This window comes from Semicossyphus pulcher, unplaced genomic scaffold (genome assembly GCF_022749685.1).
Source record: "Semicossyphus pulcher isolate SPU_LCO1_2020_fin unplaced genomic scaffold, fSemPul1.0.p SCAF_14, whole genome shotgun sequence".
Classification (NCBI taxonomy): domain Eukaryota; kingdom Metazoa; phylum Chordata; class Actinopteri; order Labriformes; family Labridae; genus Semicossyphus; species Semicossyphus pulcher.
The window spans coordinates 8,928,624-9,216,981 of NW_027211648.1; the positions used below are offsets into that span (position 1 = coordinate 8,928,624).

Genomic DNA, 288,358 nt, shown 5'->3' on the forward strand with positions numbered 1-288,358 from the left:
TGCTAATAGGCATTGGGCTTTGTTGCCTGGTAGCCAAAATATAAAGAAACAGATTAATTAGCTTCTGTCATAACATGAAGATGAATACCAACTATACAAATATCAAACTAATACTCTCTTTGTCCCTGTTTCCTCTCTGTGTTTACATTAGAAATGCCTCCACAGTGACTTTTATTAATCTGTCCCTATAGGCCTGAGCCTGCCCGCACGCAGCTCTGACTGCTCTCTGACCTATAGAGACCACAACGTCTTCTTACTGCAGGGCGTGCTCCATCAGGCCTGCACACGTGGTTTCATCACCAACAGCTGTGCATGCATGTGTGTGTGTGTGTGTGTGTGTGGGTCCCATCCAGACGATAAGTTTGGCAGACATAATAAGAGAACCCCCGAGTCCCATAGACACGCACACACACGCACACAGACACAGGCACAAATGTTTACTTAGGTGGCTTTTGGGGACATTTCATAGACGTACATTTATTTTCCAGAGAATTACCCTAACCCACCCCCTAAATGGTAAATGGCCTGTGCTTATATCTCTTTCCCGACAAAATTCAACACGTTGCTGCAGGTTTTTCAGACCTGCTTATAGATGCCGATTGTCTCTTTTCCAATTGCCAGTGAAGTATACTGCTTTCTGCACTCTGCTGCGTCACCGTCTGACGTCACAAACGCGCCAGAGACAGGGTTAGTAAACAGTGAAGATGTTACGGTGGTTAGGTCTTTATTGTATCTATTACTCATTCAGTCTGTGTATCAAACTCAGCGCAGACAAATTTGGAATGACGTTCGAGCGCTGCTCGGACGGAGAGGGGCGGAGTTTGTAGCTGAGATGACGAGGAGTCGCAGAAGTTAGCGACGGAGCATAGCATCGCGCCAGAAAGGGGGTGGAGATTAGCGTGCCGGTTTTGGGTTCCCATCCCCCATTCGGTCTGAATTTCGATTGTAGCCTATTAAGCAAAGCAGGATGTTAGCGGGTGTCAGCGTTAGCAGTGTTTTTTGACCAGTGGGAAAGCGGCTTTATATAGCGCTTTTCTAGTCTTTGTGATGCTACCTAAAGTGCCGATGGCTGTGCCACCGGGAGCAATTTGGGGTTCAGAGTCTTGCCCAAGCCTGTAGACCGAGGGAGCTTGGGATCGAACCTCCAACCTTCCGATTGAAAGACGACCGGCTCTACCACTGAGCCACAGCCGTTCCCCTTAACCATTACTTGTCACACACATCAGCTTTTTTTCCCCCCTACTAGTGGCAAAGTTTTTGTCCTAAATGAATCAAACTTTCCTAAATTCACTGGTCTTTACTCTGACATGTGTCCCTGAAAGTGGTGAAAGTCAGACCCACATGCATACAGCCACATTCCTGTCCATATTCAGTGGGGGTCTGACAGTTTGGATACAGAACATCTGCTCTTTAAATCTGTCTTGGAGAGCCTAAACTATAATATGGCAAACATGTCTGAGACCTAGTCGTTACGTGAAGTTAACAAAATATGCGTTTAAATAACTTTATATGCAATGATTCTGTGAGAAAGCGCATCATAAACACCTGGTAAATCTATCTTAATTGGAACCTGGGAGTTGTCGTCTCTCATTATGGGGGAATTCCTCTCCATAGATGTAAGAAAGAAGTTACTTAACTGTCCTTTAATCCTTTAATGTTCCAGATATCCCCTCTGACTCTTCTCCTGCCTGGGCTTTGGCTTGTGTTCAGACGTCTGGTCTGCAGCGCAGCTCTCTGCTCGTCTCTGTGGGACCTGCTAGGCCTTTATTTTTTTTGTTGTTTACAGTCCAGATCCCCCAAAAGCTCCAGCTCTTCTGCATCTGGCAACATAAAACCTGCTGTGATTTAAATGTCATACATTCAACTTGCTTTATTTTGTGGCATTCTGACTTTTCTCGACAAAAGACAGGAGAGAAAGATAAAGAAGGTATGCTTTTACGAAGAACCTTAAGTGCTTTGAAGAATCGATCTGTACTTTTGTTTTCTGGACCATCAATACTTTCTTCCCTGCTGCAGTTTTACTGTTTTTTCCCTATCAGGCGATTGTTTCTCTTCCTCCCATTTCAGATGATCTGATTTCCCAGCCACGCCATCTTTCTCCAATTTTTCTCCCCCTGACTTTTCCCCCCGCAGCCGTATCTGACGTAGGAAATGATAAGTGTGAAAATGTAGCCAGGCGGTGACGACACGAGAGCCGCCCGCCAGAGTGTCTGTTAATCTGTCTGCACCTCCGCCACGAAACGACGGCCCGGCGGATGATTGATGCGCAGCTGATGAGCACACTCTGCTAGAATATTAATTGGACGCTATTTTCAAGGGACTATGACTATAAATTGTGTTGAGTGTGTTAGAAGTCGGAGTAAATAATTGATGTGAGGGTTACAGTCAGAGGCGGAGAAGTGGGTCAGGACTGCGGTTCATTTGTTGGACATTTGTAAAAGTCAGAGACGGGGAGAGAAAGAAAAGATGGCTGGGTATAAAGTGTAGTTTTTTATGCATGTCCATGTGAGTTTGCACCTTGATGTCAGGCCTCTGTTGTAGCTGCTGTTGTCCGTCATTGTATAGCAGAAGCCCCTGTTTAGTATGAGCATGGCATAGCACAGCTCTCTGTTCTTTCTGTGTGATCTGAGCAGCAACACTCGGCACCAAGCTGTGTGTATGTGTGAGAGCTAGTATAGACCTGTCTTCTCTCCCTGGAGGCATGTTTGGGGTTCCTATTTGGGCCTTCTCCTTCACAAAGACCCACTTCCCTTTTGGAGGCCTCCCCCAGGCCCCTTTGCTGTGCACCCATTGGCGCACAAACACACATGCGCAGCAAAACAACGTGCATGTGAGAAAAGCCGCACACCTTCTTCTCCGTGCACACACAAGCATGCTCAAGCATACTTTTAGTGTCCGGATCGGAGGTTGTGACAGAAGTGGCCTCCGGTGATTGAGTGCTTCCTGGTGAAGGTCAGGTTGAAGAGAGGGGTTTTTTTTAGATGCAGGAGAAAGAAGGGAGGGAGGAGAGGAAGAGAATGAGAGGATGGGAAGGAGAGAAAAGGGGGGGAAAGGTTGTCGCAAATAACCTTCAGGGAAACACAATTAACCAATCGACTACCTCTCCTCTTTTCTTGTTATGCCTTTAAATCCATTAACAGAGAAAGACGGCAAAAACAACAAAAAGAAACAGGAAGTGGAGGAAGCAACGGATTAAGTGGATGTATTAGACCAGTGGTTAATGCGGGGCAATCGGCACGGGTCAGAGACAGATGATCCAAAGTGTGATCTACAAGTTATTTATAACAATGTGATCCATGAGTGGTTCTCAGGCTCTGCGATCGCTCCCGTATTTCTGTTAACAACCTTTTAAAAAGACTAAAATATGTCTCCACCACATGCTGTGAATGAGATAAGCAGGAGGAGATCCATGCGTAGTAGAGTTATGATGAGCGCGGGGAGGAGACAGATGTTAGGAGAGGACACAGATATGTGTGTTTTGATGCTCTGTAGCCCACCTGTCACTAACGTCGCGATCTGTCCATGTTTCTGGGCAGTTAAAGTATCAACATCGTCTCCACAGGCTGTCATATGTCCATTTGCTACGTAGTTTAATATTTCACGGATATGAACACATGAAGCCAGGGTTGCCAGGTCTGCGGTTTTCCAGCTGAATTAGGCTAAGTGTTGCTGCAGGCGCAAGGTCCTGTGCGGTTGCACACTTCGCACAGCCCATGTGTCGATTCTGACTCCATGTATGTTTGGAATGACACAGACCCCTATTGGGTTTCGCAGCCTGGTACTTAATGACCAAAGGCCCGGTACCGGTCCGCGGCCCAGGGGTTGGGAACCCCCTGTTAATAGGTTAAATGCGTCAATTTCTTTTTCTGCCTTATTCTTTTACAAGTATGTTTCAAGTTAACCTATTTTTTCCCGTCCAAAGACATTCCTGATTTCAGCTTCGGCTTGTTGACGTTAAACTGAAAGCTGAGACCTCCTCGCATTCTCTGCAAACTCAGCCATAAAATATGTCCAGAAAAAACGGACGTCACTAAGCTGCAGCTAAATCATACCGAGGCTTAAAAAGGCACCAAAGAATGTGTGTGTGTGTGTGTGTGTGTGTGTGTGTGTGTGTGTGTGTGTGTTCACTTGTGAATCATCCCTTTCTGTAATATGTGTCAGTGAGGCATGTGCAGGCGTTCACGAGTGTGTGTGTGTGTGTGTGTGTGCACGTGCATGAGCGTGGAGGTTGTGATAAACACCAGTGGGGTTTGTTGACATGCCTGGTATCACTTTGGGAAGCTGTCATTTACCAAGACGTACACACAGATGTAGAGTGTGTGCACAGCAGAAAGGCGGAGTGTGAGCGGACGATTGCTACCCTACAATAGTCTATTTCCAACTGTCTGTCCTGATCTTAAGTGCAGCTTGCCAGGAAGTGTAATTTCCTGCTCAGGAGACTGATTCAGCAGCATCCAGCTGTTGTGTTTGCGTGGAGAGAAAGGAGGGAGAAAGGGAGACGGAGAGATGAGTTGGCCGCCTGTTTTTTCCATACAACTCCTTAATAGTTGTTTTTCCAGGTGCCACAAACCCCCCCCCCCACCCCCTACCTTGCCAGCCGCTTTCTCCACCCACGAACCCACCAATCATTCCTCCTCCGCTCCCTCGTCGCTCTTTTTCACACTTTTAAGTAGGAAAGTCCGGCTCCATAACTCCCCCGAGAACCGGCCGCGTATCATATGTCCGCTTGTCCGTCTAAGTAGTTATAACCTTTCCGTGTTGTTCTTTCTTCCTGTGGTTACAAAGACAATCCTGCATCCCACAGATATGCATTTATGACTAATACAAACTGTGTGTTTGAGTGTTGACAAGGTTTTTGTGAATGCTTAGTCGGCTATCTGATAAAGAGACCTTGGCTTCTGCACATTTCTGTTTGCTTTCCGTTAAAAGTCAGAGTAAACAAAAAGGATTTCTGAAATTCAAATATCTCGCAGCGTGTTTGTATAGTTGGTTTTATGCTTGAGGCCCCGATTGCATGTGTGTGGTTGTGATTATAGTAGTTGCATCTCACCGCGGTATTACAGTTAATGTATATGTATGTAAGGGATTATATATGGGCATGCATGTGTAGGAGGGCACGGCTCTCAGGAATGTGTTGCCCTGTGGAGTTGGAGGGAAGACGGAGAAAGAGTAGTGCAAAAGAAGAGTTAAACTGTAACGCAAAAGCATCTAGAAGTTATAGATAGAGGAGGGGAAAGAGATGTGGAGAAACATAAAAGAAGAAGAATTTAAAAGAAGAAAGAAAACGGTCCTTTCTCTTCCTTTAAACAGCCTTTAAATCAGTGAGTGCTTACAGATTTACTGCATGATGTGTTTACCCTCCAGTCAGGCTCTTGTAGTTCCTGGTATGCGGCATGTTACTGGTATTTACATATTGCTTGACTTCTTTTACAGCACAGAGCTGTCTGTATTAGATGAACTCCTCAGCAGGGGATTCTTTTTGTTTTTTCATTTTAAAAGAACTTTGATTTCCAGAGATGAAAAATGGTGAATTTTGAAATCTATAAAAGCCGCAATTCTGAAACTTATTAAACTGTCTGTTCGGCGATTTTGGCGCCCAACACTGCACATGGTGAAATAGAATTTTTTCTGCCACCCAATTTATTTAGCATACCAGTGTGCAACACAGTCATCCAGGAGAGACCTGATTGTTAGATTTGATATTGCGATAAAGAACGATCAAGCTTGCTACAATGTGTTAGGATATGAGGACAATGTGAGGCCCCTAGGGGGTCTGGGGGATTCTCCCCGGGGGTTTTTTTGATATAAAAAGCTCTATTTTGATGCAGTTTCATGCCCTCTTTATTTACAGTAGTCATTGAAAATTTAAAAATATGTACCACAGCTGCTAACATCAAACATTTATTGACTGGAGTTAGAAAAAGTGTGAAATTCACGAGTTACCATGTGATATTAAAAGTGTCTTTATTCATTCATAGAACTCACAATAAACTTTTTAAGACTCTCTTTCCATCACATGCTGTCGCTCTCTTTCCCTCCCTTTCTATTATATACTGTCTGTCATGTCTGTCAGTATCACACGATTAGAGGAGTATGGAGTGCTAATTAAACAACAGAACATACATTATATGTATGACAAAAGAACACCTCTTACCCTCCCCTCTATGAGTTTTTCCGACTGGACCTAAACGCATCTCTCCTCTCCTCTCTAGTAACTTCTGTCGGGAAAGTACAGACTTTCGGACCATGTTTGCAACATTTATTTAAACATATTATTTCTGAAGAACTAATTGTTGAGTAGAAATCGTGAAACAGGAACAGAGAATCTTAATTGCCTTTGATCTTAGGATTCATGCTTGAGCACGGGCAGAAAAACAGGAACGGAAGAGCAAGAGCAACAGGTGTTTTCTCCCCGCAGTATATCCGCCTCTCTGTTGCTAAGTCGTGATTTCTCATCGTGGAAACTTTGAAGCTCTGCTGTGACGAAAGAGTGAGCCACATGTTTTTTTCTACTTGAGGTTGATGTGGCAGGAAGTTTAGTGCGGTTTTGTATTCTTTTTGACGATAAGGCTAAGCAGTCATATCAGATGTCATCTGGATGATAGCTGGAGGGAGAATGTCTTACTCATATGTTTGCTCACACACGCACTCCCATACACGATGATCCTCTTCTTGATAACTGTCTTAATGATTTACTTTCTCTTTCTCTTTTCCTTTTCCCGCACACTCCTCCCTCCCCTCTCCACTGATTCGCAGGTGGCGTCCTCCTGTCAGAAACACACTCTCCCTCTGACACATGGCTAACAGCGGGAGGCGGAAGGGGCGAGACAGAGTTCGGGAGTGACACCAATAAGAAGAAAAAAACAGGCATTCGGCCATCTGTGCTTGGTCCCCTGCTATTCCGCAGCTGTGTTGTAGTCAGCGAACTGTTCTCAGCTCCATCAGGACTTTGGAAAATACAGTGTGCGATAAGGGGGCTCTTCTTACACCCCATCAACAGGGGATGAGCCTATGCCGGGGCAATGTTAAGGCCTCGCTGGCCATGGATTAGGCCCTTGGGGCTGCTTCTTTGGAAGGATGGGTGACACCCCAGCTGGATCTTCTGCTGTCGCCATCCTCTATAGCCATCATTAGCGGCTAATGAGCTGCTGCTAGAGAGGAAACGCAGAAGGAGCCTGTGGAGAGAGGAGGAAACTTACAACTGTTATTAAGAGGCCCAGAGATCTCTGACAAGGATTTCTTTTCCTCTGCAAGAGAGTGGAACTCTTTAAATTTTAAAGCTCTTTCAGATGCAAGGACAAAGGGATATTAACCTTGGAAGTTATCATTGTAGAAAGTTCTTTCCAGTTGCCAAATGTCATGATGCTGTTGAAAGACATCCTGATGATTCAGTATTTGGATTTAACTGTTTTTCTCTCTTGACTTCAACGAAACATAAGAATCCATACGTTGTTTTTGTTTAAGCTATATTTGCTAAGCTAGAAGTAAAGCTATAATTGTTTTGTTTTTTTACATTTTGATATTACTTTCATGTTTCTATGACCTGAAGGACATTGGTCACAATGGCAGCAGCCTATCGTGTAGTGGTGAGCAGCGTAAGCTGCTACAACAGTGTGGTTGTGGACCGGCGCACTCACTCTCATGCCGTGCACTACTGCTCCGGGCCATGTGGGGCGCTGTCCCAGGGACTGGACTGTACTGTCGCACACCGCGGCACCTGCTCTGAGCTGCTTGTTGCACCTGACTCTATTTACCCTGACCCAAACAGCATACCCATGCACTCTCATAACATGATTACTCAGCTACTTCCTAATCATGGGAAAATTACTGTTACCATGGATGCTAGTTATAATGGTGGTCTGGAGAGAGCAGGCAGCAGTGGCAATTTGTCTATAGGGGAGGATAGTCCCACATGGCGTGGTAAAAAGGTCACTTGTGGATCAACAGGGAACTTGAGCTCTTCTGGCAGTCTAAAGGACATTACGGAAGAGGCTATCAACCTTGCCAGTGGTAAACTTAAAGAGTTTTCTTTTGACAAGCTCCGCCTCTCCTCCTCCAGCCACGTCACCCTGCGGAAAGGTCGCAAGGTCCGTCCCGACTCTTTTAGCCGTCGATCCACTGACCTGGAGATCATCTACGGCCACTTCAGCTCCAATATCACCACAAATGGAATGACTAATGGCATGGCAAATGGCACATCTACTTCTAATGATGAGAACTTGCCACCATTTGTCCCAGGGAAAGTGGCAAGTCTGGAGGAGACAAAGATAAAGAGCAGCACAAGCACTTTGTCAACCATCACCAAAATGGGTGGTGGGTCAACAAGCAGCCTATCGAGTATTGGGTCTTTGGATCAAAGTCTAAATACGGTGGCCTCCCTGTACCGCAATGCCCTCGGGGAGGAGAACTTGATTGCCCGTCTGCTGGAGAAGACACGAGCAGAGGCGGGCACTGGGGGAGCGGGTGGGGAGGACATCCGTGCCTGCCTTGACATCCTGCTTAAATGTTCTGAAGACCTAAAGAAATGCACTGACATCATCAAGCAGTGCATCAAACGCAAAGCTGGTGGAGGGCCAGAGGATGGAGGAGACAGTCCTGACAGTGTATATCGGGCTGTGATGACCAGACTCAGCTCCTATTTGAAGAGACTACCTCTGGAGCTGGAGGGAATTGGAAGTTTAGGGGGCGGTGGACAGGGAGGGCAGAGTTCACCTGGAACCGGGCACAGCGACCTGGCTGAGCTCGTCAACACTCTACACTCTATCCAGCAAGGACCGTACTCTCCAATATTTGGCAATGAGCAACCTCCTCGCTACGAGGATGTGGTGCATTCACCTCCAAGCCCAAAGACTGTTCCTCAATCTACAGCTTTTACTTCCTCCTCTGTTTCATTATCCTCCTCATCGTCTTTGAAATCAGACTCCATCCAAAACAAACAAGTCCAAAGCTCCCCATCCAGAGCCAGTCCACTTACCAATGGACTACAACATTCACATCCGTCTTCTATCACACAACATACACTCTCTATCCCATCGGTCACATGCTCTCCATCCAGCATCTCTCCAACACACCCTTCTTCCCCTCTTCGTACCTCGCCAACCCCACCATACTCCCAGACTCCTCCGGCGTCGCCCATGGAGGCTCTTTACATTGAAGAGGAGGAAGCAGAGTCGCCAGAACAGATCTCACAACTGACAAACACTCCAACCAGAGGGGTAAACACAAACGGGATAACATTGGGTCAACACATGAACCTATCCCATCCACACACACTCCAAAATTCTTTAAATACTTTGCCGGCCAGCTCTGGCTACAGCCCCACTTGGCCTTCCACTCCCTCATTAACAATCTCAGCACCAAAAGCTGTCTCACACAGGAATGATGACATTGACAAGCTGCTGATGGACTTGGAGAATCTGTCTCAGAGTATGAGCCACCCCAGAAAAACTGAGCCTCCACTACCAGCTAAAACCAGGAAGAGAGATATAGGCCAGGGAATCATTTCTCGTGAGGCTCAAACTCATCCCAAAATTGATCAGTTCCAAGTTCAGAAGCCAGACAGCCACCTTACCATGAATGGCCCTAGCTCCAGGACTCCCCAAATTATTGCTCCTCCCCAGGGAGAGAACAGTGAAGGTGTGGTGGGAGAGGAGGAGGATGGGGCACTGCTGATGAGGATCCTGGAGAGCATTGAGAGCTTTGCCCAGGAGCTGGTGGATTCTGGGGCAGGGAGCACAGGGAGTGCAGAGAGGAACAGTGGGAAGGAACGGGAGGTGATGAGGCTCCTGCAGGATACATTAGCCACCACCGGCAGGCCCGACACCCCTCTGGAGAACACAAACCCACCAGCAGCTCCCACTGTTTCTTCCTTGCACACACTTGCAGTCCCAGCTATACCACCAAAGCAGTCTCTGGCGAATCCACCTGCAGTTTCACCTGCACTGACACCTATCACTGCAGTTTGTGAGGATGTGTGTAGTGCTACATCTGAACCTGTACCTAAACCTACATCTGATGCTGCCCCAAAACCTCTACCTACGCCAATACCTGAGCCCACAACTGACGCTTCGGATAATATTACAGAAGCCTCTACAGGTGCCACTCATCCAAAATCCATCCCTGCACCTGTGAGCTTGCATTCCTCCACACATCCAGCTGAACCTACACCTGTGGCGGCACCTGACGCACCAGCCCCTGTTGCCAACCCAAGTGTGGTAGTTGCGAGAGATGCTGTCATTGTTGTCGGGGATCCTATTACCGAGAGAGACGTTGGTTCCACCCTCCTCATCCAGCAGACTCCAGAGGTGATCAGGGTAAGTGAAATCACACCTTGAAATCCAAACTTCTGACAGTGATCACTTATTACAGAACTTTCATTGCAAATACTGGACTGGGAATTTCAAGGACAGAAATCATGCAATGTCAGCACATCTCGGACATAATTTTCATTCTCCAAAAACCAGTGTACTATCCAATCATCCAACTTTCTCTGGCTTTGTAGAAGACATTGTAACTTCTTGTTTTTGGAGTAGGGATAGACCGATTATCGGCCGGGCCGATTATCGGCGCCGATATACGTCATTTGTACGCATATCGGCATCGGCCTTTTTTTTATTTATTTGTTTTTTTTTAATCCGATGGCCGATAAGAGATCTATTTAAAACTGGGTTATTTTGGCTCTGATGCATATGCTTAAAGGCATTTAAACAAAGTTAAGTGTTGGAGTTTGTATTATTCAAAATTTTGACACCAATATTTTCACTTTTATTGCAAATGAATATCGGCTTCAAATATCGGTTATCGGCCTCCTTGACTACTAATAATCGGTATCGGTATCGGCCCTGAAAAAAACATATCGGTCTATCTCTAGTTTGGATAGACCGATATAATAGTTGGAGTGGTTAGCAGAGGTGGATCGCTTTTTCCATCTTGTGATTGTAGAGGGTATTTGCTTTAATTGAAGTCATGTCAGCTGAAGCTGAAGATGTTCGAAATGTATGTCAGATGTTGATTGACCCTGTGTTATCATAACTGTTACCATTGAAGCAAATACATGGGCACTCTGAGATTAACTGACTGACAGACATACAGGAACAAAGAAACCGTGAGTGATTGTCAGAAGTAGTTGAGATTGAGAATAGACGACTGGGAAGAAAGCCTTTATTTCTTTCATTACATGTCAGATAAAACACCCAGGCGAGAATTTTAATCGCTGTGACACAACGGGGTTGATGCTGCTGTAATTGATGGGCCGTGATGAATAGTGTTCATTAAATGTGATGAACAGGCTGATACAGTTTCCTTATCTGGATTAGAATAAAAAGACTCGGAGGAAGGAACAGAACTGCTCATTGTGTAAGGAGTGGCTCTTTGTTGATTTTTCCTGGTTTTAACTTTTGTTTGGAACTGTAATTGTGTATATGGGAGTCTGTGTGTGTGTGCAATCTACCCTGGAGAATATTTAGAGGTAATATAGGGTTGTGCTATGGAGGGATGTGTGTGTGTGTATGTGGTGTTCTTAAGGTACAGACAGACACATAAGAGGGCTACTTCAGCCTGTCTCTGATGTGGGTGTTCAGCAGCACATTGTAGATTTAGGTAATTATGTATGACAGACAAGCACACATTAACACCCACGCAGAGAATCAAAACATTACAGTTTTCCCTCTCCTCCTCCTCCTCTTTCTTTGCTCTCCCATCATCCCTCCGTCTCCACAACCCGGCCTCCTGCTGCTGTTTGTGTGAGTGTGTTTATTTACCGAGCTGTGTAACCTTATGCCCTGCTGATATGTAGGGCACCTATTTATGAGGTTACCATGGTAGCTGCCACAGTCAGGGCAGAACATCCAGAGCCTGAACACATCATTACGCGATCTTATTCCTCCTCCGTCCTCTCCGTCTCCTATCTCCGCTCTGTTTTTGTGTCTCCGCTCCTCTGCCTCCACATTTTGTGTACTCTCATGCCACATTTGCATATTTTATTCTCTCTCCTAACTTTTTCCTTCGTTTCTGCACACGTGTCCCTTTTTGTTTTTCCCTCTTGTTGTCCTTCTTTCACCTGCAGTCAAGTCGTCAGTCCATGTTGACCACCGCTTCTGTTCCTGCCGTCTGATTGGCTGCTGTGTTATTTTGGGAGCGTTGAATAACTGTTGTTGCTGTGTGGCGGGCAGAGCAACCCAATAAGAGGTGCTGATTGGAGCACAGCGGGAGGGGGGGTTTGGGAGGGCGGGGCAAAGTGGGGTGGAGTAGGATGTGGGGGGCATCCGTTGGCACACGGAGTGTTAACGGTATCGTTACCCGCCAAGCCCCTCCACCCCTGGCAGACATAGGTGTGAGGGAGACCTAAATCTGTCCACCCCTCCGTACTATGGCATCTCGCTAACAGACTCACTGTCGCCACAGTGTAAATGGACCTGCGTGTGTGTGTGTGTGTGTGTGTGTGTGTGACTGCACCCATGTTTGTTTGTTGCGTGCATCCATGCATGTCCAAACAGCAGTGCGTGCGTGTGTGTCTGTGCGTTTACAGATGTGTTCATGCATGTTTATATGCTAAGTTGTTTTCATATGAATCCCGTTTTGTGCTTGTGTGTTTCCCTAAAGGCTATGTGTGTGTGTGTGTGTGTGTGTGTGCGTGTTTGTTGGCCCGTGTGTAAGTTGACCCAGTGCTACTGTGGGTCACAGCTGAGTTTGGGAATAGCTCCCTGACACCCAATCCCGACTCTGGCACCCGGGAAATTATGCTAATATTCCTAACTGCCAACCCCGCCTCCTGCCTCGGTCGCACATTAAACTGCCAATCAAACCATAAACAAGACAAGCCCCCTCACACACAAGCGAGAAAATGCCCTTGCAGTCTCGTACACGACTGCTCACACACTCCACCTTAGGAGATTTGTATCTGTGTTTCTCTTGGCACTGCTGTGGCTTTGATGGGAAGCTCTGCTAAGCCCCCCGGGATGACACCGGCCTCAGGCAGTAGCATCCTCATGTGTGTGTGTGCGTGCACATGTTTATTGTTGATTCTGCTGCTGACAGACTAATACAGGGCTTTCTGCACCTGTCAGAGCAGACCCATTAATCTCCATGGAGACAAGCAAGCCAGCTGATATAAATCAGAGACAAGTCATGCAGTCGAGCTCGGAGTGATGCTGCGAGAGTCGGCTAAATCCGCGAGTGGTACTTCAGGTCAACGGCCTTCAGTTGGGCTGTCTTTCTCTTCACCTCTCTTTTTGGGAAATATAAGAGGAGATATTTGAGAGTACATTTCCAAGCACCTAAATCTGACCTGTATGTTTTTGTTCCAGTGGGGTTGTTTTAGTTCAGCCGACATGATTTACAGTCGTACACTCCTGGCAGAGCCGACACTGATGGCTTAATTAACCCACTGCTCCTTTGAGTGTTATTGCCAACTGCTTTGGATGTGTTGCTGGGCTGGAATAGTGTCGGTCGGTTAAGGCCAGTGTTAATGTGCGCTGGAGGGTTCCCCCCAGGAAATTGGGTCCGGACCAATATTGGGACATCAGGGGTTTGTTTGGGGTTGTATCTGGTAATATGTCTGTAGCCACGTTTTGAAGCATTAGCATGATGCTGTAGTGCTTTATTAAGTCCTGTTGAGCCTCATCAAAATTAGCAAATCACTATAACTGACAAGTCATCACAGGTCGAACATTTTCTTGTCCTAACTTGTTCATTTAAAGGGCCAGTTCGCCGATTTTCAACCTCAGTCCTATCATGTTATTATGGAGAGCTAATGCCATTATGGTAGGGAAAAAATGCAATTCTGCTCTGTGCCTTTGGAGGACGCTATCCGCTTCTCCAATGGGCCCTGGAAAACCTCCGCCAGACTACGTAAAACGGATCATCTGGCGGAGGCCAGGGAGCTCGCTAAAACTACACTTCCTCAATCTATGACGCCCGCCTCCGATGTCATGTCTCGTTCAAAATTGTCAGGTTTGAAATGTAGACTGCAGACCTGAAGATTTTTAAAGAGGATCCACCGGCATGTTCTCGTTGTATTTTGGATTCTGTACCGCTCTGAGCCATTACCTGCAGCGAAAGCGGTAGTATTTCACTCCAGCGTCTCTCGCTGGGCCGCTCCTTTCAGAGGGAGGGGCGCAATGCACGCTGGGTGTTGTAGGAATGTAGAATGGGAGAAACCACGAGCTGTTTGTGCAACTTTCTCCACAGCTATGGCGCCAATTTCACATATTATTGCTTCTATCGATGACAGAGAACACCAGCTTTGACTGACAGTGGCTTCTTCCAGGGAAGGAGAACTGCTCCTTTAAGGATTTACAGTTTTGCTTTGTAATGTATGGTAGTGAACGAAGGGTCCTCTTTTTGACTTTTCCTGCCCATGTTCTTCGTCCAGCTGAGGAAAGAATCCGTTGATCTTTTTAGATGTTAACTTCCTCCTTTTTGCACAAGCGGCCTTAAAAAAAGGAAGAAGGAGCACTTAATAAAATCCTGGAGATGGAAAGGAAATAACAAGAACACAGGAAAGCGTAATGAATGAATGTCTGTGCGGGACAGAAAGGGGAAAGACTTTTTTTGTTATCTGACAAGTTCACTTAGAAAAAAGAGGAATTCATAAGAAGTTAAAGAAGAAGAGGAACAAGCTTAGAGAAAGAACAGAGGAGAAAGAGAGTCATGGTGCGAGGGGAGGGGGAGGGAGTGAGGTCGGGGAGGGGGGGTTCCCGCTGCGTACAGTTGTTGACTCTGGGTCGCTGAAGATGACATCATTCCTCGGCTGCTTCCACAGGAAATAAGGTCACAGCAGGAATCTCAGCCAAGCAGGGAAAGAAGCCTGCTTCAACCAAGGTGCACAAACACACAGATGAATGCGTTCATTTATACACACACTGACACACACACTGACGCGCACAATGCGCTCCCAGACAGGGGCCTGCGTTGCTATGTGTGAGAGGACTTTTCCAACACCCTCCAAGGTGAGCGCGGACAATGGAATATTCAGCACCATGCCCTTTGATCCGCACAAACACACACACACACACACACACTCACACTCTGACAAGTAACTTTACACATTTGGTTGGGAGATATTCACACACACACACACACACACACACACACACACACACACACACACACACACACACACACACACACACCGCACTTTTAAGCAAGTGACATCATGAGTCACCACTCCCAGGCTGGGATAGCATCCAACTGCTGCACTGTGCTCTGATGGAGTATACACTTGCACAGATGCTTTTATGCACACACACACACACACACATATGCACACACAGCTTGACTTTATCATCTGAAAAGTTTGTAGCTCAGTGGGAGGCACTGCTGCGTAACTGTTTGGGCCTCCCCCTGCATCACCATGATAACCACCACAACATGTTTAGAAGCAGGAGGTCGCTGCTGGGACTCCCCGAACCCAGAATATCAGTCGTGCGATCCGATTGGCCGATCTCCCTTCACAGAATCACGGCACCGGAGGAGATCAAATAGAGACTGGGTGTGTTTTAGGTTTATATCAAAGTACTGTCGGTGTTAATGTGGGTGTGTATGTGTCTTTGTTTGTGTTTGTTTCCATGTGAAGGGCTTTGCCAATGTTCCAGAACATCATGCCTCAGTATAAGCTTGGGTGTCACCGGCCCCTCTCCTCCCCCCACCGTTCTCCCTACAGTCTCCCTGTTTAACCCCACCCTCCCTCGTCCTTTGAACGCACCGTTTATACAGCTCCACCCAAACTGGGTCGGGGGTTTCCTCCCAAAAACTTGCCTGGACTTTATCCAACATTTTAGCGCAAGAAGTAGAGACTGGAATAAAAGCTGCGTGTAATGTTGGCCTTTTAGGACGATGTTTTCTTAGCTGAGGCACTTTAATGCACATATTTTTTATGAGAGTGGCACTAGCCTGTTTTTTCTTTCGTTATTTTGTATATAAATTATATTTAAAGCTTTGGTTCCCTCTATATTCATATGGTTTTCATCATAGCTCTGTCAGCCAAGGTGATTTCAGGACTTCTGGCCTTGAATTAGGTGAGATGTGGGAGCTGAAGCCGCGAGGATCAAAGGCTCAAACATCCTCTGTGAGACCCAGGCTCACCTGTGGGGCTCGAGTGTTAAACAGTTTGGACACAATAACAAGCAGAGAGCTGCTTCCCTCTAGCGTCTGTCAGCCTTTACTGTACCATAGGGAGCCGAGTCTGATCGGAGGCCAACTGCATCTCAGTTTTCTTTTATATGGAGAGGATCTAAAGCTCCCCCTACAGGACGATCTGTGCACTAACAGTGTTTCAGGGTCTATATCAGAATCACTTGTATTGCTCGTGTGAGGTTGTCACCCCAATTCCTTAAGCTTTTAGCCTTTAAATAATGTAACGGAAAAACATTCTCCTGTGTTGAATCAATCACACAATCTGCCTTAATTCTGGCATCATGATGAAATGACTGTTAAAAGGAAAGGGTGATAAATATAGAGACCTGAACTTGTGTTAGAGGTAGTTTATTTACATGCACCAAACACATCATGTTAACATGCATTTGTCATGCATCTTCAGAGTCTGTAAGTTGGCATCACGACTCATGCAACATACTTTTTAACTTGTGTGCTCCTCTCATGCATTATGCACCGTCCTCAGGGCTATCTTACTCCTACTAAGATTTTAAATCAACATCACAGGGCGGCAATGAAATGGGTAATCAGTACCGCTTATTGCCAGCACATTTCTCCCGCCTCACATTACTGTCAATGCTTAATCTCTCTGAAAAAGAGACGAAACAGAAGCTAATCTACTCCTGGCTTCTGGCTGGGTGAAGTCTCTCACAGCTCCCTGACTGCAGCTCCGAGGCTGAGGCCCCCGTCACTAGTGCTGATGTAGCATTAGCTCACTTACTCTAAATCCTAAGATAGCCCTGGGAGGGTAATGTAAACCTTGCCGTTTAGCCGTGTGTATAAATATAAAAAAGCCAAGCCAATGAAGGAGTTTGTTGTTATTAAAGATTACTTGTTGACAGGCTGCTCCTGCTGAGGGAGGGGATACACAGGGCTGTTTTTCAGGAGGATGCAGCTGTGCAATCCTCCTGGAAATAGGCAGTAAAGAGACACATTAGGCCGTTCTTATCAGTCAGACTGTGGCAGGTATGTCAGTATTGTTTAGGTTTGTTAAACAACAAAAATGTTATGTACACTATACTTGATACAACGTTATGTGTTAAAGGCATTTTTACACCTATTATTAGTATGGATGGTGACAAACGAGGTGAGCAGTGCGTGTAGGTGATGGACAAGCTAGCCGTGTCTCCTCGTGTTTTCAGTCTTGCTAGGTCGATGCTATGCTAACGGCTACTGCCTGTGGCTGCAGTCGTCATTTAAGACATATAAAATGCTCTGCGTGAAATAAAAAATTTTGTCTGCTAAATATGTTTGATTACCTTGTAAAAATCCTCCTAAGGCATCTCCTCCTTCTCCCTCATTAAAAATTCATGAATCTCCATAGTCCCCGCCCACTATGCACATTTTCAACCGCCCCCTCGTCGCAAAAACAAAAAAAGTCTCTGCCATCGTTTAGTGGCAACTTGTTGAAACTTAGCTAGCTTGAAATGTAGTAATTAGTAGTAGTAACGTTAACGTTAGTAGTCAGTAGTGAGTTTGCAAAGTTACGATGACGGTAACACCTGGCTCGTGCAAGTGGTTGCCATAGGTTACACATAATGATATGCATAGCGTCACCCCGTGCATTAACGGGATTGGCTCCTTAGGTTTGTGACGTCTCAAACCTGCGAATCTGAAAACATGTTGTTCAGCCTGTCCTTGGTATGTAGCCATGGAGATGACTGCTTATGTTGTCCCTGATATGTCTTGTAGCACATGAAGAACACCACATGGAGATGTTTACAAGGTTAAACACCTGATTTCACTGGAGGGGGTCTTGAAGTCCCCACAGGAAGTAGACACAGCGATACATTTAAGGAAAAGAAATATAAGGAGTAAAATGCATCAACAGGAATTAAGAATGTTGGAGCATCTAGCATAGATAGATAACTACAGATAATGCTCTAACAAGGGCATTGGAGAATGACTGGTGGATGTAAACAGCTGCAGTTCTCTGCTCGTTAACCTCGAATCAACTCCGATGTTCACCTCGAATCAACTGGTGGTTGCAGAGTATCCTGCTGTAATTAAATAAGAACATCACCAGATAACCACGTTTTTAATGTCAGCGCAGCCGCTGCTTCCTCTCAGACAGCGACAGCAGCTGTGTCTTTAACTGCTCCCATGTTGTCCTCCTCTGATTCGGATGTGAGGCAGACCGTGGCACTGATTCACTTCATCTAACACACAGGCGTCACTTCAGCTCAGTTCATTCTTGCTACTTTATAGGGAGGATGTTCCCAAGGCAACTTTGTGCGCGAGTGCTAATGTGCATGTGTGTGTGTGTGTGTACTCCTTGAGAGGAAGTGAGACGCGAATAAAGAACAGAGCGGCGATGCCCTGGGAGCATTCCACCCGCCACTCAATCCAGGGAAAGGGTTATCGCCATGGAGATGGCATTTGGCAAGCTCGGACTAAAGTGTGTGTGTGTGTGTGTGTGTGTGTGTTCACAGAGTCTATAATATCAGGTTCAAGTTTAAACGTCCTACTTCCTAGTTGGTTTCACTGTATTAAGCATTATAAATAACATTAGTTTAGCAGCAACATGAACATTTCTCATTTTAAATATAATAATAATAGATTTTAAATCTGGAAATTAAAATAAAAATGTGTAAAAAAAAAAAAAAGTATTATTTCAAGAAGTAGTGAATTCAAAGGGTCAGCCCAATAAATAACCTGATTACAACTCTATTATCCCACTGTATTGTGCCCCATGTGTGTCTCTACTGCCACATGTGCGTCCATGCATGTGTGTGAAGTCTGCCCAGAGCCTGAAGCAGAAATAAACATGAAATCGTTTTCTATATTTACACGGACAATTTTACACACAGCAGCCAGCCGCTTGTGCAGAACAGGTGTGTGTGTGTGTGTGTGTGTGTGTTTAGGAAGTTGTTATGTTCACACTATTTGACTTCCCTGAAAGCCTGGAAGAAGCAGTTCCTGTTAGCCGAATCCATCGAGGCACACACTCACACCCCGTCGCACTCGTGCCACGCCTGACAAATTAGACGCGTGTATCAATGCGTTTGTGCTAATTAAACCCTGTAGAGGAGAGCGTGTGTGCGCGCTCAGTGTGTGTGTGTAGCAGTTGGACGAAAGCGACAGTTGTCGGTGGACAACTGATCCGCTCTTCCCATCATGCACCTGTTTGATCAATGCCGTGAAAGCTGCTGACTCACCTGTTCCTGTAGTGGGGTTGGATTAGGACTGTGGGGTGGGTGGAGGGAAGCACTTTCAGACATAACACACACTTCCACACACCTGTTACCGCACCCCCACCCCTTCCATGACTTTAAACTTCCACCAGCCTTTCTGCCCTCGCTTCCACATTCCTCTCACCGTTTTCCTACCGTCTTTTCCTAACCGAGCATCTTAAACAAATCGAGTAATTCTCAGAAGTTCATAAATTATAAAATGATAAGAATTATCCATGCTACATTATTATATTACATGCTTTGGGTCCAATCAAGGGTCCCCTAATATTTAAAATTGGAACCAGGTAACAGTATTTACATTTCGCTCTGATTAAGCATTAGTACTTGTATTTAAAGACCTATAAATCAATTTGTAAGGGATAGCAGGTTTAAATCTAGCTGTCTAAATTCCCAACATAGAATATAATGTAATGCTTAATCTGTCTGTACAGTAGGTGCTATTATGCAGCCTTTTAATGTATTAATTTTCAAAATGATTTGTAGTCAAACATGTGGCCACTTGGGGGCAGCAGAGCTAGCTGTCAACACAATATTTTCCTATAAAGTTTATCCGCCGATCATGTTACCTATTTACACATCCAGCACACAGATTTATTCGGAGTCTTGTTTGAAACCACCTGATGAAAGCCTGTCAAATATTCTTCGTCCGCTTCTTGCTCCATTTTGGTCTCCACCAGCTCCTGGCTTTTAGAATCTAAATGCTTCACTGTGTTCCAGAAAGCAGACACAAACGGATAGTCAGGTTCAGGTTCAGGTTATTTTATTGATACCCAAGTGTAAACTAGTTTCGGAGTCGAGAGACGAAACATCCAACACAGTTTGACAATCTAAACAAGACATAAAACAAGAAACAAATTTAAAAATGACAGGGTGCTGCAATCCATGAAATAGTCTCCATCTGTTTGTGTCTGCCTTTTGGTACTGGATATGAAACAAGAGTGGGTTTATTAGAGCTTTTTGTTTTGGAGAAGAAGAAGAAACAGGTTGGTATTTGGGGGCAGCTAATTATGGTATTGGATTTAATTGATTGGTTTTCTCGCGTGTGCCGCATTTTAAGCTGTTTTGGAGGCATCTCCAATTCTAGGATTGGTCCACACTCGAATAATTATTACATACTGTTGCACCTCACAATTTTAGACTGTTATTTCTTCCATATGCAATATAAGCTTCTTATTATTTTAGTATTTCTCATAGCATATTAAAGTTGTAATCTCGAAGATCTCAGTTTCGTTCTCATTGGCGACACCTGTGTTGATTAACGGTAATTGCGGGAGCACACTTCCCAGATATCCAGACAGTGTCGCATGTGTGACGTCCACGGTTGGCTCCGGTTGTAACTCTTGATTTTCCTCGCTGACGGTTGCTTTCCTCTTGTCCCTGTTTTGCGTCGAATTTGTTTCTTTTTCTTTGGATTTTCACTTACTTTTGAAGTTGTATCTGTAGTCATCGATCTTTTCTTTGTTTGTTCAGCCATAGTAGATTACTGTTTACTCGCAACGCTCGCAGAGACCGGAAAAGCAGCCGCTTAGCTCCGCCTACCCTCTCTGGCAGACCAACCACTGCTGGCTGATGGAACAGACATTTACTTACATGAAAATCACTTTAGGTAAACAAAGAACGCTTTTGATTAGTCATAATGCAGTTGGGCGGCTAACAAATGGACTCTCTGCTGACCTCATGTGTCCCTCCCATTGGGAACAGTTTGTCCCACAAGCTGCCTTCATGTCACCTGAGCAGACTGCAGCTACTGTCCCTCATAGTGAAACACCTCACAATCTCTGGGGGGGGCTGGCCTCCACGCCATCCTCACAGTCCTCACCACTTTGGTTTATTTGGTGCTTTATTCATCTTGCTGTTGTGCCAGCTTAGGTGACAGATATTTTAAAAGGCGGAGTGAAGTTTCGCTCTGAAGATTCGGAGGCTGGTTTTAGGACCGAGCTGAGGCTTTTTGAGCGGGCTGAGTTACACCGACTGTCAGTCAGGCAGGAAAAGAGCACACAGCTGCCTGATGGCATCTGTTCTGGCTCCCATTACACACACACACACACATAGACACACTCATCTCTTTATGCAGAGATTTATGATATCACAAGTGCATCGCTGCAGTTGATGAAGTAATGCGTAGGAAGTGGTGGGAACTAAGTTTCAGTGATGAGACTGAGCAAAGAGAGAGAGAGAAAGGAGGGGCGAGGGAGTTGACGTGACACGAAACGCTGGTGCGAGTTTGGTGATAGACACGAGATAGAGATTGTATAATGTTTCCCTCAGCAGCACGGAGGTGAGAAGTAACCACAAAGAAGACAATGTGTGAGTGAGTGTGTGTGTGTGTGCTGGATCGGTATGCGACCTTGGCTTTAGTTCAGAGTCAAGTTGTTCCAGAGAATTCAGTAGGGCGTACAGGGAGCTGAGAGGAGTTACCCGAAAACACAAGGTGACTCACTTATTCTTGTGGAAAGTCACACACACATACAGACACGCTGGACTTACTACAGTTCCAGGGAGGCTGATTTCTCATCTCTTACTTATCCTTAGTTACTCATGTGTTACTCACAGATTATGCTGTCAGTGATGCAGAGATAGAAAAAAAGCAGCAAGAACAGGGGCCGAGAAACATACAAGAAAAGCTCCTCTTAAATATCCCCCTCTGTTTAAGAACTCTGCTCCTGTAGCCCAGCTGAGCACTAGAGGGCACTAGCCTCTCCAGCTGTGCTCCTCTGAAACACAACCGCAGAGGAATCTGCGTTTACGGCGCCCAGCAGATTCAGAGGAATGAAAGGTTTCCTTTTCTTTTACGGCCGGCTGCCAGCACCGAGAGCAACAACAGAGTGTGTGTTTAAGGCAGACGTTTACCGTAGTATCTTAAGAGTTGGAGGGATTTAAGATGGACAAGTTAAAAATACATGTCCTGAGGGATCCCCTCTTCTCTCAGGCTCAGATTGGTGTTGCTCGGCACTGAAGGGGAACCAGTCTGAGCTGGCAAAGTTTGGAGACATTGTATTGACATTTTATACACTATAAACATCTATTAATAGTCACTGATGAGCTATTAGCAGATATGCTCATCTTAATTAGGAGTGTATGATCTTACACTGATGGATTTTTAAAGATTATAGCGTCTATACCGCTTTAAGACTGCTTCCATCATGTCCAGTGGAATGACTGTATGTCAACAGATATAACAACAGGTGCTTCGCCCTCTGATTCATAGCTGCATCCCGATTTACCTCGATGGAAATATTTCGGCTTACGTGTCCTTTCCGCTCACGCTGAAGCCGCGGCATCGACTTCCTGTCTGCAGGAAAGTGACTTTAATCAGACTGACGTGTAACTTCCCTCTGCCTAACTTTAGTCAAAGGCTGGGACTGAGGAGGGCTGAGCTCGTGCAAAACACTACACACAGATATGCAACATGGCTGAACCCCCCTCCCCACCGCCTTCCCACCCATCACACCCACCCACCCCCTGAGGCTCAGGACAGCCGCTTAGCTGTGTGTGTGTGTTGCCAGAGCCCGGCATGGCTCATGTTTCTCAGTGCAGTCTGTCAGAGCCCAGCTTGGAGCGGTAGGCACCAGAGAGTCTGAACCAAAAACATACATCCAGAGCCTACAGGGGGACGCCACAGGGTTTCTATCCCAGGGAGAAGCTCGTGTCTGGGGCAGCGATCGGCCCTCAAGCAGCCCAGTACCATGGTTGTATCTCCTGGCCTGCACAGTGGCACGAGAGTCTCGAGGAACATCTCTTTGGACTGACACCCTGCTGGATTACTGCTTTGGGAGTTTGTTCATTCGAGTGCAGCCTGGAGGAGAGAATAGTTGAATGTGATGCCTGAAATCACACACATGCTTTCCTGAGGTGTTTTATTTTATCACTGGATATCTGAGCTGTTAAGTGGACTTCTTCTCGACAGTCCACGAGATCTCCTTCCAGCGGTTTGTTTGGTTTTTCGGGGGAAAAGCTGGTCCGTCTGCAGCCGCCGTGTCAGTAGCCGCACCGGTGGCCGTCTCCGGTGGGGGGTTGCGCGTCTCGGCCCCCACCATGATGATCAAGGAGACGTCGTTACGCCGGGACCCTGATCTGAGGGGGGAGCTGGCTTTCCTGGCCAGGGGGTGTGACTTTGTGCTCCCCTCGCGCTTCAAGAAGAGACTCAAGTCCTTCCAGCAGCAGCAGGTCAGTCGGTGCAAAAGCAGGATGGAGAGGGCGCAAAGATCGGCCGTGAAGTGCAAACTCAGAAATAAGACGCACAAAATATCCTTTCATCCTAACTACACTTTAGTTTATAATCATTTTTCTCTCTTTTACACACTTCAGCATCCGCCGATGTTCATATTTTACACACACGCAAACATCCCATTGCATTGGCCTTGTTGCTCTCACACACACACAGAGTGACATGCCGGGGACAACGAGCTATTCTGAGGCAGATACCAGCAGGTTATTAATAGGGCGGGAGGTGCAGGAATAGAGTGATAGAATGAACTCTGTGAAGGAGAGAGAGGAGGGAGGAGGGAGGAGGACCCCTACAGCTGTCCTGCTCGGTGCACACAGTATGGAGGCCCTCGTGAAAACACACACGCACACACACACACCGAAAACACCAGGGAGCTCCTGCTCAAACATACGGGCTAGTTTGGTTTCAGGCAGTCTTTAATAAATCTGGTTTTTATTTATAATATGTAAAATTCATAATGTGAGTTGAATAATTGGGTATTTTTTGGAGCAAAACAAACATGCTCGGAGCTCCTTCGTGAACAGATGCATGTTTTGTCTCAGTTACATGAAGGGACTCTTCTTGAATCTCAAGTAGAGATGGCCGACTTGAACTCGCTGAACTTTATTTTCTTCTTTCTTGACATTTCATTACTTTAAACAAAACTTGGAAAATACTGTGTAACACTAAATAAATTCATTTCAACCAGTTCTTTCAATTCCAGCTCAGATGATGCTGTTTTGCTTTCCTGCAGACTTCCCAGAAGGCCCTGTTTTGTAATTCATGTTGTTGAACAATTGTTTGTGTGGCACTCATGTCAATTATTTATGTGCACAGAATTTCTGGATAAACCATCATGAATACAATAGGCCTGTTACCGTGTATATATTTATTAGTTAAGCCTCCAGAGAAGAGTCTAAATTAAGGCTGAAATATTCTTGTGCCAGCTTGAGCTTAAGTGCTGACTTCTCTGTAATTGCCTGACTGACTTAGTAACTGATTGTTAAACTATTCTCTCATTGTTTGAACATATTTTAATGACTCACTGAAAGTTTATTATGGTGATTAATCATCATAAAATCAAGCTGCGTCTTGTCTAAAGTTCTGTGGAAAGTACTTAACTTCTTTTCTTAGTTACCGTCCTTAAAAACCTAAACGCAGTTTAAATAATCCTACGCATTTATACATTTGTCCTCAGGTGAAAATCATGTAGCAATTTGTTCATATTTAAAGTGGTAATCTCGAAGATCTCAGTTTCCTTCTCTTTAGCGGCACCTTATGGCGATAAGTGGTAATTGCAGGGGTCCACTGCTGGCTCCCTTTGTCACGGTTGTAACTCTTGATTTTCCTCGCTGACTTTCCTTTTTAGACTGTTTGCCTTCGTCTGAGCGTCCAATTTGTTTCTTTTTCTTTGGATTTTCACTTATTGTTGAAGTTGTATCTGTAGTCATCAAACTTTTCTTTGTTTGTTCAGCCATAGTAGATTACTGTTAATTCGCAACGCTTGCAGAGAGCGGAGAAGCAGCCGCTTAGCTCCGCCTACCCTCTCTGGCAGACCAACCACTGCTGGCTGATGGAAAACACTTTAACGTTTATGTATATATTAAAGGTTTCAGAGTTTAGTCTAAATTAAGCCCAAAAGAGTCTTTTTCTTTCCTTCTTTTTAAATAAATCCTGAGTACTTCTCTGTAATTGCCTGACTGACTAAGTAAACGGTTCTAAAACTATTCTCTCAGGGTTTGATCGGACTTTCATGACTCACTGGAAGTTACATCTTTTATGTCGGTCATTAATCATCAAATCAAGCTGCATCATGTCTAAAGTTCTGGGGGGAAAAAAAAGGAACATGTCGTTTAAATGAAGGTTATTAATACATTTCTGGTCAGGTCAGAATCATGACGTGCTTTCAGTTCATATTTAAAGAATTGCTCATATCCTTTTTCAATGTAAAATGAAACATGAGTTTTCTTTCTTTTAAGATCTTAAAGAAACAACCTGATTTTTTTTTAATTTAACTTATTATAGATTAAAAGAATTAAATATGAACCCTGCTTCCCACTCACGACCCCCCCTCCTCTCTTTCCAGGTCCAGTCCAAACCAGAGAAGAAACCCGGCACACCACCACCAGCCCCCGCTCTGCCCACAGTCACACCCGTCCCCCCCGCCCCGCGCTCACCCAGCCCTCCCCCGGCTCCGGTGATAGTCACCCCTCCTCCCCCTGCCATCAACATTCCCAGGTTCTACTACCCCCGTGGGCTCCCTTCCATGGGCCCGGGCGCCAACCACGATGCCGCCATCACTGCCGTCGAGGCGGCCTTCACCGAGTTCGAGGAGGAGAAGGCGGACATTTATGAAATGGGCAAGATTGCAAAGGTCAGCGCATTAACACTGTTCAAAAAATCTGCATCATGAGACGCGCTGCTTTATTCCCAGAACTATTTCCATAAACATAATTTCTCCAGAAATGATTGCTCACACTGTTGTTGGTACTTTACTGTTTCTATTCCGCCCCTCCTTTCTCAGCAGTTTCATCAGAGATTTGAGGAAACAAACACTGTGACGGGCTGCACGTGGTTGTTTTTCAGGGTAAGGTAATGACCGTGTCACTTGTGTTTCCTTCAGGCATGCGGGTGTCCACTTTACTGGAAGGCCCCCATGTTCTACTCAGCAGGTGGCGAGAGGACGGGCTTCGTCTCTGTTCACTCCTTCGTTGCAACCTGGAGGAAGTAAGACGAACCTCATGTTCATCTAAGAAGCACTTACAATAACTCTAAATTAAAAGTCCCCTTAAACCTCTCCTGTCCTTTCTCGTCTCCTTCTTCTCCCCTGCAGGTTGTTGCACAGCTGCCACGATGATTCATCAAGGTTTATTTCCCTCTTAGCCAAACCCAGCTGTGGTTATCTGGAGCAGGAGGACTTCATTCCTCTTCTGCAGGTACATTTATAAACATCAACACAATCTTTATGAGTACTTTACCCGAAACGTCTCTCAATGATGTGCTTTATTATGTTCCTTCTTGTTCAGGACATCGTGGATACTCACCCAGGCCTCACATTTCTGAAGGATGCACCTGAATTTCATTCCCGCTACATCACAACGGTAAGTGGCATGAAAAGTGTCCTCAGCTGTCCTCTTTAGGTTTATACTAATAATTGTGTATTTTCTCTCAAAGTAAACTCAGTTTCGTTCTCTTTGGCGACACCTGTGGCGATAAACGGTAATTGCGGGAGCACACTTCCCAGATATCGAGACAGTGTCGCATGTGTGACGTCCACGGTTGGCTCCGGTTGTAACTCTTGATTTTCCTCGCTGACGGTCGCTTTTCTTTTTTAGATTCTTTTGCGTCGAGTTTGTTTCTTTTTCTTTGGATTTTCACTTATTTTTGAAGTTGTATCTGTAGTCATCCATCTTTTCTTTGTTTGTTCAGCCATAGTAGATTACTGTTTACTCGCAACACTTGCAGAGAGTGGAAAAGCAGCCGCGTAGCTCCGCCTACCCTCTCTGGCAGACCAACCACTACTGGGTGATGGAAAACGCGTCACTAACTGGGCGCCGCTTGTGATTTCGCCACAAGTCGCTACAGACACCCAGTCCGTAATACTGCAAATGCAAAGGCTTTCATCAGTGGGCCATAGGCTCGCCATTGTGTTACCTCACTTGGCGATAGATAGAGACTTAACAGACATTTATTTACATGAAAATCTTCGAGACAAGTCTCAAGCTGTAACGGAGCCACAGCTTCTTGGATATTATCCCAGTATAAATAAACAGTGGGAGAAGAGCAATCAGCAGCCTAAGCTAAGAATCAGACAGTGTTACACATTATAAATGTTGTCCTAGTCGTCACACATGAAATACTGCGTTTCATGAGTACACACAATAAAGGTCAAAACGTATTAAATCAAAGTTTACCACAACAAAGCGATTAAAAATCAGATATTCATAATGATAATATGTTCCAGTGACCTTCCCTAAATTATTTCCTCCTACTCTGTCAGCCGAACAGCTCCTGTGCACATTACAGTAACATTAGCAGCAGGCGGTGTGTGTGGATCAGGACAGCTGCGACACGTGCTTCAGAAATCGAGGATTTTCTGAGTAGAAGTGCAGAGACACAGAGAGGTCCGCGCTTCGGTGCGTCAGTGTGCGGTGACATCACGGAAACACTGATGCCCCCTGCAGCCCGCTGCAGCAGAGGGCCCCGACCCTCCGCATGCCCTTATTAAGACACTTCCTTCACTTTAGACCAGCTGACCCGCTACTGTATGAGACATTAGGAGCACTGGGAGGTCCATGTACCAGGAAATGGGTGCTAATCCGCTCTGTACTGAGCCGCGGTGTTGTGTTTCAGGGACAGGCAGCCTGGACCCCCTCGTTTCCATTTAATTGTTAGTAGATATCACTGAATGAATGGGTTTAAAGAGTACCTATAATGATCATTTCCAGCTCTATAGTTTTATAGATGGATTCTACTAGAGTAGCTTTTCATAGTTTACATTCATAAACAAACTTTATTTGTCTTTTTCTGGCCGTCTTTGCAGCCCCTCGTTCCGCCTCTCTCTGAAACACGCCGTTTAGCTCCTGTCTCTTTAATGCACAAATGCTTACAAGCCCAGTGTCCTCTGAAGGTGGCTTGGCGCATCCCTGCACATCATGGTTTGCTATGTAACGTGGATTCAGTCGTGCTTATCAATAATATTTGGCTGCCTTCTTATCCCAGGTGATCCAACGGATATTCTACGTGGTGAACCGCTCGTGGACGGGTCGCATCACCATGATGGAGCTGCGCAGGAGCAACTTCCTGCAGACGCTGGCCCTGCTGGAGGAGGAGGACGACATCAACCAGATCACCGACTACTTCTCTTACGAGCACTTCTACGTCATCTACTGCAAGTTCTGGGAGCTGGACACCGACCACGACCTCTACATTGACCCCAAAGACCTGGGCAGATACAACGACCACGGTAAGAGCAACTCAAAGGGCAGAGGGTTTGTTTTCCTCTACTGGAAATACGTCCACACCAGACCCAGGGGGTTATTCTAGGAAAATCAGGAGAATACTTGCCTCAAGGCGAAACGAATATTATTTCTAAATCAAAAACATAACATTTATGAGAAAGATACGACAATGATGTTGAGGAAAATGTGATAAGTTCTTTGTCTCTTTGTTTTAATACGGATTAGACGCCAAGTAAAGAATCAGAAGCAGACTTCTGATGTCTTCGGGGCCACCGCGAGCTTGTGCAAAAACAACAGCTGTTTGTTCTGGGCTCAACACTTCAATGCCATATGATGGGAAATGAATTACATTTACAACCAATATTACATTTGCTGACTCAATACTTACGCAAGTGACTGTACTGTATGCGTACAACAGTGCTCGTTTGTTTCTGTGTCTTTCAACCGAATCACATTTGCTTATTGTTTCTGCTTCTCTCCTGCGACAGCGTCCTCAAACAGAATCATTGAAAGATTGTTTTCAGGGGCCGTCACTCGGTAAGTGGAAACACACACAGAAACACACACACAGGGGAGCTGATTTTCTTCATCATAATGGCGGCATTGAATGCGAAACTCTTCACGTCTCTGTTGTTTCCAGGGGTAACGCCGTGCAGAGAGAAGGCAGGATGAGCTACGCCGAGTTCGTCTGGTTCCTCATCTCGGAAGAAGACAAGAAAAATCACACCAGGTAACGTTCACTCGCTTCGGACTGAGCAGCTGTTGGAGCATTTTTTCTTCCTGTATGTATCTAATCATTTGTTATTTCTCCCTTTTCAGTATAGAGTACTGGTTCCGCTGCATGGACACAGACGGCGATGGCGTCCTGTCCATGTTTGAGCTGGAGTATTTCTACGAGGAACAGTGCGAGAGGATGGAGAGGATGGGCATCGAACCGTTGCCCTTCCAGGATCTGCTCTGCCAGATGCTCGACCTGGTCAAACCTGAGAGCCAAGGTGAGAGCAAGTACAGACTGGTGCTTTTCTCCCTTTTTATAATAATGACCGTCGTCCTTCTCACTTTGGTGTCTGAACTTCACACATGTGTGTTTGCGTATTTTCTCCAGGTAAGATAACTCTTGGTGATTTGAAGCGCTGCAGGATGGCCCACATATTCTTTGACACCTTCTTCAACCTGGAGAAATACCTGGACCATGAACAGAGAGACCCGTTTGCTGTGCAAAAGGTGGGAATCTTCTTCTCTTAGACGTAATATTCAGCTATACTGGAGGAGCTGTCAATCTGAAGCGAAAAGGGGGGATTAGTGATTACTGTTAGTAAAGTTTGAAGCAGCGCTCAGTTGAGTTATGGAGCTATAATGACATTTTCCTACAGCTGACTGGTTATAGATTTGTTTATTATAAAACCAAAGTGCTCACACAAGTCAAAAGGATTGTTTATGCATGCCCGTTCAATCATACGTTCAAAATAATACATTGTCTGGACTGTAAATATGTAAATGTAAATGTTCTTTATTTATACAGCCCTTTACAACAACCCTTTCGGTGGACCAAAGTGTTTTACAATACATCTAGTAAATAAAAAGGAATAAATAAAAACAATAAAAAACACAATAAAAACAATAAAAGCAATAAAATACAATAAAATAAAATAAAAATAACAGTAGTTAGTGTCACCACACTACTGGGTATTAAAAGCCATCCTAAATAAATAGGTTTTCAGTCTAGATTTGAAGAGGCCTAGGTCAGAAATAAGACGCATTTCAGCAAGGAGCTTATTCCAGAGCCTGGGAGCAGCAACAGAAAAGGCTTGGTCACCCCATTGTTTGTATTTTGACCTGGGCACTTCCAACAGAAGTTGGTTAGACGACCTCAAAGCTCTACCAGGCTCATGAATGGTTAAAAGCTCAGATAAATAAGATGGAGCAAGGCCATTAAGAGCTTTAAAGACAAACATTAAAAGTTTAAAAAGTTTTGCACAAGTATATGATTTATTTTAGAATAATACATTTCTTGCGTTGGCTCCCGTTCTGATACATCCTCCACACTTCCATGTCCCATGCGTTTGTATAGTAATCAATCAATCAATCAAAAGTTATTAGTATAGCGCCAAATCATAACCAAAGTTATCTAAAGACACTTTACAGCAAGAGGAGGTCTAGACCGTACTCTTTTTTTATGTTATTTAGAGCGAGACCCAGCATGACTCCACCATGCATGGATAGTATTGAAGCTACTTCCCTTGTTTGCCTAGTTTTATTTTTAACAAATGTGTGAAACCTCTTACTTTTGCGTGTGTTGTCATTACCTGTAACATACCGATGTCTCGTGTGCATGTGTTGTTGCAGGACATTGATAGTGAAGGTCCAGAGCCGTCTGATTGGGACAAATATGCCTCAGAGGAGTACGAGATACTGGTGGCGGAGGAGACTGCAAACGAACAGCTACATGAGGGGTACGACGCACACACTCACATGATCACCGGCTTCATTATCAAGGAAAAAAATATAAGGTCTATGCAGCAGCTAATAACTTCTTCGATGTGTGTTTGCAGGTCATTTGATGACGACTATGAATCTGAGGAACTTCAAGTCCCCGGAGAGATTGGGAATAAAATGGACAAGCTGGTCATATCAGACCTGACAGCGTAAACCCCCTGCGCCGTCCTCTCTCCAGGAGACACACAGGATTAAAGTTCCATTTGGATGGACGCTTAAAAAACTACATGGATGTACAGACAGAGAGAGATTCTGGCATCTGTTTTTCAAAAGACTCTGGTGCCTCCTCTTTTGTGTGTGTGTGTGACCGGAAACCAGAACCGTCCTCTGTCTGGTGCAATAACAAATCTGTATTCAAACAGAAAACAGTGTCACTGCCTCCAGCTCGTCGCTCTATCCAGGAGAACAAAAAGTCAACAAAGGGGAGAAGTGTGTGAGGAAAGGAATCAAGAAAAACATGTTAAATAATGTAAAATGTGTTGTAAATTCTTTACTGACAATCCTGCCAGAAGACAATCACCTTTGTTTTCAATTTTCACTGTGCTAAATGTAAAGAGACAAGTAGCCACTAACACAAATAGACTCTGAGATGGAGTAAAAAAAGGAGACAGAAACAGAATATTATAGTTTGAGCCACTGCCACAGCCGCCAAACAATCAGCTGCTCACTTCTGACACACACAGACGCACACTGCCATCGGAAACCGGCTGCCTGTGCAGCTCGTCACTGTGTTCCCTGTAAAGGAAGTAGTTAAACCTCCACCAGGGAGGAATCATGTCACAGTTTGGACGATTGTAACAGCACCCCTCTGTGGCCAGCCTGTGCTACTGCACGGTGCAGCGTGTCAGGCCAACATTTCCAAGAAGCCTGAGCTGCTCTATTATTAGTGCAGCGGGATCGGCGCTCCACCTCTGGACTCCTTCTTCAATCATATGTGTAAAAAACAGTCTCTGTAACATGGACTCAAATGTACCAGCCATTCTCTTCAAACTCTCTGGTAGAGTTGGTCGCACATTTCCACACGTTACATTTGTAATGACGCAATAGACGCAAAGAAGAACGGCAACGAATCCTGTGACATCCCACTGTGTGTTTTCTCACATCCTCGTATTTGTACAGAACCTGGTTTTACATTTCTTCTGTTTTATTTTGTTATTTATGCCAAAAAAATGTAGTTTTGCTGCATATAAATCTCATTTACTGTTTGTTTATGATAGTTTTGATCTCCCTCTAACACACACAATACATACTTTATATGGTCAGTTCACCTAAGTTATAAGGAAACACACCTTCTCCTGGTATCTAGCCTGCAGATAGTTTCCGTTTGGCTTCAGATTTTTGCCTCAAACATTTTTAATTGAAGTTTTATTAAAGTTATTTTTCCAGACTTTGTGCAGCAACATTTTTATTGCATTTAAATGGAGGCAGAAATCTCAGGGAACATAAATCTAAAATCCTGGACGAAAAAAATCCATGCATAAATCTCACAATAAGTGAGATTTAGCCTTTTAATTTGGGTGAACTGACCCTTTGACTCCATGATTTACTGTGCCGCACTCACAGGGACAGGTGCAAGTGTGTGTACACTGCCCGTACTGTAATAGCTAGAAGCGTGTGTTTGCTTATAAATCACTGATAGAGGGGTGTGTTTAGGAGCGTGTGATGTGTAGCTCTCAGTTTCACGCTGTTTATATGTCCTAGCTGTTGCCATGGGGATGTGTTCCCGGGGTCAGCGCGTGTGTGTGTGCGCTTGTGTAACTCTTGAATTAGGAATGGGACGGCTCTTATCCTCGATGGCTTCAAATACCTCCTTTTACTGGCGCTTACTGTACACGCACACACTTACACACACACACACACACACACACACTATAGTTTCTATTGAAAGGGAAAGCTAGTGGACACTGTAAGGTTTTAACGACCTTGGGTTTCCACCCTCTGCTCTATAGCCATTGTAAATGTGCCTGACTGTGTTTAAAACTCTATTATTATTATTATAAGAACAGTAATAATAACTGATGTATTTTCATGCTTTGTATTGCTGTGCCACTGTGTGGCTCGGGATGGGGGGTAAATTATGTTCGATGTGTTTGTGGATTTCATCAGCAGAAGAAGAGGATCCTCTGGAGGACTGATCCGACAATCACAATTATATGAGGTTCATCTCGTATAAGGACTTCAGAAACTTCTCTGCTGTGGTCACACACACACTTACGGACTCTCAAGGAGACTCGCTCAACCTGACAGTGTTTAAAGAAGAACTGTTGAAGGCGACGGGACGTCTCCAGAGAGAGCTTTCTGGATCTACGTAAAGTTTCCTGATGGTCACAAATGCAGCATCAGGCAAGGAGAGAAGCCATGCAAGACTTTTACTTTGAAATTTCATCTCTACTGTGAGAAGTAGATAAAAGACTTTTACTTTGAAAATTACATCTCTACCGTCACAAGTAGAGGGCAGACTCTGACGTTGAAACTAAATCTCTATCGTGAGACTTAAAAAAGAGACTTTTACTTTGAAATTACATCTCTATCATGAGACTTCAAGAAGAGACTTTTACTTTGATCTACTTCCTCTTTGCGGAGGAGACCTGAGAAGGTCGAGATCAGAGCAAATCCTGATGGTTATTTTATCGGCATGGTTTTATTTCAGTCATCCCTTTTTGTTTCTTTCGTTCCCTCTTTTCTTTCTTTTCATTTCTTTCTTTCCTTATTTTCTTTGCCCTCTCCTCTGTTATTTGTTGCTTTTGTCTGAAGTTTAAAAGCTCAAATAAAAATATTCAATAATATTTTTCCTTGGAAGATTCTTTACAATTACTCACACACACCTTCCTTATAACCCTCTAGTCTAGACACACAAACATCTGTCTGTCACACACACACGTTCGTCATCGTTCCCTCCTTGTGTACACACGCTGTGTTCTGAGTGTGTGTGTGTGTGTCTGCACCGGTGCTCAGTTGAGTGTAATTTACAGTCTTTTGAGCTGCTGAGTGTTCTGTCTGGTGTTCTGACCTTCTTCTTACCTTTGACCTTTGACTATTTGTGTGTAAAATGGGTGCTAATAGCAAACTTATAACTAAAACAACGCACACATTTCTGCTGCTCTTTAAACCACTTACTAATTTAGCTGAACACAGGGACACTTCAGGGTAACCGAGGTTTTAAGAGTTTGTTTTCTCCTGGAGTGTAGGAAATGATCCGATGCCAGCTCAGTTCATTAAGGCCTCTCAGACCCACAAGGCTTGGACTGTGACTGGCATACATGACGCAAGCAGCTCTGTACTGAATCACTGCAGCAGTGACGGCTGGCGTCATTGTTGTCATGACAAACACGGTCAAAACAGGAAGTCTCTGGTGAGTGTGACACGTTGTTGATTGTACTTTTGGCAGGACACCTACAGGAGATTCCCAAGCTAACTGCTGCCGATGATAACAAGTGGACTGAGAATCACTTGATTTTACCCTGCCTTCTCGACATCAGAGCTCATTTGATTCAATTAAAAAGTGTAGCTTTCCAAATGGACCCCCTCTGGTACCCCCAAGAGGAACACGTATTCACCCCAGTTTCAGTTACAGTTAGCTAATGAGATGCTCTGTACGTATATCCTACGAAAAGAAGACGACCTCTACTCCTCTCTCTAATTGCTTTTGTCATCCAGAGTGTCAGCAATGTTGCCTTGGTCTCAACGCTATTACTCCGACTCATTGCCGTTGCATACCTCTCACACTACCAGTGACTATTGTTGGTGGGTTTCCAGACTCAGCAGGAGTCAAGTGGTACCAACTGGCAACACAGCCCTCCTCACTTGTACAATCATCCTCATTCTTTCTCTCTTTGTCATCTTTGTTCTCTCCAAATTTGGACAATGTTTGTGCCAATCCATGAAGCAGAAATTGAGGAAAAAGAAAGGAGTTCAGGAAAGCCATTATGGTTCAACCTCAGGGCTCCATCTTTAGCAACTGTAATGACAATCCATCCAATAGTTCTAAGCTTAATCCAAAAGACAACTGGACTTGGTTGAAGTTCTTGAAGACGTTTCACTTCCTCTTCCAGCTCCGTCCACCAGTCAGTTTAGAACTGAAGAAGCCTTTGGGATGAGAGGTGAGACGTCTTCAAGAACTTCAACCAAGTCCAGTTGCCTTTTGGATTAAGCCTAGCATTACCATGACCTGGATGATAATCCATCCAATAGTTGTGAAGACATTTCACCGAAAGACAAAACTGCCAACCTGTTAGTGGACCTAAAGGAAAAGTCATTAAATGAAGAATGTCACTAGGCGCTCATCCTCTGGGGACCATGAATTTTGAAGAACAAAAATCAAGGCACACTGTTCAATATTGGGGGTGTTGTCATACATAGAGCTATGCCGCTTTTGATGCTATATAGCAAAGTTTCAGGAGCAGGACCACACCTCAACCGCGCCTCTTCTGGCATTCCCATAAATTAAAACCTAACCCTCTCCTCCTTTTTCAGTCTTGCATTCTGCAGTCCTTCCTCCCATCCCTGCTCTTTTTCTGTAGGGCCCTGAGGGGGTACGCTGTGCCCGAGTACAACAGCGGATTCCCACTGTAGTTTGACCTCTCCTAGTCCAAGCATTGTTATCATCAATACATTGGTAAATCATATTCTGTTGATGGTGTGGTCCTTGCTAGTGACAGCTTAAAACCAACCCTTTACAAACTTATACTCTTGCGGATTCATAAAGGACCTTCTCTGACATCTTTTCCGAGGGCTTCGTGGCAAACCAAGGAGGATTGTAGGCAGAGGTTTCTGCTGGGGTTTTATTGCATGAATACAAGGATTGTCCTGGGAATGTTGTAATAGTTGGCATACCTCCATGTTGTGATTTGTACATGAGCAATTTGCCTCCCATCGAAGGTCAGTGTTCACTGGTCATTGTTTGAAACGGCACTCTTTTGTTTTTTTCCACAAATGTCTTGGAACAAAACAATTACCAAACCAGATTGTAGTCCCACCTTCTTGAGTCATTGGCATACCATTGCCATGATTGCCCACACCCACTACCCCACGGTGGCGTGATGTCGTGACTGCAAGATGTTCTGTAAGAAGGAAGACATGATCTGATCGGCAGACTTTGAACAAACACAGATCTCCCTCGAACATAGAGCCCAAGGAAAAGCTGACTGGAAAACCCCTGGAAAAACTGTGAGGAAGCAACTGGAACCAATCCATCTTGTTAAAGAGAGAAAGGAGACAAAGAGATGTTTCCGGGCACCAAAGGGTCTAGAATGAGTGCTTGTTCCAGACATACCAGTGATACCAGAAACATGAGCTTTGGGTGAAGCTGCATGGAAAAGCCCTAAAAAAGAGCGAGAAAGCGAATGGAAGCAATTGATCTCATCAAAGAGAGACTGTGCTGGGGAACAGAAGGACTTGGAATAAGGTTCCCTGCTTGTTCCAGCAAGTCAGAGATACCAGACATATACCAAATAAAAACATCTGAAGCCGACATGTGTAGATGTTTAAGCCATGCAGCTTGGCAGTAAGGATGACAATGATGTAAATGGTGTGCGCTTCTATAGCCGCTTTCTCTGACCGAGGCAAGGAAACGATTCAGCCATCAAACACACTGCAGGCTACGTCTCCTGAAGCGATTCAGGGTTCAGTGCTTTATCCAAGGATACTTCGGCATGTACTGGATTGGGGGGCGACCCACTCTGTCTCTGAGCCACAGCCGCCCACAGGTTGATCTGTTGGTCAATCCACAGCTGTGGTCCAAACTCAAATACCTCTACAAATGAGGTATTTGATTGCCATGAAATTATGCACAGTCATTCCTGATCGACAGAGGGTGAATCGAACAGTCAATCCCCCGACTTATTCTGCAGGGTGGATTAATTAACCCCTCCTTTAGCACCACCATCAGGAAACACCTAAAAAAGTAGTGACATTCTCACCAGCCTGATTGGTACTGTGTGTTCAGTCAACGCCTTTTCATCCCAGGTTGTGAAATATCAAAACTCAACAACGACTTTGGCTTCACAGGCAATCAAATCTTTGGCCCCCAGCTGCCGCCCCAGGCTGACTTCATCTGTCTTCCTAGTATGCGTGAGGAGTGTCCCTGAGCCTCGAGTATACCTTGGGATTTATTTACCTTGGAGTTAGTTGAAAGCCCGGTGTGTCTCATGCAGCTTGAGTGTCCGTATGAGATGCTTAGAGCCTTGACAAAGCCAAAGTCTGGCTTAGTGCTAGTCAGCATGCTAATGTACTAATATGTCGAACATTGCTTTCTAAATGTCAGATTAGCAAGATAGCGTTACAACCTCATCGTTTATATAACGCCTTGCAGATCTGCTTGCGAGGCTGTAAATGGTAATCTGGAAACCTGAGAATTATTCTGATGACATGAGCTAGAAATGCATGCGTTCTCTGTGGTGGCCATTTTTTCTCAAGTCGTGGCTCCATGAAGTCAAGTCTCCACCAGATGACTCCAACTGCAGAGAATTTGATATCAAAACAGGTGGCTTTAATCAAACATCATTACAAAATCACTCAGTCTACAAAAGCGCAATTACTTTCTTGGATATTTGATATTTAGTGTCAACATGTGACCTTTTCACTTACATGAAGGTGTAATTTGCAAGTCTATTGCTCACTGATGCAATGAAATGATTCATGATGTGTATTCCCAGGTCACTGAAGCTTTCCAAACTTTCATTCCCTGGGTTTTTTTGTATTTAAGAAATCATCTGTTGCACAAAAAGTGGCAACCCTAACCCTAACTCTAAAGATGCAACGAGATAATAAGGCCGAAGGCAAATTCCATGAAGGGAAAATAATTTAGATGATTGGTCAAATATGAGTTTGTCTTTGCAAACGTTTACTTCTTTGCAAAAGTAATGTAAAATATGTAAAGCAATGTGTTTCTGTAAGGGACTGAATCACGTCAGCTGATCACATCCAGCTTCATGCTCTTTTCGCAGACACGTTTACACACTCTTTTCCAGTGAGACGTGCAATGCAGGGCATGCACACACAAACACACACACACCTCAGAATAGGTGAGGTGAGCGTTTGATGGTCCGTGCAGCTGCCTTGCAGATCTCTAAGAAAAAAGAGCACGGGGGGGGGGGGGGGTGTTGGGTAAAGAGAGGCTGACAAAGAGACAAAGACAGACAGAGAGAGAGAGACAGAAAACGAGAGGCATGCCTGCTCTTGTTGGTGTGCAGAGGGCTTTGGGTTGACTCCTTTGAACTTATGATGAGCCAAATTCCATCCTCACATCTCTGGGAGGAAGTACCTCACACGCGCACACACGCACACACACACACACAAGCATATGCACGCACCATCATGTTCCATCCGAGGCCCCAGCGCTGCCAGACGCCAGTTATCATCCGTCACCTGGCGTCTCAGACGAGCATTTCAGCGAACATATGCACACACACACACACGCTCGTGTAGACACAACATACACACATAAATACATGCATAAACACACACACATATGCATGTAAGAGCGGAGCGGGGGATAATTAACATCTAGAGAAACCACAGTGAAGAGATGGCGGCAATCCAACACTCTCTTTTCCCGCTTTCTCTGCTTTCTTTGTGATATAAGAATATACAGTACACACTATCATATGGCTGGACACATTCCACGCACTTCAAAGACCTCTGGCGAACTGAGTGTGCATGATTACAGGGAGGGCTTGCTCTAAAGGGCCTCAGAGAGAAAAAAAATCAGAGAGGCAGAGACGGGGAGAAAGCAGCTGGGTTGGTGGTAAACATCTGGTGGTGGTGGAGGCCTGGCTCTGACAGTCGGAGGAAATAGCTGCACGGCTGTTCCAGGATCTGCTCGGCGCGTCTGTCCTCGTCCACTCGCCTCTGCAGACCTGATGTGACTCGCTGACTGTAAAGGTCCAATAAAGTCACTCAGAGTTTTCCAGCTTTGAAAATCAACTGGTTTTTTTTCACACTCTGAAGGTACACGACTCCCAAATGCAATCCTGGGAACATCCTCCTGATATTGACTTACAGCCTCTGTTGCACAACATCTCTCTCCTCACTTGTTTTAAAGTTTTAAGCCCTTCCCCAAGTCATCTGTTTCTGTTTATGGTCGTCAAGATCAATAATAGAGGCAGACTTTCACATAGATATATAACAATAAAGGAGTTATTTAAAGGTTTAGTCTCGAAGATTTTCATTTCAATAAACGCCGAAGGAGGTAACACAATAGTGATCGAGCCTATGGCCCACTGATGAAAGCCTTTGCATTTGCACTATATAATATTATTACAGACTGGGTGTCTATGGCGACATTCGTGGAAGAAATCACAAGCGGCGCCCAGTTAGTGACGTGTTTTCCATCAGCCAGCAGTGGTTGGTCTGCCAGAGAGGGTAGGCGGAGCTAAGCGGCTGCTTTTCCGCTCTCTGCAAGTGTTGCGAGTAAACAGTAATTTAGTATGGCTGAACAAACAAAGAAAAGATGGATGACTACAGATACAACTTCAAAAATAAGTGAAAATCCAAAGAAAAAGGAACAAATTGGATGCTCAGATGAAGGCAAACAGTCTACAAAGTAAAGCGAGGAAATCAAGAGTTAGAACCATGACAAAGAGAGCCGACCGTAGATGTCAGTTTTAATTGGGAAGTGTCCTCCCATCTTTACTATGTATCATCAGTAGGTGGTGCCCAAGAAAACAAAACATCTTCAAGAAACTCCAGGTTAAGTTCTAAGAAAATAAAATGATGATCCTGCTGATGAAGATCACGTGATATGACCTATATCTCTGGAAGAGTTGCTGTAATATATAAATCATGATATGAGGTATTTTTGTCTTCTGTAAATACTATGATGCACACATTTTTACTTAGGTAAACAGACTGTACTTACAGAGCGCTTGTCTAGTCTTTCGACCATTAAAAGCACTTTTACACTACATGTCACATTCACCCTTTCACACTGATGGCAAAAGCCTAAGTGCCAATCTCCAATCAGGATCTATAGGCCCTCATATACTGAAAGCTATGCCCTGGGGGTTCAGTGTCCTCTAACATGTGACTGTAGCAGTCAGGGATCGAACCCTCATCCTTCCAATTAAGAAACGTCCAACCGACTCTACCACTGAGCCATCGCTGCTGGTAGTTACTGTCCCCGCTACTAAATAATAATCTGTCAAGAAACATATTCCAACCCTGAAATAGTTAAGGTAATAAAGTCCTTGTTTCACTGGGACTTAAAGCTCCTGTGAGGAACTTTCAGTTTGTGTTGATTTTGGCGCCCCCTGTGGACAAAGCCGTACCTCTTATCTCTTTGCTGATTTTGTCCTGTACATGCTTAAGTGGTGGTTTGTAACAACAAATCTCATCATCGTTATATGCATCACTCACTTTAAATGTTTGCCCTGGGAAATGTAAACAAAGGCAGCGTGCAGTTAATCGTTTCGTCTGACACCTACCCCCCTGCCAGCAGCTTCAGGCATTAAAAATAACTATATAGAAATAATCAATCTTGTCGCTGATGGTCTGGTTTGCTTTTGTAGCTCATAAAGAGAAATCAGAGAAAATTTCAGTCTGTTTCATAACCAGCAAAAAACTCCTCACAGGAGCTTTAAATAACATACAGTATGACGTCTATTTTGATTATTAAATATGACTCTTTTACTTTACAGTCAGTATCGTCTTTGATATTCGAAGGTATAAAGTTAAAAAAAATCCTCTGAATCAAAGTAGCAGCAACTGTTGAGTATCATTTAAAGGCTTTTTAACATTATCGTGCTAAACTAACTGTAAAAACTAAACCATTCACTTGGTCCTAGTAAAAGAGTGGAAACACAGCTAAACAGCTAAATCTTGTTGTCAGTGGACGGTATAAAAAACAGTCCACCAAATATGCGAAGCCCTTTTATCATTATATCTATACTGCTTATCCCGTTCAGGGTCACAGGGGAGCTTGGGCCTATCCCAGTTGTCATTGCGGTACACCCTGGACTGATCGCCAGTCAATCACAGGGCTGACACACAGAGACAGACCACCTCACACCCACACCTATGGGCAACTTAGAGCCACCAATGAACCTTACAAATCTTTGGACGGTGGGAGGAAGCCAGAGACCCCGGAGGAGAACATGCAAACTCCACACAGAAAGGCCAACTTTGAACCACCGTGCAGCTGCCTTCCACATCAACAAGACAATATATGATGTTGTATTTTGTTTTACTGTTTCTACTGTAGTAACTATCCCTTAAATATCACCTGTTGAGCTTTAGGTCAATAAGTGTAGTACAGCAAATCACTGAGCAGGACTGCTTTAAATTTAGTTTAAGATTATACGTTAAATAATGTAAATTTTTTGGGCAAATTCTATGGAATTCCACAAAAAATGTGCATTAAAAGTTGATAAAAGCTCAATGCTGTTACGCACAGATGACTTCAAACACGAGTGCATTTTACAAAGGGACTTAAACCATGACAGGATTCTGATCCATATTATCCTCTCTGGAATATAAGCCCCTGTGTGGCTGCTCTCAGGAACATCCACCTGTAGTGCGTGTATGAAGAAGAAACTAAATTCACACATAAAATAAGAGATTAGAAAGAATAATGTCACAATGAAAATATTAATGAGCCTGTATTACAAACAGGACATGTCAGTTTCATTCACTCTTTCCGCAGTTAGGGGGCTCCACAGTCTGCGTGTGCTGCCTGTGTATGACCCGCGCTGCGTTCTGGGTGTGAGAGCGTGACTTTAATGCCTGCCACATCAGTCCCCCCTCAAGGATGATTAGTGTTTATTGAATTGGATTTGAAGTTAATTTGATTCCTCGCGGGCACGCCGTCCCGATCCAGGGCCATTTTTTTTCTCTGCTGGCTTAGAATTACAGCAGTGGCTGTTTTCTTAGTGCTGCTGCTGGAATGTGTGTGTGTGCTAGAGAGAGAGAGAGTGTGTGTGTGTGTGTGTGTGTGTGTGTGTGTGTGTTTAGAGAGAAATCTAGAACTCAGGGGCAATGAGTGTATTTGGCTGAGTCTGGCTGCTTGAAAATACAGAAGGTCGATTCCAGTCGAGACAAACACGTACGCAACAAGAAGCCCACTTAGCAGATTGTTTTCTGTTGTTTGCACTCGTTCTCTGTGGAGCTTGTAGCCGTGTTTCTGATCAAATACAACAACGATTGTAAAGAGCTTCAAACTGAATGGTTGTATCATGCATGCTGCAGAAGAAGGCCTCACATTTGAGAGTCATCAGTCAAAATGCTGCAAAATCCAGCCTCTTCTTTGGGCGTTAAAAGTGTGCAAACTCTGCAGCATGCGCTTCTTATAGAATAAAATGCACTTTAAATAATTCAGTTAAGTCCTAACATCAAATGTTTGGTATGCAGGTGTGTGATGGAAGCATTTAAATGCATTGCATTTAGCACTCAGACACTTGGCAGCGTTAATGCTCTGATCCTGACATGTACCTGTTGGCATTAATGTCTCGCATCAAGCACCGACACGCTCAAATAATCACCTGCACACATAAAACTATTCAGCGTGTACATGTCACTGTGCTGTATTACATCCAGCTACAGGAAGTTGAGGTGATATACGGAACAGTTACAGATACCATCTCTGTAGATGCACATGTGACGCCTGTGGTGCTTTCTGATTTAAATTTGGCACAGATATCACAAGACTTTGATCTTGTTTTGCTTTTATGTAGTTTTATTGGTAATGACGTTTCTGTCATAAGCAGCAGTGTCTGTCATGGGACCTTTGGACCTGTCAGCTGAGGGATGTTGAGTGTCCGTGCAGCCAGCAGAGGGACTTTGGCCTGTTGTTTTGGTGGCGCTGGGACCGGGCTTTGACACACATGACACCTTAAAAATCTGCTGCATAGACTATTTTTTAAGTCATGCCTGTAGGAAACACTATAACACAGTTATTTTTACATTAATTGATCACTTTAGGGAGGATAGTATGTAAGTGACCAGTGGGAGCGCAGTGACACGGGTCAGGTCAGGTCATTTCTCGCTGCAGGTTTGGCTATGAAACGTTTTCTGTGTCAAAATCAAAGATAAAAGAAAACCAGTCCAAACTGGATTCAGCTTGTTTTTGTTTGCAGGAAAGTGCACTCACCTACATCAGCTGACAAGTACATGCATTCTCTTGGAAGGAACAACTTTTATTAAGTTTATGCAGATGATTGCTTAAGTGCAGACTTTTTTTTTTCAAGATAATTCTGTAAGAGTTGATAAAAGGAGACGTCAAAACAATTTTTTATTTGCCTCTTTATGAGTGTTTTGTACCATCACCTGATCAGTGGCCATAACGAAGACACTAAAATGTTCATATAAAAATGTTATGTCATAATAGTTCTTTGTTTTGATGACTAAGTTGCTATCACGCCATTTTCTATCGAAATATAAGAATATGAGGCGAATGAAACATAAATATAGTTTATAAATGATTAAAAATCTTCTCTTTGGTTCTTGGTTCGCTTGTAAAATGTCTACTTGCCTTTAAAGTGTTCCTGCTCATTTCTTCTGTCACAAAGGTAAAGCAGCAGCTCCCCTCTCTGTTTTGGCTTTTCTGCGTGCGCAGCGTGCATTACGGTAAAAGGAGGCGGGCTCTGACCTACATGTGCGTCGAGTTTTGATTGACATGGCGGAGTCTCGCAGTACGCGTCGCGCCGCGCCAGCAGACAGTCAGGACCCGACCCTGGGAATAAAAAAACGCGCAGCTCCGTCTGTTTGAAGATTATTTTATTGCAGCGAGGTGAGTCCTTTTACACTTGTGTTACGGTACGAACCAGCCCGCGAAGAAGCGGGCACGAAGGACCGATGGAGGCGATGTTGAAAACTTTTAGAAGTGCGTGTCTGTGAGTGTGTGTGAGTGTGTGTGTGTGAGAGAGTTTGGAGAGCTGAGCGCTGACGCCGGCAGTCTGGGCCACTTGGCCAGCGCAAAGGAAAAAGGAAAACTGCTTCAGTGCTGCGGAGGAGGGGGGAGAACCGAAACTTTTGGGCTGATTTTCCCTTTTATTTTGAGACAAGGAGGAAAAGGCAAAACAGCGCGGATAAGTCGGTCCATTAGTCGAGTGTATGTGACTTTGTTGCGTTTGGAAGCTCCTCTTCGTGGTCCCGATTTCTCAGCTTTCTCGAAAGAATGTGTTTTTGTCTCCGAGGACTTCAGATGGAGTGAGTGCGCAACAGGAGAAAAGCTTTTCCTCTCCGCTTCATTTCTGCAATAAAACAGTTGTTTTGCCGCGACTAGCTTCGTGGAAATGTTCGCTCGTGTTGTAGCTGCTCAAAATCAGGAAATGAGCACTTTTTATAGCTGGAAAATAACTTTGGAAAGGAAGATGCTGAGGCAGTCAGATTTGACAGAGGGGGTTGCGAAATCATTGAATTGCCTCTATAGGGGGTTATTTTGCATTGGATAAGTGTGGAGGAACAGCGAAGGGGCTGTTTTAGAGACACTTTCCACAGAGTTTGTGTGCGGTTGCAGAATGAAGGAAAAAAAGACTTTGGAGAGGAAAAAATCTCAACTCCAGCATATCCTAGCATTCCTTCCAGCCAGTCTCTCTCTCCCTCTCTCTCTCTCCCTCTCCCTCTCTCTCCCTCAGAAACGACTACGTGTCTGTCTGTTTGTGCAGGGAAGACAAACCTCTCTCTCTCTCTCTTTCTCTCTCTCTCTCTCCTCCTGATGCAGACGTGGAAATCAAACATTGGGCTCCTGCTTGAAACGATCGATTATCTCGGCCTTCCACGTATGCCTGCATTACAGAAAACACTCACAATGCTGTGTACGAAGCCCTTTAGTCCATCAGCGAGGAGGAGACGAGATGTGGCAGCCACAGGGTGGAAGAATTAAGATTGAAAAGACGAGTTTAGATGTAAAATGTGTGCATCAGATTTGGGCTTTTATTTTGAAATGTAACAACAGGACTGAGGGGTTAATTGTCACGCTGAGTGGAGGAGCTGGTAGGGGGATAATTGGGGCTATGATTTGGGAATCACATACCCCCCTGCTGTGGGCTCTGGATCCAGTGCACGCTGGATAATATAGGTTGTAGGAAAACACACACACTCACACACACATTTTCAGGGGGGAGAGGGAGAAATCCGATCCCAAATACATGACGTCAGATGACATTCCTTTGGTGAAAAGCTGATGTGGCCTTGTAAGTTTTTTTCTGTGATTTTTTTTTTTTTTTTTTTTTAGGGGGGGGGTTTGGAAATGATTGGGTTAGCAGCTGGAAAGGTGTGTTTAGGTTCAGGTGGGAGCGCAGGAATTCTCTGCGTGGTGCATGAATGGGCAATTTATTTTGCTTCCACAAGTCAGAGGCATCAAAGAGGGTTAGCATCAAACGTTTAGGGCCAAGGTGGAGGTAGGGGCTACAGGAAGGAGGTAAAGATGGAGATCTCTTAGGTTGTAAATATGACCCCTTAAAGTGTACGTGTCTACATTTCTTTGCTCTTTAAATGGCTCATAATTCCACCTTTCTGAATCTGTTACTCAACTCTCCGCTCTGCAGCCTCGGGATATTTCTTTTTCTCATTCTCTGGTTTCACTGAGGGGTTGTTTGTCGAGGCCCGCAGCTTTCCTCGCTGTGTCTCACATGTGAAACAAATGCTGATTTAGCGAACGATCGGCAGCACAGACTCATGGAAATGAGGGCAAGGAGTAAAGTTCCTGTGCGGCCTGAAGTTCCATGTGCTGCGCTCGGTCACTGAGGATTAAAGGTGCAGTCCATATTTCTAAGCACTACACACATATATCCCTGTTAACACAAGCTGAATGAGGTTTATGTCACTGCACTCTGTTCTCAGAGAGCTGTAAGCCTCTTAAAGTTAAACATATAGTCTGAGTCAGAACGTAAACACGGCGCATAGCTCCAGTTATGTAATGTTTTCAGTGAAAACTCTCATTTCAGCGTTTTTAACAAGCTTATTTTTCAGCTTTTATTTTGGTGTAAAGTTGGCTGTGATGAGCTCCAGGAATGTGTTGCTGCAGGATGTGCAACAGCGTAATGTAAGCAGGGGGTTTCACTCAAACTGATGCAATTGCATGCAAGATGTAGTCGGACAGTTGTAGAGTGCTGTGTGCTTTCTGTGTGTTATTTCGATCTAGCACTAAGAGACACTGTAGGAGTCAGGTGAAAGCATGGTAGCCATTGTTGCAGTGGCCTTTCACATGAATAGGCCCGGGGTTGAATAACACTTTATATAAGTCGACCTGTTGCCGTCACGGCTTTGTCGCACAGGTACGACCCCGTGTCGGGCTGCGGGATGGAGTAACTTTTACAGCTGCTTTGTTTGAGCCCACTTTGTTTCACTCCACTTAAGCGTGTGAATAAATGCAGAGAAAAAACAATCTGCATATTATAACAGGAAGTCGATTTCGTGAGCTTTTTCTGAAGCAAACACTAAAGGTGGTAAAAGCGGAAAGTGTCAGATGTTCATCCTTTAATATCCCGAGACAGGTTATTCTGAGCTCAATGAGGAAGTTGTTTCATGACGGCTCGTGACGCCGACAGCCGGCCTCATCCGGGCTCTTGTGGTGTCTCCGCCTGGCCCCCCCTGGTCAAACCCTCAGGTACGCCTGGCCCAAAGGGGGTCATGGAAGGGGCAGGACGATACTCCACCATTGTGTGTTTGTGCATGCGTGTCCCACTGGTAACCTAGAACATGTTATCCGAGGGGTAGTGTTACCGGGCAGTGCTTGTGTATCAGGAACAGAAGCTGGAGCAGCTCTAGGGTTACGCCGACAAGACAATGCAGCTGTGGAAAGTGTGTGTGAGCATGTGAGAGAGAGGGGAGGACGGGGAGGGAGCTGCAGGTAAAACTTCTTGTTTTTGTGTTGATTTTCAGGAAGTCAGAGCTTATTTAAGTGGACGGTTTTGGCCCTTTTCTCCCAAACCTATGGGCATTAAAATCTATATTTAAGAAGTTGCTATTTATGTACTGATATGTTCTTCTTAGAGCTAAAGATTTGCTGCTTTTTAGTTCATTTTTAGACGTCAGGCGTCACTTTGACATCGCCTCAGGCTGCATTTTTTGTACTTTAAAGACCAAAATTAGTAAAATGTTAACCCAGAAATAAGCGTAACATTATTAAATAATGAACATTTGATTGGTCAGTGTATGAGAGTTGTGGTCTATTTAAGGAAGCTTTATGAGCCTGGGAAGCTTTCGCAAATAAGGAAATGCAATGTGCTTTGCCTGTGCAGACATAACACAGTCTGCAGCTTATCATCCATAATGGCCCTTTATTTATATTTATATATATATATACTCATAATGACCCTTTGACCCAGATCAGCCTCCCATATTAGGAAGATTTCCTCCCATTAAGTTGTATTCTTTTATTTTTAAGTATTAAACTGTGCCTGCAGTTTGCATAAAGTCTGTTTCGTCTAATGCAGCAGGTGTGCTTCCCAGAAAGATGGCCGCCTTCACTGTCACTGTAGCAGAGGTGCCGTTCAGGTGCAGTCAAGTGAACGTGTTGCTTCCTGCTTCCTGATTGAAGTGTTTCTGATTGGTTGGTTGGATGTGCCGAGGTGTAACTGTTCCGTGAGGTCAAGAGGTCGACACCTGGAGTCTCTGCAGTTTCCTGTAACTCCTCTTGTCCTGATGACGCTCAGTGCAGCTTGTGCTTTCTCCATATGATGGCGTGAAGTTTAGAGGATACAGTTTTCCTTTTTATCGGCTCTGACCGTGCGTTTTATTTTGAAGGTATTCTACTTCCTTTCTCTGTGTCTTAATGATGCTGCTCGTCTTACGCACGGTTAATAGGATCTACTTTCTCTTGAACCTCTCACACGAATACGTCGAGCCGCGCAGGCCCGGTTTGGTCTCAGTTTTCAGCAGCAGTTTGATGATGTCATAGAGAGTGTGTGTGTGTGTGTGTGTGTGCAGGTTTAGGTGGAGTTTTGGGGGGTTTATGTCACATCCTGGTGATTTTTATATGTTTTAGTGAAGAACGTAGTTTGATTTTAAATACATGTAAGGGTCCCATGAGGTGAAAATCTTGGTTAAACTAAACCTGCGTACACATCCCAGGTTACAGCTGCACGGAGACACAGAGTGTGAAAAAGAAAGACACTTTGTGTCCTGTCTCATGACAGCAGCTGTTGATCTGCTGCTTGATGCTTTCACTTTCTATTTCCCAGCTTTTTCCTCCATGAGTGTGTGTGTGTCTCTCTCCTGCGTGCTCTCTCCCACCGTCTCTCCGTGTCTCTTTCTCTCCCATATGAACGCTGGCTTTTTGTTGAAGTATCCCAGCATCTCATGTTTGCTTGGCACGGAGCTGTAATGTTTACCCTCCTCCTCCTCCTCCTCCTTTTCTGCCCTCCTCCCTCCCTTCCTCTCTCCTCTCCTCCAGAGCCCCCTTTTCTGTCTCCCTTGATAATTTCCTGCATTGTTGACAGTTGATTTAGAAGAAGATAAAAGAAGCCTTTCAACTTCTCCACCCTCCGTCTCCCTCCTCCCCCTCCTCTCCCGCTCCCCTCTCCTCCTCTCCTTTCATTCGGTGTCATGTGTAAAGTCGTTTTTTTTTCGTCTGTGCTTTTAAAAGTTTCACTTCAGAAAATATCTAAAAATTGGAGAAATGTGATGTCTGCTCTGCATGAGATATTAAACTCCTCAAGGACTGTTGTTAAGGTCATTGACGTTCCCAGACTGAAGACAGAATTCAAGTAAACAGATTTTGTAACAAAGGAGTCGTTGAAATATGACTTAAAAACATTCATTTGGAGCATGACTGCAACTAACCATTATTTGTATCCTCTGTGGAAGAGTTAAGTCTCATTTTTGGAGCAAGGTGATCTTAAACTGTTGTATTCTGTCCGACTGACCGTCCAAAACCCAAAGATTTCAGCTCTTATTTTTAGGTCACACTGATCTATAGTTCAAAAGATTATCAATAAAACATTTTTTCTTAATACATGACTGTAAGTAAAATGTAAAAAAATATATTTGAGTTTAAGGGCCTGCTTTGTTTTGAGCTGGCAGCGTCTGTTTTCTACACAAAACTAATGCAGTTCAACGTTTTCAGCGTCCTCTGCGCAAAAACGCGCTCGGCGTCAGCTGGTTTTTGTCTCTGTGCTCTCAGTTGAAAATAGCTCAACTTTTGGAGAAGTGCTGCGCTCATCAATGTCACTTCTCCCGCACCAACCACTCAAACTCAAGAAGGGGCGGGACTTAAGATATCAACAGCTAATCCTTTTGGTTTTCCTGTGCGTACAATGTCCAGGTGTAGAGCTGCTGCTAACGCCAGGACACGATTCCTTTCCATTAGTTTGATGTTTTCTTTGTCAAATGTCCTTGAATAAAAGCAAATATTAAGCAAACAGAGCGATTTAAAGTAGACTTAACCGCCACTCGTAGCCTAGCAACAGTAAGGGCCGGTGGCAGCGCTCTGAAATTGAGGTCATGGACGCTGCCAGCGCATAAAAAGTCGTTAGTGGACACAGGCCCTTAGACTGTTAGTTACGGCTAAATGAAAACATCACTTTGGTCTTAAGAAAACAGCTTATTTATGGTGTGTTGATGAATAATTTCCAGTTTTTTAAAAGAACAAATGATTCATATATAAATAAAGAGAAAAACTTCAAAGTCATTGTAATGTGTTTTACCCTTATTTCCGTACAACAGAAGAGGACAGAAAATAAAAAGTCATCTATTGTGGAAAAATGAACACATTTCTCTAAAACAAATTAAAGACAATATTGATCAAGAGAATCCAGGAGGCTGTACAGTGTAGTTCAGTAAGTGTTGTATACGTCTATGAAGTATCTGTAATATTTGTGCAGCATGGATGCACTTCAACAACATCGTTGGCACATGATGCAACGTGCGACTTCATGAAAAACTTTCACTTCTCTTGTCTGCGATTCGACTCGTTGCTCATCGCTTGTTGTCGTTCGCACGGCTCCTGACAGCAGCTGTTTCGCTGCAGCGGAGGCGACTGCAGAGCGCGGGGAACGGCAGAGTGACAGCGCAGGAAGAGAGCAGATGATGAAATAAAGGGATTACGACGGAGAGATAAAATGTTTGGAATCCAGGTTTCTCAGTGAGTTCTCATCAGTCGGTAAAGTTTAGTGGAGACGTGCAGGAGAGATGTGGCCCCTTATGTGTGTGTGTGTGTGGCCAGCTGGCCGAAGGGATGAAGCGTGCACCTGTACACACACAACTTAACACACATGCATGAAACATACGCACACACAGAGCTGACTTTACGTGCCTGCATTAGCATGCCAGGCGTGTTGGTGTTGCTAGTTGGCAGGTCCATGGAAAGTTCCGCCGCTCGTTAATGGCTGTTTTTATGCCCGACTGGGAGCGTTATGAGAGTGTATCTCAAGTGTCTGTGGGCATGTGCGTCTGTGTGTGTGTGTGTGTGTGTGTGTTGGAAACTTTATCTTTACCTGGGTACATTTCTTATTCTGTTATTGGCTGGAACTGGACTTATTAACTTGTACATGCACACATTTTTAAGTATGCTTTACTCTGTGTGCGTATGTGTGTGTACTGTGTGTGTGTGTGTGTGTGCATATGTGTGTGTGTGTGTGTGTGTGTGTGGCTTTTGATACACACTGTCGCACACTGGCGGGCATGCAGGACCAGATTCGAGGCCTCTGCTTCAGGAGGAAGTAGGTGTTTTTTCATGCGAAGCCACATGTTTTATTGCTTTCCCTTGTTAAACCACCCTCCTCCACCTCCTCCTCCCCTTCCTCCCTCCTTTTCTCCCCCCCACAGGGCACGCAGACACACTTGGACCCCTCCCTCCCGGCCTTTCACCCCCCCGCTCGTCCCTGCCCTACATACCTGTCATGTCTCCTGCTTGTTCTTATGCCACTTTCAGACCCCCCCTTCCTTTTGGGGTAGTTTTTGAAAGTTTGGCGGCCATATTGAATTTTAAAACCAGAAAGAACGTTTAAAAATAAATCACCTGTGTTGTTTTTTCCCAACTTATCCGACCACCGTGCATCCCATCTTTGCAATCATCATTATTTTTTTAAGAAAAACTTTATTGACTTTGGACAGAATAACAAAAACCTCAGTTTTTATGGTTTAAAGGTAGAATGATCTGGATTGGTCTGGCCACTGCCTCCCCTATTTTCCTCCAGGTCTCCCCTCCTTGCCCTCGAGCAGGACCCCCCACAAATCACTAAAACATCCCAAACACACACACACACACACACAGGCATGCAGGCAGACAGAAACACACACACACACACACACACACACACACACACAATCATACTCACACACCCACATCCCCAAACCAGTGTGTGAAATCCTGAGGCTGATTGAGGAGGAGGAATGTGACCTTGTGACCCCAGGCCGTTGGGAGGGGTGTTATAAGTGTGTGTGTGTGTGTGTGTGTGTTTGAAGTTAGGGTGCAAGTGATTGTACACTTTCCATCGCCTTGCTATTCCCAGAAGTGTCCTCTCTCATTTTTCAGACGCTTCTAACGGATTAAACGCCGTCGTCTCCTCTCGAGACACGCACACACACACACACACACACGCACACTCATAACCACGGCGATGAGTTAGTCATGGAATTAGGCATGTAGAGAAGCATTCATTCATGATTTGCCTGCTCTGTAGTGCATTTGAAGCCTCTGTGTGTGTGTGTGTGTTTGTGTGTGCTCCTCTCTCAGACCCAGTTGTTGTCTTGTCTGTGAGAGAGGAGACAAGTTTCTCATGTAGGTGTGACTAAATAGTCTTTCTCTTTCAGCACCCACCCACCCACTCTCTCTCTCTCTCACACACACACACACACAGAAACACACACACCACCCACTGAGCAAGCTTTTTCATGGACCATAAAACTGATAATCTGAACGTCTCTCCGTGGTTTGTCTGCGTCTTCAAGCTCGTCCATCCGAGAATGTGAGTTTGTGCATCAGTCTGTCTGCCTGTGTGTGTGTGTGCGTGTGTGTGTGTGTGGGGGGGGGGGGGGGGTAGAATTCACTTCTTGACTTGGCATAGCTGTCTTAATTAAGACTCATGGCATGCGGCCCTGATGGAGCTCGGCATTAGCAGCAGAGACGTGCTGTGTGTGCAGGCCGGGCGGCAGCAGGTCCGCTGGCACTGAATGTGGGCTCATTGTCCGGGCTCTGCGGTCGTCCTCCTTCAGCTCTCTTTGCTCGCCGCTTGTAATGTGGAGCTGATTATGATGATTGGAGGTCGTGCATTGAAATACAAAGCAATGCAGAAGGTCTTGAGCTAAAGAGAGGTTAGCTAGGCCTTTATGGTGAACCCAACAGCCAGGGCCAAGTCATACACTTAGCAGAGTTAGCATTTCATCCACTGATTGTTGCAGCTGCAGTGTCTCTGAATACCTTCAGGTACGTCCGCTGCTTTTTTAAGATTGATGTTATCATTACACACGTGCCCTTATTTTCTTTACATGTATTTTCAGCAGCATTCCTCATACCATGCTCAATCTCTCTGATCTCAGAAGTATCGCAGAAATGCTGCGTGTCTATTGATGAGTGCACAAACAAACTTTTTGCACTCGCAAGTAAGTAAGTGAAATGTATTTGTACTTTTTTACATGCACGAATAAAGCATAAAAGATCATCTGAAAACACGCACACAACAAAAATACCAGTACATTCACAAAAAGTAGACCCTCATCAAACAGGTTACCCAAACGTCTTTCTGAACAGGCATGTTCAAACTGGGCCCCTCCTCCCGGGCTCTTCCTCTCGTGCGAGAACACGCCCACCCCGCCGAGCTAACACCGACAGCATCACGGTGACCTTTGCGCTAGCATGCTAACCCCCCCGGTTAGCTTGTCCTACCCGTCCAACGGAAAGAAGGCCGACTCTGCATCGCTCTTTTGCCATGTTCGCTGGGGATTGGCTCAGGGAACCACAACAGCGCCTCTTCTGAAAATGTCCCATGCAAAGCAAAACAACTTATTACTACTTATTATACCTTTAATGTGATATAATGTCATTATAGTGCTAAATGCAGCAATTCCCCAAACAACAACTGAAAAGAAATACACTGCGACAGTCATATACATACATAACTGTGTGCACACGCTGCTCAAACACACATGTATGTTGTGAGTTCCATGCTGTGGTATGAGCTTTGGTTTTGGGGTTTTCCTCTGGGGACCCATTAGCTGACATGTTTATTGTGGATTGAAACGTTAAAGCCGCACTAAACTTTGACTTTTTTTTTAACTCTGTGTAACCAGAAGCCAAATCATACTGAAAGTGTGTGTGAAACACGACTATACAATAAGTAACCTTCGGCCCTGCGGTGTTCTGGTGTGGCGTTCAGGCTCAGCTGTACGTTTCCTGGCAGGGCTGAGAGGCTGAAAGTGTGGTCCGCTGGCTGCCAGGGTGCGCGATGTATTGTGCGTATGCGTGTTTATGTATTTGCGCGCAGGCTTGTTTTTGTGCGATGGAGTTCAAGCATGCCTGGTGTGTGTTTATGTGGGTGTGTGCCCGCCTGTGTCTGTGTGTGCCGATGTGCGCAGTGAGGAGGAAGTGGCTGTGTTTGTTTAAACTAAGCACGCTCAGCCATGTGGGACAATTTAGCGGGAATGAGACCCCCGCACCCCCCTCCCCCATCCCCCTCTCCCCAAGCCTGCGCTGCTCTCCTCCCCCACCCTGCCCCCCAAAACCTTCTGAATGGGCGGCTGTCTTTTGAAGGCTGAGGGGCTGTTTGGGAAGTATAGGGCCAGTAGAGTGGGGGTGAGGATAGGGGAGGAAGAAGGGGGGGGTTGGAGCAGACAGGTTAAAGCTGGATGGAGGAGAGGAGGAGATAAGGGAGTTGAGGAAGAGGAGGAAGGCTGAGCGCTCTTGCGTGAAAACCAAAGTGTAACTAATGTCCATTGGTCACTGGTGCTTTTATTGTGAAAGCCATGCAACCACGAAAGTCGTACACAACACACGCTGCCTTATCTGAGCGGCCACTTGAAAGCATCCAGCTCTGCCAGCGATGCATCATATTTACTGTAAAGGCCTTTGCATGGAACCGACTGCATTACACAGCAATGAAACAGACTGAGACGAACATGAACATGAAGGAGAATGTGGCGCTTATGCAGAGCCGATTCTCCCGTATAATGTCGCGCTAGCATGATATGTGTTGCAAATGAACACGTGATGCACGTGTTTGGCCTTCTGAGAGCCACAACGTGCACCGTTTACTGATTATATGTGTGAGAGAGAGAAAAAAGGCAGACAAAGCGAGAATGTTTGAACCTGGTTAGACCTCACTCCGTCTTCACATCTCCATGGTGACGGGAGCGATAATGACTTTGAAATTACATTTATTTCTGAAACTGACACATTAATATATTTAAAAATCCTGCTTTTGTCTCTTTCTTTGGCTGTAATTCTGTTTTTTAACATTCGTCTTCAACTGTGACAGTCTATCCGTGTGTTAACATGATTATTAGAATCGAGGTTTTGAGCCTCAGTACATGGTGTTTACATGAAACATGAGAAACCTGGTTATTGTATCCCTTTATCCACGATAACAACAATATTCAGGTTTCCTTTCATCAGCTTATTTTTGTGTCTTGATGTTTTTAGCATCTCAGTCGCCATGTTCTGTACCAACACAGTGTTCAGAAACCTGTATAAGTTATAAGGTAGCTTGTGAGCTACCAGTAGCTCGCGGCCTAGATTATAATCTAGATCCTGTAAAAAAAAAAGTCAGATGACACCTTGAAAGCCTCTTCCCTCTTCAATTCAATCAATCAATCAATCAAATTTTATTTGTATAGCGCCAAATCATAACCAGAGTTATCTTGAGACACTTCACAAAAAGAGCAGGTCTAGACCCACTCTTTGTTATGTTATTTAAAGAGAGGCCCAACATGAATCACCATGAGTAGCACTTAGCAATATTCGGCACATTGGCAAGGAAAAACTTCCTTTTAACAGGCAGAAACCTTGAGCAGAACCAGACTCATGTTGAACAGCCATCTGCCTCAAAATCAAAAAACAGTCAGTAAAAAACGGTGATGCTCCTGGCAAGTTTGTCAACGTCTGAACGTAACCAATCGCAGCGATGTTGCAGCAACCTCGATAGGTTCCACGGGGAGTGGGAAAGCAAGTTTTTATTCACGAATCAGTCAACAAAAGAATCAGCATGGGGCGCCTCCTGCAATCACAGCAATGTGACGCGAGGAGCTCTCTGCCACTTTCATTTTTTCAAAGTAGCTCTCAGATGAAAAAAGGTTGGAGATTTCTGAAACGGGGAGACAATGTTAACATGCACCGAACACGGATGCTTCAAAACCCCAATCATAACTACAGTTCTACCGAGACTGGTCTGAGTATTCCCCTCCTGTATGGGCCACTGCTACTAGCTTGAATGCAGAATTGGGTATGTGGAAGTACACCAGTCAATAACTCCACTGGTTTCAGGTAAATTATCACAACAATGCAGTGCTAACAGAGAGTGTAATGTTAGTCATGATGTATCAAAGCAGTGTTGGTTTCCGGACTGAAAAAACGGTATTGAAACTTCTCTAAAAATAACCTGAAACCCAGCAGCCATGTAAATTTACCATATGACACTGGAAATGAAGCTTATCAAACACAACCCGCCCCTGAAGGTGTGAACTTCTTCAGAATTTGGTCAGTGGGTTAAAGATCATTTGGGTTCATTGGTGCTATGAAAAATGGGCTTGGGGCTGAAGATAGCGGAGAATTCCTGACTCTTTAACGAGCCTCGAGGGTTGTCAGCTGTTGGGGCTCAAACCAGACGACCTCGGCTCTTATTTAGCGTCATTAGCAAGTTAGCCGTGCCAAGCTAGCGCCCCTCATGGCTCCACAGTCGGCCGTACTCCCCCCCAATTGCCATCCAAACTCAGCCTTTAGTCTCCGTGCCTGCTGAACTGGCCTCCTTGTGTGTGGTCACGCTGAGCCCTGAAGATCCGAGGTGTTAGCGGCGGGTTTGCTGTGAGCTCTCCTCAGGCTAAGCGCTCCTCTCTGGGCTGCAGAGCGCTTACCCTTCAGCCTCTCTGGGTCTGATGGAGAAAAGCCTGAACTGTGCTAGAACAGGAAGAGGGAGAGATGGATAAGAGGGAGACGGGGAGGAGGGGGACAAAAGGAGAAGAAAAATCTGGAAGCGCTGCCATGAAGAGAGTGAGTCATGTTCATGTGCTTGTGGGAGAATAGCCACTTCCTCTGTATTAACAGACGTAAACACCAACAAAACGGAGCTTTTTCTAAAGGCAGTCTTGCATGTTGAGAGGAGTAATGAAGATGAAGATTGTGGCAGTACCCGTCATGAAGATGGCAGAGATGTTGCAGACGTCAATGAGGCTGATGAAAGCGGCAATGACACCGCTTTTACTAATGATGATTAGGGCGCGGTGGGCTTGTGTTTGTGCCGGTCTGTAAGCGATTTTGTTGCGTGTGTGGTCACCAAGTTTGTGGAACCATGGCTCGAACATCTGTAAGTCAAAGGAGCGCTCAGTTGGAGGAAAAAGAGCGAGGGTCTGGCGATCCCGGCTGATGTAATTGGTGGAAACGTCAGTGTCTGTGCCTGGGATAAACGCTATCACAAAGTCACTTTGTCTCTGTGCGTTCGACTGTTTGCATTGCCTCTGTTTATACTCTGACTCCCACACAATGACCCACATTATTTCTCTCCATTACTTTCTCCCTCTTGCTTTGCATTTTTTTTTTCTCACACACAGACGACGGAGAGAGAATATAGATCTGCTTCTCTCTCTCTCTCTCCTCTGGAGTTACGTCGCTGCTGCGTGGCTACGTGGCAAGCGTTGGACTGTCAGGGCCTCTGCTGTGGGTTTACTGCCTGCTGGCCCCCAGCCCAACCACACACACACAAAGTAACACACACACACACACACACACAAACACACAGCCAGCCCACAGCCGTACAGCTGCAGGAGGGAGGGCTCGCTGGCAGATGCACACATCTGCTAGAGCTAGCTAGTGCTGTCCAAACGCGAAGCTAACGGCTAACGCAGAACTCCCAGTGCAACACAGAGCTGATTGTAAACGCTCTGCCTTCATGGATAGGAGAGCGTGTTTCAAACTGTCTGAGGTTGACTCTTTATTTGCCGGACTCATTCAATTATCTCTGCCTCTCAGTCTCTCACACACACACACACACACACACACACACACACATGCTAACAGCCTGCTGTCTGTGGTATGACAGGCAGGACTAATGTTTGTTCTGGAGCAATAACACAATTAGGATTCCACACATTTCTTTCTCCACACACACTGCGCCCTCCGTTCCCCCCCTCCCCATTTTCTCCCTTCTCCTCTTTCCTTTCCTCTCCCCTTTCCCTTCTTTCTCCCCCCTCCTCCTCCCTCTCTTGCTCTTTCCATCCTAACCTTCTCTCGGTTAACAGATTGCTGTCACTTCCACGTTGTGCAGACAGACAACAGCTAGTATTGATTGAATAACAGCAAATTGCTTTGTTTTTGATAAAACTACAGGCCTGAGTCCGTCCTGTGTGTGTGTGTGTGTGTGTGTGTGTACTCTATTCTTGGCACACTTCTCCTATTCGGTCCACTGCTCTTCCGCTTAGGGTTTGATGCAGGTGATCTTCCTCCGTACACCAATTAACCTTTCTCTCTCTGACTCACACACACACACACACACACACACACACACACACACCGCAGCTCCTCTCCCACAGCTCCTGACCTGAGTGTAAAATAGCCATTTCCTCTTCGTTTTGTTCACAAGGAAAACTGATGCCTCACCCGCCCCTCCCTCCCTCTCTTCCTCCCTCCTTTCTTAACTCCTCTTTTCTCCGTCTTCTCCTCTCCCTCTTCTGTCTCCTCACCTTTCTTTCACTTTGACCCTGTTTTGTGTTCTGCTCTCTGTTGAGGGTGTAGTCTTGATCCTGTGTGTGTGTGTATGTGTGTGTGTGTGCGCGCAGTTATGTAACTGTAGTCTCTCCCTGGGAATGGACCGCTGCTTCTTTGAGCTCCGCTTTTACTTCCTCCCGCCCACTGCCCCGGCAACAGCCTATAACGGGAGCCGATGGTTTCCCGTCGGCCAGTGGGAGAGGGGAGCCGTGTTTTGACAGGGCAGAGGAATGTGAGGAGGGCGGGGTCTTTCCAGGAAGTGGATGGCAATGGAGTCAGATCCTGGACTCTTTGGCTGAGCTACTTATTTGGCACAGTGGGAAAGACTGGATGTCGATACACTTTTTGTTGCGTGGAACACAAGATGATGAAATCTTTCATTCTGTTGTATTCTCATGTGAAACAAATAAAAGAGGAGTTAAGGCAAGAAAAAGTCTATTTTTTTTATTAAACTATTGGTTCCTTCCCGATTCTGCTACTCAGAGTTGAGTATTAGCTGATAACAAGCACTTCTGTGTTAAAACAGTTGTAGTAGTAACAGCAGTCTACTACTAACAATATATAGATGTGATTGCTACACTTGTTTAATAGCCTGGCTCATTTAACTGAAGGAATCCTAACCTAAAAACAAGCTAGGCTAACATTAGCGGCTTCGCTATGGCCCCTCCTGACACCGTGTTTGCTAAATAGCACCAGAGAAGCTAACTGCTCTATTCTGTGTTGTTACCTGTTTTAATTATCATAACTTTAAATAAGAAATACAGCTTAAAAATGTGTGACTGGAAAACACTGGTTGCTGACATTTTGCTAGCTTTGACTAACAATACACTCTTAGCTAGCAAAGCACTGTCGTTGCTGGCTAACGCTACATGATAGGTTACCTGAAATGAGTTCTTCTTTGCCTCTCTAGAACAGTAGCTGCCTGTTGTAGCTTTATTATTTATCATTGCTGAGTAGACTACTGTTTTGGGAGAAAAGGAAGTTTGTTTTCTTTGGAGGAGGGGGGCTAATATTTGCTATTTAACTGGCGCAAGTAGCGGCGTATTAGCTGATACTTGATTCTGCATTTTAGGTCGTATTGGAGGCATTCTGAGGTGGATATAGGAACATGCTCCGCTTTTGATTCATTAAAAGCGACAGTTTGAGATTCTGTATGTTTGCAAAAGGAAAAATGGACAACCAACATTACTTAAATCTTAAAAAAGCTCAGTAAGAGAGACAAGAGCAAGGGGAGGGAGAGGCAGAGCGAGGGCTGACTCGGAAGTCACCGGGTCATCTGTTTCTGGCCCGAGTTCCTGGAATCCAGACCTGATGAGAGGATTGGATGGGTGGGTAGATGGATAGATGGGAGGATGACAGGGGAGAAAGGCTTTGCCCAGGGTGCTCATTTTCTGTGTGTGTGTGTGTGTGGAGGGGGGAGAGAAGTGCTGAGCCTGTCCTTTACTGGGCTGAGTCCTGACTTGTCGGCGCTCCGGCTGCACACAATGATCTGCAGAATGCCTGGCATTTAGAGGAAACAGGGAAAAAAAGGAGATGAGGGGAAAATTAAAGAGAGAGAGGGAGAGCAGCTCTGCGAACAGAGTAATCTAGGAAATGTTTTTTCATGCCACCTAATCTGGGATTAGTTAAAAGCAGCATGACAGTTCAAGATTTCATCAGGCATCAAGATTTGGGGTGTTTCTGTTAATGGCTCCTCATCTGCCTCGAGTTATGCGCAGGATGCAGGCAAGCGACCGCAGTGTAACCTTGGAGACTCATTTGCATTCAGTAAAAGTGGAGAAATGCTCGTTCAGGCGGGGAATGTGGGACGTGGCAATGACGAGGCCTCCCAAAAAAACTGCAACATTTTCGCGATAAGGAGAGCGGCAGCCCGGAGATTAAAGAGAAGAGAGGATTTTATGTTTTATATATTGTGTTTGCATTTGATAAGTTCACACAATTCATCCTCTGTTACGCTTGTTTGCCTGAGGATGAAGCAGATTGTCTTGACCCCAGACAGTCACCAGTTGACCTTACTTGTGAAAGGGTCCCTTTGAGGACAATAAACATTTAACTGCCTGTCCTTTACAGCTAAACGTGCAAGATCAAGAATATAAGGTATATACCAGCCTTCTTTTAGCCCACCTTGAGGGAAAGAACCAGCGCTTTTATCAGGATACAATTAATGGATATTGCGGGGAAACAAGGTTTAGAAACCTCTTTGTAGATTGTAGCATAGATGTAAAATGGCCTGGCTAAAAGCGTAAGCAGCAGCTGGTCTCTCTCACCATCAGATGTGGTTTGGAGGTGCCGCATCTCCTCTGTTTTTCGTGGAAAAAGGTGCTTTAAAGGCCTCATTTCAAGGAGTTTCAAATGAGCTTGTTCATACATGGTTTGCAAGTGGAACGTGTGTGTGTGTGTGTGTGTGTGTGTGTGTGTGTGTGTGCGCTCAGATGTGTCCGCTGCATTCCACTCCACCCGTTCGGAGTTCTTCTTCGTGGATGACATATCATTACCGCAATTACAGGGCGAGAAGAGTCCGACCATAGACACACACACACACACACACAGGGGTGCACACATAAAGAAGAAATGCTGCACAAATGCAAGCGCACACATATGCAGGCCAAATGCATGAAGGCAAATTGAAGAGCAGGCCGAAAAATCTTAACTTCATTTCAGACGCTTTTGCCTCCGTCTCTCTCCTCCGAGCACTCAATGCACACACTCTCTCTCCGACACACACACACACACACTGACTGCATATGTGCGGAAAGCTGCCAGCCGACGTGGGAACCCAAAGAGGTTCCATCTTTTATAAATCCCCTCTCTGTCTCTTTCCCAAATGTGTGTGTTCGGTGTGTACGTGTGTGTGTTCACGCTCCCCTCAGAGTAAGCACAAGCACAGCATTCCTCTTCGCCTTCCTCTCCACCCTTCTTTCCCTCCCCCCCTTCCCTCTTTTTCTGCATCCCCCCCTTCTCCACTCCACCTCTCTCCCTCTCTTCTGGTAAAAAGGTACTCACACACTCACTGTGTGTGTGTGTGTGTGTGTGTGTGTGTGTGTGTGTGTGTGTGCTTGTGTGTGTGTTAGAAAGAGGGCGAGTGAGAAAGAGAGAGCAGGTCTCTCCTAGACTGAATACCTTTTGTAAAAGGAGCTGGGGTTGAATGGGAGTGGTGTTGGTGGCAGTTTCCCACCATATTTAGAAGCTACCCCCCTTTCTCCTAACACACGCACACACACACACGTCCGTACACACACACACGTCCACACACACAGGCACATGCTCACATATAAATGTGTCGTTGTGTATTAAATGCCAGCGGAGATTAAAGTTGTCAGTTGATAAGATGGGTTTAAAAGGACTTGGATCCATCCCAGTCGTGTTTGTGTGTGTGTGGGGGTTTTTGTGTGTGTGTGCGCAGCATGAATAGATAGTCATTCAGTTCTGACACCTGAGAGCATTCCTCACTGTTTAACACACCCAGGATGAGGAAAAGGATACCTGCTCTTACGTCTTTCTCTGTCTGTTATCTCTCTCCTCCTTAACGTGCACAATACAAACCACAATCGGGTACATGAGCGTTATTATGAAGCTTACACCACTGTGTTGATACAGGAAACATGCAGATACATAGTTTAGATAGCGCCACTGTCCTCGTCACAGAGATCCAAAAAAAGTAGATCCGTTCTGATGACTGTGAATCCACAGAATTACAAAGAATAATGTCAACAAGTTAAGTTCAGTTTCAGTTTCACTTCTGCCTCTCGCTCTCTATAATTTCCCTTTTTGTGTTAGCTCAGCCTGCGGTAAAATCAGCCTTAAATACAATATGCATCATGAATTCAAATGTTGATATTAAAGGGATAGTTGGGATTTCTGAAGTGAGGTCGTATGAGTACGGTAGATGACGCTCAGCGAGAGCCCGATTTGGAAAGGCCAGACTGAGCTCTGACTCGAAAGCTGAGCTCTGTTGGTTTCGAGCAAAAGGTACTTTAGTCAGCTCAAAAAAAAGTCCCACATAAAAAAAAAATCCCTTAAGTGAACACTATGTCTGTGTGTATCGGCAGCCCTTCAAAAAATCTGCACTGTCCCTTTAAGAAATTCTGAAACAAAGCTTATTTGAATGATGCCTGTTTACATATTCACTCTGACAACATTGGTTAAACCCATCATACCTTTCTAATAGATTTGTTAGTGTAATTATAAATGTGTTCTCTTTTGTCATTTTTCTACACCTCTATTTTTTATATGTTTGTTTCCACTCGTCTTCTTTTATTCCCCCAATTTAACCTCTTTACTTCAATAAAAGACCGTCAGTAGTGTTTGGAATCCCAACAGCAGCAGTTTTTTTTTAATCTTTCTTCCTCTGTTTTTTAATCACATGGTAGCTAGCATTTAAAAATGGCGGTTATGTAAGATTCTGGTGTATGAGCAGTCAGCAGTTGTCCAAACTCCCCCTCCAGTTTTTCACAGCCCAATGAAAACTAGTACCTTGGTTGCCGGGCAGTTTTTTTTTGCGGTAGGAACCAAAATCAGAAGCAGCTTTAAGATCCTGAGTTCCCCGAAAGAGTTCACAACTTCCTGGAAAAGTTGGTGTGCTGCATTAAAGGGCTTTGATTCTGTCTGTCGCTCTGTTTGTGGATATTAGTGTAGAGTGTTGCTGGTTTTGGTTTGTGCAGGAAAAAGCGAGTCCTTGGTGTTCTTCTTACCAGAATCAAAGCCTTTCATGGAGCCATATTGGTGTTAAATGCTGTGTAACAGATCTGTGACAGCATACTAATCTGTTAATCTAGATAGTAACACAACAACCAAACAATTGCAATGAAATTTCAGTTTTCCATTTGACCCTTGTCCCAGACAAAGGAAAGGCCTCAGGCCGACAGTGTGTAACATTGATAGAAAAGCACTATCTTTCCTGTTTGGAACCCAGACAGATGCATTCCTCGGTCAAAAAATAGCTGTGACCGACTCTTCTTGCAGACTAGTTCTGCGTGGCTCTCAAAGTTCAACCTGCCTTCTGTCCGAGTTTGAAGACTGTTGTGTGTGAACCATGCATCATCCTTCTCTTTAAAGGTGGACCAAAGATGGCAGATTTAAGAACATAACACTTTTACCTACTGAAATTAGCACGTTGATGCGGGTTTTTCAGACCCGTTTATAGATTTCGATTGTCTCTTTTCCCATTGACAGTGAAGTATACTGCTTTCGGTCTCTTTTCTGCTGCGTCGCCGTCTGACGTCACAAACGCGGCAGAGATCTATCTATCTCATTCAGTCTGTTTATCAAACTCGGTGCCGACAAATTTGGAACGATGTTTGAGTGCTGCTTGGACGGACGGAGACGGCCGAGTTTGTAGCTGAGATGACGCCGAAGTTACCGATGGAGCATAGCATCGCAACGGAATTTGTGTTCCCATCAATGCCGATTGGAGCCGAGGCGATAATGACCCTTGTCTACTGCAGAGTCATTTGACCCGGGTCTGAATGCCGATTGTAACCTTTCACGCTCAGCAAAAAAGCCGGGTGTCAGCAGGTTTTTTGACCAGTGGGAAAGCGGCTTTTGTAACGTCTGTTACATCCAGCATGGATCACTCAGGAGCAAACACTTGTTATCCACTGGTTTATCAGCCTGATGATTGAAGCAGAATCGTGTTGAAAGCTAGCAAAGAGACATCAAACAAGAGCCTGTTAGCATTTCTACTCTAGAAGGACAGGAGGAGCAGGAATGATGTTATGAACAGGCCTCACAGCTTTAAAAGCAAACTGAAGGGGAAAGCTTTAAGGCTACTTTTGTAGTGGAACTTTACTGGACACATCTTAAGCTTCATTAGCAGTTAAAGAATAAAGACTTTAAGTTAGTATTGGACAAAGCTTTTTTATGAGACACATTTTAATTTCTAAACATGGACATTTCTTCCTACGTTGAGCTGACAAACTCATCTTACTGAAGTCATTACCAGCACAGGAAACATACAAAGTTCAACAGTCAGACATGCTGATGTACTGATTCAGCATGGCACTGCATGACGAATACAAGAACATGACTGGCTCGGACCTATACAGCTGCAAGAAGTATTAAAAGCAGCGGTAAACAAGCAGTGGAAGTTCATGTGTGTTCAATGAGCTCATGTGTAATGTCGTATCACCTGTGGTTTCCACTTTTGTTTTCTTTACGTCATTGGCAAAAACTCTGTGGTTTGAGACAGAAGAAGAAGTGGACATGTGATCAGTTTCACTGCCATTGTCTCGGTTTTTATGAATTATTCATTCATGTGCAGAAAGAAGGAAGTTGGTAAATTCAAGGCAAGTTTCCAACACTGATTTAATTTGGAGCAAGCAATACGAAGATTTTGGCGTGTGCGTGTGAATAGTGGTAGGAAGCGAGAGGTGTGAAGCTGTCAGCTGGAAGTAAGTCAGACAGTCTGTTATGTGCCTGTGAATATCCAGTATGCTTCATCACGATGGACAAACTGGAGTCATTGGGCGTGTGTGTGTGTGTGTGAATGATGAATGGCTGTATGAGTAATGACCAGCCTGTTATGAGGTCAGAGCTGCTGCTGAGTATCTGTAGCTTCTGTGTGTGTGTGTGTGTGTGTGTGTGTATGTGTGTGTGTGTGTTTGTTACATCTCGGTGTGTGTTTTTTACTCTATGCATCTTTTATGTTAGAGAGGCAGTTTCCATGCTTACACAGGGTTTTCTGTCTAATGACACGGACGCGCACACACACACACATGCACACACAAACATTCATACGCCCGGACAAGTGGGTGATTGTTTTCTGGATTCAACATGGAATTTTTCAATTTAACATTTTATCCCTGCTGGGAATCGACACCTTATTCCTCCCACATTCCACAGAGAAACGGAAACCACCGTGTGTGTGTTTGTGCGTGTGTGTGTGTGTGCATGGTGATGTCTGAAGCTATCACCAGCAGCATCCATCTGGTAATGATTCCACTGGAAAACAAAGGTCATTATTCATCATTGATACATTAAACTTCCAGATATGTGCATTAGATCCTGCAGGAAACATTGTGCAACACGACCCAGAGAACAGCTGCAATTCCAAACCTCATCTACATTTTCCGACATTTAGCTTCCACCACGACTGAGCTTACAAAGCAAATAACCACAAGATCAGATGTCTGTAGACAACTGGATAATCATATTTCTGTTTAGTTACTTCTGCACACACAGTGCAATTTCACACACCAGTTGTTTCAAATTGCAGTGAAAAGTTAAGTGTTTCTACTTAGAGGAGGCTGATGCCAAGAAATATTTAACAAGTCATCTGTAAGCACAACACAACACATTGTGTTTAACGACCAGACGGGGCTGTAATTGCTTTCAAGGAAAGTTTGACTTTTCGCAATGTTACAGTGTTACAATTTCATTTAGCAGACGCTTTTGTCCAAAGCGACGTACATCTGAGAGTTTTTAGGGAATATTCCAGAGAATTAAAATGTCAAAACTAGGGTTAGCTTAGCATAAAGCCTGGGGTGAACAGCTAACCTGGCTCTGAAAAAATCCATGAAATAGTTTGACACCTAACTCGACTCCAACAGGTAGCTTGTGAGCTCAGAGACCCTGACGACAATAAATGCACCTTGAAAGCCTCTTCCCACTTCAGTTCAATCAAATACACAGATGTCCCACCCCCTCCAATACAAAATTATAGGATAGGCCTATCAGCTTTGGCCTACAAGTTTGTCAACTTTTGAATGTAACCAATCACAGCAATGTTGCAGCAGCCTCCATCGACAGGTCGGGTCAGTTATGCTGAACGCTAGCTGAGCTAAAGTGAGGAGTTCGGTGATGTTAGCATTTGTTGAGCCAGATTTATGTTGGACAATGAAGGTGGCCACGCCAAGAAGAAGCAGAAAACTATTTCCACAGGGAGTAGTAAAAGCACGTTTTTATTCACGAATGTGCAGGACGAGTGTGTGCCTTATCTGTGGTACCAACGTTTCAGTCGGCTAAAGAATCAACATGGAGCGCCACCAGCAATTACAGCGATGTAATGCAAGTAGCTATTGGCCACTTTCATAAGTTAGCTCTCTAAACCAACCCAACAAAATGTGCAGATTTTGTTGCCTTTGGACAGAGCGAGGCTCTCTGTATCTCCATGTTTGTAGTCTTTTTGCAAGCTAGCTAACTTCTCCTGGCTCTAGCTTCATATTTAGTTGTATAGTAACATTTCTGCATTCAAATCTCAAAAACAACTAGATCTATGTTGTATTTTGTTGAGTTGTTGTACCTACATTGTTTCCAACAGTGCTCAAACACATAGGTATCAAAAGTTTAGCAAGATAGAGATGCGCTTAATTTGGGTTCCTGTCTTCCAGGGAAACATAGGAGACATCAACATCAACTCCCATGATCCTAGCTTCTTCACAATGTCTAAATCCACTGTATATCTTTTGTTATTGCTTACATTGAGAGACCCCATAGCTGCAGAATTCACATACAGCACATTTAATCTGCAGCTTTTTTTAGAACACTTATATTTTAGATAGCATGTGTATTTTTCCAGTTGAACTCCTCACTTCCTGTATGTGGAAATGACTTCCTTCCTGTTACCTTATCCAACACCAGGGGTCCGTTTCACAAAGAAGGTTCAACAAACTCTGAGTCTAACCCTGGACTCTGAGTTGATCTACTCTGAGATAGGAAACTCGTGAGTTTTCGGTTCCAGAACAGCTGATCAGAGTTAGTTCAATCAACTCTGAGTAGGTTCACCCGGAGTTAAGTGCGTGCACGCTGACTGTAAAAAGCCAGCATTAATGGAGCCCCGACACCACGATTCACCATGGCAACGGTACACAAAAAGAGGTCCTCCTACGTCACACCAGCGGAGCTCGAAATCCTCATGCGGACGTTCAACGAATACGAGCATGTTTTTAGAAAAATAAAGTAACACGGCTGCAGCTGCAAAAGAGAGAGAAGCGGCGTGGGAAGAAACTGCTGCTCGAGTAAATTTGCAAGTTTGAACTGGTCTATTTATTTAATACTTAATCACGACCGGAAGCTAAAATTTATATGAATTTAGGAGCAATCCAGCGGGAGAAAAACGTAAATGGAAGCACTTCAATCATATTTTCAATATTAAACAGATTAAATATAATTCAGTGGCTGTTTTAATGTGCATCAGCTTTATCCCTAACATGATGCTGACTTCACATACATTATAATTCATGTTGATTAAACTGAATGTGTTAGTTTAAAAAAAAAAAAATCCAATAACTAACGGCGTCTTATTTGAGCGCTCTCGGCAGTGGTGGTGGAAAATCTAAAAATGATGACTTTGACACAGATTTGTCTTTTGATTTTTTTTATCATAAATATAAAAGACTTTTGCAAAGCGGTCAGAGCAGCACAGAGATGCAACTTTTCTTCTTTTAATTCGGTAACCGCTCAAACACACGCGTGAGACGGGCTGAATGAATGAGGAAGTCGAATGAGGGTTTTATATTCTAGAGGGAGGAGACAGAGCGAAACTCTGAGTTTCCTGAAGAAAACCTGCTCACGACCAGGTTAGGTTCATAGAGTCTGTTACTACAGTAACTGACCGAGAGCTTAAGTTACCTCTCTCTGTGAAACAGGCTAGAGTTACCCCTCTTTCTCTGGTTTGAGTTACCTCCCTTTGTGAAACGGAAAACTCAGAGTTTCCCTCATTTCAGGGTTAACAGACTCAGAGTTTTCAATAAACCTGCTTTGTGAAACGGACCCCAGAATGCCTTTAACCGTCAAGCAGAGTATTTAAGTGGAATCTCATGTACTCATGATTCAGACTGTGTGTAATGATGCATAAAAGGAGGAAATGAGAGGCTATCTAAAGAACACGGGGTTATTGGAAGAGATGTCCTTGACTGGCCTCCTCTGCATTCGCTCCTTATTTATCATTTGAGCCGATACTTCATTTACCCTCTCTTTTCCTCCCTCCTTTCTTCTCTGTCTCGCTCTTCTCTTTTTCCTGGCAGAGCTCAGAGTGGTGTTACCATCTGTCTGTGATGTGTCCTGGACGCGGCTCTGTATGTGTATGTGTGTGTGTTCGAGCCAGGATGGCCGGGCTGAGCTGGGAGCGGGGCTCAAACGGGGGAAGAAGAAGAGTTTTAGGGGAGAAGATCGATATCAAGAATTTTAAAAGGAAACAGAGTCAGAGAGGCAAAAAAAAAAAAAAGGCACGGCGAGTGTTGCGTGAGTGTGTGTGTGTGTGTTTATGTTGTAACAGTATGAGGCACAGCTGTGTGATCTGGTAACCTTTTCAAAGACCGTGTTGGTGCTTGAAGACGACCAGCTGAAAGAAATGACACACAATGACACACAGCTGTTTTCAGATGCACGCGGTGTGTGTGCGGATGAGTGCATATTATCAGTGTATGTATGTCAGAGGTGGATATCAGAAATAGATCTCTGTTACCGACTTAAATAGCAGCAAATCCCTGATGCATACTGTGTGTGTGTGTGCATTAGCGTGTGTGTGTGTGTGTGTGCTAATAGCAGCTTATAGCCATTAGTCAGTAGCTCTTTAGCAGTGATTTCACTCAGCAGCGTTGAATTGAAACACCTACATCATTCCTTAATCTACCTCTGGCTATAAATCTGTGTGTGTTTGTATATGTGTGTACATTTATGTGTGGCTAGGTTAGCTTTTGCACAACATTTTGGCTAGGGCTCTTTGTGTATCAGCTGTGTGTGTGTGTGTCTGTATCCCCCTGGAGAGACATATTTCCCTGGGAGCTCCTGCGGTTGAGTATCTACATCTTTTTCCGCTGTGTGTAAACACACACATACATCTGACTGATAAAGTTCGGGTTAGCATCTTGGCTACAGAGCGTGTGCACGCCGGACACACACTTAGCCTTTTTAGTTGAAGCCGTGTTATTTTCCACTTAAGATGAATGACTCTGGTTGTTGTTTTAATTTTTTCACAGTTGTACTTTTTGGTTTTACTGCTATTATTACGCGAGTGAAGAAACCAACTCCACATTTAGCTCTCTGGGTTACTCCCCAAAAGAGCGCTAGCAGAAATGACCCCAGAAGCTCTCACAAGACTCCCTTTCCTTGCTCTGTGTTTGCAATGGAAAGCTAATGTGCTGTATTTACAAAGCTAACAGCAGGTGCAGTATCCCTATTCACCTAAACCCAAGTGAGACCTTATTCATCTAATACATCTTCTTTTATTAATCCTCCAAACAGGATATTCACTCTAATCCCTCCTCTATTTGACAAAAGCATTGTTGATGATGAAGTGCTTTGAATTAGCCTCTCACTCTCAGCCTCTTTAATCTTTTTCTCATTTATACTGTCGTGATGTGACTTGTTGTATGTCCCGAAAGCCTGTGCAAAGCCAGTGTTCGGGGAAAAGAAAACATATCATTACTAATGGTAATCTGTTTGTGCAAACAATCTTTTCTTGCCTTTGTTGATAGCGCTGATTGTCTCCATCTTTCCATCTCCTCCTCATTGTTCTGATTGTGTGCACCTTTTGTTGGAGTAAACCCTCCCTCTCCCTCGCTAGCTCATTCTAATATGTTTTACTTCCTGTGGTTATCCGTCATGTTCCACGTGCACCTCTGTTATTAAGGCTATATCTCGGCTGTGATCCAAGTGCTTATTCAAATTGGGCCAGAGCCAGCATGATTACAATAAACCCAATGGAAACAGTCAAATTTAATAAAAGCTCCTCGACGATGCAATAATGTTTTCACGCTCACATGAAGTGGAAAATTGCTTTGTCGATGAGGAAATTGCACAGTTAGCTCTGATGGAAACAGTCAGCTACGCTGACTTAAACAGGCCTGACATAATGTGGTCTCATATATCATTGTACAACATGTAAAGGGGCAGTTAATTTTTGGAAATAGCTTATTAGCTTTATTTGCTAAGATTAAGGTGATGGATTTATAACACTTTAAGATCTGTCAGTTAAACATGAAGCTAAAGCCAGTTAGCTTAGCCTAGCTTAAAAAAGTAGATACAGCTAGCTAACAGATCAACAAAAGAGATACATTGTGTTGATAAGAAAGCTTTAGAGGTGTTGTAAGGTGGAATTTGTTACATTCAGACAACCAGGCTGGCAGTTTACGCTTGATTCCAGTCTTTTTGCCAAGCTAGCTTACTTGGTGCTAGTTTAGCTACATATTTGCTGTCTAGGCAATAGTATAAATCGCCTTGTCCAACCTGTTAGAAAGTAAATATTCACAGCCATTTCTTGTTAAAGATTAATGCCTAAAATTAGACCTTGTTCCTGTTGTAGCTTCTACATATAAGGCCATATTTTAAACCTTCCTCTTTGGATGAATGTTTGAAATATAGCCAACAGTACCAGACAGAAAAATCAACAACAGTGGTTCTCAACTGGTCTGGCCTCAGGACCCACCACCACCTCCTTAATGTCAAACTGGACCCAAATGTATTTAATGAAAAATGGTGCAGTTTGGACCTGAGACGGAACAAACGTCACAGTATGTCAACACCACAAAACGCAACAGTATGATAGTCAACCAAAATGACCAGTGCGAGGAAAATGCTGTCTCTGCAATTTATTCAGTTAGCAGTGGTTTTTCAAGAGAAAAAAAATTGCATAAATGCAACTACTGTAGGGCTCATCAAGTGTTAAGAATGTAACTGTAGCTGGGATTACCCGATCAGTGAATAAACTACACTACTACTTCACGCACGTCATAGGAAACCCATGTCCTTCAAAATAAAAGCGCAGCATACACTTTTTCTTTTTCAAGCACACATCTACGACCCACTGAAAACAGCTCCGCGACCCATTTTTGGGTCCCAACCCACCATTTGAGCACCAAGGCTCTAGAATCCTATTTGATTACTTAACAACCTAACCTGGTTGTTGCGCGTCATGTCAACCGTTTCTGTTTCCCTCACAGGATGTTACAGTGGAAATATGCCTCTGTATTGTAGTCACTGTATGTGTTTGTGTTTTTATAGGTTAACTCAATGCTGACATTCTCTCTCTCTCCCTCTCTGTACTTTCCCAGGTAGGGCAGTTCAGTGAATTTCTCCATGAATGTACGTCACAATGATGATGACAGACCAGATTCCACTGGACTTGGCTCCGCCCCCCCTCCTGAACGCGGAGGTGCCTCTCATGCCTCACATGGTTAACGGTGACGCAGCACAGCAGGTAAAGCTCTCACACACGCACGTCTGTCATTTGCATTCAGTTTTCGTTGCACAATTGATATCTGTCAGCGTTGCTGTGTTGCCACACACACACACACCAACCAGCAAGAGCACACATCAAACAGTCGCGCAGCAGCTTCTCTTTGTTGTCATGTCATCACAGAGCTCCTGGGTGGTTGCCACAGGTAATGAACAGCTGCTACAGGAAGGCATGTGGCATTTAACAGGAACAGGAATAAACACAGATGCGTACATATGCATCCTTCAGTCAGACATCTTTTATAGCAGCCTGTAACTCGATTGATGCATCCCAGGCCTTAGCTTAAATGACTTTGGAAAAGGATTCAACCGCTTCCTTCTGAGGCTGACTGATCTTATCGGAAGCTGCAGAGCCAACTGGATCACCTTCAAAGTACAAACCCCCGCCCGAGCCCTGCGCAGACGACGAAAGGAAGCGATCATCGTAATTAAAAGCATCACAGTTAATTGACCTGCGTCTAATCCGGATAGATTCTTACACCGTGTGCTTGTGCTAGATGAGAGATGATGATGATGATGTTTGTGTATCATCCCCGCCTGTTCCCTCACAGCCCAGAGGAAGTGTGGTGGGAGTGATTTGGCTGCGACACATAACAGTTAGGGAGGGTTTTGGCTGTGACACACAGCAGTTAGGGTGCTCTTTTTATTGTAACACCCTGCAGTTTCAACTTGGTTCCCAGTGTAGAATCACGTTTCCAGACCGATGATTATATAGATTTTACTCTGCATGTGTGTCCATGTTTGTGTGTATTTGTGTGCGTTTCTTATACCATGTCTGTGTGGGCACACGAGTGTCTGTGTTGAGGCTGAGTACATACTTGTGTGTTTGTGTTTGTGTCTGCTTGCTTGTCTATCTGCTTTCCTGTCTGTCTATGTGTGTCTACCTGCCCACACCTGTTTACATGGGTGTTTATCTGTGTCTGTGTGTTCCTGTGGTGCATGCAGGCAGAGAGATCAGAGACATTGTTAGGGTGCAACAGTAAATCAGTGTACAAGATTTAGTCTGTAAGGAAAGGGTATGTGCATAATGGACATGTTAGCTATCTGTAACTGTAACTCACTGGAATTACCCTTTGAGTATTTCTTTTATTTTCCTTTCTGAAAAAGTGGATCCTGGAGTTTACCATTCATATACTGATGAACTTCAGTTTCCAATAACAGCTTTTGCTTTTAGAGTTTAAAAAAATAATAGTTAGTATTCACAAAGTTAGCTTTAACAGTGTCTAAAATTTCAAAATAAAGCACAAAATTGTAGCCAATAATTTTTGGTTGACCACCAGGGTCAGCCCTACACATGGGTCTGTATGTGACTGAGTGAATGACTTTCAGAGCCAAATGAAGTAAACAAAAATAACAACAACAACGACCCGGGAACACTTACAAATAAACGCATTGTGTACAAATGAGGGGAGTCAGGATTCCAGATCGGGCTTTTATTTTGAAAAAGCATACCAGAAGTGTTGACCTACTTTACTCTCCATGCCTGTGACTTTTACTAAAGGGAGAGATGTTAATATTGCTGTCAGAGATCAATAGGACTCATCACAATTCATTTTCACCGTGTATTTTGACCGAGAACCGCACGCGGCTCGGGGTAAAAATAGGCGAGCCTCCTATTCGCTACATTTTCGCGCGTGTCACACCAGCATTGTGAAGACTCTCATCTGTTTTCATTCATTTCAAATGAAAATGAACACGTCGCGCAGCCGTCACGCACACGCCACGCTTCCAGTGTTGCCCACAAAAGCGCACATTGACCTGATGCGGTCAGCCACATACTAGGTTTTGACCTATGCTGTGTCCAAAACCGCATACTAACGTACTGCCTACTAACGTACTGCCTACTAACGTACTGCCTACTAACGTACTCAAACAGTATGTATTGCATACTGCCTACTAACCTGAATATTAAGATACCATTGGCATCATACTCAGAGCCGTCTTCTCCGTATCACGTGACTTAATCGTTTATGTATGTCCGGTCTGATCTCCAGTCCATCTCCGCCATAGTAGATGCTAAATAGCCGCAATGCATTTTGGGGCGGTTGAGTACAACCAGTGAGCTCCTGTCTCATACTCAAATATCCGGGCCGATCTAGTATACATCCAGGCATTTCTCGCATACACAAAATTTCATACTATGAGATGGGAACGCATGACTTACTCAATTTTACGTCACGGTTAGTATGATTAGTATGATAGTATGCGGTTTCGGACACACCGCTAGTCTTGTTGGTCTTCTGTTCTGGCTGGAGTATGGATCCTTGTATTAACCACATAATGACGTGCAACAGCGTAGCCAGAGGAAGGTTAATGCTCTGTTATACTTAAAACCTTCTGTTGGCCATATTTAGTGTGTTTACATGGACTTAAGAATCCTGGTTATGAGGTCCATTTGGTTTTGATCATATTTGGGATATCGCTTTTAATCGTCTTTACATGATTTATACTGGTAACCCAATCACATTCCTCTTACTGTTAACTTCGTATCGATGTGACTGTGGCTTTTGAAAATGATGCTTCTTTAGCTTGTAGCAGGTCAGTGGATGGTGACCAAGCATATCAACAACTGTATGGAATTAACAATTTGTCACATCAGAGCGACTACTTTTGTCTTGATTTTAACCACTGGGACCTGATTTGCTCCTCTTTACGTGTTAGCAAACGGGCATCCTGTAACAGAGGTAAAGGAGTAAAGCATTTAGATGTTTTTCTAATCAAAACAAAGTATATTTAACACTATGCTTCTGAGAGTTCAGCGGCCATCTTTACATGATGCAGTGATTTGTTATCAATGCTATTTTCTTTAGCCAAGATATCCAACCAGTGTCAGGATTTAGCTCTTTTGCCAACACATAGTTGTTTATATATTAACAAAGCCATCCTCATGTATGTAGCTATTTTTGTTGAATATATATGAGGATTTTTTTGCTGATTTTATTGGTAAAAAAAGTTGTTTAGTTCAGAGAGAAAAGTAGTGATTGCATCAAACCAGTAGCTAACAGGATCTATCAGAATAGTTCACAATGAAGATGCTGCAGGATCTTTACACATTCTATAATCGAGGCTTATGCAGGTTTATATGTTACACTAACATACAGTACACGCTCTCTCTCTACACACACACACGCCCACATGGTCTGATACGGGGGTTTTCTCAGTCCTTGAGAAACATGGGTCGCCCTGTACTATGCTGGGGTTCCCATAGCAACTGCAGCCGCTGCAGCAGACAGAGCAGGAAGTGTGTGTGTCCGCGAGGGTGTGCGTGTGTGTAAGGGAGAGGAGCAGGTTAGCGCGGAGATGGGAGAGCATGCAGACACTACAGGAGGAGCGCAGGATATGAGGATTTTACGACGGCACACCTGTAGAGCGTAGACAGGGGGGCTGTGCTCGCGTGTGCGTGGATACATGTGCGTGCGTGTGTGATGGAGGGTCACCTGTTTCATGTCTACAGCCATGTGTACACTCTCAACAATCTGTATGCGGAGAATATGACGGTAAGGTGCATGCACACTCCCTTCCGGCAGAAAGAAACAAAACAGTGTAACATATTTTGTTTTTGTCTGTTTGTTCAATTGTGATGTTATTAATCAGTGTGTGTCTGATTAGTATGTACTGGTTTTAGTGGGTTTTCTGCCAGTCACTGTGGGTAAAAGAGAGAGTCAGGGTGTGTAAGCGGGCTGCATTGTCCCTCCATTAGCTTATCTAACCCTTCCTTCACATGTGTGTTAACTCTGATGGTTATTGTGTGTTATGTCACATCTGCAACCTTATTGGCTGTCCAGAGAGGAGACAGTCTGTCCTGTTTTCTGATTACAGATGGATGTACGTTCATGGCATTGTGTGTGACAGCTGTTCTTATTTCCTCAATTAATTTGATCTTTGCTTTATAACTCTGTGTGTGCGTGTGTGTGCGTTTGTTTGTACAGGTGATCCTGGTGCAGGTGAACCCGGGGGAGACGTTCACCATCCGGGCAGAGGACGGCTCACTGCAATGCATCCAGGGTCAGTCCCATTATGTTTTATCATGTTAACATGCGCTCTGTGGGCTGTTCTGATGTGTCTTTAAGAAACAGTGTTTCCCATCACTTGCTGCACACGCTCACATCATGTTTGTGATTTAAAAAAGGCAATTTGATGAGATTAAAAAACTTGAATGACATATTTATTTAAACATTTATCAAAAAACAGAACATAACATACAGAGAATAGTTTCTCTGAACTGTGCGGCGATACAGGTTAAAGCACGGATTTTGACACAGAACAATGATGCATTCAGGTTCTATTTAAGAAATAGGAAAGAACGGTTCTATTTGTATGCAAAGCATGAAACTTTGTAATGAGTCTTTATAATAACCCACGTCATCAATAATATGTCCTATTTTCTTCAACAACATAGCACACTGGCGTCAGTTTAGCTCAGCGGTTAAATCGGCAGCCCGCGTACAGAGGCCTCAGGTTCCACTCCCACCCTCGGCCCTTTGCCGCGTGTCATCCCCCATCCTCTCTTCCCCGGTTTCCAACAATATCCACTGTCTGCTCTGTCAATAAAAGCATCAAAAAGCCAAAAAAAAGATGCTGTAACTTTCCCAACAGCGTCTGAATGCGTCGTAAAACAATGGATTCCTCTTAAAGTTGTCAGCAAACATGTAAGAAGGGTTTGGTTGGCATTAAAACATGCATGTGAAACCCTAGAATGGCCTTTAAGTGTAGTCGCTCAGGAGAGCGGTCAATAATGCAACAGTTAAGGAACTAAAGTAACTAAATACTTGCATGTTACTTTTAGATTTAAACAGTTAAAAGCAAAGTCAGTGCCAGATTACCGCAGCCCGTGCAGCCATAGTCTCACTCTCTGAGAATCTGATATCAGAACATGAAAAGCCTGTGAATGTAAGCCACTTAGACGCTCTTTAAGTCGGAAGGAGGTGGCAGCGGGACGGGGAATTCCCCAGCTCTTGTGGAATCGCGTCTCACTTTGATGATGTCAGCAGAGCAAGTTGAAAGGGCGTCTTTGTTTCCTTCGCTCCCTCTCTGTCTGTCTCTCGCGTCTTCTCCCACACTTTTGCCGTCTGTGTGAAGGTTTTGGCTCAGACACTGATCCCCCCCTTTGGAAAAAAAACCCCACCACCACCACCACCACCGCCGCCGCCCCATACTCTATGTTGTAACTAATTACAGCCCGCCTCCTTTTCTCTGCCCGCCGTGTAATTCAATTTTTCCCTGAAATCAGAGGGATCGACCCGGGCTGGCCTCGCAGGCATCTGATAATGCCAGATAGAAACAGTGCATGATGGGATTGATGGATGCAAAGATGTGCAGATATTGTACAATAAATTCACAGATATGGATCAGTGACTGACGGAAAGGCGGATGAAAGAATGGTTTTCTGCACGCAGACATGGATCAGCATAAAACAGTCCTGACCTAGCTGGAGTCTGCTGGTTGTTTATTTGTGTGGGTGCGCTCGCATGCAAAATTTAGCATCCAAAGCACAGTGTGCGTCTGTGTGTGTGTGCTTTTTCTGTACCTTTCACTACAGTCGACGACAGTTAATTGGGCGGGTGGCCGGGTGCTCGGGGTCATGTTTGAATGCACATATTATTAATGTGGAGGGCCACACACACACAAACCTGCTCTCTCTCTCTCTGTGTCTCTCTGTGGAGGAGGTCACCGGGTTTAATGAGAGGTGGAGTGTGGCAGTGTGTTATGAAGGCGAACTGAGTCGCTCCTTGGACAGAGACTCGGTGTGATTACTCAGACCTCAGAGCTGCGTGTTTTTTGCGTGTGCTCGTGTGCCTGCATGTGTGTTTGCACTTAGGCGTGTGTGTGTGTGTGTGACAGAGAGCGAGATTACAGAGACCTCAGGGCACAGCCGGGACCCAGCTTTTATATAAAGTAACCTCTGTTTAGCTGCTGCACTGCGGTGCGTGCATGCAAACATGCACACACACACACACATACTCTGCCAAGGCACAACCAGCCTGCAGTCGTCGACAGCAGCCAGAAGAGATTCTTTCATATGAACCTTCAGCTTTCAACTCCCTCTGTTACTCCTCTCTCCTCCTCACTCGTCTCTACCTTCAGAGCTTAAGTGGAGCAGTAAGGAGATGCTTGTATTTGTTGGATGGATGTTAAGTGCTGCTCGTTAGCCACACCACCGCTAAACTCTACTGGCTGAATTGTGCTCTTTTATTTGGACTGAAAGTTTACATAGAATTTAATTACACTCAACAAATTCCATAACCTCAGGGCACAGAAAGTCCTTTTTTAAAGCTGCACTCTGCATGTTAAAACAATTAGTGTTTGCGCTGAAATATGGGAAAGTTTGCAGTAGTTCTGTCTCCGCTGCTTTACCTGCCCTCTTCCTTAAAATGTGTTTAACTTCTCCGACTTTTTAGGCGTGTTTTTGTGCCACTTTTGCGTCTGGATTTAAATCTCTTCCTGTATCCGTGTGATAATTAGCATGCACTGTGTGTGTGAGCGTCTGCGTGTCTCCATCTCCTGTTTAAACAGACTGACCTCTCGCTGCTCCGGGGGTCAGCTCCAGCTCAGCCACCCACTCCCACCCCCGCTCCCCGTCCATCTCTCGCCCTGTTGCTCTCATGTATACACTCCTCTCCTCCCCCCTCCCTTTCTCTCCCCCTCCCCCCACTAAGACCATTCCCCTGAGCTTTCCCACACTCACATCAAAGGACAAGACTCTGGAGGGTGTGTTAGAGCACCCTGCTATGGAATGCGAGTGTGTTAATATGTGTGTGCGCGCATGTGTGTCTATGTGTGTTTTACAAGGCTGTGTTGGTTTACTGTGTTGTTTGCTCTTTGTTGGACTTTTATGAGGGATGATGAGGCCAGGGGGGTGAAGAGCAGGAAGCAGTGACCTGCCAGGGAGGATGTGACATCACAGGGCCTGAGTGGCAGGCTGACATGGATGAGATTAAGAATTGTGAACAGTTGATTAGTTTGCTTTTTTCAGGTTATCGTCCTAATCGAGATGTTATATGTTGCGTCTACTACAGTGGAGTGTTTCTAAGTGGAGCCAGTGGAGTATACTCCCGTCGGTCTTTTTTCTGCTGGGTCACTGTCTGACGTCACAAACGTGCCCGAAGCTGAGTAATAGATGCAATAAAGACAAAAACATCTTCACTGTTTACTCACTCTTTCAGTCTGTTTATCAAACTCAGAGCAGACAAATTTGGAATGATGCGCTGCTCAGACGGAGACGGGCGGAATTTGTAGCTGAGATGACAAGGAGTCGCAGAAGTTACTGATGGAGCATAGATTAGTGTGTCGACACGGGATTTGTGTTCCCATCAATGCTGATCGGAGCCGAGGCGATAATTACCCGGGTCTACTGCAGTCATTTGACCCGGGTCTGAATGCCGATTGTAGCCTTTCCCATTAAGCAAAAAAGCCGAGTGTTAGCGGGTGTTAGTGGGATTTTCGACCAGTGGGAAAGGGGCTTTTTGCATTGTAGTACTTAAATACTGCGCTGGAACAAGCACAATGCAATACATCCACAAGCATCCCAACTGGCGGACACAGCGCAAGTTTCTCAACCAAGTCTGCCCTCCATGCTAGCAGGGAGAAAGTGCGATGCACGGCGGTCTGAGTGGATAACAAGGCATGCACAATCACGTGCCACTATATTGATGAGGCCTGGGACGTTAAATCAGCCGTCCTCCTAACACAGAGTATGTCAGCCAGACACACAGTTGACAACCTCGCGGCTACACTAATTGTTGCGGTGCAGACCTGGGGACTCGCTGGGAAAGTGTCCCAGACTTTTATTTAATCCAAAAAGTACACTTAATCTTGTTGGTTAACCGGTCATTAACCGTTAAGAGTGTTGGTTAACCGGTCCAAAAATAATTCTAAATGCACATCCCTAGTTCCAGGTTAAATTACATATTCCTGCCATTGGTGTCAACCAATGTTCTAGCCTTAGATCTGGAGCTAGTCATGGCTTTACTACAGAATGGCTACCAGTTGCTAGCAATTGTTAGCATTAGCATTAAAAGTTTGAGTGACCGTTCTGTCTTCCTTTTTCATCATTGCGTACATGATGTGTAATTACCAAACCAAGTGAATAATCAGTTAATCCAATCAAAACAAAAGCAAACTAAATATATCCCACAATGCATTGCTCATGATTAATGAACCTTATTTGAACAGAAACATGTTCCTTATTAAACTTGACTTAATACATTAACAATGCTTAAACTCCTGCACTAACAAGCCTCTGTCTGTGAATGCAAAATGAATGCATGATAAAGCCCTTTTCATTGCTGCATTGCTGCAGTGGCATTATGGGAAATGTAGTCCTATGCCGTGTTACAGTCTGGTTCACCCAGGGCTTTTTTCCTTGCTGCCTGTGTGACCTCACAGATGTGCTCTCTGCACCAGCTGTGTGCACATGTTTCTTTGCGTGTCGGTCATTTGGCGTGTGAATCATGTCAGGGTCTGTTTTGTGTTTTACAAACAGATGTGTGTTGTTTTGCTTTCTCTCTCCCTCTTTGTGTCTCCCTCATTGTTACTCTCTCTCTCTCTCTCTCTCTCTCTCTCTCTCTCTCTCTCTCTCTGTGGGTGAGTCCTAATTCTGCTGTTTTATATCTCCGCTGAGCTCCTGAAATCGATCAGGTCTGCTGTCATTAAGGACGATCCACTTACCTTATTTGTGCTTGGAGTAGCTTAGATGGAGGACTCTGGAGAGGACGTTAGGTGGAAGTCCTTTATCACACTGATGCTCCTCACTGAAAAGGTGTTAGTAATTGGATGCTGCATTGAAACACATCTCCACAACACTGCAGCTGCTGTTATGTCAGATTAAAGTGCACCTATTCGCCAGATAGCTGAATATATGTATGGGTATTGACAGTTTATTCTTTCTGTCTTTATAGAACGTGCTATGAGCACAGTATCCCTGCTGCTGCCATATGTGTATAATGGCATCAGTTTCACTCTGTGACAGTGCAGCATCAATCACTGCGTATCAGCTCGAGTCGTTATGTGAGCTATTATTATTTTCTGTACGATTACAAGGCCACTAAATTGTTACTACACACCATGAGACGGTGTCATAATCAATATGTGGCATAATGTCTTTGAATGTGAAAGCAAATTGATTAATGCAAAAACTAATCATGCACATTTGGTATCTCATCAGCTGAGCCCGACTGATATATTGGTCCCGAAATTATTGGGCCGATATCGGGCAGATATGTTGATTCCTATATGTGCCTGATATGGACACTTTATTACAGAGCTAATAAATCAGAAACAGGGCTTACTGGGCGCTGGTTCAGCTCAGTTGGTAGAGCAGGCGCCCCATGCACAGAGGATACAGTCCTCGTCGTGCTGATTGCAGGGTTCGACTCCCGGGCTGCTGTCATTTGGTGCATGTCATCCCTCACTCTCTACTCCACATATGTCCTGTCTATCTTCAGCTATCTTATCTAATAATGTGCTGATTCACGTTTTTCAGACCCGGGAAGACCCACTTATAAATGCTGCGTCACTGTCTGACGTCATACACGCGCCCTAAAGAGGGTTAGTAAACAGTGAAGATGTTACGGTGGTTAGGTCTTTATTGTATCTATTACTCATTCAGTCTGTTTATCAAACTCGCCGCCGACAAATTTTGAACGATGTTCGAGCGCTGCTCGGACGGAGACAGGCGGAATTTGCTGCTGAGTTGACAAGGAGTTGCAGAAGTTACTGACGAAAGATTGTCATTTAAGATACTTTCAGTGTATGCAGCACATGTAGCAAAGCTGAGCAGATGGTGTTCTATTAGAATGCAAAATATTCGTTGATTATATTTGTCTGATAAAGCAGCCTTCCGGTTATCTTTATGTGGTCATATTAGTGAAAATCACTTCTTAATCTTTGTAACAAAAGGACCAGGATCTACTGATCAGTATGACGTCCAGTGTTTCCCACAGGTCTTAAGTATACTTGTGGTGGTCTACTACCTGGTCCGTGCTTGAAAAATATCCACCGTTTGCAGAGCATGTGACTTTCAGTGGGTGAAACCTCCCTGTGATATCAGAGCAAACTTTAGGGGAGGGGCTACAGCGAGGGGAGATTGCACAGTGCCACTAGTTAATCGATTGCGGATGGCGGTGTTCACCCGGATGGATAAAAAAAAATGCTAAAATGTGTTGCCAAATATACTTTGGCGGCCGGCCTGCCCTAGTAAAGTCTCGGTGTGGGAAACCCTGACATCACTTCATACAATTCATGTTTGAAGCCTTGTATCGCTTCCTCGTTTGTTAAGTGGGAGGAACTAAGGGAGCAAAGAAAATGTCAAGGACATAAAGGGAATTAAGATGTACCCTGTGTTTTTCTACCCTCTGTCCGTTTCTCTCAGCCTCCATCATCCTCCTCCCTCTCTGTCCCCCTCTTAGCTTGCCTCACTTTCCCTCCGCCTCGGTGTTCGTCTCAGTTGGCCGGACGAAGCCGATGTTCCTCTCGCTGCTTTCACTGCATCACTACACAAGCACGCTGAGGTTCCCTTTCCTCCAGCCTTCTGCTGGAATGTGTCCTTCTTTACACTCTGAGCCCTTGTATGTAAATGGTGAAAGGTAGTTGAAGAGAAATATGGCTGAAGGCCTCACGGTCTGTGTTTATGCCGAGCCAGGTGGCTCTAAACAAGCTGGGGGCGAAGATACAAACACACTTTTGCGTCGGGCTAAATGGAGATGAATGTTTCAGACACTTCTTTTGCTGCAAACAATCAGAGGTGGTCGTCTCGGAGAACTTTCAAACCTGCTTCCAAGAACCGCCTGTATGGGACATTCACTTATTCTGTAATATTAAAGGCAATTGTGCAACAAAAAGTATGTGCAAATATACCTGTGTAAAGGTGTGTAAATAGGTGTAACCATAAAAATTGCTGATTGCTGTTATAGTTACACCGCTTGCTTTTAGCCCTGGGGCAGAATGAGTCCTGTAGCAAATGAAATGGGTATGGAATATTTATGTGGTGCTATTAAAAGCCAGTGTTATTCAAGTTTACTGTAACATCAAAATATAAATTATATTTGTACTGGTTTATTCTGATTCTGTCCTATGAAACTAATTTAATTCCATCAATCATTTTAAAAAAATTTTGCGAGGAAATACTTCCTTTAAAGAGGCAGAAACCTCGAGTAGAACCAGACTCATTGGTGAAAGCCAACTGCCGTGACGAAGGTGGGGTAGAGAGATAGACAGAGAGAAAGTCATTACCTTAATGACAATGCATTTTTAATATTCCAGTGGCTTTTATTTTGAAAAATAGAAAATGGACGAGTTGTCTTGGCCCATAAAGAAACCCTCACCTGTAACCAAATAAACACAATTTTGATACTGTTCTTTTCCACTGGACAAAATCATACTGATGCGTCTCTGCTTACCCAATATCTGCTGCAACAAGACAACCAACTCATCAGTACAGTCTTGTTGTTTCCTGGCAAACCATGTCAAAGGTTTCGCTACGGCAAGCGTTAAGGCCCAGACAGTAGACAGTCTCCTGCTCAAAGATTTAACATCACTTAAGAGTGTTTCTCTTCTTCTTTTTGGTTACAAATCAAGTTGATGACTGCTGAGTTTGTACATGTGCATTGCTAGAAAAAAGACACATAAAATAGAGAAGTGTGCATGTGTGAGTGTATTGTGTGTTTTGCTGCATGCATGCTTCTGAATGCACGTAGCCAGACTTTTTTTGCAGAGCATTTTCCTTCCAGTTTTTCTGCCCTCAGGTAAACCGTAAAACCAACTCTGAAGGTATGTTTAGTGCGAACGTTGTGTGTCTTAATTTTGTGTTACGTCCCACTGGATTTGTGGAAACTGGTCACCATGGGAACGGACTCTCTCTCCAGGTGGTGTGTACTGGAATGCGTTCCCTCTGGGCACAGCTTATGTGCGCGCACATGTGTGTTTGTGAGCAGCATACCTGTGTTTTTTCTTTTCCCATTATGTTTCAATGTAGGAAACAAAAGGACAGAGAGGCTTGGGCGGTTAAGAGTTTAACTTTAGTGTGTGCGTGTGTGTGTGTGTGTGTGTGTGAGGCGCAGAGAGAGCCTTGATTGTTGTTGTATGCCCTGCCCAGCGCTCACGTATAAACTCGATGCCCTCGCTCAGTAGGGCATGAGGAGGCAGAGGAAGAAAAGGACGGAGGAAGGAATGAAGTGGAAATAAAACGACAGAATAAAAGAAGGTAAATAAAAGGAGGAGAGACAGAAAAAGAGAGAAAAAGGAGGGATAGGGTGAGAGAATCAGACGCTGCATGTCTGGTCTCGTCTGCTGCCATGCATTCCGGGCGAGGCCACTTCCTCTCCGTGATGACCCCAGCCACCCCTGCGCTGCTGACTTGGTCTGCTCTGCCAGCTCCAAGGGAAAGCTGTGTTTGCTGTTTGGGCCGGCCCACTAAGGCGCAACACCGGGGTGGGGGTGGGGGTGGGGGGGTGCAAAAGCCCGTAGAATACCGTGTCTGTCTTCGTATGTGAGACTGTGTGTGAACAGCAGCTGTGAAGAGGAGAGGGCTCACAGAATTTTCCAGAGAGAGAGAAAGCGAGCTTTTCCAGGGATGAAATTCTTGGCTCCCTTGAAGCTCAGGGTACAGCTGGAGCACTTCTCCCTTCCTCCCTTCCTCCGCCCTCGTTCCCTCCTCTTCTCCCAACCTCCTTCACTTCCTCCCATATTTTGTTGTATCAGTCTTTAAACGCCAAAAGAAGTTTTTTTTTTTTATTCGTAGCGATTAATCGATCAAAGAACTTGCTCTCCAAATATTTTGATAATCGATTAATCGTTTTCATGATATTTTTGGGGACAAAATGTAAATTATTTGCTGCTTCCAGCTTCTTAAATGTAAAAATGTGTTATGTTTTGTCCTTTTGTGCAGCTTAAATACATAACATTTGCTCTAGAAAATTGGATGAGCATTTATCACAACTTTCTGACATTGTATATACTTAATGATTAATCGATTAATCAACGAATCAAATAATCGTAAAAAATAATTGTCTGATTCCTTTCGTGCTATGTAAAGACACAACTTTTGCTCTGGGAAATTTGGAGGAACATTTGTCACAACTTTCTGCCATTTAATATTCTTAATGATTAATCGATTAATCAACGAATCAAATTATCAAATAATCGTGAAAAATAATTCTCTGATTCATGGTTTACAAGGAATAATCATTTGTTGCAACCCTGCATTTTTTTTTTAAGAAGTAAAACTTCCAAAGGAGTTTGGATGAATCCTTAAAGATCACATGGGGCTGTTGTAGCTGCAAGTGCTCATGGGATACTTTAAAGGAAAAATGGGACTTTAAAGGGAAGAGACGAAGTGATCCTGAGGTTCCTGAGGCCTCCTGCACAGCTGCACAGACTACACATGTGATTGTTTACATCATGTGTGTTTGGATTTCGCAGGGAAGCCCCTCTGTTTTTTCTCCAGCTCCGATCTGATTGGTTGGGGTGGGGGTGGGAGTGTGTGTCGGTCGATGGGAGGGCCCAAACGTGGAGGTCGAGGAATGATCGGAGGGACTGGTGGAGGAAAAGCTTTGATATTGTCTTAAAGAGAAGTTAGCTGGACCCAGATACTTTTCCCTGCTTCCTCCCCCACCTCTGCCATATCTGCACTTCCTTGCTTGTCTGATCACCCTACAGCCATGAGATATGCACACACACACACACTCATGTAAACACACACACAAAGTGGAATTCAGAGTTGGGGAGTGGGGGGAAAGTCCCTGTTCATGTAGGAGTCTTTCCTTCTTTCTTTCTTGACATTCACACGACTTCTTCTTCTTCTTCTTCTTCTTGTCTGTTTTCTTCTCGTCTCATCCTCCCTACACACACACACACACACACACACACACACACACACACACACACACTTTCTCTGCTCTGCTCTCTTTGTGGTGGACACAAACTCGGTGCTGTTCAGACTGTGACTCATATGCGAGGAATGCCCCACATTAACATGTGGAGAGATAGGAGGAGGAGGAGGAGGAGGAGGACTTGATGGGAGTACAGCTGCGGACAAACGTAGCAGCTTGTGCACAGAGGAGGAAAAACTGAGTGTAGATGAGTAAAAGCGTGGCCGCTCTGTTAGTGGGTCAAGGTTTGCGAATTAGTTTCATCTTGAGAATTTTGGGGGAGTGAGAGAGAGAGAGAGAAAAAGACGGGATGATCGTTAAACTCTGGGTCTGTTTACACACCAACAGCTGTTGCCCTTCTTTGCTCCCTCCCTCTCTCTCTCTCTCTCTCTCTCTCCCTCTCCCTGCAGACATGTAGAGTTGATTAGCAAATGGATACAATGAGTCATCAGTGTCTGCCGCGCGTGTGTTTGCGTGTGCACGCTCGCACATGCATGTCAGGAGTCTTGCATGGACGACAAGGCCGATAAGCAGAGTATGTCGCTGCGCGCAGTGTGTGCGTTGCGTGGTTACCGATCTCAAAACAATTATATCTGCAAGTCCAAGAATAGCCTCATGGGATAACACTGGAAGAGTTGGGTTTAGTGTGTGTGCGGGTTTGTGCGTGCGTCCTAATTTGCGCTAAGGTGACCGTGATTTCTGTCAGTGTAAGCTAGTCAAATGTCAGTGTGTGGTTGTCCAGGTCAGCGTGACATCTGAAGAGTTTATGCACATTTGCCAAGGTGTTAATCCGGGCATTTGTCTGCGGTTTGGAAACTGGTTTGTCGTACATCTGCGACCGTAGGTGTGTACGTGTGTGTGTGCATGTTAAGATCTAAAAGAACAAAGCGCGGCTGGGCTCGGTGTCCCTCCAGACGTTACGTTGCTCTCCTCTGGAGCAGACCCAGCAGCAGAAGTAGGTCGACAGCTCTCCCTCCTCTGGGTGGATGAGGTGTGGGCAGGGTGGAGGTCCATGGGCTGGCACCCAGGCTACATTAAACAGATCTGGGCTTGTATGCTGAAGCTGCGTTTACACAGTGATCAGGACGGGATAAGATGTTGAGGTTCACAGCGTATTCCTAGAAACACTTTAACCCTTTGGTACCACCAAATTAGATCTGCAGAATCTTTAGAAAATATTCGATCACTTCGGAGCCAAATTTGACTCTCCATCTGTAATGAAATCATTACATAAGTTAAAAAACAGAAGAGGAATGATTTATAATAACGCTCATAAGTGAATCACTGCTCTGGAGCGAGTGTGTAACATTAAAAGCCGCCCTGCTGTCTTTGTCTCTTCTCCTTTGTCAAACCAAACATAAGTGAAGTCGCTGGGGCTAACCTGAACAAATAAAGGTTACATAACAAAACATAAACGTTATAAATAAAGTTTTTAGGATCACCTGGAGGCCGGCGCTCATCTGGAGAGGCTGGCAGCTCCGTGTTACAGGAAACCTTTTTGAGTCGGAGTATAAATCAAGCACCGCGCAAGTACTTAAAAACACATTCAGATTTATGGTGTGTTTATTTCGAAATGATGTGCCCACCAACATTTGAAATGATTGACTGCACAAAAATATCATAAAGTAGCTGGAAACATCACTCTTGAGCTGACATAATGTCACTTTTATCGACTGTTTGTCAGGACAGGTTGAATAATAGATCTGAAGTATGTTTATTTTAGTAGATGGATATGGCATTAACTTTAAAATTCCCTGAATTGAATAAGAAGCACATCTTAAAAACCAAAGAATCTGAGCTGAATATTTTTTTTAGTTTTATCTGTGAGCTGTGTCCCAATCCAGGGGCTGCATCCTTCGAAGGGCGTTTTCGAAGGCCGGTTGCGTCACAGCGGCGCGTCGAAGGCGGTCCCATTTCAAAGGCTGCTTCAAATGCGTCCTCCGTTTCCCGGGCCACCAAGGATCCATCGGGCGCATCCTTCCCAACGTATCCTGAGATTCATTGCGTGCAAACGAGATGGTGGACTCTTTTAAACGTAAAAGTTTTTGGTTTCAACTCAGTCGAACAGCTAGCGTTTCACATGTTTACAAAACTAAATTGGCGGCCATATACAGAGGCTGTAGTCCTCGATTCAACTCCTGCCCTCTGCCCTTTGCCGCGTGTCATCCCCGCTCTCTTTTCCTGTTTCCAACACTATCCACTGTCCTCTCAATAAAGTCATGAAAGACCAGAAAAATAATCTTTAAAAAAAAAAAACTGAAGGAATTTTTTTTTTAGTTATGCTAGCTATAGTTTGCCCACTATGTTGCTCGGCGACAGGAGTGACATTTGGTGACGCTAGGGTACAGGTGGGAACAGCTGATGACCAGCTCGTAGACCAGACCGTCTACGCAGGCTATGATTGACGCATCCTCCCGAGGCCGCGTCCTTCAAAGGCTGCAGCCGCTGAATTGAGACACAGCTACAGAGACAGCAGAGAAGCAGAAGGTTACATTGGAATTTAAACCAATCGCCAACCAGGGATGAGGGTCAAACCATGCAGCTACTTCTGGGCAAACAACCAGAGAAGGAACTTAAGTTCTCTACCATCTGACCTCACGCAACATTTGGCCTTGAAGTCTATTTTGCACAAGCAGAGCTGGAAAGTTGTCGCAAACATCTTCAGGCTTTTGTTTTTCCATAAACAACGTGCATTCATTTAAAATATGAGCCCCGCATGGCCAGTGGGCTAATAAAGCACAACCCTGCTTTAACAGGCCTCACAGTGCCTGTTTCTTCCTCTGCTCTGTAACATGCTGATGTCACATGTTGATGAGGTCATCATGGCACTGATAGATCATCAGCTGGCAGGGCTGAACATGCCTTCCCTTTGTTCTCGTGTGACAAAGTGTTATGCAACTTTGAGGTGGGAGGCCACAAGTCTGGAGGCTCGCTCGTCCTGAGGAATGTGCTTCCACATACCTACACACACACACACACACACACACACACACACACACACACACACATTATATACATACAGTAAGACCCAGTGTTCAAACGTAGCAGCTCTCCTGCTTATGATTTACATTCCACAGCAAATCAGCTGCCCGCTCAAATTACCAACCGTCGCACAGAACACACACTCAGGCTCACAAGTGTGTGTGTTTGTTACATGCATATGCAGCACATCAGCTGTGTGTGCCCGTCTGTGTATGTGTGATTATGTGTGTGTGTGTGTGTGCGTTGGTGTAGTTACTGAGGGCAGGGCAGCGCAGGAAGTCCCCACTTCCTCCTCCATCACTGAGTCTCACCCCGTCCAGGGCAAAGATGTCCGCCGGACTTGACTCACCGGAGATGGACTGAAGTGTGTGCGTTTGTGTGTGTGTGTGTGTGTGTGTGTATGAAGCTCCACATGCTTCACACCAATCCGGGATGTGTACATAAAGTCTACTGTGCTATTTAAAAGTTGTCTCCCACATTTCCTGCAACCACAGGCTCTCGCCCCCTTCCTCTCCATCTCTTTTTTTCTCTCATCTTTTTCACCACATTTCCCATCATGCTCCACATTCTGCTTCTCCCTCTATTATCCTTTGTCCCCTTTTCTCCCCCGTAGCTTCTAGTAGCCATATCAGTTGACTAAAGACTCATGGGGATTTGTTTCATATTTATATCTTAGATATGACAATAGGTCATGCTCTGCAGTGTGTGTGTGTGGTTGTGTGTATCTCTGTGTGTGCGTAGTGTGTGTGTGTATGTTGGCCAGGCAGCAGAGGAAGCTGTCGTGGGAGTGTCTTGCTCTTGGAGCACCGAGGACAGATAACATTACCCTGCCGATGCTTACATAACTTCCAGGCAACGCCACGTCACAACTGACCCAGACACACACACACAGATGTGCACACACACACACACACACACGCAGGAATACAAGTACCCATGGAGATGGGACAGCTGCCTCCATGGGGCTCTGAAGGGGTATACAAAGGTTGTGTGTGTTGTACTTAGAAGATAAAGCAAACACAGTGGGTCTGTTTAGTAACGCCATGTTTTTTTGTGTGTGTGTTTTTGGGAAATCCATCTGAGTCGAGTTGTTTTGTATGTAGGTCACCTCACAAACAGGCTCCTTTGGTCTGACACACACACACACTTACACACATGCATTCCCAAGAGGGTCTGCGTTTCCTTTCAATGTGGCGACCACATGTGCAGCGCTGAACCGAAGGGGAAGAGAGAAAGTGTTTGACTCCTCTCATAAAAGTGACTCCTGCTTCAGTCTGAACACAGACGTGAACACGCAGCGTGTCTTCAATACTCACACACACACACACACACACACACACACCGATCAATAGATGAGTGTGCTTAAGGAGTCTGAGTAAGTTTGTGTGTTTATACGGATATAGGTGATCAGGCAGTGTGTGAGAGCAGGACTCTGGTTGTGTTGTGGGGGCCCGTGGCAGCTGTCTTTGACAGTTGTGTGATGGGAAACATCTGATGAAAAGTTGCATCACGTCCTGTCTGAGTATGTATGTGAATGTATGTGCAGACAGCTGGGCAAAATCACATTAAGTTTGAGTCTTTTTTTTGTGTGGAAGTAGAAGATATGTGTGTGTGTTTGTGTGTGTGTGTGCTCTGCAGTGTGACACAGGATGTTTACGAGGACAGGTGTGTATATTTCTTGTGTAACTCTTTGGTGACAAATTAAAACTTCCTATGTGTAAGACTTAAAAACTCTGCGTGTGTGTGCGTGTGTTTAGGTGGAGCAGGAAGTTGTGTGTGGCTTTTTCTTTGATGATAAGCTCGGGTGCATTGTTGCCCAACCACTTCTAACTAAAGTATTTAACTTTTTTTGCACTTTAATTTATTTTCTGTTTTCTTTTAACGTGTTGCTCATTCTTTTCTTAGTTGTCCAATCCTCACCTGTCTGTCTTCCTCCCCGTCTATCTGTCCCTCATCTGTCTTTGTTACGGTAGCTTGTCATCATTCCTGTGGTCTTCTTTGTTGCGTTAGACCGTGACACTCAAACAAATATGTGCACACGTCACTGACCCTAAGTGAACGCACATCCGACCACAGACCTCGTATTTATTTCAGTGACCCTCACATGGGGAATGTTAAGTCATAGATGAAAGTCATAGATGTGGTACTTAACAACTTCTATGTACTTTACTTGGAAATTAGAGTGCGATATGGCCTGAAAAAATATCTCTGATTTTTATCACCACAATCTCTTTTCGATTTTAAGGTTTCTGATTTGAATCAGTTGTTCTGATTTTTTCCTCCTTAAAAGTAGGGGTGTAAACAAGTACTCAGGTGAACAAGTACTCACTGAATCGGTTACAAAAAAAATGTAATCGATAATCGTTTTGTAATCCTGTATTTTTTCTACATTTTATCCCAGTAAGGTCTCTGTGTCATGAAGGCTTATAATTGTTATTTAAAAAGCGATCGTGCTTGTTGCTTTCTGCGTTTTAAAAAGAATCCCCATGGCAACCAAACACCACCGGGTAAGCAATGGAAAGGGAGACTGCCTCCACATTAGGGATGCTAATTTAGAGTCTTTTTATCTGACCGATAAGCGACCCCCATTAACGGTCATTAATCGTGTGCAATGTGTTACAAGGACTGTCCTTTTGAGGCCGAGGACAAGGTGTTTGAAAGCAGGTGCGCGCTGTGGACGTAGGTGATTCTTTATTGTGAATATAAGACAATATTAACAGAATTTAAATATTGGTAATCTAGCCCATCCATAATGGTATAAATATAAATAAATATAGAAAATAAACAACGATAAATGTGCAGGAAATCTGCTGGACAGTGGTGCCATGAATATCTGTGTATTCACTGCTAGCTCTAAGAGCAGGCTCTAATGGTTGAAATCTTCACAATACTATGTACAAAGCAAAGAAACGTCAAGGACTCCTTTATTAAAAGAGTAAGTCTATTTTTTTGCAACAATATTGAATTATCAATTCTATAAAGCAATAGAGTTTGATTTAATTGAGCCAGGTCCCCTTTGATTCCCCTCACAGGGTCCGATTACTCATGTTAATGCCCTTCATTAGCTCAGGTAATCCAGTGATGTCATCCCACATGCAGGATATGACCTCATAACTGATCTCTGACCTGAACTCTCCGGCAATCGGAAGCAGAAGAAGCAACAGATGCAAGATGAGAAGCTGGGGAGGGGAGGGGGGAGTGAAAGGGGGAGTGCAGTTTGTTCGCTGCAGGATTAGTGCGGAGGAAGTCGAGCCTCTGTTTGTGCTGCTTAAAGGGCAAAGCTGGAGGCAAGAGCAGAGAGAGTGACGTTACCACAATGTGCATCACGGAGCGCTTTAATGTTCACGCACACACACACACGGACACACACACGAACACAAGAACAGCAGCTTCCACACACACGTTTGACTGCTTGATTATCCTGAGCCTTTCTAAATGGCAACAGTCTGATACTATATGACTAACAGCAGTGTGTGTGTGTGTGTGTGTGTGTGTGTGTGTGTGTGTGTGTGTGTGTGTGTGTGTGTGTGTGTGTGTGTGTGTGTGTGTGAAAGGTAGCAGGACAAAGAGTGTCTTGTATTTTGGGGAGGGGTTGGGGGGTAGTTGGGCCTGTTGGGTCCAGTCCTGGGGGCCAGGGATGGGAATGCTCAGTGTGTGCGTGTGTGTGTGTGTGTGTGTGTGTGTGTGTGTGTGTGTGTGTGTGAGCAGAGGAATGCTGCTGTTTGCTGAGTGAAGAGCACAGAGGCAGCAGAGACTGTCCAAACACACGTCTGTTTGTCAAGAGTGTGTGTGTGTGTGTCTGTGAGAGGGCGACTGAGACACAGAGAGGGAGTGTGAGTGTGTGTGAGCAAGAGGGAAAGTGTGCTATGAGCAGGGATGGAAAGGGGTTTAGAGGAGCTCTGTGTTTGTGTGGTGTGTGTGCGTGTGTGTGCGTGTCCAAGCTATGACCTTCTACTCAATGAGGACTTTCATATCCACCTCTGGTCTCCAAGGCCGTGGAGCGGACGGGACTGAAAGAGGTCTGTCTCTTCATACCTGTGACCTACTCACACACACACGCTTAGGAGACTTTCCTCAGGTTGTGTGTGTATGTAGGCGTACGTGTGTGTTTACTGTACTTTTACCTGTTTGTTTGTCCGATGAGAGGTCAGGAAAGGGGATGAAAGAGGGAGGGACTGAGGGAAAAAGAGGGATGGTTAAGGGAGGGCGATCGAGAGGGGGGAAAAGATAGAAAAGGATGAAGTGAGTAATATTAAAAATAAAAGGGAGTGACGGAGGTGAGTAATAGGTGAAAGGAAAGGAAAAAAGGAGGATCATGTAGGAGGAATTCTTAAAAGGAGGAGGAAAAAGAGGGTAGGAAAAGGGAGGTATTGAGAAGGATGGAGGGAATGACAGCTTTGGATGGAAGGAGAGAGTTAAAAACAGTTTAGAGGCCCTTCACCAAATTTCAAAATAAAGTGTTTAATTTGGGTGAAATGATCCTCTAAAGGAAACACGCTTCAGACTATTCAGCCGACATGTGATAGGTGTCAACATCTGATTAGTATCATTCTTGTGTATTTAGGTAGTAAGGGCCTCTGTGTGTGTGTGTGCGTGCGTGTGTGTAGTGTGATTTATTCAGAGGCCAGGTCTGCCTCCAGCTGTCCCACTGGGGTCCCAATGACTTTACCAGCCACAGACCTCCATCACACAGAGAGAGAGAGAGAGAGAGAGAGAGAGGGAAGGGAGGAAGAAGAGAGAGAGATGGAGAGATTTGGGGGTGGTAGTGGGAGGGAGAGGGTGGGGGGTAGGGTGGGGGTGGTTGTATGGATGTAGTGGAAAAATCAACATCATTTTCAATCTGCTTATTCTATTAGACTGTCTTTGCTTCCTCTCCTTCAGAGTAAAGGTTTTCTTTTCCTCCCATGTGTCATACATCCGTCCGTCATGATGCTACTGTTGAATGCAGACGTCATAATTTATAACAGCTTTAAGTCTGTCTGCTAGAAGTAAAGGGGAAGGCTCACTTGCTTATAAATATAGGAATAGCAATGCACGCTGTTTGTATAACTTTCTCCACAGCTATGGCGCAAATTTCAAATATTACTGCTTCTATCGATTACAGAGAACACCAGCTTTGACTGACAGCGGCTTTTTCCAGGGGCGACTTGCTCCTTTAAGTATATTTCATGATATAAACTGATCAAAGAAAATAAAGCAACAGATATAATTCACAAAATGGTACAGGTAAAACAACACAGGGCATGGTTGGATTTGTTCAGAGTAAGACAGGAGACTTCCTGTAATGCCAAGCAGAAAAATATCACCAAACTTCACAGAATCTAACTTTTATGAGCGACATTGGGAAAAAATAGTTCCTTAAATTTGTACAATTCAGACATTTTTACAAATACAAACAATTGTGAAAAAATGAATGTTTAAAACAAGCTGATACTATTTGTGTGTCTCATCCCTGAAACATACTTCTCTTATGCTTTTATTTTGAAATTAATTCGCTCTTTTAAAACCTTTAATGTACACAAACAGGTTGATTCTCTTGAACAAGGGGCCTTTCACAATAAAACGTCTTGCCCCTCAGTGTGCGTGGTCGTGTTTTTGTCCCTGCATGTGTTCTGCTGATTGATGAATGTAAATGAGACTTTACTTTAGCATTAGCTGCTTCCCAGGTTAAATAAATAATTCTTTCTCTCCTCCTTCACAGGTCCTGCTGAGGTCCCCATGATGTCCCCAAATGGGTCAATCCCCCCCATCCACGTCCCCCCGGGATACATCTCACAGGTTAGTGTGTGTCTTTTTCTTCAGTCTTACACTCGCAACTTGTTTTTATGTTCTTGATTTGTTATTGTGGAAGATTTTCAGTCAAAATAAGAGTCAGGCACAGAGGGAGACCAACCAACACAATGTGGGAAACTGCATTTAATTAGCTGGTGGTTTCTTTTCGGGAAAGAAAAGACTTCGTCTGCCCTCATGTGATCAAATATAACTCTTGAAATCACATTTTTCTTGGTTACAAGTAGAAGGTTTGCCATACTTTCCACATAAAGTATCTACCCAGTGTTGATGTTATTAGGTGCTAGTTCGCTGATGGCAGTCGAGCAGCACGCCTTTTGGTTTGTTTCAACATCCTGTTTTTTTCTGCAAATTCCTGAAACCAAATTAAATTAAAATTGTGGATTTGTAGCCAAAAAAATGGGTGCTTGGTTGCAGTACGGTTGTGCAACTTGAGAAATTTGGTACTGAGGGCCACATCAGGTCTTTTAAAAGTCTCAATCCAGCCCTGTAATTATCTATAAAGTATTTGAATATGAGTGACAGTGTTGTGAAATAAAAAACAAAATATACTTCTTCCAATAAGAGATGTTACCTTTTAGGCTGTTGATACTGATAGCCATACTGAGCTAACTTCAGTTCATTTTATCCGCAGGCTAATTAGCCCCATGCTGCCTTAGCAGAGGAGATTTAGGAGAGTCAAACTGACTAAAGAAAGATGTGAAGTGCAACATTGTGTTTGTTAAAAAACAACAGCATAAAAGCAGTGCATTGTGAACACATTTAAAGTCCTACCTTTACAGGCCTGACATAGGAAATGTAAATGTCCAGCGCCTAAAATCCGGCCCTTCTAAAACAGTATTTAAGTAGGCCTGCTCCTGTGTGTTTGCTTTTAAAGATGTCCTCACAAGAATAGAAAAGATTACAACAATCTACATAAGTTAGGGAATTATCTGTATGCTTTTAAAATAAGTTTGTGTTGTAAGTGAATCAACATGTGTCAATAGGTCAGCCCTCAGTGTAGCAAACACACATGTGGCCTTCATGTGCTGACATTCTGCTCCTATGCCAATGGAAGCCAGGTCATTGGCTCACCGGGGGTGTGTGTTTGTGTTTGCATGTGGGTGTGTGTGTGTGTGTGTTAGCAGGGACCGAGCCAAGTGTGAGCGGGAAACACTGTCACTGTTACATAAACACGCCTGATAGTGGAGACAGGCACTGGGTGGGTAGGTTTTTGTGGGGTGAGGGGTGGAAGAAGGAGGGATGGAAGGATGGATGGAGAAAGAGAGCGCTGCGGTGGTGGAAAGTCAGATGGATTTTACACGTGTGTGTGTGTGTGTGTGTGTCCTTAGTGGTTTGTGCTAATGGCTGCATTGTGACGGTGGGTGTGTGAGTGCACATGTGCATGCATATTTGTGGGTCCCTTCCAGTTTGTATTAGCTGGAATGTGTGTGTGTGCGCGAGTGTGTGTCTCCTTGCCAGTAAATGCTGCGTGGGTTTGTAGTTCGGATCCACATGTACTCATGCAGGGACTTTGCCCTTGTTTTCCTGTCAACAGTCTGTTTTTCAACTCTGCAGAAGGGGAGGGGGTTGAGGGGCAATAGGGGGCCTCCTCTTCCCACTCCTCCTCCTCTACTTCTCCCCCTCTTCCACTTTTTCTCACTTGGATTAGTTCTGCAACCATCTTCCTCCCCTTATGACCCTCTTAATACTCTCTCTTCTTTCTTTCTGTCCGTCGTATTCTGGCACTGAGTCCTAGTGTGTGTGGGGGTTTTGGGGGTATAGTTATTTGGTGTGTGTGTGCGCGTGATTGTGTGTGTGTTGTTGTTGTTAGGAACCCGCAGATGACTTCCCCTCTCTGCAGGGAGTGTGTGTTTGCTCTCTGCTTGGAATGCAGGCCTGTGAAAGTGTCTGAATAGTTGGAATGTGTGTGTGTGAATGTGTGTGTGAAAGTGAACACATGTATGGCACTTATGTAAATTTCTTTGGAAATGAGTTGTTATTGTGATCTGCAGACCATCTGATAACAACATTGCAGCTCTTGTTTTCTCCACTTAAAGGGCCACAGCATCCTGTTAGCACAATGTCTCAGTTGTTACATAAATTATGCAATTAATTCCTTTATTAGATATCCACCATTCAACAGAGCTGCTCTTACAAAATGATTGACAGCTTCATTTTGTAAGAGCAGGTGCAGGAGGACCTTTATGTAAAGACTATTTAAACTTTAAAGGACTTGTTTCGACAGTATGAAAAATATATTTAGTTGCTTTACTGACAAAAGTTAGCAGAGAAGATTGATGACCGACTCCCCTGCCTGTTTGGTAAATCTAAAGCCAGGAGCCAGTGTGGTTAGCTTAGCTCAAAGACAGGACACAGGGCAAACAGCTAGCTTGGAGTTAGCTTACAGCCAAACGATGACAACAGGTTACTGTTCCCAAAAGGTTGTGTGCAACATTATGCAGTGTAAACTTTATAATATATATTATTCAGTTTCTTTTCCTCGTTTTTACTGGTTAAACCAATAAGAGTTAGTGTTCTGAAGATTATCCAGCGGGACAGTTGAGAGCCAAGCCACTGGGGGGCGCAGCCGCGGACTCAGCCGTGTACGCTACCATTTATTAGAGAGAGAGTGACGGTTGCCAAACAGTTATCAGTGACACAGTTATAAGTGTATAAGTTCATAAGTGCATTGATCTTCGTCATTTCTGTTCAGGTTCAGGTGTGTGCGATGTTTATTGCTGGATATATTGTTTATAATGTCACTTTATGATGCTGCAACGACTGTGTTAAGTAATCGCGGTAAAATACGTCTTTTTATTGGCGCGAATGGCGCTGAACTGTCTGGTTCTGTTTAATGGATACAATCTTATTTTTAATGTGTGTATATTACGGTTCCTCACTGTCTGCAATTTATGTGTATTAAGTCACTAAGTGTCTGCTAGATGCCTAGATAAATCTGTGACTATTTACGTTGTTATTCAGTGAGCTGTTACTAATGGCTTTTTAGTACTGTTTATTACAGAACCACACACTCACTTGACCGCAACATCGGGAACATAGAAGACTGCATTCTTACAGATGTACACTCCGCGATTATAACTGAGAGCAGCCAGCTTATAATTATCGAACCTCAGAAACAGTTAGCTTGTTATTTAGTTAGCTTCAGAGGTGCTGCTAGGCTCTTTATGCTAATTTTAGCTACACAGCTGCTATCTTTAGCTTCATGTACTGTATACAGAACTTTAAGTGGTTTTGATCTTCTTCTAGTTCAAACTGATATCTGGTTAACTTTGAGGAAGTTCTCTCAGGGAAATCTAACCTGTATAAAGCAGTCCCCGGCTGTGTGCAGTTCACTGACCTCACATGAGTTGTGGGTATGGAAGTCTAAGTTTCTCAGACACACACGTCTCAGCGCCATTTGGAGCCGTCAGTGTGCAAAATTTCCAAGTTTACTGTTAACTGTGAAACATGTATCCCTCTTACGCTCACCTCCCTCTCTCTTCTCCGTGTCTCCCGCAGGTGCTGGAGGATACCACAGGGGTCCGCCGGGTGGTTGTCACCCCCCAGTCTCCGGAGTGCTACCCCCCCTCCTACTCTCCGGCTCTCTCCCCCACACACCATCTGCCCCCCTACCTGGCTCACCCTCACTTTATCCCCAACTCTCACTCTTTCTACCCCCCTGTGAGCCCCGGGGACCTGCCCCCCCACCAATACTACCAGCACCACCTTCCCCCCATGTACGGCGACCCAGGTACGGACACGCTGACTGGACTTTAGCTGCTTCCAACAAAGGAGGGATTTGATATGGAATTAAACATCCAATTACTTCTATTAAAAATCTGCTTTGCACAGATTTTTAGTCTGACATAAATGACCTTCTTTTCCTTTCCTGCAGAAATCATCCCAGTTTACGGGATGTCGAACTACATAGGCAGAGAGGAGACGTACAGTAAGCCACAGCCCAAGAAGATAAAGGACCGACTAGAGCGACAGAACCGACTTAACTCCCCTCCCTCCACTCTGTATAAGGGCAGCCTGGGGCCAGCACACAACGGATACAGGTGAGCATACTAATTCCAATATTTAATGCTTCTTCATTTTAAAATGGCTGTATGTAATTCATTAGAAGTTTGTTGTTAATTCATTTATAAATCTGAGCGTCCAATTTGTTTTCTTATCTTTGGATTTTCACTTATTTTTGAAGTTGTATCTGTAGTCATCGATCTTTTCTTTGTTTGTTCAGCCATAGTAGATTACTGTTTACTCGCAACACTTGCAGAGACCGCAAAAGCAGCCGCTTAGCTCCGCCTACTCTCTCTGGCAGACCAACCACTGCTGGATGATGGAAAACGCGTCACTAACTGGGCGCCAGTTGTGATTTTTTTCCTCTAAAGTCACCACAGACATTCAGTCTGTAATACAGTGCTTGTGTTACCTCATTTGGCGATAGATAGTGACTTAACAGATATTTATTTAAATGAAAATCTTCAAGATTATAGCTTTTTTAAAAAAAAAGCAATATCTTTTCTGAATGCCAATTACCAACCTCTTAATGTTGCATTATAAGTTAGTTTTTAGTTGTGTACATGCATGCATTATAACAAATTGCTTATTTTTTCACATCAATTACACACATGGATGTGTTGTTATTATGGCCGCTCTGGTTTGCCAGGGAGTTGTCATTGCTGATGCTGATTTGATTAAGCAGATAAGGTAGAGTTTCTTTGTCACCGTCATAATAAGACAGAGCGTTTCTTCTATAACTTACAGTTGCGTAGAATCCCTGGATTTTACTGTACATATTTCACACAATGTGGAATACAGAGAGAAATCTGGGATAAAAAGAGAGCGCTGGTATTGGATCAATACTCTTTTGTCTTTAAGTTGATGTTGTTGTTAACATCTTAAGTTATCATGCACTGCAGTTAAAACAATACCCAGTGACAAATATAGATTTTATTTTCATAATTTATACTTGCATTATTAATTGTTGTTCCTAAATGAAATACTGTTTCCTATTTGTTTGTGATGCAGCAACAAATCACACGCCCTGTCGCTCGGGTCAGTGGGGTCGGGGGGCGGAGTCAGTCCAGGTGGGAAGAAGCCGGAGAGACGACTCCGCAGCAGTCCACGAAACAGTGAACCAGACACACACACACAAGGTAGGACACAAACACACACACACACACACACACACACCAAACAAAGCAGCAAGAGAGACTGGCATACATGCAGATTTAAACTTGCACCTCAAACACACACACACACACACACACACACACAGCAAAACCAAAGACCACAGTGCAATGTGTGGTGCTGTTGTTTTAATTTTCCACATAGTGTATCTCGACATGCAACCAACCAGCTCATATCTTTTGTTGCAAGAAGGACTGCTGTCCTCGCTGACCTCTCCCTCTGTGTGACTGCCTTTGTCCTCCTCAGTCACTCTGCTCCTCTGCATTCATTGAGCCACATACAGCACACCTTTCCTTCTCTCTTTCCCTTTTTTTCCTCACAGAAAGTCACCCAAAAAAAAAAAATGAATGGATGCTTGCAGCCTCACTGAGGTGAAGGGATCCTATGGGGGGGAGGGCGGTTGAAGTGGAAAGGGGGTGGGGGGGGGGTTCAGAGGTTGTCTGGGTAACCACATAGCTGAACCCGTCCCCGAGCGCTATCGTTTTACCCTCGCTACAATACCGGCCTTGTTGGTGAAGGCTGAGCCACAAGGGGGGTGAGGGGGAGACAGGAGGGGGAGGAAGGGGTCGCATACCTGTAGAGTCCTGCATGAGATGAAGGAAACCTTTGAGCTCAAGGATTCAGACACCACAGCCTTATCACACACACACATACAGTGCATATGTGCAAAGACATAACTCGTGGTACTGTTCCTCTTGTCTTTTCACACATCAGATGTGTGTGTGAGTTATTAAAAAGAGCTCATTTATCCACGCACACACAGACTCAGTTCTCTGCAGAGGCGATGACAGACGAGCATAAAGAGACGCATAAAGTCGTCCGCTCCCTCTTCGCAACTGTCAAACTCCTCTCTAGATTTACCCTCCTCATAAACTTCAGTCGCTCACAGCGTGGTGTCAGATCAGAGGAGTATTACAGATGGAGCTGGTGTTGGTATATGTCTGTTTCCTCAATCCATGAGGGCGGTGTTGAATTTAAGCAAAGTTCAAATGATGCACGTGTGTTCCAAGTTTTAAGGTCTGAAAGTTTAGAACAGAACCGTGCTTTTTATGTCATTTTAACTCTGGGTTTGTAGATGAGGTGGATGAAAACACAGAGGAAGGTTGCGTTTGATTGATCTGTTAATCTGAAGTTCTTACACAACATATTTCTCACCTACCTTTGGCAATATCTGAGCATGCAGTTGATTTTATCCGCTTGTGTTTTGCATGGTGGCAGACAAGGACAAAGGACACGGTGTGCAAATTCAGAAGATGGAGCTCTTCCGTTGTGGCTTTGCATCATTTATGTATTTGCAGCACGACTGCTGTTCACGCCTTTGTTTCGGCTTTTTGCAGCACGTTTCTCTTGTTCTGTTTGTGTGGACAATGTAAACTTCAGGTGTCGGCTGTTGAGATATCTGCCTCATTACAACAGCGATGACATGGATTTTGTTTGTTCTGCTTCAGCATTGAGAAAAGCAAACATTCAGCAGCAGAGAATCTTAAGACGGAGTTGTCATTAGGATGCACGATAGTGGATTTTTTGCAGGTTTGCCGAAATTTTCCAACCCTTTTCGCAGATTGCCGATTTTGATACCGATATATTAGGCACATGTTTTTTTCCCCCAACTGCAGAGAACATCAAGTGTCCCCTGTAGTGGAACTGATATCATGCCTACTCTTATTGTAGTGGCCCACTGGCAGATGCAGAAATAACATCACACAGTGCTTTTTAAAACGTACACATTCACTGGGCAATATAAGAAAACTACTTAAATGCCATATTTATTTGTTTGTAATATTTTCTTTCCTTTTTTTAGGGAATCATCGAGCATTTAGGCAAAGCGTTTTATCGGCGGGAAATATCGGCAAAAAAATGCTGATGCCGATATGTCAGAATCAAGCCACAATCTGCAGACACCGATAACGTGCCGATAACATCGTGCATTCCTAATTGTCATAGGGATACACTGCTGCTGTTGGAGCAAAATTCTTTTCAAATCCTTCCAAAATTCATGACATTTGGGTGGAGGCAGAAAGATTTTTAATAACATGCCTACGCCAAAAACACGGCTAGACGGCAGTAGGTGTTAGACAGAAAACAGGCTTTGTTTTGGGTGGAATAAACCTTTAAAATATGTCACATTCGTATCGTATTTTCTCTAACAATGAAATGCTTCTAAACCTGCACACTTCCACTTCTAGAGAGATTGCGTGCAAGTTTGGGCATCTGTCAATGCAAAACATACAGAAGAGGTGGTGTTGCACTGCAGAGAGGGGACTAAACAGATTCTTAGAGTACACACACACACACACACACACACACAGCATGCTGACACATAAACAGAGAGTCATCATAGATGAGTGCCAGAGCAGAAAAGGGAAAGCGAGTCCGACAGCTCAGCTTCAGAGTTTAACAGTTTCATGTTGCACGTTCTGTTGTACTCAAACACACAGTAACACACATGACAGACAGGAGCATGTCAGCGTGTCGTCAGTCGTCTGTTCTGGTCTGCCAGGGTCTCAGTACTGGGCTGGAGATCAGGCTGAGTCAGCTAGATATACCACACAACACACACACACACACATACGCACAAACACCCCGTGACTGGGCTTCCTGTAAAACAATCAGAGCATGAGGGTCCAGAGGATTGGCGGGAGGTAGGGGAGGGGGGCAAACAGGGAGAGGGGAGAGGAATGCAGGATTTGAAGGACAGATGAGAGAGGAGGGAGATGGATGGAAGGTTTGTAAGAAGAAAAAAAACTAAGCTGAAGTCCAACATCACAGGGAACGGAGAGATGGAAAGACAGAGAGAGAAACGGAGTTAAAGAGCAGAGTACAAACAGTCCGACTAAGTTGCTGCTTGGCCCAACGCATCCAAGTACGGTTCAACCCAGAATACCACACACACACACACACACACACGCACACACAGCCGCCTACGCTTTGCCCCTGATGCCCTTGCTCTCCGCTGTGTGTGTGTGTGTGTGTGTGTGTGTGTGTGTGTGTGTGTGTGTGTGTGTGTGTGTGTGTGTGTGTGTGTGTGTGTGTGTGTGTGGCTACTGCCCCAGTGCCAGTAAGGCAGCAGGCTGACTTGGCGAGCACAGTGTCCATTCCCCAGTAAAGCCTGCTCTACAGGCCCTTTTTTCCTCAGAACCGTGCTCCCTCCTGAGCAGAAACAGATGTGGGCCCCGTCCCCTCTGTTCCTCCATCTTGGCTCTGCATCATCACCACCGCAGATCCCGTCTCTCACTTAGAGAAACTGGGATTTCAGCAGAAACAGATGGGCCAGCACCCTCGGCTCCTCCATCTTTGATTCTACGTCATTGCCAAGTCTTGTGATTTCAGGAGAAACCAGATGGGTGCAGTCTCTGCTGCGTCCACCATGTTGGCTCTGTTTAATGGGATATGAGGAAAACAAGACTGGTCATGGATCTAACATGGCTTTGAAACTTCCTTCCCATTCTTTTTCCGCAAATGCAATTTAAATCTCAGGAATTCCTTAAGATTAATTTTCAATTGCACAATCGTCTTAGCAACGAAAATAAGGGAAAATATTTCCTGTATCTCCAGTGTTGACATAGTGATTCTAAACCGGAGAAATGTCTCAAGATTATCCGTCATTGCCAAACAAGATGACAATCTGCCAAGACGGATGTTATGAAACAAGGAAAACCCTCCTAGAATTATATCGTCTGACAAATCTTGGCTCACTGTTCGCTTCAGACTTGCACAAACTATGGTATCATATTTATATGAAAGTATTTTTGCTCTGCCATGTTCACGTACAGTTTGTCAGATAGTTTAAATAACTACGTTATTACACTGTTAACTCATCAACATTGAAGCTGAACAAGAACAAATTTAAGCGTATCTTAAGATATTTCTTGCAGCACCCTAAAAACAGCCACACATATGACTTTCACATATATGATAAAGCTCTTTGTGGGCTTCCAGGAAAAGTTGGTGCCATGTCTGTAGCACCTTGCGTTCCAGAGACAGGGCTCTGTCAACTGTCACAATAAGAAATTTTGGGACTAATGCACAGTGTTTTCAGGCAATAGAGTGGCAGAAAGCAACATATAATAATAATTAATTGGTACATCTGTCTAATAAGGGGTTGTAAGTTGTAACTAATGGCTTCCCCTTGTTTGATAAGTTATTCACCATTACTTAATAAACAAGCAATTAATAACAACCCTGGGGTTGCCAGGTTGAGATAATCCCTTTGGCTGTTGACTCTCTGATAGTCTTGTCATTCACAAAGCCAGTCTTACAGGTTACTAGTGATTATTTTTTTAATATGCCGCGATGTCAACAAGAGATTTCTACTTCCATCACAAAGGGTTCTTAAACTTCTGTACTTATAAATGCCAGTAAATAGATAATTAATGAAGTTGTTCAGCTTTTTTAAGAAGGTCAAATTAAAACTACTTACAATAAGAGCTCAGAAATTGTCATGCTGCTGGAGGATAAAGATGTTTGTTAACCGTTAGTGAAAATATTAATCAGAGCTCATAGACGCCTTAAAATGGTTCCTTATACCCCTTTCCCACCAAAATTAGCACAATGACGTGTGTTTTTCAGACCCGGGAAGACCTGCTAATAATGCAGATTGTCTCTTTTACCATTGCCAGTAGAGTGGAGACGTCATAAACACACCGGAAACAGGGTTAGTAAACAGTGAAGATGTTTTGCAGTTAGTTCTTTATTGTATCTATTACTCATTCAGTCTATTTATCAAACTCGGAAACGACAAATTTCGAACGATGTTTGAGCGCCGCTCGGACAGAGACGGCAAAGTCGCAGAAGTTACCGACGGAGCATAGCATCATGCCGGAAAAGGAGGAGATTAGCGGGGCGACACAGGTTTTGTGTTCCCATCCTTGTGGATCGGAGCCGAGGCAATAATTACCCGGATCTGCTGCAGAGTCATTTGACCCGGGTCTGAATGCCGATTGTAACCTTTTCCACTATGCAAATAACCCGGGTATTAGCAGGTTTTTTGACCAGTGGGAAAGGGCACTGAAAACGATTAAAGAAATATAACATTAACAAGAAACACTAGAGCCGCAACTCCCCTATGCAGACGACACCCGCGTATGAGTGAATGGGTTTTACTCTTGCACTGTGCTATTTTTTACCCTGACAGAGTTTCCTACTAATTAAATTTCAGCACCAATGAACTGACAATTTTTAGAACAATGACGCTGTTAAAAGCAGGCTTATAAAAGCACAATGTCATGTAATGTTTTGATGATGTCACCCTCGTTAGCTTGGGCGGCCTTTGACCGACTCATGACTCAGCCCTTATATTAACATCAAACTCCTCTCCCTGCTCCTCCTCCTGCTCTAACAGGATTGGAAATGTGTGAACACTCTCCCACCCATCCCTTAGTGGACTGTTTTGATGTGGATCGCCATAGTGATAATCTCAGCCCCCACCCCACCCCACCCACACACACTCCAACCCCTTCCCACAACCCCAAATACGGCCATGTTTGTAGGGCAAGATGGAGAGCAGTGGAGTGGAAGAAAGAGACTGGAAGTAGAGAGAAGAAAGAAAAGGGAAAGAAGAGAAATGATGGACAGGAACTGGGGAATCAAAGGGTCAAAAATAAGGGGGGATGTACAGAAATCAGAGAGAGAACAAGGGATGGCTTTACCAGGAGAGGAATGTCTTTCCCGCTGATATCATGTAACAGGACTGGAGGGATTAGAAGGGGAGGTTGTTCTCGCCAATCACAATGAGAACACCAGACATTTCCCCATCCAGCTGAATGAACCTTGTGATACAAGCGATAAACTGGCCACACTATCAAACAGCAGCACCCGACTGCTGAGCTGTACTAACCACAACTTGGTTACATAATATTTTAAATCCTTCAACTGCTTCAGCCAGATCAAACTTTGTGTTTGACTAAAACAAATTATGGAAGTGAACAGACGAAATACACACAGTCCAGACATCTAGGGTCTTACTGCTCGAGTGAATTGTGCACGCTTAAAAGATTTTGAGCCGATTTAAGGCTTCTGCTGGCAGTAATTTAAGGCCAATGTGAGGCGAATTTTGAGACTATGACTGCTGTAAACAAACAAGAGGACCTTAGGGAGGAAGTTCTACCACCCTGTACTTTTTCAAATTGTGTGTCACAGGGCCGGGCTTTGTGTTGTTTCAGGGGGTTACTTTTAAAGAGTTTTAAGTGTTAATTTAGGCTATGTCCACATGTACATGGGTTTTTTCAAAATGTGGCTTTTTCTCTGCGTTTCTCTGCGTTTCTCTGCGTCACTGAAAACGGATCTTTTGTAAAACTCCAGCCAGGTTGAAGCTTTTAGAAACTCTGTTTCCGCGGAGACGTGTAGACGAGGTAAACAGCGTTTGTGGTTTCTGAAATCAGGCTGTACGCCGTTATCTCCTTTTGTGAGACGTCACGAATGAGGCGACATTCCTTGCAAAATGACGGACGTGACATAAACAGTGATGCTTAACAGGACTTTTTACATGTTTACACATATATGTACAGTTACTCGTCTACTACATTGAGGAACAGAGGCGTCAGGATAGATTTTTTCAGACATTTGATTAGCCGCGATTCTTCTTCTTCTTCCTTGCATGACCATTTATATCGCCGCCTGTTGGTGTGGCATTCTCATGACAGCGTTTCTGTTGTGTTTTTGCGCTTTCGTTTGAACAGGGATTTTTTATAACCGTGCTTGCGTGGACGGGGTTCTTTATTGGAAACGAAGGAGGCAAAAACTCAATAATACCCGTGCACGTGTAGACATGGCCTTAGTCAGTTGTCAGTAGGCACACCCTTTCTTTTCAGATCATTCAATCAACAGCATGACACGCACTTAGTTATATGAATTTAATGTTGATTCATCTGCCTTCAAATAATTGCTCAAGCCGAATTTGTACAAACCAGAATTAAACAAGTCCCAGCTTAAAATCCGATGATAAACTGCTTGTGCTCTGCCGGAAAATAAGCTGTGGGACTCTTGTAATGTAAATCGATAAAAGTTTTAATTAATCATCGCTAATATTGAACAAGCTTTATAGCTTTTACTGCGAAGCTTATACTTAACATAACTTAGGAAACAGATACTTGTGTAAATCACAAACACCCCAACACTTACAGATGAAGGCGACGATGTTACATAGGCTGTGGCTGAAATGAGCTATGTTGTCTACTGATCACTTTCGCCATAGTCGCTGTTGGTTATCGTCGTTCTACCAAGGTGTTAATCATTATTTAGCTTTTTAACAATTGTCACCAAACAATTGTCGATGTGATGAAAAGTTATTGGCATTTTGCAATGCAGCGGCCAAGATGTCAGGATTGGTGTTTTTAAAATGATGCACTTCAGTGAGTGAAGAAAGTTCAGTTTTCATGGTCTGAAAGGACAGCTTGGTGTGGATGGGTGGTGAACTGCAACAAAACAGGTGTGTTTTGCAATTTATCTGCAATAATGTAGACATGCACACGGTCAATTTGCATCTCTGCGCCTGTCATTCCCTTTGCCTACTGTTTTGTTTTTTAAATCCCTATTTGCCTCTTTTTTTTCTCCATTTCTCTGCCACTGTCACTCTCTCTTTTCCCTCTGCCGTCCGTCCGTCTGTGAATTTGTCCTCCACTCCGTCTGCCAGTCTGCAATCACTCTCTCAAGACTTCTCTGGCTGAGCAGGGTTGGATGGGGTCAGGGTTCTGAGAAACTCATCCCCCATAATCCCTCACTGCCGGGCCAGGCCGCCGTGCTGTTTCGCTGCACGTACACACTTACATAAACACACGTGCATACGTGCGCACACATTCAAAGCTCTTCTTGGAAAAGTGGCGAGAGTTTTTGTGTCGCTTGGCAGTGCAGATGCTCATCTCTGCGTAGTGAGAGGACTGCAGTGGACAAGGTCTCTCTGTCTCCGTCTGTCTACGTTTACATGCACACATGAAACCAGACATCAGGATATGGCAGGGAGTCAGAGAATGCAATTACATGTGTTTTTACTGAGACTTATTTATTTCTGTTTAGGCTGAGTTCGACTTTGGATGTCAGCATTTTAGAGACAAAGACACACAAATTATGTTTCTTATACATTGCTGGAATAGAGGTACTTTATATAAACTTTGCTATGCACATGTAGACTTAGAGAAATGGATAAAAAGTCTGTCCTGCAGAAGTCAAGCTGCCCTGAATTGGAAGTTTCTCCAATAAATCAGATTACTGCAGTAAAAAATTTAAAACCAAGGTTCTTATTTGCATGTCTAACTTTTCCTCTCTTTTTAAGAAGTTGATTTTTTAATTCTAACTTAGGTTTGTCCTCCATCCGCTGCCCTTTCTCGCTCGTCTCCTCTTCCTCGTTAATTTCCCTCTGCCAGTCTCTTGGTCTGTCTCTGCCTAACTAATCCCCTTTATAAACGATCAGGGCTCCGGCCATGAGAACCAAACCTTCACCATGACAACCACAATTTCAGGCATGTCCCAACGACTTCTCTGCCTTGTGTGTGTGTGTGTGTGTGTGTGTGTGTGTGTGTGTGTGTATGTAGCCCAGCTGTTGAGCAGATGGAATGCTCACTATGCAGCAGATGATAATAGTGTGGAATCCAAGGTCTGTGCCCCTCTCTACCTCCGTTTTCCTCTTTCCTCCCCTCTTTTCTTCTTAACCCTGTCCTCGCTCCTTCCTCTCTTTCCTCCTCTGTCTGCTCCTCCTCTCATCTCCACACCTCTCTATCTCTCGATCGCCCTTTCCTTCCAGCTGAGAGTCCGTTACTTTGCTTTGTTCTCCCTGATTAGAGGCTTCTTTAGATGGGTATCATATCTCACTTTGTCCCCTTAGGCAGACACACACACACACACACAATGCCTGTGGCTTGGTATGTGTGTGGAGCGGGGGCTGAGTGAGCGGCCGTTGCCACATTTTTCGCATTTTTTTCTCCAGGCCTTAAAGGTCTTTTTCTGTCCCAGTTGCAGACAGACTGCGTCTCAGAGCCACAGGCCGTCATGCAGGAGGAATTCAACCTCCTCGAAGTCAAAGTGACTCAGTTTTACTGTAGCTGTATTTGCTGGTGATGCCACTAATTTTAAAGTGTGTAGGAGTGCGACAATAAAAGAGGCTGTCGTAACATGTCTTTTATTTGAGGAGGGCTGAGGTAACGAGGAGGGAGAATTAGAGAGAATCAAGCACGTGAACGTGTGATTAAAAACAATCCAATGTACCCGATATGTTCCTTGGAATTAAGAGTTTGAGGAGTTGTTGCAGGTGTCCACTGTTTTGGAAACACATTAATTATTTGTTTTTTATTTGGATTTTGGGTGAACTTAAGTTGGAGCATTTCAAAGGCTGGCATAGTCACACAACTTTTTTGGTTGAGTCAAAAGTACAAAAGATGAGCAATGTTCTATGTTTGAAAATATCTGGGTCTTTGATGAAAAATCAAAGGTATACCGCCTTTGAAGATAAAAATGTTTGGAGAGATGTGAACTAAGACTCCTGAGTAGAGCTTTGGTTAGAGGTAAGAACACTTAAAATAGTGCTGCTAACGCTGAGCAGAGCACAGCATGTATGCTTAAAGAAACCTTATAAACATTTAGCAGTTAAAGCCTTCGAAGGCCGTATTTGAAGGCCAATTGCATCACAGTGGAGTGTCTAAGGCTGTCCCAATTCGAAGGCTCCTTCAGATGCGGTTGACAAATGCGTCCTCCTTTTCCCGGGCCACAAAGGATCCATCAGGTGCATCCTTCGCGGCCCAACGTATCCCGAGATGCATTGCTTGTCAATTCAAACAAGATGGCGGACTCTTATGCGGCCAGGAAATAAAAAATTTTGGTTTCAACTCAATCGAATAGCTAGCATTACACGTTAAAAAAACCACGGGCACTTGAAACAAACAAAAAATAAATAAATAACTTACTGAAAACTAGTTAAGCTAGCTAGTTAGCCCGCTAGCTACCTGTTGCTGGGTGACAGGAGAGGCGTTTGGTGACGCAAGGGTAAGGGCGGGAACAGCTGGTGACGCAAACAGGAACTCCTCTGTGGACCACCTCCTTCGAAGGCTGCAGCCCCTGGATTGGGACACAGCTACAGTCACCATCTATTGATACAGTTTTCATGCTTGTATGCTAAATACAGGCTTATATTAGAGCAAGCAGCCAGTTAGCTTAACTTAGCTTAAGTAGCTCCTGAAAACAGAGAGACACAGTTCAAGTCTTCTTGTCATTTTGGTGTTGCCGGTAACCAATAACTTCAGGAAGATAATGGCCTTGCTAAAAGTAGTTTTGTCTGTATGTTTTGACAGAAAAAAAGCGATCTGTTTCCTGCTGTGTCCAGTCTTAAGTTTGGCTAACTTAATCTGCTACACGCTATAGCGTAATATTTAGCATGTGGACATGAAAGTGGAATCTTGTTGTCTATTTCTCAGCAAGGAAAGTTTTCCCAAACTTTTTGTTTTAGGATGACAAAGCGTTTTTCGGCAGTGCTAATAAAGTTTCTATTATCATTAGCAAGCTAATGGTTATTATAGCTTAAGGCCTGCCACGGCACCAAAGGTACAAAATAAAAGATAACTCCTTGAGGTTTAAATGATTAAAACTGATGCCAAAAGATAAATGTGCAGTACTGGTAAACCATCAAAATAGAACTTTGTATTATAAAACCCAGCCTGTTGTGAAGGCAGTGACTGTAGCACTATAACTGCTACTATACTAAAATCAGTGCGCATCTGCTCTGCGCCTTCTGATGATGTCACAAAAGTTTGTGTAATCCTTGCCTCACATCCTCTAAAGCCTTCTCCTCCTTCCCTCCTTTCATCTGTCCTTTTCTCCTCCTCTCTGTTGATCCCTGGCTCGCTCTTTGTCTTTCAATTTCCTTGTGTTTTTCTACCTAATCTCTTACCCAGACTCCTCTTGCCTGTCCTCTCCCTCACAGCGGTCTGTCCTTCACTGTCTCTCTTTCTTCCCCTAAATCCCCCTCTCGCCTGTTTTTGGCTCGCCCCTGCTGCTCCCCCCTCTCCTCAATTCCTCATTCCTCCTCTTTTCCTGCTGTCCGTTGCGCTCCCTCGCTCCGTCTGGCTGTCCTCAGTAATCAAACACAGGCGGTCAGACACAGACAGGATGTGAGGTCAGACGAGGAGAGGAAGTAAGGGTGCGTGGGCAGCACATAAACAGAAAGAGAGGAGGCGAGGGACAGTGAGGACAGAGGACTGTGTATTTATGTGTGTGTGTTTGTGTGTGTGTGGAGTTACACTGGGAAGAGATTCAATTTCTGTTTCAGCCGTCAGCATCGACTTCTTGTGGTTGTTCTCTGTATTAAATGCTAAAACAGCTGGACTAAACGACCACAGCGAGTCATAACACTCAGCGGTGAGGTGAAGCAGTAGTGTTTTTCAAACTTTATTACAGGTCTACTGAAATATTAAATAAATCTCTTACTTCTGTCACAGTTTGTGGGTTAGCCAACCTTTTTCACAGTGCTGAAATATTAGTCTGTCTGGTTCAGTGTCGATTTGTTTGGGCTGTGTGTGGTTGCGTAATGTTGCCATGAAATTCAGGGTTATTCAAGTTAATATTTTTACCAGCTTTGGTCGGTAGTCACCCCTTTAGATCTACTGAGCTACAAGTTACTTTACAAAATAGAAACTCATATTTCAAAGGAATATTTTGGAATTTTAAGAAAGACACTAATTTGCTTTCTTGCTGAGACTTAGATGAGAAGATTGATACCACACTCATATATCTTCGTTAAATATGAAGCTACTGTCGGTTAGCTTAGCTTAGCATAAAGAATTAATGCAGGGAGAAACAGCTAGCCTGGCGGTTTGCAATGGCACAAAAGCTGCAAATTATTAGGTTATAAAAAAAATCCCCTGTCCAAACGAAAATGCAACAACACATATGTTTACGTACATATATGTGTAAACATGTAAAAAGTCCTGTTAGCAAGGTTAGAAGCATCACTGTTTTTGTTACGTCTGTCATTTTGCAAGGAATGTTGCCTCATTTGTGACACCTCACAAAGGAGATAACCGCTCACGGCTTGATGTCACGAGCCAAAAACGCTGTTTACCGTCTACACGTCTCTGTGGAAATAGAGTTTCTAAAAGTCTTCACCCTGGCCGGTCGTTTTCAGTGACCTAAAAAATGCCAGAAAAGCAGAGAAAAAGCTACACAATGAAAATTATACGTGTAGACATGGCCTTAGATTAGTTTCACGCAATGAGTTATTCATTCATTTGAGATTTTAATTGAACAATATAACCAAAGTTAGTTTTGTACTTTGTATATTTAACACTAGAAATTACAGGACTGAATTGCAATTGTAGTCTTTCATATCAGTCACTGCTATTAGAGCTGTCTATTGTGTGATTTTTGGGAACATAATAACACTCATTTGCACAGAAGATAATGGAGGGATTTGAAGCTAAATTCGAGGTCTTAAATTAAATGTGTTTGATTATTGGCGTTGAGAAAATCTCACTGACCTTAATGTTCTCTAAAAATTCAAAAAAAATAACAGCTTAAGCTTCACTTCATGAAAAAAGTACAACAACTACACCGGCCTCTGTGGCTGCCAAAACAAGGAAATGACCTTTATGATTTTTCTGTTACTGGTAGAGGGTTTCAGCAGAAACACAATATTAATTCCTCCCGGGAACTTCCGCAGAAGCTGTTCATCATACATTCATATTGTGTGATTATGAACATCTGTTGTTTGCTGAATGTCACAGCTGAAATGATGCTGTAATGGAATTCCACCTCTTCCCGTGTTAGCCGCAGCGGACAAGTAGCTACAGGAGTGCAGCATTTAACAGGCCATATTCTCCTTCTTCACTCAGCTGTGATGAATAGGTGGAATAAGCTGGGTCAGCCCGTTAGCTGACGGAGCTGCTCATGTCTGGAGCTGCGTGTCTGAGTCTGCCTTTATTCCATAAAAAGGGAAGAGTTCAATGGCGTCCAAGTGGATGAAAGGGGACGAGTGTGTGTGTAAAGGGAAAAAAATAAAAAGTCGCTAATGGCCCAACGTGTCTAGAAGTGATGCAGAGTGTGTGCTTCACCTGTTGAACTCTACCCACGCATGCACACTCAGTAGCTGTACTCCCCTCCTCATGTCACCCATCACCCTGTAACCTGATACTTGCATACACACACACACACACGCACGCTTTTTTATTCAGTCGAACACACACACACACACACACACACACACACTGAGGTCAAGTTGAGGTTGTGCTTCCATGACATCACTGTTGCCATGACTCATAAGTGTACCCCCAGGCACAGTAAGGCCCTCTCCTCCACAGAACCTGTCAGAGGGGCTTATCCACTCACTCACACACACGCACACTAACACGCACCCAGTCGCTCATTCATCACTTGCTCCACACTGATATAAGAAACACAAAATATATACAAGTGTACACTATGTGCGTACTTACCTGCTCACTCCTGTACCACCGTAACACACACATCAAACAGATTTGGTTTTACACACTTGCTTGTATTTCCGACCCTCAAACACAGACTCACTTTCTCCCTCACACACACACACACACAGTCTCCGTCTCGCACGCACACACACGTACACTTCCTGCGTGATTTACAGTGGTCAGACTCGGATGGAGAAAGCAGGCCTCCTCTGATCGGAAAAACCTCAACTGCGGGGATCACGCAGGGGGAAAGACTTCCACATGTGTACACACACACTTCGTTCGCCTTCCTCATAATAACCCCGAGTGTCTAATAAATCAACTTAGGACACATCGTATCACTGGACCAGACCTGTACACAGTGTTTTTATGTGCATATGTTTATGCGACATGTATATGTGTGTGTGTGTGTACCTGTACCAGAAAATGGTCCTTTGGTAGATTGGAAAGTACAGCTGCATTTTATGCCTCACATGTTGCCTTGATGAACTTGAGGAGTACAGCTCATGATTCATTTAGTTATGGCAAAAAAAATGACAGAAAAATGCTTTATTGTCGAAGTCTCTTAAAGCATGTTGTGATGCGTTTAAGTTGCTTTTTTGACTGATCAATAGTCCTAAAATTACTCAGTTGGACAGCATGATTTAAACCTGGAACATAATGATGAGCGGCATTATTTTCATAGGAATACATATACCCTTTCTTCTCTACTAAGCATGTAACTAATTACACTCCTGCAGCAGCCTTATGTGGCGCCACATTCACTACATACATACGGCATTGTGCTGAGTTTAGCATCATGCAAAACAAGCTGTACAGCAGAGCTACAACAACACCGCTGACGTCAGAGCATCGCCGGATAAACATTCACAGGTGTAGGGACGGTTGATTGAAAATGATACATAATAATGATGAGGATAATGATTTTCTATGAACTAATGCCTGCAAAAGTAATCAACATTTACTCTGAACAGAGCAGTCACAGAGGAATATGAGTCATGTGTTTTTTTGGGGGGGTGATTCCCATCATTTTCACTCTAGGTCAGAAATTTGTGACTAATGCTTTTCGGTGGAAAACTAGATAGTTAAGTGTTTTATTTTTCTGAGGTCTGTGCTCATCATGACTTGATGAGGAGAAAAAAGGCTGAAGAAAACAAGTGTTGCATCACACACTGTTAGACAACACACTTTCTTTTTTTCTTAAATTTAGAATTCAGGTCTGTTTTTCATCTATTTTTGGCTCTTTGTGTTTTTTATACACAAACAGCTGAGTTTGGATAGACTCTTTTCACAGACAATAAGAGGGAGGATCAGTGAGTCGCAGTGCATTTAGGCTGAATTTAGATGCAAACCTTGGCTGACTTTGGGCAGTAATGAGCCGCAGTCTCCTAGATATCACAGTAACATGGCTTGAGGGAATTTACACCCCTTGTCTTTGTCACCCAGCAGCTTCGTTTTCTTACATCTGTTTTTAAACTTAGAATATTTAAGCAATATCACATGAGAGGGAGTGATGTTGTACCGAATATCACCACGGCTGTGGCACAAGGCCACAGGACGAGTGCCGCGGATAATCACAGCCATGATGACATTCAGTACAACAGACTACTTACATACTGTTAATAAACACTACAGCTGAATGTGTATGTCTACATTGATCATGCTGGTACCTCTGAAGCACACAGCAGACTCTTATTAAAACCTACAGATAAATGTAGTCATGCGGCCTGTGGCCTTGTGCCTACGACTGAATCACAGCCGTGATGATATTCAACATCACGACCTCGAGTCAGATATTGCTTAAATTGTTTTTGCTACTAGTTCCTCAACTTAACTGAAACTGGACTTTTGTTGCCTAGCAACCCAAACATTCTCATGCACTCTGTCTATAGGTTACTATATGTATATATATTATATGTATGTATATGTATAAATGTACATTTATCTATTTGCTTTAATTTATCATCAACCAGAGAAATAAGAGTCTGCTCTGTGATTCAGAGGTACCAGCCTGATCAATGTAAACTGCTGTAATGTTAATTAACACCTGGTTAAGGCGGAGTGATACACAGAGTGAAAAGTCCCAGTGATGTTCTATATCGCCACTCATGCAATGCCTCTTGTCCAATCAGATTACTTGGTCAGAAATAACTGTTGTATAAAGGAATATATTTTCTCATTGTTTGAATTCAACTACAAACAGGCAGAATCAAGCTCTAACATGTACACACAGATTGTAGTTGTGACTTTTCTTGCGTAACAAACACAATGCCAGTCTCTCTCTTACTGCTGAATCTTACATTTTATAAAAACATCACCTGTGGTCAGTGTTTAATAATTACTCTAATTACACTTTTTTTCTGTCTGTATCCTCAGATCATGATTCAGAGGGGAAACGAGTCCAAGACATGCTGTCTACAATCGACAAACCACAGGTTGGTATGCACGCCGCCTCCCACAGCTGCACACACACAGACACAAAAACACACTAATCTGACTTACTTATAACCACTTTCATCAATCACCTCTTGTCTGATGCAGTCATAGCTGGCACACATGTCGATGTCTGTTCCATATTTTGTTCCCGTCTCTGTGATTAGCATTAAAAATCAAATGCGAACACTGCAACTTGTGTTTGCATCTTATTTTGAAGAGGCTTAAGTAATGGTCCCAGGAAAGGCAGCTTTTCATTTAAGCTCTGCTCATCCCGGCCACATGAGGGCAGCATCTGCTCATCAAAACCACCCACTTTATCAGCTGGAAAACACCGTACACACCAGCAGCTTTTTCTCCCTCCATAAGGGGCAATGTGAATGAATTAGCCGCATTATGGTTGAGAGGATTGCTTACATCGGGTTACGACAGTTTGGTCAGCGGGCTGTGCAACTGCACCATGTAAGGTTGAAATACACAGCGAGAACAGAGAGAGAGACTGAAATGTGAAAAGGAGAAGGAAAGACATGAAAAAGAAGCAACATAAGCCCCCTGGGAGATGTAGAGTTGTGACCTCACATCACTTCTGCACAGCAGAAATCTATTTGCGTCATTAATCTCTATTTTGCGTCATTAACTGCAGAATGATCCTCCGTTATATAATCACCCTCTATTACCATAATATAGCCATTAATATGGTATGCATTCATAAAGGAACTTTACAGTCGTTCCCGCGACAGCGAACGTGCCTGCCGATGATTCAGCTGTGCGCCGTACACACACGGTAGCAGGTGTTGCAGAGGCTCATATGAGTTAAACATTTTCACAATATATCCTTGTTCTTCTGGTTGGATTGTTTCCTCTCGTAGCAGGAGGGAACATCTCTTTCGGTAAGATTGGATTACGAGGAGCAATGCATGGACAGAAAAGAAGTTTCACCTCAGAGGTTTTGCCGCTCATAAAAGCACGGGTTAGATTATCATGCACATAAGATTTGATAAGACCTGATTTTAGCAGCAAGGCGTTACAAATATTAATATGTTTGTGCGGGAAAGGTTGCTTATGTGGCATCATTACTCATAGTTTTGGTTGATTCATACGTGGTGATATTTTCAGCAAATTAGGTTACAGACAAAAGCTAATTCTGTTTCCTGCCTACGAGCCCTTCACACAAAGGAGAAAGGTACAAAATAACAAGTAATCTCCACATTGCTGACCATGGATCCTAATAAATGCGCTGCTTGTTCAGCCGTTAAGTTACCCTGTTGTATGTTATCTACAGAATACCTTAAAATGTATATAAATCCCACAAATAATCAGATTATGCCAGAAAAAACAAGATGATACATTCTTGTTAAGTTGGTTAATGAGTATTTAGGTTGAAAGACACATTAAAGGGGGGGTATTATGCTAATTTCAAGCTTCACATTTCAGTCTGTGATACCTGTGGAGTAGCTTAGCATAAGTTACAGTTAAAAAAAACAACTTTTTCTAACATGGTGCTCTGTGCAGGCCATCATACAGCATCTGCCTGAAACGACTCTGTCCCTTTAAGAAACCCCGCCCCTACAAGCCCGCTTTCTTCTGATTGGCCAGCTCTCCAAAGCCTGCCGAGGCTGCAATTTGTGACGTCACAAAGTGCAGCGTGTAGAAAAAACTGTCTAAAGAGAGAGAGCTGAGAATTTTGAACTTCACCCACGTTTAGTCTGAACATCCAACACTGTCACATTATATATATGTCTTAAAATGTGAAACAACAACAAATCTAACCAGCTACAGCATGACCGTGTGAAACATGGAGCTCTAGGCTTATGAGCACGACCAATGAAGTATTGGCACTCCTGCATTACACTTTCCGACTGACCTTTCCGCTCACATCCTTCATGTTTGTGTCTGTGTGTTAACTCGTTCTGTATCTTCCGTATAGAAGAGCGAGCACAAAGATAGAGAGGGGGAAAGAGAAAGTGTCTTGAAGGCCGGCCTGCTGATTTATTTTTGTGGGAATGTAAAAAACATCAATGGAAAATCGTATAACGCTTAGTTGGATTGAAGGATTTACATGATTGATTTAAATACACTTCTGTTATAGTAATAAAAGTTGGAATGTAAATCCAATTGTGATCAGAGTAAAGCTTTGCATGTAAATCTACGCAGCTATTGTCTGGATATGAGAGTAAGAGAGGGAGTTAAAGGTCAAAGCAGGCAGTTACTAGTTGTTCTTCAAACAGAAGCTGAGGACTGATGACGGATACAGTAGATTCTCACCATCGTATGTACATGATGAACCGTCTCTAATGTTCAAAGGGAACGATGACTGCAGTCCTCTTAATGGTGCCCTTCAGTGTTGAGTGCAGTGTTCTTCAGTCTTTATCTCTGTTTGTCATCCTTTTATGTTTACTTCCTGTTTCTTTGTGCCCTTTCTTCCTCCCCTCTCTCTCTGCTTTCTACATAAAACTGTTGTTGCATTCCTCTTCAGATCATTCAGTATGTTGACATCATATTAAAGTATCCAAAGTGATGGCGTTCTCAGGCATGTGGACACAGCGACGCGATCTCGTAAAACTCTAATCATCACTATCAGAACTCCGAATAAAAGACATGTCTGTCTGTTTGTGCTTTCCTGTCTGTCTTCCTCACAGACAGTCTAGGCATGGCTGTGGTTTGTGGTGCCCTTAAGGCACATTCATTGCCTGTTCAGTGGAAGTGGAGTCTGGAATAGCTGCAGACTGTGCTAAATCATGCTAAATTAGCTCACCCGCCGTTAGCTGAAACTTGCATAAACATGCAAACACTTGCAGACAGGCGGTGAAACACACAAACATGCATTCTTTTTAAATGTTTGTTCATTTTAATATTATGGAAGGATTTTACCTCCATATTAATGAGGGTAAAATTACTGTTGCATTGAATAGCACTTAATAGAATAGAGACATTGTCCCGTGTACCGGCTAACAGAATGCCACACCTTATACAAGGAAACATTTTGTGCATGGGTAATTGTACTGAGACGCATTGTGTTTAACAGTCAGTGTTATGTCTCTGCGTGTCTTCAGGTGTCCAATGTGCAAGCGCGGGCTGCACGGCTGTCCTGGGCCCCCCCGGCAGGGCTGGTGAACAGGCATAGTAACGGGATGCCCGTCTCCTGCTCCTTCGAGGTCTCTCTCTCAGATAAGGGACGAGACGGGAAGTATCGCCTTATATACAGGTGGGAAACACACTCCATGATGAAAGAATGAAGCGCAAGTAACATCTAAAGGACATTAGAGTGACTTTTGTGTGTGTGTCTTTTTAGTGGCGAAGAATTGGAGTACCTTGTAAAAGACCTAAGGCCAGCGACAGACTACCACGTACGGTAAGGACGAGGTTTCTGACCTTCTGTTCTTTCTGGATGTTTCGATGCCTGTGTTTCTGTTACATTCGTATGTTATCCATGGTAGGTTTGTGGTTTTATTTCCCTTGTATTAAGATTCTCGCTTTATCTAGTCATGAACATTTCATGTCTCTCCTGAAGGGTGTCTGCGATGTACAACTCGGTTCGAGGCTCGTGTTCAGAGGCCGGCTCGTTCACCACACACTGCAGCGTCCCCGACGTCCCGCTATCCCCGAAACTCTCCCACCGCACCAAGAGCACCCTCACCCTACAGTGGAAGGTAAAGACACGAACTCCTGATGCTTGTATACGCTTTGATGACACATTTGCATTGAAATAATTACAAATGAGTCTAATGAAAACTAAACTATACATGTAGCTTCACCTGGTTTATCCTTTAGCTCGACTCTAACACAGAGGCATTCTTGAATTGTTGCACAATGACATCAGAGCGCATCCCTCCCTCTGACCTTTAACGCACAAGTCATTTTTATCCACTCACACTGTCACTGATAAACACTGACATCAGTCATCCACACAGGATATGAGGCCAGTCATAAAAACACGGCAGGTATTTCGTCTGTCTCAGTGTCAGATTCTCCTATTCTCGGCTAATCTCTCTGTCTCTCTCTCGTCTCTCCCCTGCCTCTCTCGGCCCATTTTCCCCCGTCCTCCACAGCCCCCAGGCGACAACGGATCCAAAATCACAAACTACCTGCTCGAGTGGGATGAGGTAAAAATCTGTCATCCTTTCTCCTTATTTCAATGAAGCACTGATCCTTATCGCAGACGCCACTTAACGGATGTTAACATCCAGCTCCTCAAAAGATTTAATGAGCCTGTGTTTTATCAATCCTTGTCGGTCCCTACTCTCCTCCTCCTTCATGCTTTTTCTTCATATATTTTATTCTTTCTTTAATCATCTTTTGCAACCAATCTGTCTGACACCCCCATGTCTCGTCTCCCTCTCCTCTGCAGGGAAAGAAGAACAGTGTTTTCAGAGAATGTTACTTTGGGAGCCAGAGACACTGTAAGCTGAACCGGCTGTACCCCGCCTGTGGCTACACGTTCAGAGTGGCTGCGCACAACGACATTGGCACGAGGTACTGTTACCCATCACTGAATACACGAATCACATGAACCTGTGCACGTCATCTCAATAACCATTCCGGGTTCTCCGTTCATATTTGAGCTTTTCAGTCGGCCCTTAACACAACTCTATTTTAGTAACAATGCACATGTATACCTATGGGAGCAAATTGTATCACTTTCAACCATAACATATGCGTCTTCATGATCTGTTCACCCTCATCACGATGGGCAGACACACATCCACCACTCTATGTGTGGCTATTATTCTGCATGTGACATGAGTCATTTTCCTTTTTCTCATTTACGCCCCTCTCTTCTCTTCTCCTCTCGTCTCCTCTTTGTAATTATGGTGGGCATCGTTGCGTCTGCAGTTGTTAGGGTGTCACAGGAGGGAGGTGGGCGGTGATAGAGGGGAGGAAGGGCAGGGGAGGAGGTATAAGCCAGCTAGATAAAGTGGCCTTAATGCATACTTCAGCTTGATCCACCTTTGTAGCCATGGGCAGATATTCTCGGCAAGCACACTACACTACATACATGCATGCTTTTGATGTTTTCACTTTATTTCTGACATGAACAACAGCTCTCAATTTAGCCTCTTTCCTTTTTTAAAGAATGCAGCCTCTTCCTCCCTGCAGAAATAATCATTCGTGATGCAAAGCCTCCCTCAACATGACTCGGTCAAAACCTAGTATGTGGCTGACCGCATCAGGTCAATGTGCGCTTTTGTGGTCAATGTGTTACGAGGACTGTCCTTATGAGGACGATGACAACGTGTTTGACTTAGGTGAGGACAAGCAGCGGAGGAGCAGCCCCGCCTACTCCCCGAACAAAGTATCCAGAGCCGTATAGACAGAGAGTCGCGTCAGTGGAGGTCCAATATCCGTGATCCGCCATTGCGATGTCGCAACTCTCTCTCTCTACGACTCTACGAAAGTACCGTCGCTCACTCACTCACTCAGTCAGTCAGTCACTTAGAGACCCATGTGTAGGGCTGACACCGGCGGTCAGCCAAAAAGTGATATCACAACTCCTCTATGGGGGGTGCCGGTTTAGCTCAGTTGGTAGAGCAGGCGCCCCATATACAGAGGCTACAGTGCTCGTTGCACTGATCGCAGGTTTGACTCCCCCGATCTGCCGATCCATCCGGTGCATGTCATCCCCCACTCTCTACTCCCTACATTTCCTGTCTCACTTCACAGGTCCTATCTAATAAAGCCAAAAATAAATTGCCTCAGTGTTTGTAATAAAAACAAAAAAGTGACTGAAATGGAAATGTGTGTGTGTGTTTTCTGCAGTGGCTTCAGCACAGAGGTGGTGTTCTACACCATGGGCACCCTGCCGGCTCTGCCTCTTGCACCCCGGCTGGTCAGGGCGGGGGTGTCCTGGGTGACCCTGGAGTGGGGGCGTCCCGAGGGCAGTCCGAGCGAGGAGCAGCTCAAATACACACTTGAGATCCAGGAGGACAACAGCGTGAGTACAACAAACATTCATGTTTTATATAAACACATTTACAAAGTTTGTAGTAGTGGCACAGAGCCTTTTCTATTGCTTTAAAAACAGCCTGCATATATCTGAACGTGGCAGGAGCTAGCTGTGAACATAAACATTAATGTGATTGTGTGAAACCTTTAGTTATTTCCTTGTATTATTGAGCTCTGTGCTGTCAGTCACTCAAATCCCAAAGGAAAAGAAAAAGGAGAATAAAATATATTCCCCTTTAAAACTGTACTTTTAAAAGCTCTATAACAAAATAAGAAATATAATACATGCATAATACATTGTGAAATAGTTTAGAATACACAGCAGATTTACGAATCAGTAAATCCCATTATACACAAGCATACACAGAAGAATAAACACTTTTAAAAAGGAAATTGCTCCCACACACTCCTCCTCCTTTCCTCCCTCACACATGCATAATGCATAAAGTCAGAAAATGTACACTCAAGCTTAAAATGGTAAAAGAAACACCTGCACACACATAACCGTCAGTGTGTCACCCACAGGGAACGGACTTTCATCCAAAGTACACTGGAGAAAACTTGACCTGTACTGTACAAGGCCTGAAGAGGAGTTCACAGTATAAATTCAGGGTAAGTGAAGACAATATTTGTTTGATATTTATCCTCCTTATTTTTATTGACAAAAATGCTTTAAAGGAATGTCAGAGCTACAGCTTTCTTGTTGAAATGAGAAACCTTAACCACTGTATGAACTGTGTGCTAAATTTGAAGCTAACATAGCAGCCAGTTAGCTTAACTAAAGCTCCTGGAAATCATTTCCCAGCTTAGAGATATTTAAATATTTAATAAGTAAAACTAGAACTGTCATTCTTACATTTTAATTTTTCTACAGTTCACAAGATATAATGTGTTAATTAGTGAACTTTAGACGTGCTAGAAGATGGATTTTGTTATTTTTGAAGAAAGCTAGGCTAGCTGTTTTCTGTTACACTAAGCTATCGTTTCCCAGCTGTAGCTTAAAATTGACCATACAGACGTGAGAATGGACTAAATTGTTTATTCCTACTACTCCTATTCCTTAAAAGAGTAAGACAAGAGTGAGTATGTGTAAGGTGCTGGTAGGTGTGCTTTTCACTATTTTAGAGCTAGCCAAGCTAGCTATTTCCCCCTGTTTCCAGTCTTTGTGCTACGCTAAGCTAACATTTGCTGGTTGTAGCTTCATATTTACCATATTTTATACGAGAATGGAATCAATGGTTTCATCTAACTCTAAAGTAAATGGATGTTTTTCTCTTTTGCGTGTGTCTGTGGTGTGCAAAATGATAGCTAGAATGATTAGCATGAGCTGCTTTGGTGTGTCTTATGACTGCAACATAGGAGGGTACAATAAAGTTACATTTAAAACATTACAAAAAATAACATGTTATAAAAGTACATTAAAGAAAACCTGCAACAAGCTTAGCTGTCAGTTGTGTTCTCTTTCTGTCGTGTTTTAAAAAATGTTTGGAAGGACGCCGGCCCATCCAGATGTGGTTTAGAGGTAATACAACACCCATCATGCTAGCTGGGAATACAGCATTTTACTGCAGTGAATTGGCTGCAATTTAACCAGTAGTGAAATAGGCAATCCACAAGCCATTAAGCAAGTAGAGAGCGCTTTTCAGTCCCGCTAAAAGCCGTGATAGCTCTTCTTAATGCGAGGACATCGTGAAACAAAATGTACCGACAGTACAGGTCTGCGAGCATGTTTTCTGGTGTGTTAATGCAGGCAGTCCTGTCTGTGTTATCAAAGAGAGTGTGTTGGTGCAATCATGGCGAACAACACGCCGCATGTACTTCCACACACGAGTACATGTCCTCACTCGCATTGTCAGATGAGGCGGCACATGCTTTAGGACCCATACACGCGTGCTCACACATAAAGAGACACCTCTGGGTTCTTTGTGATGTTCACCCGGTGTGAACGTGGGGCAAAGTGATTGTGCATTGGATGGGGTAATGAGGTGGGATAAACTGAAGAAGAATGAAGGCAGAGGAGTCAGGAGAACCACAGGTGAAGGAGCAGAAAAGTAATGGCTCCTATTAATCAGAATAGTTCCTTTACTGTTGATGGATTTCTCCGCACGATCCCGTCTCTCATCTATCTGTGCACACCGTGCCTCTTTTTTGTCGCACACTCTATCTTTACTCATTTTGTTTTTCTCTCTTGCCTGATAGTGTAATCAATTTCTCTATCTATTTTTCTCCATTCTTCCTTTAACTCTCCATTCGGTCTTTTTCCCTCCCTGCAGCTCATAGCATCAAACATGGAGGGAAAGAGCAGTCCCAGTGAAGTGTTGGTGTGCACCACCAATCCAGACAAACCAGGCCCTCCATCTACACCCTGTGTCACCGCGGCGACGCCCTACGGATTTACTGTCACATGGGGTAAAAACACACCTTTACATGTAAATTGTGATTTGACAGGGAGATGGATAATATTCATAACAGGCACATTTGCAAAATGCACCAACATGAACCTTTTTACCCTCTTACATACAGATGCATGTAAAAGAATATGTTTTTTACAGTCTCCAACTTATAATAGTGTAATACTCCAATCATTTAACCATTATTTCCTGTGATGCGTTGCCCTTACCTGTCTGAAATTGCCGGAATACTAAATATAGTTTCACCCGTGTGTTAGACCATTACTCAGAGCTTAAAACCAAGAAAGCCAGTCGTCGCAGTTCTTTGAATTTGGTGATAATTAATGCAAGCTGTTTTGATAGTTCTGTCATTCCCAGTGAGCACAAACCGGGATTTCAACGTTGAATTTTGAAAACTGAGTGAAATCAGGTCTGAACGTCTAAGACTTAACTTTTTCTAACCTTCTAAAATATGGTTACGACATCAACGTGTCAGAAACGCATTTTTGTTTTATCATTCTGATCATTTGTTCATTTTAGCGTTGAAAGGGTGACGAAAGTGATGATTGTACCCAGCAAGAAAAAGCTGCGATTTAAAAAGCCAGTGCTCGATATAGCCCTGATTTAGTCCGGCTATTTGGAGCCCACTTACAGCCACATTTGTCTGAAAATTGTTTCAATTTAGTTTTTGCTCACGCAACTTATGTGGTGAGTGATATCCCATCATGCAAGCAAAGTCAACAATAAATTCAAGGTGTTATCAATTCATTTACATGGGTCTATGCATAGCCATGATCTAGCTATGAATTATACAGGCTACGTGCAGCCAGCTTTAAGAGGTAAATATGAAACGCCAAAGTATGGTTTACATTTTCTGTTTACCTTTGTAAATTCAAGTGCTTTCATCATTTCAAGTGCTATCAGGAGAAATAGCATTAGCAGATGCTTTGGTGTCTAGTACCCTGTGAGCACCGGGATTTCAACAGTGAAATTTAATTGAAAACAGGGTGAAATCAGTTCTGAACATCTAAGGCATAATTTCAACCTTTTTTCAACCGGCGAAAATACGGTTACGACGTCAACGTGTCAGAAACACATTTGTGTTTTATCATTTTGTTCATTTGAGCATTTCAGGCATTTCTCCAAATCATTTTCCAGCGGTGGGTGAAATCCGGTCTACACAAAGACGTAATTTCAACACATTTTATTTTAAATGCAAAAATCATAAACACAGCACTTTATGGGCTGTGTGATGTTAACAAAAAGGTTCAGAGACATCGTCAAGGGAGCAGTTTGAACATTCTCCACAGAAGAAGAAAAAAGAAGACTCTGGTACTTCAGCTGTGCAGCTCTGACTGTAACAAGCCCTGGATACTGACATAGTTCATTAATACCTGACGGACACGCTTTTCACAAGAGAACTCGGTAGCTGACAGGATTGATTGATTGCTCGGCTTTAATACAGTTATCGCGGGATCGAGTCCGGGTCAACCCATTTTGCAAAAAACATTTCGTTGGTGCCTAGTGATGCACTGCTCAATTATATAATCATTTTAGCCGCTATGAGACTTGAAAATTGCAGGTAGAATGTGGGATGAATCTCATGACAGAAGCAGGTGAAATCTGGTCGAAACACAAACGTGTAATCAGCGTCTTCATATCGTCGGGGAAAAAACTTTTGAACCAGATTTACATGTCTTTTCAACAGGAGCCATAGCCGTCATTTAAACGTCTTTTCAACTGATAAATGCTCGCTAGGTTTAATCAAGCGCAATAACTGATTAAAATATCCAAATTATAATTTTCTAAGTATCAAAAAACTTCTACGCTCCTCATGAGAACCTCTCGGGCCCTTCTGTAACTCTTTTACCAAATTCACAGAACTGTGCAGATCTGATATATTTTTTTAAAGTGGTGAGAGTCGCTAAAAAACTCCACTTGATTAAAAAAAACGATTGAAAGCGTTGAGGAAAAGTGGGAAATCATTGACAAACTGCTGCTTCTGGGGTGTTATCGTGAATGTTACCTTGCATCCATAAAAGCCATCATGTCTGCCATCATCCATCTGTCCTGCGTCAGTGCTGCTGGAGTCAGGGCAGCCTGTCCTCTCTCAGATGTTGTCAACATTGCCTGGACCTAACTCTGTCTCTCACTGATGACATCATTGATTTGACTGTAATGGCTAAAAACACAAACAGTTAAAGAGTGCTAATCAGTTGTCTTTATTTATTATTCTAACATTTTACTAGATACATTCTGTGGCTTTGATTAGGGAGCAAAATGTCATGAAAAATGCCGCAACTGATGACTTGAATGTGTGTTAAATATTGTGCTGATAATGAGCTCTTACACCTTTTCCTGACGTCTTAAAGGCTGTGGTGAATATTTGAATTTGTTTTTAATTTTTTCCATTAAGTTTTTCTCCCAACTGATGATGTTTCTGTGTCATGCTAACCCAAACTAAAATGAGCCCGTCTTCCCCTTGTGCAGATCCTCCACAGGACAACGGGGGCTCAGAGGCTCTCACGTACCTGCTAGAGATCTCCGAGGGATGCTCTGAAGGTACCTCCATCTACCACCTACCGCACATTTAGCTGCTTTAAGTGCTTGTTCTCAGCCTATAATTTCATAGAACAAAGCTCGAAATGTACAATCTGTCCTCTCTCCCCGGTGTCCGCTCTCTCTGCGTGTCCATTTCCTTCACTTATTCTCCTAAGAAGAACAGCGGACATAATTCACTCTCTGTTAGCGTTCATTTAGCGCACAGCGTCCTCAGATCTGCGCTGCAGGAGACCAAATGTTCTCTTGTATCACAGTAGAGGTGATTTATCAAAAGCAACACACTTTTAATCATAAGTCCAATGACTTGGCCAAATTAGAGGAAATTGGTATAAGTGGTTAATTAATCTCTTGATTATGAGGGCAATTAACTTGAGCGAGATTTTAATGCAGTTGTGTTTTTCTTAGATTAAAATATTTGAGAAGCACCCAATTAAATGAACTCTTAACTGCCCTGAAAGCTGAGCTTCAAATGTAGTATTTTCCCATCTTAACATTTATTATCCGTGGCTAAATAAACAACAAAAAAGTACAGGAAAACAAACATCCTTAGTTACTTGTGATCAAAGTTTAAAATCTCAGCTCGTCAGTTTAATCAGGTCTGTGTGGGCGGGATTTGATCTGATATGATTTACGGCGACCAAACAAGCAAACAACTGTCATCACATTCTGATATGAATGCTCCTGATTGTTGCGAGGAAGTGCATGTAATCACCCTTTCCAACTAAATACCACAATTTAAACCAGCGAGAGAAGAGCTCACATATAAGATTAAATACATAAATGTTAAGATTTTTGTATGTAGAATTCCTACTCTGAAACAGATGCATGGATAACAAAATGAAGTCCACACAACCGTCACTGAACACTCACACTGTTGTGCAGTGCTTCGAAGTTTACCTTAAAGAGGGGGTATTATGCTGTTTCACATTTTAAGACATATATATAACTTAACAATGTTGGATGTCCAGACTAAAATGGGTGAAGTTTCAAATCTGTAGGTAAAAGGATGTCGGAACTGTGAACGCCAGGTTTCACATACGCGCTGCACTTTGTGACGTCACAAAGTGCAGCCTCAGCAGGCTTTGGAAAGCTGGCCAATCAGAAGAAAGTGGGCTTGTAGGGTTTCTTAAAGGGACAGTGTTGACTGAGTGTTTTCAGGCAGAGGCAGTTTTTTTTAACTGTAACTTATGCTAAGCTACTCCACAGGTATCACAGAGTGAAATATGAAGCTTGAAATGAGCATAATACCCCCCTTTAACTCCACTTTATGTTAAAGTCAAAGTATGTAAATGCATTAAATAGTCCCTATATACTGTATTCCATGCTGTGATGTAAACAGGATCTATATTTGCGTTACCTAAGTGCTGCTTTACAGGTAGAACAATACATCTCACAGGCCTACACAGTCCATCAGCAGAGCAAAACAGCAGCCTGTGTTGTGTTGTGCACACATTGATCAGGTCAATGGGATGCTGTTTCTATTGTAAATAACTGGATCAGGGGTAGCATATACATGACACAGCAGGACACATGATGTATGTGCTGGGTTGAGTAACTGTGTTTCGTGTGTGTGCAGCGAGCCAGTGGGAGGTAGCGTACAGCGGCCCAGCTACAGAATGTGTGTGTGAGCGCCTGACACCCGGCACCTTCTACCGCCTACGTGTGTGTAGCATCACCACCGGAGGACACAGCCAGGTAAGACAAACACACACGGAAAAACAACTTCATGTTGGCTACCTTAAAACACTGTAGAATAAATGAAAGCTACAATCTGCAACGTTCTCCAGTTATTAATCCAACTGATCGATAACTTATGTTCTGATTTGCTGTGTTTGCTTCTCCTCCTGTAGTGCACTGTTAGTGTCCCGGTCCGTACATTAAGCATCCCACCAGGGCCCTGCCAGCCGCCAAGGATTGTGGGTAAAGCCAAACACAAGGAAGTGCAGTTAGAATGGGGTGAGTGCAGACATACACGTACACTGTGTTTACCTTTATAAACCACCGTGTTTAGTTTAATTTAATGTATTTTTGTAAGTTAAGCAACTGAGTTCCCCTCTGCCTGCTTAATTTGTTCCCTTCCCAGCCCTAATGTAACCTCAGTAAACCATGTTTCAGCCTAATTGAGCCCTAATTCAGCCCATTAAATGCCTAACCTAGCCTCATATCTGACTTAACTCTCCTAATGTTGGCCCATTATTGCAGATTAGAGCTGCTATCTGTTGGCAGGCAAAAGTCTCCCTGCCTGAAACACCGAGGAAGTTCTTGATTTAAACAGTTTGAAACAGCTGGCCCCGGCCGTAATAAGCTCACATTCATGCAGCGCTGCTGCAATTACTGGCCCGAGCTGAAGGTCAGACATAATGTATTGGAGGGTTTTCCCCACTGTCTCCCTCATTTATGACTATTAGCATACTGAGACCAAAGGGAAGCAGCTGGTGGAAGAAAGGCTTCTTTAGAAATAATTTAGAAACATCTTAATCTACACAGAGTACATCTTAAAGTTTGTGAATTAAAGACATCATGTCTTCTTATTGATTGCGTCTCTCACATATTGATTTTAAACTTCTCTCTCTCTCTGGCCCTGCAGACGCCCCTGTCACTGAGGGAGTGTGTGAGGAATGTGTGTACAGTCTGGAGATGAGTGAAGGGGACACAAAGCCAGCAGAGGTGTACAGTGGGTCGGAGCTGCAATGCACTGTGGGTAGTCTGCTACCTGGTGCCACGTATAGCTTCAGACTGCGGGCCGCCAACGAGGCTGGGGTGAGAAATGCACACACACACACACACACACACACACACAACAAGAAGATGATCACTTCTCACACAATTTACTCATGAGTTAAGGCCATGAAAAATGTTTGTCTGCCATTTTCTGGTCAGAGCAATGATCTCAACAAGTCGGCTTTGAAAAAACAAATACAAGTTTTTCTTATTTTCTGCTTGAAAAGCATGAAATTCTGTGTTTATTGGCTCTTATGGCCATGAAATCTACTTAGCGCATTAAGAACATGAACCGTGTAACCTCTTGATACGAGTCCAATATTAAAAAAGAACCACTTAATTCAATTTGTCTATTGTTGCCACACACACACACACACACACACACACACACAGAGGCAGATTAAAGGGGTCAGTATAAGGTTCCAAAAGGTTACATCCAAGTTTGGCTGCAGAAATGCTCCGCACTCTGAAGTGAACATCTGATTGGTTTGATCGTCCATCCACACACTCAAGAGTGAACGAGCACTGATCAATCTGATCAAATGCACTCTGAAACACAGAACCTAAGTGTCTAACTTTGAGTTTGGTTCTCTTTCAGTTCGGAGCGTATTCTGAGCCAACAGAAGTGACGACTGCAGCGGGGCCTCCTGGCCAGTGCGGGGCGCCGCTCATCACTCTCACCAGTAATACCTGCGTAACACTCAACTGGGAGGTGAGACAAGCACAGATACACTCATGCACATTTATTTATAAGAAACCAGTGTTGCTGCAGATCTCTTTCAGGTCCAAAGGGGCCCGACTTTGTCTTTTCTGCAGACCAAAAAACCTGCCTCTTTAAATTGTCTGCATGGAAAAGTAAAACCTATAAATGCCATAATATTTACATGCCGGTGCGAAAGCTTGACAGGCGTAGCAACAGTAACCAAGGGGGGCGGGACTTAGCAAAGGGTGAAATCTCTTGTTGTTGTTCCTTAAATTGATTATAGCCTGTCTCTTAAAGGTCCCGGTCAGACAGAAGGCGGTTTAGCAGCTGGGGGTGGCTTTTTTGTACTTGTTTTCAATGAAAGGGACGCTTTTTGCGTGCTGCTCTTGCGTCTCCCATTTTTGGGGAAACGTTCTGAACACCTCTAGAGGTTAAAGGTCAACGCAGAAAAGCGGCCGACATCATTGGCATTTTTTCTCATTGTCCAGTCGGATGAAAGGAGAGGCGGGTCATCTGTCAGTTTACAAAATAACAATTGGTTAATGACCGCTAATGATTCGGTGGTTGCCTTAACGACAGTAAAGCGGTGCTCCTCGCGTTTTACACCCTGCAAAACGCGCTCTGTCTGATCAGGACCGAAGTCTAGTCCTTGTTTTTTTGGGCCTAAACGCGGCTCTATATTTTCCCATTTAAAGCGCTCTTCTTTAATTCCAAGTTCCCGTTCTGTGTGTTGCAGAGTCCCGAGGGTTCGGGTTCAGACATCTCTGAGTATCGCTTGGAGTGGGCAAGGGAAGAGGAACCCATGGAGCTCATCTACTGCGGATCTGCCACACAGTGTGAACTGTCAGACCTGACGCCTGCCACAGATTACTGCTGCAGGCTACAGGTAACGCACAAACACACCTACGAACACCGCACTCGAGCACAGGCACGCAGAGATGTTGATCAAATTGTGCATTAAGGCTTCAACGAAAAGCCATTGACTTTTAAAATTTTAATTTATATTGAACTGACTCAGCCAGGACACAAAGTCAAAGTCAAAACAAATACGCAGCTCTTCCATACGAATGTTGTCCAAGAGAGCTTCAGAAGCAAGACACACACGAGCAGACAGAGCAGCGAAAGCTTTATGATAATTGACTCTATTTGTGCTCTGACTCCTAATCCTGAGCATAAATAAGTGCCTTTCCTTCCCCCTGTTTACTTGTCTGACACACACACATTCACTCTTCTCTCTGTTCTTCTTCTCTCTCTCTCTCTCTCTATCTCTGCCTCTCCCCTCTAAAGCTATGAATCCAATAACCGCATGTTTTATGGCCCTCTTCTTTACGGGGCTCATTTATAGTTTAGAGGACGGCACAAGGTCACCATAATCTCCTTAATCAATGCTTTTGTGGGTGCGTGTGTCATAAGCCTTTGTATGGTTGCGTGCGGCGGTAGTGTATATGCGTGTGGTCATGTGTAATAGCTATAAGACGGATGTACTTGTTAGGAGGACTGCAGGAACAGACCACACATGAAGACTCGGTTGAACTCTGTGTGTCTCCTGTTTGTACAGTGTGTACCTGTACGAAGGAGTACATGTTCTATTACTGCAGCCTGATATACACGTGTTTTATGAGGACACTTAAATATCCAGATTCTCACATTTCTTCATGGTTTTTAAGCCGCCTTAAAACAAGTCTGACACATGCACTGCTACTACTACGTAAAACACTGCTGAAATATGATTTTTCTTGCAGCGCCCTCAGAGTAAGTCAATAGTTTTCTGCCAAGATAAAGTTATAAGTCAAGACTTTTCTGCAAGAACGCACTGTAGACTGCAAATCATGACTTCTACTCCTCAATATGCACTCGCCTTAATGTTGCTTTCTGAGAGAGTGCCTACAGGGCATTTTTATTCCAAAAAAATAAGAACCCTCCGTCTTCTTGAGAGTTCTGCATATTTATGACATTAAAAAACATCCACCGCTCCTCACGGACGGCTTGTTTTGTCAAACCCAAAGTGTGCATTTTGTCTGCAAATTAAAGGGGCCGTATCTTTTAAATGGATATTCTCATATTTGCATTGGTTTCACATTTTTGGGTGTTTATTGTTCACAGTGAAGAAGTAAAAACTGCATAATTTTTTAAAAAGGTCGCCTCTGAAATGGGCCGTTCAGAACAGCTGCAGGTTTCTACATAGAGCCTTGCTTTCGCTGAAATCGACCAATCGTCATTCACCTCAGGCTGCCTTCTTCCACAAGCTTGTCGTCAAGTCGTCAAGATTTCAGCTTACCATTCCGATACCTCCTGGCAATTCTGGCTCGTACATATAAGGCCGGATAACCGATCCTAGAGCAGCCATGTTTTCTACAACTCTGGAGTGACAGTGCAGTGAGGGGGCGGGGCTACGCCGTCACTCCAAATACTGTCAGCCAATTGGGCTAAGGTCTGACCTTTGAATGACAAAACGGCTTGTTCGTGTCAGGAGGAAGGAGAGGCTCCGAAAAATAATAATATGTAGACCATTTTAAAAATGAAACAAACTTTACCACCGTGATTCAAAAACACATTAGAATAATAGAAAATTGATTGCATAGATAAAATATGTCCCACTTTATGTGATTATTTGAGCTTTCATCATGAAGCTCCTCCTCGCTCTGTTTTGAGTGAGGAAGTGAAGTAGACCATTTCAACTCAAATGTGATTGAAGGGCGTTTATTAGACGACACTTGAGATGAATATGAATGTGTGTAACGGCAGAAGAAATAGACTAATGTTCTTTTACAACTAATTTAAATTCATCCCATTTTTTTTAGTGCTTTCTGATGTCTTTTTCCTTCTCCTTTAATGTACCTCCGCTTGCTCTTTGTCTGTTATTGTCTGCTGGCAATTGATTTCACATTTGTCTCCTTCCTTTTTCACTGTTAACCTTCGAAGTCTCTTTAAGTCTCTGCCCTTATCCACATCTTTACCTCTCTTAACCTCCACTCCGTCCTCGAATCCCTCTCACCCTCTCTGCGTTTTTTTGTGTCTGACACAGGCGGTGAATCAGGCCGGTGCCGGCCCCTACAGCGAGCAGGTGAGTTTCAGGACCCCGGCGACAAACCCCGACCTGATCTCCTCCCTCACCCTCCTGGATCTCCCGACCTCCTCGGACTCGGGTCACTCCCCGTCTACCTGCCTGCTCCTGAAGTGGGACGAGCCAAACAGCAACGGGGCGGAGATCTCCTCCTACGTCATCACCCTGGACGACCAAACCATCACAGTGGAATCAGGGACGAGTCACCTTGTTACAGACCTGCAGCCGGACAGCGAATACAGGTACATAAAGATGAATATTCTTTTTATATCGGTTTACTTTTTGCCTTTGTTACCTCTCTACATGAACATACATCACTGAAGTTAATTGATTGGTGGGTGTCAGAACATCTGAAAATAATAACAATACAATTAAAACCACGTAGATATTTAAGTAACATCACATGAGAGGGAGTGATGTTATACTGAACATCACCACAGCTGTGATTGTTCATCATGTACATTTATCTGTTTTAAATTATCTTCAACCAGTCAAATACATGGTCTGCTGTAATGTTAATTAACAGTAGTCTGAACACCTGGCTGAGGCGGAGTGATACACAGAGTAAAAAGTCCCAGTGCTGTTGTTCTCTATGTTGCCAAAGGAGTAATTCGCCACTGAACAAAGCCACTGTCAGTGAAAGCTGGTGTTCTCTGTAATCGATAGAAGCAATAATATTTGATATTGGCGGCACAGCTGTGGAGAAAGTTGTATAAACAGCTCGTGGTTTCGCCAATTCTACATTCCTACAACACCCAGCATGCATTGCGCCCCTCCCTCTGAAAGGAACGGCCCAGCGAGAGACACTGGAGTGAAATTTGGCGAGAATATACCGGTGGATCGTCTAAAAAATCTTCAGGTCTGCAGTCTACATTTCAAACCTGACGATGGAGGCGGGCGTCCTAGATTGAGGCAGTGTAGTTTAGCAAGCTCCCTGGCTCATTGGAGAAGCGGATAGTGTCCACGAAAGGCACAGAGCAGAAATGCATTTTCTGAGGTTGAAAATTGGTGAACTGGCCCTTTAAGTTGGGGTCTCAAAAGAAGATTAAAAAAAAAGGGACGCCAACGTATGCTGACTTTAAGTCAATATAGTCCCTTATAGTTCCATAAATGCTGGATCCTTCACGACATTTAACATGTTTTCTTGTCACTTATGTATTTTAAACTCCATGGCCTAAATCTTAAATTGTAAACCAAGTTACTTAGGCAAAATTCTACATTACATTTAAAGGTACAGAGGAGAGTATTTAAGTTGAACTAGAGATCTCAATTTTAAGTATTAAGTTACCAGTTTCGTTTTAGGGTTTAAGTGTTTCCCTGCATTAAAAGGGTTTTAAAAATATTGTTCAGAAAGTTATGAATTGTAGTTTTTTAATGTTAAACCACTTTATCTTTTCGTCTAAAATGTAAACTGTGAAATACATTTTAAGGAGTTTGTAGGTAGTAGTAGCAGTAGTGGTAGTAGTAGTCGTAGTAGAAGTAGTAGTAGTAGTAGTAGTAGTGGTAGTCGTAGTCGAAGTAGTAGTAGTAGTAGTAGTAGTAGTGGTAGCAGTAGTAGTAGTAGTAGTAGTAGTAGTAGTGGTAGTAGTAGTAGAAGTAATAGTGGTAGTAGTAGTAGAAGTAGTAGTAGTAGTGGTAGTGGTAGTGGTAGTAGTAGTAGTGGTAGTAGTGGTAGTAGTAGTAGTGGTAGCAGTAGTAGTAGTAGTGGTAGTGGTGGTAGTAGTAGTAGTGGTAGCAGTAGTAGTAGTAGTAGTAGTGGTAGTAGTAGTGGTAGTAGTAGTAGAAGTAGTAGTAGTAGTGGTAGTGGTAGTGGTAGTAGTAGTAGAAGTAGTAGTAGTAGAAGTAGTAGTAGTAGTAGTAGTAGTAGTGGTAAAAATATTGTTCAGAAAGTTATGAATTGTAGTTTTTTAATGTTAAACCACTTTATCTTTTCGTCTAAAATGTAAACTGTGAAATACATTTTAAGGAGTTTGTAGGTAGTAGTAGCAGTAGTGGTAGTAGTAGTCGTAGTAGAAGTAGTAGTAGTAGTAGTAGTAGTGGTAGTGGTAGTCGTAGTCGAAGTAGTAGTAGTAGTAGTAGTAGTGGTAGCAGTAGTAGTAGTAGTAGTAGTAGTAGTAGTGGTAGTAGTAGTAGAAGTAATAGTGGTAGTAGTAGTAGAAGTAGTAGTAGTAGTGGTAGTGGTAGTGGTAGTAGTAGTAGTGGTAGCAGTAGTAGTAGTAGTGGTAGTAGTAGTAGAAGTAGTAGTGGTAGTAGTAGTAGTAGTGGTAGTAGTGGTAGCAGTAGTAGTAGTAGTAGTAGTAGTGGTAGTAGTAGTGGTAGTAGTAGTGGTAGTAGTAGTAGAAGTAGTAGTAGTAGTAGTAGTGGTAGTGGTAGTAGTAGTAGTGGTAGTAGTAGTAGTGGTAGTAGTAGTAGAAGTAGTAGTAGTAGTAGTAGTAGTAGTAGTGGTAGTGGTAGTGGTAGTAGTAGTAGTAGTAGTAGAAGTAGTAGTAGAAGTAGTAGTGGTAGTAGTGGTAGCAGTAGTAGTAGTAGTAGTAGTAGTAGTAGTAGTGGTAGTAGTAGTAGAAGTAGTAGTAGTGGTAGTGGTAGTAGTAGTAGTAGTGGTAGTAGTAGTAGTAGTAGTAGTAGTAGTAGTAGTAGTAGTAGTGGTAGTGGTAGTAGTAGTAGAAGTAGTAGTCTGTGTGATGTTGACATGTCTTTGTTCCACTCCAGCAGCTGTAAACCAATTCTAGGTAATCAGAATCTCTCTCTGTGAGCAATCAGGTGTTTACATGAGTGTGTCTCTGTTTGTGTACATGCAACTGTTTGTGTAGTGAGTTCTTTGAATTGAGAGGGGAAAAAATGGAGTGTATCCAAGGTGAGGGGATGTGTGTAGAGGCAGAGTGATTGCACACCATTGTTATCATTCTGAGGTTGTTTTTGTCCCGATGTCACTCTGCTCTCTTGCGTAATGGCTGCAACAGAGGCAGGACATCTGTGTGTGTGTGTGTGTGTGTGTGTGCTTGAGCACTGTAAGCAGGTGTGTGTGAAGGAGTGTGCCTTTGGGAGTTTGTGTGTGCCAATGATGGTAATTCTGGTTGTTATTTACAGCTGTGGGTACTTAAAATAATGTTATTCAGCTATTATTTGCGTGTACGGCTTCATGTTGGACCACAATAGAGGGTTGTTCTGTCAGTTTGGGGGCCTGCATGATTTTAAAAATGTCTTTATTTTCATGTTATTCTTGCTAAATAATCTTAAGTCTGTTTTATTTGTATACATTTATGTTCAGGAGAAAAATTTATGTTTTAAATAGATTTTTTCCATTAAAATGTTTTTAAAAAAAAGGCTTAATACTACACCTAAACCATCTACACCACCTAACTTATACACCGCCTGCTCGAGGTCGTTCCACCTCTGAGCCGGCATCTGAGGGGTAACAGAGGCGGAGCCAGCAGGGCAGAACAGCGCTGTGTGTGTGTATGTGAAGCACGCGCTGTTTGTTTACACCTCACGCATGTTTTGCCGGAACGCAACGTAAAAAACACACAATGAGGCGGCTCTACGGCGGCGTTGCTTGGTCCAATGTCAGATGGCAAAGGCTGCATGACGGCGGAGCTTCATTACGGCGCTGAGGCGGAACAGCAGTGTAAAAAGTGCATTTTCTTATACATAACATAAAACATTTCATGTTCTTATTAAAAGCTATTTAACCTTCAGGTCTCAGTTTTCTGAAATCTGTCAGAGTTACACATATATAACAAACGTAAATAACAAAACATAACATTTAAACAAAGGCAGATACCACAACATATATTACATCAGACATTACAAAGCGGCTGTAGTGCATCACGTTCAACACCCTGTGCTCAGTCCATACATGAACCCTGCAGCCTACTTAGAGCCCTGAACGCTGATTTAATAGCTTGACAGACAAAAGAGATCCTCAGTCTATTCAGTCGAGCCTTTGGGACTCTAAATCTTGAAGCTGATATTCCTCTAATAAAATATGAGAGGGGTCGGATGTAATATTACTTGCCTGAGACAGCATTCTTTTAGTATGTGCTGCTTGAAAATCTCAGTCTGAAGACCTTGAGTTAAAAAAAAGAAGACGCTTTTTCTTCTTTTTCAAATACAAAGTTCACATTCATCCTTCCTTCCATGCATCTCGGCTTAATGCTGTCACAGTCCATTAATGATGTTAAAAGGTATTAAAGTCTGCGGAGACACCTTAAGAGGATAATTACCACTCTCGCACATCACAGATCACAGAGTCCCGAACGTTACAGTGCTAAGAAAGTGCACTCTAAATCTCAATTACAAACAACAGGTAATGAGAGGAGGCAGTCCCTTGCATATTTACATGAGTAGCATTAGCAGCTAGCAAAGTGATGTATGTGCAAAGAAGCTATCATTATACATTTGATGTTCCTCCTTGTGATCAGAAAATATGATGTGTCATCCTTCTTCTTTCTTCATTTATTAATCAAACAAAACCCGCCCGGTCTAAACGCTGATATGTAAATCATTACTTATCTCAATGTAATCCCTCATCATGAAAAGCTCAGCTTCCTAATGCTCCATTCTTCAATCCTCATCATAACGTGATCCATCTGCTTGATTACCCAGTGGATGGACCAACGCTGCCCTTTCTCCTCTGTCTTCAGACGGCCGCATGAATTACAATGAAAGGTTACAGTTACAGAGAACCGGGGATTAAATGTCAGACGGTGGATGCTCTCGAGTTGAAGGGCCTCTGACACGGATGCTAATCAGCTGATCAGACGCGGACAGAAAAGGTTGTGAAAGGCGGGAAGATTCCTAGAAGAAAGGCTGCAGGGGAGTTAGGAAGAAAAATCAATGTACGCAAGTTCTTTTTGATTAGCAGTGAGATCTGTGTGTCCTCGTGTCAGTGCACATTTTTGTGTCATGGGTTCATGAGTACATTGGCCTTTTTGGAACTCCAATCAGGTTAGACAAAAAAGAAAGAAACTTCTAAAATCCTCTTAAACACCGTGCAGAAGATATTTCTTTCTTCATACATACTACGAAAACCCTGCGAAAAAGTGGGCCAACAAGTCTGACATAATTTAGTCCCATCCTGAGAGTACACTGAATGGTAATGGTAATACACCAGCTCAGCCTCTTCACTGAAAATGACTCCATTAGACAAAGAGGTCTGAGAACACACAAGGTTATATAGTACATACCCATCATATATGTCCATGTTCTTTTGGCGTATGAACCTGCACACATTACCTATGAAATGTACATTTTACCTTGCTGTAATGGGGGCTGCACGGTGGTGCAGTGGTTAGCGCTGTCGTCACACAGCAAGAAGGTTCCCAGTTGGAGTCCCGGTTCTTACGCAGGGGGCCCTTCTGTGTTCTCCCCGTACATGTATGGGTTATCTCCGGCTTCCTCCCACAGTCCAAAGACATGCTCGTCAGGTTAATCGGTGACTCTAAATTGCCCGTAGGTGTGAATGTGAGCATGGTTGTCTGTCTCTATAGCCGCTTTCGCACTGGTCCAAAAACCTGGCTTTTTTGCTTAATGGGAAAGGCTATAATCGGCATTCAGACCCGGGTCAAATGACTCTGCAGTAGACCCGGGTAAGTATTGCCTCGGCTCCGGTTGGCATTGATGGGAAAATTCACTGGCAATGGGAAAAGAGATAATCAGCATCTATAAGCGGGTCTTCCGGGTCTGAAAAACCTGCGTCAACGTGCTACTTTCGGTGGGAAAGGGGTGTAAGTGTCAGCCCTGTGATTGACTCGTGATCCGGCCAGTGTGTAGCCCGCCTCTCGCCTAATGACGGCTGGGATAGGCTCCAGCCCCCCTGCAACCCTGAACAATAAGTGGTGTAGATAATGGATGGATGGATGTTGCTGTAGCAACAGTTTTCCCAAAACAAATATGAAGTATTATCTCACTCTTCTTCTCTGTTTTTGCTCTCAGTGTACAGATCCAGGCGGTGAATGCGATCGGCTCCAGTCCCACGAGTCCCCCCCTGCTGGCGAGGACACGCCCCCTCCCTCCGGCCCCGCCCCCTCTGGAATGCTCGGCGGCCGGCCCTCAGAGCCTGAAGCTGAAGTGGGGCGAAAACGCCAGCAACACGCACACTCGCGCCCTGCTCGCCGACGACATGGTCTACACACTACAGATGGAGGACAAGAATCACAGGTGGCTGTCACACACACACATCAAAAGATTCTATGCCAAACACCTGAAACAAACTTGTTTACGCCTCATCGAATGTGCTGTTTATTGACAATCGTGACAAGACTTCGGATGAATGCATCGAATTGTGTGCCACTTTAATTTATTACACAACCTACAGCATAATGCTTACCTAAGAAATGTGTGCTCTCATGAGGCAATTCCATTAACAGTCGATGAGAGCTACAGTTTAATTAATGCCCATTAAAGGGCTAATCTGATCTTTAATGAGCTCAGTAAGTGCACCGTTAATCTTTTTGACAGAGATATAAATGTGTTTGTGTGGTTTGTAGATGTTTTTGGTTTAAAGAGGATCACTGTGCAGCTTTCTGTAGCCTCAGCTTTCATCACACATTGAAACTGGATGTGCTCTTTAAACCTCTTGGCCACACTGTGCATGCCTATTTCAGACTCCTCAGCCCACAGCTAGTCGATACAGCAAATCAGGACCCAGATGGTCAACACTACACACAAAGCCACAGACGCACACACACTGGGGTGTTTTCTGTCTATGCAGTAACCAGATGTACCAGTGAGTAGTCACGTCGAGGGCATCTGGAGCCGGTCGGGATAATCAACCCTCCGTTTAACCGGGCCGGTCAGACAGGAGTGACGGGGGAGAGAAACAGGGAGATGGAGAATTAGCAGAGTGAGGAGGTGGAGGAGGAGAAGGGGCAGAACATGACCGCGGACAGGGAGTTAAACGCACAAGAGGCAGGAAGGAGGGCCTTTCTGTTAACACCAAGAGAGACTTCAACACATCCGAGCAGAAATAGCAAAGAGCGCAAACAAGAGAGAGGCAAAAAGAAACAGACCCGAAATCAGCCACATTTATCTGCCCACCTGTCAGATTCTGTCGCTCCCTCCCTCCCTCCGTCCGGCCCTCTAGCACTCTGGTTGGCCGGCTATCAGTTGTTTGAATTAAGGCTTGGCTGGCAGCTAGTTGGCACTCAGCACCCTGGAATGGTCCAGAGAGCATCGGGCGACAGATGGGGCCCCATCAGGCAGGCTGTGATCTGTTAACCTCTCTCACGCACTCACACCCAGAGGCGCGCACTGCCTGCCGGCCAAATTAAAACAGCTTTCACAGTTTGCAGAGTTTTATTTACCCTTTGGGTTTGTGAACAGTGATTAATATGGCAGTGTGCTTCTCTGTGTCTCTGTGACTGTGTTTGGACGCACTTGTGTACATATGCACATGTCTGCATGCATCATATCTGGATCACATGATGTTTTAAGAGTCACCACAGCATTTGTATTAACCTGCATACTTAAGCAATGCTACGTAACTTTACGGACTTTACAATTAACTGTTAAAAGAGCTGCCCCCTCCTCTCCCTGCTCATCATCGATCTGTGCATGGAGTCGAGACCTGTGTGCGCAATTAACGCCTGAGAGCGCAGCACCGTGCAGCAGAGAGTGGAGGTGCAGACAGCTCCTCTCCACAATCAGACACAAAACAAGAGCAAACTGCACGGATCTGCGCAACTTTATGGGCGTGTTTGCGCTTGAATATCATCAGTGCAACTGGCTTTGTGAATCAGGCCTTGAGACGGAGCAGACGGCGGGGGCAAATGATGCACAATTTATGCAGCTATTCCTCGTGAATTCCCCCCTTAGTGTAACATAAACGTCCAGCACATGGTTGCTCCTGTATTTAGCAACACATAAGCACTACACCTATACTGAGTATTTTCTGCTCATAAAAAGGTTTTTAAAAAATATGTCTTCGAGCTGAAATGACAGACACAGATTGTAGCTGCTTTTGTCCTTGAATTGAGGGCAGGGCTGGGGTTATTGTCGTCTTTTACTGCGCAGCTTTACTTGATGCGAGCGTCCCTTCCTGCGCTCTGAAAGTACACTTTGAGGAGTACTTGTGACAAGTAGGAGTAAATGAAGGCTTTCCGTCCTCTCAGCAGGGGTGCTCTTTGTCCACATTTTAGTACGCTCCTTACAAAAGGTTTGGAGTGGGCTTTTACGAGCCAGTTGCTCCATAGCACACAATATCTTATTCTGGTTCCTTACCGAAATCTTTGAGTGATTTAAAAGTTTTGCAGTCCCAGTAAGTAAATATCTGTTATTAGTTTAAGGAGTTGAGCAATTATGTAAATAGGCTAAATACCTACTGGCCAACTTTATTAGGTACAACTATCTAATGCAGTTCAGCACAACAGCACTGCCATGGATGCTGCTTTTATGAAGTTTAGTTTTTGTTGACTTTTGTTTTGATGAGAGTCAGAAGTGAGTGCAAATTCAATGATGTTTATTACTGAGGCCAAAGTTAAAGGTGGAGTTGTGCTGAACTAAATTATTCTAAGATGTGTCTCTAATTTTTTGTCCTCCCTATTTACGCCTCTGAATATAATGCAGCTCAGTACAGCCCCACCACCAGTTATGACCTTGACGCTGAAATATCACTGAATTAACACGTCTGTGACCGCTTAGAAAAAAGCCTGTACATCACAGGCAACATGAAAGCAAATCTTATGGCTGAGCTGGTGTATTGCAGTACACAGTGAGAGTATGTTTTTAAAATAAAATGCATTTTATAGAATTATAGAGCCTATAGCATGATCAGAGAGCATGTGTAACTGCAGCGTGCAAGGTTCAGGGTACCTGCTGTAAATATAAATAAAAGCTTCATGGTAATGTAAAACACATTATTTTAAATATAGCAATATATGCCAATATGAAGACGTGTTGTTCAGCCTGTCCTCGGTACACTGCAGTTTAAAAGCTATGGCGCAGGATAAAGGACAAACTTAAGACTATTGAGAGGCCGAAGGAGGCTATATCCTTGCCGATGATAAGCCAGCACTGCTAGCCGATCCTGTGGCCTGCTAGCTTCGGCGTGCTAGTCGCTAGCCTCGGAAGCTAATGACCAACCTAGCCAGTAGCCGATCCACTGTGTTGCTGTGTTAGACCCATGACTTGCCGCCCTGGTCGAATGTATAGGCGGCTTCTGATTTACCACCGCCGGCCTCTCAGTTACCAGCGCTGGCTTATCGTTGGCCAGACCAGTAGCTGGCTTCGGCAAGGATACAGCCTCCCTCTGCCTCTCAATAGTCTTAATTTTGTCCTTTATCCTGCGCCATAAAAAGCAGACAGGCCCAGCCATGGCGATGACTGCTTATGTTGTTATGTCTTGTAGCACATGAAGAAACTGGAGGGGATCTTTTAAATATATTCAGATGATATATTAGGTTAGATACTAAGTGCATTTCCAGATCTAATCAGATCGAAAGAAGCCAAATTGGTTTAAATGTAGAAACTAGCAGCTTCTCCTCACAGGCCCAACACGCAAAAATGATTCGAGTCCCTCATCTTCATCTTCGTCATTTCCTCCGCGAGGAAACTGTCCATTTACTCCATAATTGACTGAATCGCTCAATAATGACTCATGTGTGATTCTGGACTGATTGAACCAAACAGCCTGTGCTTAGGGTTCATTACCTGCAGCTCCTGGCGGTTATGAAAAGACATGAGGTGTATAAGCGGCTGCATTAACGGTGCGTCATGTGTGTGGAGGGTTATCCACAGATAAAAGGACTCTTCCTCCTCCTCCTCCTCCTCCTCCTCCTCCTGCACTCCTCTTTCCCTGCTCTGCTCCCCCATCACACTCTATTAGAATTAGTAGGATTTGTTTTTATTGATTAAATCCTCCTGCAACCAGATGCTTCATTGCCAATCATAATGTATTGGGGGTGATCTGAAGGGCGTAATGGAGGAAAAGGCTCAAAAATGTTTAGCTTTGTAAACAAACATATTGGATAGCAGCTGCAAATATAATTTCTAATTCGGCCAATAAATTCCATTAGTGCCTTTTTAACCCAGCAGCATCACCATCTATTTGTTTAGTTGACTTTGTCTGTCCCCGTCGGATCTGCCCCTCGCCGTCTCTCCCCCTTCGTCTCTGATATCATTCATATGCATTCATCTCACTCTGTCAGAGAGGTGGCTTCCCCTCTGGAGGACCTCTGGAGAAATGTGCGCCCCCCCTTTTATAAATACTGTCTTTGTTTTTCTCCCGTCCAAACTGCCTCATCTGATAAAGGAAGCTGTTTTCTCACAGAATCCCCTCTGTGTTTGTCTCCCCCTCTCTCTGTCCCCTTCAGCGAATTCTGTCACACTCTTATCTCCCCGCATGCAGACCTGTTGCTCCCGCTCCGTCCTCCCTCCTCGTGGCTTCTTCCTTTTTCCACTTGTTTTTTCGGTTGTTCCCTCCAAGCTAAATGCATTTGTGTGTGTGTTTTTTTCTCCTCATTTCACGTTCTCCTCATTCGTTTAACCCAAAATACCCTCTGTCATTAATGGGAGTGTAAGGGCACCATGGCAACCTGGGTAATGCAGTGCAAAGAAGGCTTCGGCATTGTGACGAAATGGATTTTTAAGATGGATGCAGCTGGAAGGCACCGGGGGCAAAGCTCTCGTTCAGTGTCATTAAAAACAATAATCCATCCATACATCCATCGCTGTCTCTGTTCATCCTCTTCATCCACCTTTAATCCCCTTTTTATGTCCTGCAGCCTTTTTATATTTACTTCATCCATCTTTTCACCTATAGAACATCCCTGTTGTTTCTCTCAGTCCATATGTACTCCTTTGTCCCTTCACGCACCCACTTATTTATCACCTGTCCTCATTTCTTCATCCCTCCATCCTCGTATTCGGCCATTTTCTTTTTTATGTAAACCCGTTTGTTTTTCCAAGAAAGCCGCCAGTAAGTGATTCATTCGTTCTGAAAAGCTTTTTCCCTTTCTGTGTCTCTAATGCTAATCATATCAGCAAGTAGCCATTCATGATACATCCATAGCAAGCAATAGGTGCCTATATTATAAACATGATTACTATAAAGGAACTAAAAACACGTGTATACAAATTTAGTGACAATTCCATCATTAATGACCACAAAATGCATTTATTTTAGCCTTATTAAAGTGGTAATCTCTAAGATCTAAGTTTCGTTCTCTTTGGCGACACCTATGGTGATAAACGGTAATTGCGGGAGCACACTTCCCAGTTATCCAGACAGTGTCGCATGTGTGACGTCCACGGTTGGCTCCGGTTGTAACTCTTGATTTTCCTCGCTTTCCTTTTTCAGACTGTTTGCCTTCATCTGAGCGTCCAATTTGTTTCTTTTTCTTTGGATTTTCACTTATTTTTGAAGTTGTATCTGTAGTCATCCATCTTTTCTGTGTTTGTTCAGCCATAGTAGATTACAGTTTACTCGCAACACTCGCAGAGAGCGGAAAAGCAGCTGCTTAGCTCCGCCTACCCTCTCTGGCAGACCAACCACTGCTGGGTGATGGAAAACGAGTCAATAACTGGGCGCCGCTTGTGACACAGACAGTCCTTAATTCTGCAAATGCAAAGGCTTTCATCAGTGGGCCATAGGCTCAATCACCATTGTGTTACCTCATTCGGCGATAGATAGTGACTTAACAGACATTTATTTAAATAAAAATCTTCAAGATTATTACTTTAAAAACTTTAAAAACTTGAAGAAAACAGATTTCTCGTCTTGTATTTGCTCAAAAGTGTTGAATAACTGGCTGGCTACATTTTCCAAGGTTCCACCTGCTTCTGAAAAACAAAATCCAGGAATAAATAAGTTTGATGATGATATTTCAAAATAAATGCTGTTGTTGTTGTTGACACATGAAGGACTCTTTCAGTTAAAGTGTCTGCTGTCTGCTCCTTAAAATGCTGCAAAATAAATACTTAAAAAGATACAGAACGAAAAGCAAACATTGAGATTCCTGTGAATATCTACGGAACAAATGGATACCAACAAACAGAACAACACGTCCTGCCTCTCGTGTTGCTCCCTCCTCTGCTCTTCGTTCAGTGCTGTTCTGATTGTCAATTGTTTTGATGATGGAAACTTATGATGGTAGAAAAGTTGATGTATTTAGTGCATAAAAAAAACTGCTAATTATTTACACATTTGGTTGTCAGCTGAGAGTCAACAGACGCGTAACGTTGACACTGCAGCCGCTGAACTCGCTCCAACAGTCACAAGGCCCGGCAGCGAGGATTAACAGCGTCATATATCACCCAGAGAAACACATCACGTCTCTGTAGTGCAGCTTCATAAAGAGCTCATAAGGAGTTATAGCCTTCGACCAAACCATGACCTCTCTCACTCTCTCCTCTTTCTTTCTCACTCTCTCCTCCATACTGCAGATCCTCCATCACTGTCTCCTCTTGTGTAATTACCCCTCTTCTTCTCCTCCTATATTACTCCTTTCCTTCATATCCTCCGCTGACATTCCTCCTCTATCTACGCCTCCGATCTTCTCACTTGCCCCCGTCACCTTCATCTTCCTCCCTCTCCTCCCTCTCTCCAATAGCGTCCTCCTCTGCCCTGACTTCTACCTTATTGTGCTGCAGAGATAAATAACCGCTTCTCAGCTCAAATCCACATTTCTCCTTGACTCACTCATTCGCTTACCTATTATCTGTCCTGCCGTCCATCAATCTGTCCGTCCAGCCCGCAGGGAACTTCTTTGGTGCTAGTTTTCATCAGATATGTGACTATGGCCTGTCAGTATTTGTCCTGTGAGTTTATAAATCACCACTATCTCTGTAAAGATGCAGTCTCCTATCTTCCTGCCAAAAATCTGGTTTCTTTTCAAAGTCTCAGCTACTTATTTCTAAATAAAATCCCTCCTCTGGGCACCAAAGACCAAAGCTGTGTTGATAAAGTAAAAGACTTAATTAAGGGTTATAAGCCAGTTAGATGTAAATGAACAAAATACAGACCAATATGAAGGAGGAAGATAACGTCTGGACAAAAAAACTCTGATCTATTTATACATGGTTGGGCCAGAAATTGTCTGCCCCCATAAAAGCTCCTAATGAGCACATTAAGATGGTATTTCCTGATGTGATGAGTCAAGAAAAGCCCAGGAAAAAAATGCACTATCCGACGCTAAAAGTGGTCTAATTCAGTCTCTATTTTCCCCCATTTGGAAGCATCTGTCTGGGTTCGTGATTCATTAACCCCCCCTTTCCTTCTTGTGCCGTTCTGTCTCCAGGTTTGTGACGATCTACCGCGGTCCCAGCCACACCTACAAGGTGCAGCGACTGACTGAATCCAGCAGCTACAGCTTCAGAATACAGGCCATCAGTGACGCCGGGGAGGGTCCTTTCTCTGACACACACACCTTCTGCACCACCAAGTCTGTACCCCCTGCCCTCAAAGGTAAACGCACAGAGGAGAAGTGTGGTTGTTCGTGTTTTGATGCATAGTGAAAGCAGGGGGTAATATGTCAGTGCTATGCTGGCTGCACCAGCTAATGTGTCTCTTAAGTGCATCAAAGACCTTTGTTATTACTAACTAGCTTCAAACTATAGAAATAAAACTTTAAAAAAGTAACTAGTTAAGAATTTAGTAATGTGTACACTTTTTGCCGGGAAAATAGCTAGGTTAGCTAGGTTAGCCTAGCTTACATCGTCGACAAGAAGTCACAATAGCATCAGTTTTCTATAACTGCAAAAAATGACAGTTTTACCAGTCCAGACAATATTTAAATCTAAACTGCAAATTTTTTGTTAATGAAGTTATTATTTTGTCCCGTGTTTTTCAGAGTTCGTATTCTTAGAGTTAAGGGTCGGAAATATCAGATGTAGCTACCCTAGCTTATGCTACTCCGTCTTAGTGTGTCATTGCTAGCTTACTGTTTAGTAGTTTAAAGTATGTTGTGTTATTTTTGTGCACATTTATTCTAATAATTGTTTTTTTTTATCAATTATTAGGTCAAAATGAGCTGACTATATAACAAATGTTTTATATATTAGCAAGCTAACATTTTGCTTTGTCAACGGTTCTGTTAGCAATGCAGTCGTCACACCAAAGATTAACATTATGCCACCAATTGTAATTTATTGATGCACAAATCTTCCCTTTTTTATGTGATATTTTACAATGTTTTGTTATAAGTAGGCTAAGCTTTTAACAGAGATTTTTCAGTATGTTCCTGCAGTTTAAGAGTTACACTAAATGGCTCACTAGAAGTGATTCACTTACAGGCGTTCGATTTGTTTCTGTTACAGTTGACATGTTTACTGTAGCCGCGCTTGATGATTACTGCCTCCTGTAGGTGGTCTGAGCTGTAAAGTGAGAGGCGGTGGCTTATTACAGCCACAATAATCACAGTTAAGAGTGTCCTCTCAGGTGATATAACCAGAAGGTATTATGGATGTGACTGTGAGGCTGTTAATGTGTAGCTCAGCATTGACAAATGCATAAACAGACATATTACAGCTCCTGTAAGAGGTTTTCTGCAAACCAGCTTCCTTTCAGCATAGTAACAAAAAGGCATCTGGTTAGAGTTTAGTAAACTGTATGTTTAACACAGCAGTAAGAATAACAGGTGGTGCATAATTATTTCTAGTGAAAAATTACATAATCACACCACAAGCTAATTATTGCTGTGCAGAACGATTATCAGCTCTGAAAAACAAAATAACGCCCATTTACTTTGTTGTGTCTAATATCCAGGGCCTCATGCTGCACCTTCACCGCTAAAATACACAGCAATTAAAATAACCACAACCATTACTGCTGTGTGGGTCGAAGCATTACGCTCTCTGAGGGGGATGGATACTAGTATTTTTTTTATTAATACCTGGTTAGAAATAACTGTTATACGGGAGAGTTAGAGGGCCCAAATGTAGAAAGTCCAATTATTAGTTTTATATTGAATAATTTTTCTACCTTCTAAAAAAAGACATTTTGATTGTGTTTATTCCAACAGCTCCCAGAGTGCACCAGCTGGAGGGGAACATGTGTGAGATCACATGGGAGACGATCCCACCAATGAGAGGAGATCCTGTGAGCTACGTGCTGCAGGTGCTGGTGGGGCGCGAGTCAGAATACAAACAGGTTCGTCTCACGTAGACACGCACACACACTCACAAGGTCATAAGAGGACAGTGCTGAAAGCTCAGGTGTCTCTCTGTGGTCCAGACTTCCTCTTCAATTATTTGGTTCAATCTTATTTTTGTGGAAGTGTGCGAGGAGACAACGGGGAGGATATTTTCTAATCTCTCTCAGGAGCGGAAAATCAGTTTGCACTGAAGGGGGAGGTATTACAGAGCACTCGACCTCCCACACACCTAGACACACATTTGCATATTGTAGAATCACACACACAAACCCACACACATACTATGTCTTCCGGCACCCAGAGATTCTTAAGCTAAAAGAATTCTGCAGTGCCAGGAGTTTTTATTGAAGAGTATTGAAGGATTTTAATGAGAATCACAACACGGAAAGAATTGAAAAAAGATTTTGGCTCCGCTCGGAAATATAGGATTGGTTTGCTGGCATTTTGAGGGATGAATGAGCAGAATATCTGCAGACAAAAAGACATTTGTCTCCACTGCCGTTTAATTCTCTCTTATTGAATTACTGAGTGGTTGGAGGGAACAACTGCTGATACTCACCAGCAAACAAAACCGCAGCTGTGTGTATTCGTGAGCATTAGGGGGATGTGTAGTGTGAATTTACTCATTTCATTAAGTGTAATCACATTAGTTGTTTGTGATGCTACTTGACAACGATTGTATGCTCTCAAACCTTGTTCAGGAACAAGAGAAGCAGGAAATTCTTAAAGGGGGGTATTATGCTGTTTCACATTTTAAGACATATATATAATGTTACAATGGTGGATGATCAGACTAAACGTGGGTGAAGTTTCAAATCTGTAATAATAATAATAATAATAATAATACATTTTATTTGAAGGCGCCTTTCTCGGCACTCAAGGACATTGTGCATATATATATATATATATATATATATATAAACACAAACTCCTGTAGGTAAAAGTATGTTGGAGTAATCGCCTGCTAAAAAGGTCTCAGTCTGCAGGCTGCTGTGAATACCAGGTTTCACAGAGATGTCTCCAGACGCTTCACTTTGTGATGTCACAAAGTGGAGGAATTCCATAACTCCATATTTGGGCATCTGCCCGAGACACAGCAGAACTTCCTGCCCCTGGCACAGTTCAAGGACACACCCATCCAGCAGCTTAGTCTGCCTCTGACATTTTTTTCACTCCACCACTCTGCTCGACGGCTCTGCTCGTCAAGTTGGTTAAAAATGTTGTTAAGAAAGTTCTTTGGCTGTGAAGGAAAGACATCAGTGTTTACTTTTCCAAAGGACAAGAGCAGCAGACATTCATTTCAAACCGAAAAAAAGTAAAGTTTACTCTTTGCCAACAACTCGGTAACACAGCCGCAGGTTAGGAGTTCTTCCCCTCAGATCAGAAGAAAGCGGGCTTGTAGGGGCGGGGTTTCTTAAAGGGACAGAGCTGACTGAGTCGTTTCAGGCAGAGGCTGTATGAGGGCCTGCACAGAGCACCAGTGTGAGAAAAACTAGGATTTTTTTTAAGTGTAAGTTATGCTAAGCTACTTCACAGGTATCACACAGTGAAATATAAAGCTTGAAATTAGCATAATACCCCCCTTTAACAGTTAAAATTTAAATTAAATTAACAATTATTTACATATCCCAATATCAGACATTACAGATTTGCCTAAAGGGGCTTTACCATCTATACTATGACACCCGATGTCAATAAAACCTTGATTCAAATATGGAAAAACTCAAACAGGAAAAAAGCAACAGATGAGATTTTATAAATTGATTAAAAACAGAAAGGAGGTATAAAAATGGCAGTTTTAGTGATTTCTTTAAAGTGCTCAACAAAACACCAACATTCTTGACTGTTGAACGTATGACACACTCAGTTGTCAAGCCTCTGTTACTGTACTGTTTACACGTGTTTATGTGGAGCACGACCGACGACCGGCGTCTCAATTTGACCAGAATTTAGGATCAGGAAATTACACGAGATTCAGTTTTTCTCAGCAGACGAACAGGCCTCTAATTCAGTTATTTGGAAATGGGCATCCGCCTTTATGGGCACATAAACCTGAGTATCATGAGCTACACGCCAATTCCAATAATAGCCAATCACAATTACAACAAATCAGAGCAACACAACTGAAATGACATGAGTAAGTAGCCAAAAATGTATAATTTGTACCTAACCTTAAACTACTGCTAAGTTGGTTTCATGCAGACTGGATGGTTTATCAATAATTAGCGTCGGCCATCTTGGTTGTTTACAACGATGGTCCTTGACCTTAATTTTAACCAGATGGAAATCTGTCTGAATGGGACCGAGCCAGATGCATCTGCCACAGCAAATACAACGTGATCATGCAAGATGCATGATGTTCCAAGGCTGCGGCAAAGTGGGTTAGATTTGTTTATCCAATATCCTTTCCAAGGGTCCTTCAACATGTGCACAGTAGGAGATGGGAATTGAACAGTCGGCCTTCCTATTGGAGGGCGACCCCCTCTACCTCAGAGCCACAGCTGCCCCATGAAAGTATGTAGCAGCAGATGGAAATTTTAGCAGCACTTGGGTAGCTCAGCGCTGACAGTAGCTGCTATAAATGGTAGAGTCCTGCTTTTATTGTGCTTTAATGAGAACTGTTATCAACAACCTGCCGCTAAAACCTCTCTCTCTCTCTTCTCGCAGGTTTTTAAGGGAGAGGAGGGCGTGTTCCAAATCCCTGGTCTCCAGGCTAACACAGACTATCGTTTCCGTGTGGGCGCCTGCCGCAGATGCCAGGATACATGCCAGGAACTTTGCGGACCACTGAGCCCCTCCTCCTTGTTCACGCTGCGTCGCCAGGAGACGGCGGCGTCGGGAGAGCTCTGCACCCTCGAAACGGGCAAAGCGGCGGGCCTGATCTCCAGCGACGAGCGCTTCGCCGCGCTCATCGTGTGCGTGTTCGCGGGCTTCTCCATCCTCATCGCCTGCTTGCTACAGTACTTCTTCATGAAGTGAGGGAATTATAGGATAGAAAGAGAAAGAAAAATCACAGAGTCTATGAAAGAAGCGAATGAAATCAAAACAAACACTTGAGATGTACTTCTAAGGCTATGTTTGTGTTTTTTTTAGTCAAAGTATCCATTCTGGCTTTTCCTCACCTTGTTCTCGTCGTCTTCTGCCTTCTCTCAGTTCGGTCTCATTTCTCTCTGTGTCTCTGTCGTCTTTGTATCGTTGTCCGTCTCATTTGTTAAGGATTTCTGTCGAGGGAAGCCTCGTCTTGGCTGATCCTCGGTCGGGAAAGAAAACTGATAATCAAGCCTTAAAATAGCTGTGAGCGAAGCAGATGCTCCTCAGACTGACTTGCATGTTTTTATTTTGTATCTTTTTAAAACATATTCAAGATTAGAAAACGTGTATATTTCTTGACGGTCATTGCCTTAATTTTTTTGTTTTATTTTTCAATGTGTAATTGCATTTTTAAATTTTTTATTTTGCTGCAGTCTTTATTCATTTCAGCCATATTCCAATGTAGGCCTTCAAAGCTTTAGCCGTTCATACCTTATAACTCAGATTGTTACTACTCTACAGGCTGTCAGTCGATTCATGCAATCTGCACCTGCTCACACACAGACTGACAGAGACACAAAGCCCACACACACACACACTATACGATAACACTCATGCAACGACATCAAAAACACACGAGAAGTCAAACACATATCCGCTCAGCTTTTAACACTCAATCACTCACTCATTCAGCTACCAAAGTGATGCAATTCATGTGTGGTGTAAGATGCTGCTATCCTGTGATTTTATTCTATCTAAGAAAGAATGGAAAACCAGTTATCTAATATATATACACACAATATATAAATATATATTATAACAAATATCTATGATGCTATAGAAGTGATGTAATATAAGTGATGGCAATGTAAGGTCTGAACTACAGCGTGAAAGGGAGAAAAGTCGACTCTAGGTGCTCACAATCAGCAGCTCTGAGGCCAGCTCGGCCTCTCGCGCGTACGCTTGAAGGAGCCCTTAAACACTGGTCTGCGATCAGATGATGAACCCTCGTAGGTATTCGAATGTGAGGCAGAAACTGGCCAATTCCTGATTGGCTGCAGCTCACCAGGAAGGAACTTTGATCGGCGTTTGATTGGTCGGTTCTTTAGTTTTCTACCATCTCATTGCTCCAGCCGGTTTATCGGTAGCTTTAGCCGCAGACACAGAGGTGCTAACAGCCTGCCAGCTAGCCGCCCTTCTCAGAGCTGTGTGTGTGTTAACCAGAAAAGTTATTAGCAGTTAGCTTTAGCTTGACGCCCCCCCTTAAACTTAACCAGCTGCAGCCAGAGCAGCGCTGAAGCTGTAGTCCCTCCCTCCGCCTCGTCTGTGAATCGATACATTTGAAGACTCTCCTCCTCTTTTCTCCTCTCCTGCCCATTATCATCAGTAATTACCTTTTTGCTCTGGCTGCTCCTCTCTTGCTTTCGATCCATCCCACCTCTCTGCCCATGCACTACTCTCTCTCCCTCCTCCTTTACTCTCTCTCTCTCTTTTAAAAGGTGCTTCATTGACATGTAATCAGAGCAGTAGCAAGTCTGCGGTCTCGCCTCAGACGGACATGTTCTGCGGGGACTTGAACTAATGTTCACTAACCAAACAAGCCTTTGACAGAACACAACTCAGCAGACAGAACAGGGCATTCTGACACATGTTAACACCCCCCTGACCTCCCGCCTGACTCCTGACACCCCTTTTTATCCCCGACCTGAAAAACAAAGCCAAGGTACAGCCCAATACACACCCTGATGATCCAAAGAAGTCACCCTGACCTGCATGATTAATGTGCGACATGTCTACTTCTGTCAGGCCGGGTGCGAGGGAAGAAGGACAGGGTGGGAAAGGGGGGTTATGGAAGAGAGGCGGGGCTGCATTGTATTGTAGCCCCGCCTCTCAGCTCTGATTGGCAGCCTGTAACGTACCTCAGGGAAAAGGCCTTACAGAGGGGAGATCTAACATGTCGACCCCATCGCTGTCATCATCGTCATCGTAACAGCCTCTCTTCCTGTCTCTTTCCGTCTTCCTCCCTCTCTCTTCTCTTCTTCTTTCATTTTTTTGATGCTGTATCTCGTCCTCTGTCTATGCTGTGCCTTGCTCCTGTGTGTCAGTAAGCAAAGTGGTTTACTAGCTCAAAATACCTTTGCCAAAGTTGATGGGAAAGTTAAGGTAGAGTTCTTTTCTAGGTTTTATTTATACTATATATTTGCATACAGTACTTTACATGCCAATTACAGTGCAATCTTCATTTATTTATTGTTTAAAGATTAAGAGACAAGTGTAGTTATATACTAATTTTTTTCCTTGTAGCATGTTTTTTTTTTTCTTTTTAATTTTTTTTAATGGATGTATGTTAGATTGTATGATTAAGGCCAGCATTCCTTATCTCAGTAACCCTTTAAGTATTTCTCTTACAACTGTTGGGAACCTGTAGCTCATCAGTCCATGCATTGCAGTTATCATTGCCGTTTCAAACATGTAACCAAATGCCTTTGTGTTGTTTTTTTTTCATCTCCTGTCTCGGCCTGCACAGCCGAGCAGTTCTTGTAATGCTTAGAGAGACATGTAGCAAAGCCAGGCCTTAGGGTCAGTTAAAGTCACCTGTATTGGGATAAACGTCGCTGCCTTTGGCTTTTTTTATTTTCCTGATTAGTGTTATAATGAAGCTTCTGATATCTTTTTACTGTTTTATTGCCAAAGCGCAGGCTTCTCGTGTCCACTAGATGTTGCGTTCGCAGTCGTCTAAAGGGTTCTGTGATGTTCTTCTGTAACGACGCAGCATTACGATTATTATTATTGTTATTATTATTCTCTCAAAAGGAAAAAAAAACATTAACTTGATCTGTGATTATGCTTCTTTTCATATTATCTTTTATTATTTTGTTTTGTAAAGCAAAATGTGCCATTTTGGAAATGTGTAGCCCCTGTTGGAGGAGAGTAACAGCCTGATTTCACACAGAAAGGTTAAAAAAAAGGCAAAAACAATCATGCGGTGATTTCAGGCGGATGACGACAATAATAATATTGACGATTCCTTGTTCAGGCTAGTGCTGGTATAGCAGTAGTGAGTATTTTGTATCCAGTATTTTGCTAAGAGATGATATACAGAGATATCTATAGAGCTATAGAATGAGATGGTAATACATTATGACTAACAGATTGAAGCACTTTTTTTATGCCGAGCATTAGTTTGATGAGGTTAATACGAGCGAGAGGAGACGCGCGGTCCTTCGCTCTGTTCCAAACACTACTGCCAACGCCGTCTGTTACATTCATTGGCATTATTCTGTCGTTGGCGTCACTGTGACATTGGCATTACTGGAGCACGGTTCTGTGCTCCTCAGACGGCACGCCCGCTCCCTGCAGAATGCAAACTACGGCAACAAAGGAAGTTCAAAGGGAGTAAGGGGCCACTCTCAGACGTGCTCATGGCGTCTACGTAGCCTGTTGCATTGTAGTCGACAGGTGATGTGTGACGCGTCCTGTCCTTAAACCCCTGATGTTATGTTGCCCACCCACAGCCCCCCCTATTACCCCCCTTTTTTAAGCCTTAATGCCCCGGTGGGAGAGCAGAGGTTCACCTTGGCCGAGCTCAGGCCAGTCGTGTTAGTGTTTTACAGTCCGGTTAACAAAGAGTTAACTGAAAGGCTGTGTTTGTGGGCAGGGTACTCCCTTTTATGTGCTTTGATGTTTTTGTTTTGTTTATTTTCAAATGCTGGTGATTTTAAAGACACCCCGCCCTCCCCGAACCCTCCCAAACCCACCCACCCAGCAGGTCCTGCACATTTGGCGGGTATGTCGAGAATGAGAGACAATTTTTTGCCCAGCAAACCCCACGTCTGTGCCTTCTGATCAGTTCATTTTTTTCTTTTAATTTTTTTTTTTCTTTTCATGTTTTGTACGTTTTACAGTAAGTAGAGATTTTGACTGAGAATTTGGCGATTTGACAAACACACAGAGACTCACAGGTATTTAACTATTTTTTAAGCGAGACAAAAAAAGAAACGTATTTTTACCTCACGATTTAAAAACAAACATTCCAATGTTGTCATGGTCTACGAATTGAAAAAAAAAAAAAGAAATTCATGCATTTCTTCTTGTATTGTAAATGTTAGACAATTTCATATGCATTATATAAAAGAAACTGCCATATCAATTTTAATGTATAGATTTTTGCAAATACTACCCTATGTATGTAAGACGTAACTGTATCGGTAGCGTATATATAATATATTTATGCCCAATAAATGTTTTGATTTTTTTCTGACTTTGGTTGCTCCTGTATGTTTTATTGCAGCACCGCTACACACACAAACACTGTGCTACATATAGCTTTACAACATCAAGTTTAGCCTCCTTATGGGTAACTTTTCTACAGAGAAACATCTTAGATTCGGTGTAAACTGATGCCTAAATAGACAGATACTCGGTCAGCTGATATTATCTGCACTATAAATCTGTAAAAAATCCGATGTGTGCCAATATAAAAAACTTTTTCAAGGACTGCTTTTTCCACAACACAGAAAACAACACCTGGGCTGAGTTACAAATGGTGTCATCATGTTGTTTGTCCAGCAGAGCACACTGACTCCATTGTTTACAAAAGTCTGAGCACTGTCTGCAGCACAAGTAGCATCACAGCTTAACTGATTATGATAATCCATAATAATGTTATACAGTGTTTGTACTTAAACACTGCATTTTCACATTTGGTAATGTGCCTGTCTAAAGTCAGTTACACCGTGTCCTAAAAGCATGCGACGCGAGCAAGCGTCAGCGACAAAATCAGTTTAATTACGTTGTTTCCTATTGGAGTGTCCTAACTGGCCGCGAGCGACGCATCGCTGCGCAGCGCAGCACGAGGCGGCGCGCCGTTTAGATCCTGGTCGCCCTGTTTCTATTTTTAGTCCTGTCGCTCGCGTGGACAAGGACGAGGAGCGGTTCAAATTAGTAGTGACCTGTATGATACCTCCTCATTTCACTACAAAAATCTAAATAAAGTGGCAGCTGGCTGGAGGGAGAGGCCAAGGAGCTGGGAGCGTCCAGTAAGAAAATGCTTCTTGATATTCTTTTACTTTTCTCGCTCAACAGAACTTGTTAGGTTTCTTTACAAAGTGAAGCATCTCACATAACATGGCTGTCATCTAACACATTCACTAACGTTCGGGAAAACTCATTTACCTCAACAGCACCCTGTTATCTTGCTTCATAGTACACCCCCCCGGTCTCCAGCGCACAGCTAACAGCAATATGGTTTGTTTACATGACGTAATGGAAGTGTAAATTTGACGGATGCAGTGTGGACAGCGAGCGACGCGATGTCGCATGCTGTTAGGACACGGTGTTACCTGAAGGTTTCATTATATCTGCAGACGTAAAGGGGGACCAATAGCATTGATTTATGGGGAAGAAAATGATGCAATATGGAGAAATGAGGTTTCTGCCAGACATCAGCGTTATGTTATTTAAAAAAATATATTTTTTGGCCATTTGTGGCGTTATTTATAGGACAGCTGAAGAGAGACAGGAAATATGGGGGGTGACGTGCAGCAGAGGAGCCGAGGACAGGAGTCGTGCCTGCAGCCACTGCGTCAAGGACCTCTGAATACCAGCGCCCCTTTAGTTAAGTTATCTGAAGCACAAGAAGCTGTTCTTTAAGTACCTTTTGTATTGGTGCAAAACCAAAGAGCTCGAGTTTCATTCCAGCTCTAAATAATTAACTGTATCGGCCTCCATATCTGTAATCACTTTTTCCCTTAACTGTGTTGTTATCAGCCTCAAAAACCCCGTCTCTGTCAGGCTGCAGTGCAAACAGACAGCATAGTCACTGCCATTACCAGTGCATCCACTGTTTCGCTGACATTTACTGTTGTGTAGCAATATTGATTTTTTCCCTCCAGATTTAATAACAGAAAGATGAGTGTACGCATCATCTCATTAGGCACTCCTTCATGTACTGCTGTAAACACTGCTGAGTAACAATCAATATTTATAATATTAGGTTTTAAATTCGGATTAATGATCTTAATTATTTTTTAAACAGCTGTGATTCTTCATTTGAAATGTCACCGAGTCTCATTTATGTAATTAAACAGTTCTGTCTTTTGTCACCCCAGGTGTCAATGATAGAAAGATTCACTCTCAAATGGCCTCCGTGGTGTTTACCCAGGTGGCTAAGAAGAGTATATCACACACCTTATTACACACTGCCGTCTCCGAGGGCAACCAAGAGAGAGAGACTGCAGCTCTGCACACGCAATCCCTCCTCTTACCCTGCAGAGCATCAAGGACAACAGGGGAGCGTCGGTCCGTTGACCTTTCGTGTGATCGCTCTGTGGGGGCAGGTTCGTAGGTTGGGTAAAGTTGTGTAGGAATCGAACCATTAGGTAGCTGACCCTCGTCTGTTTTAGATTCAGCTTTCATACAACAATTACAGAACTTTAGGACTGTAGGATAACTCTCTTCCACACTTTGAAATTCAGTATGAACAAAGCTGCAGAACAAAGCACTCAGAGCATCCAGCGTCTGTCACAGCACCCCATCGCTGGACAAGTGTTTGAATGTAGAAAGAAATATGGTGTCAGATGCATCTGTTCTGGCCTCTTTAAAGGTAGCTCACCTCCTGGGATTTTCACCAACAGTATTGTGTAAAGTTTACCAAGAACAACAGTCGATCTTCAAACAATCCAATCAGCTGTCTTGGCAGCAAAACCCGAAGGAGCTGCCATGTAATCTAGAGCTGGGGCAAAAGTCTGCAAGATAACTGGAAGAAGTGTAGAGCACTGTGGCAGATGGATTAAAGCAGAAGACAATTTAACAGAATGGAAGAAAGCGGAGACAGTAAAAACAGCACCCATGGTTTTGCCTTCATTTCAACAGTCAAGGCTGCTGATTGGTTGTCCTCCGAGGTACTCTTGGAGGCACTCTATACTGTACAATTGAAAATAAAATGATCCCTGTATGGTCGGTGATTTACATGTATTCATTTTTTTAACCATGGCTCTGATGACAACATTGACAGCCGCCCTGTTTGTTGGATTAGGACCATCCCCTGCACAGGTATTCAGGGTCCACAGAGGATGAATCCTTTGGTGATCAACTGGCTTTTCCTCCAGCGCCATCATGAGATCTATAGCCCCTTTCCCACTAGTCAAAGAACACATGGCTTTTTTGCTTAATGGGAAAGGCTACAATCGGCATTCAGACCCGGGTCAAATGACTCTGCAGTAGACCCGACCCCAGTAGATCCTTTGCGGCGCGATGCTATGCTCCGTCGGTAACTTCTGCAACTCCTTGTCTTCTCAGCTACAAGTTCCGCCTGTCTCCGATCGAGCAGCGCTCGAACATCGTTCCAAATTTGTCAGCGCTGATGAGTAATAGCTACAATAAAGACCTAACCACCGTAACATCTTCACTGTTTACTAACCCTGTTTCCAGCTCGCTTGTGATGTCAGATGGTGACGCAGCAGAAAAGAGACCGACAGGAGTATACTTCACTGGCAATGGGAAAAGAGACATTTATGAGCGGGTCTTCCCGGGTCTGAAAAACCCGCATCAGCTCGCTAATTTTAGTGGGAAAGCGGGATGTGTTTGTGCTTTGTGCTTTTGTCAGCATGCTAAAAATGCATGCTTAAGGTTTTATCTGCAACACATTAGCGTGTTGTCATTGTCATTGTGTGCAGCATGTTGTCTCAAAGCCTCACAGAGCTGCTAGCGTGGCTGTGTGACTCTCATTGCTGCATAGACGGATGCATCCTGCAGGACATTGTGTCACTGTCAGAAGGTGGCTCCAGACATACTGCTGTGTGTATTCACAGTCTGATCTGATCTGAACCCAGCCGAGCCCCTCTGGCGTTCTGCACAATAACTCTGTTTGTATCAAGTCTGCGCTGACCGAGAGCCCTGTGGATCATTTCCAGCTGTGTGATAAATCCATGCAGCAAATACACTCCAGCTTCTTGTGCTGAAATGCATCTGTTTGCACACCAGATGTCTTGTGTACCAAACAAAGAGACTACAGCGTGTTCAGGTACATTGTTATATACATATTGAGATAGGTGTGAACTTTTCCTTCACTCCACCCTCCTCCTCGTTTTCAAACGGTGATTTATTCCCTCTCTCCTGCGCTGCCCACAGCAAAACAAACTATCATTCTGTCTGACTCATTAATCAAACCTCTCTCCTCTCACCTTTTGTTTCATTGTTTATTCTAATTGCACGTTATTTTCATCCTCCTCCTCCCTGTTGTTTTACACCTCTTCTTCTCCTCACCTAACATCCACCCACCAGAACATCTTCTCTTAGACACCAGCACAGCTTTTATTTCATTTATTCACTTCCGACGTGACTTTTGGAGTTGTTTGATTTTCTCTACCTTCCTTCCGAGCCTCTGCTGAACACGTTGTACTCGGTTGGTCTCACAGGCTCTTTTGATCAGGTACCTCAGGCCACCTCGGGGTGACTGAGGGCCCCTCCTTAGAGCCCCCGTGTGTCTTTGAAGCTGTCATAGGTGCCGGAGCGCTGCTGTGCCTGTGGCCACAGAAATACAACACAAGCTGAGATGACAGGAGAACACACCGCTGTGTCCAAGTTAAGATGCCTCCATACTGAGGCGGACATTATGTAATGGAGTGTGGCAGGGTCACACAGGGGAAGATTACAGGTCCTGCTCAGGTACGTTTGGTGTTTCTCGGTTCACTCACTGAGAGGTTTATTCACCTCAGTAATGTTTCAAGTGCTCTGTTAATTTCACAAACCTCTCTGATTGTAATTTCAGCTCACGCCTGCCTGCTGAGTGTGTGCCAGCTGGAAGCAAGAACACAAATCACCCTTTAAATTGAGTTTTAACTTTTTCTTTACTTTACTTTATCATGAACAGGTACAGGAGATATTCACACACATCTTCAAAAAAGGAAAATATTTGACTCTTTTCATTAATATACATCCTGCAGATTAATAAATAGTACATTATGACATCAGTATGTACAGTCAGGAACATTCATTAACAGAGATACATTCTGTAAGTGATTTCCAGTGCAGATACGCGGAGGCTGCTGCGGTGATTTGGACTTCTGAAACCATCTGAGTGGACAGCATTGAGTGTAAAGCGTTACAAAGCGTCTATGTACAAGTTAAAGCAAGCATTACATCATCGCTTATAGGCGTCTTTTTGTCCAAAGGGGTGCGTGAAACACATCCGTTGCATTGTGGTACACACATAAAAAGCAGAGCCTGATTTAAAGCAACGTTCCTGTAGAATGCTGCTGAGACGTTAAGTCAAGGTTTGCCACTTTGGCGCATTCAAATGTTTGTATTTCAGTGGGCACGTCGTCACTCGCTCCGAGGCCGTCCATTGAAATAATTTCATCTTGTCACGATGCAGTCTCACCGTGTCCTTCTACTGAAACTACTTAAAAATCAAACTTCCAGCAAAGAAACAGAAATAAAACATTATGTGTGTTTGTTGCGCTTTCGTTTGGGGGGAACAATTTACAATTTCAACTGATAATCTCGAAGATTTCACTTTTGTTTTCTTGGCCGCCCCCTAACGGCGATAAACGATTTTTTTACCCAATATAACCAGACGTCCACGGCTCCCTTTATCACAGTTGCAACTCTTGATTTTCCTGGCTGACAGTCGCTTTCCTTCTCAGACTGTTTGTCTTCATCTGAGCGTCGAGTTTGTTTCTTTTTCTTTGGATTTTCACTTATTTTTGAAGTTGTATCTGTAGTCATCCATCTTTTCTTTGTTTGTTCAGCCATAGTAGAGTACTGTTTACTCGCAACACTTGTAGAGAGCGGAAAAGCAGCCACTTAGCTCCGTCTACCCTCTCTGGCAGACCAACCACTGCTGGCTGATGGAAAACGCGTCACTAACTGCCCGTTGCACCAGACAGCCAGTCTGTAATACTGCAAATGCAAAGGCTTTCATCAGTGGGCCATAGGCTCAGTCACCATTGTGTTACCTCATTCAGCAATAGATAGAGACTTCTTCCAGATTAGCACTTTAAAGGTCATTTCACTTTCCCGTTTTCATTAGTTGAACATTGCTTCGAGTAGCATGATGATTGTTGTCAAACTCTGCTACATGTTGTGCATGATTGGATCCACGTGTGAGCACATTAGGTATTAAACAGAAAAGTGTTTACAGGTTGTAAGTGGGTAATTGACCTCTGAGCACCTGATTGAAATCAACAGTGATTCAGTGGTGCACAGTCCACACGGCTCAGGTGTTTACGGCCTCAGACATTCTAGTTTGAATAACACCAATCAGCTTCCTTTGTCTAACACACCAAACCATCTGAATAACCTCTAAACATTGAGTGATACTCTCCTCATGTACACTTCTTTTAAAGAGCCTGCAGCTTAATGAAGTTGATCCTTTAACAATATGAAGCACAGTTACACAATGAGAGACACACTGATACATACGGATCACATGAGATGTTTGCAACATGTTAATAGTTTCACATAATCCCTAAAAGAAGTCTTGTCTTGTCTTGTGGCTACCCAAACCCCATTGGTCCCCTTTGGCAGCATCAACATAGCATGGACTTGAATTTCCAAGAGACAGGGCATTGAGCAATTAATAACAGTAACAAGTTTTTACATCCTTACACTCCTCACATCCAAAAGCATGACACACAAGACACCGATGCAAACACTCTTTTTGTCGCACACACGAGCAGGCGCACACTCACACACACACTGCACCTCTGCCCCTCTCTAAAGGAGTACAGAGCTGTGCCACAAGTTCTACAGTGCTTTCCTTGTCATCCAGAATATGAGTACAATATAAGGCAATTTGTAGATGTCGAATATATATATATATGTGTGTGTGTGTGTGTGTGTGTGTGTTTATGGGCATGCGCAACCCAGCTCTGCTGTATATTCTTCACATTTGGATCAATGTAATGACTTCAGGCGGCTGGTGTGAATTCTGCACTCCATTACAAGTCGGTTTTTTTTAAACGCCTCTGACTGAGTTGTTTGGGGAGTGGGTGGCACTTTGCTGAAATAATCCAACAAGTAAAGTTTGAGAATAATCGAAGTTCAAATGATGCATGTTATCGACAAAGATAAAAGAGGCTTGCAGCCATTTGTGGCTCGCGCTTTTCTCACTCTTTTTGTCCCACCAAACATTGCAGGTGACTCACGTGCAGAGTCGGGTTTTTTTTGTCGGCTTGGCAAAGGTAATGGCTTTTAGCTCAGTCATTTTATGATTAATTGTCCAGAGATTTTGACGGTCACGCGTTCAGAAGCTGACTGAGGATTCCGTCCAGCCGTTCAGGCCGTCTCCCTTCACGGTGCTGGCTGTGCGTCCTCGTGGCGGCTGGCCGTCTGTCAGGCCGAAGAGGCGCGCCGCTGCGCCCCTGTACTTCCAGGACATGGTGTTATAGAGGATGGGGTTGATGGCGGCGCTCAGGTAGAAGAGAACCACGGATACAAAACTGCAGTACTCGGACAACACAGACAGCAGCGGGGAGGGATCGTCCAGAGAGCGGAACTGCAGGTAGCGACCCACGTGGAACGGCAACCAGCAGAGGACAAAGGCCAGAACCACCACCACTGGAGGAGAAATATGAAGAGGATCAGAGAAGGAGAAAGAGGAGAGGGTTTTAGTGGAAAAGGAGATGGGTAGAGTGTGCGCAAAAACAGAGATACGTTAAGTTGCAAACCGTTTCTACTAAATCCACTTGTTTATTTTAGATAAGATTTAGTAAGATTTAGTTTAAACACATATTAGATTACTGATAAACTGATATCCACCCACATGTTAACAGATGCAGCGCATGATATACGCGTGCGTAATTTACGCGCTCTCCAAACCTACCCAGCATCTTGATGGTCTGTCTGTTGCTTTTTTCCCGGTGTGCCACGCGGGAGTTTATGTTTGTCTCTCTGTGTCTCTGCCACAGCCGGCGGCCTATCAGGCTGTAGAGCACTGTGAGGCAGAACACCGGCATGAAGAAGAAAACCGAGCTCAGCCACACCATGGCCCCCATCAGGCCTGACTCCACTGCGTAATGAGTCATCTTACACTCCCGCGTGTCCCCAGCCTCCAGGGAGAAATCCGTCTCATTCATTGCTGAATTGTAATATGGGGGGCCCATGCTGTCACGCTCCACTCCCACCATCACAAACACAGGCCCGGCGCTCAGCAGAGACACTGTCCAGAGTAGGAGAATGAGTCCACGCACGCGCCTTTTGGTCACCACAGCCTTGGCGCGCAGCGGGAAACAGATGGCCAGGTAGCGCTCCACGGACAGCGCGGTGATGCTGAGGATGGTGGAGTAGGTGCATGACTCTGATACGAACTGAAAGAGCTTACATAGCGCGTCCCCAAAGCGCCAGGGCCTGTACCTCCACATCCGGTACAGATCCAGAGGCATGCAGAGGAAGATGAGCAGGTCTGACACGGCCATGCTGCACAGGTACAGGTTAGTGGTTGTGCGCATGTCCCGGTACTTGCTCACCACCAAAATGGTCATAACATTCCCTACGACCCCGATCAGAAATAGCAGCGTGCAGGCGATGGTGATGGCCGTGAGCAGGGGGATGGAGTAATAATTGAGAGGAGGGAAGCCGAGGTCAGCGTCCCTTGAGGCGTTGTGGATCTCCTCCCAGCTGCAGTTATGCGGGAGGCACTGTGACTGATTTGGCCAAGAGGGCATGCTGATGCTGGATGGTTATTTGCGGGGCCGTACCTGGCCCTGACTGCTAAAGGCACCTCGGGTTTGGGACTCTGCAAGCCCCTTGGCACTCCTTTTTACTCCCATCGTCAATGTTTTACTTGCAGAGGTAATGGCAAAGGTTGGCAGCTGTGCGTAAAACCAAAATCCTTACGCGTCTGAGATCCTACAGTCCTTCCCAGAGTCTACAACAAATATATGGCCATATGTGTTCGATCCAGATGCTCCACTTCACCTGCAACACACACTCCAAAGTGGTCCAACAATGTTTGGTGCTGAAAGATGATTAAGAGTGTTAGTTTAAAAAAAACTGCATGGGTATTTGTTCGCTAAACATCACAATATGAAAGTCAGCGGAGTTGTATTCCAATCAAAACAGATGCAGCAGGGGGAGAAATAGCGCAGACATCTGCTATTAAGAAAAAAGAATCTAATTCAAATGCAAGATATCTCAAGAATCCTCGTTTTGTGCTGATGGATGCTTTGAAGAAAATGAAACACAAGAATCCCTCGTGCGTAAAAGAGCACCAAAGAGTTCCGATAAGCAACAGCACTCCAAAAAGCAAAACAGTGGATCTGTTTACGAGTTGCACCGTGCAGCATGCAGAGGTGAGTCACAGGCACGGTCCTAATGATGCGGCAGCAGCGGTGAACATCTGTCAAATGATGGGCTTAAAACTCAGCCAAACACAAACGGATTCACAACAACCAGGGTGAAAACAAACACTGTGTGACGGAAACGAGACAGTTTTATAAAAGTCACAAGCACCACGAAGTAGCGACGACGTGTCAACATAATCATACAAGAAAGACTTAAGTTGGTTTAAGTAGAAAAAGGAAGTTAAGAATTTAAAAGAAAGCCTGGCTGGTTTTGCAAATCTGCTCCTCTAGTTCTGCTGTGCATTCATTATGAGGATCCTTAGTCCCAGTGCGCTAAACATCAGTCAGCCCACAGGTGAAGTGCTGCTCAGGAGAGAGTGGTAAGGGGGGGGTCTACATTGATTTCAAGGCTGCAACGCCACCTACAGGTGTTTCTAGGACGGTCATGGCGGAGAATTCACCATTTTCAGAAGGTTTGGGCTTTAAACACAAGAGAGGGAGAGGACCCAGTAGCCGTTTTAGGATTATATTCAGCACAAACAAAAGGCAGAACAAAAGGCTTATGGAGTCCATAAGTAGCAGTTTATAATCAAAGGTCCAAAAATAAGGCGAAAAGGTTCAGAAAAGGAGGTGAAAACACTAGGAGTAACACGAGCAACACTCATAAGAAGTGAAGTTCTAAGTTTGACAAAACGAACTGGCACAGAAACAGGGGGAACCAAAGACTCAACACATTGGGAAGGTGCAGGTAACTAGTCAGACACATGTGAGGCTAACGAGACACAGGTGAAAACAATAAACAATCACAGAGGCGGGAAAAGTCACCGGAAGGAAGTAAAGCAGTCTACGAGGGAAAAAAAGTTTCAAAGTAAAACAGGTGTTAACTAAGAACTAATAAAGATGAAATTACAGAACACACGACAGATAGATTACTGCTCGAGCCTAAACGTTTGGACAGTGTGAAAGGTGAAGAGTAAGTATGTAGAAACAAAATATATTCTTGTTTCTTTAATATTTTCCGTAATCCTTAATTGAATGCATTTTAAAATGTTATTAATGTAGCATAGCTACAGTAAATCACGTACGTTTCTCTAAAGTAAGTGGTTACAAAAAACAGTTACAATTACTCTGCTAAGCTAGGCTGCTAACGTTTTAGCAGTACATATGTAAATGTTATTTTTCTCTCCATTTTGATTAAACTTAACTACAGCCTTATATGTAGTACACCAAACTCAATTTATAAGAAGTGTGGGCAGCAAAATGTCTTAAACAATTGTAGGAAACTGGAAAAATGAGGTGAATTAGCTTAAGCCAGTACATCTCACCAGCTAGCTAGCTTAACTAGCTTGACTGCACTTCTTAAGTTTGGTTTTTACCTGCTTATATTTCATTTGGCACCATAAATTACACATTTCTATGGCATTACAATGTTTATTTGTCGAGGTAAGATGTCAAAAGAAGTCATCATAGGTTTTGACAGGATATTTATCTAACATTACTGATGGGTGTTGGCCAGGAAGAACAGATTATCTATTAGTATATCTCCGGCTATCTCCATGAATTCAAACTTGACAAACACTGTAAGAGTGACAGATACTGTAGCTTAATTTATAATTAGCGTATCTACTGGAGGCCTCAATATAAATGTTAGTATCATCGCAAATACAATTGCAATATATTTCTATTTTTAACGTGCTAATGTGATCCTTATGCTTCAGATATTGTTATCTCTCTGCCCTTTGCGCTGTGTTTACCTGTAGAGATTACCATGTTTATGACCACTGAATCATGATGAGAGAGAGAGAAAGAGAAAGAGAGAGAGAGATAAAACATAGAGACACTGAGAGTGAGAGAGATACTGAGGGTGGGAAGAACACAAGCAGGATAGTTGTGTCTTTCAGAGATTCTGAGACCTTTTCATTATACCTGGTATGTATCTGTCTGTGCTCATATGATGTGCGTGTATCCAGACTGTGTGTGTGTGTTTGTGCCGGGGAGTGTGTTTTGTGATCGGCCATTTTTGATTCTCCAGAAACCATACCCTATGAATATCTCCTGTGTGTTTTTGTGTAATCCGACTCCGTCTCAAGGCCTGTGATCTTAACAACAGAGATAATGATGAAAATAGCCACAGAACAAGCTGAAATCATTTCTGTTGAAGCAGGGAAAATACTATAATTGCACTACAAGGACAACACGAGGTAATAACAGCTATATTGAGCATCTTCAGGGTTATTTTAGTGTGAGCAGTGATTTGTCTCTGGTCTTTTTATAGCTGTGTACCGTGTGTTGTGTGTATGATCCGAGGTGTCCCATGTTTTTCCGAAGCAGCTCGTCTCTGTTTGATCTTTTTTATGATTTTACTGCTGTGTATTCTGCACATACATTTACAGCTTTGTGGATCTGGAGCGTGTCAGGTTAAACGTGGTAAACAGTTTTGGGTGTCATCTTGTGTGAACTCTGCTTGCAAGGTGTGGTAGATGAGTAAAGGGTAAAGTCCCCGTCATAAGAACAATACACTGAAAGATTAAAGGGCCAGTTCGCTAATTTTCAACCTCAGTCCTATCATGCTATTATGGGGAGCTAATGCCTTTATGGTAGGGAAAAAAAGCAATTTGGCTCTGTGCGTTTGGAGGACGCTATCTGTTTCTCCAACTGGCCCTGGAAAACCTCCGCCAGACTACGTTAGACGCGTCATCTGGCGGAGGCCAGGGAGCTTGCTAAACTACACTTTAATCTAGGACGCCCGCCTCCGATGTCATGTCTCATTCAAAATCGTCAGGTTGGAAATGTAGACTGCAGACCTGAAGATTTTTTAGACGATCCAACGGTATACTCTCGTCGTATTTCGGATCCTGTACCGCTCTGAGCCACTGCAGCGATTTCACTCCAGTCTCTCTCGCTGGGCCGTTCCTTTCAGAGGGAGGGGCGCAATGCACGCTGGGTATTGTAGGAATGTAGAACGGGCGAAACCACGAGCTGTTTGTACAACTTTCTCCACAGCTGTGGCACCAATTTTCAAATCTTATTGCTTCCATTAATAACAGAGGACACCAGCTTTGACTGACAGTGGCTTTTTCCAGGGGAGAACTGCTCCTTTATATTTGTGTATGAGTGTATCTCTGGTCTGTGGGGGTTGCAGTACACCTATTTAACCACAAGGTGGAGGAAGAGATCTGTTTTGATTTTGGACTTGGACCTGTGGATTTGTTTGAGTGTGGCTGCACAAAGTAATGAATGGTGTTGCGCTGCAGGTGTGACATGAGGGAACATTTCATTAGAAAGCTCCTTAAACAGAGAAAAGCACACTCCTTTTGTTTTCACTTTTGCTGCAGCACTAACATGTTGACTCAACACATGTACATGCAAATGCACAGGCACTCTGACATGTGCACAAATGCATGTGAGTCAACATAGACAGACACATTTACAGAGCACCAGAGGAGCAGTAATGTAAAAAACAGAGAAAGCCTGAAATGATGAGATGATAGGCAGGGCCAGTGTCCGTATTTTCTCCCCAGAGGACTCCTCCTACTCCAGCAGAATCCAGAACCTCTTTTTCATCCAATCAGAAAGCCACGTGGGAGGAACCGGCTCCCGCGACTGGTCCAGAGTTTCAGAGTCCCCTCCCTCCCTTCCTGAGGAGTTGGAGAGAGTTCCCCTGTTAGTTTTTCTCAGCCACACTTACAGAGTTACAGAGGAGAAGGAGGACTTAGCTGCCTGCTGCTGCTTGTACACTTCTCTGCCTGCTCAGGTGGGAGTGTGGGTGTGTGTGTGTTTCGGCATTACCGTCCATTCAGCTGAAGCAGTGATCGATGAGACTGAGCAACATGTGGGCTGCATGTCCACAAAAAGAGCAGGTTGGTAATGTCTCCCCTCTCCCCTCTGTATTTGTCTCCATGTCTGCTCTGATCTATTTGTGTCCAGGGGCTGGGGGAGATATGTGCGTCTGTGACACTCCTTGGCATCATGTAGAAGAATGTGCAGTATGCTTGAGACTTACACTTCCTTTATTTTTGCATGCCTTAGTGCAGTTCTTGTTCTCTTGCTTCATTGCAGATAACCAGGTGTAGCTGTGTCCGGTCATAGTGGAGAGATGTGTGTATTTGTCTACTTCTTATCAATGAGAATCTGCACAAGTTGTGTGTGTATGTGTGTTTGCGGTCCTCTTGCCCCCCTCCTCACACCCCTTTGTGAAAGTTAGCCTCTGCAGCAGGAATGTCATGTGAAGCCTGGAGATATTTTGCTTCTCTTTTCTCCACGCCGACCCCTCCCCTCCTCTCCTCTCCCCTCATCTCCCCTCCTCTCTTCTTCTGTTGTCTTTGCAGCTGATACACACGACACTGACCTCTGGCATTCAGTCGCCTTCCTTTCGCACAGGCAGTGACCTCAATCCTTTTCTGTTGTGGCACAGTAAACCCTATCACTGTCGCTCCTGCCTCAGGCTTTAACTGTGTTTCACTGTATTGACCCGTTTCATGCGGTGCCCAGTTTGTGATCAATCATTAATCTGGAGAAAGAAAGAGTTTTAGTGCACAGCCAGCTTCTCTTTTTCAGCTGAAGAGTGAAAGTTATGCAACAAGTTTTACCCCATTGCTGTTTGTGTTCCTCATTTTCTCAGGAATTATTGGAAGGATTTGGCGTATTTTTAGCCCGGCAGGCGGCTTCGTTTCCTCAAATGCGTTCCAGATGTGGACTACAGTCTCATATGCTTTGCTGTATGGTGAACCCCTGTCAAAAACCTACTGACCCTGTTTTAAGTTTCCAACCGCAGTCTTATAGATGCTCATTTGTGTCTTTATATATAGCACTGTAGATTAGACTCTGTTACTGGAGCTTCCATGGTCAAACTGCGTCATGAGGCTGTCGAGAGCACTGAAAGGGTGCATGGTTCACCAAATCCCTAACAACCTTTTTTAGGATCTAGTTATCTGGTTTAATTGACATTCTGCAGCAGATTTGTTGTTTTACTTCAAAACACGAACAACAAATAGACCGATGATATAAGAGGTCCACGAGATGCATAAATAGAAGGGACTTATTTACGAAGTGAAAAATGTCATTGTGCCATTTGGCGCTCAGACCATCATTCGCACCTTGTTTCCCTGTGTGTCTAAATTGTCTCTATTTTTGAATCAATGCTTATTTCTGTATGAAAGCCTGACTCGAGTCCTTTGTTATGAATTCTCAGGTATTGAGGTGCACAGTTAGTGGTGTCAACAAAGGCATTCAGATCATTTTTGTTTGGACTGCAGAGGTTCTGAAATGTTTGCGTGCACCCTCAAACCAACGGAGGGAAATGGAAGTTTGCTTGTTGAGCTCACATGTTTAAAACATCACCTTTTTTTTAAAAGATTATTTATGCTTTTATTTGAGAGGGCAGCTGAAGAGAGTGAGAGTAGAGAGTGGGGGGTGACATGCACCAAATGATTGGCAGACCGGGAGATGAACCTGCGGTCAGCGCGCCGAGGACTGCAGCCTCTGTATATGGGCCGCCTGTTTTACCAACTGTGATAAATCAGCGGACAAAAACATGACCTTTTTAAAAATGTGACAATGAGTTAAAACAACACAAGCAACGTTCAGGACAGGAGGGAGCAACGTCAGTCCCAACAAACCGCTTCAAGTGCGATCGGACACAGGTGCAGACAGACAGTGTAGACAGTGTTTCTTTTTGTTTTTTTTAAATAATAATCATCATCAGCAACAACAAGGTCAGTATATTCATCATCATCATCATCATGAAAATCCTAGTCAGCATAAACTACATCCTCAATGTCATCATCATCAATAGCATCAGGTCTTTAGCTTCCTCTTAAAGGTGAAAGGGACTCTGCGGACCGAATGGAGTTTGGTAGCTCGTTCTACCACCGAGGGACTCCAGAGGAGAAGACAGTTAGAGACTTAAGGCCTTGTTGTGGTGGGAGTACCAGGCGCCTCTCATTTTCCCAGAAACAATGCTCTCATAACTCTGGATGATCCAGAGAGGAAACTCTCAACAGTTTTCATAGGACCTACTTTATCTGAGTGAAAACGTTACCGCAGCCTGGTTTGTGGGTTTGCTGCTACAAGATTTCCAGAATGACTTGTAGCTGCTGAGTTATTAAAATGCTGTTGGCATCACAAATTCCATTCAGCTCAATTTTTCATGGTGGAGCTAGACAAATCAGGGATAGATATCTCCACACCTGTTGAAACCACACCTGTCTTCATGGCTAGATGCAACTTGAGATAATAATTTGGCTAAGCCGAACCTTTCAGACAAGCCTAGATTCCCTGTGTACTTTGTGTCCTGCCACTGTAATCATTATGAATCAGAGTCCCGTTAGTGCACAGCTTTGGTAATATCCAGGCTCTGACTTGTTGCCTTGGTAGGCCTGAGTCAGGCTTGGCTGAATGACAAACACAGAGAGAGGGAGAGAGAGAGGGAGCAGTTCCATCACTCCTTCAGTACAATGATGCCTTGTGTTACGGCCGGCAGAACGCCACTCTGGCGATGATGACGATTCTCCGTCTCCTTTTCTGGCATCTACTGTATGTCTTGCTTTCTCTGCCTCTGTGACCATCCCGATCCCCCTCTCCGTGGTGTGAAGGATTAGATAATAGGCAGCTTTAGTGTGGGCAGAGAGAGAGAGGTGTCACAGACCTCTCTTGTTGCTTCTCTCTCTCTTTGTACCATCTGCGCCATGAGGAGCTTGGCACCGCGCAATCTGTAAATGCCAAACTAGGTTTATTATATCTCTACTATATGTATGTTTATTTATGTGTGTGCGTTAGCATGAGTGGTAGTCTATTACGCAGATGATGTGTGTATGTATGTATGGTACCTTTTAGAAGTGTTTCAAACATTCACTTGTCAAGACGTCCGTCACACGTCCAGGAATAGATGATGCGTCTCAGCGGTTGTCTTTCCTCACACTGGGTAATCAGTGACAGCCCCTCTGCTGATGTTGACACATGTTCAGCCCACCTCCAGGGTTCTTCCCAATAATGTGACACTTTCTGCGGAGGGACAAAAGTAGGAGTTTCAGCCGCAGTTTAAAATAGGAATTTGTGCGGCGTTCAGCGCATGACTGGTGAAGAAAACTGCACAACATATTCGTATAACACTTTTTGGATAACAGAAGCAGCTATGACTCATCTTTGTTGACTAATTGTTGCTCATTATTTACACCTCTAAAAATGAAAAAGTACAATTTTGCATTCACATACCTAAACGGCTCCAATGATGTTCATTGCGTTCCACAGCCGTGCCGTTTTTTGTTGCCCTTATAAGTCCACTTCTACCAGTGATCTCCTTTATTTCCCAGATGGACCAGCCCGCCTTCTCAGAGTATGAATGTACTTGTGGCTGTGTGATATTCTTCAAAATATAAACAGATGAATACCTCTAATAATATATAACACAGTGCGATAAACGTATACAAAATCATACTGAAAATAATCAGATTGTGTCGCACTGCTTTGCAATTGTTGTCCAAACTCTTTGAAGGTTTTGCACCAAAAAGAATAATGACATATTTTTGGACACCACGCGGCTGCAGGATGATAAAATGACAAGATTTGATCCAGAAATATTGCAGCTGTATAACACACTGAGCTGCTGGACTGGTCTTCATTCAAATATTTGATTTGTGTGAAATTGTAGACTTTTGGTGTTTTTGAAAATGAGGAAAATAAACAAGTTGTAATAATGCAACCTGTGCTACCGCTAATATAAAAGCTAAATTCATGCTAACTATATAGTGCCATATCCCAAAGAATCTTTAAGGCGTTTAAGGCTTTGGTGTAGGTCTCATGCAGTAAGTATAACTCATGACTCGACCCACAGCGTGACTCGTTCCCGCCCTTCAGACTCGATCCCGGCACCGGTTCGTTATTATGAAGCCTGCTTATGTTTAATAGATCATATATGTACAGTAAAGACCAGGACATGGCTCAGGTGCTCATCACTGTTTCTTCAAGCAGGCTGAAAAAGCACTCCTCACGCTCATGACACGCAGAAACCTACACATCGCGTGCATGGGGAGTAAAGTAAATATTTAAGTCATGTTTTAGTTGTTAGAGTACTATATAAGCAAGTACAACAGCTTCAGATAAGACGATGATGTGTGAATCAGTTTTTCTGGCAGCAAGACCTACAACTTCCTGCCAAAACTATATTTTGTAAAACAACAGCCAAGCAACTGCTGGATAAACAGATTCATTCTGCCAGGAGATATGGGCAGGTTGGGTCCGTCTCTGGTTCTTGTAATGCTACAGAAACAGGTCTCCTCCTTACAAGATGAGATCATGTTTCTGTAACGAAACTTTTTGGGAGTTTCTACTGGACGTGTTTGCCCTTTCCCCTAGCTATCTCATGGAAACAAGAGTGAGTGTGAGACATGAATGGACTTAAATGCATTATTGATTGTGGCTTAACCTGGTTCAACCCACAGTAATTATTAAACTTTTGGTACCAGTCTCTAGTAGCCACCATTTATTATTAACTAATGCTTTATGGATATTTCACAATATATCAAGGAGAACAAATTTTGGGTCGCCAGGTTGGTGAGTCATTAAAAGTCAAGTCTCCCTAATGAACCATTAAGTCTGCAGTGAGAACTGTTGATAAGCCAAGTGCTAATAAAGACAGAGGTTTGCCATCATTTTTTGTCACATTAACAAGCTAATAGTTGAGTTTTGTTATCCCAAACATAACCCCCTTTAAAAGCCGATTTATCATGATCACACCTTTTTGTACAACTTAAACAATCTATGAAGTGTTTATAAGTAAGCTAGGCATGTGTTTGAAGTTGTACAAACCGTGTCTGTTTCCTCCTGTTTCCAGTCTTTATGCTAAGCTAAGACAATTGCCTCTTGGATCTGGCTTCATATTTACTGTACAGACATTAAAGTGGTAATACTCTTCTAATTAAACTCTAGGCAACAAAAAAATGAACATATTTTCACAGCTGTTTTCAGTCTATGTGCAAAGTTAAGCTAATTTGCAGGTCATTAAGCAGATCAACCAAAGGTCCAAAGAAAAAGTATGCATCCTACCCATTAATGTTTTATAACAGAACTAAAAAGTAAGCGTAAATGATCTATAAATAATATTTATAAAGCTTTAATTCGTTATATTCACGGAGTGGACATTTTTGTCTGACATCACACTCATAACTGCTACAATGTCCTACTGCTGTGATCCACGTTTATAGTAAAAAAAAAAATCGTAGATAGATAGTAGTGACAATCTGGTGGGAAATTGGGGCATATTTTAAGTTAAAACTACATTTTTGATAACCAATTAGACATCATTAGACGAGAGCTAAAGTTAGCATTCAACCAATTATTAGCTAACTTTACTGATAGCTAGCTAACATTACTCTTGTACAAGTAATGTACACCTTTCCTATTGTATCATGTAAAACTCTCAAGCTGTAATGTTATCTAGGAAATGATTGATTTAACGTTAGCTGTTGTCTTATGCTAGCTAATGAGCTAGCAATTAGGTTGTTTTACTTTGAAATATGATCATTGTCTTTTCAGTTGTTGATCAATAAGGAAGTAGCGAAATGATTAAGATTTCTAAAATTTCAATCTGGAACGACACAATTAGACATTTTACCAGCTTTTGAGCTTCATGATTCGAGGTAAGACAAAAATGGCCGCCTGGTGAATATTGTGAAATTAATCTTTAATGAATTATAAATGGTGCCTCATTAAAAAGTGCTGCCAGAGTTCTCGAGTATGACAAACTTCTATCCCAAAAGCTTTGATGTAAAATTGAGTTTAATATCACATCTCCATAAATGGATTAGGTCTTATTAGAATTAATGACGGTTGGTCCCTGCATAAAAAGTGTAGTAATATGTTTTTAATGGCTCTGTGGTGCACGGTGAGAGACTAAATTTCCCACAGGCTACATGTAAAAGAGATTCATGAGTTCCCGCTTTGCCTTAATGATACCTCGTTCATTTGTCTCTGTTTGCTTCATTTCACCAAACCTCCTCAGTTCTTCAACATCGTATTATCTTTTATTTCACAATGTCTTATTTCCAACGTATTGACATTAAGAGGTTGCTAGCACATGAAGAGAGAGGTGGACACTCTCTGCTGCTTCTTACGTACAAGCAGATTTCTGGCTGTTAAAAGTATCGCCATGACAACAGGACAGGAAGCAGGAAGTAGGCCGCGCTCCATTGGACTGGAGTGAGGAGATAACTGCAAACTTTTCGTTCCAGCACATTCTCAACACCTCTCTCCCAGCAGGTTACATTCTGTTAGACTATGATAGCCTGGGCTTATGTAAATGTATGTGCGTGCATATGTTTGACACACACACACACATGTGCAGGCATTTAAAGCCCATTCAGCGTTCCAGTTAACCTGTGTGTGGGTCAGGCCTGTCGGGGGTCACGGTTTATTCTTGGAGCAGTCATAAATACTTCTCCTGGATTGCGTGCAAAAGCCCAACCGTCCGGCTCTTTTCAATCTGATAACATCGCTGCATCCTTTATGTCCACGTAGAACAATTTTCTGCTCATGACAGTTTAATACACATTTCACACACATTAATCCAGGAGTGCTACACAGCTGCGTGAGCTTGTCTTTTTCCCTCAAGGATTAAACACAATCTGAAAATGTGAATCTGGCAAATAGGTTTTGAAAGCTTTATGTAACTTCTTTGAAATACCATTTTAATATTGGTTCACTCTTTTCAAGGAAACCAGTGGGCTAAATTCACTCGCTAGTGCAAGGGTTTACTCAACTATGGATCCAAAGGGCCAAACTTCTACAAAGGCACAGGTCCAGGAGGGTTGGATTAAAGTGCATAAACAAACATCTGCATGAACCTTCGTTGTGTAACCGCAAGTCAAAGTATAATGGAAGACAATTTTTCTCTTGAAGTTTTATTTGCCATTTTCAGATTCCTTGTGGTTATGACTTCTGTACTCTTAGAACAGTTTGGTTTTGCGCGTTGTGGCATTTTACCACCCTTACCACGCTCACAACTTCCAAACTCTGGTCCTCTGTTTCTCGTTTATTCATCCTTTAGAAATGTCATTCCACTTTCTTTAACCTGACCTCTGACCTCTGACGACAAGCTTTCTAAATGTGGCTCCTGGCATGTAAAAAGTGAGAGGGCGTGACGGCAGCGGGTCACTCGTTAGCAGCGCGGGTCAGGTTGCACTGAAATATTCATAAGAGTCCAGATTTAATTGTCTTTTAGTTCAGATGCAGAAGAGTGTGCCTGTTGACTTTACATGTGGATGTCACACAGTTTAAAGCTGTATAAAATACTTTCTCACGCATGAGAAATGAATTAATGTAGCGCTTTCAGACATCAGTTACAAAGTGCTTTACAAGAACCGTATTCAACACATTAATAATTTAATTTAATGAAAATAAATACATTTAAAGACACAAAAACATGCAGCACAAATACACAACACTTACTTAAAATGCAGACCTGGAGCAGCTTACCCAGACACCTGTCTAACAGGTATGTTTTTAACTAAGAGTCCACAGAGTCAACAAACTGTAAGGATGTGGGCATTTCAGCGTTTAGCTGCTATGGCTTCGACAGCTCAATCACCACGGGCTTAAGTCAGTTGAGTGGCATCGACAGAAAGTGCAGCATGTTTGACCTTTGATTGTAAGGAGGAGCCAGTGAAGGGATCTGAAGTGGGCTGCTGATGTAGTGAGTAGTCCTGTGACTGCATTTTGTATTGATGACTGACAATCAAGAGCGGGCATACAGTGAGGAGAAAAGTGTGTGCAAAATGAGATGAAGATAAACTTTAAACTTTATTATCCCAGAGGGGAAATTATTTTTCACAGACTGTACAAACATAGACTCCAAATAAACATTGACAAAGTAAACAACCACTGTGCAAAACAAAAACAAGACATGACACTCTCAGCGGGGCCTGTTGTTCAGGGCCGCTATCCCTGCAGGAATCAGGCTTTTCCCAAACCGAGCTTTCCTGCACCTTAAAGTCCGGTACCTGGTCCTTGAGGGCAGCGGGGTGAGGTGGTCGTGCAGTGGATGTGTAAAGTCCTGTTCTATTGTCTTTGCAATGTAATGGTCCTGTTCTTGCAGTCTGTGAGGTCGGGTGTGGGTAAACCAATGATTTTTGCAGCAGCGTTGGTGATGCGCGTTAATTTAGTCCGGTTTCTAACAGAGAGCATGTTGTAAAAGCAGGTGGAGCAGTACAGTAAAATGGGTTGGATGATGGTTTTGTACAGCAGCAGAAGGAGATGTGGAGCAACATAGAGTCCTCTGAGTTTACGGATAACTTAAAGTCACTGGTGACTACGTTTGTAAATGTCTGTGATGTGGTGGTCAAAGGTAAGTTTATAGTACAGTGTAACTCCAAGGTATTTAAAACTGTCTACTGTTTTCACTGTTTAGCTGCTTATTACGGCTGTGGAACGATCAAATGTAACCCCTAAATGAAGCAGGTTGAAGTGAGCAGGAGGTAAGAGTGGCCTGATACAAGAGCCTGAACAACCCAAAGGCCTGTGGCCTAGGTCTATATGAAAAGTAGAGTTGGTTATCATCATCTAGATACCATCACATCAGGTTGTGCTTCTGTACAAAATGTGACCAGAAAAGGGAACTCTATCAGCCAGTGCTGACTCAGCATTGCTCAAACATCTCTGCATAAGAATGTGTAAAAACAGGCTTTTAAAAGTCTTTAAGAGCTTTTTAAGTTAATTTTTTTTTACTTCCGAGCAAAAGAAAAACCCTGTAGAACATCCAGAATAATTATTTCACTCTAACACGAGCCTCCTTATTCAGGGAAAAACCGAATGAGGGGATGAATGACGCGACTAAATGGCTTCACAGGAAACACACAGACATTCAGTCTGCAGGCAGCTGGTGACTCTCTGACTGTGAGCGAGTTGGTGCTTGTTTCGTGCAGTGAGAATGTTTACTGTCAGCCTGTCGTGTGTGCGGGCTCGAGTGTTACTTGTCACGAACATTTTTAGCTCCAAAGAGAAAAAATGTGGCACTTTGAAGGGACAGAAGTGCGAGGTGTGTTTCTTTCTTTAGCAGGGGTCACTCACAGAGTAACTTTGATAGACACATGGGCTGTCACCGTTAACTGAAGATAAACCTCTGAAAGTCTCAATGAGTGAGATTTCTTTCTCCACTGACTGTACAAAACACAATTTGTGTGTGTGTGTGTGTGTTCCCACCCTGTATTGGCTCAGAGAAAACGTTCTGGAAATCTGATGAATCACCAAAACCTCATCCTTTGGTGCTGCTCCTCCCTGTTCTAAGAAACAGAGAGGACACAGCCTTTGTTTGCTGTTTTGTCCTCAAAAGTACTTTTGGTGTAACGGTTAAATCGCACCCCACGTACAGATACGGCGGCCCTGGGTGCGACTCCCACCCTCGGTCCTTTACCACGTGTCAACCCCACTCTTTCTCTCTCTCTCTCTCAATAAAGACATAAAAAGTACTTTTAATTCTTCTTTCACGGCTCTCTTAAATTTAGGCCCTCAATTTGTGACCTTTTTGGGACTAAAAACCCTGTTTATGTTCTCAGTGTCTGCTCTCTGTCAGTCTTGTCAGCTGTGAACACTTTTAATCTGCTCATCTCGTCCAACGTTTGCATGAAGTCTGGACCACTGAGCTGTGGTGAGATAACACCAGGCGGGCCTTAACCCTGCTTGTAAACACACTTTCACTTTGCAAGCCCCGAAAAAATGAGTCAAACCAATTTTTCAAAATAGTGTGAGAGGCGCTCAGCGTTTCTTTGTGAACTAAGTTGTTTGTCTGCTATCTTAGGCAGCGTTTTGTACAAACAGCTGAAATGAATGAGGGATTCAGCGTGATAAAATACAGAAAAATGATCCACATTGATCAGCCATAAGAGAGAAAAGAACTCAAAAAGCATACAACTCCCCCTCTCCTCCTGTGTCGTGTTCTTTCCTCCTTCGTCTCGCCTCACAGCGAGCGAGGTGAGTAAATGGGTCACGTGTAAGGGCCAGCCGTGGATGACTAAGTTCACTGCTTGTGGTCTTTTGATCTTTATTAGTCTTTCTTCAAGAGTGTTTCCTTTTCGGACAGCACCTTGCACACTGAAGGATTTGATAACAGTGTTATTGTAGCTCCTGTAGCTGCTGCTGTTATTCTCCACACCCTGTCCGCGTCCTGTCTCAGTAATGCAGGATTTTATCATGACTGTTCCTGGTGTTAGAATAGAGTCAGAGCAGCACATATAACATTCTTTTTCTAACATGTTTAACAGCTTTATGGAGGGTTATTTATACATAATTGAACTTGTGTTCTCACCTGTTTGTTTTGGTAAGGCAATAGGGAAACAGGTCAAACAGTAAACATCCACTGAACATAACATGGAGCTGCTGTGAACATGCGTGCTGCAAATATTTGCTGATAAGGTGTAGATAGTGTGTTCGGTCTTTGTGTCATAGAGCCTGTGTGGTATGTTTTTTAACATATATATCTCTTTATGGGGAAGATCAAGGTACTCTATAAGACTGATGCAAAGAACAGTGCGTGACAGAGGGAAGCTTGTTTAATGACCTCAAAGTAAAAAAATGTTCCTCAGGAAAAGTCATCAAACACGTGATAACGCACAGGATTACTGTGTAAGACTCTGACGGGGGTGGAGGCCTTTCAGCTGATCTGTCATGAACAATTTAATTCCAGTCAGTTTGTCATTAAAGGGGGGGGTATTATGCTATAATTTCAAGCTTCATATTTCACTCTGTGATACCTGTGGAGTAGCTTAGCATAATTTACAGTTAAAAAAAACTCGTTTTTCTCACACTGGTGCTCTGTGCAGGCCCTCATACAGCCTCCGCCTGAAACGACTTAGACTCTGTCCCTTTAAGAAACCCCGCCCCGACAAGCCCGCTTCCTTCTGATTGGCCAGCTCTCCGAAGCCTGCCGAGGCTGCGCTTTGTGACGCCGCAAAGTGCAGCGTGTAGAAAAAACGTGTGTGAAACCCGGCGTTCACAGCAGTCCGCAGACTGAGCTAAGAAGCCGGGGGATTACGCCAACATACTTTTACCTACAGATCTGAAACTTCACCCACGTTTAGTCTTAACAGCCAACATTGTAAGATTATATATACATTAAAATGTGAAGTAGCATAATACCCACTCTTTAACTGGAAAAAGAGGGGGAAAAGCGCCATAAGATCCAGTAAGACCCATAATTCCCATCGATAGATATTCACCTGTTAGGCAGCTTATTCCTGTCACCTGATTATCTGACTTTCAGCACTGCAACATTTAGTTATATTATATTATATAACATAGTGCTTTTGTGTCTAACAAGTGACCATGAGACCCTCTTACAGCTGTGTCTACAGTATGTGTGTCTGTTTTATTTGTTTGTTGAGGAGCCTGCGTACTGGTGGCCCACAGGGGACCCTTTAAATAGAACATGAGGGTCTTGAGCAACAAGTCACCATGAGTATATGATGACTGCAAGGATGGAAGCCAAGTGTCCTTCTGTGTAGGAGTGTTTGTACACTCAGGAAACAGTCATACAGCTCACGACATGGACATTTTTTTTAAATTTCTCTCTCTCCTCTTCTTTAGGTTCGCCCTGCTCTTGGGGCTAAATGCTGAGCATGCTGGACAAGGCTCCGCCCGCGACCAGTAGCCTCAACCTGGTAAACTCTGAAGTTTTTGACACCACGGCGGCCCAAGAAGAACACGACGGTATCAAGATGGCCGACCTAGTGGAGAGCCTGGATACCAGAGAGCTGGACATGGGAGAGGGAGAGGAGATCGACTATGACGGAAGCTCGTTAGGTGTGTTTGCATTATAGTTTCTCCCAAATACAAGATGCTATATATCGTAAAATCCAGTCGCACCAGAACATACGACGCAGTCTGTTTTTGGGGGGTATCTCAGAGGGTTTTCTAAATCTATTTATTAATAAAAACGTGTATACAACTTATCCTTAATCCTGCTAGCAACCGATGCTGTAGCTAGCGGTGGCTGGCAACCTACGGTAAGGTTGGTTGCTGTGAAGGTGGCGGCTGCAATGGCGATCATAGCAGTGCATGTCTGTGACGAAGCGTTAGCAAAAACAGCGAGGAAAACACAAAACAGCACTGCGGCACATTAGAAATAGGAGACGTTGCAGCGGCTTGGACCTGGAAATAGTTTGATGCGGAGGTGAGATGTCACCAATTAACAGCTGACAACTTATGCTAGATTATAGCGCCATCGTCGGGGTAAAATAAGGAAACACAATAACACACCTCTCTCTGCATTTTATACTGGTACACTGGTCGCAGCCCACTTTTTAGACGAAAAAATACCTTACTTAAATACCTGATGAAATACATAAGGAAGAGCTTCAGCTCCTGGGCCTTCAAACAGGAGTCTGTGCAGTGCACGAATATGAGGGAGGATTTTTCCTTTACATAATTTAGATCTCACAAACTTTCCTGCAGAATAAAACAGAAACATTTGACCTAACACTGCGAACCAGCAAAGCACAAAAATCTTCAACAAAGGCCGACTTTTCACTCACGCAGCCTACTCGCTCCCAAGAAGCCTGAACAACTCCTACATGCACAAACAGAGAAAAACACACTAACCAGCTGCCTCCTTCTCTCTCTCTCTCTGTCTCTCCCAGGGGACACTCGTATCCCGTTTTCAGCCGTGTACGCCACTGTGGGCTTTAAGGAGGACAGTGCCAGGGTCTACCTCCCCACTGTGCCCATCACTGCCCGCATCCTGGAGGTGGAGAGATTCACCACGGCGCAGGACCGCTTCAACCTGTCGCACCACAGGAGTGTCAACAAGGTACCGCACGCAGACATCCGACACTTAGGGCAAATATTTAGCAGAGATTTAGACATTATAAGTAGAAAATTAAAATGTAACCAACTCTGTATGTGTGTAGTCTCTGCCCGCCGTGTTCAGGATCGAGCTGAAGCACGGTGAGTTCACCTGGGTTATTAAAAGGAAGGAGAAACACTTCATGGAGCTGCACAGAGAGCTGAGGACGTACAAGACCTTCATGAGGATACCGCTGCCTTCACGCAGGTTGGTGCCTACACACACACACACACATAGATTTATACTCCCACACAGACATGCACATGTACAAACACTAAGGGTCAAAGTTGATGTATAACCAAACACACATACACGCTTGTTTTTGTCACCTTGACTTGACTTGAATGCTTTTCCTGGATTTATTCAACCCTAAAGAATCCTTCCTTCTGGAGAAAACATTCTCTTCCCCACCTTCGAAGAGTCCTAACGATGTTACTATGAGAACAGATTATTTACCACATGCGTCAATACACACACAAGTACACACACATACACATACACAGAAACAGGTGCAGTGTTACACGTAATCACTCTTGGCAAGAGTTAGAAGAGAAATTTAATACTGCTCTTGTGTCTTTACTTTAAAGCTAATAAAGGTTAGCCTAGCTTAGCATAAAGACAGAAAACAAGGGGAAACGCTAAGTATAGCCCTCTCTTAAAGGGCCAGTTTACTGATTTTCAACTTCAGTCCTATCACGCTATTATGGTGAGCTAATGCCATTATGGTAGGAAAAAAATGCTATTTCGCTGTTTGCCTTTGGAGGACGCTATCCGCTTCTCCAACGGGCCCTGGAACATCTGGCCAGACTACGAGAAACACGTCTGGCGAAGGCCAGGGAGCTCGCTAAACTACACTTCCTCAATCTAGGATGCCTGCCTCCGATATTATGTCTCGTTCAAAATCATCCAGTTTGAAATGTAGACTGCAGACCTGAAGATTTTTAAAGACTATCCACCAGTATATTCTCGTTGTATGTCGGATTCTGTACCGCTCTGAGCCATCGCCTGCAGCGATCAATGTCCTTGACTGGAAAACGGTAGTATTTCACTCCAGCGTCTCTCGCTGGGCCGTTCCTTTCAGAGGGAGGGGCGCAATGCATGCTGGGTGTTGTAGGAATGTAGAGTGGGCGAAACCACAAGTTGTTTGTGCAACTTTCTCCACAGCTATGGCGCCAATTTAAAACATTATTGCTTCTATCGATTGCAGAGAACACCAGCTTTGACTGACAGGGGCTTTTGTCCAGGGGCGAACTGCTCCTTTATAACCTGCCAGAACAATTAATTACACATTGAATTTTGTTTGCTAAATTTGGTTTTATGAGGAACTAATTATTGGAATTCTTTCTGGGTGACCATCTGACATGCATATGCCCCGCTGACGTGCTGAAGGAGTTTAATCACTAGCACAGCTTTCCTCCCACATCTGGTCTCATTTTGTTTATTTACTGCTCCCAAAAATATAAAACAAACAGGCAGCTTCTGAGCTTATTAAATGATGACTTCAAGACAGCAGTCCCCATCTTGGAATAATGTGTAATAGCAGAAGGTTTTTCTGTTGTACCCCTTCTGCTAGCTTTGCATGAATACAGCAACATTTGTAAGACTCCAGCAGGTCACTGGGTTCAGAACAGGTTCCACTGCTTTATTCCCCCTTAACCCATAACTCATTTTACACCTCTGTTTGTGTATTCATTAAACATCACAGGCATAACATGTTCTTTTGTTAAATTTAGTGCTTTAGGCAGGCGAATATTTAAAATTGCTGTGGACAGACCTGAACTTACTGTTTGCCTCTTCTTCTGGTCTCAATGTCAAGCTAAGCTAATTGCAACTATTTTTCTCTTCTGTACAATGGCACTCCGTCATCTGATCCCTCTTTCTCCTGTCCCTCTCTCTATCTCTCTTTCTGTCTCTGTCGCCCTTTTTACACTGCCAGTTCAAGGCGGGATTATTACGTCCCTGTTATGTTCCATCTTCTATGTAGAACGCACGAAGGCAGAACGGTGGGGCGAAGTCGGTCCGCCTCTGAGCCGGCATCGGAGGTAGTAACAGAGGCGTAACGGCATCAGTGTGAACAGCGGAGCAGGCAGGGCGGAACAGTGCAGTGTGTGTGTGTTTACACCTCGCGCGCGTTTTGCCTCCTCGAGGCTTTACGCCGCCGTTGCTTGGTCCAATGTGAAACGGCAAAGGCTGCATGACGGCGGGGCTTCGTTACGGCGCTGAGGCGGAACCGCAGTGTAAAAAGGGCTTCTGATGTGCACAGTTGAAAACACAGGAATGTTGCCCTTGGACTTTAATAGGATTTACTTGTGCCCTACTCCCCCTCTATGTCTTCCTGTCTGGATTCTTTTGCCTCTTTCATACATGTCCTTTTGTCATTCAGCCTTCCTGCTTGATATAACACAACAGTGCACATCAGCCTCTAACCTGTCCATTTATTCAGGCTTTAACATTTGCCTTTCTCTCTCTCTGGCAGGAGGGAACACAGGAAATTGTGTGCACCCTGAAACATGGCTTTTAACTTTGGGTCATTTGAAGAGAGCTCTCCTGAAAAGCCTTGACGTGGACTTTTTGATTCTTCATGTTTTAATTTCCTCCCTCTCTCTCTCTCTCTCTCTCTCTCAGCCACACAGTGAGGAGAAGGACAGTGAGGAAGAGCGAGGTGAGGGAGATGCCCTCCCTGCCCAGAGGCGGAGGAGACGAGCTGGTGCGAGACGAGCAGGTCTCCAGCAGGAGGGTACGCCCTAACACTGTCTGCAGCCTCTCTCGCCTGCTCTCCTGCTTTTACTCTTGTCATTTCTTAACTTGATGGCAAGGAGCTCTCCTGGCACTCGCTTGTTTTCCATGTGTCCTCTAAAACCTGACGATGTGTGTGCACGTTTCTGTTTATACGCATGGATTTTGTCATTAAAATACTCACAGAGGGCAAAATCTAGTGTGTGTGTTTTTACAGAGACAATTAGAAGACTATTTGAACAAGCTGCTGAGGATGGCCATGTACCGCAAATATCACCACACTGTGAGTAATCATACTAAGCTCTGCAAGCTGTTTGATGTCACTTTAACACGACCTCGCAATGACCGCCTGCCAATGCAGAAGTTCAAGTTTATACTCAATTTGAATATATGATTAGTGTCTCTCAATATGAGCCAAATGTACCATGTCAGATACTGTAGATACACTGTAATATATATATATTTATATAAATATAATTAACAGTGTTTAAACATTTTGCTGTCATGTCCCCTGAGGGTGGAACACTGAGTGTAGACACAGACCATGACTGTGTTTACCCATAGCACTATGTTTACTCATAGCACTGTGTCTGCTTTATGTTGACACACTGAAGGAATGTAAGCAACTTGTTAGTCAGTAAGCCGCTGTGTGAGCAAAAGGTCTTGAGCCACAGTTGCAATGATATTAGATACTGTTTTTGACTTTACTTTAAAGTAATAATCTCGAAGATTTTCACGTAAATAAATGTCTGTTAAGTCACTCTCGATCACAGAATGAGGCAACATAATAGTGATTGAGCCGATGGCCCACTGATGAAAGCCTTTGCATTTGCAGTATTACAGACTGGGTGTCTGTGCCGACGTGAGTGACGCGTTTTCCATCAGCCAACAGTGGTTGGTCTGCCAGAGAGAGTAGGCGGAGCTTAGTTGCTGCTTTTCCGCTCTCTGCAAGTGTTGCGAGTAAACAGTAATCTACTATGGCTGAACAAACAAAGAAAAGATGGATGACTACAGATACAACTTCAACAAGACTCGGTCAAAACCTCGTATGTGGCTGACCGCATCAGGTCAGTGTGCGCTTTTGTGGGCAATGTGTTACAAGGACTGTCCTTATGAGGCCGATGACAACGTGTTTGAAAGCAGATGCACGCTGCAGACAAAGGTGAGGACAGAGGACGAGCAGCGGAGGAGCAGCACCGCTTACTCCCCGAACAAAGTATCCAGAGCCGTGTAGACAGAGAGTCGCGTCAGTGGAGGTCCAATATGCTCCGCCATTGCGATGTCGCAACTCTCTCTTTCTACAGCTGTGAAAGTACCGTCAGTTACTCAGTCAGTCACATACAGACACATGTGTAGGACAATCAAGAGTTACAGTTTCTGGGAAGTGTGCTCCTGCCATTACTGTTTATCACCATAGGTGCTGCCAAAGAGAACGAAACTGAAATCTTCGAGATTATAAATTTAATGTAGCAAAACAATTACAGGATGTTACATTATGTATCACCACCTGTGTCTCTATTTTAAATTCTCTGTCATAAACAGTTATTACAAAAACAGGGAGGTGACTTATATTTGGGCCATACTGGACTTTAAGAGCACTAACTTACTGACAGAGCTTATTTACTTATAGGCCAATACTATGTTTGGCCATAGCATTGTGCCTGCTATGTGCTTACATTCATCATTCTGACACATTAAAAGTTCATAAGATGACTACACATGTTGATGATGTAAGACACCCACCCATGGATGCTTCACGTAGATGTGATGCTCACAAAGTCACATGTTGATGTGTATTGTATGCATCAAGGCCAGTCTATACAAGAGTCAGGGTGTGAAGCCTCTTCCTGTCTATTCTCAGATGGAGTTCATTGACATCAGCCAGCTGTCTTTCATTCATGACTTGGGACCCAAAGGACTGTGAGTGTTTTTTTTCTTCTTCTTTCTTTTTTCTCCGCATGTACAAAAACAGATCGTGTGTCAGGTGGATAAGCACTAAAGTTGACAACAAGGAGGAGCTTTTGAGCTGAAATACTTGCTTTGAGATACTTCTGTGTCTTTATATCCAACAGTACAGATTTGACAATATTTTTCTGCCTCTTGCAGGGAGGGGATGATCTATAAGCGCTCAGGCGGACATCGTATCCCCGGCATGAATTGTTGCGGTCACAGCCAGGCCTGCTACCGCTGGTCCAAACGGTGTGTGGTTACCTCTGTCCTTGTGTGTCTCTCTCTCTTTCCCTCTTTACCTTTTGTCCCTGTCTGTCAATCTTTTTCTGTTTGTGTCTCTTTTATTGTTTTAGTCATGTTCGCATGTAGTTTTGTACATCGCCGTTTTTGACAATGTTTCTTGTTATGAAGCAAACACCTCACGTTCATTTTACACTAACTGGGATTTTTTTTTTATTTAAAGAGGAGGTATTATGCTGTTTCACACTTTAAGACATATATATAATGTTACAATGTTGGATGTCCAGACTTAACGAGGGTGAAGTTTCAGATCTGTAGGTAAAAGTATGTTGGAGTAATCCCCAGGCTTCTCAGCTCAGTCTGCAGGCTGCTGTGAACGCCAGGTTTCACACAGTTTTTTTCTACACGCTGCACTTTGTGATGTCACAAGTGAGCGGCCCAATCAGAAAAAAGTGGGCTTGTAAGGACGGGGTTTCTTAAAGGAACAGAGCTGTTTCAGGCAGCGGCTGTATGAGGGCCTGCACAGAGCACCAGTGTGAGAAAAATGAGTTTTTCTAACTGTAAATAAAGCTAAGCTACTTCACAGGTACCACAGAGTGAAATATGAGCGCTTTATATTAGCATAATACCCCCCATTTAAAGCCAAAGTTCTTCCACTCCTTCTCTAACTCACCCATGCTCTGACTCTCGTCGTCGTACAAAGTGCAGCCTCAGAAAGGCTTCAGCGAGCTGGCCAATCAGAAGGAAGCAGTCTTATAGGGGTGGGGTTTCTTAAAGGGACAGAGCCGAGTCGTTTCAGGCGGAGGCTGTAGGAGAGCCTGCACAGAGCACCAGTGTGACTGTAACTGTAAATTATGCTAAGCTACTCCACAGGTATCACAGAGTGAAATATGAAGCTTTAAAAGTCTTTCTTCTCTTTATAGTAACTGTATCATTACTACTACAGTTTAGTGGAACTCCTGAATGTCTTAAAAAAGACTCATTAAAAGAGCGATTAGCATCTTTAAAAGTCTTTCTTCTCTTTATAGTAACTGTATCATTACTACTACAGTTTAGTGGAACTCCTGAATGTCTTAAAAAAGACTCATTAAAAGAGCGATTAGCATCTTTAAAAGTCTTTCTTCTCTTTATAGTAACTGTATCATTACTACTACAGTTTAGTGGAACTCCTGAATGTCTTAAAAAAGACTCATTAAAAGAGCGATTAGCATCTTTAAAAGTCTTTCTTCTCTTTATAGTAACTGTATCATTACTACTACAGTTTAGTGGAACTCCTGAATGTCTTAAAAAAGACTCATTAAAAGAGCGATTAGCATCTTTAAAAGTCTTTCTTCTCTTTATAGTAACTGTATCATTACTACTACAGTTTAGTGGAACTCCTGAATGTCTTAAAAAAGACTCATTAAAAGAGCGATTAGCATCTTTAAAAGTGTTTTGTTCCTTTTGTTCTGGCAAACTTCTAAACTGTAGGTGTTATGGAAGTACAAATTTCTGGCAGTAGATGCGTCTCAGCGTGGGTGTTTGATCACAGTGACCACTCTGTGCATATTTAAACATATAATAATGATATAAACTTCTTCATAAGTGTTGGTGACTGCTCAGTTTTTGTTGTAGTTTGCTAACACAATCTTAGCAGCATGTTCAAACCAGCTGCAGCGACACACGCTCTCCTTTCTCTTCATCTGTTCGTCTGTTTCTGTCTCTTTCTCTTCATCACAGCCAAATTATTATGTGAGCCGTTTTTTTATTGTTGTTTTTCCAAAGACAACACAAAATCAATCCCACACGTTTGAAACGCTCGGCCCGTCCACCTACGTCCCCCGTGTTGATTTTCTTCCTACACCCATTCCTCGAAACAAGGAATCCAAGAAGTGGTCGACAGAAATCACCACAGAAGTTTACACAATCATCATCATCATCATCATGAGGATTTGTGTCTGTTTGTTTGTGTTTTGTGTAGCTGGCTGGTGGTGAAGGACTCGTGCCTGCTGTACATGAAGCCAGACTCGGGGGCCATCTCCTTCGTCCTGCTGGTGGATAAAGAGTTCAGCATAAAGATGGACTCCAAAGACACAGAGACTAAACACGGAGTCCGGATCGATAGCCTCTCCAGGTCATTTTCTCTCTCTCTCTCTCTCTCTCTCTCTCTGTGAATATTTTATTTCGTTGCAGTCGCCCACAGTAGAAAAAGATTTTCCACAGTCTCCCTGCAGTCTACAGAGAACAGCTTAAACTTGTTGCAATCATTCGTGTCTTCGCTGGAGGTTCAGGACTCTACAGTATTAGTAGGCGAGAGGAAATCCATGAACCAGTGTTGCAGAGAGTTCATCGCTGAAAGATGAATTATAGTATTGATTGAGCCAATGAAAGCTAATGAGCCCACTGATGAAAGCCTGCTGCATTTGCATCAGTAAGGTGTCAGTGGCACGCACAGACTTTAGTCATCAACATTTTCTAATGTTTTCCAGGAAATGAGAAACAGTTCAGTAGGATTAAAAATACCCACAAAATCACTTTTTTAATCACTGTTGAGTCAGATACTAGCAAATGTAGAGCCGGAAAATTTGGATTTTTACTTATTTTTGGCTGACAGCCGGGGTATGTATGTGACTGACTGAGTAAGTGACAGTACTTTCACAGCCGTAGAGAGAGAGAGTTGCGACATCGCAACGGCGGATCATGGAGCATATTGGACCTCCACTGACGCGACTCTCTGTCTATACGGCTCTGGATACTTTGCTCGGGGAGTAGGCGGGGCTGCTCCTCTGCTGCTCGTCCACTGTCCTCACCTACGTCCGCAGCACGCACCTGCTTTCAAACACGTTCTCATCAGCCTCATAGCGACAGCAGTCCTTGTAACACATTGCCCACATCAGCACACACTGACCTGATGCGGTCAGCCACATACGAGGTTTTGACCTAGTCTTGTTGAAGTTGTATCTGTAGTCATCGATATTTTCTTTGTTTGTTCAGCCATAGTAGATTACTGTTTACTCGCAACACTTGCAGAGACCGGAAAAGCAGCCGCTTAGCTCCGCCTACCCTCTCCGGCAGACCAACCACTGCTGGCTGATGGAAAACGCGTCACTAACTGGACGCCGCTTATGATTTTTTCCACGAAAGTCGCCACAGACACCCAGTGTGTGATTCTGCAAATGCAAAGGCTTTCATCAGTGGGCCATAGGCTCAATCACCATTGTGTTACCTCATTCAGTGACAGATAGTGACTTAACAGATATTTATTTAAATGAAAATCTTCGAGATTATTACTTTAACTTGGGAAGAGTTCAGAAATCAATATTTGGTGGAATAACCTGGTTTGTAATTACAGCGTTCATGCTCTCCGCCAGTCTTTCACATTGCTGTTGGGTGATGTTAGAGCTGCTTGAATTTATGCTCCAAGAGTGGCCTGTTTGTGCGATGGCTTGTGACCATCCATCTTCCTCTTCATGACATTCAGGAGGTTTTCTGTGGGGTTCACCTCTGGATTGGGCTGGCCATGGCATGTAGAGAGAGATGCTGATTTTAAGGAACATTTGGAGTGGTCTCTGCAGCTGTTTGTGACGATGAATGCATGACGTGATAAAAAAACCCACAAACATCTATTTTGATCTTATGGGGACTTTAAAGGCTGTTAAAAGCCTGCAGTTACAGGGTTGATAGTTTTATTAGCTCCTTTTTTTTCTCCATCTTTTTGGATTCAGGGCTCATTCATTAATTCGAAAAACAGAAATGCCTGCTTCAATAAACTAATCTAACATTAAGCTGAGGGCAAAATTGAACTTAAGATAACAATTGCCTTGTTTTAGACTGTGGATCAGGCCAAAAACAATTCACCTACATGTTTTTGTAAGTAAGAGCAGAGACATGTATGTTTGTCTCATTCTATCTGTTTACATCCTCCTGACAGGACCCTGGTGTTTAAGTGCAGCAGCTACAGACACTCGCGCTGGTGGGGCCAGAGCATCGAGAGCTTCGTGAGGAGTCACGGGAAAGCTTTCCTCCGAGATCACCGCTTCGGATCGTTTGCACAGGAACAGGAAGACATCCCTGCAAAATGGTAACTGCTATACACAACAACTGGTGGAGCTGTAACTGATGTTCATGTGCCACATCAGAAAGACTTAAAGAGGGGGTATTATGCTGTTTCACATTTTAAGACATATAATGTTACAATGTTGGCTGTCCAGACTAAACGTGGTAGAAGTTTCAAATCTGTAGGTGAAAGTATGTTGGAGTAATCCCCAGGCTTCTCAGCACTTTGTGACATCACAGAGTGCAGCCTCAGCAGCCTTCGGAGAGCTGGCAAATCAGAAGGAAGCGGGCTTGTAGGGGCGGGGTTTCTTAAAGGGACAGAGCGGACTGAGTCGTTTCAGGCAGAGGCTGTATGAGGGCCTGCACAGAGCACCAGTGTGAGAGAAATTATGATTTTATTTTACCATAAATTATGCTTAGCTACTCCACAGGTATCACAGAGTGAATGATGAAGCTTAAAATGACCATGATACCCCCCGTTTAATGCAAAAAACCCCAAAACAAAGTAAACACAGAGTAATAAAAAAAGTTAAAATTAACTTAACCATCTTTTTGTTAGCGCTCTAAAAGTTAGTCAAATTAAAAGTATGTACTGTATGTACAGTTTAAGAAAAATCTTCCATAGAATCATGTTCTCTATGGACAAGTATTCAGCACATCTTCTTTTCCCTGCCTTCCCCTGTTAGTCTGTTACTACTTACTATGGAAATGTATGCGAGGACTGAGCAGTCCACTCTCTCTCTCTCTTTGCCATCTCTCAGCTCTTTTTTCTCATTCTCTCCCCCTCAGCTGGCAGATTGTGTGATATTGAATCATCTGTGTGATAATGTCATCACATCTTCTTTGTACTCAGCACGAAACCCCATAAGAAAAAACACTGCGGCGCTGTGAGCTAACGGGAAAAGAGAGTGTCTAAAGTGCAGTTATGTCATGATGACACAGCTATGGGCGCAGCCTGACGCTTGCGAGGTGAAGAAAGTCGGGGGAAGTGAAGAAAGAGACGCGCTTTCGCTGCCCTCTTTGTGTCTCGCCTCCTTTTTTTCCCTCGCTGCTGTTGACCTTGTTGTGGTCTGTGGCGAGCTGTGACAAGACAGACGGCTCTTAAAAAGGCGGAAGTGGTTATTCATTTACTGTCCAATGCGTGACACTGCTTGTTTACTGTTGTGTAAGAGTGGAGATGTGTTAACACTGACCCATGTGACAGAGACGTCTGCTCTTACAAGTTACTCAGAGTGTAATTATTTCTTTGCAGGTACGTGAACGGGAAAACGTACATGGAGGACGTGGCTGACGCTCTGGAGGAGGCGAAAGAGGAAATCTTCATCACTGACTGGTGGTGAGTACAAGTGTGTTTTCTGCAAACATACAAGTAGTTTCTTTGCAGTATTTTAATTATAATATGTGGACGATTCTGTGAAATAGTTCCATACATCAGCTGAACAGAACGTGACTTAGTAGATTGGTTAATACACAAGCCATCATTACACTCCTGAACCTGACATGCTGATACCCTGTAAGTATAGTGCATGCTGTCACACATTACATTATGTGTTACCCACAAGTCCTTGCTCTCAGGCAGCAACACAATGGCGCTGGCTCTAATTACAGTCCATCCACACTCCCAGAATAGAAACACAGTGACAGAAAGACACCATATAGTGTCTGTGGACTCCTCTGCTACTCCCACTATAGACGCGTCACCTGCACTTTGTATGACAGTTTGCATGTGGCATTTTCAGACATGTCATCCAAATATGTAATGACGTTTAGAGTGTTAAACAATTAATTTCAGTAAAAAATAAAGTCATATCTGTTTTTACATCTTAATTTAATGGAAAATAAAACCTGTACTCAGACATAATATTAATGAAAGTGCGGTTCCTAATGACAGTTTGCAGCGTCTCAGAGCTGAATCTGTGCCTGTTGACGTGTCTGAAAATGTCTGTTCCAAGGCAGTAATCACCGGGCTTATGGTCTAAACCAATGAAGTGACAGCCTGTGTAATGTGAGCCAATTTCATTGTAGACGTGTAAGCTCGGGATGCCAATGGGGGTGACTCATGAGACTATATCCTTATGTCTGATATATCGTATGTACAGTGTATAAAATGTGTCAGTAGCTCTAAATGGTTTTCCCCATATTTCACAAAAATGTATCGTCTCCCTCTCCGCACCTCTCTTATTGTCTTGGTTTCTTTTTTCTGTCTTTTTCACCAGGCTGAGTCCAGAAATCTTCTTGAAGAGACCTGTTGTTGAAGGGAACAGGTGGAGGCTGGACTGTACCCTCAAACGCAAAGCAGTAAGTAGGCGTTATGTTACGGCCTGGTACCGTTTGGACCCCAAAGCAGAGACGGGAAACCGGTAAAAAATACAAAATGTTTATGTACAGATTTACACAAAAAACATGTTCAGAGCGAGCTGTGGTGACGGGAGGCTGGCTGGCCTTGAAGAGGAAACACCACGAGGACCGAGCTCATGGAAACACTCAGGCACAGAGCATGCAAAAAGGCAGGCAGGCAGGCAACTCCCCAAAATACGAGTCATGAAAACACAATTAAAAAGTACAAAGGAGAATATACTTCACCACGAGCTCTACCAAAGGAATTGGAATTATCTGGCGTCAGAGAGAAGTCGCAGCAAAGCTTAAGCAGAGGAAGGTTGATGAGCTGATAGAGATCAGGTGTGCATTGGCTGCCTGCTGCAGGTGAAGCCAGCCACGCATCAGCACTGCAGGAGAGGAGAAAGGAAAAGGGAGGGGGAAAAAGGGAGAGCAGGGCAGAGAGAGGCCAACAAAAAACACAAACCTGACACTTTAGAAAGAGTATGGGAGGAAAGTAGAGAAGTATTAAGCCCTATAAACTCTGTTATAAACTCTATATTAGATATAAAAAACATCTAATATTACATTAAGACAGGCAGAGAAATGTTTCCTAAATAAAGCGATTTCCCCTTTTATTGAAAAATACAACTATTACTCAGACATTCACAAACATTCAGTACATGCTATAAATGACTTTAGAGCCCCTTTTACACTGCCAGTTCAAGGCGGGATTATTATGCCTATATATATCTATGTAAAACGTACAGAGGCAGAATGGTCGGGTGAAGTCGTTCCGCTGCTGAGCCGGCATCAGAGGTAGTAACAGAGGCGAAACGGTGTGTGTGTGTGTATTTGAAGCATGCGCTGTTTGTTTACACGCTTTGCTTCTGCAACGCCTGAACACTTTAAAAAAACACACTGGAGCGGCTTTACGCTGGCGTTGCTTGATCCAATGTAAAACGGCAAAGGCTGCATGACAGCGGAGCTTCGTTACGGCGCTGAGGCGGAACAGCAGTGTAAAAGGGGCCTAGGATTACATTAAATACAAATAATCTTAGAGTTCCCTCTTCAGAAATTATCTAATTTTACCGTATTGAAACATGAATAATAATATGTAATATGTCCATTCTGTCTCTCTAGCAACAAGGTGTGCGCATCTTTGTGATGTTGTATAAGGAGGTGGAGCTCGCCCTCGGCATCAACTCTGGCTACAGCAAGAGGACCCTAATGCACCTGCACCCCAACATCAAGGTAAGTCATAGTATGGGAAGTATAAGAGGATGCACTACGATTGTTTACATACTTTTATCTAACATCTTATACGTTCTTTGTACTGTATGTAACATAACTTGTGTTTGTTGCTCAGGTGATGAGACATCCAGACCACGTCTCCTCCTCCGTCTATCTGTGGGCTCATCACGAAAAGATCGTCGTCATTGACCAATCAGTGGCCTTCGTGGGCGGGATCGACTTGGCGTACGGTCGCTGGGACGACAGAGAGCACCGGCTGACGGATGTCGGCAGTGTGACACGCTCTGTTGCCCTGGAGCAGGTCAGTCACACAAACGCACACACACACACACAACTAATTAAAATCAACAGTTTGGATTTATTGGCAATAAATGTGGCTCCAACCTCCTGACAAATGGTTCGAATAAGAGAGGAGCTAATGGACTAAACGGTTTCATTCAGACGCACAGCTGGGGGCCGGGTTGAGAAGTAGCACTGCCTGTACCCTCAGCGACAGCCTGTGGTCAGTGCCAACTATTGAAAAGGCCTCTTCATTTTACTTGCACACATACAGAGGAAGCACAAACACACAAAAATTACGCTATTGACCTTAGAGTACATTTGTTTTATTACCTAACAGTGTACAAGCAAAGATTTGTTGCCCTTTTAGCAACGGCTTCTTGACAGACTGCTTAAACATTATAGTTTCATGGTCAACCTGAGGCCAAGATGTATCATAAAATATCATATCGTACCGTACCGTACCGTACCGTATCGTACCGTATCGTACCGTACCGTACCGTATCGTACCGTATCGTATCGTACCGTACCGTACCGTATCGTATCGTATCGTATCGTACCATACCGTATCGTATCGTATCGTATCGTACCGTACCGTACCATACCGTACCGTATCGTACAGTATCGTACAGTATCGTACAGTATCGTATCGTACCGTATCGTATCGTATCGTATCGTATCGTATCGTAACGTATAGTGTCGTATCGTACCGTACCGTACCGTATCATATCGTACAGTATCGTATCGTATCGTATCGCATCGCATCGAATCGTATCGTATGGGACCGTACCGTACCGTACCGTATCGTACAGTATCATATCGTATCATACTGTATCATACTGTATCGTACTGTATCGTACTGTATTGTACTGTATCATATCGTATCGTATCGTATCGTATCGTACATTATCGTATCGTATCGTACATTATCATATTGTATTGTACGTATCGTATTGTATCGTATCGCATCGCATCGTATTGTATCGTATCGTACCGTACCGTATCGTATCGTACCGTACCGTACCGTACCGTACAGTATCGTATCGTATCGTACCATATCGTACAGTATCATATCGTATTGTATCATATCGTATTATACAGTACCGTGCCATATTGTATCGTACTATATCGTACCGTATTGTATCGATGTAGTGTACTGTACTGTACTGTGTCTGACCTTTCTTCTTCTGCTACTGTCAGATCTAACTTGATTTATCTTCTCTAATGCAGTTTACAAACAAACATCAACACTTACAAAAAGCTGGGTTAAGTGTACTTAGTGTCCTCTGTCCTTTTCATGTTTCCAGGCTGGCTCCACCAACGCTCCGTCCAGTAAGGGTGTGTCCTTTGTCGATGGCATCTCCGACGGCGTCTCCAAGAGCAACGGACGAGAGACTCCTCCCAGCGATCCAGTGGAGTTGCCGAAGCTGAAGGGGATTGGACGCAACAGGAGGGCTCGCTTCAGTCTGTACAGACACCTGCACAAACACACTCTGCAGCACGCCGACAGTGTCAGCAGTGTGGACAGCACAGGTGTGTTTATATAAGAAGATAGACAGAGGACATAAGAGAATGTTTACGTATGAACTGGGTGAACGAGAACACATAGTGAATAACCTTGCTATTAATGTGCTATTTACATGACCTTTAAATGCAGTCTATTTACCATCGTATTTCATTCTGTGTGTGTGTGTGTGTGTGTAGGGAGTGGTTCAGTGCAAAGCCTTAAAACAGGTGTTGGAGAGCTACAAGGCAACACGCGCTTCTGGCACGGAAAAGATTACTGCAACTTTGTGTACAAGGACTGGATCCAGCTGGAGAAACCTTTTGATGGTCTGTTACACAAACACACACCGTTTAGTTTAGGTCACTTTTGGGGACATTACATAGACTTACATTACATCCTAACTACTTGCCGAACCCTAACCACTCCCCAATAAACTGATCTTTAGTTTGAAAGGTGACCCCGATTATAGGCTAAGTATGATTATATATATTTATTTTGCTACTGTAGGTCTACACTTGTTTTCAGTATGCAAAGCACTACTTAATGTCGCTACAAGTCTCATGATTGTCCGTGTTAAGGAAGTGTGATGGAAACCAAAAGTCACATGGAAAACTAATGTGGAGTGGAACCGAGTACCACTAGACGCGTATTTGTTCCACTTTTCTCTCCGTCTCTCTGCAACAAACTCTCTGACCCCGCTGTGTTCCTTTCTCCCACCTTCCCTCCCCCTTTCTGTCCTACTGTATCCTCCCTTCATCTCCTCCCGTCGCACTTTTTTCCCCCCTTGTCTTTGTCGGGTTGCTTCCGCTCTATGCAGACTTCATCGACAGGTACCAAACTCCCAGGATGCCTTGGCACGACATTGCGTCAGTGGTTCATGGCAGAGCTGCGCGCGATGTCGCCAGACACTTCATTCAGCGCTGGAACTTCACTAAGGTGCTGAGCACAGACAGACTTTGTACAGTGACAAACACACACAGGGAGGAAGAGCTTCTGTTGGATCCATATTTTACTATTTTTTATGTTTTCTTTTGTAATTTATAGCTGTTATCATAGCTACAGTAAAATAAGCTAGGAAAGTCATGATTTGTTATAAACAGGACTATAAACACTCACCTGGCAAAGATTAAGAAGTGTGTAAGAGTGGGAAAAACACCTTCATCGTCACGCTCATGTTTTCCATGGCATCAATTTTTCCTCCTGTTTTCACTCTTTTCCTTTCCTCCTCTGACCCCGTGTTCTCCAACCGCTTCTCCTACAGATCATGAAGCCAAAGTATCGCTCTCTGTCTTATCCGTTCCTGCTGCCCAAGTCTCACTCCGGTGCCAGTGAGCTCAGATACCAAGTCCCTGACAGTGTCAATGTCAAAGTGCAGGTAAGAAATCCAAACTGCACTCATAAAAAAACTCATTGTGGTCTTTTATTTCTTTATAATTATACTAAATGAGAAAGTGGGGCAAAACCAAACCATTCGCCAAACCTTAAAGAACCACTGGTGGAAAATTACAGAGAACACACAGAGTACAAACTCCCACTGCTCTCCACATGCTGCTGGTCTGCAAGCTCTGTTGGACCAAGATAAAAGAAAGTGAGCGTTCAGAAACTCTCCATGGGCCAAAAAGTTGCATAACCACGAAGGTTTTACACTCACGACTGACACTCGAGGGTTTGTTCAGCCTCAAGGAACAAACCTAAAATAAAAAGCGTGTGAACACCTTACCACAAGGTGTTCCTTTTGTTCTCTCTTTGTTGTTTAATAAAGGTTGGTGTGATTCAATCGAACTATTAAAACTACTGCTGTCAAGTTACTTCCCTCTCAGGAATGATTTACCACTAATTCGATTTCTGTGGTTTTAACGCTGCCCTGGGGAGTTTGCTTGTAAATAATCCAAAGTTATGTTTACAGTCAGCGTTACTTGCCTAAACACATCGCTCATGTTCTGAAGGTATTTCCTTCCTCAAGTAAATTGTAAATTAGTTTATATTCTTTATGTTTACATCATGGGCTGCACGGTGGAGCAGTGGTTAGCGCCTCACAGCTAGAAGGTTACTAGTTTCAATCCCGGCTCAGGCGTACAGAGGCCTTTCTGTGTGGAGTTTGCATGTTCTCCTTACACGGACTTCCTCCCAAAGACATGCTCGTTAGGTTCATTGGTGACTTTAAATTGTCTGTGAGTGTGAAAGGTTGTCTGTCTCTACGTGATTAGTCCAGGCTGTACCCCACCTCTCCCCCCGTGTGTGGAGCCAGATCAGTCTCAAAAAGAATAAATGCACACAGAAAGAGTCACAAATATTTTTAACAATTTATATAATATTATAAATATATGAATTATATTATATATTATATATAACAAATATATATTTTTCAATGCACACAAAAATATTTGTCCTTCTATATAAATGTAAAAAACTCTGCATATAAAAAAATAAGATTCACAAATGTGTGTCTGACGCACACAAATATTTCTTCTTTTAAATACATGTAATGAAAATCCACAAATATGTATTTAAAAGTAATTGCAATTTTATTTTATTTTTTAGATTATTTTTGGGGCTTTTTATGGCTTTATTTTTTTAGAGAGAGGACAGTGGATAGTGCTGGAAATGGGGTCGCCGATTTAACCCCTGAGCAAAAACGTCGCCCAGTATTTACATTTTTAACCAAAACATTTTTGGACGTTGTGACATTTATATACAAACTGTTTAACCTGCATTTGCAAAGTGCTTTTTGGTTTGTGAACAACTTCAGCAGTTTGTCAGCAAACCCTCCATACCCACAACCATGAACAGGATAAGCGCTATAGAAGATGGAAGGATGTTTACATAATAATTATAATAATAATTTTATTTATAAAGTACATTTAAAAACAGCTACAGCTGACCAAAGTGCTGTACAAAGCCAAAAAACAATCGCAGAAGAGCTTAAAAAAATCAACACAGGGAGAAAACAAAACATAGAAAACACAAACAAGATCTGAAAAACACATAAAATATCAAGAAACAAAACATTGAAAGACATAAGCACAGTTATGAATCAGCCTATTCAGAGCAGGAAGGCTCAAAAGCTAGTCTGTAAAAGTGTGTTTTGAGCCGGGACTTGAAGGGACCTGTGTTTATGTCTAAATTGCCTTAAAATCATCACATCGAGTTTTTCTAATATTACCCCCTATTTGTGTCTGCAACATATGAGAGGAGCAGCCACATACTCTGGTAACAGTGAAATATGTTTTAAATGACTGCTGTAATAATCCTTTGTGGTTACAAGGTGTTGCGATCAGCATCGGATTGGTCGGCAGGCATCAAGTACCACGAGGAGTCCATCCACACTGCCTACATCCAGGTCATCGCCAAGAGCAAACACTACATCTACATAGAGGTAAACAAGCAGGGAGGAATCACACAAACACGATTAAGCTTTGTATATTCTGTATATTATTTAATAACCATTTTTATTGCTGGTTCGCGTTCCTCCTCCTCTCTCCTCTCCGATCAGAACCAGTTCTTCATCAGCTGCGCCGACAACCGGACCGTCTACAACAAGATCGGAGACGCCATCATCGAAAGGATCATCAGAGCCTACAAGTACTTTCCTTTATTTACACCATGTGTTTGCTTGAGTACTACTTGTACAGGAAATGCCTTTTATGTGTAGTGTGTATGCAAACAAGATTAGTCGTGTCTGTAACTCTCTCTGTCTCTTGTAACTGTCGTGTGTTTGCTCACAGAGAGGGTAAGAAGTACCGCGTGTATGTGGTCACCCCTCTGCTTCCTGGATTCGAGGGAGACATCACGACAGGAGGAGGGAACGCGCTCCAGGCCGTCATGCACTTCAACTACAGGTGAGCCCCACAAGTCCTGCTTGTAAGTTTAAAGAGGAAGAGAGAAGAGAAACGAGAAAGCTGATGTGAAAGTGTCGTTAGAGTTTATATTATATGTCTTTCATTTAAGTCCAGAATATTCAATATTTATATGCTTTCTGATTAGTTTAATCTCCTTCCTCTGCAGAACAATGATCAGAGGAGAGCACTCCATCATCTCGCAGCTGAAAAAGGAGAGTAAGTACGAGAATGAACTGTGATGTGTGATGCCTAATATTAAGTTAAGAGTTAAAAAAGCGCTCATTTCACCCTCTCCTCCTGTCCTCTCCACCGCCTCCTCTTCCTCTTCTTAGTGGACGATCACTGGATGAACTACATCTCCTTCGCCGGCCTGCGGACTCACGCCGAGCTGGAGGGACGTCTGGTCACGGAGCTCATCTACGTCCACAGCAAGATGCTCATCGCTGACGACAACACAGTCATCATCGGTCCGTCTCTCATCTGCTCTCTCACATTCTGTCTTTTTTTTTCACCAAACACTATTTTAGCATCGCTGCCTCGACACCATCCAAATGTGATAAATCTCAAACGCTCGCCATGTGTGCAGCTAAAAAATGGGCATATAAATACTGTTTAGATACGTGGTGGCTGCAGCGTTGCTCTGCTGCGCCCTCTGCTGGCTAATAATGTGCAGCTCAGTCTTTCAATCTGCAGTAACAAACAAATCTAATGCTGAAAACATAAGTCAAATAAATATTATTAAATTAAGTAAAATACTTAAATCCTTTAAATGTGTTTAAGGTATTTTATTTTTTTTATAAAACCCTAAAATTCACGTTATTCCCAGCATGATTAAGATGATAATGCTGCTACCAGAGAGTCTAATTAATGTAGATTTTCAGTTTCGACTCTTTGCTTTGTGTGTTTGTTTCAGGTTCGGCGAACATCAACGACAGAAGCATGCTGGGTAAACGCGACAGCGAGGTGGCCGTGATCATCGAGGACTCTGAAAAGGTTCCTTCTGTCATGGATGGACGGGAGTACGAAGCCGGACCCTATGGGCTCCAGCTCCGACTGGAATGCTTCAGGTATGTGTGTGTGTGTCTAGGGATGTGTGTGTGAATGAGAAATAGAGAGTGTTGTGTTTTTTCAATAATATTTTATTAGTTTAATTTTACATTAACCAGACAGCACAGATCTCGCCAACTTACATCCATCCATCCATTATCTAGCTTATCTTGTTCAGAGTCGTGGGGGAGCCCATCCCAGCTGTCATTGGGCGAAGGGTCCCCAGTCAATCACAGGGCTGACACATAGAGACAGACAACCTTTCGCACTCACACCCACACCTATGGGCAATTTAGAGTCACCAATTAACCTTACGAGCATGTCTTTGGACTGTGGGAGGAAGCCGGAGACCCCGGAGGGAACCCAGGCATGCACGAGGAGAACATGCAAACTCACAGAAAGGCCCAGTGACCAGTGACCTTCTAGCTGTGAGGCAACAGCGCTAACCACCGCACCACCGTGCAGCCCTTGCCAACTTACAAAATAATAATAATCAATATGGGTCAGAACAATACACATTTGGATCATATTGTGTACATTATTGTTTACATAAGTGTCATGTCGAAGGAAGACATGTAACAGTTTATGACTGTTTGTAAAGACACGGTGCAGGCGACCTTTCTGAAACAGATCGACAAGATCACTGGGAAGATAGTCCAGAAGGGGCTGCCACAAGTTAGAGAAGATGTTGTTACCTTTTAGAATAGCGCTGAGATGTTCCGTAGGAAAAACCTTCAATGTTTCTCTGTACTATCGCGTAATCGAGGGAGGTTTCTCCTGAATCCATAGGAACAGAACACATCGCTAGAAGCAGAAGTTTACACATTAAAGTCGGCTGTCCAGAGGATAAAGAGAGCTGTCCTGTAGGTGTAAGGATTCCTTTTGTGTAAAAGTGAGGAGTGCGCTGCGCCCTATGTAAAATTCTAGATTAACTCTCCCTCAGTCTATTAATATGTAGATATTTTCTTAGCAGATATGAAAGCATGTGACCACGCCTGTGCGTCAAGTTTGAGAGACTTGTGTTTAACAAGTACGGTATTATCCACAGGAGACATGACGCAGCTGTTACAGGCTTCCTTTGAATATAATTGCTTGCTGTAATTAGCTCATTTTGAAACCCTTATTCCATTCAGAAAAACAGTTACATTTTAAGAGGGCAAAATATAAGCTGTTGGCTTTTTCTGTCAGAAAACAATTCAGTCAAGTCATTTAAATGACTCTGTTTGTTGTTTCTCTTCTTCTTCTGGTCTTTCTGAACAGCACCATCCTCGGAGGCCACACTGACTCCAGCATCGACCTGTCCGACCCCATCAGCGATCGCTTCTACAAGGAGGTGTGGATGACCACGGCTGGACGCAACGCCACCATTTATGAGAAGGTACGGGAGGACGTGATGGTTCAAGTGGTGAAATGTTTAAATCAAGAGTAAATAAGATTCAGGAATGAGCGTACGAGCCAGATGGTGTTAAAACATTTTGACAGGTACAGATGAGAGAATTCAGCGTTCTCAGAGGGGTCGGGCTTTTATTCTTTTGATGATTCAATCACATACATTTACTCATGTGCCCAAACATTTAAATAGGCTATCATGCTCATGACACACCTAACAAACAAATTAGATCAATGATAAATACAACTTTGCTTTTCTTAAAGGGCCAGTGTGAAGGATTTATTGGCACTACAGCCATGTGACAACTGCTTACCTCACCCGCTCTTGTTAAGTGTGCCTCTGTGAACCAGAGCAGCTCCCTCTTGAAACATAAAGAGCTCATAAGTTAAAGTAGTAATCTCGAAGACTTCACTTTTATTGTCATTGGCGGCACCTCTGGCGATAAACGGTAACTGCGGGAGCACACACATCCCAGATATCCAGACAGTGTTGCATGTGTGACGTCCAGGTTGGCTCCGGTTGTAACTCTTGATTTTCCTCGCTGACGGTCGCTTTCCTTTTTAGACTGTTTGCCTTCATCTGAGCATCGAATTTGTTTCTTTTTCTTTGGATTTTCACTTATTGTTGAAGTTGTATCTGTAGTCGTCGATCTTTTCTTTGTTTGTTCAGCCATAGTAGATTACTGTTTACTCGCAACACTCGCAGAGAGCAGAAAAGCAGCCGCTTAGCTCCGCCTACCCTCTCTGGCAGACCAACCACTGCTGGGTGATGGAAAACGCGTCACTAACTGGGCGCCGCTTGTGATTTTTACTGCACATGCACAGGCTTTCATCAGCGGGCGATAGGCTCCATCACCATTGTGTTACCTCATTCGGCGATAGATAGTGATATTATTTAAGATTATTACTTTAAAGAAAACACAACTGTTCTTATTTTTAGGTTATGACACATGTACGAAAACATGCTTCGAGAATATTAAGTTCCATTTCTGTGGAAAGTTCCCACTGTCTTGCACACAGGAAAAATGGCCCTAGGGAGCCGTTAGAGGAAAGGCCATGTTGTCAACTAACTGGATTTATTTGTAGCATAGCACCATTTTGGGACATCTAAGAATCTTTTTTTATCAATCTAAGTTTCCTATTGTCAGACTCGGTTCAGCTTTCATCAGTCTTGATTGTGCGTCACCAGCGAGTTTGAGCTCAAACTATCACCACTGCGGTTTGTCCTCAGGGAACCTTGAATGTTTGTGCACAGATATCCTGGCAGTAAAACCCAATTGTTAATGATTTATTTCACTTACAACCATGACTGGCCTGACTGAGTCTCACCGTCCCAACAGCCATCTACAGTAAATCTGCAGTTAAAGGCAGCAGTATAAACAGTACATTTGTGTGTTTTTTTAGGTATTCCGCTGCCTTCCTTCGTCCCTGGTGAGGAACATGGCCGAGCTGGAGCAGTACCAGTCCAAACCGGGTTTGGCGCAGACCGACCTCACCCGCGCTCAGGAGGAGCTGCGCAAAATCCGCGGCTTCCTGGTCCAGTTTCCTCTGGACTTCCTGTCCGAGCAGAACCTCATGCCTTCTGTCGGAACAAAGGAGGCCATGGTGCCCACTGAGATCTGGACGTAAAGCTTTTCTTGAGCATAACTGATGGAAGAATCCGGATTGTGCTTGTAATCAAATGTGTGACATTGGATTTACACCTTAAATCCAGAGGTGAGAGGAAGTTCGACTGCTTGGCATTGACAAATCTGGCACGTCTGTTTCTACTGAAGAACACTGAACAGTAGTTTTAAAGGAAAGCACTACGTTTTTGGATGTATGAAGAACAAAAAGACTTAACACTTGACAATATTTATGACTGCTTCGTGTCAGGATGAAAAACAGGCATTTGAACTTTGGGTTTCGGGAATCAAACTCTGGACACTTTGGCCTTTGGACTGTCGGAAGAGCTCACAGGACAGCGAGGATTTCTAAGGGACCAGGGTGAGGCGGAGGCGGCGGTGAAAGTTTTGTTGAAATGATCAGGAAACACAGAGATGGTGATGCATGTGATTTACTGAGTTTGTGGTCTGTGCTCGTGAGGTGCAGTCGTGCTTTGTTTGCTGTTTTTGACTCGCAGACGAGTTGTGGAGCTGCTTTTGACAAGTTGGAAAAGTGATTATTGCAGAAGCGTATTTAGGAGCTTTCCTCTGCAGAACATGAAGAAATGTGTTTTTTTTTTTACTTTGCTCAAATCTAATAACATTGTTTCTATAATGCATGAACAAATCACAGCTCTGACAACACCCTCAGAGGACTATGTCCCGTCAGACGTGTTATGTGCCTGCAAATGATTGACGTGAGATCGGAACTGTATCAAGTTTACCTGGGAACTGTGTCAAGTTTACCTAGGTACGAAAGCAAACCAAACATTGATCTGTGGACTAAGTAGGTAATTGTCATGGACGCATGATCAAAACATAAGGTGTGTAATAGCTGTCAGTTGCCAACATCCGAGGGTTGTTGAGACAATCAGCCCACAATTCAAAGGTGTCATTTCCTCTCTGCTCAACAGATGGTGCTAGCTTCTTACAGATACTGTCTGTGTGCTGCCGTTCAGCAGAGCAGGACGGACCCGGTTAATGTTCTTGTCTCATATCGACTGAATTGACTTCTATTTTTCTGAAAGTGCACAAAAACCGTCTTTAAAAACAATGTAACAACGATATTTCCTGTGCGGCATGCAAGTGATTTCACACGAGTCTGAGTTGTTTCCAGTTTGCTGGCGGTTCCAGTTGTTTTATTGGTGGAGCTTTTTACCCGGAGCGTTTCTTTCTTTTGTAATGAACCAGCCTGCCTGTGTAAAGAGGAAATTGAGCTTTTCCATGGACTCTTATGTGACCTATGAAGCAGTTGTCATTTTGTACGTGTCGCCTGATTTGATTTAATTATCACAGAATCATGTATGATCGCCACCTCCTTTTAATGTGAAGTTAAAGAACCACTCCTGTAGAGTCGATCAGTTATTGCTATAAACACACAACATGTTGCAGCGAGTGATTGGTTAGATGTTCACGGGACGGTTATTAAACAGTAAAGGCTGACGTGAGAACTGACAAGAGGATTTCTGTTAATCCCCAAAGTAGAGCTCCTCGATTTGAATCCCTTGCATTTATTTAAAACATGTGGACACTACGTGCATTTATATGTGAACTGATAATGAAATGTTTTCTCAGTGGGACCAGAATGTTTTTTGAAGTGATAATATGTGCAAACACTATGCGCTCTGTCTCTGCAACGACAGAACATTTTATTTGTTTTTGACAATATCACCTGTAAAGTTTGCTGTATTTGTCATTGCATTATGTGTTGAATATGGATCATTTAACATTCTTGAAATATCTTTTTTTTTAATGCAGGACGTGGCTGTGTGGATGGTTGTGTAGTCTAAACCTCTGTTTATTTATCAGAACCATCATGCAGCAGTCTGTCCTGCCAACATGTGCCCCCCCTCGCCCCTTCATTTAGCTGTTTAAGCACAACGTCCTCCGTATGCACTCACGTTTCTACTCTCTGTCTGTTCATGTAACAAAATGTAACTCATAATTTAAATGGCTGATTAAAACTATCTTTGGATTATTTTTCATCCCATGTAAATCATTTCCAGTCTTTGCTGTCGTTATGACGTGCGAGAGAAGCTGAACTGCAAAAACGAACCGTTCTGACTAGGGATGCACGATATTGGATTTTTTGCGGATAGCCGATATGCCGATATTTTACAACTCATTTAGCCGATTACCGATACCGATATTTTTTTCCCGCACACCTACTTGCAGAGATCATCAACTCTCTTCTGTATTGGAATTAGCGTTCAGTATAATGGTGATACTCTTATCACATTTGTTACAACGGTCGGGGTGACGGGTCTTGAGACGGTTAATCAAGTTTGTAGTGTTGAAAGACTTTGCCTTGGCTCCTCCTCGCATCACCGAAGCTGAGCAGTCATTGCAAATAGCAGTTTTGCTATCTGTTTCGGACACTTTGAAAAACTTCCACACCACGGACACTTTGGCTTCTAACTCTCTCATGCTGCAGGTAGACACACGTGACGTCACCACGCTGCACCGCACAGGTCTTCTTTGCGCCGGGGACATTGCGCCGAGGTCGGGCATTTAAGTATGCAGCAGCCCATTATTTTATCGGTTAATTATATCGGCGGATATCGGTGTGTTGGCCGATAAGGTGCTAACTTTCTGTTCTAGTTAAACAGCTTTTTATCTCTGTTACTTGAGTATAATCGGCTCAGAATTCTTGGATATAAAAGATATGACAAAAGCCGCCCCTTTGCAAGAGCAGTGGATGCATTTGGGAAGACCCTGGACGTGTGTATGAAAGTGCACTGGTAGTAGTAAGTTTAAGCATTTAAAAATACTGTAATGCACGGCTGTGATTGTTTTGTGCTGCTTCGATGGAAGGGAAAATATGTAGTCGTTAATTTCCAGTAAATCCACTGTCAGTGCCATCGCCTGTAGAACATAACAAGGAAGTGTTCTTAGAAACAGGTTAAATTTTCCCCCATAACAAATTAAATTGACATGTGTTCTTTGTTGGATTACACTTCATGCGAACTCGTAAAAAACAGGTTTAATTGGGTTAGGGTTAGGCTTTTATATGCAGCACTTCTTTGGAAAGGCACAGTGAGCATGAAAGGATTATGTGACAATTTAAAGGATGATTCAGAGGAGGAATTCCACAGAACAGGACCTACACCTGCAACACTGCGTCACTCTTTGGAAAGAACAGGAATGAAGCAAAGCACTGTGTTGTTCCAGGTGCCAAAACAAACTCTGCACAGATTATGTAAGATTACTTTCACTTGGCATTGTTGATGGATGATTGCTTTCTTTACCAGGTGCCTGTTATTCAACTGCACTCGAATTTCTCAAGAATGAAAAAATTACAAGGAAATCAAAGCCAGTGAACTGACAAGTAAATAGTAACACGACAAAACAGATGTTTCGGTTCACAGGAGAGATGTCTTATGACTGTCGAGACCACCTAAAAAAGCCAAATTGTTTTTTTTTAGAAATACAGGATATTTATAGGAGCAAATGAGGATCAACTGTTGACCTAAATTGCACATCAAAACGTTAATCCCAAAACCAAGTTGTCAACCAAGACGCAAAACACGAAGAAAAACAAGCTACAACAACACGGGCAAAACCATCCAGGTGTAGTTGCAGTAGGAGTGCAATTCAGAATCAGGTGTACAAACAAGTTCCTAAAAGTCGGCAAATATTGTTTCTAAAAAGTACTTTAAGTGTCAGAACAGAAATACTCATGACGCAGCATGATGTGTCCAGTTTATTAAATAATTAAGGGCTGGTAGTTTTATCTTAAGTACACTGGACCTCATGTGTAAAATGGTCACCTGTCTGAGCAGAACTTTGTGGGTAAGTATTTCCTTTCTTCTCTGCAGGGGTCACAGATAATATAGTCTAAGTGGTTAAACAATGATTGAAAGTAGGCCTACATAGGCCCAATGTATAGAGTCCTAAGGGAGTGAATGTTACCCACTAGGCTATATATTGTTACACATATATGATAATGTATCATACAGTAGTAATCAATGTATATTATATTAGTATGAATCTGAAAAGTAACCATAACTGTTCAACTGTAACAGAATCTAATGTTGTTCAGGATGGACCTCACAAAATAATATGCATTCCAGTACAACTTCCCTGAAATAGCTTTTATTTTGACAGGTTGATTAAGATCTTGTTTCCGCCTAAAATCGTTATTTTTTTTAATCTCATGATGTGTACTTGTAATGATCATTAGGATATTGTGATGTGTTTTTGTCCAGTGCTTTGACTTTTAATTTATTTGTTAATATAAATCAGATTTTTTAATTGTTTTTTCTATTTTTATTATTTTTTTCCTTTAGAATTTCAAAATAAAACTTGAACAAAAAAGTATTTTTCCGAGAAAAATTCACGATAGCGGTCAAAATACGTTTCTGAAGATATTTTCATGTCTTTTATTAAAACAGCACTCAGTGTGACATCACACACATTCATGTTTTAATAAAACATTGCACATTTTACAGGAGGTAGGATGTCATGAGGAGAGAGAAAAAAGGAGAAAAGTTTGGGAGTCCCTTCTGCCTCACCAAACCCCGCCCAGTAACAGGCGTGGTTTGCAGGCTGTAAGCACTTCTCTCCCCCTCCCTCCCTTCCTCCCTCAGTATATTCACTGTCTGTCACAGCAGCAGCAGCAGTAGCAGCAACACGATCACCTTCCTCTGTAGCCTACCGTCTCCATCTGCAGACATGGACCTGGATCTACTGATGCACGCGCCGCACTTGCACAACGTCCTCCGCGTGTTTCAGCTCTAGCTGTGCGCTCCCGGCACGAGGCACCGAGCAGAAGGAAGGAAGGAGACTGTTTTTATTTAGTCGCTCGCTGAGACATCACTTTGAAGGAGAGACATAAGAGACACTGAGAGAGAGGACCACACAGTCGTGACAGCAGAGGCCGTTTCAGGATATCGAGCTTTTTTTGTGTGTGCCCTCCATCATGGCGAGTGACTCCCCGGCTCGGAGTCTGGACGAAATCGACCTGTCCGCTTTGAGGGTAAGAGGATATGACATTTTTGTTTTGTGTTGCAGCTTAATTCAAAAGAAGCCGGCCAGTGCGCGTTGTGCGCGTGCGAGCCTTTCTCCTTCCCCCCTGCACCTGACAGCGCTCCCTGAATAGCAAACCGGCAGGAGAGAGGAGGAGGCGAGAGGCGGATGTGTGGGAGACAATGTGTCAAATTATAGATGAAATAATATTTTTAGACATTAACTAATATGACAGCTGCCTCGTGCATCTTATAGCCTTATCTACATCAGGAAGGTTGACGGTGTGAGTGTGTTTGTGCTGAGTGGAGGTCGTAGCTGAGATTCTGCTGACCTGGATACAGGGGTTTGTGTATCTTTTTGTCACTGGGGCAGACTGTTATAGGCCTTGAATCAGACAGCAGTGGAATTTCTCCCTCTCACACACACACAGAGAGAGAGAGAGAGAGAGAGAGAGACACACACACTGCAGGTTCTCATGTGTGTTTGAGACAGAAGTCAAAACATATTCCTTGATTTCAGGACAACATGTGTGTTCCTCAATATTCCAGCTTCTTTTTTGGTTAACTAGTTCCCCTCTTTTGCTGTGTTTGGAGTCATTTATTCCTCCATGTGTGTTTGAGTGTGTGTGTGTGTGAGAGAGAAAGAGAGTGCCGACCTACCTGTAGTCACCTCACCCTCCTCTCCATCAAAGCAGAAGCTCTGCATGCTGCAATAGCCACTTTCTTTTGTTCATCCTGTGTGTTGCTGCAAACCACAACACACTCAGACAGACACACACACACACACACACTGACACCGTCCTGCGCTTGTGTTTATGCGTGGATACCCATGTTTTTGCTCCGCTGGGCATGCTGTGTGTGTGTGTGTGTGTAATACTGAGTGTGTGTGTGTGTGTGGGTATCAGCTGCACACAAGTAAGGGATGCTGCACATGAGGAAAAAAAAGAGACCTGTTTGCTGCCATGAGAAAGGGAACCACATCACACACGCTCATAGACAAACACACACAATGCAGTTGTTGTCTGCCTGCCTGCTTTTACCTGCTTCCTCGCCTGCTTGATTGTGCCCTTTATTCCGTCCGTCTCTTTGCTTGTCTCTGTGTTTCTGCTCATTCGTCATTCCTCCTTTTTTTTTTTTGTCAATCCATTTGTAACGCCTGCTTTTCCCCGCATCTTGTTTGTCTGACTGACTGAATGCACCTCCCTGTCTATCTGCCAGCCGCTCTGTCTCTTAGCATTATCTCCCTCTCTGCCCACCACCTTTTTTTTTTGTGCCCTGGCTGCTGCATGAAGACTGATGCTCACAGAGGAGGTGAATGAAACGTCGACAATAAATAACGCTGCCTGTGAGGTTTACACCTACACTAATGTGTTTACGCCGGGGCAGATTGTAAAGGAGAACGCGACAGAAGAAGAGAACGAGGGGAGACGTAGAGGAATGAGGAAGAGGAGGGAAGTGTCTGTGCATTGGGAGTCAGGCCATGCATGTCCTGTTCCTTCTGAGGCGTGATGTCAAGCGCTCGTCTCTCACTGTGACTCAGAGGCCGCTGCAAGGACACACGCACACACATGCACTCATGGTTGTTTTAACATGCATGGTCATGTTTCTGAAGGTATGTAGGAGTAGTCTAATCAATAGCGAACATGTGACACTGCTTACTCGTTTCTTTTAATCATGCAGTGTGCACAGTCATAGCTTTGGCCTTTGTAGTGAGCTTGCTCTCATGAAATCTTCCTATAAAAATATTTTATAAACTCGGGTCAGACTTGTTTCAAAGCTTTGCTCCGTGGACGCCATTTTTTCTATTTGTAGCGGAGATGCCAAAGATATTTCCGTTTGACGTGATTGTGCAGCCCTAAAAAAACAAAGTCTCAATCTTTTCCAGAGCGTGACCATCGCGCAGCTTCAGTCGAGAGTTAGAAGAAGCCGAAACAGAACACAACAGACTTGCCTTGTTGCGTTTTTTACTTGATCACTTGCACACAGACACGTACACTCACACACACACACACACACACACACAAGTGATAAGTGTACAGTCAACCACTGGACTGGCTAGACAGGAAGTAGGTCAGCTGGCTCTGGTGAGGTGGAGGGGTGGGGAGATTATAATACTGACCCGGGTGGTGTTGATGGGGGATTGTGTTATTGTGTCTGTGTGTGTGTGTTTATGGGGGGGTCAGGGGGCAGAGCTTGCTCTTGCGCTCAGCCTGTCTTAGGCACACTGACCCTTGCACACACACACACACTGATAGAATGAGACAGACAGTCCTGGGTGGGAAGTAGAGATGAGAGAGAGAAGTGGCTTTTCATGTTTGCTGTCTCTGCACTTTCCTCTTTCTCTCTCTCTGTTTTCTCTTTTCTCTTTTCTAATGCCTCATTGGCTCTCTGCGACATCCGCCGGTGTCGCACATCGACCCCCGGCAGCACCTGTGCGGGTGCCGCATGTTTCACTCGACTGAGAAAGGCCACAGTCGCAGAGGTGTCACCGCTTGTTTCCCGTCTTTGCCGTGACTCACAATGATATGAAAACACCAGACGCTGAGGTTTTTATACAGACAGTGGTTTTTATTTATGCAAAGTGAAACTCACACATGCACACAGGCAGGTCAGAGGCGTCAGAAGCACGAGTTCATCCAGTCAGCTGACGAGAGCAACAGATGGGAAACCAGCAGGAAGTGTAGCCCGGGCACCACACACACACACGCGCGCGCACACACACACACATACAGGCACGGGCTGCCAATAGACAAATGCAGGGTGTTGCTGTGCAGGGACTCAGGTGTGAGATCTGAGATGAAAGAGGGAGCAGGTGAGGATGGAGGGATAGTGACACGGTCAGAGAAGAAAGGGAGAAAGACGCAGAGAGAGGGAGAGTGACGGATTCTCAGAGAGGGGATTTAGGGGCACAATGAGAGACAGAGAAGAAGAAGAAAGCGACAGAAAAGGCTCAGAGGTGGAGATGTGACCAGTGACTAAAGTAGTCCAAAGCAAAGACCCCTCTCCAGATCACCCTCCTCCCTCCTCTCTCCATCCCCGTTGCCCAGTAAGGCCGCATTCCTCGGCCCCTCACCACGGACGCCATAGTAACGGGGCCACAGCAGTGCCCAAGGCTTACACAGAGCTTATTCATGAATAGTCTATATACTGTATGGCAGTCTGTCGCTGAGAAATGCCCCTCTCCCTCCCACCCTCCTCTCCACTCCGCCTGCCTGCTTCTAGTTGACCTATTTTCTCCCCCCCAAGTCACTGATGGAGCTGCATCCAGTCTTTAAATCTCTGTTACACTTATACAAGCTCTTAGTTAGCTCCGTGTATGTAAAAACATGAGGTTGCTGCTTATTTGAATCAGCCAAATACATCAATATTATCAGCTGATTTAGGAAAATAGCTGAGTTTCATTTTAGTTCCTCTTTTTTTAGTGCAAACTAGTAATTAAGTGAGTTTCAGAACATTCAGAGGTTTTTAATCATTGTTTGGAGTTCCCCTGCTTTGCCAAGTGCATTGTCTTTATGTAGTGGATTTGTCTTTAAGCGTTGTATAGATTCGACCAGCAGCACATGCCAGTTCCAGTAAAGTTGAGTTGTCCTTGATTTTCAAGTTTGGGACAGGTTTACAATATAATATGATACACCATACAAAAACACGATACGATACGATATACGATGTGATGTACAGTATCTGATGCAATACAATACATGATACACGAGAAGGTATATAATACTATATACGCTACATGAGAAGGTATACCATACAATAAACGATACACGAGACGATATACGATACAATATACGATACACAAGAAGGTATACGAGACAATATACGATACATGAGAAGTTATCCGATACAATATAAGATACACGAGAAGGTATATGATAGACGAGAAGGTACACGATATAATATACGATACATGATACAATATACGATACACAAGAAAGTATAGGATACAATATACAATATACGATACACAAGAAGGTACGCGAAACGATATACGATACGATATACGATACAATATACGACACACTATATACAATACATGATACAATATACGGTACACGAGAAGGTACCATTCGATTCAATATGATACAATTTGATACAGTAAATACAGTTCAACATGATACGGAACAATAGATTTCAACACAGTACAATACAGTTCTACACAGTACGATACGATACAATTTCCTTGGAAAAGGAAGTGATTTGGTTTAATATTCCAGCAACAACATCCAGTTGTAGTCAGTGAAAGCACAGCTTCGAGTAAGTAAGGAAATGAAATTCATGTAAAAAGACATCACAGTGTCTCTGATTTCCAAAGGATTCCTTAGAAGTGTTTAGAGCATAAACAGCATGGCAGGCAGCAAGACGATACCATAGCATGAGAAATAAACAGACTCTGTGATCTTGTAGATTCTAACCTCATACATAATGACTTATCTTTCAGCATGCTTTAAAGAGGCTACATCAAAACATTTCTATAAACACGACCCTGCTCTCTAACTTTCCTCTCATATTGTAATGCATAAAGAGTACACACACGCTTGATCTGTGCTTGAAGGAATCATGTGCATGTAAACAAGTCCATAGTAGGAGCTGAATCCTTCTGCTGTGTCTAAATCACGTGCTGCAGAGCGGGACTCAGGAGAACGGCAGGAAAGATGGATTGAAATGACAGAGGGAGGCAGGGATTGAGAAGAAAAGATGAGTGATGAGGGGGACGGAGGGATGGACGGAGAGATGACAGGAAAAGATGCGAGACGACGGAGTTGGCAGAGATGGATGGAGTAGAAAGAGGCGAGGAGGGGATGGATTCATTAGCATCGCAGAACAAACTCCTCTGCGTGTATCGTCTTGGTTGGGGCTGTAAATCTGTGATTAACAGTTGACTCCTGTTAATGTACTGTACATGTCTGGGTGAGACGTACTGGGAATTAGGCTACCACAGCACCTCCTTGTAAAAGCAAGCAGTGGTGAGCCGTGTTGTTAAGTGTAAGTGGTTTTACAAGAGGCAGACCTGGCCCCAGCATGACTCCTATCATCCTCTTAGGGTCTTTAATTCAATCCACCTCACTCTTGTGTAATTCACTTTCTAAAGACACTAACTGCACTCACCTGGCTGCTCTCTGGTGCACAGAAACATGTACTTTAAATTCACATTAGACCTGGAGCAGACTCATTTAACTGCACCAAGACATTTCATGCAGTGCTAAACCAACCATCACTCTCTAAAAAATATGCAGAATCAACACTTCATAGATTTTTGTGGCTACCTTGGGGCAGCGGAACTGGCTTTAAAGTTGCCTATTAACATCTCCAGCAGACACAGAGCAGCATTAGCATTCATTAGGAGTCTTGTTTTTAGCCACCTGAGGAATCCAAGTCCAATATTTATATACTCTCCCTTTAGCTCTGTTTTGCTGCCAAATAAAAGGCTCCATATTTTTACTAGCTAGTTGCTAAGTTTGTCTGTTTGGTGCTGGGCAGTTTATCGTACAGTCTGTTTGTCAGAACGTTTTGCCAAAAACTGCTATTAGCTTTAAGCTAGGTTTATTAAAGCACTGTTACAATTTATTAGCACAGTGAAGTTGTGGGCTGTCGAACCAAAAGATTAGCTAAAAGAAGCTACAAAGTTAGCGACCCCTTTCACATTACATGTTGTAACTTGAGTAACTGTTACAAAACTATTAATTAGCACATTTGTAATTGAAGTTATCTTAACTTTCTAGCACAAACTCTGTAGAAAACCCCAGCTATCTCTTATTTAAGTATGCTAATGCTAATTTAGGTCTGAATCATTCATTCATTAGGAGTCTTGTTTTTAGGCACCTGACGAATCCAAGTCCAATATTTATATACTCTCCCTTTGGCTGTTATGCAGCCCACTAAACGGCTCCATATTTTTACTAGCTAGTTGCTAAGTTTGTCTGTTTGGTGCTGGGCAGTTTATTGTTGTTTATAGTTATTGTTTATCGTCTGTTTGTCAGAGCTTTTTGCCAAAAAACACTATTAGCTTTAAGCTAGGTTTATTAAAGCACTGTTACAGTTTAGTAGCTCAAACCAAAACAACTAGCCAAAAGACGCCACAAAGCTAATAACAGTTAGCAACCCCTTTCATTCATTCATTGTTGATATAAAACTATTGATTAGTGCTGTTTCAATTGAAGTTAACTTAACTTTCTAGCACAAACTCTAACCTCAGCTATGTCTTGTAGCACATGAAGAACACCACATGGAGATGTTTACAAGGTTAAACACTTGATTCTTACTGGAGGGGGGTCTTTAACACAAAAGTTAGAAGACTAGTGTTGAAAGGATTCATCACTTAGTGCATCAACAGAAGATTGACCTCATTTTGGGTCACCATTTAAGATATTTATAGCCAAAAAAGTCCCCAGCATATGATGGATTTATCCTCTCAAATGTGAGGATTTGCTACATTTAAATGTAAATTTAATCTTTAGTTTGTGTCTGTCGGTGAAGCATGAATTTGAAGAATATAATATATATATTATTTTATGCAGATCTACAATGGTGTTTTGATTACTTCCCACGAACACTAAGAACAAACAGTTTGTTCTTGTATTAGTGAAGTTTGCTTTGATATTGCATCTTATTTTTTTCCTCTGTGTGAAAACAATCTCACAGATTAGATTTTCGAGCATCTGCGCTGATTTATTTCTGTTTTAGTGGAAGTCTGATATTGAATTCTTGCTCTGTTGGTGTTTTTAGCTCAGGAAATCTGTTCACACAGACTCTTTTTCTATCCATCCCATATTTTATGTTCTTCTAATCCACATGTCGCAGTCTGATATTGTTAGAGTGTGTCTGTGTGACAGATGAAGATAGAAATGTTTGGTCTTGAACTAATAAGAGATAAAATAAGAGATGCCAAATACATTTCATGTTTCTTACAGTGATTAAATTTCCTTTGATCTGCAGGTTAGAACCGGCTCGCAACTACCCCATGATTTCCTCTTACAATTGTCTGTGTAGACCTTTCAGACCTACCTGATCTAAAACATAAAAGTGATTGAAGTGAAAATCCATTCACTGGTTAACACATGTGGTTTTGTTTTTCAGCTATTGTGTGTTTGTCCTTCAGTTAAAGCCCTTAATTCTGAATAGTTCTCTGCACGTGTAACGGTGTTGATCCGTTTTCTTGGAATGAAATGAAGTTCTTACAAGTTGTGTTTCAGCCAGGAACAACAAAACAACAGTGGGAAAAAAGTTGGATAGGAAAGTCTCAAGAGCTCTTTAGAAAGTAATAGCGACTGCTCGGCTATCGCGAATAGAAAGTCACTTCTGTATTGTCGTTTCAAGGAGGTTCAAGGCACGTCTTTGTCTTGAGTCGTTGTTTATGTTACGTACACGGTCAGGAAAACGCTTTTACTCTCTTGAATGTAAAGCGTAAATGGGTCAAATTGACCCCCAACGCAGCAACAGGATTAGAGAAGGAGCTCCGTGCTGATAAGCATTATAGCCATTGTTGTAAGCGCCGATCATGAGATGAGTCACACTTCCGATTATGTAGTTGTGCAGAGTATTGTGGAAATTCTGACCTAAAAATCTTATGTATGCACTGTGGTGAAAAAATCATCCTCCATTCGAATGTGGTTTTGCTGACGGATGGATTTTAATGGGAGTCACTTGTTTTGGTTTGAGGGCGAAGGTTAGAACGGTGGCTGGCTTTAGGTTAGGTAAGAGTTAAGGTCAGGAATGTAGTGAAGAGGATTAAGGTTAGCTGGAGGAATGAAAGAATGAATGCAGTCAGTGAAAGTCCTCACACATGTTGTAAAGTGGCTTTCACAAGAACTGAAGCCCTGCACTCTAAAACCCATTATTTCTAATGGCCTGTGCTGCTCATGGACCAGTATCCCCTGTTCAAAGGAAAGAGTGGGTCCAGTGCTGCATACATCTCAGTGGCCTTGTGCCCAAAGTTAATCCCACTTCATCCTACTTTTGCACAAAAACATTCCACGTCAAGGAGAAATGGTGACGGGAAAAATCAGAGGCAGAATGATTAAGACCAAAACAGAAGCTTTATCTGTGGATGTACAAGGCTGTCTGTTAAAACTCTCATCTTGTTGTTTTTGAATGTCACGCTGTTCGTGTTGCACTGAATGCTAGCGAGATAACATTGGCGCTCTCCTTCTGACTTTTAGATAAGCGACGAGTGAGGTGAGGCGAGTTGTGTCCTATCTTGACGACACTTATGATTAACATTTCAGTGTTTTTGTTGTGTGTGAAAGACTTTAACTTTCTATAGAGATGTTCTCATAGAAAATGAAGGAAGTCATACTACTTTGTGGGAAAAAACGGGAAGTTGTCAGATGTCTGGTCTGCAGTAAGAAAACCAAAACTGAAGCCTAGGAAGGTGACTTCAGCAGGAGTAAGCTAGAAGTATCTCACCCTTAACATGCAAAAGCCAATTCTCCAAAGAGCTTTGGGAAGAGGAGCACTGGGCGTTTGTGTCATCGCTAACTGCTAAACTTCTTGTGCAATAGGCATGCTAGCTTTAGCTAATGGAAGACTATAACTTGATTAATTGGTTACCAGACTAGGATCCCTTCAGCTATCATCTAACGGGGATACAGCCAATTCTTAAGGGCTTCCGCTGTAGCAAGCGGGAATTCGGATAAGTGATGAAGGATATCTGAGCGAGACGGTTCCTAGTTTGAACCCCGGTTCAGACGAAGTGGGCCTTTCTGTGTGGAGTTTGCATATTGTCCCTGTGCATGCGTGGGTTCGCTCCGGGTGCTCCAGCTTCCTCCCACAGTCTAAAGACATGTTTGTTAGGCACGTTAGTGACTCTAAATTGCCTGGAGGTGTGAGTGTGAAAGATTGTCAGGATCTATGCCCCCCCAATAAGTCTATGGCCTTTTTTACACTGCCAGTTCAATGTGGGATTATTACGCCTCTGTTACGTTCCGTCCTCTATGTAGACCGTACAGAGGCAGATTTGCGGGGCGAAGTCGTTCCGCCTCTGAGCCGACATCGGAGGTAGTAACAGAGGCGGAGCTGGCAGGGAGGAACAGCGGCATGTGTGTGTATTTGAGGCACGTGCTGTTTGTTTAAACCTTACGCACGTTTTGCTTCCGCGTTTTCCCAGTGTAAAAACACACATTGGGGCAGCCGGCGTTGCTCAGTCCATTGTAAAATGGCAAAGACTGCATGATGGCGGAGCTTCGTTACGGCGTTGAGGCGGTACCGCAGTGTAAAAAGGGCTCATGTCTGACAATAGCCGGTGGGTTTTAAGATTGCATTATGGCCTATTGGCCCCGCCTCTTTTTCTCTCTGATTTCCTGTTTACAGCCAAAGCATGCTGACTCACGATTGGGCAATTCTACTCAGACTTCAAACGGAAACCAGTTGCTTCCAACACCAAATATCTTGTCTATCACCTATGACAACAAATATAACAAAAACTTAATCTTCTCTTTAAAGAAGAAAGTCATCAAGGTTAAACAAAACCTTTAAACGTGATGTTTGAGAGAACTAATGGGTTTCTGTGTGTTTGAAATGGTTGAACCTCATCCCTTCTTCTCTCAGCACTTTTTAGTTGTTTTGCAAGCTATATTTAATGTGCTACTATTATTCAGCAGCTTCATGCAGACACACACACAAATACACCATGATTCATCTGCCACCAGTGAGGTCATGTGGCAGTCATGTGACGCTGGCAAACGCTCAAAAGGAACACAAAATGAGAAAAGAGGAAGGGGGCAAAATTGCTCCAGTCATCAGGAACTATAAACCACAGACACACAGGCGTGCACACACACACACACACACACACTCAGATGCACTAACAAAGCCGGGCACACGCTGAGAGCTCATTCTGCAAGTGGCCTATAAAATATGAATGATATCGTGCTATATTTTTATCAGCGGGCCCGAGGACATGTATGAACTGGAGCAGCAAAAACGCTCAGTTTCTCCAGCCGCAGCACTCGTTCTGTGTGTTGTGCATGGAGAAGACTGCACTGCACATGCATGCAAACATCATGTATCTTCCAGTTATTTAGAGTCCTTTATGCATTTACACTTACATCATGTGCCTATGCATGCATATGCATGGATTTTAATATTATCTGCATGTTTCTATTGAGTAAAACAGCTACAGAAAGAAAGTGCATCCTTAGACGTGTCTGGGGAGTTGCTGTCAGAACTTTGCATGCAGCTCGGAGAGTTAATTCACACAGCTGCCAAACACAAACACGCAGCCGGAGAGCGCAAAAGGAAGTGTGGGGAGGAAAAATGTACCTGCATAAGCTGAAGGCCTGATAGCGAGGCCAACAGACACACACTGCCTGCAGATTGTTGCTGTCTGCACTCCTAAAACAGGCTTGCAGCCTCTCTCTCTCCGACTTTCTGTTTCACACATGCACGCGTTTATTTAGGCACACTTTTCATTTTGAGCCCACTCACACTCGTCAGAACATTTGAACAGTGGCTCTTGTGTAGGAGTGTGCTTTTGGCACAGTGTGCGAGTGTGTGTGCGGTTGGTTATGCTGGTTATGAGAGTGTGAGAGAGCGAGACAGCGGGAGGATGTACTTGAGACGGAGTGTGAGAGAATGAGTTTGTCTGCGTTTTGCTTGTGTGTGTGTGTGTATTTATGTGAATGTGTGTCGGCTTCACAACAGAGAAAAGAAGGGGGGGAAAAACGACAGGAAAAGGAAGGAGAGAGCAAGAAAAGCACAAGGGCCTGTCTTCAGAAAGCGCTGACAGGTTGACAGGTCTGCTGAGACCGGCAGAACAAACATATAGAGAGAGAGAGAGAGGGAGAAAGAGAGGGAGAGAGGGAAAGAAGAAACAGAATACAAAATCTTAAACTGTACACATACAGACACCTTGAGCATGCACACAATATCAAACTGCTTTCTGTCCTTTTGGCAATAGTCCAGTCATTTCCTCCTTTTATGTACCATCACATCGCTACTAGATCTGCGTGTTAAGCCAGCAAAGTTAGCTGAAAGTTCACGCCAAAGATTCACAGACACTGACAGACGGCGTGAAAAAAACCTGCAGGAAGTGAGAAAGAGAAAGCAACAAAGACGACAGGCCGCAAAACGGAAGACGGCAATGAGAGGTGACGTGAGGTAAGAGAGAGAGAGGGGTGCAAAGAGAAGTGCATGTGAGGCTTTTCACACCGGATATGTAAGGGTGCTTCATAGAGCAGAGGTTTTGCATGTGATGAGTGGTTATTGTGTAATATCACTGCTTCTCAGGTGTAAACAGTTCATTTAGTGAATCAGCAACGAAACACGCCTCTAGCTTTGCCCCCAGTGGAAGATCTCATTTTAATACACCTCTCTGGCTCAGCACTACGTGATGTTAAAGAGGCATTTTCTGAAAGGAAAGGGATGGAAATTACCAAAAAAAATACTCTGATTATAATTATATTTTTAGCTGACACAGTAGAATTGACTTAAAATTCAAGGTTATCCACATTGTGAGCAGTTTGAGTGACACTTACACAAGTGGAGCCACGTCACTTGACATAAACTTAGACTTGATTGCGTTATTAGATCATTTACAGTCAGTTTCATGACTAAATAAGGGGCAAAGACTAATTTTGACATCTCAAAAAGCAGAAATAATAAGGTACAGACCTGAAGACAGTTAGTACTGACACAATAAATGATGGTATGTAACGCTTTTAAAGCCTTTTAACATCAAGAAGAGTGCATACGAAGCAAAGAAACGCAACTAAAGTTGGTTAAAAGGCCTCTGTGTTTCTAGGACACTGCTGGAATGAGAAGAGCGCTGTGGAAAGAGAGACTTGCTCTGGACTCTGTCAGCAGTGAAGGAGAGAAAGAGAGAATGTGTAGATAAAAGGGTGAGAGAGACATAGATGGACTCCGTGGTTGGAGAACAGAGGCTGGTGGAGCAGAGAGAGTGTGAAAGAGAGGGAGAAGGAAGGAGAGGGTGAATACCAGCTATTGTTGGAATGCCGTAGCAACACGCGGTGCAGAGGAAGGGGGAGGTGTGTGTGTGTGTGTGCGCAGGGGTCAGTGGGTTTTATGCTCTGTTCAAGTTGTTCATAGTGGGAGATGCGTCGACTTCTCTGTTGGCAACGTAAAGCAACTGTGGGCTTAAATTATTAGCTTGTCTGGACACAAGCCTTAAAACAGTCCAGTCCTGCATTTCAGACCCGTGTATCAACACCCAGAGAGGTGAATCAGAAGAACTAAACATAAGCACTGCTTAGTTTACAGGTTCAACTCACCCAAATGTAAACAATACAGGTGTCCCATGCTGTAATATAGAAATAAAAGGCTAAGAGTCGATGCTACCGGCACTTAAATGCTAACATTAGCATGCTGTCATCAAGTGCTAACATGCTTGGCATGTACATTTTTCATTGTTCACTGAAAACGCTGTCTGAATTCTCTCATTGACATTTTTAGTGCTTTAAAATGTATAGTGACAATAATTATAGTCTATATAGTTGACTAAAATAATCCCACAATGCATTGTGAAAACAAGTGTTCTGCTAACAGACACTAAGCAAGCGCTGAATCGTGTGTGCTGAAAGAAAAAGACAACAATGACTTGAAAAATGACTCAAACAGTGTCCAAAAGTGTTTTATCAAATACAGGTGAGCTGACTAAGTAGTTAAAACATAGAACCTTCTGGAACGTATGTAGGGAGTAGTTAATGTGTGAATGATTCTGCAATGTTGTGTTAGCATGCTAGGATCGCAAATTAGCACTGAACATTAAGTACAGCTGAGGCTCACGGAAATGTCCAAAAGTAGAGATGTTTAGATGCCCCTTTATCCTTCCCAATTCTGATACATAGAATTGAGTGTCGCTGTAATACTTCTAACCTTTGTATGGGTGTGATATGAGTGCTATTATTGTTGTACGACATGCTGTAGTACTCTGAAGGAATACTAACTAAGCTAGCCTAACGTTAGCCGCAGCTCATGCTTTCAACTCCTGCCTGCTGAAGACCATTGAAGAGCATTAAACTAGCGTGAAACTTATTATTAAAGTCATACTTATTATTTTATGTATTTACTTGATTTTATTATTTTCACTTTTAATAAAATAATACAGTCTTTTAATGTGGGAAAACACTGATAGCGGATGTTATGCTAGCTTTGGCTAACATTACACTCTCCTCTAGCAGTGCACTGTTGTTGTTTGTTATTGCTGCTCAATAACCTGAAACTAGTTCCTCTTTGCTGGTTTTAAGCAGAAGTTGCTTGTGGCAGCCCTGATATATCATTACTGTGTGGGCTACTGTTTTGGAGAAGTGGAAATATGTCCCTTTTTTAGCGGCTTATATATTATATTTTAAGATCGGTGAATTCACAACTTTCTAGAATCAGAAATGCCTTGTTGAAATGCTTCTACATATACTGTAGTGCTTATTATATGTTGGTCATATTCTTCCCAATAATCCCACTGTTTTTCCTTTGTCCTTCCAGGATCCCGCTGGCATCTTTGAGCTGGTTGAGCTGGTGGGAAATGGCACCTATGGGCAGGTGTACAAGGTAAGATACACACACAAACAGACTTTGATACACAGTAGTCTCTCCTCTGATATATGCTCCACTGTCTTGTTATCTTTTTGTTTATTCTCTCCAAGTTCCCTGTGTGGAATAAAGAACAGAAGTGTGCACTGTGACTGTAGGAAACAGAGACGATGAGAGATAAAAGCAGAGCACAAGCTTGAGAGAAATGGAGCGAGTGTACGAGAGACATAAATGCAGAGAGGAGAGGCAGAAACTGGGACACATTAAAGTGCTTTTAGGAGAAAATCCCGTACTCCGCTTTCTCTGCTTTCTCTCTACTTCCCAGCTCTACTGTATTTGTGTTTCTTATGTATCTATATTCTTCTCTCTATATGAGGTATTTCAGGGGGATGTATTTCTCTGGGACACAGGAAATGCTTGTGCTCAGTATGCTTGACGTTGTGACATCACTGTGGTTTGAGGTTTTAGCTGTCAGCTGCACTCAGCTGCTTCCCGCTGTCATTTAAACCCTATCTCATGGTCCATGTCACAGCCTGCACTTCCTCTTCCCTCCATGATGGCCCGCCGCTCGCTGGTCCTCACTTCCTGTTTCCTGATTCTGCTGCTTCATCCTGTCACCCTGCAGGATGTGGCACCAGCCTGTGACACTCCAGTTTAATCACCTCCAGCGGCAGTAAACATGTGTTTGTTCTTACAAGTGAAGCTATGGGCATGTGAAGCCCCCTGTGAGAGCTTTTATTGTGTGTGTGTGTGTGTGTGTGTGTGTGTGTGTGTGTGTGTGTTAGAGAGCGTGTGTCTAATGGAGCAGGGAGTCAAGGTCAGGTGGTGATGGAGAGGAGCTGCTCTTACAGCTGATTGGGCCAGACAAAGGTCAGGTGGAGGTCGGACATTTCTCCACGCTTCTAGAAATAATCTGACATCCTCAGGTGTGTGTGTACGTGTGTTTGTGTGTGTGTGTGTGTGTGTGTGTAAGGGGTAGAAGGGAAGAAAAAACAGGAAAGGAGCAGAGAACAGGGGAGTTATGTGTATCCATGTATTGCTGACTCTGCTGTCTTGCTGAAAGTCACGGCTCATTTGCTGGCTGACATTCAGCCGGTCTGTTCCTATACATTACCGAGCCACGGATCGCCCATGGCAACTGCAGCGGCCTGTCGGGTCTGCAGCCGATACAGCTGATCCACACTGGTTTGTGATTGGGTGTCACGCGGTGTATTATACTCAGTGGAGTCTATACGAAGGTTGATTCTATTGCAGCTGTTGGTTTATAGTTTCAAAGATTTATACCGTTTTATTCTGTTGGGAACAACCAGGTTTGTTCCCATGAGAACAGAGAGTCCTGGCAAGGAACAGCAGCAACTATTTCAGGCAAACGAACATGGTACGTTAAAGTAACATTAAAATAATCAGATATACTCACAGCAGCCTGGACTGTCAAGTTTTAAAAGATTTTTAGATTTAGTAGGTGCAGAAAACTCAAAAGCTTTTGTCAGAGTTCAGTTTGGACTTTGGAAACGACAAATTGCACAACAGCGCCGTGTGTGTGCATTTGAAGCACGCGCTATTTGTTTACACCTCACGCACGTTTTGCTTCCGCAACGCCAGAACAGTACGTAAAGACACACACTGGGGCGGCTTAACACCGGCGTTGCTGCATGATGACGGAGCTTCATTACGGCACTGAGGCGGAACCACAGTGTAAAAAGGGCTAGTGACATAACAGACATTTATTTAAATGATAAAGGGTTCCAGATATCTGTAGACTGAAGGTACTGTAGGCAGGAAGATCAAGCAGGAACTATTTAAATATTTTACAGACAAAATCATCAGATAAATCAATAATAAAATGAATAGTTAGGTGCAGGTGTAATATAAACCTTTAAACAACATATTTCAAAAAGCAGAAATCATGCTTACTTTCACATTCTGCCCCTTCAGAGCTGCAGCAGCAGATAAAGACGCAAACCAGAAAAGATTGGATTCATACACACAGATAAGCAGCAGAGTCACTTGAGCAAAAATGCCATCTATTTTAAATTCCTCATGCGGTTCAGGTCCCTCGTCTCCGCCTGAAGAGGATCAGCGTCTTGTGAGCAGGTGAATCTGTGACTCACTGAGATGATAAATTGACCTTCAGCCTGGTGGGTATTAGTGAACTGGAATTGCTCCGGCTCGCGCGGAACCATTTTTAGACACTTGTTATATCAGAAAAATTGCACATATGAATGCAGAGCTTTGGAGTATCACCATTCTGGAAGAACGGATACTTGTGAGTGAAAGAGACAGAATTTTATACTCTGATGTGAAGATCAGAGGCTGTAAACATGAGTTTACTTCTGGTTTTGATTCCAAAAAGTAAATTGAGTTTGCTCGGTGGCAAAGGGGCCAGATTCCCTCTGATGTTCTGTGAACATAAGCTGTGTCCCAATCCGCGGGCTGCAGCCTTGGAAGGAGGCGGTCCACGGAGGATGCTCCACTCATAGCCTGAGTAGGCTGTTAAAGCCCAACTGAAAGAGATGGTCTGGTCTACGCTTGTGTCACCAAACACCGCTCCTGTTGCCTATTAGCAGGTAGCTAGCGGGCTAACTAGCTAGCTTAACTATGTTCGAGTTAGTTAATTTTAAGATAATTTGTTTCAAGGGCCCTTTCGTTTTCTTAAACATGCGTAACACTAGCTATTCGATTGAGTTGAAACCAAAAACTTTTACATTTTAAAGCTTATTCCTCGACCGCGTAAAAGTCTGCCATTCTATTCGAATTGGCGCATCTTGGGATACATTTGGCCGTGAAGAATGCACCCGATGGATCCTTCGCAGCCAAGGAGGACGCATTTGTCGGCCGCATCTGAAAGAGCCTTCGAATTGGGACAGCCTTGGACGCACTTCTGTGACAAATACGGCCTCCGTAGACTGCAGCCCCTGGATTGGGACACAGCTATAGACTGCTATTTAACAAGTTGTGTCTTGATATTTTCCTTCTGACCAGTAGTTTAAAAATCACTAGACAACTCGTCTTCCAAAGCGTTCTTTTATCTTCTTCCTTGTTTGAGTTTTATTTTGAAAATCCAGCAGGTACATCAATGGTATAAGACCAAAATCATCCTAACTGCGAAGTGAGGCTGAATTATTCATACCTGTGAAAAGACAAATTTAGTCTACCTTTAGGCTTATTAAAACTTAAATAAGCCTGTTGGATGAAGTGAAAAATGCACCAGGTAAAAGCTAAGAACAGCCACATTTCCTGAGCAGGTATTATATTTATTAAATAAACTTTCCTCAGATCAGATTCTTGCAGGTTTTCTTGCAGCAGAAACATGACTCCTAAACCAGCCCACTGCTTCCTGCTGCAGTCGTTCGTACTCGGTGTACCTTGTGTAACGTATCTAGAGATATGTAGGTTTATATGTTCCCATGCATGCATCCTCTGCTGTGTGTGTTAAATGTAATGGCCGGCAGTGCTTTATGTCCTAGGTGACCAGTAATGTGCCACGCAGCAGCACTTCAGTGTGTCTGCGCGTGAGAGATAGCAGGTTTATCAACAATTCCATTACCCCATCTAGTTAAATGATACAGATCTGCTCCACACTGCTCTTTCCTCTCTCTCTCTCTCTCTCTCTCTCTCCATCCCTCTCACGCACACCCCAAGTCTCATCTCAATTATAAAAAAATAACGCCTTGAAAAGTAGTTCCAGGTTGTTGTTTTTCCTGCAGCCTCCCCTGTCAGCAGAAATAGTTTGGCCGAGAACAGTGATAGACGAGTAGCCGCGGTGAAAAGATAATTTTAGCTTCTGTCTCCCTTTCTCGTCTTACATCTCCGTGGCGGTTTCCGTTTCCTTGTTTCTCCTCCTCTGTCTCATCACCCTCGCTGCCTTTCTTCTTCATCCCTCGCTTCGTATCAATATGTAATCACGTTTTTCTTCTCGTTTCCTCCTGTTTTTGGGGTTGAAACTTCCCCTGCGAGCTGTACTTAAGGGAGCAGCCTGTGCCTACAGTTTGTGTATATATAGCTGCTACTGGCGGCTCTAAAAGGGCCATAAATAGAGAACACGGGTAATGCTGAATAATTAAACACATTCTCCTTCCACTTCTCTGTCCTCCTCTCTTACTGTTTCCTCCTTGAGCTATTGTAACTCCCTCTCATCATCTGCTCATCTCCCTCTGTCTGCTCCCTCATCGGTATTTCCTTCCTTCATCTTGCCACGGCTCTCTCCTCCACTCTCATCTCTCCCTCCCTTCTCCCCCTTTACTCCCCCTTTTTTGTTTTATCACGCCTGTGTTTCTCCCCCCTTTTTCTCATTTATTTCTCATGCCTGTGAATATTTGATGGGGCTTATGGGAATTCGGAATAGAGGAAGCGCTCCTCGCCTCACAGGGGGCGGGAAATGGGACCGTCCCTGGCCTGCCATTGGCCCAAGCATTCCCTGATTGCCTGACTGACTGACAGGACGACTTATTGACTGACAGACTTATTGATCAGCTAATTGATTAATCACAGCTCCTCTTTATTCCCGCGGGAGAAGTAATTTCTCTCCATGATGCATTCAAGGACAAGTCGAGAGGGCCGCAAATCATAGAACTCAAACGCAGCGCAGACACACAAACACGAGAGCGATGACACATTCAGCCCATCGTCTCATCCTCTGCTTCTTGCAGCAGCAAAACATTTCCGGTGTTTGTGTTGCTTTGTGGTTTGTGTGTGTGTGTGTGTGTGTGTGTGTGTGTGTGTGTGTGTGTGTGTGTGTGTGTGTGTGTGTGTGTGTGTGTGTGTGTGTGTGTGTGTGTGTGTGTGTGTGTGTGTGTGTGTGTGTGTTTGTCCCGCCATGACTCTGCTGTCGCCAAGCAGAAGACGAGCAAGAAGAGAAAGAAGAAGAAGAAAAAAAAAGGGCAGACCAATCTTTTTCTCCCTGATGACAGAACACATCCACTCTGCTCCTCCTCAGGCAAAGTGCTCCACACACTCTTTAAATATTCACCAGTCTCTCCGGCACACACACACACACACACACACACACACACACACACACACACACACACACACACTCATATAGGGACGTTTGGGGACTGGGCCGTATGGGCTTTTATATGCTCACCCTCTGTGACAGACTCTCTATAAAGAGCAGCTGTGTGGTTTCCATTTACTGCACCCAATGTCTGCGTGTACACCGATGTGTGTGAACAAGGGAGTCTGAAGAGCATGTGTGCGGTGACATGGCCTCCTGTCGATGTGTGTGTGTGTGTGTGTGTGTGTGTGTGTGTGTGTGTGTGTGTGTTTGTATGCAGGCGTGTATGATCCTGAAAACGTCCTCTTGTTGTCGTGGCTTTCTGCTTCCTAATTAATAATTATGAGAATTCACAAGTAGCACGCAGGCATGTGCGTTCACGTCATCACACGCTTGCTGATGTCATAATGATCTTGTTACCATGGCAACACAGGGTTTTAGGTTGTAAACAAATAAGTGTTCAAGTTAGGGCTCAAGAAGTGCTTCATCTTCATTAGCCAATCACATCTCTCCCTTTACATGTCTCTCTATCTTTTTTACCTGCAGTGCCCCTTCCTCTTTTGCCCCCCTCCCGAGCCCCCCTTCCTCCTCCTCTGCCCTCTTAAGATCCCAATAAAACTTCAAAGTTGTTTTTTTTATCGTCCTTATCTCCTGGAAGTCACGCTGCAAAGGACTGTGGGAGATTTTTCTCTCCCTGCGTGCCCACTATACAGCCACGTCTCTACCTGCAATACTGCACGCACATAAAATACACGCACACCTCGGAGAAGCAGCGTGAAGCGTGAGAGCCCGGGTATAAGAGGATGGAAGACGGGGCTGACGTCACGTATCCGTCTTTGTTTGATGTCCTGAAGTCCTCCGGCGAGTGTTTCTCGGCAGGGAAGGAGATGAAACCAGCAGCAGACTCAGTGTGACTCTCTGTGGAAGCAGGCAGTGATTATACTCAGATGGCAACTTGACAAATCAGTTTGGCACTACACTTTCTACTGAGTATTACGACTTCTTCCTCCGTATATAACAGTTGTTTTATTACAGCTTAACTTCTTTACAGGGAAGGTTGGCATCAGTCATTCAGTGTAGTACGAACATTTCTATTGTTTCATGATTAAGGCACTGTAAACACAGAGTTGAGACAAATATCTCTGCTGCTAATTTTGCTTCAGTAGTGCAGCAGGTGATCAAATATATTGTTATAAAACACTCATGGCTAAAACTAATGGAATCTTATACAACAGTCCATGCTACACTGATAAATGTTGTAGCAACATGCTCCTAGCTGTCTCTGTGACCTTTTTAAAGCCACACGTTTCATCAGCGTCCCTCAGGTGCACAGCCCCCTTCCTTTTCCTGTCCCAAGATAATGTCATGTGAACCAGAGAAGATGCACCTTTGTAGTCCTTACCACCAAACTCTTGAGCGTGTTGCCTCTGCATGTTAAGTTGGCCCAACACTGCCTGTGTTAAAATCTCGACCAAAAACATATTGAAATAATGATTCCTAAGCTTAAAGTTCAGTTTGAAAGTGGCCTTTTTTTGGTCTTTTCATTTTTATGTTTTTTGTCCTTTTGTCTTTTTTTTGCCTGCATGGCACATTTGGTCAACTGTTTCTGTTTTTAAATGTGCTCAAAAGTAATGTAAGAACATTCATAATAACAAGTTTTTGATCATGGAGAAGATGCAAACAGTACTAATATAGATAGCTTGATGCTTGGCTGAGCCTGGCTACAGCATATGTCCTGTCAGGGCCCTTAAGGGACGCGCTTTGCAGGCTGTAAAACGCGAGGCGCACCGCACTGCCTTTTTTGTGGAAGTAAACACCCGATCAGACAGCGCATTTTAGCAGCTGGGGGCGGCTTTTTTTCCTACTGTTGTTAAGGCAACTACCGAATCGTTAGCTGTCATTAACCTAACCGTTACATTGTAAACTGACAGAAGGCTCGCCTCTCCTTTCATCCGATTGGACAATGAGAAAAAACGGCCATGACGTCGGGCGCTTTTCTGCTTTGAGTTGAAGTTTTTTCAACTCGAGGCGCTCGGAGCGTTTCCTCCAAAAACGCGAGGCGCACAGAGCGGAAAAAAACGCGGCGCTCTGCAAAGCAAAAGCAGCGCGCAAAAAGCGTCCCTCTCATTGAAAACAATGACAAAAAAGCCGCCACCCAGCTGCTAAAACGCGTTCTGTCTGATCGGGCCCTAAAGGGACAGAGCTGACTGAGTCATTTCAGGCAGAGGCTGAATGAAGGCCTGCACGGAGCACCAGTGTGAGACAAATTAAGAGTTTTTTTCACTGTAAATGATGCTAAGCTACTCCCCAGGTATCACAGAGTGAAATATGAGCGCTTTAAATTAGCTTAATACGTCCCCTTTAAAAGTGTTGATTTCCTTCTCTTTATAGTGACTGTATCATTACGGTTTAGTGGAACTCCTTAACGTCTTTAAAAAGAAATGAGCATAATACCCCCCCTTTAAGCATAAACATTCCCCATAATTCAGTAGTTTCAGTCTCACTGTGGGCAACAGCACCGCAGTGGTACTACTTTATGCACACAGGGAGGACATTACTCATTCTCTCAGCCTCCTTTACAACATGTAGAGTAATGCTTTCTGTATCAGTAGGTTGCCGCGAGCGTGATAAGGAGAAGACGTGTAAATGTAGTGCTGTACGGTAGCATGAGTGCTAATGGGGATGCTGCTCTCAGATGGGAGTATCTGCAGGCTGAAGTGTGCACATCTGGTTAGTGTTTATGTGTGGATCTATGTGTGTGTTGCCATGTTCAGCACACGTCCCGTTGGGTTGTGTCATTGTTGCAGTTGTTTGACACCGTGTCATGAGCCCTCTCTAGCACTGTAGTTCTGTTGTTTGTCTACACTCTTACTCACACACACACTTCAATCTCCCGAGTCCTCATGAATGAACTGTGAACCGTGACTGAGGTGGATGTTGCCTGTTACCGTGGGAACAGCAGATGTGCTCGTTCTGCCCTCACACTGACACACACACTCACACACTCGCACACATTCACACCTGGCAGTGTGTTCATTAGCCTACATCCTCACTCTGTCTTCCCCAAGGCCACACGCCCCACTTACCCACAATGCACTCCTGTCACCCAGACCAGGGTCAATTATCTGTGCCTGATGCCAATAACAATCTGTCACTCGCTGTCTTTGTTTCACGGTCTCCTCCCCACACTGCTTACTGTACGTTCACAGTCAGATCTTTTACTATGTTATTAATAATAATGATACAACTTCATCACGAACAGATCATTTCATACAGGGGGAGTAGTTCAAAGTGCTTTACAATAAAGTGAGGCAGGTTAATACTGCTTGAATAAACCAAGCTATCAAATAGGAGAACAGAAACAGGCAGCAACAAGTGAAAACAGGAAATAATAGAAACAATAAGATGTGCTGAAGATATGAGATCAAAGGAATGCATTAAAACATGTTTCGAAAAGATAAAACTAAAAGTAAAGGAAAAAAGTTAAAGGCAATGTTGAATGAATACGCTTTCCTATGTCGTTAAGTAGTCGTCACAGAGTTAGCATTTCTTATAGCCTGCGGTAGGGAGTTCCTGTTTTCTGCAAAGTTAGAGTTGCAAATGTTCTTATTTGTGTACAGATTGTATTTAGAAAACCAGCTGCGGAGGATCCAAGAGGCTGTGAGAGATGAGAAAATGACAAAGACTTAGTAAGTAGGTAAACAGTGAGAGCCTTGTAAACAAGTGAATCAACCTTTAGTATTAATCTGAAAGACAACGGAAGCTAGCGCAGGTTAGCTAAAACTTGTCTCTCTTGGTCTACTTTAAGCTCCTGTGCGGAGTTTTTACTGGTTATGAAACAGACTGAATTGAATTCTGATTACTTTACATGACCTACGAAAGCAAACCAGACCATCAGCGACAAGATTGATTATTTCTATGTTGTTATTTTTAATGCCTGAAACTGCTGGCGGGGGAAGGTCTCAGACGAAGCGACCATGTACTGGACAGAATCAGCAAAGAGATAAGAGGTATTGCTTTGTCCACAGGGGGCGCCAAAATCAACACAAACCAAAAGTTCCTCACAGGAGCTTTAAAAGGCGAGTTAGCACAGTTCTGTAGTTTGTCAATGAGAGAGCATTACGGATAATGTGCCCTGTAAAGAGCTGTTTAACAAAGGTTTTCCCACCCAGTGTGACCTACTGCTCATCAATAGTTGAGTCAATAAAAGCTCCTCTCCTCTCCTTTCTCTTTTGAATGTATTTTTTCAGCCTCGTGTTTTTGCTTTTCAGCCCCGCTCTTCTTCATCTTCTCTCCTGTCTTTCTCCGCCGCCCTTGCTCAGCTGTTTCTCCTCTCTTTCTCTCTCTCTCTCTCTCACCTCTAAAGTCGGTACAGTAAATCAGCCCGGCCTTTTCGTTTGACCTCCGGAGCCGGCGGAGCATGATGCTGATGTGCTGAACCTGCCGCTTTGCCTCCTCGCCTCCTCCTCCTCTTTCTTTGTAGCGTTCCCTCACTCATGAAAACTCTTTTGCTCTTTCGTGCTCCGTTTATTTTTTTTCGTCTGCGGATGTTCATTTTGATTTGAAATGAAAGATGAGTGACCGAGTGGGGACGGTCAATAGCTCGCACAGTGAATTAGCCTGTATTACTGAGCTAACCTGTGTAAACGAGTTAGCCGCTCATTGAGGTAATACGTTAGTTTGAAGGGACAGACTTTTACAGGGGGGGTTGTACAGATGTTTAGATGGATTTCAACAACATCCATCTGAAAAGCAACATTAGCGAGCAGCACATCTGTTTATATGCGAGTTTATGTTTCAGTTAATCTGGGTCAGCCTCAAATGCCTTCCATAAATAAGCTCCGGACACACACAGCATGCTCATCCAGCGAGTGGTTATCCTGTTAGGGGTGATTTACTTCCATCACATCAAAGGATGTTTTATGATGAGGACACGCTTTTACTGTCTGACCTTATACACATGCACTCACACAAACACACAGATCCTCTTTACATATAAACATGCAACTAAATCATATTTCTCGTCGTATGTTGATGGATTTTCTGAGCTTTATGTGTGCGCCTGCTCGCTATGTTCGCCATCCATCACATCGCAAGGAGTGACGGATGTTTTTGTGACCAAATATCTGGAAGTGTTCCGACTTCTGTTTGTCTTATTTAAATCATTTATCTGCCTGGATGCGTTTGCGATAATTCAGCGGCGCTGCGGCAAATCCTCTCCCCAACCCCAGATTAGTCTGTTTTCTGTACATTTATCCGCTCCCCGTGTCCGCTGGTTTTGCTAATTAGCTGGTGAGCGGGCAGGTTAATGAGCGGCTGTATTACAGGCTGCTGATAGATTATTGTTTCAGTGGGCTTTAGCCGATAACACCCGGTTCATTCAGAGTGGAATCAACACTCAGCTTCTCCCTCCTCATCCTCGCCCATCAATGAAAGCCCTCTGGACTCGTCTACAGATCATTGCTCTCCTCTTTCTCCCTCTTTCCTTCCTTCCTTCCTTTTTTTTTTACTACCTCCTTCTCCCACTTACTCCCTGCTTGTATATGTTTCCCAGTTCTCTCCTTCTAAATCTCCTCCCGTCTCAATCCGTCTCCTCCCTCATGTGTGAGCAGCCTCGGGGTGCTTCTATATTTCCCGGGCAGTGCAGTAGTAGATTGGAATGGAGGCCTTTGTCACTTTTATTTACTGCCTCACTGGTTCCACAGCAGCGTGTGCGTGCGTGTGTGTTGTTGGCCTCCGTGTGTGTGAGCACGTGTGAATGCGGAGTGATTGCAGGTGTTTGAACTGCAATGAGGTGTGTCTGGGAGTATTGCCCCCTTATTTCTTCCTGCTCCTTCTAGCAGAACTGTGTTTGTACCGTTTGTTAGCCCAAAGTAGCTTTAATTCTCCGGTAGCATGCTGGGGTTGTAAGCCTGCAGAGTCGAACCAGTGGGTGTTGATACGAGGGTACAGACTGAAACACTGCTTGTCTGAAATCCTTCAACCCTAACACAGCCGAGCCGCAGTTTGATGTGTGTGTGAGTGTGTGTGACAGCAGTGGGAAATCTCCCTCCACGACCTGCCTGTCACAGAGAGACAGACGGAGAGAAAAGTATACAGAGTGAAAGCCCAGAGGAACGTCCCGAAGCCCGCTTCTCCCATATGATACGGCTACCATTCAGTCACTCCTCCCTGCTGTCTGTGTGTGTTTGTGTGTGTGTGTGCGTGGATTACCATGACGGCACAGATTAGCATTGTGGCGTGACCCATTTCCTTTTTACAAAGAGTAGGCAACAGACTCTGGCAATCTGTTCCTACTGAGGGTTTATGTGTGCATTCATATGCTTTAGCTTGTACTGTATCTTCGCTGTGTCTTGTGCAAGCAATGGACATGCAGGTTGCAGAACCATGACGACTGATAAAACTCTTTGATGCAGACGAACCAGACTTAAGTTTTCCATCTGGCGAAACAAGTTGCCATGAAAATGCTCACAGGGTTCTATTTGTCAACGCATATTTACGTGTTTCCTTCGGTTTCGCCCGTTCTACATTCCTACAACACCCAGGGTGCATTGCGTCCCTCCCTCTGAAAGGAACGGCCCGGCGAGAGACGCTGGAGTGAAATACTACCGTTTTACAGTCAACGACAGATCGCTGCAGGCAAAAAAATCTTGATTTTGAACAAGACATGACATTGGAGGCGGGCGTCCTAGATTGAGGAAGTGTAGTTTAGCGAGCTCCCTGGCCTCCGCCAGAGGACGTGTTTTACGTCCTCTGGCGGAGGTTTTCCAGGGCCCACTTTCTTATGTTTTCCAGGAAGTTAGAAACTCTCAAATATTATTAAGAAAAAGTCTTTTTTGTCAGCTGTTTTGTTTGGACTGGATACTGACATATAGGTGACAATCTGTGTGAAAAGAAACTTGGGAAATTTAAAGGGCCATGCCAAAGTTGTAGTACTTTAATTACAAATGAATACTAGAGACTACATATTTTCAGTTGTCTGCTAAACAGCATTGTGTTGAGTGAGTCAGATGTAGAATAAAACCTGTGATTAGGATCATTTGAACTTGGCTGTTGCTTGTAGTTAAAGGTTCCTATTTTGGCAGCCAACTCTGAAAAGTCGGATGTCACAGTGTCCTTGAACACACCACAGGTTGAGCAGTATTTCCGCTCGGAAAACTCTGAAGCAGACTTTCACGACAGGCATAATCATGAACAGTGCAGCATTAGAATTGTAAAATGTCAATCATAAAAGTGTATTAAACATTGGATTAGGCCTTCATTCCACCTCCTTGTAAAGCTCTGTGGGAAACCCTGTAGTTTTTAAAATCGTCGTAGTCTCATCTGCAGCCCCATGAGGACAAAAAGCTTGAACCTAAAACTCAAACAGTCAATGATAATGAATGTTTAAAGTAAGTTTCAAGGCTCTGCAAGGTTTTTTAATCTTCGTGTGAGCAGAAAAGTGCTGAAAAATCAATCTCAATAAAGCATGATTTTAAGAAAACGTCCCCGATAATGTCATTTGTAGTTAATGGGCTGAAACAAGCAGACCCACAGGTGTTTAGTTTTTGGTTAATGTAAAGGAGAGGCTTAAAATCAAGTGGGGATCAATTTTCAAATCATAGAGCTCAGTCGCTCGGTCATTTAAGGTAAATTTGGGTAGTTTTCTTTGACCTTGAAGCCTGGCCGCACTCTGAGCACACACTGAGGACAGATGCTGACAAAACTCACTTCTTCCTCCTCTCTCTCTCTTCCTCCCTCCTTTCCTCACCCCCATCTCTCCTCCTAAGTAAAACTACATCAGGACAAAAGTCTTTTATTCCTTGTCCTCCCCTCTCTTTATTAATGTGTGTGTGGGCATTGTGTACGTTTGTGTGTGTATATGTTTAAGTGTCGTGCCCACTGTACTCTGGCCAGCAAAGACTGTTGCTAGGCTACGACAGGAAGTGTCCTGCATAGTAAATGTGTCTGAGGGGGGGGGTCTGTGTAATTGACTCGGCAAGGGCATGGACGCAAAAAAAACCAACGAAAATACACACACACACGCTGCAGAAGCATTTCTCACGCGCGCACACACACAGCAGCTTTTGGTATCATGACACGCAGCAGGTTGTGTTAAGGCAGGTTGGTCTCGCTGAACTGAGGCTGCAAGCTGAGAGAGATGAAGAGATGCTTCTCTCTGCAGCCTGCCGGCACCTCCACTCCCGCATGTGTGTGTTTGTGTGTGCGCATGTGTTGACATTCAGGTCTTTGCAGCAGCAGAGAAATGGTAAAAGGGCATCACTCCACGCTCACAACCTGCTCTATTCACCCTAATATGGACACTTACACGTCCTACCGAGTGCTCCGAGTACTTTAAGTGCTTTACGGCCGTTTTACCTCCACTTGGCAGGTGCAATTAATCACGGTTATGTGTTGATGATAATTGCGGGGAGAGGTGTACCTCTGTGTCAGTGTGACACCTCCCTCCTGGTTCACAAGGAGGGGGACGGGTGAGATGAGAGATGAGATGAGAGACGAGATGGCATTGGACAAATTAAATTCTGTTTTGCATCTCCGGCTTTCATTTTTGAGCTTACACAGACAACAGGATGAGATGTTATCTGGATCCAAGATTGATTGACTAAAGGCAATTCTACATGCTTTAAAAGAGGTCCTGTTTGATCACGATAAGTGTGTGTATTTACTTTTTATAGCCGGTTAAGTGCCTCACAGTAAACAGGCAATCTGCTGACCTTGGGCCGTAGGAAGTCGTGATGGTCATTTTTCATCGTTTCATGATATTTAATTGGCCAAATGATCACTTGAATACTAACAACAAAATCAACAGATAATGGGCGACACGGTGGTGCATTTTTTTAGCACTGTCACCTCACAGCAAGAAGGCTCCTGGTTTCGAATCTTCCAGCCAAGCAGGATCCTTTCTGTGTGGAGTTTGCATGTTCTCTCCGGGTCTTCCCACAGCCCAAAGACATGCTTGATGGGTCGATTTGTGGCCCTAAGATTGCCAGTAGGTGTGAATGCGGGCGTCTTTTAGTAGACACCAGTTTAGTTGATGCTGAACAACAAGCTAACGGGCTAGCAGAGAGGCTAACAGCATCTTACGTTCAGTCATATTAAGAAGAAACATGGGTGGATCTTTACCTTTCTTCTCATATGAAGTCTCCGTCCATGAGCTACTCGTCGTGCTCTTCCGCGGGCTCTTGCAGGTGGAAAAACAGCACTAGCACCAGCCCAGAACTGGAACTAGAACCAGGTTTGCGTTGGTCAACCTGGCGACCTCTCCAGGGTGTACCCCGCCTCTCACCCAACGACAGCTGGGATCGGCTCCAGCCTCCGAGACCCTCAGAAGGATGAATCGATAATGAAATTATTCGCAATACTTAAGATGTGAATCAATACTTTTGTGTCACAATCTTGGAAAACTTAAAATGTTAATCCTCACAGCCGAAGTTTACCACAATGTTATTTTTGTTTAATAGCGTTAGATTGCGGTTGTGTCAATCTTCTGTCGTCCGCTCTGCAATCATCACGTCTCTCTCCGAGCAATCTTCCCAAAGTGCTTTGACCGAGTAAACAGAAACATTTGACACATTATTATTATTCTACATGTGTTTTTTTCCTTTAAATCGACAGACAAACAGCCGCTGTTCTTAAACCACATGAATTTAAACCATCCTGGTTTCTATTTTGTTTCGTGGAGCCATCAGAGAAAGACCCACACTCCATTTTGGATCACCAACCCATACAGCAGTCTTAGAAACACTGATCCGCAGGGATGACGCCAAATAATGAGTCTTCCACGATGCGGCCGCCTGAAGGCTGATTGGAGATCAGTTTGGTATCAGTTTGCTGTCTCCACCACAGCAGGGCCATCCAAGCGGAACAAACAGAGTCAATTTGGTGTGTTATCGCTCACACACACCTGGCCTGGCAGCATCACAGCTCCTTGTGGGGGTGTGTGTGTGTGTGTAAGTGAGTGACAGATGTTTTTCTGTCGTTTATGGTCAAAATACCTCTTTTGGATTGAAAAATGGTGGATTGTGCGCTCGTGGAGACAATTTCCCAGACCTCACTGATTTAAATGCACAGACGGCTCACTGTAATGAGTTAGGAAGTGTTAGATGGGAGCATTTGTGTGTGTAAGTATACATTTTATGTGTTTGTTTTGCTCTGCAGGGACGCTCGGGCCCATGTCAGCGCGTTGTGGTTTTGCAGAAGGCTGTGGATGCATTAGCAAAGAGTCAAAGTGAAAGGGGTTGCAGGGTTCTCGGTTTGTGTCATATTTGCTTGTCGGGCTCAAAGCTGAATGCTGTTTTGCTCGCATTAGCGTTCAGCTCAGTCATGTTCATGCAGGACCCGCTTTCACAGGCTGCTGGTCTGAGTTGTGAGCCATGAGAGAGAAGGAGACAGAAGATACAAGGGACAGGGAAAAGCAAGCGAGACATCCAAGAGGGGAGGACGGGAGGAATAATGAGAGGCATATAAAGAGGAGATTGTGAGAAGTTAAGAGGGTTAGATAATGAGAGAGAGAGAGTCAGAGGGATGAGAGAGAGAGAGAGAGGCAGAGAAAATGCAGATCTAGGTCAGAGAGGCAAAGCAGTCAACAAACGAGTGGAGGAAGGGATGAACAGGCCTGTTTGGCACAAAGCTTCTTGTTTTGAATGGGAGGGATCAGAGAGAAAGAAAGAATGAAGACAAAATAACTTTATTAAACACTTAAAATCTTTTTTCCTTTTTTTAGTGAGTAAAAAAAGTTAAGCATTTTTTGACATACAATTAATTTCCGGCAGAGAGTTTGAAGAGCTAGCGTAGAGTTAGCCTAGCTTAACATAAAAGCCTGACACAGGGTGGAGACAGCTAGCTATCTAAACTTGGTCTGTCCAGAGTTTAATAAATATCGCTACCAAAACTAAGGCTAACCAATAAAGATGTTGTAGCCTATATTCTCTTTTTTCTGACAACACACACACGCACAACTATAAAACTAATGCGGTTTGGAGTTAGCCTACATGCTAGCCTTCTGTTTCTTGAGAGACAACAGACAGCACTGACTTTGTGTAATCTTCTTGTGTCTGTGAGGTTCTCAAGCAACCACAGAAAAACACAGAGGTGCTGGGTGTACTGTGAACCTGTTTTTTGTGTTAATTATTTAGCTTTACGGGTGCTAGTTAGCAAAAAAAAATTTACGTTCAAAGCCAGGCTAGCTGTGTCCACCCCGCTAAGTCTGTCTCTGCGCTAAGCTAGGCTAATGTCTTCTGTCTCATTCTCCATACTTAACACATAAAATTCTCAGCAATTTTTTGTCCGATAAAATGTCAAACTATTGTTTTTACCTTTTAATCTTAATTTTCAGTCGTAGTATGGATTGTTATACGTTTAAAACGTTTGACAGCAGTGGATTTATACCCAATCAAAAGTTAGCTTACTTTATCTAATAGCTTGTTTCTGTTAAACAGTCCACAAGCAACATACATTAATTCAATTTTAATCATTTGCAACAGAGAAAAATAAGCAAATAATCACATTTAACCGTCTGTAATAAAAAAATATTTGCCACTTGAAACTTGTGTGTTGATAAGAAATGAATACAGCTGCTTTGGGCAGTAATCATTCTGTCATTTGTCATTCTGAACTGCTTCGGTGTCATTGTCTTTGCACCCTGCTTTGGAAATACTATTTTATTTGACATTCAGATAACCGAGATCCACCCACCGCCTATCTTTGAATTTGCAAATAAATGAGCGGGTAGAGGACACAGACAGAGCGAGAGATGAAGATGAACGGACAGTGCTAATTCCTTTCTGTTGCACCTTTCACACTTGGTCATTTCATAAGGCGGGATGACATTAGCGCTCGAGAAGGGGAGGAGGGGAGGAGAAATGGAGGTTGTCAGGTGGCTGGGAGTAATGAATCTTTATCCAGCTTTGATAACGTCCGTGTCCGATATCTATTTGACACATTCTCTCTCTCGCGCTCTCTTACTCCCTCAATCATTTCTCTCCTCCTCCCTCTTCGTGTCTCTTTGTGCATGTGTGTGGGTGTTTATAAGAGTTCTTCCGTGTGTGAAAAGCGGAAAAAGAGGAGATCTTTATGTATTTCATGTGTGTGTGTACGCGTATGTGTGAGTTTCTGGTTTGTAAGTGGCTGTAATTCCTTTGTTGGTCTTCAACAAAGCAAGTCCTTGTGCTTGTGGAATTGGGGCAGTCTGATCCTAATGAGAAATCCCTGTTCAATCTTTCCAGCTCTTTTACTTTCACAGAATCTGGACCCTCTCTGTGAGAGAGAGAGAGGGAGAGAAAGGAGAGACTGATCACAGTGTTCAACCATCCATTGGTGCTTAGTTTGCGCTGTGCAGTGCTGGATTGAGACAGTGAATTTTCATATTAAAATCTTTACGTTCTTTGAGCTCAGAGCTTTAAATTCCCCTCATTCAGGGGAGTGTTAGCTGGTGTTAGCATAATGTTGTGGGAACCCACCATATGTACGTGTAGAGTTTGTTCCTACTGCACTTCAGAGGACATGATTACTTCCTCAAATTAATGCAAACTGTGGTGACATTTGAAGCTTAGCACGCAAGGAAGATGTTTGTTTATAAAGTAACATGCACATGTACCTGTAATACTGTTATTTATCACTTTGTGGCCTTGATACAGACTTAATCATATCAACCACTGCCCAGTTTTGCTACTTTATAAAAGCGTCAAAGGACAAAGAAGCTATTGAGCTGCCTACGCTACATTATTTTGCAGTTAATAACTCTATATATTGAATAACTTTCCACTTACAAGCTGTTCATCACGTATAATGAGTTTCAGTGGTCCTGTGAGCACAGTTAATGTGTTAAAGGGGGAATGTGTAGTAGTGATGGTGACTAATGACCACTGGCAGGAAGCACAGTCAGTCCTATTACTGTAAAATCATGAAACCACCAACTTTCAGCCGTAATACTTCTGTTGTTATTGTAGCCGCTGTTGTGGCGTTAGCGCTCATTATCAGAACGGCCCTTCGATTAAAGCCCTCAGGAGGCGCTTGAGAGCCAGACCATTAATGCCATCTGGTTTATAAGAATTCCACCAGGGAAACAGTCCTGCCCTTGTTTTGTGTGTGCGCCTGTGTGTGTGTCTGTCCATCCGAGAGTATGTGTGCATTTGTTTGTTTGCGCTACTGCTGCTTAGCTGTTCTGCTTAGACTGTAACATGCTAATCAGTTGAGTCCAGACAGGTGGAAGCAATAGCCGTCAGTGTTTTTAGCGTCTCCAGCCCCGTTAGCTTCATTAGCTAATCCCAACCACAGATGCTCCGTTGCAAACGAACCACTTGGGCCTTCCTTTTCGCCCCTCAGCTTCCAATCTCTCGCTTCTTCGCCTCCTAGTCCCCCCCAGGCGGCTTCTTAGCCTCAATATTACACAACACAGCCAAGTCTGCCTTTCTTTGTTTCGCTGCTCAGTCTTGTTCATCTGTGTTTTTGACCACCACTTGCCATTTTCAGTGTTGAATTGCAAACACAAGTAGACTCACAGGAACATATGCCAATGAGTGTAATGTGATAGCTGTTATGTCTTTGGTTTGAATTTGTTCAGAGACACCCTATTTTCTGTTGCTCTCTGCTGTCAACTACTAAAAACTACTATCAATAATTTTTGTCCAAATCTAATTTATTCAGAAAATTTAGATTTTAGATGGAGACAAAAAAACACATGATCCTAGCTAAAAATATTTGCCTGCTTGCAAGCAACCCTTTAAAGCTCCTGTGATGAACTCTTTTGTTTTGATTTTGGCGCCCCCTGTGGACAAAGCAGTACCTCTTATTCTCTGAGTTTGCACTGCACATGCTTTTTGGTGGTTTTTGACAAAAAAAAAACCTCATCCTGCTTTCTTGGAAAAGTTATAAAATTAGAAAAACAGTTTTCCAGGCCTGGAAATGGTTTGGGATTAACAGACTGTTTTGGAAGTTTTGAATATACACTGTTTTGGCTTTTGTTTAAAATCTGTTCATAAAAATTCCAAAGCGTGTGGGGAGATGAAGTGAGCGTACCTCTCTGCATGCTTGTTGTCAGAGAGGTGTCCACAGGGCCGGCTCAAGGTGATATATAGAGGTGTTATACTTATACGTACTTATGCTTACATATAGACACGTTCTGGGGGGCGCTGGCTTGATGAAGCCCCAATGTTAAATTAAAAGGCCTGGTTGGTTGGTTGGTTGGATGGTCAGGCGTACATATTTTAAAATACTTAAATAAAGTCAGGGAAATGGGGTAACATATTACGGAAAAGTTTTGAAAATTCATTGGTAAAAATGTGTGTGTACCCTGTATGTATCACTCACTTTAATTCACTAAAAAGACAGCATGCAGTTTCATCTGACACCTGCCCCCTGCCAGCAATTTCAGGCGTTAAGAATAACTATATAGAAATAATCAATCTTGTCGCTGATGGTCTGGTTTGCTTTTGTAGGTCATATAGAGTAATCAGAAAAAGTCAGAAAAAGTTGAAAAAATAAGTTGATGTCAGATATTTGAATTCATCAGTCACGATTTAGCTTAGCTAGCTTAAATTAGCTTAGCTTAAATTTAATCAAAGTGTTTTGTTTATGGCGCCAGGTCACTGTCAATCAAATGTGATCCAACCACAAGTAAACTGTCTCAAATATAGCTGTTTACTTGAGTTTGACGTATTTGTTGTCTTTAATATTTGACTATGCACTTGATTAGAGGTCAATGAACTTTAGCAGCATCAGGAAACGTTAGCTACCTCATTTAAAAGAGTGTTTACAGTGTCTTTTGTCGTTCCCAAGTGTCTCTGACTGTCCCTCTCCTTCCTCCTCTCACCAGGGTCGCCATGTTAAGACCGGGCAGCTGGCAGCCATCAAGGTCATGGATGTCACCGGGGTAAGAGACACACACACACACACACATACACACATAGAAGCATGCCCTTTCACACTAGTGCACATACCCACGCACAGCAAATAATCTCAAGTGATTATACCACCGCCGACCGTGTCATCTAATTATGAGCGATGAGTCAGTGCTCGCGTGCGCGCGTGTGTGCACGTGTGAGCGTGGCACAGAGGAAATGAGGACAGGCCTATTGCCATGGTAATATTAGCTAGAGGTATTAGGACAGCAGTGTGGTCTCAGGCGTGTCTGTAAAGCAGGAGGGAATCTCAGCTATATTTAGAGATCCTCTCACCCTACGCCTTGCTGTTAGCGCTCAGCTGCCAGCAAAACAATGGAGCACTGCAGGAGCGAGGCCACAAAGGAGATGATGAATGAATGAAGGAATAGGAGCATGAATGAATGAATTAGGAAGGAGCATTTTGCAGGTTCACGCCAGAGGAAGAGAAGTGTGAAGCATGAATAAAGAAATGTATTAAACAGCGCGTGAATGACTGTGAATAAATGTGCTTAAAAACACAATACAAATAAGACTGTGATAATTAATGACGGGAAATTAAATGAAGGACAAAATTGCTGACTAAATGAGCCGCCACTGTACAAAACGAGCTTAGTAAAACAAGTGTTTGTGTTTCAGGGCTGATGAGCACTAAATTGAAGCAATCAAGGCATAATTCTCTGACATTGTGCATAATTAATAAGAAATTACAGTTTTAAGTAACCAACTGTGGCCATAACAACTTGTTTCATACACTTGCTCTTGGCTGTGTGTCAGTAACCCTCTGAAATGAGAGCAATTAAAAAGTAATGCTGTTATAGGGGGGTATTAGAAGCCAGCTGTGGCAACAACTTCATCCCTTTTGCTGCATTAAGATGTTTTGAGGTTTGTTGATTTTTCTCCTCTCATGTGTGTGTGTCAGGACGAGGAGGAGGAGATCAAAGCCGAAATTAACATGCTGAAGAAGTACAGCCACCACCGGAACATCGCCACCTACTACGGAGCCTTCGTCAAGAAAAACCCTCCCGGCATAGATGACCAGCTCTGGGTACGTCGTCACGTTTGGGCCTTGTCAGCGTTTTTTTGCAGCGTGTGTGTGTGTGTGCGTATGAAATGAAGTGTAACAAGAAGAGAAAATAGCTGCGGAGAGAAGTGACGTCCCATTTTTCACCGTTATATTTGTGAAAGAAGCGAGTGTGTAGCTTCGTGTCGCATCGGAATATGTACTTAACGCGAGCGTGTGAAAGATATATAGTATAAGGAGCAGCGTGTGGCTGCTTGGCTGCTGCTATAAATCATGTTTTAACGCGATCTAAGGGAGCTCTCGCTTCTCTGATCCGGTTGCATTTATCACACAACAATTGGAGGACACACACAAAACATATGCAAACACACAAAGCAGCCAGATCTACTGACTGCATAATTCCCCGTGACTCAACAGCTGCTTGTTTTCCCTGTTTGTGTGTGTTTTAGCACAAGCTCTCTACGTGTGTCCCCCCTATGCTTATGAGTGTGTTTCTTTTGTCTTTGCGTGTCCGAGGACACATGCGCCGCCTGGATCAGGGAGTTTTTTTGGGGCTATTACTCTCCAGCTTCCTCTCTCTCCCTGTAATCCAGAGCGATGATGAGAGGAGCTTGAAGCAGAGCCAGAAAGTGACCAGCTGAACTTTTGCCCGCGTATCTCTGCGGATGTAATGCCGGCATGGATGAAATGAGGGGCAGAGAGGGGAGGAGAGATGAGGGGATGAGGCAGCTCAGGACGGAGAGAGAGGGGAGAGAGAGAGAGAGAGATGGACAGAATGGATACTTTGTGTTTGGGTCAAGAGACGGATCGGATTCATTCGCGTGATCTTGTGACCCCGTTGAGTCAGATTGTGTTCTAGTATCTGTCATGTGTGTTTGTGAAGAGTGACAGCGGAGGAGTCTGATACATGGCTGTCTCTTTATATCTATTGCTAATGTTTATTACTCATGCTATAAGAGTAATCTGATTACTGGTACTGTGTATTTTCTTTATGCCATGTTGAAGAAAACCCTGTTAATTCTGTGAATGATGTGTCGTAAAATGACATTTAAGATACGTCATTTTAATACACCAAGTGTCTGACCGATACTGGATGTTTGAGGCCGATATGGACATCAATATTTGGGAGTAGTGTAAAGATCAGGGGATGATATTTAACATTTTTGGATGATAAAAAGTTTACCAGCATTCAGGCCGACACCCAAATATCTGTGTTAGCCAGATATCGCAAAATATCGGCCTCTTGATATATCTGTCAGGCTCTAGTGCTTTGGTGATATAACCAGGTGCAAGGCGACAAGAGGTGTGTTTCTTTGTTTATAATAAATATATTAGAAATGAAGGAAAAGATCCCAACAGAGCACTGTGCATACATAAATAATCAAGTAAGATAATTAACTTGCTTGTTTGGAGCAGATCCTGGACCAGTTTGCTTCATTTTGCAGATTTAATGTGTGTTTGTACGTTTGCAGCTGGTGATGGAGTTCTGTGGAGCCGGCTCGGTGACGGACCTGATCAAGAACACCAAGGGGAACTCTCTGAAAGAGGAGTGGACGGCTTACATCTGCAGGGAGATCCTCAGGGTGAGTGGCCGAGTCGTCTACATCGTACACCCGCTCTCCACAAACAAGCATCATTTTATTTAAATGTTGCAGAAACAGAGAGAGAAACTTGGTAACATTTTCCTTCTGAATGTAAGATCGTGAGAGTTGTGGGAAAAATACAGCTGTGTTGTGATTTATGATTCACAAAAAAGTGCTTCGTTTATTTTTTTAAGTGGAGGCTCCTGCACTGTCAGTCAAAGCTGGTGTTCTCTGTAATCGTTAGAAGCAACAATATTTGAAATTGGTGTCATAGCTGTGGAGAAAGTTGTACAAACAGCTTGTGGTTTCGCCCATTCTACATTCCTACAACACCCAGCGTGCATTGCGCCCCTCCCTCTGAAAGGAACGGCCCAGCGAGAGACGCTGGAGTGAAATACTACGGTTTTCGCTGCATGCTCAGAGCGGTACAGAGCCTGAAATACGACGAGAATATACCGGTGGATTGTCTCAAAAGTCTTCAGGTCTGCAGTCTACATTTCAAACCTGACGATTTTGAACGAGACATGACATCAGAGGCGGGCGTCCTAGATTGAGGAGGTGTAGTTTAGCAAGCTCCCTGGCCTCCGCCAGATGGCGAGTTTTACGTAGTCTGGCGGAGGTTTTCCAGGGAACGTTGGAGAAGCGGATAAAGTAAAGTGCATTTCTTTCCTACCATAATGTCATTAGCTCCCCATGATAGCATAATAGGACTGAGGTTGAAAAACTGCGAACTGGCCCTTTAAGAATGTTTAGAAACGACATACAGAAAGTCACATTTCAAATGCCGACATTTTGTCTACATTTAGCAGTGCAGGAAAAAATAGAAAGGATCAGGATCAAAATTAAATCTGATAAAGAATTACAATTTAAGGTCAACGTTTTATATGATATGTGATATTTCACAAAGTTGTCCGAATCCAACCGAGAACTTGTCCTTCCTTTCCTGTCCTGTCCTTCCAAACCAAGTGAACAAGACATGGAAAGTCTAAATGAGAGAAGCTGAGTTAATAGTGCCTCATTAAAACAAACTTGTTCCAGAGTAACCGTCAGTCTCTATTGTTTCATGCTTTGGTTCCCAAATTGTAGCAGGAAGTAGAAGTACTTCCCTGTCCTAGCACCGGTGTAACACGGCCCTTATTTCAAGAACAAAAACAAATTATTCAAATCGTTTAACGATCACACTCTTGATTAAAACATCGACAACAAACAAATGTTTGAAATGAAAACATGATGAATAAAGCCCCGGGGTTCACTAGTAGCAGTTGTATTTCTCAGCGCAGGACACAGTTCACTTTTAGGGCAATGGAGTATCGAGTTTCTGACACGTGAGAAATTATGAGTTAATCTATTTGCTGTTTTGTTTGGTGTTTAAAAAGCCCCACGAGCGCTGTAAATGAATTGATACCATTATAGTTACAGACAAAACAGCTGACTTGGCGAGTTGGGAGTCAATTAAAGTTTCAGCCAACTGTTACTGTAGGAGAAAAAAGGTGTTTGTTCCTATAAATATATTTTAAAGAATGTTATAATATTAAAGGAAAAAAGAATTTACACCAAATTCACTCGCTCTCATGTCGATTGAACTTTGGATGTCTCGCGGCATGTTTTCTATCCGACGCAGACCTGTCCGTCGATAGTCATCACCAACTGTTTGCATTCCATCACGTCTGAGTTTCAGGAGAAATTCAATCGGATCTTCTGTGGAAATCAGACTCATTCTTCCCCATCTTATCTGTTCTATCTGTTGTTTGTGTGTTTGTGCTGAGGGCTGTAACCTCCAACAGCGAGCAGCAATATCACTGCATCTTGTCAGATATACGCAGTGCAGCTCTGAACTGAGAGAACAAAGCTTTGCTTTTATCCACTTTTAGTCCTTTTTCCTCATCTCTCGTCTGCTCTCTCACTTCCTGTCTTGTTTCTTACTGTGTCTCTTTACAGTTTGTCTCCCCTCTTCCTCTTTGTCTCTCTTTTTTTGGTCTTTCCTTTTTTCCTATTTTATCCCCTTCCTGTCTGTTATTTTAAATCTTTTTATACACAGAGCTGACTCACGTTTCTCTGCGTTTACTTGGTAAATCAGGCGTGTTACGATGATACACGACGCTTCGCTAAAATAAGAACGATTCAACTTTAAAAGCATAAATTCAGAATGCATTATAGTATTTTTCTTGCATTTAAAACATCAAACGTGTAATATGTGTGTAAATCTTATTGTGGGAACAAGAAGGAACGTCTAATGCATTAAATCTTGAATCAAATTCTCTTTGATTGCTCGAGACAACATGACTGTATAATTCATAATGAGCCTTTGATGGTTTCCTGACAAAACAATACAAATATTTACAGACAGGCTTTACTCTAAATGATGAACTTCAGTTGGTGTTTATTGCACTGGAACAAACGCTGCTGCTGCTACATCCACTCGTACAGGAACTAAATCTACTAAAATGACATGATTGATCTTATTTGATTATTGTGCCATGCATGGATAATATGCCCAGTGAAAAACAGCACTACACTACGAAGCAAGTTCAACATACACAGGCTTTCTTTAGGTAAGCAGGTTCGACAAAGCCCCAGTTAGAGATGACGGGTATCATGAAGGTGGTTGTGAACTTTCTCTGTTAACTCAGGCTTTCTGCTTCAGGCTCTGTGCGCGCTCACAGAAAAAGAGGCGCTTCTTTGACGACAAAAGGAGCGATCATGTCATCGGCTGTCTGCTTCAGAGAGACTGTTTAAATGAGAAGCTATGAAAAGTAAAAACAAAAAACTGCTGCTGCAAACAAGGAACAAAGGAATGCTGCAGAAATCTGTAGTTAATTATGTTAATTATTGTTTTTATTCTACCTCATGAAACGCTCTCAATGCCTCCCATTTATTTCTAATGGAACAACTACACAAAGTGCAACTCTTACACTGTAACAATGCTGCACATGATTTCAGTTGTATAGTCAGGAACTGCAGTTAGGTCGGATATTTTTATTCATAAAAATGGGTTGAAATAATTTAAGTATTTAGCAAAATATGATTGAAATTAATTAATTAATTCAATTTAATCTGTGATAAATACCAATTTTTATCATCACTGCTCATTGAAACAGTCTGACTGAAGCAGGCAGCCAATGGTCGCTCGTTTTTTGTGCAGAAGAAGCGTCAAATGACGCGTACAGCGCCCCTCTTTCTGTGAGCGTGCACAGAGCCTGAAGCAGAAAGCCTGGATGACAGAGTCAACCACCACCTTCGTGATACCCGTTACCCAGTAACAGGAATGAATTGCTTGTATTTTGACAGACAGATTTTAGTCCCCTCTGGTCTCGTTAACAAAAACAAAACATACGCGTCGTCACAGTTTTTATTATCAACGATCTATTTTTAGCTCGTCAACGTCTCGTCTTCGTCATTGAAAATGGATCCTTGACTATTTATTATTATTCCGTTATTATTTCCGTTAAGGAAATTAACACTGGTACGGACCATGTTAGCGTTGCAGAGTAAGTTACCCTGGTGATCTAGCCAGGTTAAAAGAGGCAGCTTCCTCACAGAAAATCCCAGCTAAGCCTCTAATCTGGCCTTGTAGTACACCCTTCAGAGGTTTAAATGGCCCTACTGTTTAGAAACATAGACCAGAAACCAAAGTAATACTTAACCTGATGTTCTTTCATAGCTCTAGAAACAAAAGTAGCCTGCACAGGGAGGTCAAAGGCCAGGTCAGAGATAGCAAGCATGGAGCTACCAGTCCTACTCAATGGCACTTCCATAAAGAATTTGGCTGTTTTTATAATAATAATAATAATAATAATAATAATAATTCTAACAATAATCGTGACTTGGCTCCTTGCAGCGGTGGCGTTCCCTCACTGTGTGTCTCCATCTCTGTCTGCAGGGTCTGACTCATCTCCACCAGCACAAGGTCATCCACAGAGACATCAAGGGACAGAACGTCCTGCTGACGGAGAACGCAGAGGTCAAACTAGGTCAGTCTGTCAGCTAACCTCGTTGACCAAACGGCTGTAGGATTGGGAGGGCGGGAGGAGGTGTAAAGTTTCAGGTGGCTCAATCTGAGGTGTGTGTGCATGTGTGCATTTCTTTCTTCTTTTATGCTGAATACCAGCCGACTCATCTCTCCGCTGCTCTGCTGCTGTTTACGCTGCAGACTGCTGAGAAGGAACTCTCTCGCTTTCCTGTGGGGAGGGGATTATAAAGCGTGCGTGTGTGTGTTTGTTTATAAATCGGCCAAGATATTGCTAGTTTGGTGTTTTTTTCCCCATTTAGAGTCCATTATGGAATGCAGTGAAGCCCACTGGTATAATTCTGCTTCAGCGCACACACCAACGAGCACACAGTGAAAAACAAAGCATTAAGTCAGCTACAGACTATATCGTTAACTCTTTATGCTTGTTTGTTTGTGTTTTTCCCCTGCAGTGGACTTTGGTGTTTCGGCCCAGCTGGACAGAACAGTGGGGAGGAGGAACACGTTTATCGGGACGCCATATTGGATGGCGCCGGAGGTTATCGCCTGTGACGAGAACCCGGACGCTACATACGACTTCAAGGTGCCTCAAACAGACTCCCGTTCCCTGAAGATGTGTCCGCCTGTTGTGCTTTGTCAGAGTATTTATGCTGTGTGTCTCTGCTTTTACAGAGTGATCTATGGTCACTGGGAATCACAGCAATAGAGATGGCTGAAGGAGCACCACGTACGTACCTGTGCAACACTTATTTAGCGAGGTTTGATAACGCTGATAATGTTTTCGCCCTAACTCGCCAATGTTTTGTACCTTGTATCTTTAGCGCTGTGTGACATGCACCCAATGAGAGCCCTCTTCCTCATCCCGCGAAACCCCGCCCCCAGACTGAAGTCAAAGAAGTGGTGAGTGTTTACTTGACATCTAAAGTAGCCGTTCTTATACGCTATCAAAGGCAGGATAAGCAGTTATTCATGTTTCGTTGTGTGTGTTTCAGGTCGAAGAAGTTCCAGTCGTTCATAGAGAGCTGTCTGGTGAAGAACCACGGCCAGAGACCCAGCACCGAGCAGCTCCTCAAACACCCGTTCATCAGGGACCTGCCCAACGAGCGGCAAGTCCGCATCCAGCTGAAGGACCACATCGACCGCACCAAGAAGAAGAGGGGAGAGAGAGGTGAGGAGGAGCATGTGCTCTGGATGTGCACGTATGGATTTAAACCCAGCTGAACATGCAGATAAACACACGTGGTGCAGAGGGACGAAGGAGTAATGCTTAAATTGATAATCTTGAAGGTTTTCATTTGAATAAATGTGTGAAGTTACTATCCATCACCGAATGGTAACACAATGGTGATTGAGCCTATGGCCCGCTGATGAAAGCCCAGTTAGTGACGCGTTTTCCATCAGCCAGCAGTGGTTGGTCTGCCAGAGAGGGTAGGCGGAGCTAAGCGGCTGCTTTTCCGCTCTCTGCAAGTGTAGCGAGTAAACAGTAATCTACTATGGCTGAACAAACAAAGAAAAGATTGATGACTACAGATACAACTTCAACAATAAGTGAAAATCCAAAGAAAAAGAAACCAACTCGACGCTCAGATGAAGACAAACAGTCCGTCAGAGAGGAAAATAAAGAGTTACAACCGGAGCCAACCGTGGACGTCACACATGCGACACTGTCTGGATATCTGGGAAGTGTGCTCCCGCAGTTACCATTTATCGCCATAGGTGCCGCCAAAGAGAACGAAACTAACATCTTTGAAATTACCTCTTAAAATACAGGCGGCTTGAAGTCGTTAGCTTACATTAAAGGAGGTTTCCACTTCATACACAATAATTGCAATGATGTATTTTAAAATGTTCTAAATGTTTTCTTTGGATTATGTGACACTGAAATTCATGACTAAAACCTGTAGGACCAAGTTCTGGATGAATTGGCGATGTGAATCCAGTGTGGGAATGGCAGACTGCCTCTAATGATAAAATCTAAATACATGCGAAAGCCGTTGCTGACAAACTGACTATAAGTAATTAAAAACAGGTTTTTATTTCATGTTCTATAACTCCATGGTGCAGCTGGCCCGCCCATTACATGCAGGAAGTGGCTGAAGTGCTTGCTCAAACACACGCACACACACTGCCTTCACACTTGTTGCACAAACAAAGGCTGCAGGAGTAACATGCAGTACATTTTTCACACAGAAATTCTTTCACAGGCATGTAGTCGCATCATGGTTTTCAGTGAGGCAGGAAAAAAAAGTGACAGACTTCCTTTTCAATCCACCACGACAAACACACACACACACACACACACACACACACACACACACGCGCAGTCAGTCTGAATGATCGACTGACACTCGCACACAGCCACTGCGTCAGTAAGAACCACATTAACCGCTCCAAGAAACAACACACTGCAGGGCCGCTGTCCTGATGATGTATAGAAATGTCCTGTCATTGTAGACACTGTGTCTTTCTCCAGCTGTCACTCTGTCACTTTCAGAGGAGGACACGTCTGCGTGGATGTTTCTCTGTACGAGCCGGGCCCCGCTTCTACAAACGCTATGCTTTAAGCCCCGTATGAGTGAAAAGAGCTCCGAGCTAATGTTCTCCACCTCGCTACACTCAGCGAAATTACAATTTATACTCTTATGCAAAGCGGCTAACAGAGAGCGCCTTGAAGGGTCGGGGAATGCCAGAATCGTGAGCAGTTAAGCAATGGGCAAGAGGAGCTGGAGCGAAAATGGGAATTGGAGAAGATTAGATTTTTTTCTCTTATTGCCTTACTCATCTTTGTCTTAACCTTTTCTCTTCTTTTAATAATTTAAAATCTGTCCTCTCTCTCCATCAGATGAGACAGAGTATGAGTACAGTGGCAGTGAAGAGGAGGATGAAGAAAGAGACATGGGGGAACCGAGGTCAGTACGACTCCAAACACAAAAACAGTCTTAAGATTTTCTCCTGAACGCTTTTAACATCTCTCCTCGTACTGGTCCTTTCCCAGCTCCATCATCAACATCCCCGGAGAGTCCACACTGAGGCGGGACTTCCTGCGCCTCCAGCTGGCCAATAAGGAACGATCGGAGGCGCAGCGGCGGCAGCAGCTGGAGCAGCAGCAGAACGAAGAGCACAAGCGCCTACTGTTGGCCGAGAGACAAAAGCGCATCGAGGAGCAGAAGGAGCAGAGGAGGCGGCTGGAGGAGGTAAGCAGGAGAAGGTTAATATATGGCCTAATAGGGATTGACTCGCTCTTGGAGCCAGCCTCAAGTGGCCACTCAAGGAACTGCAGTTTCTGACACTCCTGCGTTAGATTCATTTCTCAGCCCCAGAGATTTCTGCTTAATTTATCCAGCAGCTTATACAAAAACATACATCAGATTTAACATGGATTGCACAAATTTACCCCTGGAGATTATAACAGGAAGGATAATTCAGATTTTTAAATACCTCCAGTCTTAATTCAGCTGCTTTAATCACATTCTCACACCAGTCGAAGCCCTCTGTTTGGCTCACACACTTTCTGAAAGCATAAAATGTCCAAAAACTCACATCTACCATTTGGAAGAGGCTGCAAGAGTAACGGAGAGCGATACAGAAAGAGACACACAGCCTGTCCCCAGTGTCCCTCTCTTAGTTCCAGAGATCAGGCTTATAGAAGGAAATCCTTAGCCCATAATCTGTGCACTCTGTCTGGATTCCCATCAGGGTTTGCCTCCCAACGCACGACTGAGCACCGTGACTCGACTCAACTAACATGACCCCTCCACTCAGGGCTGAGTGTGTGTCTGTGAACACTATATGCGTGATTGTGCTAGTGTCATATGTTTGTGTAGTTTCACACAATAATACAAAACATGAAGAAGGCTTAAAAGCATGTGTGTGTGTGTGGTAGAAACATGTATATGAGGTAACAGTTAATGGTAACATACAAAAAATTCAATACAAGCTGAATATCAGTGTTTAAAATCTCCACATATGACAGTGCAGATGAGTACTGGTAGTTCCTGATGGTATGACCAACAATTTCTTATAGTGCTCATTATAATTCCAAATATATTTTGACTGCAGGGGATTTTTTTTTCAGGGAGTCTTTTTTGAGCGTAGTCATCGACACAGAGGAATTTTTCATTCGACAGGGGAACTCCCTGATATCTGAAGGAAAACTGACTAAGTGATGTTTTTATATAAAGGAAGATCAAAGTGATAATCTCGAAGATTTTCATTTTAATAAATGTCTGTTAAGTCACTATCTATTGCCAAGCGGCACCCAGTTAGTGCCGGTTTTCCATCAGCAGTGGTTGGTCTGCCAGAGAGGGTAGACGGAGCTAAGCGGCTGTTTTCTGGTCTCTGCAAGTGTTGCGCGTAAACAGTAATCTACTATGGCTGAACAAACGAAGATGGATGACTACAGATACAACTTCAAAAAGAAGTGAAAATCCAAAGAAAAAGAAACAAACTCGACGCTCAGATGAAGCAAACAGTCTAAAAAGGAAAGCGAGGAAAATCAAGAGTTACAACCGGAGCCAACCGTGGACATCACACATGCGACACTGTCTGGCTATCTGGGATGTGTGCTCCTGCAATTACCGTTTATCACCACAGGTGCCGCCAAAGAGAACGAAACTGAGATCTTAGAGATTACCACTTTAAGATTTTAAGCCTGTTTAATTGGGTTTATTTAATTTAGAAGTATTAAAGAAATTATATATCTCAAAGAAGAAGGTAATGCCATTTATATGTATCACTTGAAAGACAAATATATCCATCCATTAATTATCTGCTTATAATGGGCGAGAGGCGGGGTACACCCTGGACTGATCGCCAGTCAATCACAGGGCTGAGACATAGAGACAGACAACCTTTCACTCTCACGTTCACACCTACGGGCAATTTTAGAGTCCTAACGAGCATGTCTTTGGACTATGGGAGGAAGCTGGAGTACCCGGAGAGAGCCCAGAATGCACGGGGAGAACGTGCAAACTCCACACAGAAAGGCCCCAGCGTGCAGCCCCAGACAAATATACAGATTTGAAAAATGTTAATATGGAAAATAGTAAAAAATTGCAATCTAAAAAAGAGAGCAGCGCTTGGTGCAACAGCTTTAGAAAAAGTTTCTAATCTATAAACTGTCTCTGTTGCAGTAATACCTCTGTACACTGTGCGACTGCGCTTCTACAATCCCCTCCATTATTAATGGAGGAATCCAAGCCAAGTCTCATTATGGAGGTTTGAAATTTAGTAGGAATAATCATACAAAAAGAAAGCTGATCAAATGAGTTCGCATTTCAAAGTTCCAGCGCTCGTGTGAGAATCTGTGCTGAGACACGGCTTCTTCATTTGTGTGAAAACAGATAAACCCTTTGTGCAGTGATCCTGAATCGCCTTGTTCCTCTGTTCTCCCGACAGCAGCAGCAGCGAGAGCGGGAGCTGAGGAAGCAGCACGAGAGGGAACAGAGGAGGCGCTACGAGGAAATGGAGCAGCTCCGCAGAGAGGAGGAGAGGAGGCATGCGGAGAGAGAACAGGTTCATGCACTTACTATGATATCATGTAGAATAGTTCCCATGTAGCAGAAGTTTGTAACGCGATGACGACTCGAGTCCAGAATCTATAATTTGCCCCCAAAACTTTCAGTTGTTTTCTGTTTCTTTTTATCGGCCTTTGTCTTCCTGAGTCACTCTGATTTCACTCCCTTTGATAACCGCAGGGATGTATTTTACTCATTCTTTTAGTATTTCAGATTCAGACAGAGAACTCTGACATTTGTAATCTGATGATACATTGTGTTTCAGTGCTCACGGTCTCATCCGCGTCTGTCAGACACTTTCTTCCTCTCAGCTACTGGATCTTACACGCAATAGATTTAAACACCACCTCCTACTTTCTCTCATCTTTTATTAGCCTTATTGTCATCTAACTTCTTATCAGATTTTCGTTTTGATTTTAAATGTTGCAAAGACAAATCAGTTGACTTACAGGAAAAAACCCTATATCTATCTATCATAAGTTCAGTATAGATTATGAAAAACACCTCCTGTTGTTGACGACATTCTCTGTGTCTTCTGCACACAGCTCGGCAAAGCTGTAAAATCCTTTGTAGCTGTCATACCAGTAACAAAAATATAAATGCAGTGGACATTTGACATGACTCGGACATTCAGACATCCTTGAAAAGATTTAAAAAGATCCAGAAGAAAAAAAGTGTAGGAAGAGATGCCTGTATTTACATAACCTGGCAATATCTCTAGGCACAAACTAATGACTGGTCTGAAACAATGACTGTATATAAAGATAGACGACGCATCTCCATCTGCTCTCATTGTACAAAATTGAAAATACCCCTCATTACGGGCGCTGCCATCTTGCTATGGTGACGTCATTTGGAGCCAGAGCTACGCAGTAGAGATCGGCGGGTGGAGCGGCCATAGCCTCTTCCGCTAACCAAAACACACATTTAACTCACTGGAAATAAATGGCAAAGATCCGGCACTGGTGTGTTTAACAGCAGAACAGCTTCTTGTGTTGGTCTGAAGCAGACGTTCACAGATATGTAAACTTCAATGACTTTAGTATTAGCGTTACTTATGTCTCCTCTCGCCGTTCCTCCTCCACTCTGCTAACAGATCAGCAGGAGCCGTATTTGTCATTAGAGCTGTCAGTCATCCTTTTTACAGCATCAAATAACTGATTAAAATGAACACCTGGACGTAAATCAGCATGATAAGAACTAACTATAATGACAGAAACCATGTTTGAGAAACATTTATTTGGCGTGTATTTTGATTTTATAGTTTGACTCATGTCCCATCTGTTAACATGGAGGAGGTGGGCTTTATGACCTATACTGCAGCCAGTCAGCAGGGGGCGATAGAGATAGTTTGGCTTCACTTTTAGGGAGCTGTCATGTCAGCCATCTTATTATACAGTCTATGATCTGAAATAATATACAAATGCTAATATTTATGATCCTGCTGATAGGTTCTTTCTATAAAGACACTGTTGAGTAGCTGAGTTAATTCAATTTTCCTAATTATTGAATCAACAAATGTCAGCTGCTCTAAATGCCTTCTCTAATACAGAAGAAAAGTAATATTTTCAAACGTGCATCAACAACTTAATTGTTCTGTGTCCTTCCCTCTACTTCTTTCCTGCTCACAGTTCTACCTTCTGTCCTCCCACTGAACTTACTGCTGTTCTGGTGTGTATGTTCTTGTCTGTCCTGGCCGCTCTGCTGCTCTCCTCCCACGCTACTCAAGTGTTCTAGAAAGATATATTCAAAGCTATTTTTTCTCTGTCCCTGTAATGTTTCCTTTGTAACACATTACTATTGTACGAGAACACTGTCTTCTTCCTTTCATCTGCGTCCTGATTCCCATCTTCTCTCCTCTTCACAGCCACCTCAGGAGATTAACTTCTCTATTTCTCCCTCTATCTCTGTCTTATTTTTTTTCTCCCTGTCTGTGTTTGGATGTTCAGATTTCCTGATTTTGTTCTCAGTCTATTTCTACCTCTTGTGCCGACATGCTGCTCAGGAGTATATCCGTAGACAGCTGGAAGAAGAACAGAGGCAGTTAGAGATTCTCCAGCAGCAGCTACTACAGGAACAGGCTTTACTGCTGGTAACCACAGTGCTACTACTGCTCCCCATCTGTGCTGTGTGGCCCCCAATCCCCACTGCATGCACCCAAGTGGCACCCAAGTTGTACAGAGGAACTGACTGAGAGGGAATCCACAGCTAAACCTGTTAGCGACAGATTTGAGGAAAAACACGAAGCGGAAAAGATGATTTGCCTTATCTGTAATGTGTGTGTGGAATTTATTCACATCACTGATTGCATGTACAGTAGCATTACGTTTGCTGGATCTCAAACGATTCCCCTGAGGATGCGGAAAAAACTGTTTTGTCAGCCCCGATCATGTTGGCGCAAACAAAGTGAGAACATCCAAGAGGAAATAGGACGTTGTTGTTTTCCACAGAGGGTTTCTCTGAGCGCCCAAGTCTTGTCTGGGGCGACAGATTTGTGCTTTATTTGTGCAAGTTTGTCTTTAAGAGTTTGCCAAATTAATCTTGCATCCTATTTGAGGAGAAATTTCTTAAAGTGGGCATAAAAATAGCCTGCAAGGAAATCTTTTGAGATCCATCCAAAGTAAACTCCAGAAGCCAAAACAATGGCTTTCCTGTGCCAAAGATCAGGGATGTGTTGTGGTCTGAAAAGTCCTGTCTTCCTTTTCCTTTCTTCCTGCCTCTGTACCTCTTTACCCCTCAGCTCCAAACGTGTGTTCATGTTCCATTGACGTGATTCCAATTGTCAATATTTGTGTTTATCTGTTCCTATTTGCATGATCTGTGAATGCATGACACAAATCGCACATAAGAAGCAGTCCTGTCTCTGATCTCCCCCTCCCCGTCTCGTCCCCCCCCCAGGAGTACAAGCGTAAGCAGATAGAGGAGCAGCGTCAGGCGGAGCGGCTACAGAGGCAGCTCCAGCAGGAGAGAGCCTACCTGGTGTCTCTACAACAGCAGCAGCAGCAGCAACAGCAGCAGCAGCAGCAGGAGGGAAGGCAAGCAGAGAAGAAACCACTTTACCACTACAAGGATATCATCAATCCCAATGACAAGCCCGCCTGGGCGAAAGAAGTAAGTCGCAACATGCATGATTTACAAAGACAAGCATGCGGTTGATAAAGTAAGAAAGTATATGCATGTATTAGTGATGTTTTGGACTCAAACCCAGTTGTGCCTTATACGCACCAAGTGGCCTTTTTGTATTGTTAATATCTTTTTCAGCAGGTCTTACTAGAAGCAGTTGTCCTGTGACTGACAGGACAACAAGTGTGGAGACCACGCCTTTTAAACCGGAAGATACTTGAGAATTAACCATAGACTGTATAGTACAAGTGGACGTAGCCACAGTTGGTTTGTGAATCCCCATTTTGCAGCCTTTAGTTCAGCATTTGGACCGTTACAGTCTTGATTTTTTGAAGTCATCATAAACGTACCACAAGTGTAGCAACTTGTCAAATCCAGGTCGCCAGGCCTTAAAGCATACCCTGCTTTATCCCCAATTTAACTTTAAATGGGACCATTTTTACAAAATTAAGACTTAAAAGACTTGAAACCAGCAATTGAGACCATCAACTCATTAGATAACTAGGGTAATGAATCAACTGGGAATTCATTAGTGGAGTCGCCCCCTGCTGGACATTAGAAAGAATGCAGGTTTAAGACACTTCCTCATTGGCTTCACTTTTGAGACCAGAGGCCATGTCCACTTTGTATGAACAGTTTTTGGAATAAATGCTCTTGCTTTGATAATCCCACTGAAGGCATGTGTTACTGTACAGTGATGTCTGCTTTGTGTGTGTTTGTGTTGTTGCTTACCCTCCTCTGACTCTGATTCCTAGGTCCAGAAGCAGCAGCAGCAGCATGTTCAGGGTAACCCGCCCCGCCCCAACTTACGACATCACCAGTCATTCAATCAACCAGCTTCATCCGCTGGCTCTCAAAGCCAACAGAGAGCTCAAGCCCCTAGGCGAACCCCGTCCCATGCTGCCCAGCTCCTCTCCAACAACCTACCCCATATGCGTATCGCACTAGACTCCAGTGAACCCCTAGATCCAGGGCTGAAGCAGGAGATAAGCCAGCAGGTCAGGGAGTTTAGGGCTCAGAGACTGACTCAGAGGAGCCACAGCCCAGGGCCCATTCAGGAACACAACCAGGCTACTGGCCATGGGCCCAGTAGGGCACCTAATAAGAGTCATAAAGAGCATTCTAATCAAGGGCAAGTCAGCCAGTCTAATGTAGTACCAAACATTCATTTTCCTGGGCCCAGTAATCAGAAAGAGAAGCCAAGAGACAGGCCTCTCTCTGCCCCCAGTCAGGCAGCCATCCATGGGTTCATGTCTCCGGACCCTAAAGCCCTTCAAGCTCATCCTCAGTCCCCAGGACAGGTCCAGAGACTTCAGTCTGGATCTATTCCTGTTCCCATTCCTGTGGTCAAACTGGTTAGTTGCCGTCCTCGATCCAGATCGCACTCGCCTTGCTGTAGAATAGATGTAGATTTAGAGCCGGAGTATCAGGGAGGGTTGTGGAATGAGATGAGGTCAGCTGCCAGCCATGAGAGCTTAATGTTGCCCTCTAACTGTGAGGTAATTGACCCCACTGACCCCCGATCTTTCCCTGCAAACGCTCAAAGACACTCTTACTCACCTTCCTCCAAGTATGGCAAACTTCTTCAAGTCCCCGATAACAATCATTTCCCTTTACCTGCTTCTGATAGGGGTGGAGGAAGAGAGGGAGGGGGGCACAATGCAATAAGTGGTAGTTCCAGTACATTTGACCTAAGTGCTTCTGCCCCGGCAGACATACTCAGACAGAACATGAGCAGACCAATGAATAGTCGCTCCACTGACAGTTTGGCATCCAGCGCTCCAACCAATTCACTTCTTTGGTTGGGCCTCTCTCCTCGCACATCTCCCCAAACCTCACCCAATGGCTCCCGCTCTTCCTCAAGGTTATCCATGAATAACGTATCCCATACATTCTCTCCTGACAACTCGGTGTTCGACATAGTCTACCAATCATTCTCACCTAGACACACCCAACTCCTGTTGCCGGATCACCCTTCCTATTCCTTCCTCATACCACATGCCTCTACCCCTCATTGCTCCCAAAATAACTCTCCCTTTGGATCCCAGCACCAGGTCTGCATGAGATCTGTTGAGTGCTAGACCCTTGTCCAAAGAACACATGTACATAAACACAAGCAAACACATTTTTGTACTTCTGTATTTGTGACTGAAATACTAGATACCCTGGTCCCAAATCTACCCTTAACTATAACAATTACATTGTGGACTCCATCGGTTATCCTAATTGTTGGACCTTGTGTCGCCTTTAGTATACGTTGGTACATGCACATCATTTGAAGATCTTAGTTTACCTGTTCACGTTATGTACAAGGAACTCAAAATATCTGTAGTCCAAAATATTGCCTGTGCCTGTATATGGTTACAAATCAAAACATCTCCAGTCTCTTACTAAATCTTAAACTCAACCACAAAAGTCAAAAGTCTTATGTCTCAACTCTCAAACAGCCCTTTGTCAATAATAAAATGACTCTAATCTCAAGGTCTAAAAGTCGTATCCGTCCTCACAAAGATAGAAGTACAACAGCATACAAACATAAGACATGCACATACACAATGTACATTTATTCATATATTTGTAAATATATCTACATTTATAATGTGTCAATTATATCCACTATTTAAATATGTATGCAATTATGCAATCATTCTCTACTGGGACTGAGATCCAGAGGAGAGATGTTGATCACACTGATCTATTGGTAGCCATCCCCAACCCCTCAACCCCCCAACCCCCCAACCCTGCCAGTCGCCTCGTCACCCAGTGCCCCACAAAGCATTATAGCAAGGCTGCTCCTAGCTGTATTGGAGCTGTTGTCATCGGGGAAACCCACACATCAATACCATCTTTTAGGTCAGTCAACCAGTCAGCTAACCCCCGGCTTGGTAATGGGTTCTGGCCAAGTGGTGATGGTTCCTCAGAGGATGCCCTCTGTCCTCCATCTGCTCTCCTTCTTCATCCTTTTTAGGCAGTAGACATAATCAACTTCTTGTAATACTCATTTTTAACTCTTGGAATCCCTGCCGTAAGCTGCGTTTCTACCACAGGAACTTTCCCCAGTGACTATGGACTGAAGGAGCTAGTTAGTACTTTTCCACTGGGTCTTCTTAGAGTCCCAGGGTCTAAATATAGTCCAGGAGTCCCAGGGACTTTTATTTTACCCAAATGGTCCCTGCTAGGGGGGGGGTAGTACTTTCTGAAAGTACTTTTGGGGAGGGACCATTTTTAAAGTTGTACTCGCAGCTTTCAGAAGACTCTTTCACACGTCAGCAGATTCATTTGCCCAATCTTCAAGGGTCTTTGGACCTTGTTGGAAACCCAGACAACAATGGGCTGGAGGAACCTTTTAATACCATGAAAGTAGCTCCTGGTTCCAAAGGTCCTTGGTACTTTTGGTGGAAACGTGGCTTTAGTAGAAAGAGCTTTTGGGTAGTAGATTTTTGCAGCACTACCCAAAAGGTTTTTCTTCTGTAAAGGGATCTTATAGTAATTCTGTCTTTCTCCTAAAGGTCAGCTGATGTTGATGCTAACCTTGAACGAATACTGCCTCCACAGATCTTGGGAGCAGTTCTTCTTGTTCTTTGTACTTAGCTACTGTTTGTATACAATCCATCCTTTTATCTGTAGTTGCCTTTCATCACAAGTGAAAAACTAACAAAGTATTTTGGAAGTTTTCTGTTGCCATATCTGTCATAGGTGCCTCATTGCAGTCGACTCTCTAGTGGGCGACTAACAAAGATTGGAGGAATGACACAGAATGGCATAGTTGTTCTAACCCAGGTCATAATCTTCAATAATCTGACTAGATTATGAGCTCATGGGGATTTACATGAAGCTTTAAAAACGGTAGAGTTCTCTATGACACACGTTTACCTGGGGTAGAGCGGCACCATGCCCTGCTGAGCCATAACTCAACCCTACAGAAACCGTTGAGTAGATTGTTTGTAGTGGAAAAGTGTGATTCGTGCAGCTGGGAGCGTTCCTCACAGCCTCCTCTCACTGCACAGCAGATAATCTGATAATCTGATTACACTTGCTCCAGGAGCTTTCTGCCTTCCTCACTTGGTGCTCTTTGGCTGCCAAGTTGGTAGAAACGGTCGCTCAAACACTCATGTAGACTAACAATCAAACAGGGTTTGGGATGTTTGCACACACTACATTCACATGTAGTGAAATACATGATTGGGGTTTTGAATGTGGTGCTGATTCTTGACCTTTACCTAAAGCCATCAGACACTCTTACTCCTCAACTGTATGTGGGACATGGAGACGCACAGTGTAGGGGAATAGTCAACTATGTGTAATTAAATTTGTAGGTTAACTACATTTTGCAGAAGCTTGCTGGTAGCTCAACTACTTTCACATTTGCATAGAGATTCAAGTACTGAAATTACTCCTTTTACCACTTTTTTCAGACTTTAGGCCATAAAATACTTCAGTTGTAGTCAAATGATACAAAAACCTGGTTTTGAGAAGACTCTCTGCAGTTCAAAGCTTAATCCAAAAGGCAACCGGACTTGGTTGAAGTTCTTGAAGACGTTTCAGGTGAACTTCAACCAAGTCCTGAATGACCTGGATGATTGAGAACCTTCACAGACACTCCTTACAGTCTGTGATCGTTATGTTCTGGACAGGTTTTGGTCTCATTTGTATATTTTCGTAAGACAACTAATTAACCTTTATTTGGGCTTTTTTATAAAGTAGTTTAACTTCATTTTAAAGCAGCTTTATTAAACCAAACTAGATGTTTTCTTTACACTTTAGTTGGTTCAACTCCATCCACTGTGAAGTACTTTGTTTTGTGTTTACTTTGGTTGTTAAGGAAAAACTGAGATAAGAATCTGAGGAGAGAATGTGGTGGGAAAAAAAATCAACCACAACCTGCTCGTTTAGATCTTAGATAATGCCTTCAATCCCTCGAGAGCTTCGTTGGAAATCTGCAGTTGGTATTGAGACGTGATACAACAAGAAAAAAAAAAACACTTCACGCTCCACTGAATCATGAATCACGCAACAGTTCTATCTTGAGTCAGTCAACTTTGGAAAATATGCACAGCGCTGAGAGGGGTTAAGATTTTCTGGTGGCTTGTTTGGGTGCATGAGGGTGATCGATGCCTGCACTGGGTCGAACGTGGTGATTGGCTGTGCTGTGTGTTGGGCTGTGAGTGACTGTGGTATGTGACCTGTCCCAGGTGGAGGAGCGATCTAAGCTGAACAGACAGAGCTCCCCGGCGCTGCAGCACAAAGTGTCCAACCGCATCTCCGACCCCTCCCTCCCTCCCCGCTCCGAGTCCTTCAGCAGCGGGGGCATGCAGCCCGCCTGCACCCCACCCATCCACCGCTCCATCGAACCACAGGTGTGTGTGCGTGAAGGTGTGCAAAAGGAGGCATGAGTGTGTTTGGTGTGTTTCCAAAACAACAGAAACATCTCAACACTCTTAGTGCCTTATAGCATGAACTCCTTTACAAGTTCATGTCTACATAAACCTTTCAATTTCTTATCTCACTCAATTTTTACTTTCCCAACAACTGGTCATTTTAACATCTTGATTCCTCTCTTGAACCTCTCTGATATTTGCTGCATCTCTGCTTCCTTTCCTCTGTCTGTTTCTCTTTCACCATTTTCTACCTCATCAATTTCCTCCCTCCTAACTTTGGATCTTCATCTGTGTACGTCTCCATCCTTTCCTTCGTCCCCTTCCAACGGGCTCTCTCCATACATACACCTTTCCATACACCATCAACCTCCTCCCATCCCCCCGACTCAAACCCTTCCTCTCTCCCTGCTACAGATGGCTCACCTGGTCCCGGTGAAGACCCACACCAGCTCTATGTCCGGCTCTCAGTCTCTGCAGGACCAGACGGGCTCAGCTCTGAGTGAAGGAGTCAGCGTCGGCTCCCCGAGGCCGGAGATGCCCCGGCAGAACTCGGACCCCACTTCTGACACCCCCGGACCCCCGCTGCGCATCACAGGAAGGGAGGAACGGGATCGGGAACGGGACAGAGAGAGGGATCGAGACCGGACTGCCTGGCTGAGAGAGGAAGACATTCCACCTAAGGTCAGAGACGAGGATGGCAGATGCTTATGATGTGTTTTTCTTGTTGAAGACAAGCACTGTTTTATTTGTGTTATTAGAAGAAAAATGATGGTTTTACATTACATCTGAGCAACATAGGTTTTATATATACCTATGTTGGCTTATTGTGAAAACATAAGGGCCGTCCCTGACTCTGAATTTTGTCAGTTGAATCTGATTTGAAGCTTTGTGAGTCTGATTTACCACGAACGATTGCTGTCAGATGCTGAAACATTTCAAGGCTACTATTTCAAGTCAGGTCACCGTCTTTTTTTACTAAATCATTAAACCAATGAAGGGTTTTAGCAACACCTTGGCTCCCAACCAAGCTATCCCCTCCAAAGAGCATTGGAAAGACACTGATATTTAACCTGAAGCTGCTTTATTCAGTGTTTCTGCAGGTTTTATTTTCAGGTATGTTTGTTTTTGAGAGAAAGTTGGCCCTGGGTAAAATATTTGTGAATGGTGAACACTGAGGGAGACCTAACAAAAAAGAAAAACAGCCTTAAAAAAAGAGAGCTTCAGCTTAGCTCGCAGCTTTTCTCCTGTGTCTGCAGCTAAAAAACAAAAAGTGCAGAGATTCGTCTGACAACATGGCTCACTCAACTCTCACTGCATCAGAAGCATAAAGATAAACACAAACCGATTCAAAATCTTTATACTGATTTAAAAAGTCTTCCTCAGGTGTTTGCTTACGGAGTGGTTGATGTGTACATGTGAACACTGTGTTGCTCTCTCCAGTAAAGTTAAGTAACTTAAAGGAGGTTGATGCCGCAGGTGTTGCAACATTTAATTAGTTTAAGGAAACTTCCACAGAACTGTTTAAGATGTTGGATGTGATACAAGGAAATATAAACATTCTGAAATACGTCACTTGCAGTTAACTTTTTTGGCATCGTTACCAGGCAGGTGTTACAAAACAAGTCGATCAACCTCGGATTGTTATTAGAGCGTCACCGCCCACAGTTTAACGTGCCAAGTCATTTTTCCCATGATATAAAATGTGATAATTACAATGAGAAATATTCTTGATGTCTGTGTGTCTTTGTGCGTGCCCAGGTCCCACAGAGGACCACTTCCATCTCTCCAGCCCTGGTCAGGAAGAACTCGCCTAATGGAGGAGTGGGTCTGGGCCCTCGCACAGGCTCTCAGCTCATACGGGCCAGGTGAAGCTCATATTCGCTCGTTATTTCCCTTTTGAAGTCTAAATTAAACATCAGAAGGGCCCTTTATTTCTAGATCATACTTTAACACGTTTATGCAAAACTGTTAGACTGTTTGTTGTTGTTCTCACCTCTAATGAGCCTGTCCTTTAGTGACTTCTAAATAGATTGCCTGTGTTTTAATAAAGGATCATAAAACACCATTAAAAGCCATTACAAAAAGTGCTGCTGTACTTTCACAGACTGCTGGAGCTGTTAAATTTAAGAAGCTTCTTTTTGCAGAAAGTTCAACATACTGCAGCAAAGTGTTTTTACACTGCAGGAGCTGCAAAACATGCAGTGGTCTTACAGCATATAAATATGTTATATTCTTTGAAAGAACATAAAAAACTGAGGGATGTTTTCCTCCTTTTTTTTTTAGTAACCCAGACCTGCGGCGCTCCGAGCTCTCTCTGGACGCCATGCTGCAAAGAACTTCCTCCAACTCATCATCCTCCTCTTCCCCTTCATCTCAGGGAGGCTCAGCTGAGAGGAGAGGTACCAATCACGCACACGCATTTGCACGCACAACCACAGTGAAATCAAAACCCGGCAAATACACGTGCAAACAATTAAAACACAGCGCGTGCACTCGCTCGTGTATACATGAAAACCCAGACGCAGGATCACACAAACATCCGCACACACACTCGCATGGCTTTAGCGAGTGGCAGAGGCAGTTCTGCTCCGATCAACCTGTCTGATGTGCCCTGTTGCTCTCAGCCTCCGGAGAGATAGAGGAGAGGAAATGAGAGAGGGAGATAGAGAGAGGCGTTCGGGGAAGTGTCAAACAGCAGGCCAGAGGGATATCTAAGATATGCATGGATGTCCCCTTGACAAACTCATGGCAGAGAGAGAGGCTGAAGCTTGGTTGGATCGGTTTTCCTTCATGTTTGTCGGGTGTAATTACAGTCTTGTTATGGGGTTGACGGTAAATGTGGCAGACATTTAAACAAGGAGACAGGTGATATTAACAGAGTGTAAGAAAAGTACAAATTATAAAGTAAAATCTGACTTTTTTTTAAACAGTTTTTGGTGATTCTGACGACCTTATTTGTAAATCGGTCACATTTGTAACTTCTGCTTCCTTGCTCTGATAGGTCAAGCAAAGCAAGAGGGATCCCCTCCAGGAGCCAATCAGGAGGCGAAGCCCAAACAGGAGGAGGGCCGTGAATCAGCCAGACCCAGCAGACCTGCTGTGAGTTACACACCTCAGACACACACGCTTTAACTTTCAGTTGCAACGTACTTCTCTCCGGGACTCCTCTACAGGCCTCCTCCTTTTTTCTGCTATTCATCTGGATCTTTCTTTCTCTGCCTTCCTCTCTTTGTCCTTTCATTCTTCAGAGCTATAAGAAAGCCATAGATGAGGTTAGTAGCACTCGAGCCCCCCCCCACCCCTTTTTTTATCCCGGTTTTTGTTTTCCTCGATCTTCAGAGATCCTCGTTTTCCCCTGGCATGGTGGAGTCAGTTCACAGGACGATGACTTTATTTCCTTTAACTTGAAATATCAGGGTGTAACGGTGATGGCAGTGCATGTGTGCTTCTACACACATACCTGAGAGAGCGTAAGTGGGCGCGTGCTTGAGCGAGTGTTTGTGCATATACATGCATGTGTTGCGTGCGTGTGTGCGTGCGCGTGTGAGTGTGTGTTACCATAACTGCCAAGCTTCTGAACAGTCTCTGCATCTTTTCTCCTGTTTCTCTGTCACCGCGGTTACTCTGGTCAGGAGGAGCTGGTAAGAACCACCGTGTATGACGGCCTCCCCCCCCCGTCTGCATGATTTGGTCTGATCCGGCTGAATGGGGAGGGAAGGGAGGGGAGGAACCACGGGCCAGTTGGCATGGGGGTGATTGGTAGACGGGGTGCAGTCGGATGCTGAACCCCAGTAGAACATGAAGCCTGATTATCTGTCGTACTCTCTTCTAATGACCTTAACGTGTTGCTCGTCAGAATAAAAGTGCTCATCTGTGATCACTCCACAAAATAACATTTCACTGATGTTAAGCAGGAAAAGTGGTCGGAGATAAGCACTCTTGTTCCAGGAGTCCTTTGGTTACAAGCCTGGATGTTTGTGTGACAACACATGAGTTGTCGCCTTGTTATGATGGTTTGCCCTACTCTTTGCCCCTCTCTGCTCCCCTCGTCCTCGTATGTCGTTGGGTCTCTCTTACTCCTCAGACTCTGGGATTGATGATGCAGAATGGCTGAACTAATTGACTCTTCCTTCTTCTCTTCTTCTGTCCCTCTCTATAGGACCTAAGTGCATTGGCTAAGGAGCTCAGAGAATTGAGGGTAGAAGAAGGTAGCAGACCTCCAGTCAAGGTAATAATGTAGCTGAAATTAACACAATAAAACTTTGTGGTTCCCATATAATTGCTTATCAGAAATTTAGCATATTTACATCTTTCCTTGAAAACAAGAAGCTAGAGAGGGACTTGTCGTGGATATTGATTGGTGATTACAGCCATCAATAGTGCAAACCAATGACAGTATATATAGATTGACGACGCGTCTCCATCTGCTCTCACTGTACGAAATTGATGCCAAAATAGCCCCTGTGATGGGCGCTGCCATCTTGCGATGTCGACGTAATTTGGACCCAGAGCTGCGCAGTAGAGATCGGCGGGTGGAGCCGCCGTAGCCACTTCCGCTAACCAAAACACACACTTAAATTACCAGAAAAAAGCAAGGATCCAGCACGTCGGCGTGGCAACAGCAGAACAGCTTCTTGTGTTGGTCTGAAGCAGACGTTCACAGATATGGAAACTTCAATGACACTGCTAATCCGGAACAGATCGGCTGCTTTTAATTAATTTGGCGTGTATTTTGATTGTATAGTTTGACTAATGTTCCACCTGATCTGGCGGGCTTCATGGCCTACGCTGCAGCCAGTCCGCTGGGGGCGCTAGAGAGGTTTTGGCTTCACTTTGAGGGCGCTGTCATGTCGTCCATCTTTTTATACAGTCTGTGAACGCAGCACATAGCTGCTAGATAGCTCATAGGTCCTGTATCATGGAGTAACATAAAAATACCACATAGTGTTGCACTGCAAACAGAAATAGTAAATGCCCTGAATGACCCCTGCAGGATGAGTCATCAACATTTCTTTTAAGAATTCCAAGAAATCTTAATTTCTAAAATATAATTAATGATATTTAAAAACCGACTTTTTTCTTATTGGCCAGATACTGGCATGTAGCTAAATCTAGCTTGTCGTCGAATTCTTTTTTTATGATTGTACTCTGTGTGTTACATCCACTAAGACGCCACAGGTTGCCTTTAATTGTATTGTAAAACCATTAAACATTTGACATTTACAACATTAGGTAGTCAAAGAGTTTAGGACATAATGTAATTACCTGATAAGAACCCTATCACAGTGTTTTTTTTCTGTGAGGTTCTGACCAAACCTATTTATTTTATTTAAAGGTGACAGACTACTCGTCCTCTAGTGAAGACTCAGAGAGCAGCGATGAGGACGGGGAGACGGTTGGACACGACGGGACTGTTGCTGTTAGCGACATCCCCCGCATCATGTAAGACGTCCCCTCCGTTTTTGTTTCATTTCCTTCTCTGTGTTTTTTTTTTTCACACTCGACTTGTCAGTGTTCATTTGTGTTAAGATATTCATGTCTTTGGAATATGCGCCATGCCAGCAGCTTGTCACTATAGTTTTGGCAGAACTGCTTTGTAAATAATCGGGTCTGTGTGTGTTTTTGTGTGTGTGTGTGTGTGTGTTACAGGCCAGCGGTGCAGAGCAGCAGCGAATCGTACGGAGGGCTGACAGAGGACTCTCTGGGAGAAGCCTATAATAGCTCCAAGGACAGCACTTTAGTGGTGAGAGAGGTGATGAATGTCCGCACACACACACACACACACAGAAAGAAAACACATGGATTTCAAGAGAACAGAAAGGAAACCTGTTTAGTTTCTACTATCATTGTGGGCTCATTTTGCACTTGTATTTTTACTAGCCTCACTTTCCTCTCTCAACGTTATCTCCTCTTTTTTTTACCGTCTCTCAGGCAGAGGAGAGGAGGAGAGGTGGTCACAGTGAGAGTAATGGGTTCGGCAATCACAGTAATCATGGTAACCTCCCTGACCTCGTGCAGCAGAGCAACTCTCCCTCAGCAACACCGACCTCAGCACTGCAGGAACTGGGCAACATGGCCGAGGTCAGACACTCTCTTTCTTAGATATAAAAGCAACCAGATTAAAGTTCTTTTTTCACATAATATATTTTTAGATATCTCAAAAACAAAGTGGAAGGTGTAAATTTAGGTGGTAATATTTTAGGAAACTCTGTGGTGTGTTTATGTAGGCTGCTGCTACATAAATGCTGCTATGTAATTTGCCACATTCACATGGCGGCCATTTTCCTCTGACGTCATGCTAAGGGTGGGCATTTAAAATGCTAACATAATTTCATACTGACGTGTTCCATGTTTACATATCTTACAGACGAAGGGAATCTGACAAGTTGCTAATGTTAGCATTCAACCACTTCCTAGCTAACATTCCAGTTTGATAGTGTAACACAATACATTAGAACACACTTGAATTCCTAGCTAAAAGTAATGTTAGCTAGCTAGAAGAGAGCCTTCACAGTTATGTTAGCTAGCTAATGGTAATGTTAGCTAGGTATTGTCAGAATGCTACTGTTAGCTGCTGTTAAATATGTTGATTTAACTCAAAATATGTCCTGTTGTGTCTCCAGATTTTTTAGTATTCATTTTCTTTTGAGTTGCTAACAGGATGGCAAGACAACATTAGAACAGGACTTAAGCTTTGCACCCTAAGCGTGACATCAGGGGATTGCTTAGCTAATTACTTAGCATTTTCTGTCTTACAGTTTGGTGTGGGCGGGTCTAAAGCATCCTTCACCCCATTCGTTGATCCACGTGTCTATCAAACCTCTCCGAGTGACGACGACGACAATGACAACTCTGCAGCAGGTAAGCAAAGCAAAGGAAATGCTTTGGTCACACATTCATAAAAACTAATTCAACCCAAACATTAGTTTCGTGAACAGTGGACATTTTCTTTCAATTAAGGGCATCATTACTGAGAAGGACAACTTTGCTGCTTAATTCTGCACCTGCAATGCTGTCAAAAAATCTAATAACTTCCATTATTCTTCATCTTCAGCCATGTTTGCTAACGAGCTGCTGAGGCAGGAGCAGGCCAGACTAAACGAAGCCAGAAAGATCTCTGTGGTCAACGTCAACCCAACCAACATCCGACCCCACAGCGACACACCGGAGATCCGCAAATACAAGAAGCGCTTCAACTCTGAGATCCTGTGTGCTGCTCTCTGGGGTAGGAGGGAACACCCTTCATCTGTTAACAGTCCTGAATTCCTCCGTCTGCTTCTTGTGCAAGTCTCTAACTCTTTCGTGAATGTGTTCTGCATGGTCAGGTGTGAATCTGCTGGTGGGGACGGAGAATGGTCTGATGCTGCTGGACCGAAGTGGACAGGGGAAAGTCTATAATCTGATCACCAGACGGCGCTTCCTACAGATGGATGTGTTGGAGGGGCTCAATGTGCTGGTCACCATATCTGGTAGGTCCAACACAGACACTATGTCGCTCATATCAGACTGTATTGTACCGTTTGTAATATGCATTTTAAGCTCAGTACTCATTATTCGTTTGGGTAAAAGCTGCAAAAGCAGTTTTTAAAGCTGCACTGACATAGAAAAGACATGTTTTGAGACTTCTTCCATTCCTCTCAAAGTGCCTATGTGAGTATTCAGGTCAGTCACCACGGCAAAGCAATCTGCCACTGAGTGCTCTTTACCGCCGTGGAGGTTTCTGAAATATTTTGTAAATGTGTTCTTATCTCTCTACCGCTCTCTGTTCCTCCCCTCTCAGGGAAGAAGAATAAGTTGCGTGTCTACTACTTGTCCTGGCTGAGAAACAGAATATTACACAACGACCCTGAAGTGGAGAAGAAGCAGGGCTGGATTACAGTCGGGGAGCTGGAGGGCTGCGTGCATTATAAAGTTGGTAAGGATCTCGTGGGTGTGTGTGTGATTATATTAGATTAGATTAGCCTTTAGTGTCTCACTGAGGATACGTTTGTTTGTATTATGCTTATGAATTAACACATGAATTTGGATGATGTGCAGAGGCCGTCTTGGACTGTTGTTCCAGATTGAGCTGAATTTCTGTCTCTAAATTAAAACAAATGTGATAAAATATGCAGGTTTTCAGCTGACAGGTTGTCCTCTTACATCTCTAACCAGCTGGAAACACTTCATTAGGAAAGAAAATGAGTGGTGTTCTTTTTATAGGTGGCATGCAACATTTCAGAATGAAGCAACTATTTATAGCTTACTCAGTTACTCAGATGCACTCAGCCAATACGGACTTGGATATGGTTGGTCTGGTTTTTATCAAAGTAGAATTGTGATCTTTTTCATGTTTTGTTCACTGTCAAAAGTGTAGACAGGTATTAATGCTACCTGTGACGGGATGCACGTCTGTTCATGTTTGATTCAGGTGCACTTTTATTTAAATCTGCGTCTAACGTTTTTGTACGCGTCATGTTTCCAGTAAAATACGAGAGGATCAAGTTCCTGGTGATCGCTCTGAAGAACTCAGTGGAAATCTATGCCTGGGCTCCCAAACCCTACCACAAGTTCATGGCCTTTAAGGTATGAAAACATGCACATGCTATACACACACAAGCAAACACATTAGTGTCACATGTGTACAAAACTAACTAAAATGAATTCCCTTCTTGCTTCTCCCTTCTGTCTGTTCCTCCCTTTCAGTCTTTCACTGAGTTGCAGCATCGTCCCCAGCTGGTTGACCTGACGGTGGAGGAAGGTCAGAGGCTAAAGGTCATCTACGGCTCCAGCGTGGGCTTCCATGTCATCGACGTGGACTCGGGCAACCCTTACGACATCTACATCCCCTCACATGTAAGTACAGGGCTGTGTTTGTTTACCTCTGACTCTGTCTCACTCACCTTTGATATAAAAAAAAGGCAGTGGAAAAGATAACAAAATTTTTCAGTCCCTCTTGCCCAAGTCCTTCTGTTTACCTCCTGATCTCCTCTCGCACCAAGGTCGACAGTGACTCACAAGCTGTCTCACGAGGATTTGCTTCTAGAAATACAATAACTCTCTCTTGACAAATTACCTCTTTTGATTGATTTACTGTCTTGTGAGTAAAAGATAGATGGGTACTTTCCCGCCTTTATCAGATACTTTTTAGTTTGTTAAACATGCTGCATTGTGTTTGAACTGTCTACTAAATGTAGCCCCCATTAGTTGATCAGAAAGTACTCTTATTTTCTTAATTTCCTTTTGAAACAAAGATCATCCAGTGAGCACTATAACAAGATTCTTTCAGCATGCTTAGTTTTTCCATAGCAGCATGCAGTTAAAATTCATGTCACTCACAGAGGTAAGGTACGCCATCAGTAGCTCTCTGTTTGCGTGTTTGAACTCGAATCAGTTTAGATTCTTGCATGCAGATAAGTTTTTCCGTGATGGCTTCCAAAATCACACACGTTTACTTACAGTTCAAGCACAGTTCAGCCAAACGCTTTATTTAGTGGCAATATTTCAGTAAATATAAACCTCTGAATACAGACACGCACTTTTAACCTGTGTTCACTTTGATGGCACAGAGCAATCAAACCAGCTCTACAGTGAGTGCACAGCAAGACTGATGATAACAAACGATTCTTTACCTCTTGAAAACAATGTTTGCCTTTAATCTTGCTTCCGCTCTCTCTCCTTCCCTGCCAACTTTTTCTTCCAGTGTGCCAAAACGATGAAGGTGACATCCTGCAATCCACCCTTTAGACTAGACCAGTAGATCTTTAGTAGAACCCCATAGTTGACGCACAGAAGCACTACGTGTGTTTATGTGCAGTACAGTTTATTAGGAGTAGAGGTTAACTGACCATTTAGCTAGAAATGTGTTTGCATGAAGAAATTCATCTTACCCAATGGAGACTTAATAAGGTTCTGGAAAGATATAATCTGGTTACACAGTACACCAGGATCTGGAGCCACAATTAAAAACTGCAGAATACAAGATTCTACATATTTAGGAGAAAACATTGTTTGTGCTTAATGTAATGTAATTCAATGCATTGAAAATATTCCAAAAGCTGCACTTGACTCTCTCAGACTAACAACACCACCACGGTATGATGCACTCTAGGGGTGGGAATCGCAGGGTAACTCAAGATAAGATGCGATATGATACGATATGATATGAGATGATACGGGAAGATACGATATGATGCGATACAATACGAGATGATACAGGACAATACAATTTGATGCGATATGATGTGATATAAGACGATATGTTATGATACGAGACGATACGATACGGGACGATACGGGACGATACGAGACGATACGGGAAGATACGAGACGATACGGGAAGATACGATATGATGCGATACGATGCGATATGATACGATATGATGCAATACAATGTGATATGATACGAGACAATACGGACGATGTGATTTAATACGATACGATACGATACGGGACGATACGGGACGATACGGGACGATACGAGACGACACGGGAAGATACGAGACGATACGGGAAGATACGATATGATGCGATACGATACGATATGATACGAGACGATACCGGACGATACCGGACGATACAGGACGATGCGATATGATGCGATACTATGCGATATGATACGATATGATATGATGCGATACGATGTGATATGATACGGGAAGATACGATATGATGCGATACGATACGAGATGATACAGGACAATACAATTTGATGCGATATGATGTGATATAAGACGATATGTTATGATACGAGACGATACGATACGGGACGATACGGGACGATACCAGACGATACGGGAAGATACGAGACGATACGGGAAGATACGATATGATGCGATACGATGCGATATGATACGATATGATGCAATACAATGTGATATGATACGAGACAATACGGACGATGTGATTTAATACGATACGATACGATACGGGACGATACGGGACGATACGGGACGATACGAGACGACACGGGAAGATACGAGACGATACGGGAAGATACGATATGATGCGATACGATACGATATGATACGAGACGATACCGGACGATACCGGACGATACAGGACGATGCGATATGATGCGATACTATGCGATATGATACGATATGATATGATGCGATACGATGTGATATGATACGGGAAGATACGATATGATGCGATACGATACGAGATGATACAGGACAATACAATTTGATGCGATATGATGTGATATAAGACGATATGTTATGATACGAGACGATACGATACGGGACGATACGGGACGATACGGGAAGATACGAGACGATACGGGAAGATATGATACGATGTGATTTGATACGATATGATACGATATGATGCAATACAATGTGATATGATACGAGACAATACGGACGATGTGATTTAATACGATACGATATGATACGAGACGATACCGGACGATACAGGACGATACGATATGATGCGATACTATGCTATATGATACGATATGATACGATATGATATGATGCGATACGATGTGATATGATACGATATGATACGAGACGATGCGATACGAGATGAGATGATACGATACGATATGATGTGGTACGATCAATATGACATGGTGAGACAAAAACGCAGGGAAATCCGTCTCTATATACGAATTTCGATTTTTGGCGCCAGCCTATCGATAATTTTTTGCACGAGTCAGGACGACGATTGATTGCCGTATCGATATTTTGTCCCAGCCCTAACGCACTCGAGTGGTTTTGTTAGGTCACAGTGCTACCATTTCCATAACTGACACAAAGTGTATAGTCCTTCCTTAATGCGGTCAGAATAAGCACAACTGTGGATGCTATTTTGCAGAATGAATGCAGTTTCTTATGGGCTAAGATGAGTTTTTTCATCACCTTATACTTACCTGTTTTTCAAATAATTCACCACATAGGCCTACACATGGCAGCCATTTTCCTCGGACCTCACACTCAGCATGAGAAGCTAAAACTAAGTGTGTAATGTTTACTAATGTACTCCAAGTTGTCAGGAATCTGACAAATGGTTTTTATTTCAGCCTTTCTCCATTGATATGCAACTGAAAAGGATGGATAGTGAACATTTTAATGCTAAACAACATGTTTGTCACAGCAGCTATTGTTAGCATTCAACCAATTCCTAGCGAGTGCTGTTAGCTAACTAACATTACCTTTAGCTAGGAATTCTACTGTGTTGTGTCAAACATTAATGTTAGCTAGGGAGAAGTTAAATGCTAATGCTAGCTGTTGTCTAACAGTAACTAATGGGCTAACATTAACTTAAGCTAGGAATTTTAGCTTTTTGTATTGTGTTGTGTCAAACATTAATGTTAGCTAGGAAGAAGTTAAATGCTAATGTTAGCTGCTGTAGCTAAGGGTTTGAATTTGTAGATTTACATTGAAATATGGCTCGATGCCCCTTAGTATTTTCATTATCCATTGCTTTTTTAGCTGCTGAACAATTGGGAACCAATGAAATGATATTGATTTGTCCGATTCTCTGCTTTCACTGTAACACTTAAAAGTAAAAAATACTTAAAAAGTAAAAGACATGCAGTATAACCTGCGAGGAAAATGGCGGCCCTATGATAATGGGGAATGGGGTTGGTCTCTTGAGGGAACTTTGGTTATCTGCACTGATTCAAGCTATGTCTGTGCCGCTGTTTCCAACTCCTGTGGTGTTATTTTTGTTTTGTGAGTGTTAGTGAAAAGTGCTCTAGTTTGACAATTCATTCATTACACAGAACTTCACAGACGACAAGCCAAAGTCTGACCCTCCTGATGCACTCACGCTGCTGGTATTTGGCAGTCTGGTCAATGTCCAAAGACTTGCTCTTTAGAGGATTACAGGATGCAGGCCAAGAGCCAGCCAAATTCTGTCGCATTAAATGTCCACGATGAAACCTCTGTAATATTTTAATCTGATGTCGATTAAAAATAAGTGTGACAGATTTAATTAAAGCCTCTGAATGTGTGCGTGTCTGTCACAGATCCAGAGCCAGGTGACGCCTCATGCCATCGTGGTGCTTCCTAAGACTGATGGAATGGAGATGCTGCTGTGTTACGAGGACGAGGGCGTTTACGTCAACACCTACGGTCGGATCACCAAGGACGTGGTGCTACAGTGGGGAGAGATGCCTACCTCTGTTGGTATGTTCATTTAAATGGATTTTTTATCAACTCTGGAGTTATTAAAACATCACAGAGGAACTTTCTGCTCAAAGATGTTAATTTAAAATCACCAAACTTAAGATCAGTGATTTATGCTAGGGCCAATTTCAGTGCCCGTGTTGCAAAAGTAATGTAAGTTCTCTGAGAAACCCGCTTATGGGAGTTCATTTAGGGCTTAATTGCATTCAGAAATCAGTTAAAACATCAGACTCTACAGGAAGCTGCTTTGTGGGAACATGATAGAAGAGGAAGAAGGGACGGAAAATGGATATGGATCATCAGTGGTAAATGTAAAAGGAAGAGTGAGGGTGTAAGACATGGAGAGATATAAAAGAGTCGAACACCAAGAGCTGGAGAGTCTGACAAAACGATGTATGAGCACTGTTACGATAGAAAATACCACTTATATCTTGTTTGTTACTGCCCTCATGTGGCAGCCAGAGGTATTACTCTTTAATGATCTACCTGTGCCAATAGATCGACATTCTATAATGTGCATTTAGATGCTTTGGGTTAACAAACATACTAAAGGTATATCTATTCATGTTTTTTCCTCGTCATGACTCATGCTTTTCCTGTGTTTTCTCTATTTCAGCCTATATCCACTCGAATCAGATCATGGGCTGGGGTGAGAAAGCCATAGAGATCCGCTCTGTGGAGACAGGTCATCTGGATGGAGTCTTTATGCACAAGAGAGCCCAGAGGCTCAAGTTCCTTTGTGAGCGGAACGACAAGGTAAAATGACAAGTCATTATTTTTTATTGGGAAATATTCGGGAGACACACATTCATATACACACCTTGTTAAACAATACGTGTGAGCATGTTTGGTATAATTGACATGGATGTTACACGGGCCCATAGAACCAAAAAGCAAACTTTTACTGCTATACCAGGCAGCATTATTCATGTGATAGTTCAGATAAAGTAGCAAGTCAATTAATCAATCAAGTCAAACTTTATTTATACCCTCATTTACAATGATATCGAGTCCATTACAGACGCAATTAAAATACAACAAAGCGTTAAAAGAACCAGATGAGATGATAAAAGGCCATTTAAGTACTAAACGAGGGGATTTTGACACAAAGATAAGGCAATTAAAAGGAAAACCCTACAAAGTACTAAAATAAGTAGGGATGCACGATATTATCGGCACGTTATTGGTATCTGCAGATTATGGCTTGAAAATGACATATCGGAACCGGCAGATATGTCATTTATCGGCTGTATTTTCAGCCGATAAAATAACACTTTAATTCTGCCTAAACGCTCGATGATTCCCTAAAAAAGCTTGACATTATGCTACGTCATTAACTCGGTGCAAGTGTGCGCGCGCACTGCCTGCACCACGCCTCTTCTCTGAAGCGTAGAGAAAGGGTGCAAGATGTTCTCAAAGTTTTCGAAACAGACGGCAAGTTTGATTTCATTTCATGTATTTGTTCTGTGCAATAGGTACAATTTGCCCAAGTTGTGGCTGTTGTCATGATTGTCTCAGAGAGAACATCATCCAAGCCTGTCTGAGTTGTATGAATTTTATAGTTTTATTTGAAAGAAAATGTCACATACAATTAAATGTGGCATTTTGAATACGACCTAGGTTTAAGTACTTTTCTTATATTGCACAGTGAATGTGCACATTTTAAAAAGCACTGTGTGATGTTATTTCTGCGTCTGCCAGTGGGCCACTACAATAAGAGCAGGCATGATATCAATTCCACTACAGAGGAGACGATGTTCTCTGCAGGTGGAAAAAAACATGTGCAATATATATCGGTATTGAAATCAGATCGGATATTGGCAAAAAATCCAATATCGTGCATCCCTAATAATAAAAAAAATAATTTAAGTAAACTAAACAATCACAAATAGAGGTTCCAAATGGTAAAAATGTGTTAACTTCAAGGAGTTATTGAAGGTTGTTCCAGGAGTCAGATCAAATAGTCAAATAATGTCTATTACATTTTTTATTTGAAGATTCTTAGAAACAACATATTTGTTAATAAAAGTGCACAGAGACATACATTAAACAAAACTAAAGAAGCATGAAGAGTTTAATTTGAAATGACAGATGGACTGTCTGAGGAATCTGATACACTGCACTTACACATTGTAATGCAGGAAAATGATGGGCTTAATTGACTGCAAGTTATACAATGTAGTTACATGAAATAACATTTTCCTAAAAAAAAAACTAAATTACAAATATTTTGTTTATGAAAAGTTATTATTTTAAATTGAGAACTGAAAAAGTTGACGTTTGTCCTATATTTCTCCTCTCTGCAGGTATTCTTTGCATCGGTGCGTTCCGGAGGTAGCAGCCAAGTTTTCTTCATGACCCTCAACAGAAACTCTATGATGAACTGGTGATGAGTCGTTCCACTGTCCGCTCTGCCTCACTCTCCCATCGGCCGGCCTGGAGACCCACCTCGGCACCTACGCCACATCTCACAAAGGAACCCGACTGACCGAGAGGCCACAAGTGAACTCTATTAACACTGGAGAGACTAAAACTGTGTAGAGAAAAAAAAAGTTATGGTAGAGAAAAAACAACAAAGACTTTTAAATAGAGAGACGTGTTACCGTAGATAACTCCGGGTCATGCAGAAGCCATCAACTGACTGGCAAACTGGTGCCACTGACTTTCCAAATATTCCTACTTTCTCTGTCTGTAACTCTTTCCCTCTTTTTGTCCGGTGCGTTCAAGTGTTCCACCTGCCTCCTCCTGTCGCTCCTCTTCTTCCTTTTTTTACCCCTTTCTTAATCCTCCGCTCCCTCCCTTCTCCGTCCTGCTAGATCAAGTCATCACTTTTTCAATCCTTTGACACCCGTGTCCTCCATTTCTCCACGTCCTATCTGCCGTGTGTGGGGGAATTACACCTCAGAGGTTGGAGAAAAAAAGATGAATGGGATTTAATATAAATTTAAATGTATGCTTCTGAAGACGACAGCACAGGGAGGACAAATCTATTCTGGATGGCAGACAGCCTGATTGATTTTCTCTCTTCTCCTCCTCCACTTCCTCCTCTCGCTGTCTTTCTGAGCTCTGAGTAAACTGAATTTTGATTTAGCGTTCGATCGCATTTCGCTGATAGAGATGCGTGTAGACACTCTGCTGTCACAGGCGGGTGTAACAGTATGCAAAGATGATGTCTGTGTCCCTTTAAAATGATCACCGCTCTGTCCTCATCCCTTCTTTCTCCCTCTCTCCCCCATCATCACTCCTCCCCCTGTTTTCACTCTTAAACTCTGAAGGTGCTGCATCAGATTTACTGTAACATTAAATGAACAATGAGAGCGTCATTCTGTTCATTTCTGTCCTTCTTCTTTCTCTGTGGCTGCGTCAGTCAGTCTCTGAAGCTTGATGAAATGTACAGCACATCTGTGTCTCTGAAATCAAGTGTGTGTGTGTGTGAGCGTGTGCATAAATGTGTGTGTGACTTGATGTTCCCATTGAAATCAAGATTGAATCAAAGTGGGATATCGCAAAATCAATGTGCGGAAAAAGAGTCGAGTAGTTCAGTCTGTGCGTGAACTTTGACCTTGAAGCGATCAAAGCAACATTGAGTGTGTTTACATGCAGGTTTATGATGTACTCTTCTTAGTACGGAGGTTATGAGTTGATGAGCGTTTAAAAATAGGCAATATTAGCGGTTTATTTCAGGAGTGTGTTTCTTTTTCCTTTAACACAGTGTTCAATAATGCAGCCATGTCGCTGTAGGGATTTGAATATGCATACAAACAGCTCATCCTGCACACACCCTCAGCGGGACACTGTGCTGAATACTGTGTGCATGCGAGACGCTCACCGTCGAGTCGCGCTCCTAACTGTTTGGTTCTTCTCATTTTGGCTCCTAACTGTTTGTGCAGTGCCTAGCATGATGTAAGCAAAACTAAAACGGAGGCCAAAAGATTCTCGCTCACGTTTAATCATTTTATCGCAGAGTGTTATTTTCTCACTTTAACACACTGCTGAGGTTATCTGATGGAGATGTACATTAACAAACCTCATCTGATTTATTTCTGAGAGGAGATGAGACGTTGCCATTTCTTTTAAAACATTTAGCACAGCTCACTCATGAATTAATTCTGTATTAGATTTATAACACTATTGAGGGCGGGCTAGTTTATGCATAGTCATCCATGTTGGAGAGCACTGTAATGCAGATTAGTCTTTTTTTTTCTGGTGGGAAACAAACCTGAGGAGGCAAAAAATTACACATAGTCCCTGATAATATCATTTAAATCAATTTTTTTCTGTTAAATTATTAAAAGTTTTATATTTTCAAGGACTTTTTTTTCTACACATCCACACTGTAGCTGTTTCTGTATAGCTGTACGAGCAGGCTAACATTTTAGCAATAAAGAGCCGAGCTGAAGAAACCACTGTCTTCCCTGTGAGTGTGAGTGTGTGTGTGTGTGTGTGTGTGTGTGTGTGTGAGCATGCATCTGTGTGTATAATTAATGAACGCTGAGTGTGAATGGGGCATTATTAATATGTTTGTCCATCGTGGATTTCACTCTTCCCATGGGAAAACGCTGACGGTCATTACACTGAGGACTCTCCTTTCAAAGACGAAAACCACTGTATTCTTTCTTCTGTTTTATTTCCTGTTTATTTTGAAAGAGCATTACTAATGTCCTGTTACGGGATTTATTTGTTTTGTAAAAGAGATGCTGTAAGAGAGAAATAAATGAAACTAGAACATTATTCTGGACTTGTGTGTTGTTTTTTTCTTGTTTGGCTTTTTGGGTTTGCACAGTGTGCACATTTGTATCAGCAAACCTCAGACTTTGCCCGCCCCTCTCCTCCCCCCTTAGTGTATCATTAACAGCATGTGTGCGTGCGCTATTAGAGAATACCAACCAAATGTTATTATTATTAAAAAGACAAAAACTTTAAATCCAAGAAGCAACATCTGCTTTTCGCCACAACTTTACATCCCATAATTAATTAGTATGTATGATTAAAAATGTCCATAATTTACAACAACTACCTAAAGACAGCGAAGTGTTTTCCTCAGAGATTCCAGACTGTCTCACCGTTTGCTCACCATCATTATCATTTTATTGCCTCCTTTTAAAAGTGTATGGAGGGCATTGAGGACACTGTTCATTTACTGTATGTGGTCAGTCAGTATTGAGTGTGTGTGAATGTATGTTTGCCGATTAGTGACACAGGTGGACACGGCGTGATCAGGCATGTAGCTTTCATTGATCATTACCTCCTGGCTGACACTCTGGACTCATCATGGAGCACGAAAAGGTAGGGTGACTCTCGGCTGTCTTTATGTGCGTTTTATTTAAATGGTTATATATTCTTACTTATGTTGGTAATACTTGCAAACAGGTGGTTGGTCACTGTCTTGTAAACACACTGTCTGAAACTCTGAGGGTTAAATTTGACACTGTTACATGAAGAAATGATCTGCTTTCTTCATTTGTTTGTCAGTCATGTCTGAGGTCAAGCTCTCAGTTCAAACATATTTAAACCACTTGCAAAATGTTTCATTAAATCATTCTTATATAAGATTTGTAACTTTTGTATGTAAGCATTCTCAATCCATCAATTATACTTTTTACACGCTCTTCTTCTTGCTTGTGCGTGTCACATTGTGTTTGTTCATGCATTCGTGTGTGTGTGAGCCTTCACCTGATTGATTAGCTCTCTCTCCCGCAGCAGCTTACGGGCACACTGGCTGTGGCTGTGTTTACAGCAGTGCTGGGGTCTCTGCAGTACGGCTACAGTCTCGGGGTCATCAACGCGCCGCAGAAGGTAGGATCTACCTTCGCAGACGTTGTTCTCTTCCTGTTATATCCAGCATACTATGCAAACAGATCATTCCCTCTGTAAGACAAGTGAAAGTTATTTTTGTATGTGCTGCCATTGGTACATATTGATGATCCTTTTTTAAATAGGTCATTGAAAGGCATTATGGCCTGTCCCTGGGTGTGTGGTCAGAGAGGTCCGCGGTCCTCTCAGAAAACAGCACAGAAGAAGAAGACTTCTTCGAGGCAGGACATCACCCTGACGTGGTCATGTACTGGTCCCTGTCAGTGGCCATCTTCTCCATCGGTGGGATGGTGTCCTCCTTCCTGGTGGGATTTGTGGGAGACCTGAGAGGGAGGTGAGAAATCTGGCTATGACCCCAATATTATCTTCATACATTCATGGAAATTAAGCATATGAATGTAGACACGAGAGATGGAGGCAAACAAATACTCTCTATTATGTATTTTCTATCTCCGTCTGTCTTTAAGAGTGAAGGGCATGCTGATGGTCAATGTTCTGGCTGTAGCTGCTGGACTGCTGATGGGTCTTTGCAAAATGTGGAAACCTCACCTCATGGTCATCGCCGGCCGTGCTGTTATGGGCTTTTACTGTGGTACAATAAAGCACAAGTTATTACCTTTAATTAATAGCATCATTAAGTGGGAAATCCCAATAATAATGCATTATATATTTATTATCCACCTTTATGATCATACTGAAAGCTAATTATGTAAAATATATCATATATTTTCATTTTATAAAGAAGCTAATGTTCATTTAAAGTTGGTTAGCTAATTATTTGTGCGTCTCAGGGTTGACATCGGGGCTGGTGCCGATGTACATTGGAGAGATTGCACCCAAAGCTTACAGAGGAGCTCTGGGAACTTTACACCAGCTGGCTGTTGTTGTTGGCATCCTCATCAGCCAGGTGAGATACACTCTCTCACACACACACAATCACATGCACAGCAGCATCTCTCCTGGAGGATTTCCCGAACAAATGACCTACACTTTATGTGTGTGCGGTTGTAGGTAATAGGCCTGGACTTTATACTCGGTAATGATGACATGTGGCCCCTGCTGCTCGGTTTGTCTGGATCTCCAGCAGTACTACAATCGTTCCTGCTGCCTCTGTGCCCTGAGAGCCCACGGTACCTTTACATCCTACTGGGCAAGGAGGCAGAGGCGCGAAAAAGTAAGAATTACACAAAGCAAATCTCCATGTCGTCCTCTGTGTCTCTCTTTTTAAAAACCCTACATGCTCAAGCTTTCAAATTTCCAGTATATAAGCTACATAAGACATTTGAAAGAAGCACTTAAAATGTTGTGAAATGTGCGTATATTTGTTTGGTGCACAAATCAAAGCTAATAAGAAGATTGAAATCACTTTCATGTCAGACAGCTAAATATGAGGATAGCCAGCAGCATATTAGCTTAGCTTAGCTTAAAGCCTGGAAACAAGGAGAAACAGCTTGCCTGGCTCTCTCCAAAGTTAATTAAATCCACTTGCAGTGCCTCTAAAGCGCACTAATTACCATGGTATATCTCTTTTGTACAATCAGTGAGATTTAACGTGCTATCTGGTTACCTTCAGAGGTGCTGTGGGCTGTAACTGGGCTAGCTGTTTCTCCTTTTTCAGTCTTAAAGCTATGCTAAGCTAACTAGCCTTTAGCTATAGCTTCAATATATGAACTAGTGAGCATAAGTACTGCTGTAGGCTCTTTCTTAACGTTGGACAGAGCCCGTTTTCCTCTGTTTCATTCTTAAAGCTATACTAAGCTAATTAGCTTCCAGCTGTTGCTTCAGTGAATGAACAAGTGAGCATAAGAGGTGCTGTAAGCCCTTTATTACTTTTGGACAGAGCCGGGCTAGCTGTTCCCACCTGTTCCACTCTTTAAGCTAAGCTAACCTGCTGCTAGCTGTCGTTTTATTGTTACTTTTAAACACATTTCCTGAAAATACGGAACGTTTTTCCTTTGTACATGAAGATGACAATATTTGCACCTTAATATTATATTACAGCTACTTGCATTAAGGGCCTGAAAACTTAATAGGTCATTTATACAGACACTTGAACTTGCCTCCATTGCTCTGTGTGTTGTTGCAGGTCTGCTTCGTCTAAAGGGGGCGTATGATCCATCTGCTGATCTGGAAGAGATGAGGAGAGAGAAGGAGGAGGCAGACAGGGAGGCCAGGGTCTCTATCCTTTCTTTGGTAGGTCTCTAAATGTTCTCTATTGTAAATTTTACTTTATCCTGCCCATCAACAGTTTTGAGAAAATGTCTGAGTTTTTCGATTTTCAAAATAAAACAGCACCCTGTGCCACCACAACACTCTCATTACACTCTAACTATAAAACTTGAGACATCCCTCTGCAGGGCAGACAGAGACACCCTCTGAACCTTACGAGTTAATCAGTAACCAAAGTACACTGATAATGTCTCGTAATCAAAATGATAGTTAATGTTAAATCGTTATTTAAATGTCATATAATGGTGATGTAACAGTCAAGGAGTCTCTGTGCATCAGCCAATGTTACAGTCTTTGGCACCAGCCAGCATGTGATAACCCCGATGAAGACGTGCTTTATGTTGAAACATTAGTCACTGTGCCAGATCTGTCTGATTTAGAGGTTATAATTTTTTCCTTTGGTAAAAATGTTTTTGAATAAATGGGGGAATACACTTTTAGACACAACCTAGCTTACTGAAGGCTGCAGATTAAGCTATCCTAGCCTGGTCAGCTCCCACGAGAAAGCAAAAGATTTATTTAATCACAACACATGTTGAGAGCAGATAATTAATCAGCAGATTCCTCACGTAGGCTCAGACTGCCGCAGAACAGTTTATTGTGTTAGTCTGAAGGTTATGGAGAGTTCAATGACTGTAATGTTGGTGTTAGTTACTTTTGCTTTATGCTGGTCCTGCTCTACACTGCTACTAATTAAAATAACTATAGTAACTAATTTAAACTATACTTCTCAAAAAAGACCACTTACATAAATCAGCATGATGATAATGAAATATAATTACAGGAAAATATATTTGCCGTGTATTTTGGTGTTATAGTTTGACTCATGTCCCATGTGTTACCATAGAGAAGGCAGGCTTTGTGACCTATACTGCAGCCAGTCAGCAGGGGGCGATAGAGATGTTTCGGGGAGCTGTCATGTCGTCCTCTTTTTTAAAAACAGTCTATGGCGTGAACCCCGCAGTAACAGTCCTTCACTGTTTGTCTTTTCCTCTAGATCCGCTCCTCTGTGTACAGACAGCAGCTGCTTGTTGCCCTCATGATGCACCTCTCCCAACAGCTGTCTGGAATCAATGCGGTGAGTGGCAAATTAAACCAGACTCCGCCTCTGTCTTCCTCTCTGTCAGTTTAAACTTGAATAAACCCATAGTGATTTTGATAGCATGAAAAGGACCAAAGAAAACGGTTCTATTTTTAAAGCATACTGCATGAACAAAAAAGTTTCAGTGTTTGACTTTTTCATCAAATAAAAGTTGGATATATTTTTATATCATTGAAAATGTATAGCACATGAGATGTGTGTAAGATAAGATAGAACTTTATTAAATCCCGAAAGAAATTATAGTACCAGATAGCTCCAAAAATACAGTACAAATTAGAGAAAAACAAAACACTATAAAAGATAAAGTGTATGGGTCAATGCAAAAGAGACAGTGCCTGATAAAAAAAACAATATTACAAAGGTTTTTTACAGAAGAAGGCAGGAAGTAATGGTGGCAGTTAAATTGACAGTAGTATTGACAGGTATTACGTAGTAAGAACTTCTATTGCACAAGATTACGAATTTAAAGAGTGCACACAATACACACAATAATTAAGAAAACAATAAAGAAAGTGCAGGGCCCCATCTTTTTTTAAAGCCAAAAAAGTTAACAAACTACGTACATAAAGAAGGAAAAAGGTAAAAGATATCAAATACAATACAGACACAAGAAGACGAGGAGCGACTCTAGCAGGCTGCCGCCCGGGACCACCCCAGAGGTTAAAGCAAACACACAATCTGTTACTATTTATTAGTAATGAAAAGAAATGCACTTGTTTTGTCTTCAAGATCTTTTATTACTCAACGGCAATCTTCGCTTTTGCTGGTGTGGATAAACCCGTCTACGCCACCATAGGAGTCGGAGCCATCAACACAGTGTTCACACTGGTGTCTGTGAGTGGCCACATGTACATATAGATACCAACATGTGCAAATAAAACCACAAATATATTGTTGTGTTCCTAACATATGCCCTCATATACACATAGATAAACATAGTACTGTGTGTTCTAGGTTGCACTGGTGGATAAGGCTGGCAGGCGCACTCTGACTCTGGTAGGTCTGGGAGGGATGTGCTGCTGTGCGATCGGCATGACTGTGGGCCTCAAATTCCAGGTTTGTTCAATAAGTTATCAGAACGTTACTCAAGTTAGCCACTTCTTTACTCTTTTAACTGTTCCACTCTCACAACCTGTGCGGCTCATTTGAAAACACTCCTAGTCAAGGCTTATTCAATTCGATTATCAATATGAGACTGAGGTTCATTTTTGATCGTGGGAACTTAAATTAGACAAAAAAAACTCAAGGTCTTCTTGCCAGCTTGACTTGGATGAATAAATAAATTAAAGGTATAGTATTCTTTTTGTTGTGCTGTTAGGTAATTAAACAAATAGGACAATGTAGGGGAAAATGCAGTGACCCCAAAGGTCAAAACAAAACAGTATATCAGAAAATACTACAGCATTTCACAGTGAAACGTTGTTGTGTTTTAAACTTCAGGGAAATGAGACCCAGAGATAAAGAAAAAAGTACAGGCCCAAAAGCGGTCTCTTTCATTCTTTCTCTGGCAGCATATGTTCATTTAAGTCATCAGAAAGCTTCCCTGACAGGAAACAGTTTCCCTCGACCAATGTTATCTTCCCCTCCAGAGTGACTACGAATGGATGAGCTACGTCAGCATGTCAGCCATCTTCCTCTTTGTGAGTTTCTTTGAGATTGGTCCTGGTCCTATTCCGTGGTTCATCGTAGCTGAGCTGTTCAGCCAGGGACCTCGGCCTGCGGCAATCGCTCTCGCTGGCTGCTGCAACTGGACCAGCAACTTCATTGTAGGCATGACCTTTCCTTATATACAGGTAAGCAGAAAGGACACACAAATGTACCGTCAAAGTGGACGACACATGCACTTGACAGACACAGACACACTAACACTCCTGTGCTTATTTTTTTCTCTTTTCAGGATCTGTTGGGTGTTTATGTGTTCGTCCTGTTTGCCGTGCTGCTTCTCGGCTTCACTGTGTTTATTTATCTTCGGGTCCCGGAGACCAAAGGCAAAACTTTTGAGGAGATCGCTGCTGTCTTTCACAAGGGACGGAAAAAGAGCCTCAAAGACGCGACTGAGCTGCAGCAGCTCAAAACATCAACGGATGCCTAAAATAATGGCTAGGTGCAGCTTTGTGTAATCCATCTGTATGTATATGAATGGATGTGTAATCAGTCAGTATTTCAAATGTCAAGTGTTTATGTACATTTATCCTCATAGTATTATAATTATTAACAATAACTGCAGTAAGCAAAACACATTTTTCATATTGCACATTATGACCAACACAAAATTATAATTTTTCTGTTAAACTGTATGGAGTTGTGTTTACATTTACCAAAATAGAAGCTCTGAATACAGTATTTTTGTGGTTAAAGCGGCTATTATCAATATGACTCTTTATAAGGGAAAAGGGTCACCTGAGCTTTATAGCATCTTTTGTTATTGTGCTTAAAACACTATTCCAAATGAGTGTTAACATTGCTCTGTGTCAGCTAAACTGTTTGCTGTGACGTTTCTCATGTCACTGTCATTTTCACAGCTTGTCTCTGCAGACTCTTAGTGGTTAGAAACTCTAATACTATCATTTTACTACCTAAAGTCTTTTTACTACCTAAAGTCTGTGTAAAACTTTAGTGAAATTTGGTTTGGCAATATACATAACAAATGGTTATATCTTACTTTATGTATAGAGTTAACTAAAGCATTTCCTGTTTTGAATTATAATAATAAAAATGAAAAAAGTGTGTTATTTGTTACTTTTTAAACAACAGATAGTACAAAGTCATAGATTATGGATTTTCATGTAATTTCATTTTTAAATTAGGTAAAAATGTATTCATTTCTTGACAACCGGTAGCCTATAGAAGAGAGCAATGAGGAAAATGTCTACAGCAGATTTTGCATTTCACTGAACGGGTCGGGGTTGACAGTGACTGCTACGTTGCGTTCCTGTGACGTCACCTCGTCTTAGCGCCCGTACCTGCCCTCTCTGGTCTCCCTGCATTACAAAGGCTTTACGCACGCAAAGGGTTTTTCCTTCGTTGGTGAAAGCAAGACACAAGGTAAGCAAAACCTCCAGGCATGTACATTACATTTCCTCAGTGGGACTCACGTTTAGTAACCTTGTCTTCAGTGATGTAGTGACGACTTACCTAATGTGTAACACTCAGAGCCGTTTGTCGTGTTTGTAGTTAATCAGTAACTTCTAAGGAAGTGTGACCAAGGCTGGTGCTACTTTAGCTAACGTTAGCAACATATACGTCAGTCAGTGTCAATGGGTGTTGGCCCTGTTAGCAAGCTAACTTAGCTAACGATGACAGAGAACGCATACGAAGTGGGAACCTAAAGCTAGCTGACTGGTTTAAGCTAAAGTTGCCGGTATGTGCTCATCTGGCCCAGCTGCCACGTAACACAGGTAGTTAATGATGTTTGCTAACTTTCTAACCTAAGCTACCTAGCCACTACCACGCAAAATTTAGTCATTTTTAAAAAGGCACAAGCCATTAAGTAAGCTCAAATGTTTATATCGTTAGGAAGGTATTTCCCCGGATAGCCTGTACAAGAAGATTTGGGATAGCTACTCTTAGCTATGTAGCGTAACTGCACTCATGAGCTCCAGCTGCTAATGTTAGCTTTCGGATAGTTAGCTAACGTTAGCTTGAAAACATACATTGAATCTTCGATCAATGGGCAGCAAACCACTTTGAATTGACCCACTTTTTGAATTCAGGTTATTGAATTGTAAGCACATACGGCCCAACCACTGTCCACTTATTTTTTAAAACAGATTTAGTGTGACCACGTGACAACAGCTCCTCTAGAACTCTGTGTACAGCCCCATTATGTTTTTGACAGCTGTCGGGAAACAGATTGTACTCAAAGGTCTATGTCACACACTACCCAACAAAAAATCTGATTGTTCCTCATTTCAAGTGCTTTTACGTCAACACGCATCCTTATACGATTTGTTACCTTTAGTCACATTTAATGTTTCTGTCTTCTCTTACTCATCATGGTGACAGAACAACTTGTAGCCCATCATGGCAGATGAGGATTTCACCAGTGGGGACTCCGGGGCCTCCTGTACGTTTCCCCAGCAGTGCTCTGCATTGAGGAAGAACGGCTTTGTCATGCTGAAAGGACGCCCCTGTAAGATCGTCGAAATGTCTACCTCTAAGACTGGCAAGCATGGACACGCCAAGGTAATAACGCCTTGTGTATTCTTTGGAATGCTGTGCTCAAGGCATTTCTGTGATTTTACGTTTTAAGTGTTTCACAAGACACCCTAAATGTTCACGTTCCTCAAGGCCTGATTGTATCCTCTGTGTTTTCTCAGGTTCACCTCGTTGGAATTGACCTCTTTACTCAAAAGAAGTTAGAAGATATCTGCCCCTCTACCCATAACATGGATGTCCCACGTGTAACAAGGAAAGACTATATGGTGAGATTTCCCTGCTGCATGTCTTCTTATGAGTACCAAAGGGTTCCCTTTGTTATGGCAATTGTTTAGACCATCATTGCAACTGATGCCCATAATGTTTTAAATTGTATTTTGGCTAATCCCTTTGAACAAGTTTGATGTGGGGAAAAAAAAACATTTTCAATTGCCAAGTGGGTGTTTCACACGAGTCAAAGCTGAGCTGTCTCTTTGGTAGTTGTAAAATGATACACAGGTGTTGAACTGGTTGAACAGGTATTGCCTTGATCAACAAGCAGTCTCTTCTTCTCTG

The 288,358-nt window shown here is 43.4% G+C and overlaps 7 protein-coding genes across 11 annotated transcripts in view; 6 read left to right on the plus strand and 1 right to left on the minus strand.

The window, feature by feature from the left end:
• The first annotated feature begins 7,369 nt into the window (after positions 1 to 7,369).
• Positions 7,370 to 33,796, plus strand: ppp2r3a (protein phosphatase 2, regulatory subunit B'', alpha). Of its 2 annotated transcripts, none has more exons than XM_069661982.1 (12): positions 7,370 to 10,313; positions 25,640 to 25,927; positions 26,177 to 26,280; positions 26,387 to 26,489; positions 26,580 to 26,654; positions 28,276 to 28,519; positions 29,003 to 29,051; positions 29,155 to 29,244; positions 29,334 to 29,509; positions 29,620 to 29,738; positions 30,861 to 30,967; positions 31,067 to 33,796. In XM_069661982.1, exons 1-12 carry the CDS (start codon positions 7,563 to 7,565, stop codon positions 31,161 to 31,163), a joined length of 4,203 nt encoding a protein of 1,400 aa, XP_069518083.1. In that variant the 5' UTR covers positions 7,370 to 7,562; the 3' UTR covers positions 31,164 to 33,796. The 2 variants fall into 2 exon arrangements, with proteins under 2 accessions (XP_069518083.1, XP_069518084.1); XM_069661983.1 differs by lacking the exon at positions 7,370 to 10,313 and adding an exon at positions 23,382 to 23,513.
• A 9,872-nt stretch (positions 33,797 to 43,668) lies between these two features.
• On the plus strand, positions 43,669 to 154,379 carry fndc3ba (fibronectin type III domain containing 3Ba). The gene is made up of 27 exons (XM_069661324.1): positions 43,669 to 43,731; positions 70,785 to 70,930; positions 74,898 to 74,973; positions 93,517 to 93,593; positions 97,107 to 97,338; positions 97,483 to 97,648; positions 98,622 to 98,749; positions 114,560 to 114,618; positions 117,670 to 117,821; positions 117,909 to 117,968; positions 118,128 to 118,266; positions 118,666 to 118,719; positions 118,965 to 119,089; positions 120,374 to 120,548; positions 121,085 to 121,171; positions 122,833 to 122,968; positions 125,440 to 125,511; positions 127,088 to 127,206; positions 127,362 to 127,467; positions 128,099 to 128,271; positions 128,831 to 128,944; positions 129,672 to 129,821; positions 131,961 to 132,241; positions 137,934 to 138,158; positions 145,235 to 145,401; positions 146,957 to 147,084; positions 149,756 to 154,379. The coding sequence occupies exons 2-27, from the start codon at positions 70,814 to 70,816 to the stop codon at positions 150,065 to 150,067; spliced, it is 3,630 nt and encodes a 1,209-aa protein (XP_069517425.1). The 5' UTR covers positions 43,669 to 43,731; positions 70,785 to 70,813; the 3' UTR covers positions 150,068 to 154,379.
• Positions 154,380 to 161,366: 6,987 nt separating this feature from the next.
• ghsra (growth hormone secretagogue receptor a) lies at positions 161,367 to 162,786 on the minus strand. Its single transcript, XM_069661325.1, has 2 exons — positions 161,946 to 162,786; positions 161,367 to 161,680 (listed from the first exon to the last, which is right to left on the minus strand). Exons 1-2 carry the CDS (start codon positions 162,784 to 162,786, stop codon positions 161,367 to 161,369), a joined length of 1,155 nt encoding a protein of 384 aa, XP_069517426.1.
• A 4,323-nt stretch (positions 162,787 to 167,109) lies between these two features.
• On the plus strand, positions 167,110 to 204,452 carry pld1a (phospholipase D1a). Its single transcript, XM_069661444.1, has 26 exons — positions 167,110 to 167,264; positions 178,975 to 179,190; positions 180,027 to 180,196; positions 180,297 to 180,439; positions 182,858 to 182,969; positions 183,186 to 183,251; positions 184,830 to 184,888; positions 185,075 to 185,167; positions 187,119 to 187,271; positions 189,069 to 189,218; positions 190,446 to 190,529; positions 191,410 to 191,491; positions 192,653 to 192,763; positions 192,879 to 193,064; positions 194,350 to 194,575; positions 194,747 to 194,875; positions 195,367 to 195,485; positions 195,811 to 195,924; positions 197,815 to 197,925; positions 198,043 to 198,131; positions 198,275 to 198,388; positions 198,555 to 198,604; positions 198,721 to 198,855; positions 199,302 to 199,455; positions 200,696 to 200,813; positions 202,229 to 204,452. The coding sequence occupies exons 2-26, from the start codon at positions 178,998 to 179,000 to the stop codon at positions 202,451 to 202,453; spliced, it is 3,186 nt and encodes a 1,061-aa protein (XP_069517545.1). The 5' UTR covers positions 167,110 to 167,264; positions 178,975 to 178,997; the 3' UTR covers positions 202,454 to 204,452.
• Positions 204,453 to 207,098: 2,646 nt separating this feature from the next.
• LOC138590942 (traf2 and NCK-interacting protein kinase-like) lies at positions 207,099 to 279,231 on the plus strand. 4 transcript variants are annotated; one of them, XM_069661383.1, is made up of 34 exons: positions 207,099 to 207,445; positions 220,872 to 220,937; positions 240,728 to 240,784; positions 241,714 to 241,839; positions 243,288 to 243,398; positions 247,279 to 247,369; positions 247,818 to 247,948; positions 248,038 to 248,092; positions 248,187 to 248,265; positions 248,358 to 248,533; positions 250,208 to 250,274; positions 250,361 to 250,559; positions 252,763 to 252,879; positions 254,887 to 254,973; positions 255,780 to 255,992; positions 256,760 to 257,359; positions 261,197 to 261,361; positions 261,797 to 262,063; positions 263,141 to 263,247; positions 263,666 to 263,781; positions 264,384 to 264,481; positions 265,542 to 265,610; positions 266,718 to 266,824; positions 267,032 to 267,134; positions 267,314 to 267,463; positions 268,141 to 268,243; positions 268,437 to 268,607; positions 268,708 to 268,851; positions 269,163 to 269,297; positions 269,847 to 269,947; positions 270,068 to 270,217; positions 274,341 to 274,500; positions 275,117 to 275,256; positions 276,807 to 279,231. In XM_069661383.1, exons 1-34 carry the CDS (start codon positions 207,389 to 207,391, stop codon positions 276,888 to 276,890), a joined length of 4,602 nt encoding a protein of 1,533 aa, XP_069517484.1. In that variant the 5' UTR covers positions 207,099 to 207,388; the 3' UTR covers positions 276,891 to 279,231. The 4 variants fall into 4 exon arrangements, with proteins under 4 accessions (XP_069517484.1, XP_069517481.1, XP_069517482.1 ...); XM_069661380.1 differs by lacking the exon at positions 254,887 to 254,973; XM_069661381.1 differs by lacking the exon at positions 254,887 to 254,973 and having other exon boundaries at positions 267,032 to 267,125.
• A 540-nt stretch (positions 279,232 to 279,771) lies between these two features.
• Positions 279,772 to 285,737, plus strand: slc2a2 (solute carrier family 2 member 2). Its single transcript, XM_069661238.1, has 12 exons — positions 279,772 to 279,786; positions 280,201 to 280,296; positions 280,440 to 280,648; positions 280,782 to 280,906; positions 281,106 to 281,221; positions 281,326 to 281,488; positions 282,401 to 282,507; positions 283,541 to 283,621; positions 284,375 to 284,479; positions 284,600 to 284,701; positions 285,235 to 285,438; positions 285,543 to 285,737. Exons 1-12 carry the CDS (start codon positions 279,772 to 279,774, stop codon positions 285,735 to 285,737), a joined length of 1,518 nt encoding a protein of 505 aa, XP_069517339.1.
• An 893-nt stretch (positions 285,738 to 286,630) lies between these two features.
• LOC138591467 (eukaryotic translation initiation factor 5A-1-like) overlaps positions 286,631 to 288,358 on the plus strand; it is an 8,102-nt gene continuing 6,374 nt past the window's right edge. The window contains exons 1-3 of the mRNA XM_069662080.1: positions 286,631 to 286,690; positions 287,651 to 287,830; positions 287,965 to 288,069. Coding sequence (XP_069518181.1) covers positions 287,669 to 287,830; positions 287,965 to 288,069 — 267 coding nt within the window. The 5' untranslated portion in view covers positions 286,631 to 286,690; positions 287,651 to 287,668. The remainder of the gene's footprint in view (positions 286,691 to 287,650; positions 287,831 to 287,964; positions 288,070 to 288,358) is intronic.

Excerpts from the sequence above, each read along its gene's own strand:
- ppp2r3a (XM_069661982.1), top strand. The coding sequence starts at position 7,563 with ATGGCAGCAGCCTATCGTGTAGTGGTGAGCAGCGTAAGCTGCTACAAC. Across the intron at positions 28,520-29,002 it reads GGGCAGATACAACGACCACG|CGTCCTCAAACAGAATCATT; the intron begins GTAAGAGCAACT and ends CTCCTGCGACAG. Across the intron at positions 29,510-29,619 it reads GGTCAAACCTGAGAGCCAAG|GTAAGATAACTCTTGGTGAT; the intron begins GTGAGAGCAAGT and ends TATTTTCTCCAG.
- fndc3ba (XM_069661324.1), top strand. The coding sequence starts at position 70,814 with ATGTACGTCACAATGATGATGACAGACCAGATTCCACTGGACTTGGCT. Across the intron at positions 122,969-125,439 it reads CGGATTTACTGTCACATGGG|ATCCTCCACAGGACAACGGG; the intron begins GTAAAAACACAC and ends CCCCTTGTGCAG. Across the intron at positions 128,272-128,830 it reads GGGCCGCCAACGAGGCTGGG|TTCGGAGCGTATTCTGAGCC; the intron begins GTGAGAAATGCA and ends GTTCTCTTTCAG.
- ghsra (XM_069661325.1), bottom strand. The coding sequence starts at position 162,786 with ATGCCCTCTTGGCCAAATCAGTCACAGTGCCTCCCGCATAACTGCAGC. Across the intron at positions 161,681-161,945 it reads ACAGACCATCAAGATGCTGG|TGGTGGTGGTTCTGGCCTTT; the intron begins GTAGGTTTGGAG and ends TTTCTCCTCCAG.
- pld1a (XM_069661444.1), top strand. The coding sequence starts at position 178,998 with ATGCTGAGCATGCTGGACAAGGCTCCGCCCGCGACCAGTAGCCTCAAC. Across the intron at positions 180,197-180,296 it reads ACCACAGGAGTGTCAACAAG|TCTCTGCCCGCCGTGTTCAG; the intron begins GTACCGCACGCA and ends GTATGTGTGTAG. Across the intron at positions 187,272-189,068 it reads CGGATCGATAGCCTCTCCAG|GACCCTGGTGTTTAAGTGCA; the intron begins GTCATTTTCTCT and ends TCCTCCTGACAG.
- LOC138590942 (XM_069661383.1), top strand. The coding sequence starts at position 207,389 with ATGGCGAGTGACTCCCCGGCTCGGAGTCTGGACGAAATCGACCTGTCC. Across the intron at positions 241,840-243,287 it reads GCATAGATGACCAGCTCTGG|CTGGTGATGGAGTTCTGTGG; the intron begins GTACGTCGTCAC and ends GTACGTTTGCAG. Across the intron at positions 262,064-263,140 it reads AGGAAGACATTCCACCTAAG|GTCCCACAGAGGACCACTTC; the intron begins GTCAGAGACGAG and ends GTGCGTGCCCAG.
- slc2a2 (XM_069661238.1), top strand. Across the intron at positions 280,907-281,105 it reads TGTTATGGGCTTTTACTGTG|GGTTGACATCGGGGCTGGTG; the intron begins GTACAATAAAGC and ends TGTGCGTCTCAG. Across the intron at positions 283,622-284,374 it reads AGCTGTCTGGAATCAATGCG|ATCTTTTATTACTCAACGGC; the intron begins GTGAGTGGCAAA and ends TTTGTCTTCAAG.